Here is a 288,358-nt window from a genome sequence, read left to right on the forward strand (position 1 = left end):
ATTGAAATAAATAAAAATTGACGCAGGGTTCCCCATATTATAATACCCAGCACAGATAGGACTGCAGCCTATAGCCATAGGCTAAGCCATGTGCTTATCTTGGCTGTGTATCAAAATAAGAGAAACCACATGCAGCTTTTTTTTTTTATAATTGAAATTTAAACTGTGAAGTCCCCACAATTTTGATACCCAACCAAGACAGCCCAACAGCTGGGAGCTGGTATTTTCAGGCTGGTGAAACCTATGGTTATTGGGCCCCCAGCCTAAAAATAGCAGCCTGCAGATGCCAAGATTGTCATATACAGTAGATGAGACAATCCCAGAACTTTACCCGGCTCTTCCCGATTGCCCAAGAGGTTAATGTGAGCTCACAGTTGCCACTAAGCCCTAGATTAGTAATGGGAGGCATCTGAGACCCCCCATTACTAATCTGTGTTTATTTCCTTTTTAACACCGAAAGAATCCTGTATTTAAAATAAGACAAAACCACGCACTCTCACTTTTATTAACCGCCAAAAGACCCAGGTGTGAGGTAATCCAGATGAGGTCCCACGACAAGCCCAGCTCTGCTTCATATAAAGTGACAAGCAAGCGACCATAGAACATGACCACATGTTGTAACTTTAGGCAAAGACTGAGCCACAGCGATGAGTGGTGACGCAATGAGCTGGAGGTTCCCACGGTTCTCCACCTGTGACTGCAAGTAACTGGACCTGAAGTCAGGTTACATGCAGTCACAGCTGGAGGGCCGTGGGAACCTCCAGCTGTAACCGCAACTAACAAGAGTGATATCACTGTCTCATTCTCTGCCTGAAGCTCACAGCAGGCGGTTGTTATTTTATGGTTGTGCGCTGTGTCTTCAGATGTAGCAGAGCTGGAATAGTTGTTTGACCTTGTAGATTACATCAGACCTGGATGTTTTGGGTTTAATAAATTGGTGAAAGAGGGGGCTTTTTTTGTCACTTCAAATAAAGGATTTTTTTCAGTGTTCAGCTGTCAGGCTTTATCTTGGCTGGGTGTCAAAATTGGTTGCGATCGCACGCCATTTTCTAAAATGATTTTTTTAAACAATTAAAAAAAAGCCGCATGCGGTTCCTCTTACTTTGATACACAGTCAAGATAAGCACACGGCTGTATGCTGCAGCCATATGCTTTATCTGTGCTGGGTATCATAATAGGGGGGAACCCAACGCCAATATTTTTAATTTTATTTTAACACCACGATATAGATGCAGATAGCGGTGGGAAAGCTATGTGACTACAATCAATCATAGACGCTGGTGGGTGGGGAAAACAGTGAATATGTATCGGGCTAATGAGCAGCCCCAAAAGTAAAGTAAGTGGCCACGAAAGCAGTTACAGCCTCGCCGGAGAGTATAATGCGCTTGCACCTATCCTAGCACCATTTTTAAGCACCAGATGAGACTTATATGGGGCTGGCGTCCAGCTCAGGATCAATTCCGGGCCAGAACATTTATCTTTTTAAACCCATCGCCCTCTGGTATATGAAGCCGCTCATCACCATTTACTAAAAAAAAAAAAAAAAACATACAGCACGCAAAACGTTTGTGTTTTCTGGCATAAGGTATTTTTTTTTGTCAAATGGTGCTTTTTTTGGTGAAGGTACAAAACTGCAGTGTGTGCACATAGACTAAGAAGCCTTCCTACTCTGCACTTATTACATGTATTAATTGCACCTGTTTGTATGGATTGGACAGGTGTCTTTTATACATGTAACTGGTTCACTCAATCACACTCCAACCTCTCCACTCTGGTCAAGACCAAAGTGCTGTCTAAGGGTATGTGCACACGTTGCTTTTTTTTCCGCGCGGAAAAAAACGCACCCTCTGGCAGAGGGGAGAATAGTAAACAATGCTTTTTGAGAAACAACGCATCGAAAACGCATGCGTTTTTCATGCGTTTTTTTAGGTGCGTTTTTTAAGACTTGTCAGTGTTAATAAAGTTGGTTGAACACAGACCTTTGGGGAAAAAAACCTGTGATGTCATTTCCTTCCCCACATTCTGTTTGGATAAATGGGAGGGCTTGGAATGGAAGGAGCACCATTTGAATTTTGGAAAAGTTGAAATAAACTTTGCGCACCATGTCACATTAGCAGAGCCCCTTGGGTACCTATATGTCAGAAAACCCCCACAAGTGACCCCATTTTGGAATCTGCACCCCTCAAGAATTTTATTCAGGAGTATATTAAGCATTTTGAATCCACAGCTACTTCACCCAAAATGTTGCTGTAGCAACAATATTCTCACTTTTAGGCCCGTTTCACACGTATTTCACTGGCGTGTAAAACACGCACATGTCCCTCCGTGTGCCGTGAATCACGGCACACATGGGTTGTCTAAGTGCAATACGGGCTCCGTTCTCCGTGGCCCGTGATTGCACTTAGAGATTAACTCACCTGTGCCCGCTCCCGCTCTCCATGGTGCTGATCGCTCCCGCGGTGCAGCATACGGCCGGCCTTGACCCCCGCAGCAGCTGCTTCCAGGTCGGCTGTGTCGCACATCATGAATATGCGCGACAATAATGAGCCGGCTCAGAAGCAGCAGGGAGAACGGGCTGCAGAGGACATCGCTGGACGCCGGGTGAGTTAAAATGATTTTTATTTTAAAAGCACGTTTTTTTCTGGCACGTGTTTCACGGACCACACCACTGCGTGGTCCGTGGAACATCAGTGATGCCAGAAAAAAATGGACATGTCTCCGTGCGGCAATCACGCACACACGGGTACGCTGCACGGAGACACGTGCAGTGAAAAATCACTGACGTGTGAGCAGACCCATTCATTATAATGGGTCTGCGTATGTCAGTGATTCTGGTACGTTTAAAAAAAAAAGCACAAACGTACCAGAATCACTGACGTGTGAAAGAGGCCTAAGGCTATGTGGCCATGATCCAGTGACACGGCGTCTAGTACACAGTGTCAGCCTTCCTGCAGAGATGTGAGTGTTGTCCACGGGAGAACGCAGCTGCCCATGCCCACGATTTGGGTTCAGGCTGCTGTGGAGCTCTATGCTACCTGCAGAGAACACTCATCTACGCAGCATAAATTGACATGCTGAGGCTCGGGAAGCTGCGCCACCGGTCGGTTTATGCTGCGGAGAAGAGAAGCACAGTGGGCATGAGATTTCTAAAAATCCTTCCACTGTGCTTCTACTGCACAACGCAGCGTCATGGATGCAGGGAAAACAATCTGCGTCCAAAACGCTGCAAACCCCGATTGTGGGCATCCAGCCTAAAAAGCGTCAATGGAGGTCAAATATATATACAACGTCCCACCCCCCCCCTGCATATTCTAAGCTGGCACCTTTAGTACCTTTCATGTGGCACTAAAGGGTGCCTAGCCTAGTTTTTATCACAAAAACAAAAAAAAAAATGGCGTGGGGTCCCCCCTATTTTTGATAGCCAGTCAGGGTAAAGCAGACAGCTGTAGCCTGCAAACCACAGCTGGCAGCTTCATCTTGTCTGGTGATCAATTTGGAGGGCTCCCCAGGTTTTTTTTTTTTTTATTTATAAATAAAAATAATAAAAAAACAACAACATGGGTCCCCCCAAATTAGATCACCAGCCAAGGTGAAGCTGACAGCTGAGGTCTGGTATTCTCAGGGTGGGAAGAGCCATGGTTATTGGACTCTTCCCAGCCTAAAAATAGCAGGCCACAGCCGCCCCAGAAGTGGCGCATCCATTAGATGCGCCAATCCTGGCGCTTCGCCCCAACTCATCCCGCGCCCTGGTGCGTTGGCTAACGGGGTAATAAATGGGGTTGATACCAGATGTGTAATGTCACCTGGCATAAAGCCCAGCAATTAGTGATGTCACGGCGTCTATCAGACACCCGACATAACTAATTGACAGTAAACAAAAGCAAAAAAAGACAAAAAATTTTTTATTAGAAAAAACACTCCCCAAAACATTCCCTTGTTCTCCAATTTAATAAAAATAATGGGTCCGCAGAAATCCATTTGGATGTCCGTCGCCTCTGGACCTTCTAGAATATGGGGGCACGTTCAGGGAACGTATCCCCCATTTTCTAGGAGGGCAGACCCTCCATTTGAGGAGAGTGGGTGCAAAAATCTGCACCCACTCTCCCCGGGTCACAGCTGCAGACTGCCGAGCAGCCAGCACAGCTCACACTGAACACAGTGCTGGCTGTCAGCTGCTCTGCTCATGTGACCGGCCGGCGTCTGCTGTGAAGGAGGGAGCCGCGGGGGATCAGCGCTGCGACCGGACAGGTATGTATGACACCGGGGGGAATTGGGGTGAACGGGCAGGGCCTGGGGAACAGTGTTCTGTCGCATGTGTTATTGCACATGCGACAGAAATCATAGGAGCAGGGCGGCCGGTGCGCTACTGTGCGCGCGGCCATGTTGGATTTTCGGGAGGGGGGTCGGGGGTCGGGGCGGGCACTTTGGCGACACCGGGGGCTTTGCCAGGAAGTGAGGTCAACAGGAAACCTCTTGACCTCACTTCCAGGTAAATGCCTGCGTTCTGGCGTGCCGACAAAGCCCGCGGACCGCAACAAAAAAGCAGGTCCATGCGGTGTAGCTGCTTTCTGACCCCACATCATTGATTTCAATGGGGGAGAGAACGCAGCCACAACGCACAAAAGAAGTGACATGCTGGTTTTCTTTCCGCACCGATTTTTGGCATCCAAAACGCTGCGGAAAGAAACGCAGCGTGTGCACTGATTTTTCAGCTTTCCCATACACTTTGCTGGGAAAGCTGAACGCATGCAATTTGCCACTGAAACGCTGCGGTTCAAAACGCAGCGTTTCCGCGGTAAAAAACGCAACGTGTGCACACAGCCTAAGGACACCAGGGAGAAAAACGTAGACTTGCAGAAGGCTGGGTGGGCTACAGGACAATTAGGCAAACAGCTTGGGGAGAAGGCAACAACTGTTGGTGCAATTATTAGAAATGGAATAATCACAAGATGACTATCAATCTTATTCGGTCTGGAGTTCCATGGAAGATCTCACCTTGTGCAGTGAGGAGGATTCTGAGAAAGGTCAGGAATCAGCTGAGAACCACACAGGAGGATTGGGTCAAGGACCTGAAGAGAGCTGTGACCAGTCTCAAGGATTATTGACAGTAACACACTACACTGTCATGGATTAAAATACTGCAGGGCACGCAAGGTTCCACTGCTCATGCCAGTACATGTCCAGGCCTGTTTGAAGTTTGCCAATAACCATCTGGATTATCCAGAGGCAGTATGGGAGAAGGTCATATGATCAGATGAGCCCAAAATAGAAGACTTTGGTATCCACTCCACTCAGTGTTTTTAGGAAGAAGGATGAGTACAACCCCAAGCACACTATCATAACTATGAAGCATGGGGGTGCATTACTACAAAGAGGACAGGCTGACTGCACCGTATTGAAGGGAGGATGGATGGGATCATGTATCTCAAGATTTTGGCCAACAACCTCATTCCATAACTAAGAACATTGGGTCGTGTCTAGGTCTTCCAGCATGACAATGATCCGAAACAGATAGCCAAGGCCACTGAAGAGTGGATCCGTAAGAACCATTTCAAGATTGTAGAGTGGCCTAGCCAGTCTCCAGACCTGAACCCAATAGAAAATCCTTGGAGGGAGCTGAAACTCAATGTTTCCCAGCAATGGCCATGACACCTCAAAAGAGCTGGAGAATGTGTATGGAAGAGAGGGCCAAAATCCTTGTTGCAGTGAGAGGAAACTTGGCCAAGAACTACAGGAAAAGTCTGACCTCTGTAATTGCTAACAAAAAGTTTCTGTACCAAAAAAGAGAATTTTGTTACTTACCGTAAATTCTTTTTCTTATAGTTCCGTATTGGGAGACCCAGACCATGGGTGTTTAGCTTCTGCCTCCGGAGGACACACAAAGTACTACACTTAAAAGTGTAGCTCCTCCCTCTGAGCTTATACACCCCCTGGTAGCCAGTCCTAGCCAGTTTAGTGCAAAAGCTGAAGGAGAATAGCCACCCACAAGTAGAACCGAGTAAGAACCGGAACAACCGGAGACTCTGCCCACGACAACAGCCGGTGATAACACACGGAACAAGAAAATTGCCAACAGGCAACAGGGAGGGTGCTGGGTCTCCCAATACGGAACTATAAGAAAAAGAATTTACGGTAAGTAACAAAATTCTCTTTTTCTTTATCGTTCCTTTGGGAGACCCAGACCATGGGACGTTCCAAAGCGGTCCCTGGGTGGGAATAAACAGAAAAAACTAAGAAGTAGGCGGAGCCTAACTTCACAAGTGGGCGACAGCCGCCTGAAGGATGCGTCTGCCCAAGCTCGCATCTGCCGAAGCATGAGCATGCACTTGGTAGTGCTTCGAAAAGGTATGCAGGCTAGTCCAAGTGGCAGCCTGACAGACTTGTTGAGCCGTAGCCTGGTGCCTAAAAGCCCAAGAGGCACCGACAGCTCTGGTCGAGTGTGCTTTGATCCCCGGCGGGGGAGGCACCTGAGTACTCTGGTAGGCGTCCGAAATGGTCGATCTAATCCAACGGGCCAAGGTCTGCTTAGAAGCAGAGAGACCCTTGCGCCGCCCTGTGGTTAGCACAAAGAGAGGTGAACCGCCTAAGCGCAGCGGTGCGAGCCACATAAATCCGGAGAGCACGCACCAGATCTAGATTATGCAGCGCTTTCTTAAAGCGATGAACAGGGGCCGGACAGAAGGAAGGCAAGGAAGAAGGGAATTTTGTTACTTACCGTAAATTCCTTTTCTTCTAGCTCTTATTGGGAGACCCAGACGATTGGGGTATAGCTACTGCCCTCTGGAGGCCACACAAAGCACTACATTAAAAGTGCAAGGCCCCTCCCCCTCTGGCTATACCCCCCCGTGGTATCACGGGTTCTCCAGTTTTAGTGCCAAAGCAAGAAGGAGGAAGCCATTAACTGGTTTAAACAAATTAACTCCGAATAACATCGGAGAACTGAAAAACCGTTCAACATGAACAACATGTGTACCCGCAAACAACAAAAAAACATCCCGAAGGACAACAGGGCGGGTGCTGGGTCTCCCAATAAGAGCTAGAAGAAAAGGAATTTACGGTAAGTAACAAAATTCCCTTCTTCTTCAGCGCTCTATTGGGAGACCCAGACGATTGGGACGTCCAAAAGCTGTCCCTGGGTGGGTAAATAAATACCTCATGTTAGAGCTGCAAAACAGCCCTCCCCTACGGGGGTGTCACTGCCGCCTGCAGGACTCTTCTACCTAAGCTGGCATCCGCCGAAGCATAGGTATGCACCTGATAATGCTTGGTGAAAGTGTGCAGACTGGACCAGGTAGCTGCCTGGCACACCTGTTGAGCCGAAGCCTGGTGACGTAATGCCCAGGACGCACCCACGGCTCTGGTTGAGTGGGCTTTTAGCCCTGAAGGAACCGGAAGCCCCGCAGAACGGTAGGCCTCTAGAATTGGTTCTTTGATCCATCGAGCCAGGGTGGCTTTAGAAGCCTGCAACCCCTTGCGCGGACCAGCGACAAGGACAAAAAGTGCATCGGCACGGCGTATGGGCGCCGTGCGGGAAATGTAGATTCTGAGTGCCCTCACCAGATCTAGCAAACGTAAGTCCTTTTCATACCGGTGAACCGGATGAGGACAAAACGAAGGCAAGGAGATATCCTGATTAAGATGAAAAGAGGATACGACCTTAGGAAGAAACTCCGGAATAGGGCGCAGCACAACCTTGTCCTGGTGGAACACCAGGAAGGGAGCCTTGGATGACAGAGCTGCCAGCTCAGACACTCGCCGAAGCGATGTGATCGCAACAAGAAACGCCACTTTCTGCGACAGCCGAGAAAAGGAAACTTCCTTCAGAGGCTCGAAGGGCGGCTTCTGGAGAGCAACTAGTACCCTGTTCAGATCCCATGGATCTAACGGTCGCTTGTACGGGGGCACAATATGACAGACCCCCTGCAGGAACGTGCGCACCTTAGGAAGACGTGCTAGACGCTTCTGAAAAAACACGGATAGTGCCGAAACTTGCCCTTTAAGGGAGCTGAGCGACAAGCCCTTTTCTAACCCCGATTGCAGGAAGGAAAGAAACTTGGGTAAAGCAAATGGCCAGGGAGACACTCCCTGAGTAGAGCACCAGGATAAGAAAATCTTTCACGTCCTGTGGTAGATCTTAGCAGAATTCGACTTTCTAGCTTGTCTCATTGTGGCAACCACTCCTTGAGATAATCCTGCAGATGCTAGGATCCATGACTCAATGGCCACACAGTCAGGTTCAGGGCCGCAGAATTCTGATGGAAAAACGGCCCTTGGGACAGTAAGTCTGGTCGGTCTGGCAGTGACCACGGTCGACCGATCGTGAGATGCCACAGATCCGAATACCACGACCTCCTCGGCCAGTTTGGAGCGACGAGTATGATGCGGCTGCACTCGGATCTGATCTTGCGTAGCACTCTGGGCAAGAGCGCCAGAGGCGGAAACACGTAAGGGAGCTGAAACTGCGACCAATCTTGAACCAAGGCGTCTGCCGCCAGAGCTCTTTGATCGCGCGACCTCGCCATGAATGCCGGGACCTTGTTGTTGTGCCGGGATGCCATTAGGTCGACGTCCGGCACTCCCCAGCGGCGACAGATTTCCTGAAACACGTCCGGGTGAAGGGACCATTCCCCTGCGTCCATGCCCTGGCGACTGAGGAAGTCTGCTTCCCAGTTTTCTACGCCTGGGATGTGAACCGCGGATATGGTGGATGCTCTGTCCTCCACCCACATTAGAATGCGCCGGACTTCTTGGAAGGCTTGCCGACTGCGCGTCCCTCCTTGGTGGTTGATGTATGCCACCGCTGTGGAGTTGTCCGATTGGATTCGGATCTGCTTTCCTTCCAGCCACTGCTGGAAGGCTAGTAGGGCAAGATACACTGCTCTGATTTCCAGAACATTGATCTGAAGGGTGGACTCCTGCGGAGTCCACGTCCCCTGAGCCCTGTGGTGGAGAAACACTGCTCCCCACCCCGACAGACTCGCATCTGTCGTAACTACTGCCCAGGATGGGGGCAGGAAGGATCTTCCCTGAGATAATGAGGTGGGAAGGAGCCACCATTGTAGAGAGTCCTTGGCCGTCTGGGAAAGCGAGACTTTCCTGTCCAGGGACGTTGACTTCCCGTCCCATTGGCGGAGAATGTCCCATTGAAGTGGGCGCAGATGAAACTGCGCAAAGGGAACTGCTTCCATGGCTGCCACCATCTTCCCTAGGAAATGCATGAGACGCCGCAAGGGATGCAACTGGCCCTGCAGGAGAGATTGCACCCCTGTCTGTAGTGACCGCTGCTTGTTCAGCGGCAGCTTCACTATCGCTGCTAGAGTATGAAACTCCATGCCAAGATACGTTAGTGACTGAGTCGGTGACAGGATCGACTTTGGAAAGTTGATGATCCATCCGAAAGACTGTAGAGTCTCCAGCGTAGCATTCAGGCTGTGCTGACATGCCTCCTGAGAGGGAGCTTTGACCAATAAGTCGTCTAGGTAAGGGATCACCGAGTGTCCCTGAGAGTGCAAGACTGCTACCACCGCCGCCATGACCTTGGTGAAGACCCGTGGGGCTGTCGCCAGACCAAACGGAAGAGCTACGAACTGAAAATGGTCGTCTCCTATCACAAAACGTAGAAAACGTTGATGTTCTGTAGCAATTGGCACGTGGAGATAAGCATCTTTGATGTCTATTGAGGCAAGGAAGTCTCCTCTGGACATTGAGGCAATGACAGAGCGGAGGGTTTCCATCCGGAACCTCCTGGCGTGCACATGTTTGTTGAGCCGTTTTAGGTCCAGAACAGGACGGAACGAGCCGTCCTTTTTTGGAACCACAAAGAGATTGGAGTAAAACCCTTGCCCTTGTTCCTGAGGAGGGACTGGGATCACCACTCCTTCCGCTTTTAGGGAATCCACCGCCTGCAGCAGAGCATCTGCTCGGTCTGGATGTGGGGAGGTTCTGAAGAACCGAGCTGGAGGACGAGAATTGAACTCGATTCTGTACCCGCGAGACAAAATGTCCGTCACCCACCGGTCTTTGACCTGTGACATCCAAATGCCGGAAAAGCGGGAGAGCCTGCCCCCGACCGGCGATGCGGAGGGGGGGGGCTGGAAGTCATGAGGTAGCCGCTTTGGAAGCGGTACCTCCATTTGCTTTCTTGGGGCGTGTGTGAGTCCGCCACGAATCTGAGTTTCTTTGCGTCCTCTGAGTCCCTTTGGACGAGGTAAATGGCGTCTTGCCCGAACCTCGAAAGGACTGAAACCTCTGCTGCCACTTTTTCTGCTGAGGTTTGGATGTTCTGGGTTGTGGTAAAGAGGAGTCTTTACCCTTGGACTGCTTAATGATGTCAGCCAATGGCTCGCCAAACAGTCTATCTCTAGACAAAGGCAAACTGGTTAAACATTTTTTGGAACCAGCATCTGCTTTCCAGTCCTTTAACCACAAGGCTCTGCGCAAAACTACCGAATTGGCGGACGCCATTGAGGTGCGACTGGTAGATTCTAGGACCGCATTGATAGCGTAAGACGCAAACGCCGACATCTGCGTGGTAAGGTGCGCCACTTGCGGCACTGCTGGATGCATGATAGCATCCACTTTTGCTAAGCCAGCTGAAATAGCCTGGAGTGCCCATACGGCTGCGAATGCCGGAGCAAACGACGCGCCGATAGCTTCATAGACAGATTTTAACCAAAGGTCCATCTGTCTGTCATTGGCATCTTTAAGTGAAGCGCCATCCTCCACTGCAACTATGGATCTAGCTGCAAGTTTGGAAATCGGGGGGTCTACCTTTGGACACTGTGTCCAGCGCTTGACCACCTCAGGGGGGAAAGGGAAACGCGTATCTTTAGATCGTTTAGAGAAACGCCTTTCTGGGTGAGCGTCGTGCTTCTGGATTGATTCTCTGAAGTCAGAGTGATCTAACAAGGCACTCAATTTACGCTTGGGATAAAGGAAACGAAACTTCTGCTCCGCAGCCGCCTCTTCTGCTGAAGGGGCTGGGGGAGAAATATCCAACAGCCTATTGATGGCTGAGATAAGGTCGTTTACCATGGCATCCCCATCCGGGGTATCCAGGTTGAGAGGGGTTCCAGGAGTGGATTCCTGATCACTCTCATCAGACACATCACAGGGAGACTGATTGCGCTGAGACCCTGAGCAGTGTGAAGACGTCGAGGGTCTTTCCCAGCGAGCTCGCTTAGGGTGGCTGGGGCCATCATCTGAGTCATAATCCTCGGCCTGTGAAGCCGGGGACCCCCCTGTGGGCTGGATACATTCCAAGTAAGGGGGACCTGAGGACAGAGGCCTCGCCGTGCCCAGAGACTGAGCCCCATGCATAGATTGCAAGGTTTCAAGGATCTTTGCCATAGACACAGACATATTATCTGCAAAAACTGCAAAGTCTGTCCCTGTCACCGGGGCAGAACTGACAAGCGTCTCAGCCTGGGTCGCTACCTCTCCTGACTCCGGCTGGCGAAGCAGCACCGGGTCGGAGCATTGCACACAATGGGGGTCATCGGAGCCTGCTGGTAGATTAGCCCCACATGCAGCACACGCAGTATACACAGCCCTTTTTGCCTTGGCCGCCTTGCGTTTTGAGGATGACATGTTGCTGCTTCCACAGAGCGATCTGGGATATGCAGCCAGAAGCAACCTCACAGTGCAAGAAATACAATATCTATATATCTGTACACAGTACACCGATACACTGTGAGGCACTAGAGGGACCAGCACAGAAAAATCGCTTACCGCCCGCTTAAAAAAGCGGGTGTGTGGTCGCCAGATAGCCCCTAGTCCAGGTCTCCCAGAGCCTTGCGTCCTTCCTCCAGCCAGGCATGCATGTAATGGCTGCCGGCGTCTCGAGAGAGGAAGGGGGGCGGGCCCTGGGCGTTCCTGGCCAAGAGCGGGAAGCCTGCTTCCCTCTGTGCCTAGTGTGAGGGCTGGAGCATGTAAATCAGGCTCCAGCCCTCGTCGCTGCTAGCGAACAGCGTCTCTCCCCTACCCTGAATGACAGGGTGGGGGCGGGAACGAATCGGAGCTGCCGGCGTCCTAGGCCCAAAAAGCCGGGGACTAAATTTATAACCGCCGCCGCCGTAAAAGCGCGGACGGCGGATCCCCGGCGCACCACAAGTCACAGCAGCGCCGCCCGATCCAGAGGGGGTCGGCGCTGCGTTCCCATACACAAAAAAGTCCCCCAGTAATCTGTAGGGACACCAACTCCACGTTGCGGTCCCCGGCGCACTACAACACCCAGCCAGCCCGGAGTGTGTCTGTGCCTGCCGGGGACACAGAGTACCTGTATGATGCAGGGCCTGTCCCTGATCGTACTCCTGCTCCGTCTCCATCAGGTTCTAATGGGTCTGTGGATGGAGCCCGGCATCAGAGCTGAGAGGCCGGCAGGATCCCACTTCCACAGAGCCCTACCAGGGGATGTGGAAGGAAAACAGCATGTCAGGCTCCAGCCCTGTACCAGCAATAGGTACCTCAACCTTACAACACCATCCAGGGGTGAGAAGGGAGCATGCTGGGGACACTATATGTGTCCTCTTTTCTTCCATCCGAAATAGTCAGCAGCTACTGCTGACTAAAATCTGTGGAGCTATGCATGGATGTCTGACCTCCTTCGCACACAAAGCTAAAACTGGAGAACCCGTGATACCACGGGGGGGTATAGCCAGAGGGGGAGGGGCCTTGCACTTTTAATGTAGTGCTTTGTGTGGCCTCCAGAGGGCAGTAGCTATACCCCAATCGTCTGGGTCTCCCAATAGAGCGCTGAAGAAATATCCTGGTTAAGGTGGAAGGAAGAGACCACCTTAGGAAGAAAGTCCGGGGTCGGACGGAGAACTACCTTGTCTTGGTGAAAAAACAAAAAAGGTGACTCCGAGGAGAGCGCAGCCAAATCAGAAACTCTCCTGAAAGAAGTTATGGCAACTAGAAAGGCCACCTTTTCAGAAAGACGATACAAAGAAACCTCCCTAAGAGGCTCAAAGGGGGGTTTCTGCAATACCGTGAGGACCAAGTTAAGGTCCCAGGGATCCAAGGGCCGCCAATAAGGCGGAATGATGTGAGACGCACCTTGCACGAAGGTGCGTTTCTGAGCCAGCCGGGCGAGACGCCACTGGAACAGCACTGATAGAGCTGAGACTTGTCCCTTGAGAGAGTTGAGGGACAGTCCTAGCTGCAGACCGGACTGTAAAAAAGACAGAAGGGTCGGCAACGAGAATGGCCAAGGAGAATGGCCGGAAGAGCGACACCAGGCCAGGAAAATTTTCCAAGTCCTGTGATAGATCTTGACGGAGGAAGACTTATGGGCCCGAGTCATAGTGGAGATGACTTCAGGAGGAATACCAGAAGCCGTCAAAATCCAGGACTCAAGAGCCACGCCGTCAATTTGAGTGCCGCAGAATTCGGGCGGAAAAACGGACCTTGCGAGAGCAGGTCTGGACGGTCCGGAAGATGCCACGGTATCTCCACGGACAGTTGGAGCAGGTCCGGATACCAAGCTCGCCTGGGCCAGTCCGGTGCAATGAGGATGACTCGACGGCCCTCCATTCTGATTTTGCGCAGGACTCTGGGCAAGAGAGCTAGAGGGGGGGGGGAACACGTAGGACAGACGAAACTGGGACCAGTCTTGAACCAGAGCGTCCGCGGCGAAGGCCTGAGGATCGTGGGAGCGAGCCACGTAAACCGGAACCTTGTTGTTGTGACGGGATGCCATTAGGTCCACGTCCGGAGTGCCCCACTTGCGGCAGATTGACTGAAAACACTGCCGGGTGCAGAGACCACTCGCCACCGTCCACGGATTGACGGCTGAGATAATCTGCCTCCCAGTTTTCTACGCCAGGGATGTGGACTGCGGAGATGGTGGACTTGGAGTCCTCCGCCCATTGAAGAATGCGTTGGACCTCCAACATTGCCAGGCGGCTGCGTGTCCCACCTTGGTGATTGATGTAGGCAACCCCTGTCGCGTTGTCTGACTGGACTCGAATGTGCCTGCCCGCCAACAGGTGGTGAAAAGCTAGGAGAGCTAGAAGCACAGCTCTGGTTTCCAGCACATTGATTGAAAGGGCTGACTCGGACGGAGTCCAAGTGCCCTGAGCTCTGTGGTGGAGATGTACCGCTCCCCAGCCGGATAGGCTGGCATCCGTGGTGAGAATCACCCAGGACGGAGCCAGGAAGGAGCGCCCTTGGGACAGGGAGAGGGGTCGAAGCCACCACCGAAGAGAGGTCCTGGTCCGTGGCGACAGAGCCACTAACCTCTGTAAGGAGGAAGGCCGCTTGTCCCAACAGCGGAGAATGTCCAGCTGCAGAGGACGCAGATGGAACTGGGCAAAGGGAACCGCCTCCATGGAAGCCACCATTTGACCCAGCACCTGCATCAGGCGCCTGAGGGAATAACGGCGGGGCCTCAGGAGAGAGCGCACCGCTAGCCTTAGAGACTGCTGTTTGATTAAGGGCAACTTCACAAGTGCCGGCAAAGTCTCGAACTGCATCCCTAGGTCGTGAGACTCTGGGTCGGAGTCAGAGTGGATTTGGGAAGATTGACAATCCACCCAAATTGGGCTAGGGTGGCGAGAGTGAGCGAAACATTCCGCTGACAGTCTGCGCTGGATGGACCCTTGACCAGAAGGTCGTCCAGATAAGGAAGCACTGCTAACCCCTGGAGGTGCAGGACCGCAATCACTGCCGCCATGACCTTGGTGAATACCCGAGGGGCCGTGGCTAACCCGAAGGGGAGAGCCACGAATTGGAAATGATGCTCTCCTATCGCAAAACGTAACCAACGCTGATGTGACACTGCGATTGGCACATGTAGATAGGCATCTCTGATGTCGATGGACGCCAGGAACTCCCCTTGGGTCATAGAGGCAATGACTGATCGCAGAGACTCCATGCGAAAATGCCGCACCCGGACATGCTTGTTGAGAAGCTTGAGATCCAGGATGGGCCGGAAGGTACCGTACTTTTTTGGAACTAGGAAGAGATTTGAGTAAAAACCTCTGAACCGTTCCTGAGCGGGAACTGGGACAATCACTCCGTTTGCCTGCAAGGACGCCACGGCCTGCGACAAGGCGGCGGCCTTGGAGCAGGGGGGAGTTGAGAGAAAAAAATCTGTTTGGAGGGCTGGAAGAGAATTCTATCCTGTAGCCGTGAGATATGATGTCTCTCACCCACTGATCGGAGACTTGCTTTAACCAAGCGTCGCCAAAGTGGGAGAGCCTGCCACCGACTAAGGACGTGGCCGGAGCGGGCCGAGAGTCATGAGGAAGCTGCCTTAGTGGCAGAACCTCCTGCGGTCTTCTGCGGACGCGCTTTTGGGCGCCAGTTGGATTTCTGATCCTTGGCTGAGTTAGCGGACGAGGCGGAAGGCTTAGAGGATGACCAGTTGGAGGAACGAAACCTCGATTGATTCCTACCCTGGGCGGGTTTCCTGGTCTTGGTTTGTGGCATGGAAGTACTTTTCCCGCCAGTAGCCTCTTTAATGATTTCATCCAGCTGTTCACCAAACAACCGTGAACCAGCAAAAGGGAGCCCAGCAAGAAACTTCTTGGAAGAAGCATCTGCCTTCCACTCTCGAAGCCACAAAATCCTGCGGATAACAAGAGAATTAGCTGAAGCCACCGCAGTGCGGTGAGCAGCCTCTAGCATGGCAGACATGGCATAAGATGAAAAAGCTGAAGCCTGAGCAGTTAAGGCAACCATCTCAGGCATAGATTCCTTGGTGAGGGAATGCATCTCCTCCAGAGAAGCAGAGATGGCTTTGAGAGCCCACACTGCTGCAAAAGTCGGGGAAAACGCGGCCCCCGCAGCTTCATACACAGATTTGGCCAGAAGGTCAATCTGACGGTCAGTGGAATCCTTAAGTGATGTGCCGTCAGCCACCGACACAACGGTCCGGGCTGATAGCCTAGACACCGGAGGGTCTACCTTTGGGGAGTGAGACCACTCCTTGACCACCTCAGGTGGAAATGGAAACCGGTCATCAGAACCACGCTTTGGAAAGCATTTGTCAGGGCAGGCCCTGGGTTTGGTCATAGCGGTCTGAAAACTGGAGTGGTTAAAGAACACACTCTTCACTCTCTTAGGCGAGGTAAACTGATGTTTTTCTGCCAAAGAGAGTTGCTCCTCTGATACTGGCGGATTGAGATCCAGCACAGAATTAATAGAAGCAATCAAATCACTAAGATCTGAGTCACCCTCAGAGAAATCGATGGGATACATAGCCTCCGAGCCCCCAGTGAGGGATGAGGCACCCTGTGAGGGGGACTGATGCATATTCATCAAAGTCCTGGACAAAAGTCCCATGGACTCAGCAAATGACTGGGATATGGACCTAGAAAAGGACTCTACCCAGGCCGGGGGTTCAATCACAGGTGCAGCAGCAGCAGCCTGAGAGACCACTGTGGGTGAGACTCCAGGCTGTGGCAAAGCCAAGTTAGAGCAACCATCACAGTGTGGATAAATGCTCGGCTCAGGCAGCAGGAGCTTACATGCAGTGCATGCAGAATAAAGCTTTGGAGCCTTGCTCCTTGTGTGAGACATGCTGCTGGAGTGGGGGCTTTGCAGAGAATGAACCCCAGGGAGAATATACAGAGGTCCACAACCAGAGACCGGCTGTGGCTTACCAGACCGCTGAGCGCGGTGTTGTGTGCCCTCCAGATCCCGAAGCCCGGACCCCCAGCGCAGCACCTCAGCAGAGATGCAGAATGCAGGATGTCCCAGAGCAGAGTGAACTCTGCCTGAGAAGAGGGGGCGGGACTAGGGGCGTTCCTATAAAAGAGCGGGAACTGGAGGGCTATAGAGACCTGCCGGGAAGGAGGGACACCCCAGCAGTGGGGAGTGCCCCTCCCCTGTGTAGAACGGCCGCCGGGAGGGGCCGAACCTGTCCCTCTGCATGAGTGACATGCGAGGGCAGGAAAACGAAACTAGGCCTCCGGCGAAGCCGGGGCCTAAATTTAAGCGGCGAGGCCGACAAGCAGGCACCATCGGCGCGGTCCTTGGGCAAAAGCTGCAGAACCCGCCGGAAAAGTTAAAAACAATCACATACAGCATACTCTCCCCTTACAATAAAGAACCGGGACCCCCAACATAAACGTCTCAGGTACTTAGCTGCTGAGACGCAGGGCCATGTCCCTGGGGATGAGTGCTCCGGTCCAACAGAATCCTCAAGGGGCTGTGGATGGAGACCGGACTCCTGCCAAGCATGGAGACCGTGCTGGCTCCCACTTCAAGCCAGAGCCCAGAAGGGATGGTGAAGGAGCGCGGCATGTAAGGCTTCAGCCTTGTAAATCAACCTTAACAACACCGCCAACACAGTGGGATGAGAAGGGACATGCCGGGGGTCCAGACATGGACCCGCTTTTCTTCAAACTCTTTCCAAAGGTCAAACAATCAGATGAGAATGCATGTGTGGATGTATGACCTCCTGAACACAAAGCGATAAACTGGCTAGGACTGGCTACCAGGGGGTGTATAAGCTCAGAGGGAGGAGCTACACTTTTAAGTGTAGTACTTTGTGTGTCCTCCGGAGGCAGAAACTAAACACCCATGGTCTGGTTCTCCCAAAGGAACGATAAAGAAAGTTCTATTTTTCAATTGTATCACATACCGTACTTATTTTATGCAATAAAGAAGGGAATTTTGTTACTTACCGTAAATTCCTTTTCTTCTAGCTCTTATTGGGAGACCCAGACGACCGGGGTATAGCTACTGCCCTCCGGAGGCCACACAAAGCACTACACTAAAAAGTGCAAGGCCCCTCCCCTTCTGGCTATACCCCCCCGTGGTATCACGGGTTCTCCAGTTTTAGTGCCAAAGCAAGAAGGAGGAAGCCAATAACTGGTTTAAACAAATTAACTCCGAATAACGTCGGAGAACTGAAAAACCGTTCAACATGAACAACATGTGTACCCGCAAACAACCAAGAAATCCCGAAGGACAACAGGGCGGGTGCTGGGTCTCCCAATAAGAGCTAGAAGAAAAGGAATTTACGGTAAGTAACAAAATTCCCTTCTTCTTCAGCGCTCTATTGGGAGACCCAGACGACTGGGACGTCCAAAAGCTGTCCCTGGGTGGGTAAAGAGATACCTCATGTTAGAGCTGCAAAACAGCCCTCCCCTACGGGGATGTCACTGCCGCCTGCAGGACTCTTCTACCTAAGCTGGCATCCGCCGAAGCATAGGTATGCACCTGATAATGTTTGGTGAAAGTGTGCAGACTCGACCAGGTAGCTGCCTGGCACACCTGTTGAGCCGAAGCCTGGTGTCGTAGCGCCCAGGACGCACCCACGGCTCTGGTTGAATGGGCTTTCAGCCCTGAAAGAACCGGAAGCCCTGCAGAACGGTAGGCTTCAAGAATTGGTTCTTTGATCCATCGAGCCAGGGTGGCTTTAGAAGCCTGCAACCTCTTGCGCGTACCAGCGACAAGGGCATCGGAACGGCGTATGGGCGCCGTGCGGGAAATGTAGATACTGAGTGCTCTCACCAGATCTAGCAAACGTAAATCATTCTCATACCAGTGAACCGGATGAGTGCAAAAGGACGGTAAGGAGATATCCTGATTAAGATGAAACGAGGATACGACCTTAGGGAGAAACTCCGGAATGAGGCGCAGCACTACCTTGTCCTGGTGAAACACCAGGAAGGGAGCCTTGGATGACAGAGCTGCCAGCTCAGACACTCACCGAAGCGATGTGATCGCAACGAGAAACGCCACCTTCTGTGACAGGCGAGAAAAGGAAACTTCCTTCAGAGGCTCGAAAGGCGGCTTCTGAAGAGCAACTAGAACCCTGTTCAGATCCCATGGATCTAACGGCCGCTTGTACGGGGGTACGAAATGACAAACCCCCTGCGGGAACGTGCGCACCTTAGAAAGACGTGCTAGACGCTTCTGAAAAGAAGGGAATTTTGTTACTTACCGTAAATTCCTTTTCTTCTAGCTCTTATTGGGAGACCCAGACGATTGGGGTATAGCTACTGCCCTCTGGAGGCCACACAAAGCACTACATTAAAAGTGCAAGGCCCCTCCCCCTCTGGCTATACCCCCCCGTGGTATCACGGGTTCTCCAGTTTTAGTGCCAAAGCAAGAAGGAGGAAGCCAATAACTGGTTTAAACAAATTAACTCCGAATAACATCGGAGAACTGAAAAACCGTTCAACATGAACAACATGTGTACCCGCAAACAACAAAAAAACATCCCGAAGGACAACAGGGCGGGTGCTGGGTCTCCCAATAAGAGCTAGAAGAAAAGGAATTTACGGTAAGTAACAAAATTCCCTTCTTCTTCAGCGCTCTATTGGGAGACCCAGACGATTGGGACGTCCAAAAGCTGTCCCTGGGTGGGTAAATAAATACCTCATGTTAGAGCTGCAAAACAGCCCTCCCCTACGGGGGTGTCACTGCCGCCTGCAGGACTCTTCTACCTAAGCTGGCATCCGCCGAAGCATAGGTATGCACCTGATAATGTTTGGTGAAAGTGTGCAGACTGGACCAGGTAGCTGCCTGGCACACCTGTTGAGCCGAAGCCTGGTGACGTAATGCCCAGGACGCACCCACGGCTCTGGTGGAGTGGGCTTTTAGCCCTGAAGGAACCGGAAGCCCCGCAGAACGGTAGGCCTCTAGAATTGGTTCTTTGATCCATCGAGCCAGGGTGGCTTTAGAAGCCTGCAACCCCTTGCGCGGACCAGCGACAAGGACGAAAAGTGCATCGGCACGGCGTATGGGCGCCGTGCGGGAAATGTAGATTCTGAGTGCTCTCACCAGATCTAGCAAACGTAAGGCCTTTTCATACCGGTGAACCGGATGAGGGCAAAAAGAAGGCAAGGAAATATCCTGATTAAGATGAAAAGAGGATACGACCTTAGGAAGAAACTCCGGAATGGGGCGCAGCACAACCTTGTCCTGGTGGAACACCAGGAAGGGAGCCTTAGATGACAGAGCTGCCAGCTCAGACACTCGCCGAAGCGATGTGATTGCAACAAGAAACGCCACTTTCTGCGACAGCCGAGAAAAGGAAACTTCCTTCAGAGGCTCGAAGGGCGGCTTCTGGAGAGCAACTAGTACCCTGTTCAGATCCCATGGATCTAACGGTCGCTTGTACGGGGGCACAATATGACAGACCCCCTGCAGGAACGTGCGCACCTTAGGAAGACGTGCTAGACGCTTCTGAAAAAACACGGATAGTGCCGAAACTTGCCCTTTAAGGGAGCTGAGCGACAAGCCCTTTTCTAACCCCGATTGCAGGAAGGAAAGAAACTTGGGCAATGCAAATGGCCAGGGAGACACTCCCTGAGCAGAGCACCAGGACAAGAAAATCTTCCACGTTCTGTGGTAGATCTTAGCCGAATTCGACTTTCTAGCTTGTCTCATTGTGGCAATGACTCCCTGAGATAATCCAGCAGATGCTAGGATCCAGGACTCAATGGCCACACAGTCAGGTTCAGGGCCGCAGAATTCTGATGGAAAAACGGCCCTTGGGACAGTAAGTCTGGTCGGTCTGGCAGTGACCACGGTCGACCGATCGTGAGATGCCACAGATCCGGATACCACGACCTCCTCGGCCAGTCTGGAGCGACGAGTATGACGCGGCTGCACTCGGACCTGATCTTGCGTAGCACTCTGGGCAAGAGCGCCAGAGGCGGAAACACGTATGGGAGCTGAAACTGCGACCAATCTTGAACCAAGGCGTCTGCCGCCAGAGCTCTTTGATCGCGCGACCTCGCCATGAATGCCGGGACCTTGTTGTTGTGCCGGGATGCCATTAGGTCGACGTCCGGCACTCCCCAGCGGCGACAGATTTCCTGAAACACGTCCGGGTGAAGGGACCATTCCCCTGCGTCCATGCCCTGGCGACTGAGGAAGTCTGCTTCCCAGTTTTCTACGCCTGGGATGTGAACCGCGGATATGGTGGATGCTCTGTCCTCCACCCACATTAGAATGCGCCGGACTTCTTGGAAGGCTTGCCGACTGCGCGTCCCTCCTTGGTGGTTGATGTATGCCACCGCTGTGGAGTTGTCCGATTGGATTCGGATCTGCTTTCCTTCCAGCCACTGTTGGAAGGCCAGTAGAGCAAGATACACTGCTCTGATCTCCAGAACATTGATCTGAAGGGTGGACTCCTGCGGAGTCCACGTCCCCTGAGCCCTGTGGTGGAGAAATACTGCTCCCCACCCTGACAGACTCGCATCTGTCGTGACTACTGCCCAGGATGGGGGCAGGAAGGATCTTCCCTGAGACAATGATGTGGGAAGGAGCCACCATTGTAGAGAGTCTTTGGCCGTCTGGGAAAGCGAGACTTTCCTGTCCAGGGACGTTGACTTCCCGTCCCATTGGCGGAGAATGTCCCATTGAAGTGGGCGCAGATGAAACTGCGCAAAGGGAACTGCTTCCATGGCTGCCACCATCTTCCCTAGGAAATGCATGAGGCGCCGCAAGGGATGCAACTGGCCCTGCAGGAGAGATTGCACCCCTGTCTGTAGTGACCGCTGCTTGTCCAGCGGAAGCTTCACTATCGCTGCTAGAGTATGAAACTCCATGCCAAGATACGTTAGTGACTGAGTCGGTGATAGGATCGACTTTGGAAAGTTGATGATCCATCCGAAAGACTGTAGAGTCTCCAGCGTAGCATTCAGGCTGAGTTGGCATGCCTCCTGAGAGGGAGCTTTGACCAATAAGTCGTCTAGGTAAGGAATCACCGAGTGTCCCTGAGAGTGCAAGACTGCTACCACCGCCGCCATGACCTTGGTGAAGACCCGTGGGGCTGTCGCCAGACCAAATGGAAGAGCTACGAACTGAAAATGGTCGTCTCCTATCACAAAACGTAGAAAACGTTGATGTTCTGTAGCAATTGGCACGTGGAGATAAGCATCTTTGATGTCTATTGAGGCAAGGAAGTCTCCTCTGGACATTGAGGCAATGACAGAGCGGAGGGTTTCCATCCGGAACCTCCTGGCGTGCACATGTTTGTTGAGCCGTTTTAGGTCCAGAACAGGACGGAACGAGCCGTCCTTTTTTGGAACCACAAAGAGATTGGAGTAAAACCCTTGCCCTTGTTCCTGAGGAGGGACTGGGATAACCACTCCTTCCGCTTTTAGGGAATCCACCGCCTGCAGCAGAGCATCTGCTCGGTCTGGACGTGGGGAGGTTCTGAAGAACCGAGCTGGAGGACGAGAATTGAACTCGATTCTGTACCCGCGAGACAAAATGTCCGTCACCCACCGGTCTTTGACCTGTGACATCCAAATGCCGGAAAAGCGGGAGAGCCTGCCCCCGACCGGCGATGCGGAGGGGGGGGGCTGGAAGTCATGAGGTAGCCGCTTTGGAAGCGGTACCTCCATTTGCTTTCTTGGGGCGTGTGTGAGTCCGCCACGAATCTGAGTTTCTTTGCGTCCTCTGAGTCCCTTTGGACGAGGTAAATGGTGTCTTGCCCGAACCTCGAAAGGACTGAAACCTCTGCTGCCACTTTTTCTGCTGAGGTTTGGGTGTTCTGGGTTGTGGTAAAGAGGAGTCTTTACCCTTGGACTGCTTAATGATGTCAGCCAATGGCTCGCCAAACAGTCTCTCTCTAGACAAAGGCAAACTGGTTAAACATTTTTTGGAACCAGCATCTGCTTTCCAGTCCTTTAACCACAAGGCTCTGCGCAAAACTACCGAATTGGCGGACGCCATTGAGGTGCGACTGGTAGATTCTAGGACCGCATTGATAGCGTAAGACGCAAACGCCGACATCTGCGTGGTAAGGTGCGCCACTTGCGGCACTGCTGGATGCATGATAGCATCCACTTTTGCTAAGCCAGCTGAAATAGCCTGGAGTGCCCATACGGCTGCGAATGCCGGAGCAAACGACGCGCCTATAGCTTCATAGACAGATTTTAACCAAAGGTCCATCTGTCTGTCATTGGCATCTTTAAGTGAAGCGCCATCCTCCACTGCAACTATGGATCTAGCTGCAAGTTTGGAAATCGGGGGGTCTACCTTTGGACACTGTGTCCAGCGCTTGACCACCTCAGGGGGGAAAGGGAAACGCGTATCTTTAGATCGTTTAGAGAAACGCCTTTCTGGGTGAGCGTCGTGCTTCTGGATTGATTCTCTGAAGTCAGAGTGATCTAACAAAGCACTCAATTTACGCTTGGGATAAAGGAAACGAAACTTTTCCTGCTCCGCAGCCGCCTCTTCTGCTGAAGGGGCTGGGGGAGAAATATCCAACAGCCTATTGATGGCTGAGATAAGGTCATCTACCATGGCATCCCCATCCGGGGTATCCAGGTTGAGAGGGGTTCCAGGAGTGGATTCCTGATCACTCTCATCAGACACATCACAGGGAGACTGATTGCGCTGAGACCCTGAGCAGTGTGAAGACGTCGAGGGTCTTTCCCAGCGAGCTCGCTTAGGGTGGCTGGGGCCATCATCTGAGTCATAATCCTCGGCCTGTGAAGCCGGGGACCCCCCTGTGGGCTGGATACACTCCAAGTAAGGGGGACCTGAGGACAGAGGCCTCGCCGTGCCCAGAGACTGAGCCCCATGCATAGATTGCAAGGTCTCAAGGATTTTTGCCATAGATACAGACATATTATCTGCAAAAACTGCAAAGTCCGTCCCTGTCACCGGGGCAGAACTTACAAGCGTCTCAGCCTGGGTCGCTACCTCTCCTGACTCCGGCTGGCGAAGCAGCACCGGGTCGGAGCATTGCACACAATGGGGGTCATCAGAGCCTGCTGGTAGATTAGCCCCACATGCAGCACACGCAGTATACACAGCCCTTTTTGCCTTGGCCGCCTTGCGTTTTGAGGATGACATGTTGCTGCTTCCACAGAGCGATCTGGGATATGCAGCCAGAAGCGCACCTCACAGTGCAAGAAATACAATATCTATATAACTGTATCCAGTACACTGATACACAGTGAGGCACTAGAGGGACCAGCACAGAAAAATCGCTTACCGCCCGCTTAAAAAGCGGGTGTGTGGTCGCCAGATAGCCCCTAGTCCAGGTCTCCCAGAGCCTTGCGTCCTTCCTCCAGCCAGGCATGCATGTAATGGCTGCCGGCGTCTCGAGAGAGGAAGGGGGGCGGGCCCTGGGCGTTCCTGGCCAAGAGCGGGAAGCCTGCTTCCCTCTGTGCCAAGTGAGAGGGCTGGAGCATGTAAATCAGGCTCCAGCCCTCGTCGCTGCTTGCGAACAGCGTCTCTCCCCTACCCTGAATGACAGGGTGGGGGCGGGAACGAAACGGAGCTGCCGGCGTCCTAGGCCCAAAAAGCCGGGGACTAAAGTTATAACCGCCGCCGCCGTAAAAGCGCGGACGGCGGATCCCCGGCGCACCACAAGTCACAGCAGCGCCGCCCGGTCCAGAGGGGGTCGGCGCTGCGTTCCCAAACACAAACAATCCCCCAGTAATCTGTAGGGACACCAACTCCACGTTGCGGTCCCCGGCGCACTATAACACCCAGCCAGCCCGGAGTGTGTCTGTGCCTGCCGGGGACACAGAGTACCTGTAAGATGCAGGGCCCTGTCCCTGATCGTACTCCTGCTCCGAATCCATCAGGTTCTAATGGGTCTGTGGATGGAGCCCGGCATCAGAGCTGAGAGGCCGGCAGGATCCCACTTCCACAGAGCCCTAACAGGGGATGTGGAAGGAAAACAGCATGTCAGGCTCCAGCCCTGTACCAGCAATAGGTACCTCAACCTTACAACACCATCCAGGGGTGAGAAGGGAGCATGCTGGGAACACTATATGTGTCCTCTTTTCTTCCATCCGACATAGTCAGCAGCTACTGCTGACTAAAATCTGTGGAGCTATGCATGGAATGTCTGACCTCCTTCGCACACAAAGCTAAAACTGGAGAACCCGTGATACCACGGGGGGGTATAGCCAGAGGGGGAGGGGCCTTGCACTTTTAATGTAGTGCTTTGTGTGGCCTCCAGAGGGCAGTAGCTATACCCCAATCGTCTGGGTCTCCCAATAGAGCGCTGAAGAAAACACGGATAGTGCTGAGACTTGCCCTTTGAGGGAGTCTAGCGACAAGCCCTTTTCTAACTCCTATTGTAGGAAGGAAAGAAAAGTAGGCAATGCAAATGGCCAGGGAGACACTCCCTGAGTAGAGCACCAGATTAAGAAAATCTTCCACGTTCTGTGGTAGATCTTAGCAGACGTGGGCTTCCTAGCCTGTCTCATGGTGGCAACGACCCCTTGGGATAATCCTGAAGACGCTAGGATCCAGGACACAAAGGCCACACAGTCAGGTTCAGGGCCGCAGAATTCCGATGGAGAAAACGGCCCTTGGGACAGTAAGTCTGGTCGGTCTGGTAGTGACCCCGGTCGGCCGACCGTTAGATGCCACAGATCCGGGTACCACGATCTCCTCGGCCAGTCTGGTGCGACGAGTATGACGCGGCTGCAATCGGATCTGATTTTTGCGCAGTACTCTGGGCAAGAGTGCCAGAGGTGGAAACACATATGTGAGCCGGAACTGCGACCAATCTTGCACTAAGGCGTCTGCCGCCAGAGCTCTGTGATCGCGCGATCGTGCCATAAATGCCGGGACCTTGTTGGTGTGCCGAGACGCCATTAGGTCGACGTCCGGCACCCTCCAGCGGCAACAGATTTCCTGAAACACGTCCGGGTGAAGGGACCATTCCCCCGCGTCCATGCCCTGGCGACTGAGGAAGTCTGCTTCCCAGTTTTCTACGCCCGGGATGTGAACTGCGGATATGGTGGATGCTGTGTCCTCCACCCACATGAGGATTCGCCGGACTTCCTGGAAGGCTTGCCGACTGCGTGTCCCTCCTTGGTGGTTGATGTATGCCACCGCTGTGGAGTTGTCCGACTGGATTCGGATCTGCTCTCTTTCTAGCCACTTCTGGAAAGCTAATAGGGTAAGATACCCTGCCCCGATTTCCAGAACATCGATCTGAAGGGTGGACTCCTGCTGAGTCCACGTCCCCTGAGCCATGTGGCGGAGACAAGCTGCTCCCCACCCTGACAGACTCGTATCTGTCGTGACCACTGCCCAGGATGGGGGCTATGACAATGAGGTGGGAATAAGCCACTATTGCAGAGAGTCCTCGGCCGTCAGGGAAAGGGAGACTTCCCTGTCCAGGGAGGTTGACTGCCCGTCCCTTTGGCGGAGAATGTCCCATTGCCGTTGGCGCAGATGAAACTGCGCAAAGAGAACTGCCTCGATGGCTGCCACCATCTTCCTTAGGAAGTGCATGAGGCGCCTTAAGGGGTGCGACTGGCCTTGACGGAGAGACTGCACCTCTGTCTGCAGGGAACGCTGCTGGTTCAGCGGAAGCTTCACTATTGCTGATAGAGTATGAAACTCCATGCCGAGATACGTTAGTGATTGAGTCGGAGACAGATTTGACCTTGCCAAATTGATGATCCACCCGAAAGTCTGGAGAGTCTCCAGCGTAACATTCAGGCTGCGTTGGCATGCCTCGAGGGAGGGTGCTTTGACGAGTAGATCGTCCAAGTACGGGATCACCGGGTGTCCCTGAGAGTGCAAGACTGCTACCACTGCTGCCATGACCTTGGTGAACACCCGTGGGGCTGTCGCCAGACTGAATGGCAGAGCTACGAACTGAAGATGTTCGTCTCCTATCACAAAACGTAGAAAACGTTGGTGCTCCGTAGCAATTGGCACGTGGAGATAGGCATCTTTGATGTCTGTTGAGGCAAGGAAGTCTCCTCGAGACATTGAGGCAATGACGGATCGGAGGGATCCCATCCGGAACCGCCTGGCGTTCGCATGCTCGTTGAGCAGTTTCAGGACTAGAACAGGACGGAAGGAACCGTCCATTTTTGGAGCCACAAAGAGATTGGAGTACAAACCCTCGCCCTCGTTCCTGAGGGGGGACAGGGATCACCACTCCTTCTGCTCTTAGAGCGTCCACCGCCTGCAGCAGGGCATCTGCTCGGTGGAGAGGTGGGGCCGTTCTGAAGAATGGAGTCGGAGGACGAGAACAGAACACTGTCCTGTGCACGTGAGCACAATGTCCGTCACCCACCGGTCTGTGACCTGTGGCAGCTAAATGTCGCCAAAGGCGGGGGAGTCTGCCATCAACCGCGGATGCGGAGAGAGAGAGAGCTGAGAGTCCTGAGGAGACCGCCTTGGTAGCGGTTCCTCCGACTGCCTTCCTTGGGCGAGATTGAGCCCGGCCGGAATCTGAGCCCGTCTGAGGTTTTGTAGCCCTTTTGCACGAGGACAATTGGGACCTGCCGGAGCTTGGGAAGGACCGAAACCTCGACTGTACTTTTAGGACAGTATTAACAGGGTAAGTCGCAGTGCAGACATTGCGGGGTTACGGACGCCTCTGCGGTACAGATGTCCCTGCTCAAGGTCAGCTGCGCAAGAACAGCTGAAAAGGTTAGGTTGCCAATACGGCTGTGGATGCCGGAGCAACCGACACGCCGATAGCCTCCTAGACAGATTTCAACCAGAGTCCATCTGTCTGTGAATGGCATCTTTAAGTGAAGCCCCATCTCCAGTGCAACTATGGCTCTAGATGCAAGCCTGGAGATTGGAGAATCCACCTTTGGACCCTGGGTCCAGCGCTGACCACGTCAGGGGAAAAGGGATAACGTGTATCCTAAAAACGTTTGGAGAAGACGCTTATCTGGTAAGCGTGGTGTTCCTGGACTGCTTCTCTGAAGTCAGCGTGGCCAGAAAAAAAAACTCAATATCTGCGTGAGATACTGAAAAGGAACTTCTCCTGTTCGTCTCCTATCTCCACTGGGGGAGCTGAGGGAGAAAGATCCAACCTTCCATTGATGGACGGTATAGGATCATTCCGTATGGCGTTACCACCCGGTGTATCCGGATTGAGAGCGATGTCAGTATCAAAGCCCTGAAGAGCTGCCTTTTGGTCAAGTAGATTGCCCATGGGTGCAAGTCTCTATATTATGACTACTCCGTCCCTGTCCATGGACAGGGTTGACAGGAGGTTTCTTTGGCCACAACTAGTAGAGCCCCGGCAGACGAAGTGCTAGAGACCCCGGCAGACGACGTGCTACAGGGGAGCATGCACACAATGGGACGGTGTCATGAACAGCATCCCATGTAGTAAAAACAGCACTGAAATCTGTGTTGCTTTTTTGCCGCTGCCGACTAGCTATCTAGAAGTATATAGCCAAGATTGGTGACCGTACAGTGCAATGTATAGCATACAGGTATAAAGTACAAATGACCACTGCAGCACAAGCAATACAAGCAGCATAGAAGCCTGTGCCCTGGCACCCCTGCTCTTCTGCTGCTGTATACTAGTCATCTAGGGGAATATAGCCCAGAAGAGTGACCCTACAGTGCAATGTATAGCATACAAGCACAAGTACAAATGAACACTGCAGCACATGCAATACCAGCAGCATAGAAGCCTGTGCCCTGGCACCCCAGCTCTTCTGCTGCTGTAGACTAGTCATCTCGGGGAATATGGCCCAGAAGAGTGACCATACAGTGCTATGTATAGCATACAAGCACAAGTACAAATGCACACTGCAGCCCATGCAATACAAGCAGCATAGAAAAAAACCTGTGCCCCAGCACCCTTGGTTTTCTGCTGCTGTAGTCTAGCCATTTCATGAGAATATAGCTAAGACTAGCGACTGTACAGTGCAATGTATAGCATATAAGCATAAACACAAATGAACACCTCAGTCGTGCAATACAAGCAGCCTAGAAAGCCTGTGCCTTAGCACACCTGCTTTCCTGCTGCTGATGTGTCGCTCCCCCAGCGGGCATATAGCGACCTATGCAGTTAAAAACAACACATGTACACACTGCAGTTATATCGTGGTCAGCACTATGTGTGCCGCTTACCGCCCGCCTATAAGCGGGTGTATGATCGCCACCGTCCTGCCTTGGTGCCGAAAGTCCGAGCTCGGACTGCAGTAATGGCTGCCGGCTTCTTCCCCAGCTCATGTGGGGAGGGGCGGGCCGTGGGCGTGCCCCAAGTCAGAGCGGGAATCCGGCGTCCGACAGTGTGCAGTGAGAGGGCTGGAGCATGTAAAAAGGCTCCAGCCCTCGGCGCTGCTGATTGCTCAGCGCCTGTCCCCTTCCCTGAGTGACAGGGAGGGGGCGGGAACGAAGCGGCACTAGGCCGCAGAAGCCGGGGACTGGATTTATAAGCGCCGCCGCCGTAAAAGCGCGGTCGGCGCCCAGTCCCCGGCGAACTACAAGTCCCAGCCGCGCCGCCGCTCCCGGAGCGTCCGGCGCGGTAGTTCCCAAAACACAAAGTCACTCAGCAAAGCTGCAGTGACTGTAACCCATTACTGTCCCCGGCGCACTAGCACACCCAGCAAGTCTGGAGTGTGCTGTGCCTGTGTGTACGGGGACACAGAGTACCTGTAATGGTGCAGGGCCATGTCCCTGAACGGTACTCCAGCTCCGTATCCAGCAGGTTCAAATGGGTCTGTGGATGGAGCCCGGCGTCAGAGCTTTGAGGCCGGCAGGATCCCACTTCCACAGAGCCCCTCAGGGGGATGTGGAAGGAAAGCAGCATGTGGGCTCCAGCCTCCGTACCAGCAATAGGTACCTCAACCTTACAACACCATCAACGGGTGAGAAGGGAGCATGCTGGGGGCCCTATATGGGCCCTCTTTTCTTCCATCCGAAATAGTCAGCAGCTACTGCTGACTAAAATCTGTGGAGCTATGCGTGGATGTCTGACCTCCTTCGCACAAAGCTTGAAAACTGGAGAACCCGTGATACCACGGGGGGGTATAGCCAGAAGGGGAGGGGCCTTGCACTTTTTAGTGTAGTGCTTTGTGTGGCCTCCGGAGGGCAGTAGCTATACCCCGGTCGTCTGGGTCTCCCAATAGAGCGCTGAAGAAATGCAAATTAATTTAAAAAAAAAAAAAAAAAAATGATACAATGTGCTTTTCTTTATTTTTTGGCATTCTGTCACAGTTGAAGTGTATCTATGATAAAAATTAGACATCTCCGTTTTTTGTAGGTGGGAAAATCTGTGGTGTATCAAATACTTACCGTATTTTTCAGATTATAAAGACGCACTTTTCCTCCCAAAAATATGGGAGGAAAATGAGGGGTGTGTCTTAAAATACGAATATAGCTTACTGGGGGGTGGAGAATTAGCGTGGGTGGCTGCCTCTCTGTGCTGGCAAGTGGATTCGGAAGAAGAAACCGGGTGTCTCAACGCGCTATCACCAAACCAGTCAAAGAAATTATTCCATGTCTTTATTCAATTTGCTTAGGTCAACGCGTTTCGGAGGTCACAGCATCATTTTCAGGACGTCAAACAAATGACAAATAATCTCATGGTTCTGGGTGCATATTGGACTTGACAGGTTCCCTTTAATTGTATTTTTAACCTGCACCACCTTCTTGATATCGTAAAACTTGACCTCGGTATTGACATACATTGTAAATTTGAGAAGTTTTTCCCTCAAGTCTGTTACCGTTGTTTGAACTGATAAGGATCCCGCCAATGTTTGAAAGTTGAGGGTGGTACTCTTATGTACATGTGTATTTATACTGACTCATCCCTTATTGGAACAGATTATGTCATTTGCTTGAAGTCCTGAGGAAGGAGGCTGCAACCTCCTAAACACATTGACCTAAGCAAATTGAATAAAGACATGGAATAATTTATCTTCATCGACTGGTTTGGCACGGCGAGACACCTGGTTTCTTCTTCCGAATCCATTTGACTCTTTCGGGGCTGCAGCTGGTCACCTGTGTACTAGGCTATTATAGGAGTTGTGACTTTCACAACCCCTTTAGGTGAGTTCTCTATGTCTCACTTACCTGTTAAAAGATCCTATTGCGCTATTCTCCACAGCTCTATTCTCTGTGCGGGCAGGCGGCCGGCTGTATGGAGCAGTCCAGCGTGGTGGGTGTCCCAGATGCTGGGTTCAAATGATAGTGCCTCTAGTCAGCGCATGCGCAGATGGAGCTCTCTGCTGAGAGCTCCATCTGTGCATGCACCGCTCCGGGTGCCATTTGTCTGAAGCCAAGACCGTCGAGCGAGCATACTGGACACCTGCCGAACAGGCCTTCCCCACACAGCCACCGCAGCTCCACTGCCAGCACAGCTTCTACTACCAACACAGACTCACAGCTGCCAGGATAGACTCCACCAGCGCCGCCCCTGCCTCCTGTGACTCCACTCTACCCCTGCGACCCCCTCCGGTAAGACAACACCGGAGTATAAGACAGACCCTATCTTTTTTTTTATCTCTAAATTTGGGGTGCGTCCTATAAAACGAAAAATATGGTATTTTCCCTCACTGCGGTATAGGCACATTGAGATTGCTCGGAGACGATGGATTAGAACAGAACATAAGGTTTGCATTCTATATTTTAACTAAGAAAACAAAATTCACAATCAACATTAATATAGAAAGAAAATCACGACTTTATTTAAAGAAAGCAGAAAATGTAACAAGCGCATATACTACAGAAGCATGCGCCATTAAACTTAGTCAAACGTAATGGAGAATCCTCGCTCTTGTTCCTTCCTCCGAATCTCACATTCCTTCGCCACTTGCTCCACTTTCCTTTGAAGAAGCGCTACAAGAAGTAAAGGAGAAACAAATGCAAATGTTTTCAGTGCTGTTTTATTGGTTTGTTAGCCAAAACGGAGACTGGGACCAAAAAAAAAAAACCCAACAGGATTAAAGTCAGTCTTTCCTTAAGGGCTCATTCTCATGAGCGTATAACAGGGACGAGTGCTATCTGAAGTTTTATCGGATAGCCCTCACTCCAATGTTACACTGTAGAGCAGTGTTGATTTTGCATAAGAAAAAATTAGCAGCGTGTTGCTATTGGCAACGTGTCTTGGATCACGCGCAGCCAAACAAGTCTACGGGTTCATGTAAAACGTCAGACTGCACTCGGATATCATCCAAGTGGAGATGAATTGCTCCATCTTCTCCGCACCTGTGATCGGATTCTCGCATGCAAGGGAATCAGAAAACGGAGAATGACACTCTGCTCCTTCTCAAATCAGAGTTTGACCCAAGTGTCATTGTCATAATTGATCCGAATCTCTCACACGAGAACATTCGATCTTGTAACCCCTAACACACCAACCTAACACACCTTACCTCTTTGGATGCTAAAGGACAACGTGTAAATTAGGTCTAAGTAGGAAAGCATAAGTGAGAATGTTTGCACCACTCACCTGAATTCTGGTCGATCCACTGCAACGAGTCCACATGAGCATTCAGAATTTTACAGATCTGCTGGAGCTGTGAGTGAAATACACATACATTAGCATGGCTCAGGGTAAAGATTCCTTATTTCACCAGGAGGATTCATCTTCCTTGTCTAATTAACATTTGTAGCAGCCATTTATTTGCTATGTGTGTATATGCAGTAGATTAGAACACATATATAATGATTTAAAGGGAAACGGTCATGTTGTACCGTGCACCTAATGTGAACAGCATGGTTAGAGAAGAAGAGTTTGATGGAGAAGGTTTTGTATAACTTGTATTTTATTCATGCAAGTCCAGAAGGGGGTCCTAGTGATCGACAGCTACCTCTGCATGCAGTGATACAAGGAAGAATCACTACCATCCACTGGATGAATACACTTTCAAAACCAGGGATTTCAATAAATAAAACGCAAGTTTTACAGAAACCTATCCTACAGATATGTCTAACAATCAGATCAGTTTCTCCTGCTCTATAACCTGCAGGATGCACCATCAAAACACTGAAAGGGATTTTTCCAAGAACATAGTACATTTTAATCAATAGATCTTGACATAATATATTGCACAATTGGATCTCCTGGGCAGCAGAAAAAGCAAGAGTATACAGCCATTACAGCATGGGATCTCAGCAGCTGCTTTCTGTGAGGTAAAACCATTTTTTTTTTTTTAAAACAGGCGAGGAAATGTTTTACCTCACAGCAAGAATCAACTGTAATCCCATGCGGTGCTATCTATACACTGTCTTGTTTCCTCCCCTGCTTAGGAGCTGTGGTATTATATAATAATCTCAGCACTCAGAATTGTAATAGCGGAAAAACATTTAATGGCAATCAAAAAATAATTAAAAATAATAATTGACGTTTCAGAATACAAAATGATTTCTGGATATTTGGTATGCTGGGGAATCAAGAAGTCTGTGCAGGTGAAAGCGACAGGGAACCTCGCTCAGGAGATGTGGTATGATCAGACCATGTTCCTGTACTACCAGACACAGCCATTACACAGCACAGAGCAGGGGCAGATATAAGATCTCAGCACAGGAAAGTTTTTTTTGTTTGATTTTTTTTTAACACATCCAATCCTGGAAATTATTATTATTCCAAATCTATTGAATAAAATGTAGTTTGTTTGTGGGACAACCCCTTTAAGGATTAAAAGGGGTTTTCTCATCTGAAATATTTGAGGCATATGAGGGATTGCCACAGACTTCTAAACAATGCAGATTTTAGCTATAGGACCAGCACCTTGAAAATGGTACCTCTTTTCATAGCTGCTTTAAGCGGAGAGGAGGATGCAAACTATGTGCAGCTCCCTCTCCTATGATCTCTATGGGAGTTCTAAAAGCTCAACCATTTTTTTCAAATCTCCCATAGACGTTATGTGCAAGAGACTCGGAGGTGGGACATCACAATTTATTAGTAAGGTCTTTTAGACATGTGTAAGCTGCTCCTCACCGGGTTACTGGCGTCTCCAGGACCTGCCGTTGTGTTGAGATGTTCTATGACGTCCTTCAAATCCTGGGCCATGCGCTTCAGCTGAGCGTCAATGTTCTCTGCTAGCTTGTATCTGTAGGGGGAAGGAAAGAAAGAAAAAAAACATTAAAAAATTCATACGGTATATTACAATAAAAAAAAAAAAAAATGCTAGTTTATGAATTCACCCAATCATGACCAAAACCTGTATTAGCCTCAAAATTCAACCTTTAGGAATGACATTTTAATTACTGATTTTTTTTCTTAGTCTGATCCTTTTTTACCTCCTTATATATAAATATAATCTATATAAATATAGTATATATATATATATATAAATATAATCTATATATATAATTGCCTTTTTCTGTCTGTCTGTCTGTCTTGCTCCAAAATTGTGTCCTTACGGTGACAAAGCGGATTGGCCGCTGGCCTCGCCATGGCCCCGCCCCCCCGCACGGATTGGTCGCTCGCCCTGGCTCCCCCCCACACGGATTGGCCGGCCGCTCGCACAGGCTCCGCCGACAACACGGATTGGCCTCTCGCCCCGGCACCCTGCACGTATTGGCAACACGGCCACGCCCCGCCCCCCTCACGCAATGCACGCTCGTTCTGGCCCCGCCCCCCGCACGCATCCCCCGAACTGACACGGAGACACGACTCCCAGGTGAGTACTGTACCCCCGGGAGCCCACATCAGCGTACGCCGCCAACCCAGCCGACACAAACCCTCGCATTGCTGGGGTTTGCCGCCGTATGCTGGTGTGGGCTCCCGTGCAAGTGGGGGACGGGATGCGCTGGTAACCATGGTAGCATAGTTACCAGCGCATCAAGGTCCTGCAGCGGCGGAAAATCCACACGCACACACATAACAGACACACACACACACACATCAGATCGCATCCACACACTCACAGCATCCAGAGATATCGCTTGCTTCTCGGCGGCGATACTGTGCTGTGAGCTTCCAGGACCTGCCGGAGGATCACATGGCCAGAAGCATGTGGTATGTCCGGATGTTGTGAGTATGAGCGCGTATGTGCAATATCGTCAGTGTGTGTGTGTGTGTGTGTGTGTGAGTGTATGCGATCGGATGTGTGTGAGTGTATGCGATCGGGTGGGTGTGTGTGTGCGTGAGTGTATGCGATCGGATCTGTGAGTGTCGGCAGAGGAGCACGGCGTGCTGGAGGAGGCTGGGAGGAGAGAGGCTGATCCTGGGGAAGGCTGGGAGGGGGAGGCTGATCCTGGGGAAGGCTGGGAGGGGGAGGCTGATGCTGGGGGAGGCTGATGTTGGGGGAGGCTGGGAGGGTGTAGGCTGATGCTGGGGGAGGCTGATGCTGGGGGAGGCTGGGAGGAGAGAGGCTGATGCTGGGGGAACTGATGCTGCGGGTGGCTGGGATGAGAGAGGCTGATGCTGGGGGAGGCTGATGTTGGGGGGAGGCTGATGTTGGGGGAGGCTGATGTTGGGGGAGGCTGATGTTGGGGGAGGCTGATGTTGGGGGAGGCTGATGTTGGGGGAGGCTGATGTTGGGGGAGGCTGATGTTGGGGGAGGCTGATGTTGGGGGAGGCTGATGTTGGGGGAGGCTGATGTTGGGGGAGGCTGATGTTGGGGGAGGCTGATGTTGGGGGAGGCTGATGTTGGGGGAGGCTGATGTTGGGGGAGGCTGATGTTGGGGGAGGCTGATGTTGGGGGAGGCTGATGTTGGGGGAGGCTGGAAGGAGAGAGGCTGATGCTGGGAGAGGCTGATGTTGGGGGAGGCTGGGAGGGTGTAGGCTGATGCTGGGGGAGGCTGATGCTGGGGGAGGCTGGGAGGAGAGAGGCTGATGCTGGGGGAGGCTGATGCTGGGGGAACTGATGCTGCGGGTGGCTGGGATGAGAGAGGCTGATGCTGGGGGAGGCTGATGCTGGGGGAGGCTGATGTTGGGGGAGGCTGATGCTGGGGGAGGCTGATGCTGGGGGAGGCTGATGCTAGGTAAGGATGGGAGGAGAGACGCTGATGCTGGGGGAGGCTGGGAGGGGGAGGCTGATGCTGGGGGAGGCTGATGCTGGAAGGAGAGAGGCTAATGCTGGGGGAGGCTGATGCTGGGGGAGGCTGGAAGGAGAGAGGCTGATGCTGGGGGAGGCTGATGCTGAGGGAGGCTGGGAGGTGTAGGCTGATGCTGGGGGAGGCTGGAAGGAGAGAGGCTGATGCTGGGTGAGGCTGATGCTGGGGGTGGCTGGGATGAGAGAGGCTGATGCTGGGGGAGGCTGGAAGGAGAGAGGCTGATGCTGGGGGAGGCTGATGTTGGGGGAGGCTGGGAGGGTGTGTGAGTGTATGCGATCAGGTGTGTGTGAGTGTATGCGATCGGGTGGGTGTGTGTGTGCGTGAGTGTATGCGATCGGATCTGTGAGTGTCGGCAGAGGAGCACGGCGTGCTGGAGGAGGCTGGGAGGAGAGAGGCTGATCCTGGGGAAGGCTGGGAGGGGGAGGCTGATCCTGGGGAAGGCTGGGAGGGGGAGGCTGATGCTGGGGGAGGCTGATGCTGGGGGAGGCTGGGAGGGTGTAGGCTGATGCTGGGGGAGGCTGATGCTGGGGGAGGCTGGGAGGAGAGAGGCTGATGCTGGGGGAACTGATGCTGCGGGTGGCTGGGATGAGAGAGGCTGATGCTGGGGGAGGCTGATGTTGGGGGAGGCTGATGTTGGGGGAGGCTGATGTTGGGGGAGGCTGATGTTGGGGGAGGCTGATGTTGGGGGAGGCTGATGTTGGGGGAGGCTGATGTTGGGGGAGGCTGATGTTGGGGGAGGCTGATGTTGGGGGAGGCTGATGTTGGGGGAGGCTGATGTTGGGGGAGGCTGATGTTGGGGGAGGCTGATGTTGGGGGAGGCTGATGTTGGGGGAGGCTGATGTTGGGGGAGGCTGATGTTGGGGGAGGCTGATGTTGGGGGAGGCTGATGTTGGGGGAGGCTGATGTTGGGGGAGGCTGATGTTGGGGGAGGCTGATGTTGGGGGAGGCTGATGTTGGGGGAGGCTGATGTTGGGGGAGGCTGATGTTGGGGGAGGCTGATGTTGGGGGAGGCTGATGTTGGGGGAGGCTGATGTTGGGGGAGGCTGGGAGGGTGTAGGCTGATGCTGGGGGAGGCTGATGCTGGGGGAGGCTGGGAGGAGAGAGGCTGATGCTGGGGGAGGCTGATGCTGGGGGTGGCTGGGATGAGAGAGGCGGATGCTGGGGGAGGCTGGAAGGAGAGAGGCTGATGCTGGGGGAGGCTGATGTTGGGGGAGGCTGGGAGGGTGTAGGCTGATGCTGGGGGAGGCTGATGCTGGGGGAGGCTGGGAGGAGAGAGGCTGATGCTGGGGGAGGCTGATGCTGGGGGTGGCTGGGATGAGAGAGGCTGATGCTGGGGGAGGCTGATGCTGGGGGAGGCTGATGCTGGGGGAGGCTGATGCTAGGTAAGGCTGGGAGGAGAGACGCTGATGCTGGGGGAGGCTGGGAGGGGGAGGCTGATGCTGGAAGGAGAGAGGCTAATGCTGGGGGAGGCTGATGCTGGGGGAGGCTGGAAGGAGAGAGGCTGATGCTGGGGGAGGCTGATGCTGAGGGAGGCTGGGAGGCGTAGGCTGATGCTGGGGGAGGCTGGAAGGAGAGAGGCTGATGCTGGGTGAGGCTGATGCTGGGGGTGGCTGGGATGAGAGAGGCTGATGCTGGGGGAGGCTGGAAGGAGAGAGGCTGATGCTGGGGGAGGCTGATGTTGGGGGAGGCTGGGAGGGTGTAGGCTGATGCTGGGGGAGGCTGATGCTGGGGGAGGCTGGGAGGAGAGAGGCTGATGCTGGGGGAGGCTGATGCTGGGGGTGGCTGGGATGAGAGAAACTGATGCTGGGGAAGGCTGATGCTGGGGGAGGCTGGAAGGAGAGAGGCTGATGCTGGGGGAGGCTGGGAGGGGGAGGCTGATGCTGGGGGAGGCTGGGAGGAGAGAGGCTGATGCTGGGGGAGGCTGATGCTGGGGGAGGCTGGAAGGAGAGAGGCTGATGCTGGGGGAGGCTGGGAGGGGGAGGCTGATGCTAGGGAAGGCTGGGAGGAGAGAGGCTGATGCTAGAGGAGGCTGGGAGGAGAGAGGCTGATGCTGGGGGAGGCTGGGAGGAGAGAGGCTGATGCTGGGGGAGGCTGGGAGGCGGAGGCTGAGAGGCGGAGGCTGATGCTGGGGGAGGCTGATGCTGGGGGAGGCTGGAAGGAGAGAGGCTGATGCTGGGGGAGGCTGATGCTGGGGGAGGCGGGAGGCTGGGAGGAGAGAGGCTGATGCTGGGGGAGGCTGATGCTGGAAGGAGAGAGGCTGATGCTGGGGGAGGCTGGGAGGAGAGAGGCTGATGCTGGGGGAGGCGGAGGCTGATGCTGGGGGAGGCTGGGAGGCGGAGGCTGATGCTGGGGGGGCGGAGGCTGATGCTGGGGGAGGCTGATGCTGGGGGAGGCTGGAAGGAGAGAGGCTGATGCTGGGAGAGGCTGATGCTGGGGTAGGCTGGGAGGGGGAGGCTGATGCTGGGGTAGGCTGGGAGGAGGGAGGCTGGGAGGAGAGAGGCTGATGCTGGGGGAGGCTGGAAGGAGAGAGGCTGATGCTGGGGGAGGCTGGAAGGAGAGAGGCTGATGCTGGGGGAGGCTGATGTTGGGGGAGGCTGGGAGGGTGTAGGCTGATGCTGGGGGAGGCTGATGCTGGGGGAGGCTGGGAGGAGAGAGGCTGATGCTGGGGGAGGCTGATGCTGGGGGTGGCTGGGATGAGAGAAACTGATGCTGGGGAAGGCTGATGCTGGAGGAGGCTGGAAGGAGAGAGGCTGATGCTGGGGGAGGCTGATGCTGGGGGAGGCTGTTGCTGGGGGAGGCTGGGAGGGGGAGGCTGATGCTAGGGAAGGCTGGGAGGAGAGAGGCTGATGCTAGAGGAGGCTGGGAGGAGAGAGGCTGATGCTGGGGGAGGCTGGGAGGAGAGAGGCTGATGCTGGGGGAGGCTGGGAGGCGGAGGCTGAGAGGCGGAGGCTGATGCTGGGGGAGGCTGGAAGGAGAGAGGCTGATGTTGGGGGAGGCTGATGCTGGGGGAGGCGGGAGGCTGGGAGGAGAGAGGCTGATGCTGGGGGAGGCTGATGCTGGAAGGAGAGAGGCTGATGCTGGGGGAGGCTGGAAGGAGAGAGGCTGATGCTGGGGGAGGCTGATGCTGAGGGAGGCTGGAAGGTGGAGGCTGATGCTGGGGAAGGCTGGGAAGAGGGAGGCTGGGAGGAGAGAGGCTGATGCTGGGAGGAGAGGCTGATGCTGGGAGGAGAGAGGCTGATGCTGGGAGGAGAGAGGCTGATGCTGGGAGGAGAGAGGCTGATGCTGCGGGTAGAGAGGCTGATGCTGGTGCAGCATGGGGGATGGAGCACGATGGGGGGTGCGCAGCATGGCGGATGGAGCACGTTTGGGAGTGCGCAGCATGGCGGATGGAGCACGTTTGGGAGTGCGCAGCATGGCGGATGGACCACGTTTGGGAGTGCGCAGCATGGCGGATGGATCACGTTTGGGAGTGCGCAGCATGGCGGATAGAGCACGTTTGGGAGTGCGCAGCATGGCGGATGGAGCACGTTTGGGAGTGCGCAGCATGGCGGATGGAGCACGTTTGGGAGTGCGCAGCATGGCGGATGGAGCACGTTTGGGAGTGCGCAGCATGGCGGATGGAGCACGTTTGGGAGTGCGCAGCATGGCGGATGGAGCACGTTTGGGAGTGCGCAGCATGGCGGGGAAGCACGTTTGGGAGTGCGCAGCATGGCGGATGAAGCACAATGGGAGGTGCACACCTCCCCCCAACACACACACACACACAGGGAACCACAAACACCGCCCTACACAGACACCCACACACACAGACAACGCCGCACACACACAACACCCAACACACAAACAGCGCGGCACACACAAATATACGCACATACCGCACAACACACACATAGCACAAAACATACCTCCCACCAAAACACACACACCCCACACCCACACAAACTGCGCAACACACACACACAGCGCTGTACAAACAACGCAACACACAAACAACACCGCTCTCACCCCCCGCCACACCCAGACAACACCCAGAACATGTACAGCGCCCTACACAAACACTTGGTAACTACAGACAACAACATCTATATATATATATATATATATATATATATATATATATATATAATATATATATATATATATATATATATATATATATATATATATATATATATATATATAACAAAAATCATACACGAACTACACAAATACGTAAATTCTAGAATACCCGATGCGTAGAATCGGGCCACCTTCTAGTATCTATATAATTGCCTAATTCTGTCTGTCTTGCTCCAAAATTGTGTCACGTGACCGTAAGTGTCATAAAAGTGACAACTGTCGGATTGGCCACTGGGCTCGGCCTGAACCCCCCCCCCATTGGCCGCTCGCCTCGACCTGGCCCCGCCCCCCGCATGGATTAGCCGCTCTGGGTTCGGCCTGGCTCCGCCCCCCCACGGATTGGCCGCTCGCTTCGGGATGGCCCCGCCCCCCACATGGATTAGCCGCTCGCCCCGGACCTCTGCACGCATCGCCCGCTCCAGCGTACACCGGCTCAAGGTACACATGTGCAGGGGGAGCCGGCATACGCTGACGCCTCGCCCACTCAGCCCCGCTCCAGCGTACACCGGCTCAAGGTACACCTGTGCAGGGAGCCGGCATACGCTGCGGTCAATAATGAAGTGTCATGCAGCGGTGAAAGAGTTAAAGACACTGCAAGACACTTCATTATAGGCAGCGAGCACCCCCAGAAGAGAGAAGACAGAAGAAAGAGAAGACCCCGCAGTCATACTCACCAGACGCTGATCGGGAGCAGGTGAGCGCATCAAGGTCCTGCAGCGGCGGAACACACACACACACACACGCACACACACACATCAGATCACACTCACTCACTCTCACACACACATCAGATCGCATCCACACACAACATCCAGTGATATCGCTTACTTCTCGGCGGCGATACTGTGCGTGCAGTGACCTTCCAGGACCTGCCGGAGGATCACATGGCCGGAAGCATGTGGTATCTCCGGATGTTGTGAGTGTGTGAGCGCGTATGTGCAATATCGTCAGTGTGTGTGCGATCGGGTGTGTGCGTGTATGCGATCGGATCGGTGAGTGTCGGCAGAGGAGCACGGCGTGCAGCACAGCTGCTGGGACCGCCCACCGAAGAGCATAGGGATAAGTGGGGTGTGAGTGTATGCGATCAGATGTGCAAGTGTATACTGTCTGATGTGTGACTGTGGAGCACGATGGGAAGTGCGCAGCATGGGGGATGGAGCACGAAGGGGATGCGCATCATGGGGGATGGAGCACGATGGGGGTGCGCAGCATGGGGGATGGAGCACGATGGGGAGTGCGCAGCATGGGGGATGGAGCACGATGGGGGGTGCACAGCATGGGGGATGGAGCACGATGGGGGATGCGCAGCATGGGGGATGGAGCACGATGGGGATGCGCAGCATGGGGGATGGAGCACGATGGGGATGCGCAGCATGGGGGATGGAGCACGATGGGGAGTTCACAGCATGGGGGATGGAGCACGATGGGGAGTGCGCAGCATGGGGGATGGAGCACGATGGGGAGTGCGCAGCATGGGGGATGGAGCACGATGGGGGTGCACACCTCCCTCCAAAACACACACACAGCGCCACACGCGCACCGCACAACACACCACACACACACTGGGAACCACAAACACCGCCCTACACAGACAACGCCGCACACACACAACACCCAACACACAAACACCGCGGCATACATAAATATACGCACATACCGCGCAACACACACACTGCACAAAACATACCTCCCCCAAAACACACACACGCACACCACACCCACACAAACCGCGCAACACACACAGAACGCTGTAGACACACAGCGCTCCACAAACAACGCAACACACACAACGCAACACACATACAACACCGCTCTCACACACACCCCCACTCAGACAACACCCAGAACATTTACAGTGCCCTACACAAACACTGGCAACTACACACAATAACCGATATATATAACAAAAAACATACATTAACTACACAATAAATTCTAGAATACCCGATGCGTTAGAATCGGGCCACCTTCTAATATATATATAATCATATTAATTAAAAAAAAAAAATCAGTAGTCTGGTTCAATTTACAGACCAAATTAACACAAGGAAATAGATGGTTCCTGCACCCGTCCACTATGTGGACAATCAGGAGGTGCACACAGTCAATTTTTAGATTTGCGGACGCAACTGGTACAACCAGTTTTACAATGGCAATCTAAAGCTGTAGATCCACTTGCCCACTGTAACCTGAAAATACCAGAATAAAGCTGGTGTCACACTAAACGACAGCGACAACGACGTCGCTGTTACGTCACCATTTTCGGTGACGTAACAGCGACCTTGTAAGTCGCTGTTATGATCGCTGCTTAGCTGTCAAACACAGCAGAAGCAGCGATCATAAGGTCGCTGTGCTACATGTTCAGAGAGCAGGGAGCCGCGCTTAGCGCTGGCTCCTTGCTCTCCTGCAGCACACATCGGGTTAATTAACCCGATGTGTGCTGCAGCTACATGTCACAGTTCAGAGAGCAGGGAGCCGCGCTTAGCGCTGGCTCCTTGCTCTCCTGCAGTACACATCGGGTTAATTAACCCGATGTGTGCTGCAGCTACATGTCACAGTTCAGAGAGCAGGGAGCCGCGCTTAGCGCTGGCTCCTTGCTCTCCTGCAGTACACATCGGGTTAATTAACCCGATGTGTGCTGCAGCTACATGTCACAGTTCAGAGAGCAGGGAGCCGCGCTTAGCGCTGGCTCCTTGCTCTCCTGCAGCACACATCGGGTTAATTAACCCGATGTGTGCTGCAGCTACATGTCAGTGCAGAGAGCAGGGAGCCGTGCGCACTGCTTAGCGCTGGCTCCTTGCTCTCCTTGCTACAGTATACATCGGGTTAATTACCCGATGCGTACTGCAGCCACATGTCACAGAGCAGGAGCCGGCGCTGGCAGCAAGAGCGGAGGCTGGTAACCAGCGTAAACATCGGGTAACCAGGGAAAGGTCTTCCCTTGGTTACCCGATGTTTACGCTGGTTACAGCTTACCGCAGCTGCCAGTGCCGGCTCCTGATCGCTTCATTTCGTCGCTCTCTCGCTGTCACACACAGCGATGTGTGTGTCACAGCGGGAGAGTGACGACCAAAAAATGAAGCTGGACATTCAGCAACGACCGGCGACCTCACAGCAGGGGCCAGGTCGTTGCTGGATGTCACACACAGCGACAGCGACGGGACGTCGCTGCAACGTCACAGAAAATGGTGACGTAGCAGCGACGTCGTTGTCGTCGTCGTTATGTGTGACACCAACTTAACTCTCTAATGGCTTCAATGATTTGTTTGCATAGATTGTGGCTCGTGATAAGTCTCTCAAAGAGGAAACTTAAAAAGGTTGGGGGCCACTTTCTAAAAGGCCTAATCTCAAGATGTTTCTTGAGCCTCTCAGAGCTATGCAGTCCCCTTACTTCCTTGGGAGGCGGATGCTCCTCCTTGAGTGCCAGTTCTATTTACCATCTCCATTCAGCTACTACACATTAACGGTCTGTCTGTGCTTGTTCTATATGTCACGATACAGAGATAGAAAAGGGAGAGCCATGGTTAGAACTACTATGGAAACTGTCAATGCCATGCTGGGTGTCTGGGGGGATTGATAGGAAGGAGATGAGCAGTTAACTGCTCTTTAGAAAATCAATGGGTTGAAGAGAGGTGGCTAAGATGTTAAGAATTATAAGGGGTATACTCATCTCCAAGATCCTATTTTAATATGTAGTAGTGTAATAATATTCACAATTACCTCCAATTAGAGATGTAGTATAGTTCTCCTGATTAGCTATGTCACTTACCTCATGTGCAGGGTATTACAGTAGCTTAGGTATCCATGGTTACGACCAGTAGCAACTAACAGTCACTATATGCATGGTTGCAACCATAGATACAAAGCTACTGCAATGCCCTGCACAAGAGGTAAGTGACATTGCTAAATCAGGATAACTATATTAAATTTCTAATTGGAGATATTTACAAATATTGTTACGCCTACTACATACTGGGATATTCTAATGCACACCTGTGTATGTTCATGCTGTCTGAAGCAATTTAATACCTTGACAACTGAGCGTAACCATTCCCCATTTCAAAGAAATGTGTGCCCTGCATAGGCAATACTGAATGGACAGTGTAGGACTAACCCTCCCATGCTGATGTGAGGGGGAACAGTACAGCACAGGTCTAAGATGTTCCAGTATTGTAGCTTTACTAAGGCTATGTGCACACACTGCATGCCTATCCTTATCCCAGCAATGTAAATGAGAGTTATTATGAAGTGTTGTGCACATGTTGCTTGATTTTTTTGCTTGCAGATTTGTTGCAAAAAAACTGCAGCCTGTCAATTTATTCAGCATTTTTCCACCTAAATGCATGAAAAACCGCACGGCAAAAACAAGAGTTTTTTCTGCCAAGAGATACAGACTTGGTGCAGAATTTTCTGCACCCAAATACTCAGCATGCGAACATAGCCTTAACCCCCCTTCACGACCGGCCGATTTTTCGCTTTTTTTTCGCCATTCTTCTTCCGAGAGACGAAACTTTTTTATTTTTCAGTCAATATAGGTCATGTGAGGGCTAATTTTTTGCAAAACGAGCTGTACTTTTAAAATGAAACCATAGATTTTACCATATAGTGTACTGGAAAACGGCAAAAAAATTCCAAATGCAGAAAAATTGCAAAAAAAAAGTGATAGCACTATTGTTTTTGAGATTTTATTCACTGTGTTCACTGTATGGTAAAACTGATGTATCTATGTGATGCCTCAGGTCAGTGCTAGTTCGTAGACACCAAACCTGTATAGGTTTACTTTTAAATAAGGGGTTAAAAAAAAAAAAAAGTGCCACACATTTTACTACGCCATATTCCGTGACCCGTAGCGTTCTAATTTTCCGGGATCTATGGCTCAGTGATGGCTTATTTTTTGCGTCTCGAGCTGACGTTTTTAACGGTACCATTTTTGCGCAGAGGCTACGTTTTGATCGCCTGTTTAAAATTTGTGGCCACCAAAAAAACCCCGTAATTTAGGCGTTTGTAATTTTTTTGCCGTTATGCCGTTTACTGATCAGATTAATTGATTTTATATTTTGATAGATTGGGCGTTTCTGAACGCGGCTATACCAAATGTGCGTATATTTTTTTAACCCTTTAATTTTCAAAGGGGCGAAAGGGGGGTGATTTGAATTTTTAGTTTTTTTTTAATTTTTTACTTTTTTTTTTTATTTTGCTAGTCCCTCTAGGGGGCTGTATGGATCAACAATCCGATCTCTCTGCCCTATCTGCTGATCACAGATATACAGCTGTAAACAGCAGATATGCTCATTTTCTGCTTCCCCCGACTCCGGGCGGAGTGAAACCGAAAGTAATTCATGTCAGCTACAGGAGTCATCACATGATTCTGTGCTACCATGACAACCACTGGAAGTCACGTGATCACTTCATGTGACTTCCGGTATCAGCCGGTAAGTAAATCTTTACCGCAGATGCCGTTATAATGGTGCTGTCACATATTGACAGCGCCATTTAAGGGGTTAAACGGCACAAGTGGATAACTATTCTGCTCGTGCCTGGCAGGCACACATTTCAGCTGTGAAAATCAGCTGAGATGTGCACTGATCGCTGCTGGCGGCAGACCGTGGGCAGTAACACTATGACCGCTAGGACGTAATATTACTGCCCGCGGTCGTTAAGCAGACATAGTGACCACTAAAATAGGGTAAGAGGAGGCAATATACAAACTTACTCTTTTTTCATTCCTTTAGTAATTTGCGTCTAATGTAGTTTGGAAGGGATGGGGACGGTTGTTTTTTTAATTGTTATTTTAAATTAATTTCTTTTCCTGCTTTTGTTGTGGTGCTAGGGATAACATTCTGTGTGTAGTTGGCAAAAAACATTAATGCAGAGAAGAGCAGAGAGCTGCAGAGTGGTCCCCCCATGGGACACGTGTAGGCTGCTAAAGGCAGTGAAATATTGCCGGTGTACATGGTAATGACCCTAATATAAGCAGGAAGCTTCCTGCACGCTGGTCCCAGTGCTCACTGACTGCTGTTTAACGTGTCCTGGGACAGGAGAATCAGGCTAACAAACAAAATCTGTCACTAGCTTAAAAAGATTGCTGTTAAATACCAAGTAAGCTCCCCTGACTGTCGCTCTTTTCAGATTTGTGCTGTGTTGCTCCACTGCAGAGATAGTGCTCTTTAGAAGAAAAAAAATGTGACTATGTGAAATCTCTGCTTGAAGTGCAACCGGGCATTTCTTTCGAGTCTCCTCTGGGGGCAAGCGCACCCCCCCCACCTGATGCTGCCAATCACAGCTCAGCAGTCTCAGATGTTGCTGACCTGCAATTGGCAGGGTTTGGGAAAGGGGAGGTGAAAGTGCACGCCCCTAGAAAAAACTATGAAGAAACGCCCAGTTGCACTATGAGCAGAGATTTCTCATATTGCGCTTCAAAAGCAACAAACGTAATTATGATTTTTACAAAGGTCCATTTCCAAGATCCTATCCCAATATACAACAATATCAGCCAATACCTCCAATTAGAAATGTAGTACAGATCTCCTGATATAGCCATGCCTCGTGCAAGGCATTCAGGCTTAGCTATCCATGATTTACGTCCACTCATATAGTGGCAGTTAGGTATCCCTGGTTACGACCATGAGCAACTAAGCTACTGCAATGCCCTGCACATGAGGGAGGTGATATGGATATATCAGGAGAATACTACATTTCTAATTGTAGGTAATTACAAATATTATTACACCTACTAAAGGGATAGGGATAGGATCTCGGAGATGGGAATGACCCTTCAACTCATTTTGTTTAAGCAAATGACTGGTCCTCTATTAAAAATCCCCCAGAATGCTCTATACAGCTGCCATTAAAACATGAAAGGCAACTACACATATACACATTGCTCCACTTCCTTGCAATGTGGTGTACAGTCTAGACTCTAAGCAGTGAAAAGGTTTTTCAACAAACATTTGTAAAATTGGTCAAACATTAGTAAGCCAGAACATTTTTCTATTCAGGAAAGGTGGACTATTTTTAAAATATGCAACCACATTTATTTCCTTGCACTTCCTGTTATCCCGTGGGTACAAGAGAAAATGCCAATATCTTAAAAAGTAAAAAAATCTCAAAAACTGTTAGGAGTAAATAAACCCAAGTGTAAAAAAGTAATAATTTGTCTGTAAATATCAGGTTTTTAGTCCTATTAATCTTACGTCTTTTCTCGCTCCTCGTCTGCATGTTGTAGATAGATCGTTCCACTCTGTTCTTTAACCGATTCTTCCAGTGGTGTTAAGAGGTCCTCCAGCTCTTTCTGCTGAGAGAGTATAAAGTCCAGTTCTTGGTCCAATCTAACACGAAAAAAATAAAATAAGTCTAGTCTAGAAATCTCTTCTATTTAGATTGTTGGTATAAATACATGATACAAAATATTAGGAGAAAAATAAAACACATGGCAATCCATTTACAGTAGTGATGAGAGTTAGTCTTTTTGGTGGCTCTGGTTACCATAAAGAGTCGGTTCTTTTGGATCCTAAATGGACCCTTATTAAACATGGCAAACACATAAGATGATGTGAATGCCGCTGAAACTCCGCCCACCCACAACTTAAACCACACCCACTTGTAGCCAGCCAGTAATTTGATAACTGGTAGGAGGATGGTTCTTATGGGCAGGGTTTTTGTCTGTCGAATAGCGGAATTTTAAGCCACGCAAGAGCCATTAAAGGGAACATGTCAGCAGAAATTTCGCCCAAAACCTAAAAGATTCCCCGTCTGCAGCTCCTGGGCTGCATTCTAGAAAGGTCCCTGTTATTATTGTGCCCCATGTGAGACCAAAATAAAGACTTTATAAAGTGGTACCTTTTTGTATTCAGAAACTGTAAATGTGACACTGGGGCGGGCTCTCTGGCGTCCGTTATTCTGCCCCCTGGTCCTGTATGCCGCCCCCATCGCTCCTTTCCATAGCTGATGCACCGCCCACTGCTCCAGCCATCCCCGCGCATGCCCAGTGCCAGTCTCACGGGACTGAGCAGTGTGACCGCTGGTGACGTGTGCGCAGGCAAGTGATTATGGGCGGGGCTGTGATTGTTATCAGCAAGTACCCGCCCATAATCTTGTGAGCACGCAAACCTCACCAGCGGTCACACTGTGCTCAGTGTAGATGCTAGACTGTATGGGCTGCTTCCAGGGATGACGTCCCTTTTGTCACGTGATAGTATTTTGAACACGCCCCTATCACGTGACAAAAGGGACGTCATCCCTGGAAGCAGCCCATACAGTCTAGCATCTACACTGAGCACAGTGTGACCGCTGGTGAGGTTTGCGCGCTCACAAGATTATGGGCGGGTACTTGCTGATAACAATCACAGCCCCGCCCATAATCACTTGCCTGCGCACACGTCACCAGCGGTCACACTGCTCAGTCCCGTGAGACTGGCACTGGGCATGCGCGGGGATGGCTGGAGCAGTGGGCGGTGCATCAGCTATGGAAAGGAGCGATGGGGGCGGCATACAGGACCAGGGGGCAGAATAACGGACGCCAGAGAGCCCGCCCCAGTGTCACATTTACAGTTTCTGAATACAAAAAGGTACCACTTTATAAAGTCTTTATTTTGGTCTCACATGGGGCACAATAACAGGGACCTTTCTAGAATGCAGCCCAGGAGCTGCAGACGGGGAATCTTTTAGGTTTTGGGTGAAATTTCTGCTGACAGGTTCCCTTTAATAGAATTTAGTGGCTCACGTCGTTCACAGCAAGGAGCTGTTTTTTGTCTTGGATCGTTCTCGAACAACCCCCTAATAATCACTAATTTACAGTCTATGAAACCAACAAAATAGCTGAGCCCTTCACATGGAGGGGAGGGGGGGTCTAGACAGTCCCTGCTCTCAGGATTGGTGGGGTCTCTGATATTAGCAAGTTATTAACTATCCTGTGGCTAAAAACTCGATCTTGGAACAACCCCTTTACTGGTAACACCATTAACACTAGAAAGAAAAAAAAGCTCTCACACGCAAACCATTTTTACACAAAAGTAGATGAAGTACAGTCACAAGTTAGTTTTTCACCACTATACCAGTGGTCAGGCTGGGATGTACGACTGCTATATGGGCACAGAAAGCGGTCTTATGTGTGAGAGAATATTAAATTTTTTATTACAAATGTTTCATGAAAATCATTTTTTTTTAACTGCAATGAGCTCACTAACACACACTAAAATCGATTCTTCTTCCCTGTGAGGCTTCTCTTGGTACATTTACGCTTGTGAGTAGAATCTGTAATGTCTCTCTTAAGCATCCAACAGTAGTCTGCCATCATTGTAATGCTCCATCTTCCCTGGTATCTTCTTTCCATCTCTTTAATGTTCTGGTGGAATTGTTCACCTTGCTCTTCACTCACAACTCCCAAATTTTCAGGAAAGTTGTCAAGGTGGGAATGGAAGAAATGCACTTTCAAACTCATCAGGCAACCTAAAGCTTCAAATGCTTTCAGCATTTGTCCGACGATTTGTTTGTGGTCAGGGTTTTTGTTATTGCCTAAAAATTTCTCTATGATTTCTAAATGCAATCCACCCTTCTTTTTGAGGATGCTTCATGCTATTGATAAACTCTTGATCAGCTATAAGCCTTCTAATGTCTGGTCCGACGAACACACCTTCCTTCAATTTTGCCTCCGAGAGGCCTGGAAACTTGGCGACCAAGTATTTGAAGCATTCTCCATCTTTTGGAAGTGATTTTACGAATTACTTCATCAATCCCAATTTGATGTGGAGAGGTGGTAGAAGAACTTTGTGGGGAGGAACCAAAGTTTCTCGGAGGACATTTTTTTCACCAACTGTGAGGACCCTCGGCTGCCAATTCTTCTTGGTCCAGTGATTTTGTCGGACTCGACTGTCCCATAGACACAGAAAACAAGGGTATTTGGTATACCCAGCTTGTTGCCCGAGCAGCATGCACAAGACTTTCAAATCCCCGCACACTTGCTAACCATGGTCTTCATATTTAAGTTTATGAAGAACCAATTCCAAGTTCTCGTAGGTTTCCTTGACGTGTACGGAATGACCTAAAGGGATGGAAGCATAAAAACCACCGTTGTGGAGTAAAACTGCTTTGAGACTTCTTTTTGAAGAATCTATAAAAAGACGCCATTGAGCTGAATCATATTGGATTTTAAATCGACCCATCTAACCTTCGACATCGATGCAATAAACCAACTTATCTTCCTGGGCAAACTAAGGAATGAACTCGTCTTCACGATGTCTGAACCATGAAAGAGACACTCTTGGCAACAATAAATTCTTGCTTTTGAGCCCTGAGCCGAGTAACTTAGCGGCATCTTTGGGAAGATTTAAGTCTCTTACCAAATCATTCATCTCCTCCTGGAAAAAAAATTTTGGTCTTGTATCATCTTCAAAGTCAGAACTTGATTCATCTGGTTTAGGTATGACTCTTACCTTCATCTTCATAGTTATATCTTCCAAGGTAGCAGGGGCCTTGGGTACTGGTATATCTGTGCCATGGGGGATGGGACAAATTGCTGAGTGAATATTTGGGTATGAAATAGAATGCTTCCATTTTGAATTATACCCTTTCACATCGCATGAACAAAGAAGGGAATTTTGTTTACTTACCGTAAATTCCTTTTCTTCTAGCTCCAATTGGGAGACCCAGACAATTGGGTGTATAGGCTATGCCTCCGGAGGCCGCACAAAGTATTACACTAAAAGTGTAAAGCCCCTCCCCTTCTGCCTATACACCCCCCGTGCTCCCACGGGCTCCTCAGTTTTGGTGCAAAAGCAAGAAGGAGGAAAAAATTATAACTGGTTTAAAGTAAATTCAATCCGAAGGAATATCGGAGAACTGAAACCATTCAACATGAACAACATGTGTACACAAAAAAACAGGGGCGGGTGCTGGGTCTCCCAATTGGAGCTAGAAGAAAAGGAATTTACGGTAAGTAAACAAAATTCCCTTCTTTGTTGCTCCATTGGGAGACCCAGACAATTGGGACGTCCAAAAGCAGTCCCTGGGTGGGTAAAATAATACCTCGTAATAGAGCCGTAAAACGGCCCCTTCCTACAGGTGGGCAACCGCCGCCTGAAGGACTCGTCTACCTAGGCTGGCATCCGCCGAAGCATAGGTATGCACCTGATAGTGTTTCGTGAAAGTGTGCAGGCTCGACCAGGTAGCCGCCTGACACACCTGCTGAGCCGTAGCCTGGTGCCTCAAAGCCCAGGACGCACCCACGGCTCTGGTAGAATGGGCCTTCAGCCCTGAGGGAACCGGAAGCCCAGCAGAATGGTAAGCTTCGAGAATTGGTTCCTTGATCCACCGAGCTAGGGTTGATTTGGAAGCCTGTGACCCTTTACGCTGGCCAGCGACAAGGACAAAGAGTGCATCCGAGCGGCGCAGGGGCGCCGTATGAGAAATGTAGAGTCGGAGTGCTCTCACCAGATCTAACAAGTGCAAATCCTTTTCACATTGGTGAACTGGATGAGGACAAAAAGAGGGTAAGGAGATATCCTGATTGAGATGAAAGGGGGATACCACCTTAGGGAGAAATTCCGGAACCGGACGTAGAACCACCTTGTCCTGGTGAAACACCAGGAAAGGGGCTTTGCACGACAACGCTGCTAGCTCAGACACTCTCCGAAGAGAAGTGACTGCTACTAGAAAAACCACTTTCTGCGAAAGGCGTGAGAGAGAAATATCTCTCATTGGCTCGAATGGTGGTTTCTGAAGAACCCTCAGCACCCTGTTCAGATCCCAGGGTTCTAAAGGCCGCTTGTAAGGAAGAACGATGTGACAAACCCCCTGCAGGAACGTGCGTACCTGTGGAAGCCTGGCTAGGCGCTTCTGGAAAAACACAGAGAGCGCTGAGACTTGTCCCTTAAGGGAGCCGAGCGACAAACCCTTTTCCAGTCCAGATTGAACGAAGGACAGAAAAGTGGGCAAGGCAAAAGGCCAGGGAGTAAAACCCTGAGCAGAGCACCACGACAGGAAAATTTTCCACGTCCTGTGGTAGATCTTGGCGGACGTTGGTTTCCTAGCTTGTCTCATAGTGGCAATGACGTCTTGAGATAACCCTGAAGACGCTAGGATCCAGGACTCAATGGCCACACAGTCAGGTTGAGGGCCGCAGAATTCAGATGGAAAAACGGCCCTTGAGATAGTAGGTCTGTTCGGTCTGGTAGTGCCCACGGTTGGCCGACCGTGAGATGCCACAGATCCGGGTACCACGACCTCCTCGGCCAGTCTGGAGCGACGAGGATGACGCGGCGGCAGTCGGCCCTGATCTTGCGTAACACTCTGGGCAACAGTGCCAGCGGAGGAAACACATAAGGGAGCTGAAACTGCGACCAATCCTGAACTAAGGCGTCTGCCGCCAGAGCTCTGGGATCTTGAGACCGTGCCATGAACATCGGTACCTTGTTGTTGTGCCGGGACGCCATGAGGTCGACGTCCGGCACCCCCCAGCGGCAACAGATCTCCTGAAACACGTCCGGGTGAAGGGACCATTCCCCTGCGTCCATGCCCTGGCGACTGAGATAATCTGCTTCCCAGTTTTCCACGCCTGGGATGTGAACTGCGGATATGGTGGAGGCTGTGGCTTCCACCCACATCAAAATCCGCCGGACTTCCTGGAAGGCTTGCCGGCTGCGTGTGCCGCCTTGGTGGTTGATGTATGCCACCGCTGTGGAATTGTCCGACTGAATTCGGATCTGCTTGCCTTCCAGCCACTGCTGGAACGCTTTCAGGGCAAGATACACTGCCCGTATTTCCAGAACATTGATCTGAAGCGAGGACTCTTGCTGGGTCCACGTACCCTGAGCCCTGTGGTGGAGAAAAACCGCTCCCCACCCTGACAGACTCGCGTCCGTCGTGACCACCTCCCAGGATGTGGGTAGGAAAGATTTCCCCTTCGATAATGAAGTGGGAAGAAGCCACCACCGAAGGGAAGCTTTGGTCGCCTGAGAGAGGGAGACTGTCCTGTCGAGGGACGTCGGCTTCCTGTCCCATTTGCGTAGGATTTCCCATTGAAGAGGACGCAGGTGAAACTGCGCGAAAGGGACTGCCTCCATTGCTGCCACCATCTTCCCCAGGAAGTGCATGAGGCGCCTCAAGGGGTGTGACTGGCCTTGAAGGAGAGATTGTACCCCTTTCTGTAGTGACTGCTGCTTGATCAGCGGAAGCTTCACTATCGCTAAGAGGGTATGAAACTCCATGCCAAGATATGTCAGCGATTGGGCCGGTGTCAGATTTGATTTTGGAAAATTGAAGATCCACCCGAAACTCTGGAGAGTCTCCAGGGTAGCGTCGAGGCTGCGTTGGCATGCCTCTTGAGAGGGTGCCTTGATCAGCAGATCGTCCAAGTACGGGATCACCGAGTGACCCTGAGAGTGTAGGACCGCTACTACAGTAGCCATAACCTTGGTAAAAACCCGTGGGGCTGTTGCCAGGCCGAACGGCAGTGCCACGAACTGCAGGTGTTCGTTTCCTATGGCGAAGCGCAAGAAGCGCTGGTGCTCTGGAGCAATCGGTACGTGGAGATAAGCATCTTTGATATCGATCGATGCAAGGAAATCTCCTTGGGACATTGAGGCGATGACGGAGCGGAGGGATTCCATCCGGAACCGCCTGGTTTTTACGTGTTTGTTGAGCAGTTTCAGGTCCAGGACAGGACGGAAAGACCCGTCCTTCTTTGGGACCACAAACAGGTTGGAGTAAAAACCGTGGCCCTGTTGCTGAAGAGGAACAGGGATCACTACTCCTTCTGCCTTCAGAGTGCGCAGCGCCTGCAGAAGAGTCTCGGCTCGCTCGGGAGGCGGGGATGACCTGAAGAATCGAGTCGGGGGACGAGAGGTGAACTCTATCTTGTAACCGTGAGAGAGAATGTCTCTCACCCAACGGTCTTTTATTCGTGGCAGCCAGGTGTCGCAAAAGCGGTAGAGCCTGCCACCGACCGAGGATGCGGATTGTGGAGGTCGAAAGTCATGAGGAAGCCGCTTTGTTAGCGGCCCCTCCGGTGGTCTTTTTAGGACGTGACTTAGACCGCCATGCATCAGAGTTCCTTTGCTCTTTCTGAGGCCTTTTGGACGAGGAGAATTGGGACCTGCCCGCGCCCCGAAAGGACCGAAACCTCGACTGCCCTCTCCTCTGTTGGGGTGTGTTCGGTTTGGGCTGGGGTAAGGATGTATCCTTTCCCTTGGATTGTTTGATGATTTCATCCAAACGCTCGCCAAACAATCTGTCGCCAGAAATTGGCAGACTGGTTAAGCGCTTTTTGGAAGCAGAATCTGCCTTCCATTCCCGTAGCCACAAGGCCCTGCGGAGTACCACCGAATTGGCGGCTGCAACCGCCGTACGGCTCGCAGAGTCCAGGACCGCATTAATAGCGTAAGAAGCAAATGCCGAGGTCAGAGTGGTAATGGACGCCACTTGTGGCGCGGACGTGCATGTGGCTGCTTCAATTTGTGCTTGACCTGCTGATATAGCTTGTAGCGCCCATACGGCTGCGAATGCTGGGGCAAAAGAAGCTCCGATAGCTTCATAGATGGATTTCAACCAGAGCTCCATCTGCCTGTCAGTGGCATCTTTGAGTGAGGCCCCATCTTCCACTGCAAGTATGGATCTAGCCGCCAGTCTGGAGATTGGAGGATCCACTTTGGGACACTGAGTCCAACTTTTAACCACTTCAGGGGGAAAGGGATAACGTGTATCCTTAAGGCGCTTAGAAAAACGCTTATCTGGACAAGCATGGTGATTCTGGACTGCCTCTCTGAAATCAGAGTGGTCCAGAAACATACTCGGTGTACGCTTGGGGAACCTGAAACGGAATTTCTCCTGCTGAGAAGCCGACTCCTCTGACGGAGGAGCTGAGGGAGAAATATCCAGCATTTGATTGATGGACGCAATAAGATCGTTCACTATGGCGTCCCCGTCTGGAGTATTAAGATTGAGAGCGCCCTCAGGATCAGAATCCTGATCAACTGTCTCCGCTTCATCAACCAGAGATTCCCCTCGCTGAGACCCTGCACAATATGATGATGTCGAGGGAAAATCTAAGCGAGCTCGCTTAGTCGGTCTGGGGCTGGGGTCTGTGTCAGAGCCCTCAGCCTGGGATGTATGAGATACCCCGGGAGGACATTGTTGGTCCAACTGAGGGGGACCAGGGAACAAAGATTCAACAGAGTCCCTGTGCTGAGATACCGGCCTGGACTGCAAGGCTTCTAGTATCTTAGCCATAGTCTCAGAGAGTTTTGCAAACTCAGTCCCTGTCACCTGGACAGTGTCAACAGGTGGCTCCCCCTGGGCCCCTCTTAGCAGAGGCTCTGGCTGAGTAAGTGCCGCAGGGGCCGAACATTGCACACAATGAGGGTCAGTGGAACCTGCCGGTAGCTGGGTCGTACATGCGGCGCAGGCAGCATAATAAGCCTGTGTTTTGGCACCCCTGCCTTTTGTGGGTGCCATGCTATTGTCTTCCATGAGCAACACAATAGGGTATATAGCCAGAATCAACTGTGCCCATACAGTGTAAAGTATTAAACATATAATGTATCGTTACACTACAGCACCACGGGGCTAGCACCACAGGTGCTGCTTACCACCCGCTTAAAGCGGTTGTGAGGCCACCAGAGTCCCTGCCTGGGTCTCCCAAGGTTTGTCCCCCTCTGCAGCGTCCGAGGAGCTGACAGGAATGGCTGCGGCGTCCTGACGAGAGGAGGGAGCCGTGGGCGTGACCGAGAAAGTGCGGGAACTGGTGCTCACACTGTGCACAGTGAGGGGGGTGGAGTATGCAAAACATGCTCCAGCCCTCAGTGCTGCTCGTTCCGTGCAGCGTCCCGCCCTTCCCCTGCCTGTCAGGGCTGGGGGCGGGAGAAAAGGCGACTAGGCCGCAAGAAAGCCGGGGACTCGAGTATAAGCACGGCCGCCGTAAAAGCGCGGCCGGCGCCGAAGTCCCCGGCGAACTACAAGTCCCAGCCGCGCCGCAGTTTCCCATGGCAGCGGCGGTTAGCGCTGTAGCCCCTATATAAACACACTCAGCGACGCTGAGTGTGTAAAGGCACCTTTAACCCGGTCAGCGCCGCGGTCCCCGGTGCACTAGCACACCCAGCAATGCTGGAGTGTTGCTGTGCACGGTCCCCACTGGGACACAGAGTACCTCCAAGTAGCAGGGCCATGTCCCTGAACGATACTCGGCTCCTATCCAGCAGAGTCCTCGGAAGCTGTGGATGGAGCACGGCCTCAGTGCCTGGAGACCGATAGGATCCCACTTCTCCCAGAGCCCCAAGGGGGATGGGGAAGGAAAACAGCATGTGGGCTCCAGCCTCCGTACCCGCAATGGATACCTCAACCTTTACAACACCGCCGACAAGAGTGGGGTGAGAAGGGAGCATGCTGGGGGCCCTATATGGGCCCACTTTTCTTCCATCCGACATAGTCAGCAGCTGCTGCTGACTAATCTGTGGAGCTGTGCGTGCATGACTGCCTCCTTCGCACAAAGCAAAAAACTGAGGAGCCCGTGGGAGCACGGGGGGTGTATAGGCAGAAGGGGAGGGGCTTTACACTTTTAGTGTAATACTTTGTGCGGCCTCCGGAGGCATAGCCTATACACCCAATTGTCTGGGTCTCCCAATGGAGCGACAAAGAAAGTAACAATTGTCACTATGATCCTTTTGCTCTCACCATACTATAGGAATCCTATAACGGAAATATTTTTTCTTACCCTTGAACCAATTTCGGAGGTCCTCAACACACAGTCGTTTGCACACTTTATGAGGCGCCCAAGCTTTAGCTTGATCTCCAAGCTTTAGTCCGAAATATGTGAAGTATACTTTTTTCACAAAGTCTGTCATATTCAGCTGTTGCTTCAACACTGTATATTCACCACAAATGTAACAGAAACTGTCAGGTGAATTAATACACTTCCGCTGAGCCAAAATGCTAATTTTGGGAAACACGGTTGAATATGAAGAGCTAACACGAACTGAGATTAAAAAGTGTGAACAGGCGAGAACAAAGATAAAACAATTGAAACAAGCCCGGGCATGTCAGAGCCCGCTCATTCAGCTTGCAAAATGTTGATGCTGGTTTCATTAGCTCACTCTGAAAGTTCTTTTCTTTCAAAGTTATAATTTTTTTGGCATTATATATCTTCAATTCATTGATGTGAATTAATAGTAATTTTGACTTTCAAAACCCTAAAAAAAAATATATAATACATTTACTAAATTTGAAGAGAATTTAGCATTTTGTGGCAAATCCTGACATCCAGGATTTTTTTAATTTTCAGCACACTAAAATACATGGAAATTAGATGAAAATAATCAAACCGCTTTTTAGTCGCAGACCTGTGTAATTGAATGATGTCATAGGGTTCAGCTAACACTGATGGGCAAGAAAGTTTCACATTTCTATACACACCCCCTGCAGCTCTTATTAGTGCATAGTTCAGGGGAGTTATTTCTTTGTTTGGGATACTACAGTCATGGCCAAACGTTTTGAGAATGACACCAAAATTATATTTTCAGATGATCTGTTGCCCTCTGGTTTTTAATTGTGTTTTTCTGATGTTTACATCACATACAGAAATCTAATTGCAATCATATTATGAGTACCAAAAGGTTATATTGACAGTTAGAATGAGTTAATGCAGCAAGTCAATATTTGCAGTGTTGACCCTTCTTCAGGACCTCTGCAATTCTCCCTGGCATGCTCTCAATCAACTTCTGGACCAAATCCTGACTTATAGCTGTCCATTTTTGCATATGCAATGCTTGCATTTTGCCAGAATTTGTTGGTTTTTGTTTGTCCACCCGTCTCTTGATGATTGCCCACAAGTTCTCAATGGGATTAAGATCTGGGGAGTTTCCAGGCCATGGACCCAAAATCTCTATGTTTTGTTCCATGAGCCATTTAGTGATCACCTTTGCTTTATGGCAAGGTGCTCCATCATGCTGGAAAAGGCATTGTTGGGCGCCAAACTGCTCTTGGACAGTTGGGAGAAGTTGCACTTGCAGGACATTCTGGTACCATTCTTTATTCATGGCTGTGTTTTTAGGCAAGACTGTGAGTGAGCCGATTCCCTTGGCTTAGAAGCAACCCCACACATGAATAGTTTCAGGATACTTAACAGTTGGCATGAGACAAGACTGGTGGTAGCGTTCACCTCTTCTTCTCCTAATAAGCTGTTTTCCAGATGTCCCAAACAATCGAAAAGGGGATTCATCTGAGAAAATGACTTTACCCCAGTCCTCAGCAGTCCACTCCCTGTACCTTTTGCAGAATATCAGTCGGTCCCTGATGTTTTTTCTGGAGAGAAGTGGCTTCTTTGCTGCCCTCCTTGAAACCAGGCCTTGCTCAATCAGTCTCCGCCTCACAGTGCGTGCAGAAGCACTCACACCAGCCTGCTGCCATTGCTGAGCTAGCTCGGCACTGCTGGTAGTCTGATCCCGCAGCTGAAACAGTTTTAAGATACGGTCCTGGCGTTTGCTGGTCCTTCTTGGGCGCCCTGGAGCCTTTTTGGCAACAATGGAAGCTCTCTCCTTGAAGTTCTTGATGATGCGATAGATTGTTGACTGAGGTGCAATCTTTGTAGCTGCGATACTCTTCCCTGTTAGGCCATTTTTGTGCAGAGCAATGATGGCTGCACGTGTTTCTTTAGAAATAACCATGGTTAACTGAAGAGAAACAATCATACCAAGCACCAGCCTCCTTTTAAAGTGTCCAGTGGTGTCATTCTTACCTTACTTAATCATGACTGATTGATCGCCAGCCCTGTCCTCATCAACACCCACACCTGTGTTAATGGAACAATCACTAAAACAATGTTAGCTGCTCTTTTTTTTTCTTTTTAAACAATAAGTTTTTATTGATTTTCAAATTCTTCATACGCAAAAAAGAGAATTTTGTTTACTTACCGTAAATTCTTTTTCTTATAGTTCCGACATGGGAGACCCAGACCATGGGTGTATAGCTTCTGCCTCCGGAGGACACACAAAGTACTACACTAAAAAGTGTAGCTCCTCCCTCTGAGCATATACACCCCCTGGATAACCAAATCTAGCCAGTTTAGTGCAAAAGCTGAAGGAGGACATCCACCCACAAGTAGAGACAGAGCAAAACCCGGAACAACCGGAACCTCTGTCTACAACAACAGCCGGTGAAAACACACGGAACAAGAAAACTGCCAACAGGCAACAGGGAGGGTGCTGGGTCTCCCATGTCGGAACTATAAGAAAAAGAATTTACGGTAAGTAAACAAAATTCTCTTTTTCTTCATCGTTCCTTATGGGAGACCCAGACCATGGGACGTCTCAAAGCAGTCCATGGGTGGGAAATAAACAGAAAACTGAGAAGTAGGCAAAACCTAACTTCACAAAAGGGCGACAGCCGCCTGAAGGATGCGTCTGCCCAAGCTCGCATCTGCCGAAGCATGAGCATGCACTTGATAGTGCTTCGAAAAGGTGTGCAGACTAGACCAAGTGGCAGCCTGACAAACCTGCTGAGCCGTAGCCTGGTGCCTGAAAGCCCAAGAGGCACCGACAGCTCTGGTCGAATGCGCCTTGATCCCCGGCGGGGGAGGCACCTGAGTGCACTGGTAGGCATCGGATATGGCCGACCTAATCCAACGAGCTAGGGTCGGTTTAGAAGCCGAGAGACCCTTGCGCTGACCTGTGGTCAGCACAAAAAGAGAGGTGCACCGCCTAAGAACAGCGGTGCGTGACACATAGATCCGGAGCGCCCGCACCAGATCTAAAGTATGCAACGCTTTCTCAAAGCGATGCACAGGAGCCGGACAAAAGGAGGGCAATGAAATGTCCTGGTTAAGGTGGAAAGGAGACACCACCTTAGGGAGAAAGTCCGGAGTCGGACGGAGAACCACCTTGTGTTGGTGAAAAACCAAAAAAGGTGACTCCGAAGAGAGCGCAGCCAAATCAGAGAGACTCTCCTGAGAGAAGTTATGGCCACCAGAAAAACGACCTGTGAAAGTCGAAACAAAGAAACCTCCCTAAGAGGCTCAAAGGGAGGTTTCTGTAAGGCCGTGAAGACCAGATTAAGGTCCCAGGGATCGAAAGGCCACCGGTAAGGTGGAATGATGTGAGAAGCGCCCTGCATGAAGGTGCGCACCTGGGCCAGTCGGGCGATACGCTGCTGGAACAACACTGACAGCGCCGAGACCTGTCCCTTTAGGGAATTGAGGGATAGTCCTAGCTGCAGACCGGACTGTAGAAAGGACAGGATGGTCGGCAAGGAAAAAGGCCAAGGGGCATGCCCGGAAGAACGATACCAGGACAGGAAAATTCTCCAAGTCCTGTGGTAAATCTTGGCCGAGGAAGACTTCCGAGCCTGAGTCATAGTGGAGATGACTTCGGGAGGAATGCCGGAAGCCGTCAGGATCCAGGACTCAAGAGCCACGCCGTCAATCTGAGAGCCGCAGAATTCTGGCGGAAAAACGGACCTTGTGAGAGAAGGTCTGGGCGGTCCGGGAGATGCCACGGCACCTCTACGGACAGACGGAGCAGGTCTGGGTACCAAGCTCGCCTGGGCCAGTCTGGAGCAATGAGTATGACCCGACGGCCCTCCATTCTGATCTTGCGCAGGACTCTGGGCAAGAGAGCTAGAGGGGGAAACACGTAAGACAGACGGAACTGGGACCAATCCTGAACCAGCGCGTCCGCTGCAAAGGCCTGAGGATCGTGGGAGCGAGCCACGTAAACCGGGACCTTGTTGTTGTGCCGGGATGCCATTAGATCCACTTCCGGAGTGCCCCACTTGCGGCAGATCGACCGGAATACTGCCGGATGCAGAGCCCACTCGCCGCTGTCCACTGCTTGACGGCTGAGATAATCTGCCTCCCAGTTTTCTACGCCTGGGATGTGGACTGCGGATATGGTGGACTTTGAGTCCTCCATCCACTGAAGGATGCGTTGAACCTCCAACATTGCCAGGCGGCTGCGAGTCCCGCCCTGGTGATTGATGTAGGAAACTGCTGTCGCGTTGTCTGACTGGACTCGAATGTGCTTGCCCGCCAACAGGTGGTGAAATGCTACGAGAGCTAGGAGCACAGCTCTGATCTCCAGCACATTGATCGAGAGGGCTGATTCGGACGGAGTCCAAGTGCCCTGCGCTCTGTGGTGGAGATATACTGCTCCCCTGCCGGATAGACTGGCATCCGTGGTGAGAATCACCCAGGACGGGATCAGGAAGGAGCGTCCCTGAGACAGAGAGAGGGGCCGAAGCCACCACTGAAGAGAGCTCCTGGTCTGTGGCGACAGAGCCACCAACCTGTGCAAGGAAGAAGTCCGCTTGTCCCAACAGCGGAGAATGTCCAGCTGCAGAGGACGCAGATGGAACTGGGCAAAGGGAACCGCTTCCATTGACGCCACCATCTGACCCAGCACCTGCATGAGGTGCCTGATGGAATGACGGCGGGGCCTCAACAGAGAGCGCACCGCCAGATAAAGGGACTGCTGTTTGACTAAGGGCAGCTTCACAAGTGCCAGCAGAGTCTCGAATTGCATCCCTAGGTACGTAAGTTTTTGGGTCGAGGTCAGAGTGGACTTGGGCAGATTGACAAGCCACCCGAATTGAACAAGCGTGGCGAGAGTGAGCGAGACACTCCGCTGACAGTCTGCACTGGATGAAGCCTTGACAAGAAGGTCGTCCAGGTAAGGAATCACTGCCAACCCCTGGAGGTGCAGAACCGCAACCACTGCTGCCATGACCTTGGTAAATACTTGAGGGGCCGTGGCTAACCCGAAGGGGAGAGCCACGAATTGGAAATGTTTCTCTCCGATTGCAAAACGTAGCCAACGCTGGTGTGAAACAGCAATTGGCACATGCAGATAGGCATCTCTGATGTCGATGGATGCCAGGAAATCTCCTTGGGTCATTGAGGCAATGACTGATCGCAGAGACTCCATGCGAAAATGCCGCACCTGAACATGCTTGTTGAGAAGCTTGAGATCCAGGATGGGCCGGAAGGAACCGTCCTTTTTGGGGACTAGGAAGAGATTTGAGTAAAAACCTCTGAACCGTTCCCTGGCGGGAACCGGTACAATTACTCCGTTGGCCTGTAAGGATGCAACGGCCTGAGAGAAGGCGGCGGCCTTGGAGAAGGGGGGAGTTGACAGAAAGAATCTGTTTGGCGGGCTGGAAGAGAACTCTATCCTGTAGCCGTGGGAGATGATATCCCGCACCCACTGATCGGAGACGTGTTGAAACCACACGTCGCCAAAGTGGGAGAGCCTGCCACCGACCAAGGACGTTGCTGGCTCGGCCAGATAGTCAAGAGGAGGCTGCCTTGGTGGCAGCAGCTCCTGCGGACCTTTGTGGACTCGGCTTCTTGCGCCAGGTGGGCTTCTGGTCCTTGGCTGAGTTAGTGGACGAGGCCGAGGGCTTAGAGGACGACCAGTTAGAGGAACGAAAGGAACGAAACCTCGACTGGTTCCTGACCTGGACAGGTTTCCTGGTTTTAGTCTGTGGCAAGGAAGTACTCTTCCCGCCAGTAGCCTCCTTAATTATTTCATCCAGTTGTTCACCGAACAGCCTGGACCCAGCAAATGGGAGCCCAGCAAGGTACTTCTTTGAGGAAGCATCTGCCTTCCACTGTCAAACCAACAAGATCCTGCGGATAGCGAGGGAATTAGCGGAGGCCACCGCAGTGCGGTGAGAAGCCTCCAGCATGGCAGACATGGCGTAGGCTGAAAAGGCTGAAGCCTGGGAAGTTAAGGCAACCAATTCAGGCATAGAGTCCCTAGTGAGGGAATGCATCTCCTCTAGAGAAGCAGAGATGGCTTTGAGAGCCCACACTGCTGCAAAGGACGGGGAGAACGAGGCCCCTGCCGCCTCAGACAGACTTGGCCAGGAGGTCAACCTGGCGGTCATTGGGATCCTTAAGGGAGGTGCCATCAGCCACAGATACAACTGTCCGGGCTGAGAGTCTAGACACCGGAGGGTCTACCTTTGGTGAGTGAGCCCACTCCTTGACCACCTCTGGTGGAAAAGGAAAACGGTCATCAGAACCACGCTTTGGGAAGCGTTTGTCAGGACAGGCTCTGGGCTTGGACACAATGGCTTGAAAACTGGAGTGGTTAAAGAACACACTCCTTGTTCTCTTAGGCAAGGTAAACTGGTGCTTTTCTGCCAGAGAGGGTTGCTCCTCTGATACTGGCGGATTGAGGTCCAGTACGGAATTAATGGACGCAATCAAATCACTAACATCCGCATCACCCTCGGTCAGATCAATGGGGCACATGGAGGTAGCGTCCAAGCCCCCAGTAAAGATATCCTCCTCGTCCTGCGAGTCGGCTCGTGAATCGGAGCCGCGGGACGAGGAAGGAGAGGGGACCCTGCGTCTCCTTTTAGGAGGACGGGGTCTGGGAGCAGATGAAGAATCCTCTGTGAGCTCTGCAGAGCGAGCCGCAGCAGCAGAGGCACCCTGAGAAGGGGGCTGATGCATGCTCAGCAGAGTCCGGGACAGCTGTCCCATGGAGTCGGCAAAGGACTGGGAGATAGCCTTAGAAAACGAATCTACCCAAGCCGGGGGTTCAGCCACCGGGGCCGGAGCAGCCGGAGGGACCACTGGGGAGACTCCAGGCTGAGGCACCACCATGTTAGAGCAGGCATCACAATGTGGATATGTGCTCGGTTCAGGCAGTACGAGCTTACATGCAGTGCATATTGAGTACAGCCTTGCAGCCTTGCTCCTAGTGTGAGACATGCTGCTGAGGTGTAGGCTCTGCAGTAAAGAACACACTCCTTCAGAATGATCCACAGAGAGTGTATAATAAAGTCCACAACCAGAGGTTGTGGCTTACCAGACCGGATTCCACAGCTCGGACCCCCAGACAGGTTGCAGAGATGCAGCAGCCAGCGCCGATCAGTGTGAGAACGCTGATAAAATGGCGCCGGAGGGAGGAGGGGGGGCGGGGCCTAGTCCAAGAGCGGGAACCGGAGGGCCAAGGAGATATCCAGGGGAGGGAAACATCTCCTCAGAGAGGAGTGTCCTCCCCTGAGCTGAACGGCCGGTGGGCGGCGCCGCGCTGTCCCTCTGCATGACTGACATGCAGGGGCAGTGAAAACGAAAGTAGGCCGCAGCCGAAGCCGGGGCCTAAATTTTACAATGTGGCCGGCGAGCAGGCACCCTCGGCGCGGTTCTCAGGTGAAAACCAGAGAACCGGCCGGAAATCACAGTTAAGTTAAATAACACACTCTCCCCACAATAAATGTACAAGGGAACCCTCAATAACGTCTCAAATACTTAGCTTATGAGACGCAGGGCCAGGTCCCTGAGGGATGAGTGCTCCGTCCGGCAGGGTCCTGAAAGGGCTGTGGATGGAGACCGGTCTCCTGCAAAGCAGTGAGAACCGGGCTGGCTCCCACTTCAAGCCAGAGCCCGAGGGATGGTGAAGGAGCGCGGCATGAAGGGCTCCAGCCCTGAAATCAACCTTAACAACACCGCCGACACAGTGGGGTGAGAAGGGACATGCCGGGAGTCCAGCTTGGACCCGCTTTTCTTCCAACTCTTTAAAATCAAAAATCATATGAGAATGCATGTGTGGATGTGTGCCTCCTGAACACAAAGCATTGAACTGGCTAGATTTGGTTATCCAGGGGGTGTATATGCTCGGAGGGAGGAGCTACACTTTTTAGTTTAGTACTTTGTGTGTCCTCCGGAGGCAGAAGCTATACACCCATGGTCTGGGTCTCCCATAAGGAACGTTGGGAACCAGCCACCAGCAATTCCATACGGTGTGTCAAGCACACCTCCGCAAACCACTCCTCCAGAGACGGGGTATCCATGGATCTCCAATGTCTGGGGATCACAGTTTTTGCTGACTGCAGTAAATGTCTGAGCAATGATTTTTTATATTTCGATTTGGACATGGGGAACATATAAAGCAAAATTGCTTCCGGGGACGGTGAGACTGAGATTCCCGTCACTTCCAACACTGTCCTGAGGACTCCGTTCCAAAAAGCAGTCAGGGTTGGGCATGACCACCATATGTGTGCCATCATTCCCGCCTCTGCTCCACATCGCCAACACGTATCCGGAACCCCTGGAAACCATTTGTTCAGTGTAACTGGGACCCTATACCATCTCGATATTATTTTATAACTCGTTTCTTGTGATTTAGACGCTATGATTGATTTATGAGAGAGGGAGAAACACTTGTCCCATTGGGTTTTCGTGAAAGTTTTATTTAGTTCTGACTCCCAAACTTTACAATAAGAGCGAAGGGAGAGAAGATCTTTTTCCGAGAGCAACCTGTAGATAACCGAGGTCGTATGTGGGATAATAGGTTTTGTGAGGCAAAGCGTTTCAAATGTGGATAGGGGGCGTATCAATGTTTCTTTTTCGGGGATTGATGTAAAAAAGTGTTGGAGTTGGGTATATTCATATTCGTGTCGTGGCGTGGGGGGAGTCTCTCCCAGGATCGTGTAAAGGGGCATTAATATCCCGTTGGGGTTAACTGAAGAGAAACAATGATACCAAGCACCAGCCTCCTTTTAAAGTGTCCAGCGGTGTCATTCTTACTTAATCATGACTGATCGCCAGCCTTGTCCACATCAACACCCATACCTGTGTTAATGGAACAATCACTAAAACAATGTTAGCTGCTCCTTTTAAGGCAGGAATACAATGATGTTGAAATGTGTTTTGTGTTTATGTGTTTTGGGGGTTAAAGTTCATTTTCTTAGCCAATATTGACTTTGCAAGTAATTGCTGTTAAGCTGATCACTCTTTATGACATTCTGGAGTATATGCAAATTGCCATTAGAAAAACTTAAGCAGTAGACTTTGTAAAAATTAATATTTGTAGCATTCTCAAAACGTTTGGCCATTACTGTATATAACTTGGTGACATGATGCAATAAAGCAGAAACTTTCAGTACACCACAAAGCGTGTGTGCTGTCATGATTTCCCGAGCGCTTGTAAAACAAACCTTACTAATTTGGAGTTCCAATGGCATAGAAGAAGTGTAGTTCGCTCACATACGACCGCTATATGGGCACAGATATCTGTTTTAGGTTTGTGAAGATTGACGTTATGGCAGAGATTTTTTTTTTTTTAATGGGCACACAAGTACATAGCAATTTGCAGAATACAACAAAAAAAACAAAAACATAGCACCGTAACACAATAAATCTCACAATATTGTATTTCAAAGTAAATAAAACTATTACAAAAATCTGAATGTGATGTAAAAAAACTCTGCAAGTAAATAAGTGTATTTTGCGGATTCTCTAGTGTCAGTGTCTCACCTCTTCTGATCCAACTTTACCTTCTCCATCTCTCGGTGTAATGTGGTGATCTGAGAACATAAAGGCAGTAAGATGTGAGATTGTTACAGCAGCAGACACCGTTCACCGTAGCCTGTGACGTGGTTGTCACTCACCCTTTCTCCATTGCTGATCAGTGTTCGGTCCCAGGCGTTGACTTGGGTAGCCTGGTGTAAAAAATGTTTTTCTTGATCTTCAAGCTCCAAACTCCATTTGTTGATCAGGTTTTCTAGTTGAGTATAGGTCATAGCAGCTGGAGCACTATTGTAAGCAACAAAAGCATTACATTATGGGGGGCAGGGGAGACCACTGTCCTGGTATGTCATGTAAAATAAAGAGGAGTAGCAACAAAAGGAAATTTAGGCTAAAACTTAAAAGTGGACTAGTCACTAGATTCCACAATACAAACTGCGCATAATATTAAATGGACCTGATGAGGCTGATGTTCTTACTTTAACTCCTTTACCATCCAGTCAGTTTTCACCTTCATGACCAGTCCAATTTTTGCAATTACGACCAGTGTCACTTCATGGGGTTATAACTCTGGAATGCTTCAATGGAGAGCCGGGGCTCGGCTGTTGGGAACTCTGAGTTCCCGGCGGCGATCGCCTGCGCAATTGCCAGGACGTACTTATACGTCCTAGGTCGGTAAGTGCTCCCTTTCTAGGATGCATATGTACGTCCAAGGTCATGAAGAGGTTAAAAATCCATGTCAGAATCACAGGTCTAGTGTATGCAATATATATTACAGGTCTTCCATCATCAAGAAAAACGAACCAACTAAGTGTCAATATTAGAATATTCTCCATGTAAGGAAGCAGGGGAAAGGTTGAGGGTCAGCCTCCAGCGTCATCCTACACTTACCTTACAGGTGCAGAGCCAGAAGTAATAATACTTTGTACTGTTCCTGTGGTCTGTGGTTTACTTGCCAAGGTGGCTGCAAAACATAACACAATGTCTCTGAAAGGATATGTCTAAAATAAATGTTTATGCCCTGCATACAGCCTGTTGAGCGTTTACACCATTTCACTTGCTGTTTTTATATACTTTACGAGATTTCCTCTTTCAAAAGCATGAGAAACGGAGCAGCTCTCGGAGCTTGGCCATGGCAGACAATTATCCCAGATTGCAAACTATTATTGTAGAACAGCCACGATATAGACAAGTTAGTTGCTATTTAATATTAAAGGCGTACCCCGGAGACATAAATTCTTCTAATTACCATCACCTCATAAACTGAGGTTGAGACCCATAGTGCCGTTTCCTATCCTCACACTACCTGTAATTCAGTGTGCCGCTGGAGCTGCTCCCCCTCCCTTCTGGGATGTTACATCACAATTAGGGTACCTGCTCCATGCTGTTAGTAACAGCCAGCTCCCTAATCACATCATCTTCTGGTTTTGGGACAGAACAGAAACAGCGATTATCAGGGCGCTAACTGTTACATCACACATCAGGAGGCCTTCTCCATGCTCTTCTAAGGTCCCAGAAGGGAGGGGGAGCAACAAAGCAGCTACGTCACAGTGAATTACAGGTAGTGTAAAGCTATAGAACTGCAATGTGCATCTCATCATTATAGTTTGTGAGAGCAGAGCAAATAGACAATTTTTTCATGTCCTCCAAAGTAGCCCTTTAAGACCACCTTTAAGATTCATCAGCATAAACAAAAACTGTTACGTTACATACCAGTTGTGTAAAAATAGGGACAGCTAAAGCAGTTTTCACATTAAAAGGAAATCTGTCAGAAGGTTTTTGCTATTTGAGAGCATCAGGATGTAGGGGCTGAGACACTGATTTCAGTGATGTGTCACTTATTAGGCTATGTGCTGTTGTTTCAATACAATCAGTGTTTTATCAGCAGATTAATCTCTGCCTGGGTGAGAATACAATATATTTTTGTATGTGCTTTTCTACTGTGAGAAAACAATATATATATTTTTCTATATGCTTTTCTATAACTAAGCTTTCTTTTGTATATGAGGAACAAGATGGAATCTGTTCCTGATTATTGCTGCGTATCACGAAGCAAGTTATGTGTACACCAAAGTCTACAGCTGATGTTTAATAAAAGGGAACAGAATGAAAATGTTGATAATAACGATTGGCTGCATCTGCATAAGTTCGGATCCATCCCTGGTGGGCTACGTGATAAGGACCCTGCAAGCTATGGCAGAATTGGAAATCCCAAATATGGACATTAATATCACATGCTTACTGCAAATGCTTCTAGTATAACCAATGGCATACTGTTAGGAATTTTGCTAAGAAATTAACCCAATATTGATCTATAAAAAAGAGAATTTTGTTACTTACCGTAAATTCTTTTTCTTATAGTTCCGACATGGGAGACCCAGACCATGGGTGTATAGCTTCTGCCTCCGGAGGACACACAAAGTACTACACTAAAAGTGTAGCTCCTCCCTCCGAGCATATACACCCTCCTGGATGACAAATCTAACCAGTTTAGTGCAAAAGCTGAAGGAGGACATCCACCCATAAGTAGAGATAGAGTAAAACCCGGAATAACCGGAACCTCTGTCTACAACAACAGCCGGTGAAAACACACGGAACAAGAAACTGCCAACAGGCAACAGGGAGGGAGCTGGGTCTCCCATGTCGGAACTATAAGAAAACGAATTTACGGTAAGTAACAAAATTCTCTTTTTCTTCATCGTTCCTTATGGGAGACCCAGACCATGGGACGTCTCAAAGCAGTACATGGGTGGGAAATAAACAGAAAACTGAGAAGTAGGCAAAACCTAACTTCACAAAATGGGCGACAGCCGCCTGAAGGATGCGTCTGCCCAAGCTCACATCTGCCGAAGCATGAGCATGCACTTGGTAGTGCTTCGAAAAGGTGTGCAGACTAGACAAAGTGGCAGCCTGACAAACCTGCTGAGCCGTAGCCTGGTGCCTGAAAGCCCAGGAGGCACCGACAGCTCTGGTCGAGTGCGCCCTAATCCCCGGCAGGGGGGGGGCACCTGAGAACGTTGGTAGGCATCGGATATGGCCGACCTAATCCAACGAGCTAGGGTCGGTTTAGAAGCCGAGAGACCCTTGCGCTGACCCGTGGTTAGCACAAAAAGAGAGGTGCACCGCCTAAGAGCGGCGGTGCGTGACACATAGATCCGGAGCGCCCGCACCAAATCCAAAGTATGCAACGCTTTCTCAAAGCGATGCACAGGGGCCGGACAAAGTGAAGGCAATGAAATGCCCTGGTTAAGGTGGAAAGGAGACACCACCTTAGGGAGAAAGCCCGGAGTCGGACGGAGAACCACCTTGTCTTGGTGAAAAAACGGAAAAGGGTGACTCCGAAGAGAGCACAGTCAAATCAGAGACTCTCCTGAGAGAAGTTATGGCCACCAGAAAGACCACTTTCTGTGAAAGACGAAACAACGAAACCTCCCTAAGAGGCTCAAAGGGGGGTTTCTGTAAGGCCGTGAGGACCAGATTAAGGTCCCAGGGATCCAGAGGCCGCCGGTAAGGCGGAATGATGTGAGATGCGCCCTGCATGAAGGTGCGCACCTGGGCCAGCCGGGCGATACGCCGCTGGAACAACACAGAGAGCCGAGACCTGTCCCTTGAGGGAATTGAGGGACAGTCCTAGCTGCAGACCGGACTGTAGAAAGGACAGGATGGTCGGCAAGGAAAACGGCCAAGGAGCATGGCCGGAAGAGCGACACCAGGACAGGAAAATTCTCCAAGTCCTGTGGTAAATCCTGGCCGAGGAAGACTTCCGAGCCTGAGTCATAGTGGAGATGACCTCGGAAGGAATGCCTGAAGCCGTAAGGATTCAAGGCTCAAGAGCCACGCCGTCAATCTGAGAGCCACAGAATTCTGGCGGAAAACGGACCCTGTGAGAGAAGGTCTGGGCGGTCCGGGAGATGCCACGGCACCTCTACGGACAGACGGAGCAGGTCTGGGAACCAAGCTCGCCTGGGCCAGTCTGGGGCGATGAGTACGACCCGACGGCCCTCCATTCTGATCTTGCGCAGGACTCTGGGCAAGAGAGCTAGAGGGGGAAACACGTCGGCCAGACGGAACTGGGACCAATCCTGAACCAGCACATCCGCCGCCAAGGCCTGAGGATCGTGGGAGCGAGCCACGTAAACCGGGACCTTGTTGTTGTGCCGGGATGCCATTAGATCCACTTCCGGCGTGGCCCACCTGCGGCAGATTGACCGGAACACTGCCGGATGCAGGGCCCACTCGCCGCTGTCCACGGTTTGACGGCTGAGATAATCTGCCTCCCAGTTTTCTACGCCTGGGATGTGGACTGCGGATATGGTGGATTTGGAGTCTTCTGTCCACTGAAGGCTGCGTTGAATTTCCAACAGGGCTAGGCGGCTGCGAGTCCCGCCCTGGTGATTGATGTAGACAACTGCTGTCGCATTGTCTGACTGGACTCGAATGTGCTTGCCCGCCAACAGGTGGTGAAATGCTACGAGAGCTAGGAGCACAGCTCTGATTTCCAGCACATTGATCGAGAGGGCTGATTCGGACGGAGTCCAAGTGCCCTGTGCTCGGTGGTGGAGAAACACTGCTCCCCAGCCGGATAGACTGGCATCCGTGGTGAGAATCACCCATGACGGGGCCAGAAAAGAGCGTCCCTGGGACAGAGAGAGGGGCCGAAGCCACCACTAAAGAGAGCTCCTGGTCTGTGGCGACAGAGCCACCAGCCTGTGCAAGGAAGAGGTCCGCTTGTCCCAACAGCGGAGAATGTCCAGCTGCAGGGGACGCAGATGGAACTGGCAAAGGGAACCGCTTCCATTGACGCCACCATCTGACCCAGCACCTGCATGAGGTGCCTGATGGAATGACGGCGGGGCCTCAGCAGAGAGCGAACCGCCAGATGAAGGGACTGCTGTTTGACTAAGGGCAGCTTCACATAGTGCCAGCAGAGTCTTGAATTGCATCCCTAGGTACGCAAGTTCCTGGGTCGGGGTCAGAGTGGACTTGCAAGCGTGGCGAGAGTGAGCGAGACACTCCGCTGACAGTCTGCACTGGATGATGCCTTGACTAGAAGGTCGTCCAGGTAAGGAATCACTGCCAACCCCTGGAGGTGCAGAACCGCAACCACTGCTGCCATGACCTTGGTGAATACACAAAGGGCCGTGGCTAACCCGAAGGGGAGAGCCACGAATTGGAAATGCTCCTCTCCGATTACAAAACGTAGCCAACGCTGGTGTGAAACTGCGATTGGCACATGCAGATAGCATCCATTGACATCAGAGATGTCTAAGAAATCTCCTTGGGTCATTGACTGATCGCAGAGATTCCATGCAAAAATGCCGCACCTGAACATGCTTGTTGAGAAGCTTGAGATCCAGGTCGGAAGGCACCGTCCTTTTCAGGGACTAGGAAGAGATTTGAGTAGAAATCTCAGGACCGTTCCCAGTCGGGAACTGGTACAAATACTCCTCTGGCCTGCAAGAATGCCACGGCCTTCTGTTTGGCGGGCTGGAAAGAATTCTATTCTGCAGCCGTGGGAGATGGTAACCCACACCCACTGATCGAAGACGTGTTGAAACCACACGTCGCCCAAGTGGGAGAGCCTGCCACCGACCAAGGACGTTGCTGGCGCGGCCAGATAATCAAGAGGAGGCTGCCTTGGTGGCAGCAGCTCCTGCGGACTTCTGAGTACGCGGCTTCATGCGCCAGTTGGTTTACGGACCTTGGCTGAGTTAGTGGACGAGGCCGAGGGCTTAGAGGACGACCAGTTAGAGGAACGAAAGGAACGAAACCTCGACTGGTTCCTGCCCTGGACAGGTTTTCTGGGTTTGTGGCATGGAAGTACTCTTCCTGCCAAAAGCTTCCTTAATAATTTCATCCAGTTGTTCACCGAATAGACTGGTCCCAGCAAAAGGGAGCCCAGCAAGGAACTTCTTAAGAAGCATCTGCCTTCCACTCTCGAAGCCACAGGAGCCTGCGGATAGCGAGGGAAGTAGCCGAGGCCACCGCAGTGCGGTGGCAGTCTCCAGCATGGCAGACATGGCATAAAATGAAAAGACTGAAGCCTGGAAGTTAAGGCAACCATTTCGGGCATAAAGTCCCTGGTGAGGGAATGCATCTCCTCCAGAGAAGCAGAGATGGCTTTGAGAGCCGCACTGCTGCAAAAGATGGGGAGAACGAGGCCCCTGCCGCCTCATATATAGATTTGGCCAGAAGGTCAACCTCGGACAGTGGGATCCTTAGAGAGGTGCCGTCAGCCACTGATACAACTATCCAGGCTGAAAGTCTAGACACCGGAGGGTCCACCCTTGGTGAATGAGCCCACTCCTTGACCACCTCTGGTGGAAGGGGGAAACAGTCATCAGAACCACGCTTTGGGAGCGTCTGTCAGGACAGGCCCTGGGCTTGGTCACAGTGTGCTGAAAAACTGGAGTGGTTAAGGAACACACTCCTTGTTCTCTTAAGGTATACTGATGCCTTTCTGCCAGAGGGGGATGCTCCCCTGATACAGGCGGATTGAGGTCCAGTAGAAATATAATGGACGCAATCAAATCATTAGCATCTGCGTCACCTTCGGACAGATCAATGGGGTACATGAAGTAGCGTCCGAGCCCCTAGTAAAGACATCCTCCTCGTCCTGCGAGTCAGCTCGTGAATCAGAGCTGCGGAACGAGGAAGGACCGGGGACCCTGCGTCTCCATTTTAGGAGAACGGGGTCTGAGACCAGATGAAGAGTCCTCTGTGAGCTTTTCTGAGCGAGCCGTAGCAGCAGAAGCGCCCTGAGAAGGGGGCTGATGCATGCTCAGCAGAGTCCGGGACAGCTGTCCCCTGGAGAGAGGGATTCTACCCAAACCAGGGGTTCAGCCACCGGAGCCGGAGCAGCTGGAGGGACCACTGATGAGCTTCCAGGCTGAGGGACCACTGTGTTAGAGCAAGCATCACAATGTGGTTATGTGCTCGGTACAGGCAGTACGAGTCTACATGCAGTGCATATTAAGAACAGCCTTGCAGCCTTGCTCTGATGTGAGACATGCTGCAGAAGTGGGGGCTCTGTCCAGAATGACCCCCAGCAGAGTATATAAACAGAGTATATAAGCAGCTGCACAACCGGAGGTTGTGGCTTGCCAGACCGTTTAACATAGAGACATCTCTGTGCCCTCCAGATCCCCCAAGCCCAGGCCCCCATTTGTCACAATGTGGTTATGCAGACATTGAGAACGCTGATAAAATGGCGCCTGAGCGAGGAGAGGGGGCGGGGCCTACTCTGAGAGCGGGATCCGGAGGGCAAATGAGGTATACAGGGGAGGGAATCTTTCCTCAGTGAGGAGTGTCCTCCCCTCTGCTGAACAGCCGCTGGGCGGAGCCGCACTGTCCCTCTGCATGACTGACATGCAGGGGCAGTGAAATCGAAACTAGGCCTCAGGCGAAGCCGGGGCCTAAATTTAAATATGCGGCCAGCGTGCAGGCACCATCGGCGCGGTTCTCCAGTGAAAACTGTCTATTGTAACGTGTATATGTATTCTGTATATAACCCCCTCATGTACAGCACCATGGAATCAATGGTGCTCTATAAATAAACAATAATAATAATAATAATAATAGTGAGAAAGCAATAGGAGACAACAAGAAAGAACGAACAATCTTACAGAAGTGAACATTAAAATCAACATTCAACAGTAACATGTATCAAATACAAGGGCGGGTGCTGTGTCCCCCAATGAAGGCTCCAAGAAAGAGATTTTACGGTGAGTACCCAAAATCTACTTTTCTTTATCGCTTCATTGGGGGACACAGAAACCATGGGACGTCCTAAAGCAGTCCTACGGGTGGGTCTATTGTTACTCTCAGGGCTGACCTCGGTCCACTGCAGCCTGCAGAACGCGTCTACCGAGGCTCGCATCAGAGGATGCTAAAGTGTGAACCCTGTAGAACTTCGTGAAAGTGTGGAGCGAAGACCAGGTCACAGCTTTGCAAAGCTGCAACGCTGGAGCGTGGTGATGGACCGCCCAAGAGGCTCCCACCGCCCTGGTGGAATGGGCCGTAATCCTGAGTGAGCGCGTTCTGCCCCTTACCCGGTAGGCTTCTAGTACGGCAGAACGGATCCCATCGCGCAATAGAGGACTTGGAAGCGGGGAGGCCTCTGCGCGGACCGGATGGAAGCACAAATAGAGAATCCGACCGTCTGAAATGAGACGTCCTGGAAATGTACAGGCGGAGGGCTCTTACCAAGTCCAGCTTGTGGAGAAGAATCTCACGAGGGTTAGACGGGTTCGGGCAAAAGGAGGGAAGAACAATGTCCTCGTTAAGATGGAAAGAGGAGACCACCTTGGGAAGAAAGGACGGTACCGGCCGAAGGACTACCTTATCCTGGTGGAAGACGAGATAGGGAGAGTGGCAGGAAAGAGCCGCTAGTTCAGATACCCACCTGATTGACGTGATGGCAACTAAGAAGGCGACCTTCCAAGAAAGGAACAGTAGAGACACCTCCTGAATAGGTTCGAAGAGGGGATGCTGAAGAACGGACAGAACTAAGTTGAGGTCCCAGGGCTCCACTGGAGGCTGGACGGGGGGGGGGGGGGGAACAGGATGAGCGGCCCCTTGGATGAATGTGCGAACCTGTGAGCGAGAGGCAATCCTCTTCTGGAAGAGAATGGAAAGAGCAGACACTTGCCCTTTAAGAGAGCTGAGTGCCACCCCGCATCCAGACCAGACTGCAGGAAAGACAACAGAACTGGTAAGGAGAAGGTCATGGCTGCGACCTGGTTAGCTTCACACCAGCGGAAGTAGGCCTTCCACGTACGGTGGTAGATGCGGGAGGAGGAAGGTTTCCGTGCTCTAATCATTGTCTGGACGACCCTTTCTGAGAATCCCGAGGAAGTTAGTACTGCGGCTTCAACAGCCATGTCGTTAAATTGAGCGACTGAATTCTGGTGGAGAAATGGTCCCCGAGTGAGAAGGTCCAGGACGTCTGGTAGTCTCCACAGGACGTCGGCGAGAAAGTGCACGAGTTCTGCATACCATGGACGACGGGGCCAATCCGGGGCCACGAGAATCACCGGGACTCCTTCTGATTTGATCTTCTTGACTAATTTGGGGATGAGCGGAAGCGGAGGAAAAAGAGGTACGGCAGAGAGAACTGCGACCAGGGCATTGCTAGGGCGTCCGTTGCGAGCGCCAGTGGATCTCTAGCTCTGGACACGAACTGGGGCATCTTGTGGTTCCACCTGGAGGCCAGGAGATCCACGTCGGGGGTCCCCCACCTGGAACAGATCTGCTGGAAGATGCTGGGATTGAGGGACCACTCTCCCGCGTCAAGGCCTTCTCGGCTGAGGAAGTCGGTGGCCCAATTGTCCACTCCCGGAATATGGACCGCTGAGATCGCTGGAATGTTCTGTTCGGCCCAGTCGAGGATCTGAGACACCTCCTTCATTGCCGCTCGGTTGCGTGTTCCGCCCTGGTGGTTTATGTAGGCCACAGTTGTCGCATTGTCGGACTGTACCCGAATTGGGTGTTCTAGGAGCAGGGTCTCCCAGTGTAGGAGAGCCAAGCGAACTGACCTGAGCTCCAAAATGTTTATGGGAAGGTTAGTTTCCGGCTCGGTCCAGCGACCCTGAACTGTAAGGTCTTGGAATGTGGCTCCCCAGCCTAGTAGACTGGCGTCTGTTGTGATGACCTTCCATTGAAGGGGAAGAAATGATCTCCCTTGGAGGATGAGGGGAGAGCGTTTCCACCATTCCACTGACTCTCTGACTCGTGGAGGGAGCACGACTGGGCGATCCAGGGAGTGAAGGGACTTGTCCCATCTTGATAGAAGGAGACCCTGAAGAGGACGTGTATGGAATTGACTGTAGGGCACCGCTTCCATTGACGCCACCATTTTCCCGAGAATGCTCATGCAGTACCGAAGAGAGCAACGGGGAGCGCGTTGGAGCTTCCGAATTCCCCTGAGGATAGCCGAGAGCTTGTCCTCGGGCAGGAGAAACTTCGCCTGTGCGGTGTCGAAGATCATGCCAAAGAATGAGATGCGTTGTGCCGGGATCAGAGATGACTTTGGTCTGTTGATCAACCAGCAGAGACGGGCTAGAGTATCCAGGGTAATGCTGAGGCTTTCGCGGCACTCCGACGCCGAGGGAGCCTTGATTAAAGTGTCGTCCAGGTACGGGATGGCTAGAATTCCTCGGGTACGAAGAATAGCTATGACGGTTGCCATCACCTTGGTGAAGACTCTGGGAGCCGTTGAGAGCCCGAATGGGAGAGCTGTGAACTGAAAGTGTTGATCTTGAACCACGAAACGTAAGAATCTCTGATGAGCTGGGAAGATCGGGATGTGAAGATAGGCGTCCTGGATGTCCACCAAACAAAAGGTACTCCCGGGTTCCATGGATGCAATCACTGAGCGCAGAGACTCCATGCGGAAGTGACGGAGACGGACCCGCTTGTTGAGCCGCTTCAGGTCCAGAATGGGGCGGACGGTGCCATTCTTCTTTGGAACAACGAAAAGGTTTGAATAAAAACCTCGAAAATCGGTCTTGAGGGGGGGCGGGGGTGATGAACCGAGAATCTCGCATGGACTGGATGGCCGCGAAGAAACCCTTGGTGAGGGAGGGATCCTTGGGGGGTTTGGACTTGACGAAGCATGAATGTGGGAGAGAAGAAAACTATCTTGTAGCCGTGAGAGACGACGTCTCGGACCCAGGCGTCGTCTATCACGGAAAGCCACGCGCTTCTGAACAGCCGGAGGCGACCGCCGACCCTGGAAGAGGATCCGGGAATGGGAGCCCAGTCATGCAGAGGAGAATCTGTTGGATCTGGAGCTGGAGGTCTTGGACTGCTGGCCACGGGAACGCCAGGAACGCCAGTGGGGTGTTGCCTTAAAGGAGGGCTTCCGTCTCTCTTGACGTGCTGGCGACCACTCCCGACGGGTGTTGCTGTTGGCAGTAAATTGACGAAAAGGACGAAAGGGAAAAACCCGTCGTTTGGGAGGGGCACGGGGAACCCTTCGTTGGGGAAGGAAGGTACTTTTACCCCCTGTTGTCTCAGAGATGATCTTGTCCAGCTTTTCTCTGAAGAGTCTGGCACCAAAAAAGGGGAGACTGGTGAGACTTTTTGGATGCTGAGTCCGCGTTCCACGCCTTAAGCCACAAGGCTCTGCGGATTGCGGCAATGTTGCCGGCTGCCAGGGCTGCAGAAGCAGCGGAGTCGAGGGACGCAGCAACTAGATACTTTCCAGCATGGGCGATCTGATCTGCCAGCTCGGGACCGGGAGCTTTAGCCAGGATACCGCGCCGAAGTAGCTTTGCCCAGGTGGAGACAGCCTTGGAGACCCAGGTGGTTGCAAAGGCTGGAGTGATGGCAGAACCGGAGGCTTCGAAGGCCGACTTGGCAAGGGATTCTATGGTCCTGTCCGAGGGGTCTTTAAGGGTGGCGCCATCAGAGAGCGGTAAGGTGGTACTAGATGAAAGTCGGGAGATTGGAGGATCCACTGAAGGAGACGCTGAGCACTTCTGAAGAACTTCCAGTGCAAAGGGGTAAAGGACCTGTGCCCGCTTGCGCTTCTGGAAACGCTTGTCGGGATGTTCCCACTGTCTAGAGAAAATGTCCTCAAATTCCTTATGGTTGCCAAAGCTCCTTGGCAGTTTCCCTTTTGAAAGGGACCGACTGACTGGTAGGAGTCGGATCTACATCCTTCACCTCTAGGGTCTGGTTGACGGCAATAACCAGACTGTCCATCATACTGGTCAGCTTGGAGATATGTTCAGAGTCCAGATCGGAGTCTGAATCAGGGTCCTGATCCAAATCCGGGGCTGCCGCAGATGAGGTAGGAGATAGAGAGCGTATTGCTCTGGAGGCCTTAGAGGGGTTAAGAGAGCTGGAGGACGATCCCGAGAAGGACCGCTTCCTAGACCTCTTGTGCGTCCGGCCCTGCCGGACTAGTAGCGCTGCGGGCTCAGACTTGCTCTGGGTCACTGGGGGGGCTCCAGAGGTGGAGGCGGGCAGGCGCTCTATGGCTGAAACCAAGGTTTGAGATACCTTAGTTAGGTTGTCCACGGACTGTGAGAGAGCTGCAGCCCACTCAGGTGTGGGGGCCGAGTCCTCGTTACGGGCGGTGGGGGGCTCCGTAGTAGTCATGCTAGGAGTGCTGCAGGCTTGGTAGATGGGGGAGGACTGCCCTGAGGGAAACTTCTTTAAACAAGAGGTGCAGGCGAAGTGTAGGACTATGGCCTGTGGCTGAGAGCGGGACGCTCTTGTGCTGGACATGGGACAGAAGGGAGAGAGAGGAGAGAGAGAAAGGGAACAGACCGGAGGATGCCAGGTGGATGGGGTACTGGGGAAGGAGCTGCCTCCCAGTGGCAGGGCTTACCCAGGTTCTGGCGTCCTGTGTCTGCTGGCGCTGTGTCCCGCTGGTGTTTCAGACTGCAGGCTGAGGGAGCAGAGGTGGGGGCTCCGAGGAGCTGCAGGGGTATGAGGCCCATTGGCTGCACGTGGAACGCTGCCGCCGCACAGAGAGACCGCAGGGCTGTGATGGCGCTGCTGAGAGTGTCCGGGCCGGGGGAGGAGCCGGAAAAGAGCGAGCAAAACCGGCGCGCAGCAGAAGAAAACCTGCAGGGATTGGCTGGGAGAGAGAGGGCCCGTGAATGGCTGAAAAAGGGCGCGCAGAAGCTTGCTGTGACTGGCTGCTGGAGCGGGCGGGCGGGCCTGCTGGGGAGCAAGGACTCGCGCGATAGGCTGGCTGGGAGGGGGCGTGGCCGGACGGGAGCTAGGCCGGAGAGAAGCCGGGGGCTAAATTAGAGGTGAGGCCGCAGGGGGAGCCGGTGGACAGCGCCGAGGACGGGAGGGAGGGCGAGCGCACTGCCTGCCTGGAGGGGAGCTGACCCGGGGTAAGGGAGCTAATCCTATGGATCTTTTTTTTTTTTTTTTTTTAAACGGAGCCCCCATGACCCGAGGAACAGGAGGGTACCTGTCCCGACGGCTGATAGTCCTCCTTGATCCTGGCATCCTGGGAAAGATATAGGGAGACGGGTATCTCGTCCTGTATGATTTTTCGTCTCCCCTCCCTGATCAGGCTGGCTGTGGAAGGCAAGCGTGCAGGGGGAGGGGGGCAAGGACCATCTGCCTGTCCCTCTGTGCGGATGCCCCCCAAACAGTCTTGAGAGTGTTAGGGGGGGGTAGGGTCCTGCCAGACAGACACGGAGGACAACGGAAGTGGCTGACGGACCCCACTTCTGTGCGACCGGTCTCTAGGGGGGAGAGCAGGGTGAGCGATTACACCCTGACGCCCGACGAGCTGTGTGTGTAAAAGAAAAAGTAAAATATTAAAAATACAAACCTGGGGGGCTGAGAGCAGCCCCAAGTGTGTCCACCTCCTATGGACACTGAGCTTAAACTGAGGAATGATTGCCAGTTGGTGGGTGTATACTGCAGAGGAGTTTACCTTTTTTTGCTTAGTGTCGCCTCCTAGTGGCAGCAGCATACAACCCATGGTCTCTGTGTCCCCCAATGAAGCGATAAAGAGAAGGGAATTTTGTTACTTACCGTAAATTCCTTTTCTTCTAGCTCTTATTGGGAGACCCAGACGATTGGGGTATAGCTACTGCCCTCCGGAGGCCACACAAAGCACTACACTAAAAAGTGCAAGGCCCCTCCCCTTCTGGCTATACCCCCCCGTGGTATCACGGGTTCTCCAGTTTTAGTGCCAAAGCAAGAAGGAGGAAGCCAATAACTGGTTTAAACAAATTAACTCCGAATAACGTCGGAGAACTGAAAAACCGTTCAACATGAACAACATGTGTACCCGCAAACAACAAAAAAATCCCGAAGGACAACAGGGCGGGTGCTGGGTCTCCCAATAAGAGCTAGAAGAAAAGGAATTTACGGTAAGTAACAAAATTCCCTTCTTCTTCAGCGCTCTATTGGGAGACCCAGACGATTGGGACGTCCAAAAGCTGTCCCTGGGTGGGTAAAGAGATACCTCATGTTAGAGCTGCAAAACAGCCCTCCCCTACGGGGATGTCACTGCCGCCTGCAGGACTCTTCTACCTAAGCTGGCATCCGCCGAAGCATAGGTATGCACCTGATAATGTTTGGTGAAAGTGTGCAGACTCGACCAGGTAGCTGCCTGGCACACCTGTTGAGCCGAAGCCTGGTGTCGCAAAGCCCAGGACGCACCCACAGCTCTGGTTGAGTGGGCTTTCAGCCCTGAAGGAACCGGAAGCCCAGCAGAACGGTAGGCTTCCAGAATTGGTTCTTTGATCCATCGAGCCAGGGTGGCTTTAGAAGCCTGCGACCCCTTGCGCTGGCCAGCGACAAGGACAAAAAGTGCATCTGAACGGCGGATAGGCGCCGTGCGAGAAATATAGATTCTGAGTGCTCTCACCAGATCTAGCAAACGTAAGTCTTTCTCATACCGGTGAACCGGCTGAGGACAAAAGGAAGGCAAGGATATATCCTGATTAAGATGAAACGAGGATACGACCTTAGGGAGAAACTCCGGAATGGGGCGCAGCACTACCTTGTCCTGGTGGAACACCAGGAAGGGAGCCTTGGATGACAGAGCTGCCAGCTCAGACACTCGCCTAAGCGATGTGATCGCAACAAGAAACGCCACTTTCTGTGACAGGCGAGAAAAGGAAACGTCCTTTAGAGGCTCGAAGGGCGGCTTTTGCAGAGCAACTAGTACTCTGTTCAGATCCCATGGATCTAACGGCCGCTTGTACGGGGGCACAATATGACAGACCCCCTGTAGGAACGTGCGCACCTTAGGAAGACGTGCTAGACGCTTCTGAAAAAACACAGATAGTGCCGAGACTTGCCCTTTAAGGGAGCTGAGCGACAAGCCCTTTTCCAACCCCGATTGCAGGAAGGAAAGAAAGGTGGGCAATGCAAATGGCCAAGGGGATACTCTCTGTGCAGAGCACCAGGATAAGAAAATCTTCCACGTTCTGTGGTAGATCTTAGCAGACGTTGACTTCCTAGCTTGTCTCATTGTGGCTACGACTCCTTGAGATAATCCTGCGGACGCTAGGATCCAGGACTCAATGGCCACACAGTCAGGTTCAGGGCCGCAGAATTCTGATGGAAAAACGGCCCTTGGGACAGTAAGTCTGGTCGGTCTGGCAGTGACCACGGTCGACCGACCGTGAGATGCCACAGATCCGGATACCACGATCTCCTCGGCCAGTCTGGGGCGACGAGTATGACGCGGCTGCAATCGGATCTGATCTTGCGTAACACTCTGGGCAAGAGTGCCAGAGGTGGGAAGACGTATGGGAGCCGGAACTGCGACCAATCTTGAACTAATGCGTCTGCCGCCAGAGCTCTTTGATCGCGCGACCTCGCCATGAATGCCGGGACCTTGTTGTTGTGCCGGGACGCCATTAGGTCGACGTCCGGCACTCCCCATCGGCGACAGATTTCCTGAAACACGTCCGGGTGAAGGGACCACTCCCCTGCGTCCATGCCCTGGCGACTGAGGAAGTCTGCTTCCCAATTTTCTACGCCTGGGATGTGAACCGCGGATATGGTGGATGCTGTGTCCTCCACCCACATTAGAATGCGCCGGACTTCTTGGAATGCTTGCCGACTGCGCGTCCCTCCTTGGTGGTTGATGTATGCCACCGCTGTGGAGTTGTCCGACTGGATTCGGATCTGCTTTCCTTCCAGCCACTGTTGGAAGGCCAGTAGGGCAAGATACACTGCCCTGATTTCCAGAACATTGATCTGAAGGGTGGACTCCTGCGGAGTCCACGTCCCCTGGGCCCTGTGGTGGAGAAACACTGCTCCCCACCCTGACAGACTCGCATCTGTCGTGACCACTGCCCAGGATGGGGGCAGGAAGGATCTTCCCTGAGACAATGAGGTGGGAAGGAGCCACCATTGTAGAGAGTCCTTGGCCGTCTGGGAAAGAGAGACTTTCCTGTCCAGGGACGTTGACTTCCCGTCCCATTGGCGGAGAATGTCCCATTGAAGTGGGCGCAGATGAAACTGCGCAAAGGGAACTGCTTCCATGGCTGCCACCATCTTCCCGAGGAAGTGCATGAGGCGCCGTAAGGGGTGCGACTGGCCTTGAAGGAGGGATTGCACCCCTGTCTGTAGGGACCGCTGCTTGTTCAGCGGAAGCTTCACTCTCGCTGCTCGAGTATGAAACTCCATGCCAAGATACGTTAGCGACTGTGACGGTGACAGATTCGACTTTGGAAAGTTGATGATCCATCCGAACGTCTGTAGAGTCTCCAGCGTAGCATGTAGACTGAGTTGGCATGCCTCTTGAGAGGGTGCCTTGACAAGTAGATCGTCTAGGTAAGGGATCACCGAGTGTCCCTGAGAGTGCAAGACTGCTACCACCGCCGCCATGACCTTGGTGAAGACCCGGGGGGCTGTCGCCAGACCGAATGGCAGAGCTACGAACTGAAGATGGTCGTTTCCTATCACAAAACGTAGAAAACGTTGATGTTCTGTAGCAATTGGCACGTGGAGATAAGCATCTTTGATGTCTATTGAGGCAAGGAAGTCTCCTTGAGACATTGAGGCAACGACAGAGCGGAGGGTTTCCATCCGGAACCGTCTGGCGTGCACATGTTTGTTGAGCAGCTTTAGATCCAGAACAGGACGGAACGAGCCGTCCTTTTTTGGAACCACAAAGAGATTGGAGTAAAACCCTCGCCCTTGTTCCTGAGGCGGTACAGGAACCACTACTCCTTCCGCTCTTAGGGAGTCCACCGCCTGCAGCAGGGCATCTGCTCGGTCTGGATGTGGGGAGGTTCTGAAGAACCGAGCTGGAGGACGAGAACTGAACTCGATTCTGTACCCGCGAGACAAAATGTTTGTCACCCACCGGTCTTTGACCTGTGACATCCAAATGTCGGAAAAGCGGGAGAGCCTGCCCCCGACCGGAGATGCGGAGGGGGGGGGGCTGGAAGTCATGAGGTAGCCGCTTTGGAAGCGGTTCCTCCATTTGCTTTCTTGGGGCGTGCGTGAGCCCGCCAGGAATCTGAGACTCTTTGCGTCCTCTGAGTCCCTTTGGACGAGGAGAATTGTGTCTTGCCCGAACCTCGAAAGGACTGAAACCTCTGCTGCCATTTTTTCTGCTGAGGTTTGCTTGATCTGGGCTGGGGTAAGGAAGAGTCTTTACCCTTGGACTGTTTAATGATGTCAGCCAATGGCTCGCCAAACAGTCTCTCTCTAGATAAAGGCAAGCTGGTTAAACATTTTTTGGAACCAGCATCTGCTTTCCAGTCCTTTAACCACAAGGCTCTGCGCAAAACTACCGAATTGGCGGACGCCATTGAGGTGCGGCTGGTAGATTCTAGGACCGCATTGATAGCGTAAGACGCAAACGCAGACATCTGCGAGGTAAGGGACGCCACTTGCGGCACCGCTGGATGTATGATAGCATCCACTTTTGCTAAACCAGCTGAAATAGCTTGGAGTGCCCATACGGCTGCGAATGCTGGAGCAAACGACGCGCCGATAGCTTCATAGACAGATTTTAACCAAAGGTCCATCTGTCTGTCATTGGCATCCTTAAGTGAAGCGCCATCCTCCACTGCAACTATGGATCTAGCTGCAAGTTTGGAAATCGGGGGGTCTACTTTTGGACACTGGGTCCAGCGCTTGACCACATCAGGGGGGAAAGGAAAACGTGTATCCTTAGAACGTTTAGAGAAACGCCTTTCTGGATGAGCGTCGTGTTTCTGGATTGACTCTCTGAAGTCAGAGTGATCCAAGAAAGCACTCAATTTACGCTTGGGATAGAGGAAACGAAACTTCTCCTGCTCTGCAGCTGCCTCCTCTGCAGAAGGAGCTGGGGGAGAAATATCCAACAGTCTATTGATGGCTGAGATAAGCTCGTTTACCATGGCGTCCCCATCCGGGGTATCCAGATTGAGAGGGGTTCCAGGATAAGACTCCTGATCACTCTCTTCAGACGCATCACAGGGCGACTGATTGCGCTGAGACCCTGAGCAGTGTGATGACGTTGAGGGTCTTTCCCAGCGAGCTCGCTTAGGGTGGCTGGGGCTATCATCTGAGTCATAATACTCAGCCTGGGAAGCCGGGGACCCCCTTGCAGTCTGGATTAATTCCAACTGAGGGGGATTAGAGGACAGAGACCTCGCCGTGTCCATAGACTGAGCCCCAGTCATGGATTGCAAAGTTTCAAGGATTTTTGCCATAGTCACAGACATTCCATCAGCAAAAACTGCAAAGTCTGTCCCTGACACCGGGGCAGGACTTACAAGCGTCTCAGCCTGGGTCACTACCCCTCCGGACTCCGGCTGGCGAAGCAGCACCGGATCTGAGCATTGCACACAATGGGGGTCTTTGGAACCTGCTGGTAGAGCAGCCCCACATGCAGCACACGCAGTGTACACAGCCCTAGCCTTGGCAGCCTTGCGTTTTGTGGATGACATGTTGCTGCCTCCTCAGAGCGATCTGGGGTATCCAGCCAGGAAGCGACCTCACAGTGCAAGAAATAAATAAATATATATATCTGGTGACACAGTACACCAATACACACTGAGGCACTAGAGGGGCCAGCTGAAATGCCGCTTACCGCCCGCTTAAGAGCGGGTGTGTGGTCGCCAAAAGCCCCCTAGTCCAGGTCTCCCAGAGCCTTGCGTCCTTCCTCCAGCCAGACTGCATGTAATGGCTGCCGGCGTCCTGGGAGAGGAGGGGGGCGGGCCCTGGGCGTTCCTGGCTAAGAGCGGGAAGCCTGCTTCCCTCTGTGCCTAGTGAGAGGGCTGGAGCATGTAAATCAGGCTCCAGCCCTCGTCGCTGCTGCGAAACAGCGTCTCTCCCCTACCCTGATTGACAGGGTGGGGGCGGGAACGAAGCGGAGCTAGGCCGCAAAAGCCGGGGACTGGATTTATAAACGCCGCCGCCGTAAAAGCGCGGTCGGCGTGTCCCCGTCGCACTACAAGTCACAGCAGCGCCGCCGGTCCAGTGGGGGTCGGCGCTGCGTTCCCACAACACAAAGTCCCCCAGTAAACTGTAGGAACACTAACTCCAACGTTACGGTCCCCGGCGCACTACAACACCCAGCCAGCCCGGAGTGTGTCTGTGCCTGCCGGGGACACAGAGTACCTGTATGATGCAGGGCCATGTCCCTGATTGTACTCCTGCTCCATATCCATCAGGTTCAACTGGGTCTGTGGATGGAGCCCGGCGTCAGAGCTTAGAGGCCGGCAGGATCCCACTTCCACAGAGCCCTACAAGGGGATGTGGAAGGAAAACAGCATGTGGGGCTCCAGCCCCTGTACCAGCAATAGGTACCTCAACCTTACAACACCATCCACGGGTGAGAAGGGAGCATGCTGGGGGCCCTATATGGGCCCTCTTTTCTTCCATCCGAAATAGTCAGCAGCTACTGCTGACTAAAATCTGTGGAGCTATGCGTGGATGTCTGACCTCCTTCGCACAAAGCTTGAAAACTGGAGAACCCGTGATACCACGGGGGGGTATAGCCAGAAGGGGAGGGGCCTTGCACTTTTTAGTGTAGTGCTTTGTGTGGCCTCCGGAGGGCAGTAGCTATACCCCAATCGTCTGGGTCTCCCAATAGAGCGCTGAAGAAAAACCTGATGACACATTGCCCTTTAATCTTGAATTGGACTGGAAATGCTCTTAAAAATAACGCAATAATTAAAGGGGTCACTGGATAGCCTCAATGTCCGTTTAAATAAAAAAAAAAAAAGCCATGCTTTCCTTCTGCACCAGCGTCACTCCTCTGCATACCGTATCCCCTGGCAGTCACACGACATTGTCCGTTCTGACGGCACTATGAAGGCTGCACAATGTCCGGCTGGCTCTGATAGGCTGCAGTGCCTAAGTGACGAGCGATGTCGCCTGTCTGCTGGGGGATACAGCGCTCAGAGAAGAGGAGTGTTAATGTTCCTGGTTTGTATTTTATGATGGACATTGGTGGCGTTCAACAGGATTTGTCCAGTGGTGTCGTATAAGCAGACACGGTCACATGAGTAATGCAATCATACCTGAAGCTGGAGCCGAGGTGGTTATTGAGAAAAGAGACGCTGCAGAGGTTGTCAGGCTGGAGCCAAGTCCCAGAGTGCTGGGCACAGACGCCGTTGTGGTCCCTAAAACTGCGGCAACTAAAAAGTGAAAAAGAAAAACCTGCTGTCAATTTATTGTAAATTATTTCTTCAAATAACCACAATATCTCACAAAGTGATTCAGAGAAGGATGATAATGCAGGATGATGGCCAACAAGTTGGACCTATTGTAAGCAGACTCTGGCGACTGATGGTCCATTTACACTGAACAATGTGCAGCGTTTAACAAATGCCGTCCGCTTTGTCAGTCGTTTAACAATCTGTGTACATAGGCGATCAGTAATAAATCATTCAGCACGCACACGTTGCCATTGTTTTTGGTCCTGCTTGTTCCTGGTTCCTAGCAATGCTCGTTTCCGATAACCGAGCCGAGTACATGGACCATAACTCTCCATCACGCAACCAAAACGCAGAGGTGAATGTCAAGAAAGCAGATATCAGGGGAAAGGCCGGGTGTGGTGGGATTTATTTTTAGGGGGAATAAGTATGTCCAGATTTTAGACAATTATATGATTAGGCACTGCTGCAAGACATAAAATACAAGTGCTTTTTCAGGGCACATTAAGGTCCATGATCTGTCAGCTCCATATAATCCACAAAAAGTCAGGCTATGTTCACACATTGAGTTTCATTCACAGCTGTGTTTTTGGCCTCGCTGCTTTCAATGGTGAAAAAAGCAGGAAAAATGCTGAGAGAATGGACATGCTGCTTCTTTCAAAAAAAGCAGCACTTTTCCATTTCACTCAAGAAAATAAAAACAATTGTGTGACTGTGTGCGCATGACATTTCTGAAATCTCATCACCTTTGCTGCTCTGTAAAAAGCAGTTACTTTGCCCACCTTTGGACATACTTGACATATGAACGAAGCGAGAGCAGCCTCGGATCTTGCTTCCTCTCAATGTCTGATTTGTCCAAAGGAGGAGAGTGAAGCCATCACGTGACAATGACATGCGACCTACAGATTAGTGGCTAACAGCTCCAGCACTGGGCAGGAGTATGGGTGTTATTTTACTTTGAATGAGGGGGGGGGGGGGGCATAGGGATTTAGGAAAGGTTGTTTGACAAGTGGAAACACTAAATATAATATAATATATATATTATAAAATCTAATCTATAATATAATATATATCTAATATATAAAGCTGAGTGTATGCATGTATGTGTGTTTGTATGTCCGCTAAAGGAATCCGCACCGTTGCATTTACAGTCATGAAATTTTGCACAGACGCCCCATGTGACTCAGGGAATGTCATAGACTATGTTTTGACGGGAAAATGTAACCCCACGCTTTACAGTAGCGCTCCAAAACACTGGTCTCCTTTAAAGTCAATGAAGATAGGAGCTACAGCTTATTCATAGGAGCTGTGAGTGGTTGCTATAGGAACAAAAAAGGGAATTTTGTTTACTTACCGTAAATTCCTTTTCTTCTAGCTCCTATTGGGAGACCCAGACAATTGGGTGTATAGCTTCTGCCTCCGGAGGCCACACAAAGCATTACACTTTAAAAAGTGTAACCCCTCCCCTCTGCCTATACACCCTCCCGTGCATCACGGGCCCATCAGTTTTGGTGCCAAAGCAGGAAGGAGGAAACTTATAAATTGGTCTAAGGTAAACTCAATCCGAAGGATGTTCGGAGAACTAAACCATGAACCAAAGAACAATGCAACATGAACAACATGTGTACACAAAAAAACAACAGCCCGAAGGGAACAGGGGCGGGTGCTGGGTCTCCCAATAGGAGCTAGAAGAAAAGGAATTTACGGTAAGTAAACAAAATTCCCTTCTTCTTTGTCGCTCCATTGGGAGACCCAGACAATTGGGACGTCCAAAAGCAGTCCCTGGGTGGGTAAAAGAATACCTTGAATAAAAAGAGCCGTAAAACGGCCCCTTCCTACAGGTGGGCAACCGCCGCCTGAAGGACTCGCCTACCTAGGCTGGCATCTGCCGAAGCATAGGTATGCACCTGATAGTGTTTCGTGAAAGTATGCAGACTCGACCAGGTAGCCGCCTGACACACCTGCTGAGCCGTAGCCTGGTGCCGCAATGCCCAGGACGCACCCACTGCTCTGGTAGAATGGGCTTTCAGCCCTGAAGGGACCGGAAGCCCAGACGAACGGTAGGCTTCAAGAATCGGTTCCTTGATCCACCGAGCCAAGGTTGACTTGGAAGCCTGTGACCCTTTACGCTGGCCAGCGACAAGGACAAAGAGCGCATCAGAACGGCGCAGGGGCGCCGTACGAGAAATGTAGAGTCTGAGTGCTCTCACAAGATCTAACAAGTGCAAATCCTTTTCACATTGGTGAACTGGATTAGGACAAAAGGAAGGTAAGGAGATATCCTGATTGAGATGAAAAGGAGATACCACCTTAGGGAGAAAATCCGGGACCGGACGCAGAACCACCTTATCCTGGTGAAACACCAGGAAGGGGGCTTTGCATGACAGCGCTGCTAGCTCAGACACTCTCCGAAGTGATGTGACTGCCACTAGGAAGACCACCTTCTGCGAAAGACGTGAAAGAGAAACGTCCCTCATCGGCTCGAAGGGTGGTTTCTGAAGAGCCGTTAGCACCCTGTTAAGATCCCAGGGTTCTAGCGGACGCTTGTAAGGAGGGACTATGTGGCAAACTCCCTGCAGGAACGTGCGTACCTGCGGAAGCCTGGCTAGACGCTTTTGAAAAAACACGGAAAGCGCCGATACTTGTCCCTTGAGAGAGCCGAGAGACAAACCCTTGTCCATTCCGGATTGAAGGAATGACAAAAAAGTGGGCAAAGCAAACGGCCAGGGAGTAAAACCCTGATCAGAACACCAGGATAAGAAGATCCTCCACGTCCTGTGGTAGATCTTGGCGGACGTTGGTTTCCTGGCCTGTCTCATAGTGGCAATGACCGCTTGAGATAACCCTGAAGACGCTAGGATCCAGGACTCAATGGCCACACAGTCAGGTTGAGGGCCGCAGAATTCAGATGGAAAAATGGCCCTTGAGACAGCAAGTCTGGTCGGTCTGGCAGTGTCCACGGCTGACCCACCGTGAGATGCCAAAGATCCGGGTACCACGACCTCCTCGGCCAGTCTGGGGCGATGAGGATGGCGCGGCGGCAGTCGGACCTGATTTTGCGTAACACTCTGGGCAGCAGTGCCAGAGGAGGAAACACATAAGGCAGTCGAAACTGCGACCAATCCTGAACTAAGGCGTCTGCCGCCAGAGCTCTGTGATCTTGAGACCGTGCCATGAATGCCGGGATCTTGTTGTTGTGCCGGGACGCCATCAGGTCGACGTCCAGCGTTCCCCAGCGGCAACAAATCTCTTGAAACACGTCCGGGTGAAGAGACCATTCCCCTGCGTCCATGCCCTGGCGACTGGGAAAGTCTGCTTCCCAGTTTTCTACGCCCGGGATGTGAACTGCGGAGATGGTGGAGGCTGTGGCTTCCACCCACAGCAGAATCCGCCGAACTTCTTGGAAGGCCTGACGACTGCGTGTGCCGCCTTGGTGATTGATGTACGCCACCGCCGTGGCGTTGTCCGACTGAATTCGGATCTGCCTGCCTTCCAGCCACGGCTGGAACGCCTTTAGGGCTAGATACACTGCCCTTATCTCCAGAACATTGATCTGAAGGGCGGACTCTGGCTGAGTCCAGGTGCCCTGAGCCCTGTGGTGGAGAAAAACCGCTCCCCACCCTGACAGACTCGCGTCCGTCGTGACCACCGCCCAGGATGGGGGCAGGAAGGATTTTCCTTTCGACAGAGAAGTGGGAAGAAGCCACCACTGAAGAGAGACTTTGGCTGCCCGAGACAGGGAGACGTTCCTGTCGAGGGACGTCGACCTCCTGTCCCATTTGCGGAGAATGTCCCATTGGAGTGGACGCAGATGAAACTGCGCAAATGGAACTGCCTCCATTGCTGCCACCATCTTCCCTAGGAAGTGCATGAGGCGCCTCAAGGGGTGTGACTGGCCTTGAAGGAGAGATTGCACCCCTGTCTGTAGTGAACGCTGTTTGTCCAGTGGGAGCTTCACTATTGCTGAGAGAGTATGAAACTCCATCCCGAGGTAAGTTAGCGATTGGGTCGGAGTCAATTGTGACTTTGGGAAATTGATGATCCACCCGAACCTCTGGAGAGTCTCCAGAGCAGTATTCAGGCTGTGTTGGCATGCTACCCGGGAGGGTGCCCTGACTAGAAGATCGTCTAAGTAAGGGATCACCGAGTGTCCCTGAGAGTGTAGAACTGCCACCACTGTTGCCATGATCTTGGTGAAGACCCGTGGGGCTGTCGCCAAGCCGAAAGGCAGAGCCACGAACTGAAGGTGTTCGTCTCCGATGGCGAAACGCAGGAAGCGCTGATGCTCTGGTGCAATCGGCACGTGGAGATAAGCATCCCTGATGTTGATTGATGCTAGAAAGTCTCCTTGGGACATCGAGGCGATGACAGAGCGGAGAGATTCAATCCGGAACCGTCTGGTTTTCACGTGTCTGTTGAGCAGTTTGAGGTCCAGAACGGGACGGAATGATCCGTCCTTTTTTGGCACTACAAACAAGTTGGAGTAAAAACCGCGACCACGTTCCTGAAGGGGAACGGGGATCACAACTCCTTCTGTCTTCAGAGTGCTCACCGCCTGAAAAAGAGCATCGGCTCGTTCGGGGGGCGGAGATGTTCTGAAGAAACGAGTCGGAGGACGAGAGCGGAGCTCTATCCTGTAACCGTGAGACAAAATGTCTCTCACCCATCGGTCTTGGACATGTGGCAGCCAGGCGTCGCAAAAGCGGGAGAGCCTGCCACCGACCGAGGATGCGGTTTGGTGAGGCCGAAAGTCATGGAGGAGGCCGCCTTGGGGGCGGTTCCTCCGGCGGTCTTCTTAGGACGTGACTTAGACCGCCATGAATCAGAGTTCCTCTGGCCCTTCTGTGGCCTGTTGGACGTGGAGAATTGAGACCTGGCTGAGGGCCGAAAGGACCGAAACCTCGGTTGTATCTTCCGTTGCTGAGGCCTGTTTGGTTTGGACTGGGGTAAGGACGAGTCCTTTCCCTTGGATTGTTTAATGATTTCATCCAATTGCTCGCCAAACAGACGGTCGCCAGAAAATGGCAAACCAGTTAAGAACTTCTTGGAAGCAGAGTCTGCCTTCCATTCGCGTAGCCACATGGCCCTGCGGACTGCCACTGAATTGGCGGATGCTACCGCTGTACGGCTCGCAGAGTCCAGGACGGCGTTCATGGCGTAGGACGAAAAAGCCGACGCCTGAGAGGTTAAAGACACCACCTGCGGAGTAGAGGCACGTGTGACTGCATTAATCTCAGACAGACAAGCTGAGATAGCTTGGATTGCCCATACGGCTGCGAATGCCGGAGCAAAAGACGCGCCTATGGCTTCATAGATGGATTTCATCAGGAGCTCTATTTGCCTGTCAGTGGCATCCTTGAGCGATGAACCATCTGCCACTGCTACTATGGATCTAGCCGCCAGTCTAGAGACTGGAGGATCCACCTTGGGACACTGAGCCCAACCCTTAACTACGTCAGTGGGGAAGGGGTAACGTGTGTCATTAAGGCGCTTAGTAAAGCGCTTGTCCGGAAAAGCTCGGTGTTTCTGGACTGTATCTCTGAAGTTGGAGTGATCGAAAAACGCACTCCGTGTACGTTTGGGAAAACGAAATTGGAATTTCTCCTGCTGAGAAGCTGACTCCTCAATCGGAGGAGCTGGAGGAGAAAGTTCTAGCACCTGGTTGATGGACGCTATAAGGTCATTTACTATGGCGTCCCCGTCAGGTGTATCAAGATTGAGAGCAGCGTCAGGATCAGAGCCCTGATCTGCCACATCCGCTTCATCCTCTAGAGAGTCCTCATGCTGAGACCCTGAGCAGTGTGATGAAGTCGAGGGAAGCTCCCAGCGAGCCCGCTTAGCCGGTCTGGGACTGCGGTCCGTGTCGGAGTCCTCACCGTGGGGCCTAGTAGTCACCCCAGGAGCACTTTGCTGCTCCGACCGAGGGGGGCCTGGGGGCAATGATTCAACAGTGCCCGGGGCCTGTGTTACCGGTCTGTGCTGCAAAGCTTCAAGTATCTTGGCAGACCATCTATCCATAGACTGAGTCATGGATTGAGAAAGTGACTCAGAAAGTTTGTCAGCCAACACTGCAAACTCTGTCCCTGCCACCTGGACAGTGGTAGCCGGTGGATCTACCTGGGCCGGGGGTCCCACCCGTGGCTGAGGCTCCGGCTGAGTGAGTGTCACAGGGGCTGAGCATTGCACACAATGAGGGTAGGTGGAACCTGCAGGTAACATAGCCGCACAAGAGGTACAGGTTGCAAAATAAGCCTGTGCTTTGGCACCCTTGCTTTTTGCGGACGACATGCTGTTGTCTCCTCCTAGAGCAAACAGTGAGGGTATATAGCCAAAAACAATTACTGCGGCCGAACAGAGTAAATGTATACACAGTAAGGATATATATATATATACAGTTCGGCACCCAGGGGGGCCAGCACCTAGTAACAGGTGCGGCTTACCGACCGCCCTCAGCGGTTGTGTGACCACCAGATTCCCTGCCTGGGCCTCCCAGAGCTGTGGAGCTCGGTCTGACGTTCTCCACCTGCAGAAGTGCTGATAGCAATGGCTGCCGGCGTTCTGAGAGGAGGAGGGAGCCGTGGGCGTGCCTCAGAAAGTGCGGGAATCTGGTGCCCCGCAGTGCTCAGTGAGGGGGGAGGAGGATACCTAAGTATGCTCCAGCCCTCACCGCTGACGTCTAGTCAAGCGTCCCGCCCTTGCCCCTGACTGGCAGGCCCGGGGGCGGGAGTATGCGGTACTAGGCCGCAAAAGCCGGGGACTAAAGTTAGTAATGTGGCCGGGAAACAAGCGCGGTCGGCGTGGTAGTCCCGGTCACAAAAACACCCAGCAGCTGCTGCAGCGTCCTTTACCCAGGCGCTCTATGCGCCGTCCCCAAGGGGACACAGAGTACCTCAGAGTAGCAGGGCCCTGTCCCTGATGATACCTGGCTCCTGTCCGTCAGATTCCCCCAGGGGCTGCGGAGGGAGCCCGGTCCCAGTGTATGGTGACCGGTTAGGATCCCACTTCACCCAGAGCCCCTAAGGGATGGGGAAGGATAACGGCATGTGGCTCCAGCCTTTGTACCCGCAATGGGTACCTCGACCTTAACAGCACCGCCGACCAGAGTGGGGTGAGAAGGGAGCATGCCGGGAGCCCTGTTAGGGCCCTCTTTTCTTCCATCCGACAAAGTCAGCAGCTGCTGCTGACTAAAATGTGGAGCTTGCGTGAATGTGTCAGCCTCCTTCAACACAAAGCAAAGAAGGGAATTTTGTTACTTACCGTAAATTCCTTTTCTTCTAGCTCCAATTGGGAGACCCAGACGATTGGGTGTATAGCTACTGCCTCCGGAGGCCACACAAAGCATTACACTAAAAAGTGTAAGGCCCCTCCCCTTCTGGCTATACACCCCCCGTGGGATCACGGCTGCTCAGTTTTAGTGCTAAAGCAAGAAGGAGGAAAGCCAATAACTGGTTTAAACAAATTCAATCCGAAGTAACATCGGAGAACTGAAACCGTTCAACATGAACAACATGTGTACCCGAAAAAACCAAAAATCCCGAAGGAAACAGGGCGGGTGCTGGGTCTCCCAATTGGAGCTAGAAGAAAAGGAATTTACGGTAAGTAACAAAATTCCCTTCTTCTTCGGCGCTCCATTGGGAGACCCAGACGATTGGGACGTCCAAAAGCAGTCCCTGGGTGGGTAAAGTAATACCTCAAGTTAGAGCTGCAAAACAGCCCTCTCCTACGAGGAGGCAACCGCCGCCTGCAGGACTCTTCTACCTAGGCTGGCGTCCGCCGAAGCGTAGGTATGCACCTGATAATGTTTGGTGAAAGTGTGCAGACTCGACCAGGTAGCTGCCTGGCACACCTGTTGAGCCGTAGCCTGGTGTCGTAATGCCCAGGACGCACCCACGGCTCTGGTAGAATGGGCCTTCAGCCCTGATGGAACCGGAAGCCCAGCAGAACGGTAGGCTTCAAGAATCGGTTCCTTGATCCATCGAGCCAGGGTGGATTTGGAAGCCTGCGATCCTTTGCGCTTACCAGCGACAAGGACAAAGAGTGCATCCGAGCGGCGCAGGGGCGCCGTGCGGGAAATGTAGATTCTGAGTGCTCTCACGAGATCCAACAAATGCAAATCCTTTTCATACCTATGAACTGGATGAGGACAAAAGGAAGGTAAGGAGATATCCTGATTGAGATGAAAAGAGGATACCACTTTAGGGAGAAACTCCTGAATCGGGCGCAGCACTACCTTGTCCTGGTGAAAAACCAGGAAGGGAGCTTTGGATGACAGCGTTGCCAGCTCGGATACCCTCCGAAGAGACGTGACCGCTACCAGAAAGGCCACTTTCTGTGAGAGCCGAGAAAGTGAAACATCCTTCAGAGGCTCGAAGGGCGGCTTCTGGAGAGTAACTAGTACCCTGTTCAGATCCCATGGATCTAACGGCCGTTTGTACGGAGGGACGATGTGACAAACCCCCTGCAGGAACGTGCGTACCTGAGGAAGTCGTGCTAGACGCTTTTGAAAAAATACCGATAGCGCTGAGACTTGCCCTTTAAGGGAGCCAAGCGATAAGCCTTTTTCCAAACCAGATTGCAGGAAGGAAAGAAAAGTAGGCAATGCAAATGGCCAGGGGGACACTCCCTGTGCCGAGCACCAGGATAAGAAAATCTTCCACGTTCTGTGGTAGATCTTAGCAGACGTGGGCTTCCTAGCCTGTCTCATGGTGGCCACGACCCCTTGAGATAATCCTGAAGATGCTAGTATCCAGGACTCAATGGCCACACAGTCAGGTTCAGGGCCGCAGAATTCAGATGGAAAAACGGCCCTTGTGACAGTAAGTCTGGCCGGTCTGGTAGCGCCCACGGTTGGCCGACCGTGAGATGCCACAGATCCGGATACCACGACCTTCTCGGCCAGTCTGGGGCGACGAGCAGGACGCGGCGGCAATCGGACCTGATCTTGCGTAGCACTCTGGGCAAGAGTGCCAGAGGGGGAAACACATAGGGCAGTTGGAACTGCGACCAATCTTGCACTAAGGCGTCTGCCGCCAGAGCTCTGTGATCGCGAGACCGTGCCATGAAAGTTGGGACCTTGTTGTTGTGCCGGGACGCCATTAGGTCGACGTCCGGCCTTCCCCAGCGGCGACAGATTTCCTGAAACACGTCCGGGTGAAGGGACCATTCCCCTGCGTCCATACCCTGGCGACTGAGGAAGTCCGCTTCCCAGTTTTCTACGCCGGGGATGTGAACTGCGGATATGGTGGAGGCCGTGGCTTCCACCCACATCAGAATCCGCCGGACTTCCTGGAAGGCTTGCCGACTGCGTGTCCCGCCTTGGTGGTTGATGTATGCCACCGCTGTGGAGTTGTCCGACTGAATTCGGATCTGCTTTCCTTCCAGCCCCTGCTGAAAGGCTTGTAGGGCAAGATACACTGCCCTGATTTCCAGAACATTGATCTGCAGGGTGGACTCCTGCTGAGTCCACGTACCCTGAGCCCTGTGGAAAACCACTGAGTTGGCGGACGCCATTGACGTACGGCTGGTAGAGTCCAAGACCGCATTGATAGCGTAAGTCGCAAACGCAGACATTTGTGAGGTCAAGGACGTCACTTGCGGCACTGATGGACGTATGATCGAGTCCACCTGCGCCAGACCAGCTGAAATAGCTTGGAGTGCCCACACGGCTGCGAATGCTGGAGCAAACGACGCGCCGATAGCTTCATAGACAGATTTCAACCAAAGGTCCATCTGTCTGTCATTGGCATCTTTAAGTGAAGCCCCTTATGCAGACAACGAGCGGGAAACTGGCGTCCCACTGTGCCCAGTGAGAGGGCTGGAGTATGTAAATAAGACTCCAGCCCTCGGCGCTGACTATTGTACAGCGTCTCTCCCCTTCCCTGACTGACAGGGCTGGGGGCGGGAACGAACGTAACTAGGCCGCAGAAGCCGGGGACTAGATTTATCAGCGCTGCCGTCGTAAAAGCACGGTCAGCGCGAAGTCCCCGGCGCACCACAAGTCTCAGCCGCGCCGCAGGGCGGCCGGCACGGTAGTTCCCACACATAAACTCACTCAGCTAAGCTGCAGTAAGTAAAACCCAGGCGCGCAGCGCTACTGTCCCCGGCGCACTAGAACACCCAGCAACGCTGGAGTGTGTCTGTGCCTGTCTGTACGGGGACACAGAGTACCTGAATGTTGCAGGGCCTTGTCCCTGACGGTACCCAGCTCCGTATCCAGCAGGATCTCCGGGTCTGTGGACGGAGCCCGGCCTCAGAGTCTGGAGGCCGGTAAGATCCCACTTCACCAGAGCCCTCAGGGGGATGGAGAAGGAAAACAGCATGTGGGCTCCAGCCTCCGTACCCGCAATGGGTACCTCAACCTTTACAAACACCGCCAACAAGAGTGGGGTGAGAAGGGAGCATGCTGGGGGCCCTTTAGTATGGGCCCTCTTTTCTTCCATCCGATATAGTCAGCAGCTACTGCTGACTAAACAGTGGAGCTATGCGTGGATGTCTGACCTCCTTCGCACAAAGCTTGAAAACTGAGCAGCCGTGATCCCACGGGGGGTGTATAGCCAGAAGGGGAGGGGCCTTACACTTTTTAGTGTAATGCTTTGTGTGGCCTCCGGAGGCAGAAGCTATACACCCAATTGTCTGGGTCTCCCAATGGAGCGACAAAGAAAAGGAATTTACGGTAAGTAAACAAAATTCCCTTCTTCTTTGTCGCTCCATTGGGAGACCCAGACAATTGGGACGTCCAAGAGCAGTCCCTGGGTGGGTAAAAGAATACCTCAATAAAAAAGAGCCGAAACGGCCCCCTCTTACAGGTGGGCAACTGCCGCCTGAAGGACTCGCCTACCGAGACTGGCGTCTGCCGAAGCATAGGTATGCACTTGATAGTGTTTCGTGAAAGTGTGCAGACTAGACCACGAAGCTGCCTGACACACCTGCTGAGCCGTAGCCCGGTGCCGCAATGCCCAGGACGCACTTACGGCTCTGGTAGAATGGGCTTTCAGCCCTGAAGGAAGCGGAAGCCCAGAAGAACGGTAGGCTTCGAGAATCGGTTCCTTGATCCACCGAGCCAAGGTTGATTTGGAAGCCTGCGAACCCTTACGCTGGCCAGCGACAAGGACAAAGAGCGCATCTGAACGACGCAGGGGCGCCGTGCGAGACACGTAGAGCCAGAGTGCTCTCACCAGATCCAACGAGTGCAAATCCTTTTCACATTGGTGAATTGGATTAGGGCAAAATGAAGGCAAGGAGATCTCCTGATTGAGATGAAAAGGGGATACCACCTTAGGGAGAAATTCCGGGACCGGACGCAGAACCACCTTATCCTGGTGAAACACCAGGAAGGGGGCTTTGCATGACAGCGCTGCAAGCTCAGACACTCTCCGAAGTGATGTGACTGCCACTAGAAAGGCCACCTTCTGCGAAAGACGTGATAAAGAGACATCCCGCAGCGGCTCGAAAGGTGGTTTCTGAAGAGCCGTTAGCACCCTGTTAAGATCCCAGGGTTCTAGCGGACGCTTGTAAGGTGGGACTATGTGGCAAACTCCCTGCAGGAACGTGCGGACCTGCGGAAGCCTGGCTAGGCGCTTTTGAAAAAATACGGAGAGCGCCGATACTTGGCCCTTAAGAGAGCTGAGTGACAAACCCTTGTCCTTTCCGGATTGAAGGAATGAAAAAAAAGTGGGTAAGGCAAACGGCCATGGAGAAAAACCGTTATCAGAGCACCAGGATAAGAAGATTTGCCAAGACCTGTAATAGATCTTGGCGGACGTTGGCTTCCTGGCTTGTCTCATGGTGGCAATAACATCCTGAGATAACCCTGAAGAAGCTAGGACCCAGGACTCAATGGCCACACAGTCAGGTTGAGGGCCACAGAATTCAGATGGAAAAATGGGCCTTGTGACAGCAAGTCTGGGCGGTCTGGAAGCGCGCACGGTTGACCCACCGTGAGATGCCACAGATCCGGGTACCACGACCGCCTCGGCCAGTCTGGAGCGACGAGAATAGCGCGATGGCAGTTGGACCTGATCTTGCGTAACACTCTGGGCAGCATCGCCAGAGGAGGAAACACATAAGGCAGTCGAAACTGCGACCAATCCTGAACTAAAGCGTCCGCCGCATGAGCTCTGTGATCCTGAGACCGTGCCATGAATGCCGGGACCTTGTTGTTGTGCCGTGACGCCATGAGATCGACGTCCGGCGTTCCCCAGCGGCGACAGATCTCTCGAAACACTTCTGGGTGCAGAGACCATTCCCCCGCATCCATGCCCTGACGACTGAGAAAAGCAGCTTCCCAGTTTTCTACGCAAGGGATGTGAACTGCGGAGATGGTGGAGGCTGTGGCCTCCACCCACTGCAGAATCCGCCGGACTTCCTGGAAGGCTTGACGACTGCGAGTGCCGCCTTGGTGGTTGATGTATGCGACGGCAGTGGCGTTGTCCGACTGGATACGGATCTGCCTGCCCTTCAGCCACCGATGAAAAGCCAATAGGGCTAGATACACTGCCCTTATCTCCAGAACATTGATCTGAAGGGAAGACTCTATCGGAGTCCAGGTTCCCTGAGCCCTGTGGTGGAGAAAAACTGCTCCCCACCCTGACAGGCTCGCGTCCGTGGTGACCACAGCCCAGGTTGGGGGTAGGAAGGATTTTCCCTGCGATAGAGAATTGGGAAGGAGCCACCACTGAAGTGACATCTTGGTTGCAAGGGAAAGAGACATTCCTGTCGAGGGAAGCCGACCTCCTGTCCCATTTGCGGAGAATGTCCCATTGGAGTGGCCGTAGATGGAATTGCGCGAACGGCACTGCCTCCATCGCTGCCACCATTTTCCCCAGAAAGTGCATGAGGCGCCTTAAGGGGTGTGACTGACTCCGAAGAAGTGATTGCACCCCTGCCTGCAGAGAAATCTGTTTGTCCCGCGGTAGCTTGACTACCGCTGACTGTGTATGAAACTCCATCCCGAGGTAAGTCAGTGATTGGGTCGGTGTCAACTTGGATTTCGGGAAGTTGATGATCCACCCGAACTGCTGGAGAGTCGTCAGAGCAACGGTAAGGCTGTGTTGACACGCCACCCGAGAAGGGGCCCTGACTAGGAGATCGTCCAAGTAGGGAATCACCGAGTGGCCCTGAGAGTGTAGGACCGCCACGACGGATGCCATGACTTTGGTGAAAACCCGTGGGGCTGTCGCCAGGCCGAAAGGCAATGCCACGAACTGAAGGTGTTCGTCCCCGATGGCGAAACGCAAGAAGCGTTGATGTTCGGGTGCGATTGGCACTGGGAGATAAGCATCCTTGATGTCGATCGATGCTAGGAAGTCTCCTTGTGACATCGAGGCGATGACCGAGCGGAGGGATTCCATCCGAAACCGTCTGGTTCTCACATGTCTGTTGAGCAGCTTGAGGTCCAGAACGGGACGGAATGATCCGTCCTTTTTTGGCACCACGAACAAGTTGGAGTAAAAGCCGCGACCACGTTCCTGAAGGGGAACGGGGGGTCACAACTCCTTCTGTCTTCAGAGCGTCCAATGCCTGAAAAAGTGCGTCGGCCTGAGCGGGGGGCGGAGAGGTTCTGAAGAAACGAGCCGCAGGACGAGAGCTGAACTCTATCCTGTAACCGTGAGACAGAATGTCTCTCACCCATCGGTCTTGAACATGTGGCCACCAGGCGTCGCCAAAGCGGGAGAGCCTGCCACCGACCGAGGATGCGGCTAGGAGATGCCGAGAGTCATGAGGAGGCCGCCTTGGAGGCAGTGCCTCCTGCGGCCTTTTGGGGCCGTGACTTGGACCGCCACGCATAGGAGTTCCTCTGGCCTTTCTCCGGCCTGCTGGACGAAGAGGATTGGGGCTTGGCGGAGGGACGAAAGGACCGAAACCTCGATTGTATTTTTCGTTGCTGAGGTCTCTTAGGTTTGGACTGGGGTAAGGAGGAGTCCTTTCCCTTGGATTCCTTAATAATCTCATCCAATCGTTCGCCAAACAAGCGTTCGCCAGAAAACGGCAAACCGGTTAAGAACCTCTTGGAGGCAGAGTCTGCCTTCCATTCGCGCAGCCACATGGCCCTGCGGACTGCCACAGAGTTAGCGGATGCCACAGCTGTACGGCTAGCAGAGTCTAGGACTGCGTTCATGGCGTAGGAAGAAAAAGCTGACGCTTGAGAAGTCAAAGACGCAACTTGCGGAGCAGAATTACGTGTGACAGCATTAATCTCAGCCAGACAAGCTGAGATAGCTTGGAGTGCTAAACCAAAAGATAAAAACTCCTAAAAGGGTACTTTATTCTAATCAATATTAAAAGTTATGAATATAAAACCACTGCTCATCCAAATTATTACAGTGATACATTACAGTGGGTGTAATAGGGTGATAGATCCGATTAGTGGGGACAGTGCTAGTTGTCTACTGTTCTCAGGGTAGGGGCAACAGTAATAGTTGCACTTCTTGCTCAGATAGATCTTGTTACAATGATTGGGGGATGAAATATCTATCCCTCCCTTTCCCCTACCTACCAGCGGAGGTGTACCATACGTTATTGGGTACCCCCCGCTCCACGTCGTCTCTCCCTAGTATCTCCCTATAACTAATCAGTCGAATTCGGGAGACCCACCACCAAAGAAAGATAGTCGTGCAAATAGTCACAATAATTAATAAAGATATATAGATATATTACAGCCTCTTTTTTTTTAGAGATTAAGTAGATCTCAGACCAAAAAACAATAGTTATATATGGATATAAAGTCCCAGCAGGGAATGACTTATCTGCCGAGACCATCCAGTATTCTATCCCGACGCGTTTCCCCCCTATATTTTTCTAGGGGTTCATCAGGGGAATGATCCGACGTAGATCTCTAGGAAAAAATGACATATCTATAATGTAATCTCTTGTTCTATTCCAATATTCTATAAGGTTCTCAAACAAACTGTGGAGCTATTGGTATTAACGTATACCAGGGGACATACCTTATATCTTAGTAAGTGACGGTCAGTAAAGACAGTGTGGCATCAGCCGCCCATAATAGGGCCAGTCATTCAGTCAGTAGTGAAACGCTGCTTTCAAGGTTCTGCAGGTCCCAGAATAACGGCTATCATATCGTACAGCTTCCCTTAGCCTTCGCTGTCTTAAATACACTTTCAAATCATGGCGTTCTCGCCTCCCAGTTTCGCGCCGGAAGTGCTAAATAAGTCACTTCCGCATCCGCGCCTTGGGACGCATAGTGACTCGCCATGGCAACCAGCCGGAAGTGATCCGGAGGTCACCTCCGCAGTTGCGCAGTATAGTGCGTTCCATGAGATACTAACCGGAAATAGTCATCCGGCGTCACTTCCGGTATGCATCTTTTCTATTCCTCCCCAAATTCTGCGTACCACAATGCCTCACTGGAAGCAGTCAGTGACATCACTTCCAGTGTACGGCTCCTCTAAATGTCCCCACACATGCTGCATGCAATAGTTCCGGATCGGACATAGCTAATAATGTTATTTCTTAGAAAAGCATGTTCTCCAATCCTCAATCTCCTAAAACCATATAGTTTTTTCCACTTTATTATTAGGGATATGTATACGACATATATTCCAGTATCTTATTTAGGTTTACTATGTTATATATTTTGATGTTAAGATGTATCTATCTAATATATCCCATGTATGCCACATATATGATAATGGCCAATAACCTATGAGGGAAATCTATTTACGGTTATATAGGAGTACTAAAGAGGCAATTGGAGGATAGGGAAACCTGGTCTCAATGAGAACCTATAACCTAATTGCACAAAGGTGAGTTAAATATAAGGATAAGAATTCTGACAGCAGATATAACTGTCAGTCAAAAACAACAACAAAATTGTCGAAATTAGCCTGGCTACATTTGTACTTATGATACCTCTCTGGTATAGCATTATACGCTCATTTGACATTCTTAAATGAAACTGGTGTAACTAAGGACCTCGTTAAGTCCATTTGGACTGACTGTATCGAGTAAAAATGTCCACCGTGCCTCTCTCTGAAGGATTTTAATATCCCAATTCCCTTTCCTGATTGGCCTCGGGACGACTTCGATTCCTTGGAATCGTATGCTCTTCAAATCCCCTTGGTGACACATGTTCACATGCCTCGCTATAGGCGTGTCGCGTTTGTGAATTATGTCACCTATATGTTCTCCTATGCGGACACGTAATTGACGTTTTGTCTTGCCAATATAACTAAGCGGGCATGTACATGTACATCTATATACTAAGCCTTCCGTCCGGCAGTTCGCAAAGTCCCTAATATAGAAAACTCTTCCCGATTGATGATTGCTGAAGGTTTTATTCTGATCAATGTAGGGGCAAAACTTACAAGACCCACACCTAAAAGTCCCGTGAGGCTTTCTTTCTAGCCATGACCCTGGTGCTTTATCTGCCACAAAGTGGCTATGGACCACAAAATCTTTGATAGTTTTGCCTCTTCTATAAGTGACGCTCGGATGGGGTGTGATGTACTCACAAATATCAGGGTCCGATCTTAATATCCCCCAATGTCGTCTTAGTATATGCATGATCTTGCTATTTTCATCATCATATGAGCCAATCAGTCTAGTGATCTTTTCTTGTTCAGGTTTGGGCTTAGGGGCTAATAATGTAGCCCTCTTTTGGCCCCAAGCGGATTTAAAGGCTGTCTGAATAACCTGTTCAGGGTACCCCCTTTCTCTAAAGTTATCTCCAAGGCCAATTGCCCTCTGTTGGAAATCATGCAGCGAGGAGCAGTTTCTCCTAAATCGGAGGAACTGCCCCTTCGGGATGCCCCTACGTAGGGTCTCAGGATGGTGACTCTGCCACCTAAGCAAGCTGTTTGTTGCCGTTAGTTTGCGATAGACTGTCGTCCCCAAGGTACCATCCAAGTTTTTGGTTAGGAGGATGTCCAGGAACGACAGTCTCTCGCCTCCCACCTCACACGTGAACTTGAGTCCAAAGTTGTTGGTATTCAAATGTGCTACAAACTCTAGAAAAGATGCTGCATCCCCCTTCCAGAGGACGAGGATGTCATCTATGTAACGACCCCAGAAGATAATCTGGGGGTTCCACGTGACATCCTCGTCCCCAAACACCACAACATCCTCCCATCAGCCCAGGTACATATTTGCAAAAGTGGGAGCACAGGGGCTCCCCATTGCAGTACCCCTGAGCTGGTGGTAGAACTTGTTATGGAAGGTAAAGTAATTATGAGTGAGTACAAAGGTGAGAAGTTTGATTATAAAGCAGTTATGTTCTCTATATTGTACCCCTCTTGTCTCCAAGAAATACTCAACTGCTCTGATGCCATTCTCGTGTGGTATACAACTATACAGTTGTTCAACATCAATTGATGTAAGGATAGTGTCCTCATCAATATGTATACCATCTAATTTACTCAGCAGATCTGATGTATCTCTAATGAAAGAGGGCTGTATGTTCACAAACTCCCTCAAAACTTTGTCCAAGTAGATACTGGGGTTTTGACCCATAGCATCAATACCTGACACTATGGGCCGTCCCCTCAGGGGGTGTATCCCCTTATGGATCTTCGGTGTGGAGTAAAAGGTCGCTATTGTCACATCCTTTGGGGCCAGGAAATCCATTTCATCCTTAGAGATGAGAGTCAGTTCAAACCCCTCCTGCAAGATTTCAGTAAGGGCTATCTTAAATTCAGAGGTAGGATCTACGGATAGAACCGCATACGTGGTTTTATCCGAAAGCAGTTGGAGGCACATAGAGCGATATTGATCCGTATTCATAATCACAATATTGCCCCCCTTATCGGAGGGCTTTATTGTTATGGTCTTGTTTTGGTCAAGGGACAAAAGGGCCTCTCTTTCTCTTTGTGTGAGATTGCTTTTGCTACTACTTAACCCAGGTCTTATCTTACGTATCTCTTTTGTCACCAGTGTTGAGAAGATGTCAATACTTGTACATTCAGTAGGAGGAGGCATCTTCCTATTTTTAGGTTTCAGGTTAGTGAATGGACCAGCGCCCTTATCTGTTCTGTCAGTCTCTGACAAGCTTGCCAGTAATCTGACATCTGGGAGCATACTAGGGGATATCCCCAGTCTCTGGCACTCATTCAGATCGTTATGCCTGAAATGCTTCCTCCATCTGAGCTTCCTAAGAAACAACTCAAGGTCTTTGACCCAAACAAAAGAGTCAAAACGTGTCGTGGGAACAAATGATAGACCATATCCAAGAACCCTCTCTTCCATTTGAGACAATCTATAGTCGGACAGGTTGACAATCTGTTGCCCGTCCATTCGGCCTCTATTTACCATTTTTTGACCCTTCTGTTGTGTCTTTTTCGGAAGGGATAGGGGTCCCTCATCCCTAAAAAACTGTTCTGATGTACAAAAGAGGCTGAATGTCCAAAGGACGAAGAGGGTTCTGAACCCGAGGCTTGTACTCTAACCTGAAACCTAAAAATAGGAAGATGCCTCCTCCTACTGAATGTACAAGTATTGACATCTTCTCAACACTGGTGACAAAAGAGATACGTAAGATAAGACCTGGGTTAAGTAGTAGCAAAAGCAATCTCACACAAAGAGAAAGAGAGGCCCTTTTGTCCCTTGACCAAAACAAGACCATAACAATAAAGCCCTCCGATAAGGGGGGCAATATTGTGATTATGAATACGGATCAATATCGCTCTATGTGCCTCCAACTGCTTTCGGATAAAACCACGTATGCGGTTCTATCCGTAGATCCTACCTCTGAATTTAAGATAGCCCTTACTGAAATCTTGCAGGAGGGGTTTGAACTGACTCTCATCTCTAAGGATGAAATGGATTTCCTGGCCCCAAAGGATGTGACAATAGCGACCTTTTACTCCACACCGAAGATCCATAAGGGGATACACCCCCTGAGGGGACGGCCCATAGTGTCAGGTATTGATGCTATGGGTCAAAACCCCAGTATCTACTTGGACAAAGTTTTGAGGGAGTTTGTGAACATACAGCCCTCTTTCATTAGAGATACATCAGATCTGCTGAGTAAATTAGATGGTATACATATTGATGAGGACACTATCCTTACATCAATTGATGTTGAACAACTGTATAGTTGTATACCACACGAGAATGGCATCAGAGCAGTTGAGTATTTCTTGGAGACAAGAGGGGTACAATATAGAGAACATAACTGCTTTATAATCAAACTTCTCACCTTTGTACTCACTCATAATTACTTTACCTTCCATAACAAGTTCTACCACCAGCTCAGGGGTACTGCAATGGGGAGCCCCTGTGCTCCCACTTTTGCAAATATGTACCTGGGCTGATGGGAGGATGTTGTGGTGTTTGGGGACGAGGATGTCACGTGGAACCCCCAGATTATCTTCTGGGGTCGTTACATAGATGACATCCTCGTCCTCTGGAAGGGGGATGCAGCATCTTTTCTAGAGTTTGTAGCACATTTGAATACCAACAACTTTGGACTCAAGTTCACGTGTGAGGTGGGAGGCGAGAGACTGCCGTTCCTGGACATCCTCCTAACCAAAAACTTGGATGGTACCTTGGGGACGACAGTCTATCGCAAACCAACGGCAACAAACAGCTTGCTTAGGTGGCAGAGTCACCATCCTGAGACCCTACGTAGGGGCATCCCGAAGGGGCAGTTCCTCCGATTTAGGAGAAACTGCTCCTCGCTGCATGATTTCCAACAGAGGGCAATTGGCCTTGGAGATAACTTTAGAGAAAGGGGGTACCCTGAACAGGTTATTCAGACAGCCTTTAAATCCGCTTGGGGCCAAAAGAGGGCTACATTATTAGCCCCTAAGCCCAAACCTGAACAAGAAAAGATCACTAGACTGATTGGCTCATATGATGATGAAAATAGCAAGATCATGCATATACTAAGACGACATTGGGGGATATTAAGATCGGACCCTGATATTTGTGAGTACATCACACCCCATCCGAGCGTCACTTATAGAAGAGGCAAAACTATCAAAGATTTTGTGGTCCATAGCCACTTTGTGGCAGATAAAGCACCAGGGTCATGGCTAGAAAGAAAGCCTCACGGGACTTTTAGGTGTGGGTCTTGTAAGTTTTGCCCCTACATTGATCAGAATAAAACCTTCAGCAATCATCAATCGGGAAGAGTTTTCTATATTAGGGACTTTGCGAACTGCCGGACGGAAGGCTTAGTATATAGATGTACATGTACATGCCCGCTTAGTTATATTGGCAAGACAAAACGTCAATTACGTGTCCGCATAGGAGAACATATAGGTGACATAATTCACAAACGCGACACGCCTATAGCGAGGCATGTGAACATGTGTCACCAAGGGGATTTGAAGAGCATACGATTCCAAGGAATCGAAGTCGTCCCGAGGCCAATCAGGAAAGGGAATTGGGATATTAAAATCCTTCAGAGAGAGGCACGGTGGACATTTTTACTCGATACAGTCAGTCCAAATGGACTTAACGAGGTCCTTAGTTACACCAGTTTCATTTAAGAATGTCAAATGAGCGTATAATGCTATACCAGAGAGGTATCATAAGTACAAATGTAGCCAGGCTAATTTCGACAATTTTGTTGTTGTTTTTGACTGACAGTTATATCTGCTGTCAGAATTCTTATCCTTATATTTAACTCACCTTTGTGCAATTAGGTTATAGGTTCTCATTGAGACCAGGTTTCCCTATCCTCCAATTGCCTCTTTAGTACTCCTATATAACCGTAAATAGATTTCCCTCATAGGTTATTGGCCATTATCATATATGTGGCATACATGGGATATATTAGATAGATACATCTTAACATCAAAATATATAACATAGTAAACCTAAATAAGATACTGGAATATATGTCGTATACATATCCCTAATAATAAAGTGGAAAAAACTATATGGTTTTAGGAGATTGAGGATTGGAGAACATGCTTTTCTAAGAAATAACATTATTAGCTATGTCCGATCCGGAACTATTGCATGCAGCATGTGTGGGGACATTTAGAGGAGCCGTACACTGGAAGTGATGTCACTGACTGCTTCCAGTGAGGCATTGTGGTACGCAGAATTTGGGGAGGAATAGAAAAGATGCATACCGGAAGTGACGCCGGATGACTATTTCCGGTTAGTATCTCATGGAACGCACTATACTGCGCAACTGCGGAGGTGACCTCCGGATCACTTCCGGCTGGTTGCCATGGCGAGTCACTATGCGTCCCAAGGCGCGGATGCGGAAGTGACTTATTTAGCACTTCCGGCGCGAAACTGGGAGGCGGGAACGCCATGATTTGAAAGTGTATTTAAGACAGCGAAGGCTAAGGGAAGCTGTACGATATGATAGCCGTTATTCTGGGACCTGCAGAACCTTGAAAGCAGCGTTTCACTACTGACTGAATGACTAGCCCTATTATGGGCGGCTGATGCCACACTGTCTTTACTGACCGTCACTTACTAAGATATAAGGTATGTCCCCTGGTATACGTTAATACCAATAGCTCCACAGTTTGAGAACCTTATAGAATATTGGAATAGAACAAGAGATTACATTATAGATATGTCATTTTTTCCTAGAGATCTACGTCGGATCATTCCCCTGATGAACCCCTAGAAAAATATAGGGGGGGAAACGCGTCGGGATAGAATACTGGATGGTCTCGGCAGATAAGTCATTCCCTGCTGGGACTTTATATCCATATATAACTATTGTTTTTTGGTCTGAGATCTACTTAATCTCTAAAAAAAAGAGGCTGTAATATATCTATATATCTTTATTAATTATTGTGACTATTTGCACGACTATCTTTCTTTGGTGGTGGGTCTCCCGAATTCGACTGATTAGTTATAGGGAGATACTAGGGAGAGACGACGTGGAGCGGGGGGTACCCAATAACGTATGGTACACCTCCGCTGGTAGGTAGGGGAAAGGGAGGGATAGATATTTCATCCCCCAATCATTGTAACAAGATCTATCTGAGCAAGAAGTGCAACTATTACTGTTGCCCCTACCCTGAGAACAGTAGACAACTAGCACTGTCCCCACTAATCGGATCTATCACCCTATTACACCCACTGTAATGTATCACTGTAATAATTTGGATGAGCAGTGGTTTTATATTCATAACTTTTAATATTGATTAGAATAAAGTACCCTTTTAGGAGTTTTTTTCTTTTGGTTTAGTTTATATTCACTCCTATCACTATATGAATTTTGGTTATAATAGCTTGGAGTGCCCACATGGCTGCAAAGGCCGGGGCAAAAGACGCGCCCGTGGCCTCATAGATGGACTTCACCAGGAGCTCTAGCTGCCTGTCAGTGGCATCCTTTAGCGATGAGCCATCTGCAACCGATACCACAGATCTAGCCGCCAATCTAGAGACTGGAGGATCCACCTTGGGACATTGAGCCCAACCCTTAACGACTTCAGATGGGAAGGGGTAACGCGTGTCAGTGAGGCGCTTAGTAAAGCGCTTGTCCAGGACCGCTCTGGGCTTCTGGACAGCGTCTCTGAAGTTAGAGCGATCGAAAAACGCACTACGTGTACGTTTGGGGAACCGAAACTGGTGTTTCTCCTGCTGAGACGCCGACTCCTCTATAGGAGGAGGCGGGGGAGAGAGATCCAACACCTGGTTGATTGGACGAGATAAGATCATTCACTAAGGCGTCCCCTTCAGGTGTATCAAGGTTAAGGGCGACGTCAGGGTCAGAGCCCTGGGCTGCGACGTCCGCCTCGTCCTCCAGAGAGTCCTCAAGCTGGGAACCCGAGCAGCGTGAAGAAGTCGGGGAAGATTCCCAGCGAGCCAGCTTCGCCGGTCTAGGACTGTGGTCCGGGCCGGAGTCCTCCACGTGGGACCTAGGGCCCAACCTAGGAGCGCGCTGCGGCGCGGACCGAGAGGGGCCTGGAGGCGACGATCCAACAGGGGCCGGGGCCTGTGTAAGGACCGGTCTGGACTGCAAAGCTTCTAGCAGCTTGGCAGACCATTTGTCCATAGACTGAGCCATGGATTGTGAAAGTGACTCAGAGAGTTTCTCAGCAAAATAGGCGAACTCTGTCCCTGCCGCCTGGACAGGGGGAGCGGGGGGGTCTACATGAGCCGAGGGGCCCACTAGTGACTGAGGCTCCGGCTGAGCAAGCGAAACAGGGGTCGAGCATTGCTCACAGTGAGGGTAGGTGGAACCCGCAGGTAACATAGCCCCACAAGAGGTACAGGCCGCAAAAAAACCCTGTGCCTTAGCAGCTTTGCTCCTTGTGGACGACATGCTGTTGTCTCCTAGGAGAATGATCACTGAGGGTATATGGGCAAAAAAGGGTATACAGCCCACCGAACAGAAATATATATATATAAATATGTATCTATTCCGGCACCCTAGGGGGGACCAGCACCGGGTGACCGGTGTGGCTTACCGACCGCTAACAAGCGGCGTGTGTGTGTCCTCCAGATTCCCTGCCTTAGGTCCCCCGGAGCTGCAGAGCTGTTCCTGAGAATCCTCCACCGGCAGAATGCCCAAAAAATGGCTGCCGGAGCTCTCAGGGGAGGAGTGGAGCCGTGGGCGGCGCCAGGAAAGTGCGGGAATCTGGGGTCCCCACAGTGATCAGTGAGGGGGGAGGAAACATGCTGGATGCTCCAGCCCTCACATCCGACGTCAGGTCGGCAGTCCCGCCCTTACCCCTGACAGGCAGGCCCGGGGGCGGGATTTTTGCGACTAGGCCGCGCTGAAGCCGGGGACTAAATTTGAGACCGCGCCCGACAAGCAGGCACGGTCGGCGCGGAAGTCCACCGGCCTTCTCAATTCAGCAGCTGCCGCAGCGTCCGGGAAGAATGCGCTCCCTGCACAGTCCCCCAATGGGGACACAGAGTACCTTAGAGTTGCAGGGCCCGGTCCCTGAGGTTGAATAGACTCCGGTCCGGCAGATTCCCACAGGGGCTGCGGAGGGAGCACGGTCCCAGTAAATGGATGACCGCTCAGGATCCCACTTCTCCCAGAGCCGCTAAGGGATGGTGAAGGAGACGGCATGAGGCTCCGGCCTTTGTACCCGCAATGGGTACCTCAACCTTAACAACACCGCCGACGTAGTGGGGTGAGAAGGGAACATGCCGGGGGCCCCGTGGGGGCCCTCTTTTCTTCCAACCGATATAACTAATCTGAGAATGCATGAGTGGATGTGTGCCTCCTTCCACACAAAGCATAAAAACTGAGGAGCCCGTGATCCACGGGAGGGTGTATAGGCAGAGGGGAGGGGTTACACTTTTTAAAGTGGAATACTTTGTGTGGCCTCCGGAGGCAGAAGCTATACACCCAATTGTCTGGGTCTCCCAATGGAGCGACAAAGAAAGGGAATTTTGTTTACTTACCGTAAATTCCTTTTCTTCTAGCTCCTATTGGGAGACCCAGACAATTGGGTGTATAGCTTCTGCCTCCAGAGGCCACACAAAGTATTACACTTTAAAAAGTGTAACCCCTCCCCTCTGCCTATACACCCTCCCGTGGACCACGGGCTCCTCAGTTTTGGTGCAAAAGCAGGAAGGAGAAAACTTATAAATTGGTCTAGGGTAAATTCAATCCGAAGGATGTTCGGAGAACTGAAGACCATGAACCAAAAGAACAATTCAACATGAACAACATGTGTACACAGAAGAACAACTAGCCCGAAGGGCACAGGGGCGGGTGCTGGGTCTCCCAATAGGAGCTAGAAGAAAAGGAATTTACGGTAAGTAAACAAAATTCCCTTTTTCTTTGTCGCTCCATTGGGAGACCCAGACAATTGGGACGTCCAAGAGCACTCCCTGGGTGGGTAAAAGAATACCTCGATAAAAAGAGCCGAAAACGGCCCCCTCTTACAGGTGGGCAACCGCCGCCTGAAGGACTCGCCTACCTAGACTGGCGTCTGCCGAAGCATAGGTATGCACTTGATAATGTTTCGTGAAAGTGTGCAGACTAGACCACGTAGCTGCCTGACACACCTGCTGAGCCGCAGCCCGGTGCCGCAATGCCCAGGACGCACCCACGGCTCTGGTAGAATGGGCTTTCAGCCCTGAAGGGAGCGGAAGCCCGGAAGAACGGTAGGCCTCGAGAATCGGTTCCATGATCCACCGAGCCAAGGTTGACTTGGAGGCCTGAGAGCCCTTACGCTGGCCAGCGACAAGGACAAAGAGCACATCTGAACGACGCAGGGGCGCCGTGCGAGACACGTAGAACCGGAGTGCTCTCACTAGATCCAAAGAGTGCAAATCCTTTTCACACTGGTGAATTGGATTAGGGCAAAAGGAAGGCAAGGAGATATCCCCTTTTCATCTCAATCAGGATACCACCTTAGGGAGAAATTCCGGGACAGGACGCAGAACCACCTTATCCTGGTGAAAAACCAGGAAGGGGGCTTTGCATGACAGCGCTGCGAGCTCAGACACTCTCCGAAGTGATGTGACTGCCACTAGGAAGGCCACCTTCTGCGAAACACGTGAGAGAGAGACATCCCTCAGCGGCTCGAAAGGTGGTTTTTGAAGAGCCGACAGAACCCTGTTAAGATCCCAGGGTTCCAGCGGACGTTTGTAAGGTGGGACCATGTGGCAAACCCCCTGCAGGAACGTGCGGACCTGCAGAAGGCTGGCTAGACGCTTTTGAAAAAACACGGAGAGCGCCGATACTTGGTCCTTGAGAGAGCCGAGGGACAAACCCTTGTCCATTCCAGATTGAAGGAATGAAAGAAAAGTGGGTAAGGCAAACGGCCATGGAGGAAAACCGTTAACAGCGCACCATGATAGGAAGATTTGCCAAGACCTGTAATAGATCTTGGCGGACGTTGGCTTCCTGGCTTGTCTCATGGTGGCAATGACATCCTGAGATAACTCTGAAGACGCTAGGAGCCAGGACTCAATGGCCACACAGTCAGGTTGAGGGCCACAGAATTCAGATGGAAAAACGGGCCTTGTGACAGAAAGTCTGGGCGGTCTGGAAGTGCCCACGGTTGACCCACCGTGAGATGCCACAGATCCGGATACCACGACCGCCTCGGCCAGTCTGGAGCGACGAGAATGGCGCGACGGCAGTCGGACCTGATCTTGCATAGTACTCTGGGCAGCATCGCCAGAGGGGGAAACACATAAGGCAGTCGAAACTGCGACCAATCCTGGACTAACGCATCCGCCGCCAGAGCTCTGTGATCCTGAGACCGTGCCATGAAGGCCGGGACGCCATGAGATCGACGTCCGGCGTTCCCCAGCGGCGACAGATCTCTCGAAACACGTCTGGGTGCAGAGACCATTCCCCCGCGTCCATGCCCTGACGACTGAGAAAATCTGCTTCCCAGTTTTCTACGCCCGGGATGTGAACTGCGGAGATGGTGGAGCCTGTGGCTTCCACCCACTGCAGAATCCGTCGGACTTCCTGGAAGGCTTGACGACTGCGAGTGCCGCCTTGGTGGTTGATGTAGGCGACGGCAGTGGCGTTGTCCGACTGGATACGGATCTGCCTGGCCTCCAGCCACCGATGGAAAGCCAATAGGGCTAGATATACTGCCCTTATCTCCAGGATATTGATCTGAAGGGACGATTCTATCGGAGTCCAGGTTCCTTGAGCCCTGTGGTGGAGAAGAAGGGAATTTTGTTACTTACCGTAAATTCCTTTTCTTCTAGCTCTTATTGGGAGACCCAGACGATTGGGTATAGCTACTGCCCTCCGGAGGCCACACAAAGCACTACACTAAAAAGTGCAAGGCCCCTCCCCTTCTGGCTATACCCCCCCGTGGTATCACGGGTTCTCCAGTTTTAGTGCCAAAGCAAGAAGGAGGAAGCCAATAACTGGTTTAAACAAATTAACTCCGAATAACGTCGGAGAACTGAAAAACCGTTCAACATGAACAACATGTGTACCCGCAAACAACAAAAAAATCCCGAAGGACAACAGGGCGGGTGCTGGGTCTCCCAATAAGAGCTAGAAGAAAAGGAATTTACGGTAAGTAACAAAATTCCCTTCTTCTTCAGCGCTCTATTGGGAGACCCAGACGATTGGGACGTCCAAAAGCTGTCCCTGGGTGGGTAAAGAGATACCTCATGTTAGAGCTGCAAAACAGCCCTCCCCTACGGGGATGTCACTGCCGCCTGCAGGACTCTTCTACCTAAGCTGGCATCCGCCGAAGCATAGGTATGCACCTGATAATGTTTGGTGAAAGTGTGCAGACTCGACCAGGTAGCTGCCTGGCACACCTGTTGAGCCGAAGCCTGGTGTCGTAATGCCCAGGACGCACCCACGGCTCTGGTTGAGTGAGCTTTTAGCCCTGAAGGAACCGGAAGCCCCGCAGAACGGTAGGCCTCTAGAATTGGTTCTTTGATCCATCGAGCCAGGGTGGCTTTAGAAGCCTGCAACCCCTTGCGCGGACCAGCGACAAGGACAAAAAGTGCATCGGAACGGCGCATGGGCGCCGTGCGGGAAATGTAGATTCTGAGTGCTCTCACCAGATCCAGCAAACGTAAGTCCTTTTCATACCGGTGAACCGGATGAGGACAAAAGGAAGGCAAGGATATATCCTGATTAAGATGAAACGAGGAGACGACCTTAGGGAGAAACTCCGGAATGGGGCGCAGCACTACCTTGTCCTGGTGGAACACCAGGAAGGGAGCCTTGGATGACAGAGCTGCCAGCTCCGACACTCGCCGAAGCGATGTGATCGCAACAAGAAACGCCACTTTCTGTGACAGGCGAGAAAAGGAAACTTCCTTCAGAGGCTCGAAAGGCGGCTTCTGGAGAGCAACTAGTACCCTGTTCAGATCCCATGGATCTAACGGCCGCTTGTACGGGGGCACAATATGACAGACCCCATGCAGGAACGTGCGCACCTTAGGAAGACGTGCTAGACGCTTCTGAAAAAACACGGATAGTGCCGATACTTGCCCTTTAAGGGAGCTGAGCGACAAGCCCTTTTCTAACCCCGATTGCAGGAAAGAAAGAAAAGTGGGCAATGCAAATGGCCAGGGAGACACTCCCTGAGCGGAACACCAGGATAAGAAAATCTTCCACGTTCTGTGGTAGATCTTAGCAGAAGTCGACTTTCTAGCCTGTCTCATTGTGGCTACAACTCCTTGGGATAATCCTGCAGACGCTAGGATCCAGGACTCAATGGCCACACAGTCAGGTTCAGGGCCGCAGAATTCTGATGGAAAAACGGCCCTTGGGACAGTAAGTCTGGTCGGTCTGGCAGTGACCACGGTCGACCGACCGTGAGATGCCACAGATCCGGATACCACGATCTCCTCGGCCAGTCTGGGGCGACGAGTATGACGCGGCTGCAATCGGATCTGATCTTGCGTAACACTCTGGGCAAGAGTGCCAGAGGTGGGAAGACGTATGGGAGCCGGAACTGCGACCAATCTTGAACTAATGCGTCTGCCGCCAGAGCTCTTTGATCGCGCGACCTCGCCATGAATGCCGGGACCTTGTTGTTGTGCCGGGACGCCATTAGGTCGACGTCCGGCACTCCCCATCGGCGACAGATTTCCTGAAACACGTCCGGGTGAAGGGACCACTCCCCTGCGTCCATGCCCTGGTGACTGAGGAAGTCTGCTTCCCAATTTTCTACGCCTGGGATGTGAACCGCGGATATGGTGGATGCTGTGTCCTCCACCCACATTAGAATGCGCCGGACTTCTTGGAATGCTTGCCGACTGCGCGTCCCTCCTTGGTGGTTGATGTATGCCACCGCTGTGGAGTTGTCCGACTGGATTCGGATCTGCTTTCCTTCCAGCCACTGTTGGAAGGCCAGTAGGGCAAGATACACTGCCCTGATTTCCAGAACATTGATCTGAAGGGTGGACTCCTGCGGAGTCCACGTCCCCTGGGCCCTGTGGTGGAGAAACACTGCTCCCCACCCTGACAGACTCGCATCTGTCGTGACCACTGCCCAGGATGGGGGCAGGAAGGATCTTCCCTGAGACAATGAGGTGGGAAGGAGCCACCATTGTAGAGAGTCCTTGGCCGTCTGGGAAAGAGAGACTTTCCTGTCCAGGGACGTTGACTTCCCGTCCCATTGGCGGAGAATGTCCCATTGAAGTGGGCGCAGATGAAACTGCGCAAAGGGAACTGCTTCCATGGCTGCCACCATCTTCCCGAGGAAGTGCATGAGGCGCCGTAAGGGGTGCGACTGGCCTTGAAGGAGGGATTGCACCCCTGTCTGTAGGGACCGCTGCTTGTTCAGCGGAAGCTTCACTCTCGCTGCTCGAGTATGAAACTCCATGCCAAGATACGTTAGCGACTGTGACGGTGACAGATTCGACTTTGGAAAGTTGATGATCCATCCGAACGTCTGTAGAGTCTCCAGCGTAGCATGTAGACTGAGTTGGCATGCCTCTTGAGAGGGTGCCTTGACAAGTAGATCGTCTAGGTAAGGGATCACCGAGTGTCCCTGAGAGTGCAAGACTGCTACCACCGCCGCCATGACCTTGGTGAAGACCCGGGGGGCTGTCGCCAGACCGAATGGCAGAGCTACGAACTGAAGATGGTCGTTTCCTATCACAAAACGTAGAAAACGTTGATGTTCTGTAGCAATTGGCACGTGGAGATAAGCATCTTTGATGTCTATTGAGGCAAGGAAGTCTCCTTGAGACATTGAGGCAACGACAGAGCGGAGGGTTTCCATCCGGAACCGTCTGGCGTGCACATGTTTGTTGAGCAGCTTTAGATCCAGAACAGGACGGAACGAGCCGTCCTTTTTTGGAACCACAAAGAGATTGGAGTAAAACCCTCGCCCTTGTTCCTGAGGCGGTACAGGAACCACTACTCCTTCCGCTCTTAGGGAGTCCACCGCCTGCAGCAGGGCATCTGCTCGGTCTGGATGTGGGGAGGTTCTGAAGAACCGAGCTGGAGGACGAGAACTGAACTCGATTCTGTACCCGCGAGACAAAATGTTTGTCACCCACCGGTCTTTGACCTGTGACATCCAAATGTCGGAAAAGCGGGAGAGCCTGCCCCCGACCGGAGATGCGGAGGGGGGGGGCTGGAAGTCATGAGGTAGCCGCTTTGGAAGCGGTTCCTCCATTTGCTTTCTTGGGGCGTGCGTGAGCCCGCCAGGAATCTGAGACTCTTTGCGTCCTCTGAGTCCCTTTGGACGAGGAGAATTGTGTCTTGCCCGAACCTCGAAAGGACTGAAACCTCTGCTGCCATTTTTTCTGCTGAGGTTTGCTTGATCTGGGCTGGGGTAAGGAAGAGTCTTTACCCTTGGACTGTTTAATGATGTCAGCCAATGGCTCGCCAAACAGTCTCTCTCTAGATAAAGGCAAGCTGGTTAAACATTTTTTGGAACCAGCATCTGCTTTCCAGTCCTTTAACCACAAGGCTCTGCGCAAAACTACCGAATTGGCGGACGCCATTGAGGTGCGGCTGGTAGATTCTAGGACCGCATTGATAGCGTAAGACGCAAACGCAGACATCTGCGAGGTAAGGGACGCCACTTGCGGCACCGCTGGATGTATGATAGCATCCACTTTTGCTAAACCAGCTGAAATAGCTTGGAGTGCCCATACGGCTGCGAATGCTGGAGCAAACGACGCGCCGATAGCTTCATAGACAGATTTTAACCAAAGGTCCATCTGTCTGTCATTGGCATCCTTAAGTGAAGCGCCATCCTCCACTGCAACTATGGATCTAGCTGCAAGTTTGGAAATCGGGGGGTCTACTTTTGGACACTGGGTCCAGCGCTTGACCACATCAGGGGGGAAAGGAAAACGTGTATCCTTAGAACGTTTAGAGAAACGCCTTTCTGGATGAGCGTCGTGTTTCTGGATTGACTCTCTGAAGTCAGAGTGATCCAAGAAAGCACTCAATTTACGCTTGGGATAGAGGAAACGAAACTTCTCCTGCTCTGCAGCTGCCTCCTCTGCAGAAGGAGCTGGGGGAGAAATATCCAACAGTCTATTGATGGCTGAGATAAGCTCGTTTACCATGGCGTCCCCATCCGGGGTATCCAGATTGAGAGGGGTTCCAGGATAAGACTCCTGATCACTCTCTTCAGACGCATCACAGGGCGACTGATTGCGCTGAGACCCTGAGCAGTGTGATGACGTTGAGGGTCTTTCCCAGCGAGCTCGCTTAGGGTGGCTGGGGCTATCATCTGAGTCATAATACTCAGCCTGGGAAGCCGGGGACCCCCTTGCAGTCTGGATTAATTCCAACTGAGGGGGATTAGAGGACAGAGACCTCGCCGTGTCCATAGACTGAGCCCCAGTCATGGATTGCAAAGTTTCAAGGATTTTTGCCATAGTCACAGACATTCCATCAGCAAAAACTGCAAAGTCTGTCCCTGACACCGGGGCAGGACTTACAAGCGTCTCAGCCTGGGTCACTACCCCTCCGGACTCCGGCTGGCGAAGCAGCACCGGATCTGAGCATTGCACACAATGGGGGTCTTTGGAACCTGCTGGTAGAGCAGCCCCACATGCAGCACACGCAGTGTACACAGCCCTAGCCTTGGCAGCCTTGCGTTTTGTGGATGACATGTTGCTGCCTCCTCAGAGCGATCTGGGGTATCCAGCCAGGAAGCGACCTCACAGTGCAAGAAATAAATAAATATATATATCTGGTGACACAGTACACCAATACACACTGAGGCACTAGAGGGGCCAGCTGAAATGCCGCTTACCGCCCGCTTAAGAGCGGGTGTGTGGTCGCCAAAAGCCCCCTAGTCCAGGTCTCCCAGAGCCTTGCGTCCTTCCTCCAGCCAGACTGCATGTAATGGCTGCCGGCGTCCTGGGAGAGGAGGGGGGCGGGCCCTGGGCGTTCCTGGCTAAGAGCGGGAAGCCTGCTTCCCTCTGTGCCTAGTGAGAGGGCTGGAGCATGTAAATCAGGCTCCAGCCCTCGTCGCTGCTGCGAAACAGCGTCTCTCCCCTACCCTGATTGACAGGGTGGGGGTGGGAACGAAGCGGAGCTAGGCCGCAAAAGCCGGGGACTGGATTTATAAACGCCGCCGCCGTAAAAGCGCGGTCGGCGTGTCCCCGGCGCACTACAAGTCACAGCAGCGCCGCCGGTCCAGTGGGGGTCGGCGCTGCGTTCCCACAACACAAAAGTCCCCCAGTAAACTGCAGGAACACCAACTCAATCGTTACGGTCCCCGGCGCACTACAACACCCAGCCAGCCCGGAGTGTGTCTGTGCCTGCCGGGGACACAGAGTACCTGTATGATGCAGGGCCTTGTCCCTGATTGTACTCCTGCTCCGTATCCATCAGGTGCTATGGGTCTGTGGATGGAGCCCGGTGTCAGAGCTTAGAGGCCGGCAGGATCCCACTTCCACAGAGCCCTACAAGGGGATGTGGAAGGAAAACAGCATGTGGGGCTCCAGCCCCTGTACCAGCAATAGGTACCTCAACCTTACAACACCATCCACGGGTGAGAAGGGAGCATGCTGGGGGCCCTATATGGGCCCTCTTTTCTTCCATCCGAAATAGTCAGCAGCTACTGCTGACTAAAATCTGTGGAGCCATGCGTGGATGTCTGACCTCCTTCGCACAAAGCTTGAAAACTGGAGAACCCGTGATACCACGGGGGGGTATAGCCAGAAGGGGAGGGGCCTTGCACTTTTTAGTGTAGTGCTTTGTGTGGCCTCCGGAGGGCAGTAGCTATACCCAATCGTCTGGGTCTCCCAATAGAGCGCTGAAGAAAAACCGCTCCCCAACCTGACAGGCTCGCGTCCGTGGTGACCACAGCCCAGGTTGGGGGTAGGAAGGATTTTCCCCGCGACAGAGATGTGGGTAGGAGCCACCACTGAAGTAATGTTTTGGTTGCAAGGGAAAGAGAGACGTTCTTGTCGAGGGAAGCCGCACTCTTGTCCCATTTGCGGAGAATGTCCCATTGGAGTGGCCGTAGATGGAATTGCGCGAACGGCACTGCCTCTATAGCTGCCACCATCTTCCCCAGGAAGTGCATGAGGCGCCTTAAGGGGTGTGACTGACTCCGAAAAAGTGATTGCACCCCTGCCTGCAGAGAAAGCTGTTTGTCGCTCGGTAGCTTGACTACCGCTGACTGTGTATGAAACTCCATCCCGAGGTAAGTCAGTGATTGGGTCGGTGTCAACTTGGATTTCGGGAAGTTGATGATCCACCCGAACTGCTGGAGAGTCGCCAGAGCGACGGTAAGGCTTTGTTGACACGCCACCCGAGAAGGGGCCCTGACTAGGAGATCGTCCAAGTAGGGGATCACCGAGTGGCCCTGAGAGTGCAGGACTGCCACGACGGATGCCATGACTTTGGTGAAAACCCGTGGGGCTGTCGCCAGGCCGAAAGGCAATGCCACAAACTGAAGGTGTTCGTCCCCGATGGCGATGGTGGAACCCGCAGGTAACATAGCCCCACAAGAGGTACAGGCTGCGAAAAAAACCTGTGCCTTAGTAGCTTTGCTCCTTGTGGACGACATGCTGTTGTCTCCTAGGAGAGTGACCACTGAGGGTATATGGGAAAAGGGTATACAGCCTGACCGAACAGATATATATATATATATATATATATATATACACACACACTATATATATATATATATATATATATATATATATATACACACACACTATATATATATATATATATATATATATATATATATATATATATATATATATATATATATATATATATATATATATATATATATATATATATATATATATATATATATATATATATATATATATATATATATATATATATATATACACACTAATATATATAATATATATATATGTATCTATTCCGGCACCCTAGGGGGAGTGTGTCCTCCAGATTCCCTGTCGTGGATCCCCCGGAGCTGCTTCACTGAGAAGCATCCACCGGCAGAATGCCAGAAAATGGCCGCCGGAGCTCTCAGGGGAGGAGTGGGGCCGAGGGCGGCGCCAGCAAAGAGCGGGAATCTGGGGTCCCCACAGTGGTCAGTGAGGGGGGAGGAAGACATGCAGGATGCTCCAGCCCTCACATCCGACGTCATGTCGGTAATCCCGCCCTTACCCCTGACAGGCAGGCCCGGGGGCGGGATTTTCGCGACTAGGCCGCGGTGAAGCCGGGGACTAAATTTGAGGCCGCGCCCGACAAGCAGGCACGGTCGGCGCGGAAGTCCACCGGCCTCCTCAATTTCACAACTACCGCGGCTTCCGGGAAGAAGGTGAGCTCCCTGCACAGTCCCCTATGGGGACACAGAGTACCTTTAAGTTGCAGGGCCCGGTCCCTGAGGTTGAAGAGGCTCCGGTCCGGCAGGTTCCACCAGGGGCTGCGGATGGAGCACGGTCCCAGCAAATGGATGACCGCTCTGGATCCCACTTCTCCCAGAGCCGCATAAGGGATGGTGAAGGAGACGGCATGTGGCTCCAGCCTCCGTACCCGCAATGGGTACCTCAACCTTAACAACACCGCCGACATAGTGGGGTGAGAAGGGAACATGCCGGGGGCCCCCTTTTCTTCCAACCGACATAACTAATATGAGAATGCATGAGTGGATGTGTGCCTCCTTCCACACAAAGCATAAAACTGAGGAGCCCGTGGTCCACGGGAGGGTGTATAGGCAGAGGGGAGGGGTTACACTTTTAAAGTGTAATACTTTGTGTGGCCTCCGGAGGCAGAAGCTATACACCCAATTGTCTGGGTCTCCCAATGGAGCGACAAAGAAATAAATTGTTAGTATAAGAAGCTTTTGTGTGAGGTAATAAGATGTCAGGGGAGAGACAGACAGACAGACAGACATAAGCACAGACTGAAGCAAACAGGGAAAGAGACGGGGGGGGGGGACGGACAGAGACAGAGGGGGACGGACAGAGACAGAGGGGGACAGACAGACAGACAGGGAAAGAGCCAAACACACAGACACACACAGAGACAGACACGGACAGAAAGAGATAGACAGAAAGACTGGGAGAGAGACAAAGACAGTTACCGTCCCGGGTACTACAGCTAATATATATATTATATATATATATATATATATATATATATATATCTCATGTGGACCAACTGAGTTTCATTAATTCGCACACACATCAGTTGTACAAGCGGATCTGTTTTCCTAAAGTTAATGGGGATCTGTTAAAAATATACGAAAAAAATGTATATCATCTTATTTTTCCCATTTTTAAATGATTCATTAAGAGTTAATGGATAAAAAAAAAAGTTCAGTTTACTTTCAGTTTAAAAAAATAAATGAATGCAACACGAATGAAAGAAAGGCAAAATGGATGCCACGTGAGAGAAAAATGCAAATTTTATGAAAACAGAAGGATGAATAAATGAATGAATGTAGCCTCACGTGTTGACATTCCCACTGCACAGGTGTCATTTTATTGTGGACCAACTGCAGTATTGGCAAAAGCAATAGAAGAGATGTGAGGTTTGCCATGATCTGCACATGTACGCGTGTGCCTCATATCAATGCCATAACTTACCTTGTGTAGGTTCAGATGGCTTTGCAAACAGGTTTGAAGTCGGCTGGACTGGAGCCGTCTGCGCTGGTGCAGTAGCAGAAGTCGAAATGTTGGAAGCAACAGATGCTCCCATACAGAAAGCTAGAGGACAAAAGAGAAGGTGAGAGAATTATGGAGGAACAGAAATCTTAAAAAAATTTTGGATTTACATGATGGGACTAATTTTATTTCTTTTCAAACTCTAAAAAAACCAACATGATTTACCAGATATTGATTTCTACAGCTATTTCTCCATCAAAAAAATGATCTCCGCTTTACTAAAAGACAACCATTTATTAACTGAACAATCCTGTAATCTTATCTGAAATGCCAATAATATTATTTGGCAAACTAGATCTATATATGAAATATTCAACAAAGACAAAGACATTCTCTTTGAAAAAAGGCCATTTATGATAAAATGGGAAAAAGTTAAAAAACACCTTTTCCTTGGAAATGTGGAATAGATGTATTAAATAAATACCAAAAGATTTGGGAAAGATGGAATAACCTAATGATAAATACCTAATTAAACCGGTGGTTTTTTTTCCCTCTCCCAGTTATATATTTAATAATTTACGTTTCTAAAATATCCTTGTGGTTATGATTGATCGATATGTTGTAATTTGGTGATTTCCACTCCAATGAGTAAAGAAGACAGATTAAAAGTTAATGTATTTTATTGTTGTAGTAGTTTAGTATGTAGTGGTTACATTTAAAAGTAACATTCTATAACCTAGAATATTGACATGTGTGTTGTTTACTAAAATCAGCAATGTATATTTTCATAACATGTCTGGTTATATTCATATTACTTTGTGTTAAATTAATAAAAACATTTAAAAGAAAAGAGAAGGTGAAAAAATGGCATAATTAAAGAGGACAAACCAATGGATTATTTGGATCAGTCAAAATCCGTTCTCTTTATAAGGACCAACCACCAGGATTTTCATATATAAAACTAAAGTCATTGCTGTACTGGCACTATCATGCTGATTCTATACATACCTTTAGTTGTGAGATCAGAAGTATACTTTCTGCAATATAGGCAAGTAAAGTTTGTGAAATGCACTGTTATTTATAGCAGCTACAGGATATCTGACAGGTGGGCTGCGTTTTGCTAGTTATTCCCACCCATCTGCTTGCCTGTCCTTCCTTCCCCCCCATCCTTCATCCCTTATTCCTCCCCCTGTAATAACAGAAACAGGGTTAGAACGAACAGACAGAGGCGGGACTAACTAGCAAAACCCGACCCACCTATTAGATATTCTGCAGCAACTATCAATCAAGTAGCAGTGTATTTCACAAGCTTTACTTGCCTGTATTTCAAAAACTATACATTTGATCTGACAACTAAAAGGTATGTATAGAAATCAGCATGATAGTGCCAGTATAGCAATGACTTTAGTTTATATATGGAAATCCTGGTGGTGGGTCCTCTTTATATAAAAACCAAAGGCTCATGATCAGATCAGTGGCGATAAATTAGAGCAAAGGGCAATATTGGATGGTTTCATTGCTTGAGACGTTTATAGACCTCAAGATAATAGAACCCAAAAGGGACAGCAACACATTACATCCATGAGGATTTGACTAGATCACCCCAATAATTGGACTAGATCGAGAAAAGGTTTGGGCAACGTCAGCCACAAATTATTACTGAAGTATTATCAGACATGCCTGGTGTCTGCACTGCATTGCTTGCTGCCTGGATTGGAGCAGTTATTGCTGCTGTTGTAGGCTGTATAGTTGTCGTCACAGGACCGGTAAAAGTGAAGCCACCGCCGCCGGCAGCACCAGTACTGGAAGGTGCCGAGAGGGGTTGGGGAATTGCAGTAGCAAAAGTGAAGCCAGACGTCTGATTTTGTCCACTCGCCGGAGCCCCTGCGACCCCCTGTGTCGCCCCTCCGAGTCCCAGTTTAGGTGCAGGGTTTCTGAAATGAAAATGTACAAGATGTTTATTAACCAGTATCCACACAGGCTTGCTTTATATTTTTTTTTTCTTCTTTAACTATTGAAACTAGTGGTACGGCTGTAAAAGTCATAGTATAATAATAAAAATGGTGCCGCATGCGTAAGTAGCCTGGAAGTGCCTTATACTGTGTCCGCTCGCCCTTAATACAACTCCAGGATCATTTTCATGGGGCTTCAAAGCTCGATTTCTCAGCACTGGAACATTGGAGCGCCAGAAAACAGGTGTTTTTATTGATATACTAGAATCTACAGTGGATAGAAAAAGTTTAAACCTTGTTAAAATGTCAAACTACGTCCTTGCCCATGGGGCTGCTGTAAAGCGGATTTCTAAATGCTACTAACATCTCCGGCAAGATGGCTGACCCCATAACAGATGCAGGATATATATATATATATATATATCATCAAACAATATAACAGTGTATCGGCCTATTCTATTTGGCAACTTGTCTTGAGTACATGAATACCCAATATGTGGTCGTAAAAAACTGGGCACAAGGCAAGGCTCAGAAGACGCATACTTGGCTTTTGGTCTTCAGATTTAGCTGGAACAGTTTTCTGGCACCGTGAAGAGCTTGCAGAGTGAAAGGCCACCCAAGAAAAGACCCCACATTGGAAGCTAGATCTTTACGGCATTCATCTAGTACAGATACTGGTAAATTGAGGTCTAGCAGCCCTTTAGCGGTTCTGGTGTTGCCCACAGACCGGGACAGCCAAAGGGCTTAATGTAGTGGTGTCCCGTTCCACGAGGACACCCAGATAAAGACACCAGTGAAAACAATGATGGAAATGGAGTCAACGGGCTCCCACTTATAGCATTGGGCCTGTGCTCCTATAAGCACAGCACTGTCTTTACAGTACGTCAGCCGTGCCGCAGTACACAGCACTGACCGGAGCAGCAGGAGAACAGGGTGAGAAGAGTAGGGTTTTTTTTCCTTCTTAACGTGGGGGCTGTGTGAGGGACATCAAACTGTGTGTGGGGACTGTGGGGTCATCATACTGTTCAGTTGTGAGCTGTTGATCAAGGTTACAAGGGCTGAATAACAAGACCAGTATAATTTACAGCTATATAATATTTATTCATTTATATAGCACTATTAATTCCACAGCACTTTACATACATTGTGAGCCCCAGTGGGGACAGAGTTGCCAATCTAGAGTCCCAATCTGCATGTCTTTGGAGTGTGGAAGGAAACCAGAGAACATGGAGGAAACCCATGCAAACAAAGGGAGAACATACAAACTCCTTGCAGACTGTGTCCTTGGTGGGATTTGAACCCAGGACCCCAGCGCCGCAAGACTGCAGTGCTAACCACTGAGCCACCGTGACACCCATTTACGTAAATTATATAAAACCAGTAATTTAACATGCATTAATAGTAGCAGCAAGTCACTATACTTAATGGAGTATTCCTATCTTCACAATCCTATCACAATATATAGTAGGAGCAATAAAATTAGCAAATACCTCCAATTAGAAATGTAGTATAATTCTCCTGATATAGCCATGTCTCTGACCTAGGTATCCATGGTTACGACCACTCAGTGTACACTTGCCAGTGGTCAGAACCAAGGATAGTTAAGCTACTGTAATGCCCTGCACATATTGCAAATGGGCATACCCCTTTAATTTGTATCATTTAATATTGAGTAGAATTAAAACAATAATAAGCACAATAAATCCAGCCAGTCTCATGTGCCCCTTGAAAAAATTAGAACACAGCCCGGATCCAGAGCACCATGTGGGGCCTAATTTGGCAATTTACGTGGCAAGGTTATTTGGCAAAGGCTCTTATGTAGAGGTTACCCTGATAACTGCCCAATTCTGAGAATGTAGGGTCTGTTTGAAGGAGTAAATGACAAGCTTTATTCTGCAGATTAGTGTGATCACAGCTATTGCAGCTTTCTCTACTTTTGCCCAATAAAATACTTACACATAAATCATTTTTGGCTGCCAAATTCTAAACACCATAACGATAAATGGGTTTGTCCATGTAAAAGAAGTTATCACCGATCCATAAGATAAGTGATAACTAGTGGTGAGTAAGCTCGAGACTCGATTATTCTGGTACTCAGGCGTCACTCGAGTGCCCGCCCTGTATGTTTTGTGGCTTTTTTCAGCCAGTAAACATTCAGGGATTGCCTGCCAATCATGGTAACGCCATAGCCATGTTGGCTACTGGCATTACTGACTGGTTGGCCGCATAGTGTCATCGGCTCTATATAACACCCAGAGACACCATACTTGCCACATTGTACCCAGAAATACTGTAGGGACTCTAGATAGAAGAGGTTAAACAAAGTGTGACAATTTTATCAATCAGGTTGTTCCAGACGTGGCGATACTAAATGTGTGCTTTTTTGTTTTTACATACATAGACAAAGTTATTGATTTTTTTTGTTCTTTATTTTCAGTTTGTTTTTTTTAAATATTTTTACAATTTTTGAAGACTTTTATTACTCTGATAGCTGATATAACTGTATTGCCATGCATAATTATATTACACCTGTTAGTATTACACTGACAGAAAGCCTCTTAGACAATGCTCTTAGCATGGTCTAACCGGCCACCGGAGCTAATCCAGAGGTCATCACTAGGGCTGAGCGGATCTAGACTGCAAGTCCGGATCTGTGCGGTTTCAAAGATTTCTGGGTGCCAGAACCGGATCCGGGAGCACAATCCGGAACTGGGGAAATTAATTGAAAAATATAGAAAATAAGAATTAAGTGAGAGTTTTATACTAACTAGACTTGGTGTTATGGCAGCAAACTGCTCCCAGGTCGCAAATTCACTTCAAGTAGTACGCAGCACAGCTTTCCGTGCTGTCCCCGCCCACCGGCCGTCTTGTTGTCTGTGATTGGCTGCAGTCAAACGCGCCCCCAGTCTGTGACAGTGTCTGCCTGCAGTCATCACAGCTAAGTCATAGGCTACACTCACAGCCAGCGGTCGTTCTCTATGGCTGCTGGCTGTGAGCTGTAGCAGAACTGGATGCGTCGTCGTGGGACCTCGTGTGGATTACGCCAGACCTGCACAGTGTTTGGGGTTAATAAAGTGGTGAAGGAGGGTGCGTTTTTGTATTTTTTTTTCCAAATAAAGGATTTTTTTCTCTATGTTTATGCTTATTTACTTTCATGTACAGGTTAATGATGGAGGTATCTCAGATGCCTGTGCTATCACTAACCTAAGACTTAGTAGCCGCTGTGCGCTGTTATTAACCCCTGCTATTACCCCGATTGCCAACGCATCAGGGAGATTTGGGAAGAGCCGGTAAAGCTCTGCGATTGTCACATCTAATGGATGTGGCAATACCGGGTGGCTGTGGGCTGAGAATACCATCCCTCTGCTGGCTTTATCTTGGCTGGGGATCAAAATTAGGGGGGAGAGCACATTTTTTTTTTTAAATTATTTATTTAAATAAATAACAAAAAGCCACATGCGGTTTCTCTTAGACCGAAGTGACACTTGCAAGGGATTCGCATCACCGGCACAGCCAGCCGCACACTCTGACAGGAGCGATCATGTGTTTCTATGTACATGCACATATGTTCAGAAAACGGCCGGCCGTGCCGGCTGATGTCATGCCAGACTTGTACGAGTCTGACATCGCATCACCCGGCACAGCCGTACAATTCTGACAGGAACATGCATGTGTTTCTGTCTACATGCACGCTCACCATACTGACCCACAGACACTTGCACTGCTTTCCCCGCCCACCGGCCATCCTGGCGCCTGTGATTTGTTGCAGTCAGCTGACACGCTGACACTCAGGGTGGGGGTGCGTCTAACTGCAACCCATTACACGCGCCAGTGGGAGGCAAAACAGGGGAATATTGAATTGTCGGCTCCGGAAGGGAAAAGCGTGACCTGGAAGGAATTTTTTTTTATTGAGCAGTGATCTGCAGCGGGTCCGAGCAGCTCTAGTCATCACTTGATCTTGGGCTGCCATGGCAATAATTGTGCCCCTGTGATCATATCATGGTGGTCCCGATCCAAAAGGAGCACACTCCCTCTCCCAACTTTCTAAATTCTGAGATCGCTATTGATCACACCATTTTAAGAGTTCAACAGCCAGGAGTGGTGCGGGCGCACCATCTCTGGCTGCAGCAGCCAGAGCTCTGCTATAACTTATGCTGAGCTCCTGGTGGCGATTGTGAGGAAAGAGCTTTTGTGCCTCGCATGATCGCCATGATGTACCTAAAAGTCATCAGTTAGGAACCCCTTCTCCACCATGACGTATAGGTTCGTCAAATGTCTGGAAACGGTTAAAGACATTGAAAGGTATTGGATACAGTACTAGGAGACCCCAGTGAGGCACACATCTTTTCAGGGCAATTGTCAGCTTTGCAATTTTCCCGTGAATAAAAAAATTTTTAGAAAAAAAATTAACAAACCTGGCAAATTTGAATTTTAGTGATACCATTATGGGGTACGCATGACTTTTTAATTATTTTGGGAGGTGTCGGTGACCAAAAAGAGGTATGTTTATTGAGGTGCAAGTGTCTTTCCACATGTAAAAGCGTGACAACAGACTCCCTTTCTATTCATCATCATCAAGTTAACTATAAAGAGGTGATACTGGGTTAATAGCACCCGAAAGAGCCAGACACAACACATTGTCAAATGTAAGCCCAAGGGGAACGCTGCTGGAGGCTATGATACCACCTTTAAAGAGTTGGGGGGGGGGGGGTTGAAATAATAAAAAAGTGTAAACTCACCCTCCCCTTCAGCACTGCTACACTAGCACAGACCCTGGCTGTTTAACCCCCTAAATACCACAATCAATATCAATCGCAGCATTTAGGGGATTTGCAGAGAGATCACATTCCCTCTCCCCTCCAATCAGTGCCCATGCAATGGGATCGCAAGACACGATTTTTGCAATGATGACCTAAAAAAGGACTGGACTCTCAAAGGACTATTTTTGACTTTTTTTAGATTTAGAAGCCAGACCAAATCCTCCAGGGTGGCTCTGACTTTCGCCAACAGAAAGTCGCACTGCTCCATTAATCTGCTAACAAGAAATAGAGAGAGCATCCAGGTATGGCATTATGAAAGGATCCTGTTCCCAAAAATGAGCCGTCCTGGTTCTTTATATGTAAGGCCATACTATGATACTTCAAATTTACTACATGGATAGGGACATGGTGGTAAGCGACCTTCAGATCTAACACACTCGTAACAGGTCAGAAACAAGAATTTTATAGCGGACTTTGACTCTTTTGAAAGGTCGATATATCAGGAGCCTTTAAATTGATGTTGGTTCTGACACAGTTGGTTCTACTCACATATCAAGAAAGGGGAGGGGGGGGGGGGGGGGGGAGGGGGGGAGAGACACAGAATCCCTCTTCTTCCACTAGTACCTCCGTGGGCACCTGCTTCTATATTACATCCAGTGATACCTGCTGTTCCAACAATCTTCTGAGGAGTGTTAAAACAAACATCTGCGGGGGGAGTCTTAGAGCCCCTTCCGGTGTTTCTGATGTCACTTGTGTAACTGCCACTGCTGCATGTGCTTATGCTGTTGCTCACACTCCATAGCCGTGCCACAGGATAGTCGAAGCACAATACCTGCTGTCAGAACTCATTTTTTAATGAGCGACCGGACAACAGCTGATCCTTCCAGCCAGCGCCATTTCTGAGTCTGGGCGTGTCTCTAGCAGCATGACCTGCGCTTGCGCAGCCCCAGACAACATGGCTGCTAACAGACTTACAGAAGATGCGGTCACCGCCAACTTGCTCACTCACCAGCCAGAGCCCCCACAGGATCCGTTGTGGCGCTTCCAGATCCCACAGTCTTTGCCACTCACTGAGTGGAAGATCCCAGCAGATGCCACTACTAGGCCTGGGTAAGAGGCTCTTATCTGCCTCTTACTGTGTAGGTTCCATACAAGAAAAGAAAACCACTGAAGTGGGGGAGAGGGGCTGCCTGTCTATTCACTAGGTTTCATGTCCTTGTGGGGGGTCTCTCTCCTGTGGTGCCGTCATGGTGGAAAGGAAAATAGTATACATTACTATATCATATCCAATATGGTGAAAGCCAAAGAAAATTCTAATCGATATGACAGAATTACTGTTTTTCTTCACTTTTTATTCCTTTTTTCGGAGGAAGAAAATTGCTCAGGTTCTATGTGCCCCAAAACGGTGACAACAGAGGCTACAACTCACCCTAAAATAAAGTGCTGAAAAATTTGGTACAACTGGAAAGGGTTCTTTATAGTTACAGCAGTCAGACTCTGGAATGCCCTACCGCAAAAGGTAATAATGGCAGATACTATAACGGCTTTTAAAATAGGGCTGGATGATTTCCTCAGTACTCACAACATTTGTCTGTTATAAAATGGCAAAATCTAGAATTGGTGGAGGAAGGTTGAACTTGATGGACCTGGCTCTTTTTTCAAAATATGTAAATTTTCTGACCAGCAGTAAAAACAAAATGACAATGACGGAATTACTATATAATTTTTTTCTTTTTATTTCACCTGACACTAATTCTTCCGTGGCTCAAGAATATTATATGGTAACAAGAATGGTAGCATTAAAGACTAGATCTGGTCCCATTGGGTCAGGACTTATGTGAACAATCACAAAATGGTATACAGAAAGTTTTCTCTTACCCTATTGTCAAGCCTCCTGCAGGTGTAGCCGCTGGCGTCTGTGCACCAAAGGAGAATCCAGATGTCGGTGCGGCTGAAGGAGCTGGTGTGGAGAAAGAAAAGGGAGTGCTGGTCTGATTTGACGGTGCTACCGTAGAAGCAGGAGTTTGTGTTGGTGTGCCAAAAGAAAAACCTGTAGATGGGGCAGCCGGGGCCGCAGCTGCACCAAATGAAAAGCCACCAGCTCCTGTAGGCGCGGTTGTTTTTGGAGTACCAAACGTGAAGCCGCCAGACGAACTCGTCCCAAAGTTAAAGCCGCTCATTGTGATCCTGCCGAGAACGGACAGAAAAGTTATAGCAAAAACAACTCTGATGTCTTCATCTAAAATAGCAGTTTATAGATTAAAAATATATTACAGCGACATAAGAATCTTAGAAATATAAGCTTGTACACAGACAAAAGAACAAAGCTGGCTGTTTACTATGCAGTCATGGCTGCTTGCACCTGTTCACACTTGCTTTATTCTGTGTGAAGGTGCTGATCAGGTTTCAGAAATCAGCTGTATGTTCAGGTCATATAGACGATGCTGCAGTAGGGTCTGTCCAGCCCAACGCAGCTCTACAGGCCAGATAAGACACCAATCATAGGAGAGGAGAAAGTGCTACAGGGCGGAGGCAAAACAAGTATGTGCCGCCCCATCCAGAGCAGCGCCGCCCCATCCAGAGCAGCGCCGCCCCATCCAGAGCAGCGCCGCCCGGTCTGCATGTGGCTGTTTTAGAATTCATACTAAGACCATATCCACGTGTCTACATTCGCAAAAGAAACTCTGGGTTTTATGTCTCTTTAGGTTACAGGAGTCCATTTTTACAATTTACAAAAAAAAAAAAACATCAAAACATCTCCTGGCAATCAGTGATTCTAAGGCTATGTGCGCACGTTGCGCAAATACATGCAGTTACGCTGCGCTTTGTAGCGCAGCATAACTGCATGCGTCCTGCGTCCCCTGCACAGTCTATGGAGATTGTGCAGGGGCCGTGCGCACGTGGCGTTTTAGAGCGCAGCGCTTCGGCTACTGCCGAAGTGCTGCGTTCTAAGAAGTGACATGTCATTTCTTCCGTGCGCTTTGCCTGCAGCTCCTGCCCTGTCTATGGGAGGAGCTGCAGGCAGAGCGCATGGAATCTGCTTCACTACGGACATTTCTGCAGCGATTTAAAGCGCACATGTACTCTTCAGATCGCTGCAGAAATTTCTGCAGTGAACTGTACGCAACGTAAATCTGAGCAGTGTGGGCTGTCAATCAGGCAATGTCAGAGACTGACCTGATAGCAGACAGTAGTGCACTGATCTCTGAAGCCACAATGTAAAGAAGCGACGCTGATACACTACAGCAAACCCATCAAGCATAAAAGTTAAAGTGAGCCTGTCAGGTTCAAAATGCACCCAGAACCACGAGCAGTTCTGGGTCCATATTACTACTCCCTGCCTAACCGTCCTTGTATACACCAGCATAGATAAAGAGACCTTTAGAAAGAAGGGAATTTTGTTTACTTACCGTAAATTCCTTTTCTTCTAGCTCCAATTGGGAGACCCAGACAATTGGGTGTATAGCTTATGCCTCCGGAGGTCACACAAAGCATTACACTTAAAAGTGTAAACCCCTCCCCTCTGCCTATACACCCCCCCGTGCAACACGGGCTCCTCAGTTTTGGTGCAAAAGCAGGAAGGAGGAAACTTATAAATTGGTCTAAGGTAAACTCAATCCGAAGGATGTTCGGAGAACTAAACCATGAACCAAAGAACAATTCAACATGAACAACATGTGTACACAAAAGAACAACAGCCCGAAGGGAACAGGGGCGGGTGCTGGGTCTCCCAATTGGAGCTAGAAGAAAAGGAATTTACGGTAAGTAAACAAAATTCCCTTCTTCTTTGTCACTCCATTGGGAGACCCAGACAATTGGGACGTCCAAAAGCAGTCCCTGGGTGGGTAAAAGAATACCCCGGTAATAGAGCCGAAAGACGGCCCCTTCCTACAGGTGGGCAACCGCCGCCTGGAGGACTCGCCTACCTAAGCTGGCATCTGCCGAAGCGTAGGTATGCACCTGATAGTGCTTCGTGAAAGTGTGCAGACTCGACCAGGTAGCCGCCTGACACACCTGCTGAGCCGTAGCCTGGTGCCGCAATGCCCAGGACGCACCCACGGCTCTGGTAGAATGGGCTTTCAGTCCTGAAGGAACCGGAAGGCCAGAAGAACGGTAGGCTTCAAGAATTGGTTCCTTGATCCACCGAGCCAAGGTTGACTTGGAAGCCTGCGACCCTTTACGCTGGCCAGCGACAAGGACAAAGAGCGCATCCGAGCGGCGCAGGGGCGCCGTACGAGAAATGTAGAGCCGGAGTGCTCTCACAAGATCTAACAAGTGCAAATCCTTTTCACATTGGTGAACTGGATGAGGACAAAAAGAAGGTAAGGAGATATCCTGATTGAGATGAAAAGGGGATACCACCTTCAGGAGAAATTCCGGAACCGGACGCAGAACCACCTTGTCCTGGTGAAACACCAGGAAGGGAGCTTTGCATGACAGTGCAGCTAGCTCAGACACTCTGCGAAGTGATGTGACTGCCACTAGGAAGACCACCTTCTGCGAGAGGCGAGAAAGAGAAATATCTCTCATTGGCTCGAAAGGTGGTTTCTGAAGAGCCATTAGCACCCTGTTCAGATCCCAGGGTTCCAGCGGACGCTTGTAAGGGGGGACTATGTGGCAAACCCCCTGCAGGAACGTGCGTACTTGCGGAAGCCTTGCTAGACGCTTTTGAAAAAATACAGAGAGCGCCGAGACTTGACCCTTAAGAGAGCCGAGAGACAGCCACTTTTCCATTCCGGATTGAAGGAAAGACAGAAAAGTGGGCAAGGCAAATGGCCATGGAATAAAACCCTGATCAGAGCACCAGGATAAGAAGATCCTCCACGTCCTGTGGTAGATCTTGGCTGACGTTGGTTTCCTGGCCTGTCTCATAGTGGCAATGACCGCTTGAGATAACCCTGAAGACGCTAGGATCCAGGACTCAATGGCCACACAGTCAGGTTGAGGGCCGCAGAATTCAGATGGAAAAATGGCCCTTGAGACAGCAAGTCTGGTCGGTCTGGTAGTGCCCACGGTTGACCCACCGTGAGATGCCACAGATCCGGGTACCACGACCTCCTCGGCCAGTCTGGGGCGACGAGGATGGCGCGGCGGCAGTCGGACCTGATCTTGCGTAACACTCTGGGCAGCAGTGCCAGAGGAGGAAAGACATAAGGCAGTCGAAACTGCGACCAATCCTGAACTAAGGCGTCTGCCGCCAGAGCTCTGTGATCTTGAGACCGTGCCATGAATGCCGGGACCTTGTTGTTGTGCCGGGACGCCATTAGGTCGACGTCCGGCTTCCCCCAGCGGCAACAGATCTCTTGAAACACGTCCGGGTGAAGAGACCATTCCCCTGCGTCCATGCCCTGGCGACTGAGAAAGTCCGCTTCCCAGTTTTCCACGCCCGGGATGTGTACTGCGGAGATGGTGGAGGCTGTGGCTTCCACCCACAGCAGAATCCGCCGAACTTCCTGGAAGGCTTGCCGACTGCGCGTGCCGCCTTGGTGGTTGATGTATGCCACCGCCGTGGCGTTGTCCGACTGAATTCGGATCTGCCTGCCTTCCAGCCACGGCTGGAACGCCTTCAGGGCTAGATACACTGCCCTTATCTCCAGAACATTGATCTGAAGGGAGGACTCTGGCTGAATCCAGGTACCCTGAGCCCTGTGGTGGAGGAAGACCGCTCCCCACCCTGACAGACTCGCGTCCGTCGTGACCACAGCCCAGGATGGGGGCAGGAAGGATTTCCCCTTCGACAGAGAAGTGGGAAGAAGCCACCACTGAAGGGATGCCTTGGCTGCCCGAGAAAGGGAGACGTTCCTGTCGAGGGACGTCGATTTCCTGTCCCATTTGCGGAGAATGTCCCATTGAAGAGGACGCAGATGAAACTGTGCAAATGGAACTGCCTCCATTGCTGCCACCATCTTCCCTAGGAAGTGCATGAGGCGTCTCAAGGGGTGCGACTGGGCTCGGAGTAGCGATTGCACCCCTGTCTGTAGTGATCGCTGTTTGTCCAGCGGAAGTTTCACTATCGCTGGGAGAGTGTGAAACTCCATCCCGAGATATGTCAGCGATTGTGTCGGTGTCAGTTTTGACTTTGGGAAATTGATGATCCACCCGAACCTCTGGAGTGTCTCCAGAGCAATGTTCAGGCTGTGTTGGCATGCCACCCGAGAGGGGGCCTTGACAAGAAGATCGTCCAAGTAAGGGATCACTGAGTGTCCCTGAGAGTGTTGGACTGCAACCAGTGTTGCCATGACCTTGGTGAAGACCCGTGGGGCTGTTGCCAGGCCGAAAGGCAGTGCCACGAACTGAAGGTGTTCGTCCCCGATGGCGAAACGCAGGAAGCGCTGATGCTCTGGTGCAATCGGCACGTGGAGATAAGCATCCCTGATGTCGATTGAGGCTAGGAAGTCTCCTTGGGACATCGAGGTGATGACGGAGCGGAGAGATTCCATCCGGAATCGTCTGGTTTTCACGTGTTTGTTGAGCAGTTTGAGGTCCAGGACGGGACGGAAAGATCCGTCCTTTTTTGGTACGACAAACAAGTTGGAGTAAAAACCGTGACCCCATTGCTGAAGGGGAACGGGGATAACTACTCCTTCTGCCTTCAGAGTGTTCACCGCCTGAAGAAGAGCATCGGCTCGCTCGGGGGGCGGAGATGTTCTGAAGAAACGAATCGGAGGACGAGAATTGAACTCTATCCTGTAACCGTGAGACAGAATGTCTCTCACCCATCGGTCTTGGACATGTGGGAACCAGGCGTCGCAAAAGCGGGAGAGCCTGCCACCGACCGAGGATGCGGTTTGGGGAGTCCGCAAGTCATGAGGAGGCCGCTTTGGGAGCGGTTCCTCCGGCGGTCTTTTTAGGACGTGCCTTAGACCGCCATGAATCAGAGTTCCTCTGATCCTTTTGAGGCCTGTTGGACGAGGAGAATTGAGACCTGCCTGAGGGCCGAAAGGACCGAAACCTCGATTGTACCTTCCGTTGTTGAGGTCTGTTAGGTTTGGACTGGGGTAAGGACGAGTCCTTACCCTTGGATTGTTTAATGATTTCATCCAATTGCTCGCCACACAGGCGGTCGCCAGAAAACGGCAAACCGGTTAAAAACTTCTTGGAAGCAGAGTCTGCCTTCCATTCACGTAGCCACATGGCCCTGCGGACTGCCACTGAATTGGCGGATGCTACCGCTGTACGGCTCGCAGAGTCTAGTACCGCATTCATGGCGTAGGACGCAAACGCCGACGCCTGAGATGTTAATGACACAACCTGCGGAGTCGCGGCTCGTGTGAGTGCATTAATCTCAGACTGACAAGCTGAGATAGCTTGTAGTGCCCATACGGCAGCAAATGCCGGAGCAAAGGACGCGCCGATAGCCTCATAGATGGATTTCATCAGGAGCTCTATCTGCCTGTCAGTGGCATCCTTGAGTGATGCACCATCTGCCACTGCAACTATGGATCTGGCCGCCAGTCTAGAGACTGGAGGATCCACCTTGGGACACTGAGCCCAACCCTTGACTCTGTCAGGGGGGAAGGGATAACGTGTGTCATGAAGTCGCTTAGTAAAGCGCTTATCCGGAAAAGCTCGGTGCTTCTGGACTGCGTCTTTGAAGTCGGAGTGATCAAGAAACGCACTCCGTGTACGTTTGGGAAACCTAAAATTAAATTTCTCCTGCTGAGAAGCTGACTCCTCAATCGGAAGGGGTGGAGGAGAAAGATCTAACACCTGATTGATTGACGCTATAAGGTCGTTTACTATGGCGTCCCCTTCAGGCGTATCAAGGTTGAGCGCGGCGTCAGGATCAGAGTCCTGATCTGCCGCATCTGCTTCATCTTCCAGAGAGTCCTCATGCTGAGAACCTGAACAGTGAGATGAAGTCGAGGGAATCTCCCAGCGGGCCCGCTTCGTCGGTCTGGGACTGCGGTCCGTGTCGGAGTCCTCCCCGTGGGACCTATGAGTTGACCCAGGAGCACTTTGCTGCTCCGACCGAGGGGGGCCTGGGGGCAATGAATCAACAGTGCCCGGGGCCTGTGTTACAGGTCTGGACTGCAACGCTTCCAGTATCTTAGCAGACCATCTATCCATAGACTCAGAAATTTTGTCAGCAAATACTGCAAACTCTGTCCCTGTCACATGGACAGTGGGGGCCGGAGGTTCCACCTGGGCCGGGGGTCCCACCAGTGGCTGAGACTCCGGCTGAGTGAGTGTCACAGGGGCCGAGCATTGCACACAATGAGGGTAGGTGGAACCTGCAGGAAGCATTGCCGCACATGAGGTACTGCAAAGTAAGCCTGTGCTTTGGTACCCTTGCTTTTTGCAGACGACATGCTGTTTCTCCTCTTAGAATAATCAGTGAGGGTATATAGCCAAACGCTAACAGTGTGGCCTTACAGAGTAAATGTATACACTATAAACATATAAATATACAATTCGGCACCCAGGGGGACCAGCACCTAGAAACAGGTGCGGCTTACCGACCGCTCCCAGCGGTTGTGTGACCACCAGATCCCTGCCTGGGCCTCCCAGAGCTGTGGAGCTCAGTTGTCTCTTCTCTGAAGTTCTCCAGCATCTTGTAGCAATGGCTGCCGGCGTTCAGAGAGGAGGAGGGGGCCGTGGGCGTGCCTGTAAAAGTGCGGGAATCTGGTCCCCCACGGTGCTCAGTGAGGGGGGAGGAGGATACAAAGTATGCTCCTGCCCTCAGCGCTGACGTCCAGTGCAGCGTCCCGCCCTTACCCCTGACTGGCAGGCCCGGGGGCAGGAATATGCGGCACTAGGCCGCAAAAGCCGGGGACTAAAGTTATAAGCGCGGCCGGCAAACAAGCGCGGCCAGCGCGGTAGTCCCGGCGCACTAACACACCCAGCAGCTGCTGCAGTGTCTATTACCCAGGCGCACTATGCGCCGTCCCCAAGGGGACACAGAGTACCTCAGAGTCGCAGGGCCTTGTCCCTGATGGTACCCGGCTCCTGTCCAGCAGATTCCCTCAGGGGCTGCGGGGGGAGCGCGGTCCAGTGCCTGGTGACCGGTCAGGATCCCACTTCATCCAGAGCCCCTAAGGGATGGGGAAGGAAAACAGCATGTGGCTCCTGCCTATGTACCCACAATGGGTACCTCAACCTTAACAGCACCGCCGACCCGAGTGGGGTGAGAAGGGAGCATGCTGGGGGCCCTGTATGGGCCCACTTTTCTTCCATCCGATATAGTCAGCAGCTGCTGCTGACTAAAATGTGGAGCTTGCGTGGATGTGTGCCTCCTTCCACAAAGCAATAAAACTGAGGAGCCCGTGTTGCACGGGGGGGTGTATAGGCAGAGGGGAGGGGTTTACACTTTTAAGTGTAATGCTTTGTGTGACCTCCGGAGGCATAAGCTATACACCCAATTGTCTGGGTCTCCCAATGGAGCGACAAAGAAAAGTAATTCTAACAATCCTTTATGATATGCTACCGAGCACAGGGACTAGTCACAAGGGCGTTACTTCAGCCGACTAGCCGCCCTCTTAGCATGTCAGCACACCTCTGTGAGCATGCTAACATGCTATTCAATGCACAGCGTCATCAGCGGTAACGCGCGTACCTGTGTCCGCTGTCACTGCTTCAGAACACCGGGCTTAGGCTGGGTGCGCATGATCAGAATGCCCGGCAGGGCTGTGGAGTCGGAGTCGGAGTCGTGGAGTCGGAGCTCATTTTGGTGGAGTCGGAGTCGGAGTCGGTATAAAATGCACCGACTCCGACTCCTAAAATATATAATAAATTGGGGACAGGAGTGCAATGCAGAATGTGCTGAATATTTTACTAAATAATAACATTTAGTATAATGCTTATATTTAAGTGAAAAATTTATTGTAGTACAATGTGAACATCAGACATTTAATTGTTTTTATGATACAATAATCAAGATATTTGGATAGAACATAAAATATTTATTGGAATACAACTTTAGAACACAAAAAAACTAATAAATTGTAAATATGTAATATATATATATATATATATATATATATATATATATATATATATATACAGTGTATATACACACAAGATATATATGTAATCTACTGTATATTACATAGTGTATTACATATTTACAATTTATTACAGTTTTTTGTGTTCTAAAGTTGTATTCCAATAAATATATTTTATGTTCTATCCAAATATCTTGATTATTGTATCATAAAAATTATTAAATGTCTGATGTTCACATACACATATTCATGTACTACAATAAATTTTTCACCTAACTATAAGCAATATATGTAGGAGTCGGAGTCGGAGCCGGAGTCGGAGTCGGAGCCGGAGTCGGAGTCGGTGCAAGAGAATTTGAGGAGTCGGAGTCGGAGTCGGAGTCGAAGGTTTGGCTTACCGACTCCACAGCCCTGATGCCCGGCTCTTCCAGTCATGCGCACTATGAAGTCGGGTGTACACGTCCTGGCTTTGGAGAGGCTAGTGTGCATGGCCGGAAGTGCCGGGCATTCTGATCATGTGCACTGAGCCTACGTGTGAGGCGGTGAAAACAGGTACAGGTAGATGAGTCTATACCGATGCCGCTGGGCATTGAATATCATGTTAGCACACCCCTGTGGGTGTTCTACCATGCTAATAGAGCGGACTAGTCAGGGGAACTAACACCCTTGTGACTAGTCCCTGGCCTCATTAGCATATCATAAAGAATCTTTAGAAATACTTTTTCTAAAGATCTCTTTATCCTTGCTAGTGTAGACAGGGACAGTTAGGCAGCGATTAGACATACAGTGCTGGCCAAAAGTATTGGCACCCCTGCAATGCTGTCAGATAATACTCCGTTTATTCTTGAAAATGATTGCAATCACAAATTCTTTGGTATTATTATCTTCATTTAATTTGTCTTCAATGAAAAAAAATAAAAAAAATCTCCTAAAGCCAAATTGGATATAATTCCACACCAAACATAAAAAAGGGGGTGGACAAAAGTATTGGCACTGTTTGAAAAATCATGTGATGCTTCTCTAATTTGTGTAAATAACAGCACCTGTAACTTACCTGTGGCACCTAACAGGTGTTGGCAATAACTAAATCACACTTGCAGCCAGTTGACATGGATTAAAGTTGACTCAACCTCTGTCCTGTGTCCTTGTGTGTACCACATTGAGCATGGAGAAAAGAAAGAAGACCAAAGAACTGTCTGAGGACTTAAGAATCCAAATTGTGAGGACACACGAGCAATCTCAAGGCTACAAGTCCATCTCCAAAGACCTGAAATTTCCTGTGTCTACGGTGCGCAGTGTCATCAAGAAGTTTAAAGCCCATGGCACTGTGGCTAACTTCCCTAGATGTGGAAGGAAAAGAAAAATTGACGAGAGATTTCAACGCAAGATTGTGCGGATGGTGGATAAAGAACCTCGACTATCATCCAAACAAGTTCTAGCAGCCCTGCAGTCCGAGGGTACAACAGTTTCAACCTGTACTATCCGTCAGCGTCTGAATGAAAAGGGACTGTATGGTAGGATACCCTGGAAGACCCCACTTCTTACCCCGAGACATAAAAAAGCCAGGCTGGAGTTTGCTAAAACGTTTTGGAAGAATGTTCTCTGGTCAGATGAGACAAAAGTAGAGCTTTTTGGGAAAACCATCAACATAGAGTTTACAGGGAAAAAAAAAAAAGAGGCATTCAAAGAAAAGAACACGGCCCCTACAGTCAAACATGGCGGAGGTTCCCTGATGTTTTGGGGTTGCTTTGCTGCCTCTGGCACTGGACTGCTTGACCGTGTGCATGGCATTATGAAGTCTGAAGACTACCAACAAATTTTGCAGCATAATGTAGGGCCCAGTGTGAGAAAGCTGGGTCTTCCTCAGAGGTTATGGGTCTTCCAGCAGGACAATGACCCAAAACACACTTCAAAAAGCACTAGAAAATGGTTTGAGAGAAAGCACTGGAGACTACTAAAGTGGCCAGCAATGAGTCCAGACCTGAATCCCATAGAACACCTGTGGAGAGATCTCAAAATGGCAGTTTGGAGAAGGCACCCTTCAAATCTCAGGGACCTGGAGCAGTTTGCCAAAGAAGAACGGTCTAAAATTCCAGCAGAGCATTGTAAGAAACTCATTGATGGTTACCGGAAGCGGTTGTTCGCAGTTATTTTGGCTAAAGGTTGTGCAATCAAGTATTAGGCTAAGGGTGTCAATACTTTTGTCTGGCCCATTTTTGGAGTTTTGTGTGAAATGATCAATGATTTGATTTTTGTTTCATTCTCTTTTGTGTTTTTTCATTGCAAGCAAAATAAATGAAGTTAATAATACCAAAGAATTTGTGATTGCAATCATTTTCAAGAAAAAACTGAGTATTATCTGACAGAATTGCAGGGGTGCCAATACTTTTGGCCAGCACTGTATGCACCCGGAATTGCTCGTGGTTCTGGGTGCATATTGGACCTGACAGGTTCCCTTTAAGGCCTCTTTCACATGTCCGTGAAAATCACGCACGTTTTTCACGGACGTGTCAAAGGTGCGTATTGCCCTCCGTGAGCCGTGTTTATGGCACAAATGTGTTTTCCGTGTGTTATCCGTGAGAACACACGGAGAACGGGAACTTTCTGCTCACCTGTCCCTGTCTTCGCTGTCCGTGGTGCTGATCTTTGGTCTCCGGTCCTGCCGACTCTCCGCTGCTGTTGCTGCTTCCGGCCCGCAGTGGAGTGAATATGCAATGAGCGGCGGTCGGAAGCAAGTGACAGCAGAGGCAGAAACAGGAGGATTGTTGAAGGTGAGTAAAGGTATTTTTTTTCTCAGACAAGTGTGTTTTCTCCGGTGTGTGTCACACGGAACATATCCGTGTGACACCTGTGATGCCGGAGAAAAACGGACATGTCTACGTGTGGAGCACACGGACACACGTATGCTCCACACGGACACAGTCCATTGCAGAACATGCACGTGAGCGCACACCCATTGATTTTAATGGGTCTACGTGTGCCCGGGTCTCCGGACATGTGAAAGAGGCCTAAGGGGAATTTCCGCTTTAGGTAAACTCATGTTCCCCAGCTGCAGTTTACAAACAAAACCAAAGAAGCTGTGCTTTACTCACTGTCCTCAGGTCCGGGACAGAGTCTCTATAGCCAATCAGTGAGCTCAGCAGTTTGTGCTAAGCTATGCAGCACAGCTCACCGATTTACAGTGATTTGCTGGACCCGAGGAGGGTGGGTAAAGCACAGTTTCTTTTAAGACAAACTGCAACTGGGGGCGCAGGATTTTGAGAAAACATCAGACTGAGGCCCGTTTCACACGTCAGTGAAAAACAGTGACGTTTTTCACTGGCGTGTAAAACATGCACATGTCCCTCCGTGTGCCGTGAATTACGGCACACGTGGGTTGTCTAAGTGCAATCCGGGCTCCGTTCTCGGTGGCCCGTGATTGCACTTAGAAATTAACTCACCTGTGCGCGCTCCCGCTGTCCATGGTGCTGATCGCTCCCGTGGTGCAGCATCCGGCCGGCGCTGACCCCCGCAGCAGCTGCTTCCGGGTCGGCTGTGTCGTGCATCATGAATATGTGCGACAGTAATGAGCCGGCTCTGAAGCAGCAGGCTGCACGGGCTGCAGAGAGCGCCGCTGAAGCCGGGTGAGTAAAAATGTTTTTTATTTTAAAAACACGTTTTTTTCTGGCACGTGTTTCACGGACCACACCACTGCGTGGTCCGTGGAACATCAGTGATGCCAGAAAAAAAATAGACATGTCTCCGTGCGGCAATCACGCACACGCGGGTACGCCGCACGGAGACACGTGCAGTGAAACATCACTGATGTGTGAGCAGACCCATTCATTATAATGGGTCTGCGTATGTCAGTGATTCTGGTACATTTAAAAAAAACACAAACGTCCCAGAATCACTGACGTGTGAAAGGGGCCTGACACTGGCTCAGATTGTCAGTAGATATGAGATATAATTGAAGCCATACTGGTGTCATGTTGTGAAACACGCAGAAGCCCTCATTAGTTACCAGCTCCCAGATATGTGCACTGAGGCCTCAGCACTACAGGGCAGGACAGGCCGGAGTCTGAGCACAGCACGAGCGGCCACACTGCCCCATAGCCGGCGCTGACCGGGAGCCTGCACACATGGCGTGCTCCCAGGGTCCCGCCCGCCTCCCGGTGACAGCACCGCTCACACAGGACAGCGGGGAGGCGGCAATACCCAGCACTGGCCGCCGGCTATACCTCACCTGCACACGGCAGCGCCGCTGACAGCTGCTCCTCACCGGTCACTGGCGCTAACAGAAACAGCGCGCCGACGTCACGCAGGTCACCAACCACGTGATCCCGCGAGGCCCTTACCCTGAGGTGTCCTTACAGCGCCTGTAATTAAAGTGACTGAACGACGGTTAACACGAACGTTCGGACTCCAGTCTACAGGAGAAGCCGCTGGTCCCCGGTGCTCTGAGGTCACGTCTTCTTTCTCCAATGAACCAGGCATATTCCACGCGCGTCCTCCATACTGGACCGGAAGCTGTCTGTTACCATAGTAACTATGTTGCTGCGGAAACAAACTAGAGACCGGTCCGGTGAGGCCGGCGGGACTCCCGTTACCTGAGGTAAACACTGCACCGTGTGACCGGAGGCAGAGAACCCGCAGACACATGGCGGCTGAACTCCTTATTAACCATTACTGACTGGGCACATTTTCGGGATTTTTGTCCATGTTCCATTAATGGCCCTAAAATAATGTCTTCTTCCTCCATTCTAATAAATGTAATCATTTTCCCCGGTTTTCGGGCCTCGCTAACTTCTGTCTTTTATTTATTTTTTTATTTAGATTTTTTGCTCTTATAATGGGAAAATGTAATGAAAAATAGGAATCACATGGCCGGGCGTCTCACGTTGTTTACAACCACAAACGCGCACGAAAAACAGAAACCACGTCCTCTTTTCTGTAGAAATAATCCTGAATATTGGATGGATTTTTTTCCTGACGGGGCCGGAAGCAGCGAATCAGATTGGCCGTGATCTTATTTTCTTCTATTTTTACTTTACTCTTTTGTCTCTTTTTTTTGTTTCATTTCTTTATTTTACATACTCTGTCGTCCATAAGTTCTGAAAAGACATTTGGACGCCTTAGTACATTATTTTATTGATGATGATTTGGCTGGTTTATTAGTGATTTCTGGGTCTGGAGGAGGAGGCACTGTCAGTGCTGCCTTTTCTCTGTATACAACACTTGTTCCGAAAGGCAGAGATGATATTAAAGCCTGTGTGCCCTCTCTTTGGGGCATGCAGCCATCTCTGCCCTCTCTTTGGGGCATGCAGCCATCTCTGCCCTCTCTTTGGGGCATGCAGCCATCTCTGCCCTCTCTTTGGGGCGTGCAGCCATCTCTGCCCTCTCTTTGGGGCGTGCAGCCATCTCTGCCCTCTCTTTGGGGCTGCAGCCATCTTTGCCCTCTCTTTGGGGCGTGCAGCCATCTCTGCCCTCTCTTTGGGGCATGCAGCCATCTCTGCCCTCTCTTTGGGGCATGCAGCCATCTCTGCCCTCTCTTTGGGGCATGCAGCCATCTCTGCCCTCTCTTTGGGGCGTGCAGCCATCTCTGCCCCCTCTTTGGGGCGTGCAGCCATCTCTGCCCTCTCTTTGGGGCTGCAGCCATCTTTGCCCTCTCTTTGGGGCGTGCAGCCATCTCTGCCCTCTCTTTGGGGCATGCAGCCATCTCTGCCCTCTCTTTGGGGCATGCAGCCATCTCTGCCCTCTCTTTGGGGCATGCAGCCATCTCTGCCCTCTCTTTGGGGCATGCAGCCATCTCTGCCCTCTCTTTGGGGCGTGCAGCCATCTCTGCCCTCTCTTTGGGGCATGCAGCCATCTCTGCCCTCTCTTTGGGGCATGCAGCCATCTCTGCCCTCTCTTTGGGGCATGCAGCCATCTCTGCCCTCTCTTTGGGGCTTGCAGCCATCTTTGCCCTCTCTTTGGGGCATGCAGCCATCTCTGCCCTCACTTAGAGGCATGCAGCCATCTTTGCCCTCTCTTTGGGGCATGCAGCCATCTCTGCCCTCTCTTTGGGGCATGCAGCCATCTCTGCCCTCTCTTTGGGGCATGCAGCCATCTCTGCCCTCTCTTTGGGGCATGCAGCCATCTCTGCCCTCTCTTTGGGGCATGCAGCCATCTCTGCCCTCTCTTTGGGGCATACAGCCATCTCTGCCCTCTCTTTGGGGCTTGCAGCCATCTTTGCCCTCTCTTTGGGGCATGCAGCCATCTCTGCCCTCACTTAGAGGCATGCAGCCATCTTTGCCCTCTCTTTGGGGCATGCAGCCATCTCTGCCCTCTCTTTGGGGCATGCAGCCATCTCTGCCCTCTCTTTGGGGCATGCAGCCATCTCTGCCCTCTCTTTGGGGCATGCAGCCATCTCTGCCCTCTCTTTGTGGCGTGCAGCCATCTTTGCCCTCTTTTTGGGGTATGCAACCATCTCTGCCCTCACTTAGAGGCATGCAGCCATCTCTGCCCTCTCTTTGGGGCGTGCAGCCATCTCTGCCCTCTCTTTGGGGCATGCAGCCATCTTTGCCCTCTCTTTGGGGCATGCAGCCATCTCTGCCCTCTCTTTGGGGCATGCAGCCATCTCTGCCCTCTCTTTGGGGCATGCAGCCATCTCTGCCCTCTCTTTGGGGCGTGCAGCCATCTTTGCCCTCTTTTTGGGGTATGCAACCATCTCTGCCCTCACTTTGAGGCATGCAGCCATCTCTGCTCTCTCTTTGGGGCGTGCAGCTATCTCTGCCCTCTCTTTGGGGCATGCAGCCATCTCTGCCCTCTCTTTGGGGCGTGCAGCCATCTCTGCCCTCTCTTTGGGGCATGCAGCCATCTTTCCCCTCTCTTTGGGGCGTGCAGCCATCTCTGCCCTCTCTTTGGGGCGTGCAGCCATCTCTTCCCTCACTTTGGGGCGTGTAGCCATCCCTGACCTCTCTTTGGGGCGTACAGCCATCTCTGACCTCTCTTTGGGGCGTGCAGCCATCTATGACCTCTCTTTGGGGCGTGCAGCCATCTCTGACCTCTCTTTGGGGCGTGCAGCCATCTCTGACCTCTCTTTGGGGCGTGCAGCCATCTCTGACCTCTCTTTGGGGCGTGCAGCCATATTTGACCGCCTGCTCCCTGCCCCCGCAAACAGCTTTACTCTGCATTGATGTGTTAGGTAGTCGGGATGTTTCGTGTGTATGGGCCGCCTGGAACCGCTGAAAAAATCCTCTGTTTTCAAAAATGGGGGTGTTTATAATTCTATAGTTTACTACTCGTTGCCCGGGTTACAGGCCACAATGCAATCTATCATAGGTGGCCGGTCTGGGCAAGGAGCACAGACCTTACAAGTTCTTTCTCTAAGGCCTCCTTCACACGTCCGTATCTCTGGTACGTGTTTGGTCCGTTACCACACGGGCACACGTAGACCCATTAAAATCAATGGGTCTGCGCACATGTGCGTGTTTTGCCATGGACTGTGTGTACATGTGGAGCATACGTGTGCTCGTGTGCTCCATACGTACACATGTCTGTTTTTCTCCGGCATCACGGATGTCACACGGACTGCACGGATGTGATGCTTGTGGCACGCACCGGAGAAAACACACGTGTCTGAAATAAAAGAAGTTCTATACTCATCTTCTCCAGCACTGCTGTCTCTGCCACTGCTGGCACTTGCTTCCGACCCCCACTCATTACGCTCATTGCATATTCACTCCACTGCGGGCCGGAAGCAGCAGCAGCGGGGAGTCGGCAGGACCAGAGACCAAAGATCAGCACCATGACAGCAACACAAGGGACAGGTGAGCAGAAAGTTCCTGTTTTCCGTGTGTTATCACGGATAACACACGGAGAACACACGTAGCCCATAAACACGGCTCACAGAGGGCAATACGCACCTTTGACACGTCCGTGAAACACGTGCGTGATTTTCATGGACGTGTGAAGGGGCCTAAAGCTGACAGGATCTGACCATGATGCCAAGGCAAAGATGCCTGTGCTTGTAGCATTGAAGGGTGTACAAGTCAGGCCAGCGGAGCCACCATGCTGGTGGTCTGAAATGTCAGTCAGAAGGGCACCTAAGGCCCGTTTCACACCTCCGGCATTTCGCCGGATCCGGCACGCATGCAGTACAGTACAGGCATTTACAGTGGAAGCAGGACACCATACGGACAAATGTGGTTGTGCATGAAGCACACAACCGCATGGTGTCGCGCTTCCACTGTAATTGAATGTACTGTACTGCATGCGGGCCGGATCCGGCAAAACGCCGGATGTGTGAAATAGGCCTAAGCTGGGAGGCACAGCGCAATCATGAGACACCTTCCTTAAATGGAATCTGCCACCAGGTCTTTGCTCCCCCATCTGAGAGACAGAGACCCTGATTCCAGCGATGTGTCACTGTTTGGTAGTAGGGAATTGTATTTCCCGCTCCATTGAGCCAGTCCAGCTGTTTGGGATGATTGTGGCTGATCACCTGTATTGGCCTAGTCTTGTATAAAAGGGCAAAGTGGCCTTAGCTTATGTGGGCTGTGTGAAACTGTGAGTAAAGCAGCATGGTGGGCTGATTGTAGCAGGCCTGGCTTTAATTTATTTACACTTTTTTTATTTAATTTTTTTTTTTTTTTTTCTCTGCAGGCAACCTTTTATTATTTTAACCATCCCAGTTATTTTAGTTATGGAGCGTCCCAATGACTTTTCCTCACCGTTATCTATTGAGGCTTTGTGTGACTTGCTAAACAATGCTGAAGATGAACAAGTAAGTATAAGGGGGGGATGATGAAACTGGGGACTATACACTGCTGATATAAGGGATTCTTCGATATGGATGTAAGCCTAAGGCTCTGTGTGCACTAGACCGATGTACCTGTGGATTTGCCGCGGAAATTTCTTGAGAAATGTCTGCAATCTTTGTGCAGACATTTCCCAGCAAATCCTATGTGAAAAAAAAATAGCTGTGCGCACACTGTGGATTTTTCTCAAGAAATTTCCTTGAGAAGAATTTCTTGAGAATTTTTTGAGAAAATGAGCATGTCAATTCTTTTCTGCAGGTACCCTGCGGATTTCGGCAGTACAGCCTGCAAAATCCGCAGGGAACAACCTGCGGGAAAATCGCGGCAAATCCGCATGCGGATTTGGTGCGGATTTTTTCCGGAGGTCCGGAAATCTTCCACTCCCAGAAGTTTCTCAAGAAATTTTCTTGAGAAACTTCACAGTTCTAGTGCGCACAAAGCCTTAAATGTAGCTGCAGATAAGTGGCTGATCTGTGATTCTCATCAGTGACTGGTGTGTGGATCCATTCAGTGTATGCAGCCAGTCTGATGCCAATAATAACAGCTGGGGTCTGTGTGTTGCATTCCCACCACTGATAGATGGGACCTATTCTAAGCTCCTGTGTCTGCAGACCGAGATGGTCTAAAGCAGTGTTTCTCAACTCCAGTCCTCAAGACCCACCAACAGATCATGTTTTCCTCAATGTTAGACAGGGAATAATTCCATCACCTGTGCAACATTAAGGAAAACCTGAAAACATGATCTGTTGGTGGGTTTTGAGGACTGGAGTTGAGAAACACTGATCTAAAGGAACGACTCTTTGGGCTCACAATTAAATTTTGCTGCTGTATTGTTCCCTCCCCTTATAGACTTGCATTAGATGTGGAGAAGTGGGACACATTAACCCCTTCACCCCCGGCCACTAAAACACCCTAATGACCGGGCCATTTTTTTGCAATTCTGACCAGTGTCACTTTGACAGGTTATAACTCTGGAACGCTTCAACGGATCCTGGCGATTCTGAGATTGTTTTTTCGTGACATATTGTACTTCATGTCAGTGGTAAATTTAGGCCGATATTTTTTGCGTTTATTTGTGAAAATTTAGGAAATTTGGCGAAAATTTTGAAAATTTCAAACTTTGAAAATTTATGCCCATAAATCTGAGAGAGATGTCACACAAAATAGTTACTAAATAACATTTCCCACTTGTCTACTTTACATCAGCGCAATTTTCGAAACAAATTTTTTTTCCGTTAGGAAGTTAGAAGGGGTCAAAGGTCATCAGCAAATTCTCATTTTTCCAACAAAATTTACAAAATAATTTTTTTAGGGACCACATCACATTTGAAGTGACTTTGAGAGGCCGAGGTGACAGAAAATACCCAAAAGTGACCCCATTCTAAACTGCACCCCTCACACTGCTCAAAACCACATCCAATAAGATTATTAACCCTTTAGGTGCTTCACAGGAACCAAAGCAATGTGGAAGGAAAAAATGAAAATTTTACTTTTTAACACAAATGTTACTTTAGCCATAAAATTTTCATTTTTACAAGGGAGAAAAGAGAAAGTACACAATACAATTTATTGTGCATGTTCTCCTGAGTACGCTGATACCCCATATGTGGTAAAAATCAATTGTTTGGGCGCACGGCAGAGCTCGGAAGGGAAGGAGCGCCATTTGAATTTTTGAACGCAAAATTAGCTGCACTCATTAGCGGACGCCATGTCAGGTTTGAAGACCCCCTGAGGTGCCTAAACAATGGAGCTCCCCCATAAGTGACCCCATTTTGGAAACTAGAGGCCTCAAATAATTTTTCTAGATGTTTGGTGAGCACTTTGAACCCCTGGGGGCTTCACAAAAGTTTATAGCGTTGAGCCGTGAAAAGAAAAAAAAAAATTTTTTACCACAAAACGGTTGCTTCAACTAGGTAGCTTTTTTTTTTCACAAGGGTAACAGGAAAAAATGCACCATAAAATGTATTGTGCATTTTCTCCTGAGTACGCAGATACCTCATGTGGTGGAAATCAAATGTTTGGACACACAGCAGTGCTCGGAAGGCAAGGAGCACCATTTGAATTTTTGAGTGCAAAATTAGCTGCACCTGTTAGCGGACGCCATGTCCGGTTTGAAGACCCCCTGAGGTGCCTAAACAATGGAGCTCCCCCACAAGTGACCCCATTTTGGAAACTAGAGGCCTCAAATAATTTTTCTAGATGTTTGGTGAGCACTTTGAACCCCTGGGGGCTTCACAAAAGTTTATAGCGTTGAGCCGTGAAAAGAAAAAAAAAATTGTTTACCACAAAACGGTTGCTTCAACTAGGTAGCTTTTTTTTTCACAAGGGTAACAGGAAAAAATGCACCATAAAATGTATTGTGCAATTTCTCCTGAGTACGCAGATACCTCATATGTGGTGGAAAGTAATTGTTTGAGCGCATGGCGGGGCTCAGAAGAGAAGGAGCGCCATTTGACTTTTCAAACGCACAGACGCAGTGCACTGATCGGCCGCTGCAGGACGCACGGTCGGATGCGATAAAAAAAAGCGTCGGGGATACGTAAAAAAAAAAGTCACGCCAAAAATTGACCATGGATGCAGATACGTTATGTGCATCCCTGATCAGCGCTTGGCGGGACGGATGCGATACAAAAAGCGTCGTGAATACGGAAAAAAGTCACGCCAAAAATTGACCATGGATGCCGATCCGTTATCTGCATCCCTGATCAGCGCTCGGCGGGACGCACGGACGGATGCGATACAAAAAGCGTCGTGAATACGGAAAAAAAAGTCACGCCAAAAATTGAGCAGGGATGCCGATCCGTTATCTGCATCCCTGATCAGCGCTTGGCGGGACGGATGAGGTGTAAAAATGGACAGGGGATACGGAGAAAAAAAAAAAAGTTATACTCACAGTACCCAGAGGACTAGCAGGAGGATCACTGACCAGAAGAGCTGCAGAGGAACAGATGGCAGAGAGATGGACAGCTTTACAGGAGCAGCAGGCAGATCAGCAGAATGCCCAGGAAGGACCCAGCGATGGACGCAGATGTGATCAGGCCGGTGAAGACAGGTAAGAGGACGTCGGGGGAGAGGGGGGGGGGTGAGAGCAGAGGGGGAGGGGGGGAGAGCAGAGGGGGAGACCGGAGAGGGAGCTGCAGAAGCAGAATAGAAATAATGGGGGAGGCAGTCAGATCGCGGGGGGAGCGGATCGGGATGTCGGGGGGGGGGGGGGGGGGGGTGGTTGGGGGGAGCAGATCGCGGGGGGGGCACGGCAGGGGCTATCACGGCAGCGCGCAGGGGCACCACGGGAGCGCGCACGGGCTGCAAAGTGAGCACAGTACTCACTTTGCAGCAGCAGCGGTGACCTCAGCAGCAGCGGTGGTAGCAGATCGGGATGCCGGGGGGGCAGATCGGGGCGTAGGGGGGCAGATCGGGGCGTAGGGGGGCAGATCGGGGGGGGCACGGGCAGGGGCCTTCACGGGAGCGCGCAGGGAGCGGAATACTTACCAATAGAGCTGCAGCGGCGGAGACATCAGAGGCGGCGGCAGCAGCAGCGGTGGCGTGGTACCAAAAGTACCAGCCACTCCACGCTGCAGACATGTTGGGGGAGGGCTCACAGGCCAGCACAGGCCTGGGGAGGGCGGCCACCGGCAGATCAGACCGCCCCACTGCACACTGATTGGAGCGATTGCGCGTCATAGCACGATCGCTCCAATCAGTGCTGCAGGGGCTGGGGGCGGCATGTTTGAGGTCCACCTATGATATGCTGCTGCAGCTGCGGCATCTCATAGCTGGATCTCACAGGATCGCACTAATTCGGGCATTATTTTTGCCGAAATTAGTGCGATCGATGTGGTTGGCGGTTCAGATTTGAACAGCCAATCACATCGATCGTCGATAGGGGGTGGCGATGCCGCCCCCCCTGGGGTCAAGCAAAGGTCCCCTGCTGTAAGAAACAGCAGGGGACATCATTTGAAAGCCGTTGCTATGGCCACGGCAATCAAATGAAGTTTAGGCCGTAAAATTACGTCCCTGGTCGTTAAGTCACGTTAAAATAGGACGTAATTTTACGGCCCGCGGTCGTGAAGGGGTTAAGGCCTTGTGCGCACAGTGCGTTTTTACCTGCGGTTTTGCTGCAGAAATTTCTTGAGAAATGTTTGTAACCTTTCTGCAGACATTTCCCAGCAAAACCTATGGGGAAAAAAAAAATAGCTGTTTGTTTTTTTTTGTTTTTTTCTCAAGAACATTCTTTCTGCAGAATTTATTGAGAAAATGTGCATGTCACTACTTTTCCGCAGGTATGTGGTATTTCACTCCACTGTAATCTCATCGTGAAATACTGCAGGTAGCAAATGATGTGCGGTATAGCTGCGGTTTACCTGCCGTAATGTTCATCACTACCCTGCGTTTTGCAGGGAAGCGATGTCATTATGACAGAAGAGGAAGCGGCGCATAGAGTAAACACACATCACACTCAGACATATAGAAATCAAAGATATATATATATATATATATATATATATATATATATATATATATATATATATATATATATATATATATATATATATATATATATATATATATATATATATATATATATATATATATATAATGTGGGCTCCGCCGTATATTAATTTTTTTTTTTTATCATCTAGCCGAGGTAAGCACACAGCTGCGGCCCGGTATTCGCAGGCTGGGGAGGGCCAGGGTTAATGGGCCCCCTCCCCCTCCCGCAGCCGAGAATATCAGCCCACCGCTGCCCCGTGACTGTCGCATCCATTATGCGGCAGTCCCGGAGTGTCCCTCCGTGATGCGGTGGCGATCCAGGTAATAAGGTGTTAAATGGCAGCGGATCGCTGCCATTTAAGTCCAGGCTTAATCATGGCAGCGTCTGAGACGGCTTTCATGATTAACTCGTAAGTAAAGTGAATAAGCACACACCGAAAAATCCTTTATTTAAAATAAAGGCAAAAAAAGCCCCTCTTTCACCCCTTTACACCCAGCTCCGGCGTAATCCACGCAGGTCCCACGACTGACACTGTACAGAATGCAGCCTCATAACGAGACTACAGAGGTAACCACAGGTCATTTCTCATGGTCGGTAATGTGAACACACTACCGACCGGGAGAACTGCAGTGTCCTCACAGGGACTCAATCTATTGATTGATAGAGGACAGATCAATAAATTATCTATCTTTTCTTTTTCAACATGCTTTATTTATATATTATTGCAGTTACAGGATATAAAACCGCAGGGACCAACCTGCGGAAAAGCCGCACCAAAACTGCGGCAAAAACGCATGTGTTTTGGTGTTTTTTTTTTTTTGTTTTTTTTTTCTTCATCGTTCCTTATGGGAGACCCAGACCATGGGTGTATAGCTTCCGCCTCCGGAGGACACACAAAGTACTACACTAAAAGTGTAGCTCCTCCCTCTGAGCATATACACCCCCCGGATGACAAATCCAACCAGTTCAATGCTTTGTGTTCAGGAGGTCACACACACACATGCATCCTCTTTTGATTTTTAATTAAAGAATTGGAAGAAAAGCGGGTCCATACTGGACTCCCGGCATGTCCCTTCTCACCCCACTGTGTCGGCGGTGCTGTTAAGGTTGATCTCAAGGCAGGAGCCTTCCATGCCGCGCTCCTTCACCATCCCCTATGGGCTCTGGCTTGAAGTGGGAGCCTTCACGGTTCTCACTGCTCTGCAGGAGACCGGTCTCCATCCGCAGCCCTTTCAGGTCCCTGCTGGACGGAGCGCTCATCCCTCAGGGACATGGCCCTGCGTCTCAAAAAGCTAAGTATATGAGACGTTATTCAGGGGTTCCTTGTGTGGGGAGAGTGTGTTATTTGAGCATGGCGGCACCAGGGGTTCCTCTGCTGTGATTTCCGGCCGGTTCTCTGTGGTTTTTTTTTTTTTTTTTTTTTTTTCCTGAGAACCGCGCCGAGGGTGCCTGCTCGTCGGCCGCATGGATAAATTTAGGCCCCGGCTTCGGCCGCGGCCTACTTTCGTTTCTCTTCCCCTGCATGTCAGTCATGCAGGGGGACAGTGCGGCGCCGCCCACCGGCCGTTCAGCAGAGGGGAGGACACTCCTCTCTGGGGAGATGTTTCCCTCCCCTGTAGTTCTCCTTAGCCCTCCGGTTCCCGCTCTTGGATTAACCCCTGCCCCCCCTCCTCACTCCAGCGCCATTTTCTCAGCTTTTTCACACTGATCGGCGCTGGCTGCTGCAGCTCTGCAAGCTGTCTGGGGGTCCAAGCTGGGAATCCGGAGGGCACACAAACTGCCTGGTAAGCCACAACCTTTGGTTGTGGACTTTTATACACTCTCTGGGGGTCATTCTGAAGGAGTGAATTCTTTTACTACAGAGCCTCCACCTCAGCAGCATGTCTGTCACTAGGAGCAAGAAAGCTGCAAAGCTTTACTCTATATGCACTGCATGTAAGCTCATACTGCCCGAACCGAGCACATATCCACACTGTGATGCCTGCTCTAACATGGTGGTGCCTCAGCCTGGAGCCTCCTCAGGGGTCTCTCCGGCTGCTCCGGCCCCGGTGGCTGAACCCCCGGCTTGGGTAGCATCGTTTTCTAAAGCTATCTCCCAGTCCTTTGCCGACTCCATGGGACAGCTGTCACGGACTCTGCTAACCATGCATCAGCCCCCTTCTCAGGGTGCCTCTGCTGCTCCGACTCGCTCTGCAGAGCTCACAGAGTATGTTTCATCTGATCACAGACCCCGTCCTCCTAAACGGAGACGCAGGGACTCTTCTCCTTCCTCGTCCCACGGCTCTGATTCACGTGATGAATCGCAAGGCGAGGAGGATGCCCTTACTGTGGGCTCAGACGCTACGTCTATGTACCCCATTGATCTATCTGAAGGTGATGCGGATGTTAGTGACTTGATTGCGTCCATTAATTCCGTTCTGGACCTTAATCCACCAGTGTCAGAGGAACAAGCCTCTCTGGTAGAAAAACACCAGTTTACCTCACCTAAGAGAGCAAGGAGTATGGGTTTTTTTTTTGTTTTTTTTTTTTACCATTCCAGTTTTCAGGCCACTGTGACCAAACCCAGGGCCTGCCCTGACAAACGCTTTCCTAAGCGTACCTCTGATGACCGTTTTCCTTTTCCACCTGAGGTGGTCAAGGAGTGGGCTCAGTCACCAAAGGTAGATCCTCCGGTGTCTAGAATCTCAGCCCGGACAGTTGTCTGTGGCGGATGGCACATCTCTTAAGGATTCCACTGACCGCCAGTTTGACCTTCTGGCCAAATCTGTATATGAAGCGGCAGGGGCCTCTTTCTCCCCTTCCTTTGCAGCAGTGTGGGCTCTTCAGGCCATCTCTGCTTCTCTGGCGGAGATGCACTCCCTCACTAGGGACTCTATGCCCGAAATGGTTGCCTTAACTTCCCAAGCTTCGTTTTTTTCATCCTATGCTATGTCTGCCATTTTGGAGGCGTCTCACCGCACAGCGGTAGCCTCCGCTAATTCCCTCGCGATCCGCAGGATCTTGTGGCTTCGTGAGTGGAAAGCAGACGCTGCTTCCAAGAAGTCTCTAGCTGGGCTCCCTTTTTTCTGGGACCCGGCTGTTCGGTGAACAACTGGATGAAATCATTAAGGAAGCTACTGGCGGGAAGAGTACTTCCTTGCCACAAACTAAAACCAGGAAACCTGTCCAGGGCAGGAACCAGTCGAGATTTCAGTCCTTTCGGTCCTCTAACTGGTCCTCCTCTAAGCCCTCAGCCTCGTCCACTAACTCAGCTAAGGATCGAAAACCCAACTGGCGCACGAAGCCTCGTCCCCAGAAGAACGGAGGAGCCGCTGCCACCAAGGCAGCCTCCTCTTGACTATCGGGCCGCGCCAGGAACGTCCTTAGTCGATGGCAGGCTCTCCCTCTTTGGCGACGTGTGGTTTCAACACGTCTCCGACCAGTGAGTGCGAGATATCATCTCCCACGGCTACAGGATAGAATTTTCTTCCAGCCCGCCAAACAGATTTTTTCTGTCCACTCCCCCCTGCTCCAAGGCCGCCGCCTTCTCACAGGCCGTGGCATCCTTGCAGTCCAACGGAGTGATTGTACCGGTTCCCGCTCGGGAACGGTTCAGAGGTTTCTACTCAAACCTCTTCCTAGTCCCCAAAAAGGACGGATCCATCCTGGATCTCAAGCTTCTCAACAAGCATGTTCAGGTGCGGCACTTTCGCATGGAATCTCTGCGATCAGTCATTGCCTCAATGACCCAGGGAGATTTTCTTGCATCCATCGACATCAAAGATGCCTATTTGCATGTGCCAATTGCAGTTTCACACCAGCGTTGGCTCCGTTTTGCAATCGGGGAGGAACACTTCCAATTCGTGGCTCTTCCCTTCGGGCTAGCCACGGCACCTCGAGTATTCACCAAGGTCATGGCAGCAGTGGTTGCGGTTCTGCACCTCCAGGGGTTGGCAGTGATTCCTTACCTGGACGACCTTCTAGTCAAGGCTTCATCCAGTGCAGACTGTCAGCGGAGTGTTTCGCTCACTCTTGCCACGCTTGTCCAATTCGGGTGGATTGTCAATCTGCCAAAGTCCACTCTGACCCCGACCCAGAAACTCACGTACCTAGGGATGCAATTCGAGACTCTGGCGGCACTTGTCAAGCTGCCCTTAGTCAAACAGCAGTCTCTTCACTGGGCGGTGCGCTCTCTGTTGCGGGCCCACCGTCATTCCATCAGGCACCTCATGCAGGTGCTGGGTCAGATGGTGGTGTCAATGGAAGCGGTTCCCTTTGCCCAGTTCCATCTGCGTCCTCTGCAGCTGGACATTCTCCGCTGTTGGGACAAGCGGACCTCTTCCTTGCACAGGCTAGTGACTCTGTCGCCACAGACCAAGAGCTTTCTTCAGTGGTGGCTTCGGCCCCTCTCTTTCCCAGGGACGCTCCTTTCTGGTCCCATCCTGGGTGATTCTCACCACGGATGCCAGTCTATCCGGCTGGGGAGCAGTGTTTCTCCACCACCGAGCTCAGGGCACTTGGACTCCGGCCGAATCAGCCCTCTCGATCAATGTTCTGGAAATCAGAGCTGTGCTCCTAGCTCTCGAAGCCTTTCACCACCTGTTGGCGGGCAAGAACATTCGAGTCCAGTCAGACAACGCGACAGCGGTTGCCTACATCATTCAAGGGCGGGACTCGCAGCCGCCTGGCAATGTTGGAGGTACAACGCATCCTTCAGTGGACGGAGGACTCCAAGTCCACCATATCTGCAGTCCACATCCCAGGCGTAGAAAATTGGGAGGCAGATTATCTCAGCCGTCAAACCGTGGACAGCGGCGAGTGGGCCCTGCATCCGGCGGTGTTTCGGTCAATCTGCCGCAAGTGGGGCACTCCGGAAGTGGATCTCATGGCATCCCGGCACAACAACAAGGTCCCGGTTTACGTGGCTCGCTCCCACGATCCTCAGGCCTTGGCAGCGGACGCGCTGGTTCAGGATTGGTCCCAGTTCCGTCTGTCTTACGTGTTTCCTCCCCTACCTCTCTTGCCCAGAGTCCTGCGCAAGATCAGAATGGAGGGCCGTCGGGTCATCCTCATTGCTCCAGACTGGCCCAGACGAGCGTGGTACCCAGACCTGCTCCGTCTGTCCGTGGTAGTGCCGTGGCGTCTCCCGGACCGCCCAGACCTTCTCTCACAAGGTCCGTTTTTCCGCCAGAATTCTGCGGCCCTCAGGTTGACGGCGTGGCTCTTGAGTCCTGGATCCTGACGGCTTCAGGCATTCCTTCCGAGGTCATCTCCACTATGACTCAGGCTCGGAAGTCTTCCTCGGCCAGGATTTATCACAGGACTTGGAGAATTTTCCTGTCCTGGTGTCGTTCGTCCGGCCATGCTCCTTGGCCTTTTTTCCTTGCCGACCATCCTGTCTTTTCTACAGTCCGGTCTGCAGCTAGGACTATCCCTCAATTCCCTCAAGGGACAGGTCTCGGCTCTTTCAGTGTTGTTCCAGCGGCGTATCACTCGGCTGGCTCAGTTGCGCACCTTCATGCAGGGCGCATCTCACATCATTCCTCCTTATCGGAGGCCCTTGGATCCCTGGGACCTTAATCTGGTCCTCACGGCCTTACAGAAACCCCCCTTTGAGCCTCTTAGGGAGGTTCCCTTGTTTCGACTTTCCCAGAAAGTGGTTTTTCTGGTGGCCATAACTTCTCTCAGGAGAGTCTCTGATTTGGCTGCGCTCTCTTCGGAGTCACCCTTTTTGGTTTTTCACAAAGACAAGGTGGTTCTCCGTCCGACGCCGGATTTTCTCCCTAAGGTGGTATCTCCTTTCCACCTTAACCAGGACATTTCATTGCCTTCCCTTTGTCCGGCCCCTGTGCATCGCTTTGAGAAAGCATTGCATACTTTAGATTTGGGGCGGGCGCTCCCGATCTATGTCACGCACCGCTGCTCTTAGGCGGTGCACCTCTCTTTTTGTGCTGACCGCAGGTCAGCGCAAGGGTCTCTCGGCTTCTAAACCGACCCTAGCTCATTGGATTAGGTCGGCCATATCCGATGCCTACCAATGTTCTCAGGTGCCTCCACCGCCAGGGATTAAGGCGCACTCGACCAGAGCTGTCGGTGCCTCCTGGGCTTTCAGGCACCAGGCTACGGCCCAGCAAGTCTGTCAGGCTGCCACTTGGTCTAGTCTGCACACCTTTTCGAAGCACTACCAAGTGCATGCTCATGCTTCGGCAGATGCGAGCTTGGGCAGACGCATCCTTCAGGCGGCTGTCGCCCAGTTGTGAAGTTAGGTTTTGCCTACTTCTCAGTTTCTGTTTATTTCCCACCCATGGACTGCTTTGAGACGTCCCATGGTCTGGGTCTCCCATAAGGAACGATGAAGAAAAAGAGAATTTTGTTTACTTACCGTTAATTCTTTTTCTTATAGTTCCGACATGGGAGACCCAGCACCCTCCCTGTTGCCTGTTGGCAGTTCTTGTTCCGTGTGTTTTTCACCGGCTGTTGTTGTAGACAGAGGTTCCGGCTATTCCGGGTTTTACTCTATCTCTACTTATGGGTGGATGTCCTCCTTCAGCTTTTGCACTAAACTGGTTGGATTTGTCATCCGGGGGGTGTATATGCTCGGAGGGAGGAGCTACACTTTTAGTGTAGTACTTTGTGTGTCCTCCGGAGGCAGAAGCTATACACCCATGGTCTGGGTCTCCCATGTCGGAACTATAAGAAAAAGAATTTACGGTAAGTAAACAAAATTCTCTTTTTTTACTGCAGATGCGGTAATCTTCAACTCCCTGAAGTTTCTCAAGAAATTTTCTTGAGAAAAATCACTTTTCTAGTGCGCACATAGCCTAAAGGCTCTTAATCTGCAGCATATGTAGGTTAGGTTTTTATCTTGTTTAACAGACTAGGCGTCAGCATAGCTGCCGTAGTTGGCAACAAGGTTAAAATCCTCACTGCACATACCCATGACATTGAAAGCCAGTGAATTTTATACAGGGGGGGGGAAAGTGATGTTATTACAAAACTTTCAGAGTGAAAGTTCTAGTCTGATCCATAAAGTAAGGTGAAGAGGGAAGACTAATCTAGATGAAACATAAATAGCTTTTTTTTTTTTTTTTTGCTTGGCCAATATTACATTTTAGCAATAGGCACTACACAATATTATGACATACAGTATATTATCACTCTATGATCTTGTGGAATATGGTAAAAATCCTCACCAGCCATTCATCCAGAGATGATTGTGCAGTTATATGATTAGGATTTGCTTCCTTGTACACATTTTGTCACCTATTTAATCTGCTTTGTTTCCTATTGAATTTCCCAATTAGAGCCTCTCGTCATCCTCTGGGATTACTCCGGGAAATATTGGACCTTTAGCATCCGAAAAAAAATGGAGCAGTAGTAAGTATTCAGTAGTCTATCCATAGACAACAGTCCTTTTATCCAAGCATGAGTCTATTCAGAAACCTTGACCTGTTTAAAAGTACCGTACACTTTTGGGGCAGCTTCCACCTTAAGATGCAGAGCTGCTGCCAAAAAAGTGACACTTGCATTTTATAAAATTTCCGTGTTTTTTTTTTTTTTTTTTTTTTTTTTTTTTTTCTTTTGAAATTGGGTATGCTAATATAAAAACTGAAAACGTTTTCATAAATTTGGAATTGTTTGCATATCCTTGTTCACCTGAATCTGCCTCCCCTTTATAGCATTTCCAAATGACATAAGCAGTAAGGATATATGGAGCGTTTCAGAAGTTCCTGATGGATCACAATTTGATGACTCTTTGGACCCACGGAAACAACCGGAGTACGGTGACATAATTATTTAATAGATCAATTTACAAGGCTAAAATCGCATGAAGAGAAACTAAAAAAAAATAAACTTTTCTTTACACAGATATGAGATGCATTTTAAGCAGCGAGTTGGAAGTGAAGATCTCTTTATGGGCTTGAGTCGAAAAAACCCATCCACAGCCTGCTGTGAGGATATAGTGGTAAGCAGTCACTGACAATGTGGGTGGATTCTACCTAATTGTATGGTTATTTGTCAAACCTTCTGGGATTGTACGTCACTACTTTGCCGTGGATCCAGTAATAAACCACTTCTAAAAGACTGCTATCCCAATCACGAGAATGCAAGGAATGCTTCCAGAAAACTCTAAAACCTTTCCAAATGCATGGTAAGAAGAATACAGCTGTAGTGATCCATCTTCATAAGGGTTTTTCATTCTTTCCTCAAATTTTTATCCCAGGTTAAAATCCATCTGCCTAACACGAGGGCCTCTGACATGTCACTTGATATAACAAGAAAGTTCCTGGACCTCCGTACTCCAAAATAGTAAGCAATGAAACACTTGACTTTTCTGATGTCATACGGTGAAATTAGTCTCCGTATTTGTCAGACTAGAAGACTTGTCTAGGTTTTAGACAAGGAAAATGGGGGCAAAAAAAAGTTCTCCTATGGAGAAGGGGGTGGGCACCTGCTGCTAACCCTGTTATAGGGGTGATTTCCTCCCCTGCATCACGCTGCACACATTAAAACAATTTACCTTCCTTTCCACAGTGTCTTCCTCTGATGCTGCATCTGAGTTCAGTGTGTAAGTGGCACAGCACATGTGACTGCCATGCATGCCCACTTAAACAGATGTTGGCCTGGGGAGCAGTGAATATTCTCTTAAATAGTGGGCACACGTGACTGCCCAGCCCCTACAGTAAACCACCGGCTAGGTGAGCACGAATATCACTATTAAAGAAAATGTATATTCACTGCTCTCCACTCCCATAATCCCGCCCACCTCTGGGCATCGGCTTCAGTGCAGACAGGTGGATGGGATTGTCTGCATAGAGAGCAGCAAATATGCATTTCCTTAAACAGCAGGTGCATGTGTTACCCCTCCCCCAGTGCTGCCTTCTGTGACTTCTTCTCTCTGGACACTTGACTTAGGCTAGCTTCACATCAGCGTTTTTTTCTGCCTTAAGGCAAAAAAGCAAACTGCATGTTACAGGATCCATTTTTAAAGTAGAACGCATGCCACCGCTAGTGACCTGAATTAATATTATTATTATTATTTTTTTTTTTCTAGATTAGTCTACCGGATCCAGCAAAAAAAACAAAAAAAAAACGGACCGTTCACTTGCATTTGCATGCGTTTGGGTTCTTTCTTTCTTTCGATCCGTTTTTAATCTCAGCAGCTGTCATCTCCCATTCAGCTCTGCTACATGGCCGCTGACAGCAGACACAGACTGCCATGTAGCAGAGCTGAATGGCAGATGACAGCAGACACAGACAGAGCTGCACGATCAGGATTAAGTCAGATGAACTTCACACGACTTCATTGTCATCCAGCGGCTCTGTCAGTGTGTCGCGTCCTGATTAGCGGTCACCCGTGAAGCACTCAGCGGTGACCGCTAATCCCCTGAGTGACTGAAGTGAGCAGCGTGATTAGCGCTGCCGTCACTCAGGTTACCCGTGGCCAGCTGGAGTCCTCCACCCGAGACAGCAACTCACCTGTGACTTCATTGGTGTCACTCAGGCGACTTGCTGTCACAGTTGGAGGACCCAGCGGTGGCCCCGAGTTATCTGAGTGACATCATCGCTGATCGCGCTACTCACCTCAGTTGCTGCGTGGAGCTGTCAGGAGCGGCAGTGTTCTTCTGCAGCTCCTGTCACATACATGTAGCAGAGCTGGATGTGACACGGGACCTCCGTGGATTATGCCGGACATGGATGGGTTTTTAGGGCTTAATAAAGTGGTGAACGAGGGTATTTTTTAGTGTTAGTGTTTATTATTGCAAATAAAGGTTTTTTTTTTTTTTTTGCTGTGTTAACTTTAAATTACAGGTTAATCATTGGGGGTCTCTCAGACTCCTGCAATGATTAATCTATGACTTGGTGGCAGCTATGGGTTGCTGCCATTAACTCCCTATTACCCCGATTGCCAACGCACCAGGGCAAATCGGGAAGAGCCGGGTAGAGTCCCAGAACTGTTGCATCTAATGGATGCGACAATTCTGGGCGGCTGCTGGCTGATATTGTTAGGCTGGGGGGCTCCCCATAACGTGTGGCTCCCCATCCTGAGAACACCAGCCTTCAGCTGTATGGCTTTATCTTGGCTGGTTTAAAAATTGGGGGGACCTCACGCTTTTTTTTTTTTTTTTTTTTTTTTTTTTTTTTAAATTATTTACTTTACTGCACTGTATAGACCTGCCCACCGGCTACTGTGATTGGTTGCAGTGAGACACGCCCCCACGTTGAGTGACAGCTGAGATATATATATATATATATATATATATATATATATATATATATATATATATATATTTTATTTATTTATATTTCTTCATCGTTCCTATGGGAGACCCAGACCATGGGTGTATAGCTTCTGCCTCCGGAGGACACACAAAGTACTACACTAAAAGTGTAGCTCCTCCCTCTGAGCTTATACACCCCCTGGATAACCAAATATAGCCAGTTCAATGCTTTGTGTTCAGGAGGCACACATCCACACATGCATTATCATTTGATTTTGATTTTTGAAAAGAGTTTAAAGAAAAGCGGGTCTAAGCCTGGACTCCCGGCATGTCCCTTCTCACCCCACTGTGTCGGCGGTGTTGTTAAGGTTGATTTCAGGGCTGGAGCCTTACATGCCGCGCTCCTTCACCATCCCTCGGGCTCTGGCTTGAAGCGGGAGCCAGCAAGGTTCTCCCTGCCTTGCAGGAGACCGGTCTCCATCCGCAGCCCTTTCAGGATCCTGCCGGACGGAGCACTCATCCCTCAGGGACCTGGCCCTGCGTCTCACAAGCTAAGTATCTGAGACGTTATTATCCGGGGGTCCCTTGTACTTTATTGTTGGGAAGAGTGTGCTGTGTATGTATTCTGACATTTCCGGCCGGTTCTCTGGTTTTCACCAGAGAACCGCGCCGTTGGTGCCTGCGCGCCGGCCGCATCGTTAAATTTAGGCCCCGGCTTCGCCTGAGGCCTAGTTTCGTTTTCACTGCCCCTGCATGCCAATCATGCAGAGGGACAGTGTGGCTCCGCCCAGCGGCCGTTCGGCTCAGGAGAGGGACACTCCTCTCTGAGGAAATGTTTCCCTCCCCTGTATATCTCCTTGGCCCTCGGGTTCCCGCTCTTAGAGTAGGCCCCGCCCCCTCTCCTCGCTCCGGTTTGGGCAGAAGCGCCATTTTATCAGCGTTCTCATGTCAGCACAGCGATCGGCGCTGGCTGCAGTATCTCTCTGGGGGTCCGGGCTGTGGGATCTGGAGGGCACAGAGGGGTTGGCAGAATGTCAGACGGTATGGCAAGCCACAACCTCCGGTTGTAGACCTGCTTATATTATATACTCTGCTGGGGGTCATTCTGACTCAGAAACCCCACTTCAGCAGCATGTCTCACACAAGCAGCAAGGCTGCAAGGCTGTACTCAATATTCACTGCATGTAGGCTCCTACTGCCTGTACCGAGCACATAACCACATTGTGATGCCTGCTCTAACATGGTGGTGCCTCAGCCTGGAGTCTCATCCCCAGTGGTTCCTCCGGCTGAACCCCCGGCTTGGGCAGAATCCTTCTCTCCATGGGACAACTGTCTCAGACTCTGCTGAGCATGCATCAGCCCCCTTCTCAGGGCGCTTCTGCTGCTACGGCTCGCTCAGCAAAGCTCACAGAGGATTCTCCATCTGGTCTCAGACCCCGTCCTCCTAAAAGGAATCCCCTCTCCTTCCTCGTCCCGCGGCTCTGATTCACAAGCTGACTCGCAGGACGAGGATGATGCCTTTACTGGGGGCTCGGACGCTACCTCCATGTACCCCATTGATCTGTCAGAATGTGACGCAGATGCTAGTGATTTGATTGCGTCCATTAATTTGGTACTGGACCTCAATCCGCCTGTATCAGAGGAGCAACCCTCTCTGGCAAGAAAGCACCAGTTTACCTTGCCCAAGAGAACAAGGATTGTGTTCCTTAACCACTCCAGTTTCAGGCCACTGTGACCAAACCTAGGGCCTGTCCTGACAGACGCTGCCCAAAGCGTGGTTCTGATGACCGTTTTCCGTTTCCACCAGAGGTGGTCAAGGAGTGGGCTTATTCACCAAAGGTAGACCCTCCGGTGTCTAGACTCTCTCAGTCCGGACAGTTGTATCAGTGGCTGATGACACCTCTCTTAAGGATTCCCTGGCGGGAAGAGTAACTGACCGCCAGGTTGACCTTCTGGCCAAATCTGTATCTGAGGCGGCAGGGGTCTCGTTCCATCTTTTGCAGCAGTGTGGGCTCTCATAGCCATCTCTGCTTCTCTAGAGATGCATTCCCTCGCGAGGGACTCTATGCCCGAAATGGTTGCCTTAACTTCCAGGCTTCAGCCTTTTCATTCTATGCCATGTCTGCCATGCTGGAGGCTTCTCACCGCACTGCGGTGGCTTCGGCTAATTCTCTCGCTATGCGCAAGATCTTGTGGCTTCGAGAGTGGAAGGCAGACGCTTCTTCAATGAAGTACCTTGCTGGGCTCCCATTTGCTGGGCCCAGGCTGTTCGGTGAACAACTGGATGAAATTATTCAGGAAGCTACTGGCGGGAAGAGTACTTCTATGCCACAAACCAAAACTAGGAAACCTGTCCAGGGCAGGAACCAGTCGAGGTTTCGTTCCTTTCGTTCCTCCAACTGGTCGTCCTCTAAGCCCTCGGCCTCGTCCACTAACTCAGCCAAGGACCAAAAACCCATCTGACGCACGAAGCCGCGTCCTCAGAGCAGGAGCTGCTGCCACTAAGGCAGCCTCCTCTTGACTATCTGGCCGCGCCAGCAACGTCCTTGGTCGGTGGCAGGCTCTCCCGCTTTGGCGACGTGTGGTTTCAACACGTCTCCGATCAGTGGGTGCGGGATATCATCTCCCACGACTACAGGATAGAATTCTATCCAGCCCGCCAAAACAGATTTTTCTGTCAACTCCCCCCTGCTCCAAGGCCGCCGCCTTCTCACAGGCCATGGCACCCTTGCAGGCCAACGGAGTATTTGTACCGGTTCCCGCCTGGGAACGGTTCAGAGGTTTCTACTCAAATCTCTTCCTAGTCCCCGAAAGGGACGGTTCCTTCCGGCCCATCCTGGATCTCAAGCTTCTCAAAAAGCATGTTCAGGTGCGGCATTTTCGCATGGAGTCTCTGCGATCAGTCATTGCCTCAATGACCCAAGGAGATTTCCTAGCATCCTCGACATCAGAGATGCCTACCTGAATGTGCCAATTGCAGTTTCACACCAGCGTTGGCCACGTTTTGCAATCGGAGAGGAACATTTCCATTTCGTAGCTCTTCCCTTCGGGTTAGCCACGGCCCCTCGAGTATTCATCAGGGTCATGGCAGCAGTGGTTGCGGTTCTGCACCTCTGGGAATTGGCAGTGATCCCTTTTTCCTGGACGGCCTTCTAGTCAAGGCTTCATCCAGTGCAGACTGTCAGCGGAGTGCCTCGCTCACTCTCGCCACTCTAGTCCAATTCGGGTGGCTTGTCCTTTTCCCAAGTCCACTCTGACTCCGACCCAGAAGCTCATGTACCTAGGGATGCAATTCGAGACTCTGCCGGCACTTGTGAAGCTGCCCTTAGTCAAACAGCAGTCCCTCCACTGGCGGTGCGCCCTTTGCTGAGGCCCCGCCGTCATTCAATCAGGCACCTAATGCAGGTGCTGGGTCAGATGGTGGCGTCAATGGAAGCGGTTCCTTTGCCCAGTTCCATCTGCGTCCTCTGCAGCTGGACATTCTCCGCTGTTGGGACAAGCGACCTTGCTCCTTGCTCAGGTTAGTGGCTCTGTCGCCACAGACCAGGGGCTCCCTTCAGTGGTGGCTTCGGCCCCTCTCTCTTCAGGGACGCTCCTTTCTGGCCCCGTCCCGGGTGATCCTCACCACGGATGCTAGTCTCTCCGGCTGGGGAGCAGTATATCTCCACCACAGAGCGCAGGGCACTTAGACCCCGTCCGAATCAGCCCTCTCGATCAATGTGCTGGAAATCAGAGCTGTGCTTCTAGCTCTCTTAGCCTTTCACCACCTGTTGGCGGGCAAGCACATTCGAGTCCGGTCAGACAACGCGACAGCGGTTGCCTACATAAACTGCCAGGGCGGGACAATGTTGGAGGTTCAACGCATCCTTCTGTGGACGGAGGACTCCAAGTCCACCATATCCGCAGTCCACATCCCAGGCGTGGAAAACTGGGAGGCAGATTATCTCAGACGTCAAACCGTGGACAGCGGCGAGTGGGCTCTGCATCCGGCAGTGTTTCGGTCACTCTGCCGCAAGGGGGGCACTCCGGAAGTGGATCTTCGCTCCCACGATCCTCAGGCCTTTGCAGCGGACGCGCTTGTTCAAGATTTGTCCCAGTCTCGTCTGTCTTACGTGTCTCCCCCTCTAGCTCTTGCTCAGAGTCCTGCGCAAGCTCAGAATGGAGGGCGTCGGGTCATTCTCATTGCTCCAGACTGGCCCAGGCGAGCTTGGTACCCAGACCTGCTCCATCTGTCCGTAGAGGTGCCGTGGCATCTCCCGGACCGTTCAGACCTTCTCTCACAAGGTCCGTTTTTCCGCGGAATTCTGCGGCTCTCAGATTGACGGCGTGGCTCTTGAGTCCTGGATCTTGACGACTTCTGGTATCTCTCCTGAAGTCATCTCCACTATGACTCTGGCTCGGAAGTATTCCTTGGCCAAACTCTATCACAGGACCTGGAGAATTTTCCTGTCCTGGTGTCGCTCTTCCGGCCATGCTTCTTGGCCTTTTTCCTTGCCGACCCTTCTGTCCTTTCTGCAGTCTGTCTGCAGCTAGGACTATCCCTCAATTCCCTCAAGGGACAGGTCTCGGCTCTGTCAGTGTTGTGCCAGCGGCGTATCGCTCGGCTGGCTCAGGTGCGCTCCTTCATGCAGGGCGCATTTCACAGCATTCCGCCTTACCGGCGGCCCTTGGATCGCTGGGACCTTAATCTGGTCCTCACGGCTTTTCAGAAACCCCCCTTTGAGCCTCTTAAGGAGGTTTCTTTGTCTCGTCTTTCACAGAAAGTGGTCTTTCTAGTGGCCATAACGTCCCTCAGGAGAGTCTCTGATTTGACTGCGCGCTCTTCGGAGTCACCTTTTTTTTGGTTTTTTTTCATCAAGACAAGGTGGTTCTCCGTCCGACTCCGGACTTTCTCCCTAAGGTGGTTTCTCCTTTCCACCTTAACCAGGGCATTTCCCTGCCTTCCTTTTGTCCGGCTCCTGTTCATCGCTTTGAAAAAGCGTTGCATACTCTGGATCTGGTGCGGGCGCTCCGGATCTATGTGTTTCGCACCGCTGTTAAGCGGCGCACCTCTCTTTTTGTGCTGACCACAGGTCGGCGTGAGGGCTTCTCTGTTTCTAAGCCGACCCTAGCTCGTTGGATTAGGTCGGCCATTTCTGATGCCTACCAGTGTACTCAAGTGCCTCCCCCGCCGGGGATCAAGGCACACTCGACCAGAGCTGTCGGTGCCTCTTGGTTTCTCAGGCACCAGGCTACGGCTCAGCAGGTCGGTCAGGCTGCCACTTGGGCTAGTCTGCATACCTTTTCGAAGCACTACCAAGTGCATGCTCATGCTTCGGCAGATGCGAGCTTGGGCAGATGCATCCTTCAGGCGGCTGTCGCCCATTTGTGAAGTTAGGTTCTGCCTACTTCTCAGTTTTCTGTTTATTCCCACCCATGGACTGCTTAGACGTCCCATGGTCTGGGTCTCCCATCGGAACGATTAAGAAAAAAAGAATTTTGTTTACTTACCGTAAATTCTTTTTCTTATAGTTCCGTAATGGGAGACCCAGCACCCTCCCTGTTGCCTTTTGGCAGTTTCTTGCTCCGCGTGTTATCACCGGCTGTTGTTGTAGACAGAGGCTCCGGTTGTTCCGGTTCTTGCTCTATCTCTACTTGTGGGTGGCTGTCCTCCTTCAGCTTTTGCACTAAACTGGCTATATTTGGTTATCCAGGGGGTGTATAAGCTCAGAGGGAGGAGCTACACTTTTTAGTGTAGTACTTTGTGTGTCCTCCGGAGGCAGAAGCTATACACCCATGGTCTGGGTCTCCCATTACGGAACTAGAAGAAAAAGAATTTACGGTAAGTAAACAAAATTCTCTTTCCATTTATTTAAAAAAAAAAAATAAAAGTTAGATTGTGATGACTATTTATAGATATAATGTAAAATAAATATATTTTACCAAATTTTTTTTTTTTTTTTTATAAAGAATTTGAAGAATTTAAAAGATAACTATGTGCTTCAGACCATGTTTTCCACGGGAAAAGATCATTCCAGCCGCATACAACCAAAAGTGAGAAACCAGAATCTGGCGCCCATTGAAATACATTGCAGCTACTGCTGCAATGTACAGGATCCGGTGAGCTGCAGTTATTGGTCGGAGGCAAAAAACGCTACATGTTGCAGTTTTTGAAACAGGATAAAAAAAACTGCAACTCACAGGATCCAAACACTGACGGATGCAAACGCATGTTGCCGCTAGTCCATTGACATTGCATTGAGCAGACAACGGATCCGGCAACATGCGTTTTGTGCCGACCGGCAGAAAAACGCTAATGTGAAGCTAGCCTTATCTGCTTGGGGCAGCAGGAGAAGCGGTCACAACACATGCCATTTATCCTTCCCTTCTACACCACTTCACTCTGTCCCCACTTTCAGAAATCTGTTGTCTTTTTCACTGGGGAATGGTTCGAACATGATTCAGTGAGATTGGCAATCTGTAAGCCAGCCTTAGGGGTACTTTGCACACTACATCGCAAGCCGATGATAGCGATGCCGAGCGTGATAGTTCCCACCCCCGTCGCAGCTGCGATATCTTGTGATAGCTGCCGTAGCGAAACTTATCGCTACGGCAGCTTCACATGCACTTACCTGCCCTGCGACGTCGCTCTGGCCTGCGAACCGTCTCCCTTCCTAAGGGGTCGGGTTATGCGACAACACACGGCAGGCTGCCAATAGAAGCGGAGATGAGCGGGACGTAAACATCCCACCCACCTTCTTCCTTCCTCATTGCAGCCGGGACGCAGGTAAGGCGATGTTCCTCGCTCCTGTGGCTTCACACTCAACGATGTGTGCTGCCGCAGGAACGAGAACAACATCATAACATCGGTCCTTCCAAAATTATGGAAATGACCGCCGCTACACCAGTCATACAACTTCAACGCTTTTGCGCTTTTTAATCGTAGTAAAAACGATTCACATACTCCGATGTCGACAGCAACCCCGGATGTGCGTCACTTTTGACCCCCACCGACGTCGCACCTGCGATGTCGTAGTGTGCAAAGTACCCCTTAATGAAGAGCTTGTTGGAACCTCAAGACCTACCTCTTCCAACAAGCCTACAATAGCCCTCAGTCCAGTAGACCACTGCGCAACCAGCTCTGTCCTCGCCTATTGTACCATCACTTATTCCCTGTAGACTGTGAGCCCTCGCGGGCAGGGTCCTCTGTCCTCCTATAACAGTCTGTCTTGTACTGTTAATGATTGTTGTACGTATACCCTCTTTCACTTGTAACGCGCCATAATAATAAATAATAATAATGGCTTGTTTGAGTGAGATGCTCCAATTTTAGTGAAGGGTATTAAAGGGCTTCACCTCTAGCAAATGCTGTGCACCTCCACCAGAAATTTACATCAGGTTCTGGTGTAATTTGTCACTTGCGCTAACTTTGTCGCTGATAACTGTTGAATATGCTTGACCGTGCTCCACCCACTCTTCAAAGAGTTGACGGGACAAGCAGAAAAGTCAATGTTGGCAAAAAAGCGTGATTAATCCAGGTCATAAACATCATGTGCACAAAACATTTAGTGAACTTTTACACTGGTGTTCCCAACCTCTTGAAGAAAAAGGATGTTCTAAAATCAAATTATTTTTTTCATATTTTACACTATTAGCTATAAACACTGCTTTCTTTTCCGACCGTAGTAAACTTGGATTACACCTTCCCCATCCAGTGAATGAAAAGACGGGGAAAGCACAGTTTAAAGTGGACACAGAAACTCTGGAAGTGACCCTCACTATGGTCAGAGACTTTGACTTTGTTAATTTTTCATGACACTTGAAGACTCCAGTGTTAACAATCCAATTGTCTTATTTTGTTAATATTTTATTGATGTGTTTTTGATAATTAAAATAAAATGCTGCTGAATATAATGGTGTGCTACTATCTTGTGGTATCAACATACCTTAAGTGTGTGTGTGTGTTGTAATTTGTATTTTGATCATATGATTTTTACACATATTGTCCTACTCCAAACTGTATAGGATTGAGAGCCAACTACCAATTAAGTAAATCAGGTGATGTGCATCTCTGCAATGAGGAGGGGTGTGGTGTAATGACATCAACACCCTATATAAGGTGTTCTTAATTATTAGGCAACTTCCTTTCCTTTGGCAAAATGGGTCAGAAAGATTTGACGGGCTCTGAAAAGTACAAAATTGTGAGATGTCTTGCAGAGGGATGCAGCAGTCTTTAAATTGCCAAACGTTTTAAGTGTGATCACCGAACAATCAAGCGTTTCATGGCAAATAGCCAAGAGTCACAAGAAGTGTGAGCAAAATAACTGCCCGTGAATTAAGGAAAATCAAGCGTGAAGATGCCACTTGCCACCAGTTAGGCCATATTTCAGAGCTGCAACGTTACTGGAGTATCAAAAAGCACAAGGTGTGCCATACTCAGAGACATGGCCAAGGTAAGGAAGGCTGAAAAACGACCACCTTTGAACAAGAAACATAAGATAAAAAGTTAAGACTGGGCCAAGAAATATCTTTAAGACTTTTTTTTTTTTTTTTTTTTTTTTTGGGGGGGTTGACTGAACAGTTGTTGATCATTAACCCCTTCAGCCCCCAGCCTATTTAGACCTTACTGACCTCGCCATTTTGCGCAATTCTGACCAGTGTCCCTTTGAGGTTATATCTCTGGAACGCTTCAACGGATCCTGGCGATTTCTGACATTGTTTTCTTGTGACATATTGTACTTCATGAAAGTGGTAGATTTAGGCTGATATTTTTTGCGTTCATTTGTGGAAATTTGGCGAAAATTTAGAAAATTGCGCAATTTTCAAAATTTTACATTTTATGCCCAGTACTCTGAGAAATGTCACACAATAGTTACCAAATAAAATTTTCCACGTGTCTACTTTACACCAGCGCAATCTTCAAAACAAAATTTTTTTTTTTTTTTTTTTTTTTGTTAGGAAGTTGGAAGGGGTCAAAGTTAATCAGCAATTTCTCATTTTTCCAACAAAATTTACAAAACTTTTAGGGACCACATCACATTTGAAGTGACTTTGAGAGGCCTAGGTGACAGGAAATACCCAAAAGTGACCCCATTCTAAAAACTGTACCGCTCAGGCTACTCAAAACCACATCCAAGAAGTTTATTACCCCTTTAGGTGCTTCACAAGAATCAAAGCAATGTGGAAGGGAAAAAATGAAAAATTTTTTTTTTTTTTTTTTACACAATGTTACTTTAGCCATAAAATGTAGCATTTCACAAGGGTATCAGGAAAAATTTACACCATAAAATTTATTGTGCAATTTCTCCTGAGTACAGATACCTCATATGTGGTGGAAATCAAGTGTTTGGGTGCACGGCAAGACTCGGAAGGCAAGGAGCGCTATTTGACTTTTGGAGCTAATTTTCCATTCAAAAAGTCAAATGGCGCTCCTTCCCTTCCGCGCCCGGCCGTGCACCCAAAAAGTGGTTTATGACCACATATGAGGTATCTATGTACTCGGGAGAAATTGCCCAACAAATTTTAGGATCCATTTTATCCTGTTGCCCATGTGAAAATTGAAAAAAAATTGAGGCTAAAAGAATTTGTGGGGAAAAAAAAGTACTTTATTCATTTTTACGGATCAATTTGTGAAGCATCTGGAGGTTCAAAGTACTCAGTATGCATCTAGATAAATTCCTTGGGAGGTCTAGTTTCCAAAATGGGGGTCACTTTTGGGGGAGCACCAATGTGTAGGCACACAGGGGCTCTTCATACGCGACATGGTGTCTGCTAACAATTTGGAATTGGCTCCAATTATTTACGGACACCATGTGGCGTATGGAGAATATGTAGTGTATGTCAGGTTGGTGTGTGTGTGGTGTTTACCACACACGCATTAACCTGACATACACTACACCCCACACCACACCAACCTGACGTAGTGTACGTCAAGTTGGTATGTGGTGTAGTGTAGGTCAGGTTGATGTGTGGTGTAGTATGCACTACACACACCATCCTGACATGCACCACACACCAACCTAACATACACTAAGTAAGGTTGGTGTGCAGTGTGGTATAGGGTAGTGTACCTCAGGTTGATGTGTGTGTGTGTGTGTGTGTGTGTATATATTATATATATATCACACGTTACTCACACTTTACTGTGGGTCTTCCTCCCGGCTTCTTCTCCTCCCGGCCTCCGGACGATTTCTTGTCCTGCGACGTCAAGTCTGTCACTGGAGGAGGAAGAGTGGGAGAAATGGAGAAAATTGGGACTCTCTCCCTCACTATCGGCTACGGAGGGACGAGCAGGATTTTGTGTGCGTGTGTGCACAAAAAAAAAAAAAACCCAAACCCTAAACTTTATTTTAGTGTATGTGGAAGTGTTTCGTGAAACTTTCTACTGCAGGAGAGGGCTAAGGAGATGCAGGAGCCGTAATCACTGGGGCGCAATCACCGGGACGCAGGGGGACGCAATCACAGGGGGATACAATCACAGGGACGCAATCGCAGGGGTGTAATTACCGGGGCGCAGGGGGACTCATAATCACAGGGGCGCAGTTGCAGGGATGCGTAATCAGAGGGGCGTAATCACCGGGGGACGCAGATCGCAGGGGCGCAGGTGGGGCGATCACAGGGGGGGGGGTCCGAGTGATCGGCCCCCTGCTGCCCAGTGATCGGCCCCCTGCTGCCCAGTGATCGGCCCCCTGCTGCCCAGTGATCGGCCCCCTGCTGCCCAGTGATCGGCCCCCTGCTGCCCAGTGATCGGCCCCCTGCTGCCCAGTGATCGGCCCCCTGCTGCCCAGTGATCGGCCCCCTGCTGCCCAGTGATCGGCCCCCTGCTGCCCAGTGATCGGCCCCCTGCTGCCCAGTGATCACCAGGGTGGGGGATTGATCACTGGCGGCAGCAGCAGCAGTCACTCACACCAGCTGGGTGTCGGAAGCAGGACACCGGCGGAGAGTGATCACAGGAAGCGGAGGTCGGGGAAGGCAGTGGAGGTCAGTGTGGGTTGGGGGGGTAGAATCGGACGGCGGGGGGAGCGGAGGTCGGGGTGGGATCGGACAACGGGGGGGAACGGAAGACAGCAGAGGGGAGCGCGGAACAGCACAGAAGGGAGCGCGGAACAGCACAGAAACTAAGGGAAAGACAGCAAAGAGGGGAGAAAAACTTACCAGATGGTTATCGGTGGCGGCAGATCGCGGCGGCAGCAGGTGACTACCCTCCTCAGCGTCGCAGTCAACGGTCAGAATGAAGCTGAAGGGGGAGGGCACCCACCGGTCACATCGCTCCTCCACATCTGATTGGAGGGATAGCGTCACATGGACGCTACCTCCAATCAGATATGGGGGGGAGCATTACATGGAGCTCTCCCTGCTCCAGCCAATGGCTGATGATATTGCATCATCAGCCATGGCTGGATTGTAATATTTCACCAAGTTTGGTGAAATATTACAATCGTTCTGATTAAATGTGAAAGTGACACTTTCAACAGCCAATCAGAGCGATCGTAGCCACGGGGGGGCAAAGCCACCCCTCCTGGGCTAAACTACAAGTCCTTATGTACCTGCAGCGCTGGTGACATTTCAGTAAACCCGGTCACCAGCGCTGCAGGAACGGAAACCCGCCATGATGCATACGGTGCGTCAAAGGTCGGGAAGGCACAAGGTTTCATGACGCATATGGTGCGTCAAAGGTCGGGAAGGGGTTAATAAAAAAAAGCGTCTCATTCGCCGCTCGCCTCGGCTCCACCTCCCCCACACAGATTGGCCTCTCGCCCCGGCCCCCTGCACGCATTGGCAACTCTGCCACGCCCCGCCCCCCTCACGCATTGCACGCTCGCCCTGGCCCCGCCCCCCGCACGCATTCCCCGAACCGACACAGAGCCCCGACTCCTAGCTGAGTGCTGTACCCCCGGGAGCCCACACCAGCGTACGCCGGCAACCCAGCCGACACATACCCTCGCATTGCTGGGGTTGCTGGTGTGGGTTCCCGTGCGTGCGGGGGGCAGGATACGCTGGTAACCATGGTACACATCAGGTAATATTATGTTGCATGGTTACCAGCGTACACCGGCTCCCGGTACACATGTGCAGAAGAGAGAAGACAGAAGAAAGAAGACCCCCGATCATACTCACCAGAAGCCGACCAGGAGCAGGTGAGCGCATCAAGGTCCTGCAGCGGCGGAACACACACGCACACATAAGAACACACACACACACACACACACACATCAGATCGCACTCACTCTCACACACACATCAGATCGCATCCACACACTCACAACATCCAGTGATATCGCTTGCTTCTCGGTGGCGATAATGTGCATGCAGTGACCTTCCAGGACCTGCCGGAGGATCACATTGCCGGAAGCATGTGGTATCTCCGAATGTTGGGAGTGTGAGCGCGAATGTGCGATATCGTCAGTGTGTGTGCGTGTATGCGATCGGATGTGTGTGTGTATGCGATCGGATGTGTGCGTGTCGGCAGAAGGCAAAGGAGCACTGCGTGCAGCACAGCTGCTGTAACCGCCCACCGGTCAGAAGTGGGGTGTGAGTGTATGCGATCAGATGTGTGCATGTATACTGTCTGATGTGTGACTGTGGAGCACGATGGGGGGTGCACAGCATGGGGAATGGAGCACGATGGGGAGTGCACAGCATGGGGTATGGAGCACGATGGGGAGTGCGCAGCATGGGGTATGGAGCATGATGGGGAGTGCGCAGCATGGGGGATGGAGCATGATGGGGGGTGCGCAGCATGGGGGATGGAGCACGATGGGGAGTGCACAGCATGGGGTATGGAGCAAGATGGGGAGTGCGCAGCATGGGGGATGGAGCATGATGGGGGGTGCGCAGCATGGGGGATGGAGCACGATGGGGGGTGCGCAGCATGGGGGATGGAGCACGATGGGGGGTGCGCAGCATGGGGGATGGAGCACTATGGGGGGTGCGCAGCATGGGGGATGGAGCACGATGGGGGATGCGCAGCATGGGGGATGGAGCACGATGGGGGATGCGCAGCATGGGGGATGGAGCACGATGGGGGATGCGCAGCATGGGGGATGGAGCACGATGGGGGATGCGCAGCATGGGGGATGGAGCACGATGGGGGATGCGCAGCATGGGGGATGGAGCACGATGGGGGATGCGCAGCATGGGGGATGGAGCACGATGGGGGATGCGCAGCATGGGGGATGGAGCACGATGGGGGATGCGCAGCATGGGGGATGGAGCACGATGGGGAGTGCGCAGCATGGGGGATGGAGCACGATGGGGAGTGCGCAGCATGGGGGATGGAGCACGATGGGGAGTGCGCAGCATGGGGTATGGAGCACGATGGGGAGTGCGCAGCATGGGGGATGGAGCACGATGGGGAGTGCGCAGCATGGGGGATGGAGCACGATGGGGAGTGCGCAGCATGGGGGATGGAGCACGATGGGGGGTGCGCAGCATGGGGGATGGAGCACGATGGGGGGTGCGCAGCATGGGGGATGGAGCACGATGGGGGGTGCGCAGCATGGGGGATGGAGCACGATGGGGGGTGCGCAGCATGGGGGATGGAGCACGATGGGGGGTGCGCAGCATGGGGGATGGAGCACGATGGGGGGTGCGCAGCATGGGGGATGGAGCACGATGGGGGGTGCGCAGCATGGGGGATGGAGCACGATGGGGGGTGCGCAGCATGGGGGATGGAGCACGATGGGGGGTGCGCAGCATGGGGGATGGAGCACGATGGGGGGTGCGCAGCATGGGGGATGGAGCACGATGGGGGGTGCGCAGCATGGGGGATTGAGCATGATAGGGACTGCGCAGCATGGGGGATGGAGCACGATGGGGGGTGCGCAGCAAGGGGGATGGAGCACGATGGGGGGTGCGCAGCATGGGGGATGGAGCACGATGGGGGGTGCGCAGCAAGGGGGATGGAGCACGATGGGGGGTGCGCAGCAAGGGGGATGGAGCACGATGGGGGGTGCGCAGCATGGGGGATGGAGCACGATGGGGGGTGCGCAGCATGGGGGATGGAGCACGATGAAGGGTGCGCAGCATGGGGGATGGAGCACGATGGGGGGTGCGCAGCATGGGGGATGGAGCACGATGGGGGGTGCGCAGCATGGGGGATTGAGCACGATAGGGACTGCGCAGCATGGGGGATGGAGCACGATGGGGGGTGCGCAGCATGGGGGATGGAGCACGATGGGGGGTGCGCAGAATGGGGTATGGAGCACGATGGGGGGTGCGCAGCATGGGGGATGGAGCACGATGGGGGGTGCGCAGCATGGGGGATGGAGCACGATGGGGGGGTGCGCAGCATGGGGGATGGAGCACGTTTGGGAGTGCGCAGCATGGGGGATGGAGCACGTTTGGGAGTGCGCAGCATGGGGGATGGAGCACGATGGGGAGTGCGCAGCATGGGGCATGATGGGGAGTGCGCAGCATTGGGGATGGAGCACGTTGGGGGGTGCGCAGCATGGGGGATGGAGCACGATGGGGGTGCGCAGCATGGGGGATGGAGCACGATGGGCAGTGCGCAGCATGGGGGATGGAGCACGATGGGGAGTGCGCAGTATGGGGGATGGAGCACGATGGGGGGTGCGCAGCATGGGGGATCGAGCACGATAGGGGGTGCGCAGCAAAGGGGATGGAGCACGATAGGGGGTGCGCAGCATGGGGGATGGAGCACGATGAAGCGTGCGCAGCATGGGGGATGAAGCACAATGGAGGGTGCGCAGCATGGGGGATGGAGCACGATGAAGCGTGCGCAGCATGGGGGATGAAGCACGATGGGGGGTGCGCAGCATGGGGGATTGAGCACGATAGGGACTGCGTAGCATGGGGGATGGAGCACGATAGGGACTGCGCAGCATGGGGGATGGAGCACGTTTGGGAGTGCGCAGCATGAGGGATGGAGCACGATGGGGGGTGCGTAGCATGGGGGATGGAGCACGATGGGGGGTGCGCAGCATGGGGGATGGAGCACGTTGGGAGTGCGCAGCATGGGGGATGGAGCACGTTTGGGAGTGCGCAGCATGGGGGATGGAGCACGATGGGGAGTGCGCAGCATGGGGGATGGAGCACGATGGGGAGTGCGCAGCATGGGGGATGGAGCACGATGGGGAGTGCGCAGCATGGGCGATGGAGCACGATGGGGAGTGCGCAGCATGGGGGATGGAGCACGATGGGGGGTGCGCAGCATGGTGACTGGAGCACGATGGGTGCGCAGCATAGGGGATGGAGCATGATGGGGAGTGCGCAGCATGGGGGATGGAACACGATGTGGGGTGCGCAGCATGGGGGATGGAGCACGATGGGGGGTGCGCAGCATGGGGGATGGAGCACGATGGGGGGTGCGCAGCATGGGGGATGGAGCACGATGGGGGGTGCGCAGCATGGGGGATGGAGCAAGATGGGGGTGCGCAGCATGGGGGATGGAGCACGATGGGGGGTGCGCAGCATGGGGGATGGAGCACGATGGGGGGTGCGCAACATGGGGACTGGAGCACGATGGGTGCGCAGCATGGGGAATGGAGCACGATGGGGAGTGCGCAGCATGGGGGATGGAGCACGATGCGGGGTGCGCAGCATGGGGGATGGAGCACGATGGGGGGTGCGCAGCATGTGGGATGGAGCACGATGGGGGGTGCGCAGCATGGGGGATGGAGCACGATGGGGGGTGCGCAGCATGGGGGATGGAGATCGATGGGGGGGTGCGCAGCATGGGGGTGGAGCACGATGGGGGGGTGCGCAGCATGGGGGTGGAGCACGATGGGGGGTGCGCAGCATGGGGATGGAGCACGATGGGTGGTGCGCAGCATGGGGGATGGAGCACGATGGGGGGTGCGCAGCATGGGGGATGGAGCAAGATGGGGGGTGCGCAGCATGGGGGATGGAGCAAGATGGGTGCGCAGCATGGGGGATGGAGCACGATGGGGGGTGCGCAGCATGGGGGATGGCGCACGATGGGGGGTGCGCAGCATGGGGGATGGCGCACGATGGGGGTGCACACCTCCCCCCTAAAACACACACTGCCACACGCGCACCGCACAACACACCACACACACACACTGGGAACCACAAACACCGCCCTACACAGACACCCACACACACAGACAGCGCCGCACACACACAACACCCAACACACAAACACCGCAGCATACACAAATATACGCACATACCGCGCAACACACACACATTGCTTAAAACATACTTCCCCCCAAAACACGCACACGCACCCCACACCTACACCCACACAAACCGCGCAACACACACAGCACCACACACAGACAACACTGCAGACACACATTGCTCCACAAACAACACAACACACACACAGCGCTCCACACAAACAACACCGCTCTCACACACCCCCACCCAGACAACACCCAGAACATTTACAGCCCCTACACAAACACTTGGCAACTACACACAACAACATCTATATATATAACAAAAATCATACATTAACTACACAATAAATTCTAGAATACCCGATGCGTTAGAATCGGGCCACCTTCTAGTATATATATATATATATATATATATATATATATATATATATATATATATATATATATTATAGTGCAGACTAAGTTTGGACACACCTTCTCATTCAGTTTTCTTTTCATGACTCTAAAAATTGTAGATTCACATTAAAGGCATCAAAACTATGAATTAACACATGGAATGAAATGCATAACAAAAAAGGGTGAAACAACTGAAAATATGTCTTATATTCTAGGTTCTTCAAAGTAGCCACCTTTTTGCTTTGATTACTGCTTTGCACACTCTTGGCATTCTCTTGATGAGCTTCAAGAGGTAGTCACCAGAAATGGTCTTCCAGCAGTTTTGAAGGAGTTCCCAGAGATGCTTAGCACTTGTTGGCCCTTTTGCCTTCACTCTGAGGTCCAGCTCACCCCAAACCATCTCGATTGGGTTCAGGTCTGGTGACTGTGGAGGCCAGGTCATCTGGCGTAGCTCCCAATCACTTGGCACACTCGGCCCCACCCCCGGCGGACATAACCTTGCGATGCTGGGATCGTGACGGAACCGGTGTACGCTGGTAACCATGATACACATCGCGTAACTATAGGAAGCGCTTCCCTTAGTTACCCGATGTGCATCATGGTTACCAGCGAACACCGGCTCCCGGTACACATGTGCAGGGAGCCGGCATACGTTGCGGTCAATAATGAAGTGTCATGCAGCGGTGAAAGAGTTAAAGACACTGCAAGACACTTCATTATAGGCAGCGGGCACCCCCAGAAGAGAGAAGACAGAAGTAAGAAGACCCCCGATCATACTCACCAGACGCAGAACGGGAGCAGGTGAGCGCATCAAGGTCCTGCAGCGGTGGAACACACACACGCACACACATAAGAACAGACACACACACATCAGATCACACTCACTCACTCTCACACACACATCAGATCGCATCCACACACTCACAACATCCACTGATATCGCTTACTTCTCGGCGGCGATACTGTGCGTGCAGTGACCTTCCAGGACCTGCCGGAGGATCAAATGGCCGGCAGCATGTGGTATCTCCGGATGTTGTGAGTGCGTATGTGCGATATCGTCAGTGTGTGTGTGCGTGTATGCGATCGGATGTGTGCGTGTATGCGGTCGGATGTGTGCGTATATGCGATCGGATGTGTGCGTGTGTTCTGATGTGTGAGTGTTTGCAATCGAATGTGTGAGTGTCGGCAGAAGACAGAGGAGCATGGCGTGCAGCACAGCTGCTGGGACCGCCCACTGGAGGGCACAGGGAGAAGTGGGGTGTTAGTGTATGTGATCAGATGTGTGCGTGTATACTGTCTGATGTGTGACTGTGGAGCACGATGGGGAGTGCGCAGCATGGGTGATGGAGCATGATGGGGGGTGCGCAGCATGGGGGATGGAGCACGATGGGGGGTGCGCAGCATGGGGGATGGAGCACGATGGGGGGTGCAGAGCATGGGGGGTGCACAGAATGGGGGATGGAGCACGATGGTGCGTGCGCAGCATAGGCGATGGAGCACGATGGGGAGTGCGCAGCATGGGGGATGGATCACGATGAGGAGTGCGCAGCATGGGGGATGGAGCACGATGGGGAGTGCGCAGCATGGGGGATGGAGCATGATGGGAGTGCGCAGCATGGGGGATGGAGCACGATGGGCGGTGCGCAGCATGGGGGATGGAGCACGATGGGGGGTGCGCAGCATGGGGGATGGAGCACGATGGGGGGTGCGCAGCATGGGGGATGGAGCACGATGGGGAGTGCGCAGCATGGGGGATGGAGCACGATGGGGGGTGCGCAGCATGGGGGATGGAGCACGATGGGGAGTGCGCAGCATGGGGGATGGAGCATGATGGGGAGTGCGCAGCATGGGGGATGGAGCACGATGGGGGGTGTGCAGCATGGGGGATGGAGCACGATGGGAGTGCGCAGCATGGGGGATGGAGCACGATGGGAGTGGGCAGCATGGGGGATGGAGCACAATGGGGGGTGCGCAGCATGGGGGATGGAGCACGATGGGGGGTGCGCAGCATGGGGGATGGAGCACGATGGGGGGTGCGCAGCATGGAGGATGGAGCACGATGGGGGGGTGCGCAGCATGGGGGATGGAGCATGATGGGGGGTGCGCAGCATGGGGGATGGAGCAAAATGGGGGTGCACACCTCCCCCCAAAACACACACACAGCGCCACACGTGCACCGCACAACACATCACACACACACTGGGAACCACAAACACCGCCCTACACAGACACCCACACACAGACAACGCCCAACACACAAACACCGCGGCATACACAAATATACGCACATACTGCGTAACACATACACTGCACAAAACATACCTCCCCCAAAACACACACACGCACTCCACACCCACACAAACCGTGCAACACACACAGCACCACTGCAGACACACAGCGCTCCACAAACAACACAACGCAACACACATACAACACCGCTCTCACACACCCCCACACCCAGACAACACCCAGAACATTTACAGTGCCCTACACAAATACTGGCAACTACACACAACAACATCGATATATATAAGAAAAAACATACATTAACTACACAATACATTCTAGAATACCCGATGCGTTAGAATCGGGCCACCTTCTAGTGTGTGTATATATATATATATATATATATATATATATATATATATAATATATAAAATATAATATATATGTGTGTGTGTGTGTTTGTGTGTTATTATATGGGCACATGACACCCATGTAAAATCTGTGTCTGTCATGAAGGGTGACCCTGGTGGTCACCAAAGATTACAAAGCTGATGGCTTTTTTTATTTATTTTTTTTTTTTTTTTGGGGGGGGGGGGAGGTCATTTTGGCTCATAGGAAAAGACCATTCCTATTACAGATGTGTGATAATTAGGGGTCCTGTTGGAGGTCTTGCACTGGGGCCCACGAGCTTTGTCACCACACTGCTTACATACAGGACAATGTCACAGAATAAATGAAAGAAAAAAAGAAGAGGACAATGGGGCGCCAAATCTAAGTGTAGATGTATGTAAACACAGATTGCAATGATCGTACGAATTTTACACTCACCGTGCAGATTTCTTCTGTTTTCGCTAGTATGATCCGTGTAGTGGATCAACTCTCTTATTAATCCTCTAGTATGCAGCACGAATCCTCGGGAAAAACAATGAGAGTCCTTAACAGGTGCTCCCACGTGGGTAATGGAGTAATGAAAAAATCCTTTTCGGCGCTTCCGGAGGATAAATGGGATATCGGTGCAAGTTTGCAAAAACTTCAAGAACAAGGGTTTATTAATAGGTTCAATAAAAAACGGACAATTACGGACAACGCGTTTCAGCTAACAAAAGCCTTTATTAGGTATAGTCTACATTGCTGGTATTAAGAAAATCTAATTTATAGACTGATCTGTCTATGTGTATGATGTAGGCGGGTATGAGGAACATGGGTGTGTACTTCCAATTAGATTATCACTCAACCTCAAGAGGTAAATGGTGGTTCTTGTGCTGAAATCCTTATATGGATCATGTGTAGGGGCAAGCAAATATTGCTGTTATGCATGAATGATACAAATTATGAATGAAAAAGAATAAAAATTCGAATTATTAATAAAGAAAATTTTGGTGTTTAAAATATGCGGTGATATAAAACACATAATAAATTATTCAGATTAAAAACACAATTTTTTTTTTTTCTCTTTTTTTTCCTTTCCCCCTTTTGCTCTCTCCCTTTCCTTCCCTTTTCCTTTAGAGAATAGTTTAAAATTCATGCACTTATATAAAAATCACTTCCAGATATATTGAACTTATAAATAAGAGACAAAGAAAAAAAAAATATATATATATATATATAAACATATACATTTAGACATTCTCTATCACATCGTTCAAACCATCTGGGTATAAGATTTTCAGCTTAAAAATCCAATAGGACTCCTTCCTATTTAATTTTTTAATACTGTCACTATCGTCCTCTGCAATTCTTTCTACAGGGGTCACTTTTATATCAAAATTTTTTTGATGTTTGATTAACAGGTGTCTGGAGAGACTATGTTTAAGAAAACCTTTTTTCGCATTGTGCGTGTGGCCATTCATGCGTGACCGCACCGTTTGTGTGGTGCGGCCAACGTAGACCACAGTCATAACAGCAATATTTGCTTGCCCCTACACATGATCCATATAAGGATTTCAGCACAAGAGCCACCATTTGCCTCTTGAGGTTGAGTGATAATCTAATTGGAAGTACACACCCATGTTCCTCATACCCGCCTACATCATACACATAGACAGATCAGTCTATAAATTAGATTTTCTTAATACCAGCAATGTAGACTATACCTGATGAAGGCTTTTGTTAGCTGAAATGCGTTGTCCGTAATTGTCCGTTTTTTATTGAGCCTATTAATAAACCCTTGTTCTTGAAGTTTTTGCAAACTTGCACTGATATCCCATTTATCCTCCGGAAGCGCCGAAAGGGATTTTTTCATTACTCCATACAGGACAATGTGACGCTCCATAACTCTTCCTGCAGAGGTCGGGGGCGTCACATTACTATTATTGTAAGTTGCTTCTACTGTGCCAAAGAATAAAATATCTCCCCTCAGCTGCCTGAGATTCACATGACACAAACCTCAGCTGCTGCAGAACATCATAATACACACCGCAGGTGTTGTCAGTCTCAGTTGAAGAGGTTCTGCAGCAGTTGAATTGTGTATTGTTTAGCAATAGTGTAGCATCCACATCTAATATTATAAAGAACTAGTTGTAGTACCCGGCGTTGCTCGGGATAGTAACTGTCTCCGTCTGTCTGTCTCTGTCTGTATTTTGCCCTGTGTCTCTTCCCCTGTCTCTCTGTCTCTTTGTCTGTCTGTCTGTCTGTCTGTCTCTTTCCCTAGCTGCATTGTGACATGCCAACATTCTTCTGAGGTTTTGGCTGCGTTGTAGCTCCCAGCTCCATTGACTTTAATGGAGGCAGGTTTTTTGGCAAATAACTATAAAGCGCGGGGTTAAAATTTCCCCTAAAAACATAGTCTATGATGTTCCCTGAGTCAAATGGAGGGTCTGTGCACATTTTGTGATTGTACATGCAACAGTGCAGATTCCTTTAGGAGACACACACACACACACACACAGCTTTATATAATATATATATACAATATATACAGTGCCTTGCGAAGGTATTCGGCCCCCTTGAATTTTTCCACCTTTTCCCACATTTCAGGCTTCAAACATAAAGATAAAAATGTTAATGTTCTGGTGAAGAATCAACAACAAGTGGGACACAATTGTGAAGTTGATGAAATTTATTGATTATTTTAAACTTTTTTAAAAAATAAATAACTGAAATATGGGGCGTGCAATATTATTCATCCCCTTTAAGTTAATACTTTGTAGCACCAACTTTTGCTGCGATTACAGCTGCAGTTGCTTGGGGTTTGTGTCTTTCAGTTTTGCACGTCGAGAGACTGAGCGAGAATTTCATTCTTCCTTTGCAAACTGCTGGAGCTGAGTGAGGTTGGATGGAGAGCGTTTGTGAACAGCAGTTTTCAGCTCTTTCCACAGATTCTCAATTGGATTCAGGTCTGGACTGTGACTTGGCCATTCTAACACCTGGATACGTTGATTTGTGAACCATTCCATTGTAGATTTTGCTTTATGTTTGGGATCATTGTCTTGTTGGAAGACAAATCTCCGTCCCAATCTCAGGTGTTTTGCAGACTCCAACAGGTTTTCTTCAAGAATGGTCCTGTATTTGGCTTCATCCATCTTCCCATCAGTTATAACCTTCGTGCAGTATACGACTGATTGTTGTCCTATGGACAGACTCTCCTACCTCAGCTGTAGATCTCTGCAGTTCATCCAGAGTGATCATGGGCCTCTTGGCTTCATCTCTGATCAGTATTCTCCTTGTTTGAGATGAAAGTTTGGATGGACGTCCGGGTCTTGGTAGATTTACAGTGGAATGATACAACTTCCATTTCAATATGATCGCTTGCACAGTGCTTCTTGGGATGTTTAAAGTTGTGGAAATCTTTTTGTAACCAAATCTGGCTTTAAACTTCTCCACAACAGTATCACGGACCTGCCTGTTGTGTTCCTTGGTCTTCATGATGCTCTCTGTGCTTTAGGCTTCCGACACACATCCGTGCCGCCGGTACGTGTTTGCCATTTTTTACACGTACCGACGGCACGGAGACACATACAGCAATGCTACCCTATTGTAGCAGGCACACACACATAAAACCACACGGAACGTGTGTCCGTGTCCGTTTGTACGTGTGCGTTTTCCTACACGCTCACATGTCAGTTTTTCTCCGGCTTCACAGGTGTGACACGGGCCGCATACGTACCACACGGATGTAGTGTGGATGTGGTCCCGTGTGACACGCGCCGGAGAAAACACACGTGTCAGAGAAAAAAAAAAAATCTTAACTCCCCTTCTCCTGCCCTCCTGTCTCTGCCGCTGCTGTCACTTTCTGCCTACCGCCGCTCATTATTCTCATTTAATATTCACTTCACTGCAGCCCGCAGCAGCAGCGGGGAGACGGGAGGGCTGGAGACCAAAGATCAGCACCACAGACAGCAGGAAGGACCACATGAGTATGTAAATTACCTGTTCTCCGTATGTTATCACGGATAGCACACGGAGAACACGCGTGGCCCGCACATACCAGAGACACGTACTTACCTACACGCAACACACAGGGAAAATACGTGTCTCGCGGCACGTGCGTGATTTTCACGTGAGTGTGTCGGAGGCCTTAAACAGAATACTGAGACTATCACAGAGCAGGTGCATTTATACTGAGAATAGATTACACACAGGAGGCTTATATTTATCATCATCAGTCATTTCGGACAACATTGGATCATTCAGAGATCCTCAATGAACTTCTGGAGTGAGTTTGCTGCACTGAAAGTAAAGGGGATGAATAATATTGCATGCCCCATTTTTCAGTTATTTATTTTTGAAAAAGTTTAAAATAAGCAATACATTTTGTTCATCTTTACAATTGTGTCCCACTTGTTGTTGATTCTTCACCAGAACATTAACATTTTTAACTTTATGTTTGAAGCCGGAAATGTGGGAAAAGGTTGAAAAATTCAAGGGAGCTGAATACTTTCGCAAGGCACTATATATTATCTACCAAGCAAAAGATTTACTATTTACAAACAATGAGAAAACCTGTTTAATAATCTTTTCCAATGCATAGATTTATATACATTTATATTATAAGCAAACAGACAGGATATTTATATTCCACATTCTCTGTCCGCATGCATCGGTTGGCAGCAAACATGACAGCCCGGCTGCTGTGATGTCACAATGCTCTGGGTTCTCCATGCTTTTGCTGAGACTTCACTTTGGCTCTGGAAGAGTGATCTAGTTTGTGCTCCACATCTAGTGTTTACTTCCTATTACTTGTTATTGATCTTTGATCAGGGCACAATAATACCGGTGCCCGTGGAGATCTCAGTTCTCCAAAATCAGCTTCAGGTAACTAAGACATGAGCGCCCGGGAGCTGCGTCAGCTGATTGCTGACAATGAAGCGTGGCTGCGCCGACCACAAAATCGAGGTAAGTGAAATATTTGGGGAAGAAAGACAATATTCACACCCTATAGGGCAGGGGTCTCAAACTCGGCTGGGTACAAGGTCTGCACATAGAAAAAAAAAATTCGGGGCAGCACTCTTTCCAGGACAAAGTGACATTTTTATTGGTATCATATTTATTCTCTACACAGCTTTGGATCAACATAATTTTATATATATCTATATATATAATTGACTTATTCTGTCTGTCTTGCTCCAAAATTCTGTCCTTACCGCGACAAACGTCTCATTGGCCGCTCGCCTCGGCTCCGGCCCCCCTGCACGGATTGGCCGCTCGCCTCGCCTCTGCCCCCCGCACGGATTGGCCGCTCGCCGAGGCTCCGCCCCCCCACGGATTGGCCTCTCGCCCCGGCCCCCTGCATGCATTGGCAACTCGGCCACGCCCCGCTCCCCTCACGCATTGCACGCTCGCTCTGGCCCCGCCCTCTGCACGCATTCACCGAACCGACACGGAGCCCCGACTCCCAGGTGAGTGCTGAACCCCCGGGAGCCCACATCAGCGTATGCCGGCAACCCAGCCAACACATACCCTCGTATGCTGGGGTTGCCGGCGTACGCTGGTGTGGGCTCCCGTGCGAGCGGGGGGCGGGGTACGCTGGTAACCATGGTACACATCGAGTAATATTGTGTAGCATGGTTACCAGCGTACACCGGCTCCCAGGTGAGCGCATCAAGGTCCTGCAGCGGCGGAACACACACACACACACGCACACACATAAGAACAGACACACACACACACACACACATATCAGATCACACTCTCACACACACCTCACACACACATCAGATCGCATCCACGTCCTGCAGCGGCGGAACACACACACACGCACACACATACATCAGATCACACTCACTCTCACACACACCTCACACACACATCAGATTGCATCCACACACTCACAACTTCCAGTGATATCGCTTGCTTCTCGGCGGCGATACTGTGCGTGCAGTGACCTTCCATGACCAGCCAGAAGATCACATGGCCAGAAGCATGTGGTATCTCCGGATGTTGTGAGTGTGAGCGCGTATGTGCAATATCGTCAATGTGTGTGTGCGTGTATGCGATCGGGTGTGTGCGTGTATGGGGATGGAGCACGATGGGGAGTGCGCAGCATGGGGGATGGAGCACGATGGGGAGTGCGCAGCATGGGAGATGGAGCACGTTTGGGAGTGCGCAGCATGGGGGATGGAGCACATTTGGGAGTGCGCAGCATGGGGGATGGAGCACGATGGGGAATGCGCAGCATGGGGGATGGAGCACGATGGGGAGTGCGCAGCATGGGGGATGGAGCACAATGGGGAGTGCGCAGCATGGGCATGGAGCACGTTTTGGAGTGCGCAGCATGGGGGATGGAGCACTATGGGGAATGCGTAGCATGGGGGATGGAACACGATGGGGAGTGCGCAGCATGGGGGATGGAGCACAATGGGGAGTGTGCAGCATGGGGGATGGAGCACGATGGGGGGTGCGCAGCATGGGGGAGGGAGCACAATAGGGGGTGCGCAGCATGGGGGATGGAGCACGATGGGGGGTGCACACCTCCCCCCAAAACACACACACACACCGCAACACACGCACTGCACAACACACCACACACACACTGGGAACCACAAACACCGCCCTACATAGACACCCACACACACAGACAACGCCGCACACACACACACAACACCCAACACACAAACACCACGGCACACACAAATATACGCACATACCGCACAACACACACATTGCACAAAACATACCTCCCACCAAAACACACACACACCCCACACCCACACAAACCGCGCAACACACACACACAACGCTACAGACACACAGCGCTCCACAAACAACGCAACACACACAACGCAACACACAAACAACACCGCTCTCACCCCCCGCCACACCCAGACAACACCCAGAACATGTACAGCGCCCTACACAAACACTTGGTAACTACACACAACAACATATATATATATATATATATATATATATATATATATAACAAAAATCATACATTAACTACACAATACGTAAATTCTAGAATACCCGATGCGTAGAATCGGGCCACCTTCTAGTATATATATATATATATATAAATATATATATATGTGTATTGTTTATATATTTGATCCCCTTTTTGTAAGTAATACAGTTTTTACAATTTGCACCATACAGTATTTTTGGCCAACATTTTGTAGTAGTGTTCCAGTCCTGGTCCTCATCTGTTAGTAATGTCACCATCCTGCTCCCCATTCTGTAGTAATGTTCCCATTCTTGTCCCCTTGTAGTAATGTGCTCGTCCCTGTCCTATAGTAATGTCTCCATCCTATAGCCAGGGGTGTACATAGAAATCATTGGGCCCATAGCAAAATTTCTAATGCTCCCCCCCCCCCCAAGAAAAAATAAATAATAAATTAATAATAATATTCGGCTGGGTCACAGAAGAGCATATCTCACAACTTTGCAGCCCTTTACCAATTAATTTTTCTCTTATTGAAGATTCCCCTTTCATTGCAGCCATAAAATATGATGCAACAAAAATGCCCCACAGACACTGTATGATACCCACACAGTAAATTCTTCCACAGTACCCTCCACACGCACACTATGATGACCCTACTGTACCCTCTTCAACTACTCTGGCAATGAATGGTGACCCTCGACATTGTAAGATCCCCATCTGTGACCCCCACACAGCCCTCCATGCAGTATAATGGCCCTTACTATCCTCCAAATAGTATAATGGCCCCCACACAGCCCTCTGCACAGTGTCACGGACCCCACACAAACCTTCACTGTATAATTGCTTTCACATAGCATACTGGCCCTCTTATAATTTAATATATAAAGCTGAATGTGTGTGTGTGTGTGTGTCCGGGATTGGCAACTGCACCGTTGCAGCTACAGCCACAATATTTTGCACACTCACACTTCTGGACCCCGAGAGCGTCATAGGCTATGTTTTGAGGGGAAATTTTAACCCCGCACTTTACAGTTATTCACCAGAAAACCTGCCTCCATTAAAGTGAATGGAGCTGGGAGCCACAGTGCAGCCAGAACTTCAGAAGAATGCGCAGCCACGCCCTTATATGGAATGTTGGCATGTCACAATGCAGCCAGGGAAAGAGACAGACACAGACAGGGAAAGAGGCAGATACAGACAGGGTAAGAAACAGACATAGACAGGGTAAGAGACAGACAAAGAGACAGACTGACAGGGAAAGAGATAGACAGGGAAAGAGAGAGACAGGTTAAGAGACAGACAGGTAAAGAGACAGACAAAGAGACAGACACAGGGAAACAGACAGACAGGGAAAGAGAGGGAAAGAGACAGACAGGGTAAGAGACAGACAAAGACAGGTAAAGAGACAGACAAAGAGACAGACACAGGGAAAGAGACAGAGGGAACGAGGGAAAGAGACAGACAGGGAAAGAGAGGGAAAAAGACAGACAGGGAATGAGAGGGACAGAGACAGACGGAATGAAACAGCGAAAGTGACAGAGATAGATAGACAGGGAAAGAGATAAATAGACAGGGAAAGAGATTGAGACAGACGGAGAAAGAGACAGAGACAGTCAGAGACAGACAGGGACAAATACAGACACATTAAGAGAAATCCCATTAAGATTTCTCTTAATGTGTCCCCCCTCACTGTTTTCATGATCGATGGATCTTTTTTAATTGAACCTCAATAAATATTTTTAACCTTCTTTGAAGTGCTGGAGATCATACTCTAGAGATATACAGAGGAGGAGACAGACAGAGAATGGGAGAGAAACAGAGAGACAGTTGCTATCCCGAGCAGTGGATATTGTGTGCAGAATAAATTTTTGTTAATACATTCTATTTTGTTAACAAAAGTTATTAACCCGGGCGAAGCCGGGTAGTACAGCTAGTCTAATATATAAAGCTGAATGTGTATATGTATGTGTGTGTGTGTGTATGTATGTGTGAATGTATGTCCGGGATTGGCATCTGCACCGTCGCAGCTACAGCCACAAAATTTTGCACACACACGTCTGGACCCCGAGAGTGTCATAGGCTATGTTTTGAGGGGAAATTTTAACCCCGCACTTTACAATTATTCACCAAAACACCTGCCTCCATTAAAGCGAATGGAGCTGGGAGCAACAGTGCAGCCAGAACTTCAGAAGAATGCGCAGCCACGCCCTTAAATGGAATGTTGGCGTGTCACAATGCAGCCAGGGAAAGAGACAGACATAGCCAGGGAAAGAGGCAGACACAGACAGGGTAAGAAACAGACATAGACAGGCTAAGAGACAGACAATGACACAGACTGACAGGGAAAGAGACAGAGGGAAAGAGACAGACAGGTAAAGAGACAGACACAGACAAAGAGACAGCCACAGGGAAACAGACAGACAGGGAAAGAGAGGGAAAGAGACAGACAGGTAAAAAGACAGACAAAGAGATAGACACAGGGAAAGTGACAGAGGGAAAGAGACAGACAGGGAAAGAGACAGACAGGGAAAGAGATAGACAGGGAAAGTGACAGAGACAGACAGGGAAAGAGATAGATAGACAGGGAAAGAGATTGAGACAGACGGCGAAAGAGACAGAGACAGACAGGGAAAAAGACAGAGACAAAGAGAGAGAGATACAGAGAAATATATACAGAGGGGGACACAGACAGAGAATGGGAGAGAAAGAGAGTGACAGTTACTATCCCGGGGAGCGCCGGGTGCTGGACCCCGAGAGCGTCATAGGCTATGTTGTGAGGCGAAATTTTAACCCCGCACGTTCCAATTTACCAATCAATTTTTCCCCTAGCTACATAATAGGGAAAAAGTGAAACGAAAAGTGTATCCGCACAGTCACATTTACAATCACAAAATTTTGCACAGACACCTCATGTGACCCAGGGAACGTCGTAGACTATATTTTGACAGGAAAATGTAACCCCGCGCTTTACAGTTACTCTCCAAAAAACATGCCTCCATTAAAGTAAATGGACCCTGGAACTACAGGTTATTAGTAGCAGCTATGATTGGTTGCTATAGGAACAAAAGACATTCATAGTATATGAAGCTTATATGTGAGGTAATAAGATGTCGGTGGGGCGACCGATAGAGAGAGACAGAGTGAGACAGACAGACAGAGACAAACGGTAAAAGAGACAGACAGAGACAGACCTGGAAAGAGACAGACCTGGAAAGAGGCAGACGGAGCACATTACTTGGCCAATTTAGTTAAATCTGTGTGGAATATCTGTGGTGTTGAAATATTTGTTGTGAAATGCTTCTATGAGCTTAGTTTTTGCCTTTTAATAATTACATTTCTATCTATTTGTTTTGTGTTTTTTTGTGTGCAGAATACATTTTTGTTAATACATTCTATTTTGTTAACAGCCGTTATTAACCCGGGCAAAGCTGGGTAGTACAGCTAGTTCTAGATAAAGTATAAAGGCTCCCTCATAGCTCTCCAAATATAATGGCCCCACAAAGCCTTCTATATAGTATAATGGGCCTCACATAGTCCTCCATATAGTATAATGGGCCTCACATAGTCCTCCATCTATTATATAAAGCTAAGTGTATGTATGTATGTATGTGTGTATGTCTGCTAAAAGAATCCGCACCGTTGCATGTACAATTATGAATTTCTTTGTCGCTCCATTGGGAGACCCAGACAATTGGGTGTATAGCTTCTGCCTCCGGAGGCCACACAAAGTATTACACTTTAAAAGTGTAACACCTCCCCTCTGCCTATACACCCTCCCGTGCATCACGGGCTCCTCAGTTTTATGCTTTGTGTGGAAGGAGGCACACATCCACTCATGCATTCTCAACTTAGTTATGTCGGTTGGAAGAAAAGAGGGCCCCCACGGGGCCCCCGGCATGTTCCCTTCTCACCCCACTATGTCAGCGGTGCTGTTAAGGTTGAGGTACCCATTGCGGGTACAAAGGCCGGAGCCTCATGCCGTTTTCCTTCACCATCCCTTAGTGGCTCTGGGAGAAGTGGGATCCTGACCGGTCATCCATTCACTGGGACCGGGCTCCCTCCGCAGCCCCTGTGGGAATCTGCTGGACAGGAGTCTATTCATCCTCAGGGACCGGGCCCTGCATCTATAAGGTACTCTGTGTCCCCATGGGGATTGTGCATGGAGCGCCTTCTTCCCGGACGCTGCAGCAGCTGCTCATTTATGAAGACCGGCGGACTTCCGCGCCGACCGTGCCTGCTTGTCGGCCGCGGTCTTAAATTTAGTCCCCGGCTTCATCGCGGCCTAGTAGCAAAAATCCCGCCCCCGGGCCTGCCTGTCAGGGGTAAGGGCGGGACGGCCGGCCTGACGTCGGCTGTGAGGGCCGGAGCATCCTGTATGTTTCCTCCCCCCTCACTGATCACTGTGGGGACCCCAGATTCCCGCACTTTTCTAGCACCGCCCACGGCTCCACTCCTCCCCTGAGAGCTCCGGCAGCCATGTTTTTTGGCATTCTGCCGGTGGAGGATTATCAGAGAAGAGCTCTGCAGCTCTGGGAGACCTAAGGCAGGGAATCTGGAGGACACACACTCCGCTTTTTAGCGGTCGGTAAGCCACACCGGTCACTCGGTGCTGGTCCCCCCCAGGGTGCCGGAATAGATACGTATTTATATACATATTTCTGTTCGGTCGGGCTGTATACCCCTTCCCATATACCCTCAGTGATGACTCTCCTAGGAGACAACAGCATGTCGTCCACAAGGAGCAAAGGTGCTACGGCACAGGGGTTTTTTTTGCGACCTGTACATCTTGTGCGGCTTTGTTACCTGCGGGTTCCACCTACCCTCACTGTGAGCAATGCTCGACCCCTGTTTCGCTTGCTCAGCCGGAGCCTCGGTCACTAGTGGGCCCCTCGGCTCATGTAGACCCCCCTGCTCCCCCTGTCCAGGCGGCAGGGACAGAGTTTGCTGCGTTTGCTGAGAAACTCTCTGAGTCACTTTCACAATCCATGGCTCAGTCTATGGACAAATGGTCTGCCAAGCTGCTAGAAGCTTTGCAGTCCAGACCGGTCCTTACACAGGCCCCGGTCCCCGTTAGCTCGTCGCCTCCAGTCCCCTCTCGGTCCGCGCCGCAGCGCGCTCCCAGGTTGGGCCCTAGGTCCCACGCGGAGGACTCCTGCCCGGACCTCAGTCCCAGACCGACTAAGCGGGCCCGCTGGGAATCTTCCCCGACTTCTTCACGCTGCTCGGGTTCCCAGCTCGAGGACTCTCTGGAGGACGAGGCGGACGTCGCAGCTCAGGGCTCTGAACCTGACGTTGCCCTCAATCTTGATACACCTGAAGGGGACGCCTTAGTAAATGATCTTATCTCGTCCATCAACCAGGTGTTAGATCTGTCTCCCCCGCCTCCACCTGTAGAGGAGTCGGCTTCTCAGCAGGAGAAACACCAGTTTCGGTTCCCCAAACGTACCCGGAGTGCGTTTTTCGATCACTCTAACTTCAGAGATGCTGTCCAGAAGCCCAGAGCGGTTCCGGACAAGCGCTTTACTAAGCGCCTTACTGACACACGTTACCCCTTCCCCTCTGACGTAGTTAAGGGTTGGGCTCAGTGTCCCAAGGTGGATCCTCCAGTCTCTAGATTGGCGGCTAGATCTGTGGTATCGGTGGCAGATGGCTCATCGCTAAAGGATGCCACTGACAGGCAGATAGAGCTCCTGGTGAAATCCATCTATGAAGCCATGGGCGCGTCTTTTGCCCCGGCCTTTGCAGCCGTGTGGGCACTACAAGCTATCTCAGCTTGTCTGGCTGAGATTAATGCAGTCACACGTAATTCTGCTCCGCAGGTTGCGTCTCTGACCTCTCAAGCGTCAGCTTTTTCTTCCTACGCCATGAACGCAGTCCTCGATTCTGCTAGCCGTACAGCGGTGGCATCCGCTAATTCTGTGGCAGTCCGCAGGGCCATGTGGAATGGAAGGCAGACTCGGCCTCCAAGAGGTTCTTAACCGGTTTGCCGTTTTCTGGCGAACGATTGGATGAGATTATTAAGGAATCCAAGGGAAAGGACTCCTCCTTACCCCAGTCCAAACCTAAGAGACCTCAGCAACGAAAAATTCAATCGAGGTTTCGGTCCTTTCGTCCCTCCGCCAAGTCCCAATCCGCTTCGTCCAGCAGGCCGGAGAAAGGCCAGAGGAACTCCTATGCGTGACGGTCTAAGTCACGCCCCCAAAAGGCCGCCGGAGGCGCTGCCTCCAAGGCGGCCTCCTCATGATTCTCGGCATCCCCGAACCGCATCCTCGGTCGGTGGCAGGCTCTCCCGCTTTTGCGACGCCTGGTGGCCACATGTTCAAGACCGATGGGTGAGAGACATTCTGTCTCACGGTTACAGGATAGAGTTCAGCTCTCGTCCTCAGACTCGTTTCTTCAGAACCTCTCCGCCCCCCGCTCGGGCCGACGCACTTTTTCAGGCAGTGGTCACTCTGAAGACAGAGGGAGTTGTGATCCCTGTTCCCCCTCAGGAACATGGTCGCGGCTTTTACTCCAACTTGTTCGTGGTGCCAAAGAAGGACGGATCATTCCGTCCCATTCTGGACCTCAAGCTGCTCAACAGACATGTGAGCACCAGACGGTTTCGGATGGAATCTCTCCGCTCGGTCATCGCCTCGATGTCACAAGGAGACTTCCTAGCATCGATCGACATCAAGGATGCTTATCTCCATGTGCCGATCGCACCCGAACATCAACGCTTCTTGCGTTTCGCCATCGGAGACGAACACCTTCAGTTCGTGGCATTGCCTTTCGGCCTGGCGACAGCCCCACGGGTGTTCACCAAAGTCATGGCATCCGTTGTGGCGGTCCTACACTCTCAGGGCCACTCGGTGATTCCCTACTTAGACGATCTCCTAGTCAGGGCACCTTCTCGGGTGGCGTGTCAACACAGCTTACAGTCGCTCTGGCGACTCTCCAGCAGTTCGGGTGGATAATCAACTTCCCAAAATCCCAGTTGACACCGACCCAATCACTGACTTACCTCGGGATGGAGTTTCATACACAGTCAGCGGTAGTCAAGCTACCGCTGGACAAACAGCTTTCCCTGCAGGCAGGGGTGCAATCTCTTCTTCGGGGTCAGTCATACCCCTTGAGGCGCCTCATGCACTTCCTGGGGAAGATGGTGGCAGCGATGGAGGCAGTGCCATTCGCGCAATTCCATCTGCGGCCACTCCAATGGGACATTCTCCGCAAATGGGACAGGAGGTCGACTTCCCTCGACAGGAACGTCTCTCTGTCCCTTGCAACCAAGACGTCTCTTCAGTGGTGGCTCCTTCCAAATTCTCTATCGCAAGGAAGATCCTTCCTACCCCCAACCTGGGCTGTGGTCACCACGGACGCGAGCCTGTCAGGGTGGGGAGCGGTTTTCCTCCACCACAGGGCTCAGGGAACCTGGACTCCGGTAGAGTCCTCCCTTCAGATCAATGTTCTGGAGATAAGGGCAGTGTATCTAGCCCTATTGGCCTTCCATCGGTGGCTGGAGGGCAGACAGATCCGTATACAGTCGGACAACGCCACTGCCGTCGCATACATCAACCATCAGGGCGGCACGCGCAGTCGTCAGGCCTTCCAGGAAGTCAGGCGGATTCTGCAGTGGGTGGAAGCCACAGCCTCCACGATCTCCGCAGTTTACATCCCGGGCGTAGAAAACTGGGAAGCAGATTTTCTCAGTCGTCAGGGCATGGACGCGGGGGAATGGTCTCTGCACCCAGAAGTGTTTCGAGAGATCTGTCGCCGCTGGGGAACGCCGGACGTCGATCTCATGGCGTCACAACACAACAACAAGGTCCCGGCCTTCATGGCACGGTCTCAGGATCACAGAGTTCTGGCGGCGGACGCATTAGTTCAGGATTGGTCGCAGTTTCGACTGCCTTATGTATTTCCTCCTCTGGCGATGCTGCCCAGAGTGTTACGCAAGATCAGGTCCGACTGTCGTCGCGCCATTCTCGTCGCTCCAGATTGGCCGAGGCGATCGTGTTACCCGCATCTGTGGCATCTCACGGTGGGTCAACCGTGGGCGCTTCCAGACCGCCCAGACTTGCTGTCACAAGGGCCGTTTTTCCATCTGAATTCTGTGGCCCTCAACCTGACTGTGTGGCCATTGAGTCCTGGCTCCTAGCGTCTTCAGGATTATCTCAGGATGTAATTGCCACTATGAGACAGGCCAGGAAACCAACGTCCGCCAAGATCTATTACAGATCTTGGCGGATCTTCTTATCCTGGTGCTCTGATAATGTTTTTTCTCCCTGGCCGTTTGCCTTACCCACTTTTCTTTCATTCCTTCAATCCGGAATGGACAAGGGTTTGTCACTCGGCTCTCTCAAGGGACAAGTATCGGCGCTCTCCGTATTTTTTCAAAAGCGCCTGGCAAGGCTTCCGCAGGTCCGCACGTTCCTGCAGGGAGTTTGCCACATAGTCCCACCTTACAAGCGTCCGTTGGAACCCTGGGACCTTAACAGGGTGCTAACAGCTCTTCAGAAACCACCTTTCGAGCCGCTGCGGGATGTCTCTTTATCACGTCTTTCGCAGAAGGTGGCATTTCTAGTGGCAGTTACATCACTCCGAAGAGTGTCGGAGCTTGCAGCGCTGTCATGCAAAGCCCCCTTCCTGGTTTTTCACCAGGATAAGGTGGTTCTGCGTCCTGTCCCGGAATTTCTCCCTAAGGTGGTATCCCCTTTTCATCTCAATCAGGATATCTCCTTGCCTTCATTTTGCCCTAATCCAATTCACCAATGTGAAAAGGATTTGCACTCTTTGGATCTGGTGAGAGCACTCCGGTTCTACGTGTCTCGCATGGCGCCCCTGCGTCGTTCAGATGCGCTCTTTGTCCTTGTCGCTGGCCAGCGTAAGGGTTCGCAGGCTTCCAAGTCAACCTTGGCTCGGTGGATCAAGGAACCGATTCTTGAAGCCTACCGTTCTTCGGGGCTTCCGCTTCCTTCAGGGCTGAAAGCCCATTCTACCAGAGCCGTGGGTGCGTCCTGGGCATTGCGGCACCGGGCTACGGCTCAGCAGGTGTGTCAGGCAGCTACCTGGTCTAGTCTGCACACTTTCACGAAACACTATCAGGTGCATACCTATGCTTCGGCAGACACCAGTCTAGGTAGGTGAGTCCTTCAGGTGGCGGTTGCCCACCTGTAAGAAGGGGCCGTTTCGGCTCTTTTTATCGAGGTATTCTTTTACCCACCCAGGCTTTTGGATGTCCCAATTGTCTGGGTCTCCCAATGGAGCGACAAAGAAGAAGGGAATTTTGTTTACTTACCGTAAATTCCTTTTCTTCTAGCTCCTATTGGGAGACCCAGCACCCGCCCCTGTGCCCTTCGGGCTGGTTGTTCTTTTGTGTACACATGTTGTTCATGTTGAATTGTTCTTTCGGTTCATGGTTCAGTCCTCCGAACATCCTTCGGATTGAATTTACCTTAGACCAATTTATAAGTTTTTCCTCCTTCCTGCTTTTGCACCAAAACTGAGGAGCCCGTGATGCACAGGAGGGTGTATAGGCAGAGGGGAGGGATTACACTTTTAAAGTGTAATACTTTGTGTGGCCTCCGGAGGCAGAAGCTATACACCCAATTGTCTGGGTCTCCCAATAGGAGCTAGAAGAAAAGGAATTTACGGTGAGTAAACAAAATTCCCTTCTTTTGCACAGACACTCCATTTGACTTAGGGAATGTCATAGATGTTTTGATGGGAAATTTTAACCCCACGCTTTAGTTATTCACGAAACAACCTTCCTCCATTAAAGTCAATGGAGCTGGGAGTCACAGTGCAGCCAGAACTTCAGAAGAATGCGCAGCCACGCCCTTGAATGAAATGTTGGCGTGTCACAATGCAGCTAGGGAAAGAGACACAGGGAAAGAGATAGACAGGGAAAGGCAGGGAAAGAGACAGACAGGGAAACACAGGGAAAGAGACAGGGAAAGAGAGACAGATAGGGAAAGAGATAGAGACAGGGAAAGAGACAGAGACAGTTACTAACCCGGGCAACGCCAGGTGCTACAGCTAGTATAGTATAATGGTCCTCACGTAGTCCTCCATATAGTATAATGCAGGGCTGTGGAGTCGGTAAGCCAAACCTTTGACTCCGACTCCTCAATTTCCCTTGCACCGACTCCGACTCCGACTCCCACATATATTGCTTACATTTAAGTGAAAAATGTATTGTAGTACAGTGTGAACATTAGACATTTAATTATTTTTATGATACAAAAATCAAGATATTTAGATAGAACATAAAATATATTTATTGAAATACAACTTTAGAACACAAAAAACTGTAATAAATTGTAAATATGTAATACAATAGGTAATATAGATTACATATACTGTACATCTTATGTAATATATATATCTAATATATAAAGCTGAATGTGTGTATGTATATATGTGTGTGTGTGTGTGTGTGTGTATGTATGTCCGGGATTGGCATCTGCACCGTTGCTGCTACAGCCACAAAATTTTGCACACTCACACTTCTGGACCCCGAGAGCGTCATAGGCTATGTTTTGAGGGGAAATTTTAACCCCGCGCTTTACAGTTATTCACCAAAAAACCTGCCTCCATTAAAGCGAATGGAGCTGGGAGCCACAGTGCAGCCAGAACTTCAGAAGAATGTGCAGCCACGCCCTTAAATGGAATGTTGGTGTGTCACAGTGCAGCCAGGGAAAGAGACAGACACAGCCAGGGAAAGAGGCAGACACAGACAGGGTAAGAAACAGACATAGACAGGGTAAGAGATAGACACAAAGAGACAGACACAGACAAAGAGACTGACAGGGAAAGAGACAGACAGGGAAAGAGAGAGGTTAAGAGACAGACACAGACTGGTAAAGAGACAGACAAAGAGACAGAGACAGACCCAGGGAAACAGACAGACTAAAGAGACAGACAAAGAGACAGACCCAGGGAAACAGACAGACAGGGAAAGAGAGGGAAAGAGACAGACAGGGTAAGAGACAGACAAAGACAGGTAAAGAGACAAAGACAGACACAGGGAAAGAGACAAAGGGAAAGAGGGAAAGAGACAGACCGGGAAAGAGACAGACAGGGAAAGTGACAGAGATAGATAGACAGACAGGGAAAGAGAGATAGACAGGGAAAGAGATTGAGACAGACGGAGAAAGAGACAGAAAGAGGCAGTCAGAGACAGACAGGGAAAGAGACAGACAGACAAAGAGAGACAGATATATACAGAGGGGGAGACAGACAGAGAATGGGAGAGAAACAGAGAGACAGTTACTATCCCAGGCAGCACCGGGTGCTACAGCTATCCAATATATAAAGCTGAATGTGTGTATGTATGTATGTATGTGTGTGTGTATGTCCGGGATTGGCATCTGCACCGTCGCAGCTACAGCCACAAAAGTTTGCACACTCACATGTCTGGAACCCGAGAGCGTCATAGGCTATGTTGTGAGGCGAAATTTTAACCCCACGCGTTCCAATTTGCCAATGAATTTTGCCCCTATATACATAATGGGGAAAGGTGAACGAAAAGTGTATCCGCACCGTCGCTTTTACAATCACGAAATTTTGCACAGACACCTCATGTGACCCAGGGAACGTCGTAGACTATGTTTTGACAGGAAAATGTAACCCCGCGCTTTACAGTTACTCTCCAAAAAACATGCCTCCATTAAAGTAAATGGAGCCTGGAACTACAGGTTATTAGTAGGAGCTGTGATTGGTTGCTATAGGAACAAAAGACATTCATAGTATAAGAAGCTTATATGTGAGGTAATAAGATGTCGGTGGGGAGGATAGAGAGAGACAGACAGAGACAGACAGAGAGACAGACAGAGAGATAGCGATAGAGACAGACAGGGAAAGAGACAGACAGAGCCAAACGGTGAAAGAGACAGAGACAGACCTGGAAAGAGACAGTTTGTTAACAAATTTGTCCAAAAGTTAGTCATACAGCATCACTCCAATTCAACAATTTACACCAATATCTCATGATTTTTTACTCTTGAGATGCCCAGAGTATAATGATGCAAAATAAAGAACTTAATAAACATTTTTTGGATAAAACCCCAAACTTTATTGAATAACTGAAAACAAAAATTATTAAAAATAAACAGGGAAACACACCTTTGAAGGACGGTTGATATGCCCCCTATCCAAGTAACTATAAGTATGTTGTCTGATAATGCCCCTTTAATTATATTTTTATATTTTTAGGTGCAATACACATAAAAATCAATTCTGGTTAATATACGGTCTTCACACATTTTTTCTTGTATCTATGCTGGAAAAATTATATGATACTGATATGAATGTCGGAAAGATTCTTTGGGAATTATCCCTGTTATACACTCATTACTGCATCAGTCCGATTTTTATCACCATAAATCTATCCATTACCAAATGCAGTCATTAGCCGCTCGCCCCGGCCCTCCGCACGCATCGCCCACTCCAGCGTACACCGGCTCCCGGTACACATGTGCAGGGAGCCGGCATACGCTGACGCCTCGCCCGCTCAGCCCCGCTCCAGCGTACACCGGCTCCCAGTACACATGTGCAGGGAGCCGGCACCCGGCCCTCCGCATGCATCGCCCGCTCCAGCGTACACCAGCTCCCGGTACACATGTGCAGGGAGCCGGCATACGCTGACGCCTCGCCCGCTCGCCCCCGCCACATGTTGGCATGCTCGGCCCCGCCCCCGGCGGACATAACCTTACGATGCTGGGATCGGGACCGAGCCGGTGTACGCTGGTAACCATGATACACATCGTGTAACTATAGGAAGCGCTTCCCTTAGTTACCCGATGTGTATCATGGTTACCAGCGTACACCAGCTCCCGGTACACATGTGCAGGGAGCCGGCATACGCTGACGCCTCGCCCGCTCAGTCCCGCCCCCGGCACACGTTGCCACGCTCGGACCCGCTCCCGGCGGCCCCAGCATGGGGGATGGAGCACGATGGGGGGTGTGCAGCATGGAGGATGGAGCACGATGGGGGGGGGTGTGCAGCATGGAGGATGGAGCACAATGGGGGGTGCGCAGCATGGGGGATGGAGCACGATGGGGGGTGTACAGCATGGAGGATGGAGCACAATGGAGGGTGTGCAGCATGGAGGATGGAGCACGATGGGGGGTGTGCAGCATGGGGGATGCAGCACGATGGGGGGTGCGCAGCATGGGGTATGGAGCACGATGGGGGGTGCGCAGCATGTCGGATGGAGCACGATGGGGGGTGCACAGCATGTCGGATGGAGCACGATGGGGGGTGCGCAGCATGGCCGATGAAGCACGATAGGGGGTGCGCAGCACGGGGGTTGGAGTACAATAGGGGGTGCGCAGCATGGGGGATGGAGCACGATGGGGGGTGCGCAGCATGGGGGATGAAGCACGATGGGGGGTGCGCAGCATGGGGGATGGAGCAAGATGGGGGTGCGCAGCATGGGGGATGGAACACGATGGGAGGTGCGCAGCATTGGGGGATGGAGCACGATGAGGGGTGCGCAGCATGGGGGATGGAGCACGATGGGGGGTGCGCAGCATGGGGGATGGAGCACGATGGATATGCGCAGCATGGGGGAAGGAGCACGATGGGGGGTGCGCAGCATGGGGGATGGAGCACGATGGGGGTGCACACCTCCCCCCAAAACACACACACACCACCACACGTGCACCGCACAATACACCACACACACACTGGGAACCACAAACACCGCCCTACACAGACACCCACACACACACAGACAACGCCGCACACACACAACACACAAACACCGCGGCATACATAAATATACGCACATACCGCGCAACACACACACTGCACAAAACATACCTCCCCCAAAACACACACACGCACTCCACACCCACACAAACCGCGCAAGCACAGCACCACACACACAGAACGCTGCAGACACACAGCGCTCCACAAACAACGCAACACGTAACGCAACACACATACAACACCACCACACCCAGACAACACCCAGAACATTTACAGCGCCCTACACAAACACTTGGTAACTACACACAACAACATCTATATATATATATATAACAAAAATCATACATTAACTACACAATACGTAAATTCTAGAATACCCGATGCATTAGAATCGGGCCACCTTCTAGCATATGTATATCTGCCCATGGAACATTAATCCTAATCTAGTCATTCAGAAAGGACCCAAACCCATTACTTTCATTTAGGCCCTGAGGGGTCATAGAACCAAGGAGATAAATCCATTTACATTCGACTTTGGCTAACATGTGGCCCAAGTTGCCCCCTCTTGGCCCTACACTTACCTGATCGATGGCCCTAAACTGCAGACCATTAGGTTTGCATTGATGATGAATTTTGAAATGTTTGGGCAAACTTTTCAACGAAGTCACATCTTCTACCATCCTGGCATTCCTAATATCCTTAAGATGCTCCAATACTCTTACTTTCATCTCCCGTGTAGTCAAGCCTACGTATATTTTTGAGCAGGGGCACTCAGCTACATATATTACACCAACTGATAAACATGTGAGGGTCTTACGAATGTCAAACATTTTAGATCCATTATGGTTTTTAACTTTTTTTGTTTTTATGCAATTACCACATGCCTTGCAAAGGCCACATGGAAAAAATCCCCAAATTGAGGGGGTAGGTTCTTTCAAAGATCTTATATTCGCATAATGGCTGTGGACCAGTATATCGCGTAGATTGCGAGACCATTTGGCCACAATCGATGGTTTAGAGGGCAAATAATTTCTCAAAATAGGATCAATCAACAATGTATCCCAATGTTTTTCGATCACATGTTTAAGTTCTTTCCATTGAGAGTTATACGTAGTAATAACTCTTGTGATATTAGGGGATTCATCCTTCCGTCTAGATATTGACCCAAACAAAAGCTTATCTCTGTTGATATTCTGTGCCCTTCTATAGCCCCTTCTAATGTTTCTATGACTGTAGCCCCGTTCTTCAAATCTTTGGGCAATATCCACAGCCTGGACCTCAAAATTCTCGTCATTTGAGCATATTCGCTTGGCTCGCAAAAATTGGCCCACTGGGATGCCTCTTATCGTGGATGGTAGATGGGATGATGTGGCATGAAGCAACGAATTAGTGGCCGTAGGCTTACGAAACATATCTGTGATTATCTCCCCATTCTCCATGGAAGTTATTTTTATGTCGAGAAAATCCAGTTGTTTCCCAAATTTGTACGTTAACTTGATGTTGAATTCGTTTTTGTTAAGATCAGCCATTAATGTCTGTAATTCTATCTCTGACCCCTGCCACAAGAACCAAACATCATCTATATACCGCATCCACTCCTGAACTCCCGCCATTGCTGATATGCCATCATCCAAAAAATCATACGCTCCCAATACCCCAGAAACATATTGGCATACGAGGGGGCACAAGATGCCCCCATCGCAGTGCCCTGTTTCTGGAGGTATACCTTGCCATTAAAAGTAAAAAAATTGTGATGCAACACATAATCAAGCAATGTAAGCAGAAGCTCAGCAGTGGATGTGTCAATACTGCTCGAATTCAAGAACCAGGCTACTGCTCGCAGGCCATCCTAATGTCTGATTGAGGTGTAGAGTGATTCGACGTCTGCTGTCACCATGATCATTCCCTCATCCATATGAATATGATTAAGCCTCTGGAGAGCGGACGTAGTGTCCTTAATGAATGATGGTAAAGTACTCACCAGAGGCTTGAGGAAATGATCAATGGCGACAGAGACAATCTCACACAAACTACCATTTCCCGAGATAATTGGTCTGCCAGGAGGATCCAACGGATCCTTATGTATTTTCGGGATAAGATACAAGCAGGGCATGCGAGGTTGTAGTTTCCTGACATAATCCAAAAATCTTTTTGGGATGGTGCCTTCATCAAAGGCCCTTTCCAGAACTTGTACCAATTTGGCCTGGAAGATTACAGTAGGATTGTTTGTAAGTTGTCTATAGCATGTGGTATCATCCAATAATTTATAAACCTGTTTTTCATATAGGCTGCACGGCCATACTACAAGGTTGCCACCTTTGTCAGCCGGCTTGAATTGGATATCTTGTAGTGCCTTCAATTGTTTTAAAGCCAACCACTCCTGTGAATCTAAGTTAGATCTCCTCATAGATCCCCTATATTCAAGATTTTCAATATCTCTTGTGACAAGTTTGGCGAAGACATCGACTGCTGGACATAAGCTGAGAGACAGAAACGTTTTAGATCTACCAAATATATGATCTGGGAACTTACCCTTATCAGGGGTTTCACTTTCCATCGCCAGTGACTCCAAATTTTGTAACGTTTCTCTTTCAACAGATGTAGTAAAGATTTCATTAGAACTTGCTTTATGATGTAATCGTCTTAATATCAGCTTACGTGCAAACAGATTATTGTCTTTTACCGCCGAAAATTTGTCTAGGTGTTCAGAAGGGGAAAAGGTCAGACCTTTTTCAAGAACACGCAATTGGACATCTGTAAGAATATGACTAGATAGGTTTATTACCTTATATAATTCATTTCCTTTTTTCCGCTCGTTGCTGGGATTGAAAATGTCAGGATATCGTACCTGGTCTCTATTTTGAGCTCTAGTTCTCTGATATATATCCCCAGCATCCTCAAAATCACTTGATAAGGCATAGTTGTCTGACAGAAGTATTGATATTACCGTTAGTGCTATTTTGTACCGACAATTTTCTTGGAACAGTCTTATTTTGTTGCCAACGATAAATTATTTTGTTGTCATAGTCCTTAACATATCGTTGATATTTTTTAACTTTATTTTGACTAATTTCCTGTTCATTTGTCTGTGTCATTTTCAATATCTTTCATATATTTATTAAGTTGTTCCAATGTTATATCTTTTTTCATGGTTTGCATTAAGTTCTCAATTTCTTCATCCAATTTATTCAAGGTTAGCTGATTACTCTCTATGATAATTTGAATGAATTCCAACTGTGGCACCCTGGACAAGTCAGGATGTCACAGGTACTGCAACAACACACCCCGGCTAGGCACATCAAAGTCAGACAAAAATCCTTGTTGCCTCCCTCCAGGGCCTGATACAACGGTATCAGGAAGAAATGCACCATAAAACTTATTGTGCAATTTTTCCCGAGTACGCAGATACCTCATATGTGGTGGAAATCAATTGTTTGGGCGCATGGCGGGGCTCAGAAGACAAGGAACGCCATTTGACTTTTCAAACGCACAGCGACGTCGCACGCCAGGCGGCCTATCGGAGCGGAGGGGCGGAGATGAGTGGGATGTAAACATCCCGCCCATCTCCTTCCTTCCGCATATTCTACAGAAGCCGCAGTGACGCTGGTAGGAGATGTTCCTCGCTCCTGCGGCTTCACACACAGCGATGTGTGCTGCCGCAGGAGCGAGGAACAACATCGGACTGTCGCGTCAGCGTAATTATGGATTACGCCGACGCTGCAGCGATGATACGATTACGACGCTTTTGCGCTCGTTAATCGTATCATTGACCTTTTACACACTACGATGTCGCATGCGATGCCGGAAGTGCGTCACTTTTAATTTGACCCCACCGACATCGCAGCTGCGATGTCGTAGTGTGCAAAGTACCCCTTAGAGGGACGGATGGTGTCTGGCCGCATGTAGCCCGCGGCTATAAAAGCAGGGACGCCAGGACTCTGCGATCTGCTGGTTCCTGGAAAGTACCACTACCAACATGTTCGCCCCGTCCAGCTACGCAGAGGTTACGGAGCCGGTGCCCGGAACAGCGGCGTGGCTCAGGGCCCGAACGGCGGGGATCTGCCGGTGCTACCGGAGTCAGATATGTCTGCTGATGGAGCAGTGGACCGCGGAGGTGGAGGAGGAAGCTGCGGTCGTCCGAGTGTACGGCATGGAGGCCATGATGGAGGAGCTGGTGAGTGACCCACGCCCCTGTGTCCCCGAGGGACCGGCCGTTGAGGCTGAGGGACCCGGTCTACCCCTTGCCCCCATGCCGCCTCCGTCTTCCCTGCCCGTGCACCCTGCTGCTGCTGGTCCGTCTGACGTACACCCCCTTGTAACGGTAGCCGAAAAAGTGGTGAGCCCGGAGACTGCGGCAGCTGGCGGCAACCCTCCTGGCGCAGGGACAGATGATAGTGACTCCAGACCTGACACAGAGCCTGTTTTGGAGGAGGATGAGGGAGTCGTCGCCCTGTATGGCACGGAGGCCACTTACATTCCCCGGAGCGGAAATAATGGATACCGGGCGGCCCTTCCTCATCGCGCCTGCTATGCGCTGGAGGGGCTGGTACCTGTGTTCTTCCACCCAGGGCCGGGTGAGGAGGATGAAAGTGAGCAGTAATGGCAGCGGAGCTCCGTTGCAAGTTGTCCCCGTTGGGACCACCAGTACCGTTAGCAGTTTGAATGATAAGATTGAATCAACCGAAGAAGTTTATCTGATTGGAACCGTGATTGAACCGGCCGTTGCCGGCAACTAGTCCCCGTAGGGACTTTCTGTACCCGTTGCGTAAGGAACTGCTTACGGAGAAGCCCGAGAACTTGCAGGGCAACCACAAACTTGTGGGATGTAAATATTTGGCTTAAACCGTTACCGCCTCCGGAGAGGCAGATTTGGAGAATGGGCCTGGAGGAAAGGGATGGCCCAGGCCCGCTACTACCGTAACCGGTGGCGATCCTTCGGGGGTTGAGGAGTCCCCATAGACGCAGGTCCCCTGAAAGAGACCGTACCCGCTCGGGCAACTTGGTTCTGGACTGGGGTCAAGGGGTGCTGCCCACTTCTTAGGGGCTGGACTGGGGTCAAGGGGTGCTGCCCACTTCTTAGGGGCAGCATCAGGGCCAGGTTGTTTGGGTGGGAGAAGAGCAGAAGCCGTTACCGTTTAATAAACATATACCATTAGCAACGTTTAAGAATGTGCCTCCCGTTATGGGAAGTTTGACTAAAAATGCTTGTTTTTGAATGTTGTTTTTACTCCTTTGCAGTTAACAAAAATAAAACCGGTGATGGACGGGCAGCCCGCCGACGGTCTGCATTTTACTAAGGGGGAATGTGGCGCCCTGGACAAGCCAGGACGTCACAGGTACTGCAACAACACACCCCACACCCCGGCTAGGCACATCAAAGTCAGACAAAAATCCTTGTTGCCTCCCTCCAGGGGCTGATGTCCACACCAGGGGGTGGAGCCAGGCGGTTGGCCCCACCCACCGAGGAGTTTACAGGCCTGGAGGCGGGAAAAGGAAGTCAGAGCAGTTCAGTGCGGTTGGAGAGTTGAAGAGTGAAGTGGTAGTGGAGCAGACTGACCGTGTCCGGGTGCGTGGCCCGGAAACATACAGCAAGGTTGGCAGACGGTGGTGACTGTCTGCAGGAGGGGCTGATTGACATGAACCGTAAGGACCGGGGACGGGCGGTGGCCCGCCGGTACCGGACCGGGGAGCGAAGAGAAGCCAGCACCATTCGGCAGGGCCTACGGACCCCGACCAGGCTTGGAGTCACCGTAAAACCGGTCAAATCCATTAGCGAAGGGAACCTCCGGGGTTTCCCAACAGTCAAGACCCGATTGAAGGCAACCGCTCAAACCGTGAAGGGAAATACAGTCACCGCCAAGGCTACAGTTCCCAGGGCCAGAGCCTGCGGGCAATAGGGGCTCCCTCAGCATCCATCCAAGCTGGGGAGTGGGTTACCGGTGGGAAGCCACCAGAACCGAGAACACAACACAGGTGCAGGGAAAGGCAGTCACAGCCAACCTACCGGGAGAAGAACCACCGCAGCCGTCTGTGGGACCCGTCCATCCAGCCGTTTGTTTTACCAGAGACTTTGCATTCATCATTGGCTGAGTGAGTACCACTGTGCCGTGCGGCACCGCGCTGCCCCCGCGACCCTGCACCTCACCAGGCCCCGTAACCCACCTGCCATTCCTCCCTCACCGGGCCCTGGGACAACCAACCCCCTACCCACGGAGGGGAAGAACAACATCTAAGCTGCTCCCTGTCATCGCTCCCGGGATCCCCGTCCAGAGCAGCGGTGGTGTCACAACCGCACCACGACCGTGGGTGGCGTCACGGACAATAAATCCCCAAAACCATTCCCATTTTCACTCACGGGTGAGGAGCGCCGCTCGAGTCCCCGGATCCGGCCCACCGCTCGAGCCACCGAGCAGCAAGCGAAGCAGCAGCAGTGCCGGACCCGAGCGTGGTGAGCGTAGCGTCCCCTCCCCGCCCGCGACACAACGAACATGTTTCTGCCGCTTTCATCCACCTATTTACCAAATCATCATTGCTCAACTCAAAGGATGGAAAGAGCTGCATTCTCAATCCCCTTGGAACAATTTTCTGGGACAGATAATTGGTTAGAGATGTCCTATTCCACCAAAGTCTGGTCTTTTTGTGTATATAGTTTTTATACTGTTTAAAATATTCCTTACTATCTCCAGAGGTTATAGATACGCCCGAGGAGGTCCCCTGTTTGAAAAGATCCGTGGCTTTTGACAGCCAAAGTGTTTCCTTGGCCTTAAAGTCCATAGTGGATAATGATTTTAGTGGACACACTGTAACAAAACAGCAAAATAACACTTTGTTAACAAATTTGTCCAAAAGTTAGTCATACAGCATCACTCCAATTCAACAATTTACACCAATATCTCATGATTTTTTACTCATGAGTTGCCCAGAGTATAATGATGCAAAATAAAGAACTCAATAAACATTTTTTGGATAAAACCCCAAACTTTATTGAATAATTGAAAACAAAAATTATTAAAATAAACAGGGAAACACACCTTTGAAGGACGGTTGATATGCCCCCTATCCAAGTAGCTATAAGTATGTTGTCTGATAATGCCCCTTTAATTACCGTATTTTTCAGACTATAAGACGCACCGGACTATAAGACGCACCGGACTATAAGACGCACCCTGGTTTTAGAGGAGGAAAATAGGAAAATAAAACTATAAGCAAAAAAATGTGGTCATGACACACTGTTATGGGGCGAGGATCTGCTGCTGACACTGTTATGGGGGTAATGTCCCCAAATTCTCTACTAAGGTACCCCATCCTGGTAATGATCCTCCTGCCTTGTATATGATCCTGCTATAAACTCCCATCCTGCTCATATACCCCCATCCTGCTCATATACCCATATCCTGCTCATATACCAGCATCCTGCTCATATACCAGCATCCTGCTCATATTCCCCCATCCTGCTCATATACTCCCATCCTGTTCATATACCCCCATCCTATTGATATACCCCCCATCCATCCTGCTCATATTCCCCCATCCATCCTGCTCATATACTCCCATCCTGTTCATATACTCCCATCCTGTTCATATACCCCCATCCTATTGATATACCCCCCATCCATCCTGCTCATATTCACCCATCCATCCTGCTCATATACTCCCATCCTGTTCATATACTCCCATCCATTCTGCTCATATACTCCCATCCTGCTATATGCCCCCATCGTGCTCATATACCATCCTGGTATATGGCCTGTATCCTATAGCACAGAGAAAAAAAATAAACGTTTATACTCACTGTAAAATGATTGAAATTAATACATCAAGTTATCAAATATTTCATAGTAAGACATATACGTTCATAGTTCTGTTCATGTTGGAGGGCATAGGTTATTAATAAAGTTTATAAGGGATAAATATGCCCATATTGAATATACTTGAGTGATGAGCATGGAGGGATATATTTGAATCCTTCCCGAAGCTTTCCGAAGTTTCCAGAAGGTTACGTAATATGGAACTATATTCAACTGTGTTACACTAGAATGCCCTATATGGTCTGAACAGCTGGTATATAATGCACGATGGAGGGGGCTACTGGTCGCTCCCCACATTGCCTGCTGTGAGAAGACTCGAGGCTACAAAGATGAAGACACGCTAAGAGAAGACACCCCCTGCCTTGCCACTCAGGACCCAAAGAAAGATGGGTAAAGACTTCCCATTGATCATTATGGACTAAATGAACTCTTTGCGTAAGCTTTCAACGTATATTATTTTTCCTTTCTGTAACTGAACCCTGACAACCATTTTTAAATAGATAAAATACATTTATTTTTTACATTTTTGAGGTCTTTTCATTCATGCGCCTTTACGTATTTGAAGGAAAATATATTTAAGAGTATATTTTTTTTAACATTTTGGCGAGTCAGCTATTCGTGATTTTTTTACATTTTTTTGTTGTTCCTTCACTTTGCATAAGGGGGGTCGAAGTTATCAAAGTCATAAGTATTTTAAATATCTCCTGCAAAGGATCAGGAATCGACAATTTATAAAAAATCACGCAGAACCTAGGAAATACGTATGAGTCAAGTTGCATGAATGTTTTTTTTAATGAACTTTAAAGTTTTTACAAAGCCACAGAAGTTAACTTTTGACGTATTTTTGAGTAAGAAGATAAAGTCAGTCCATAAGAAGTATTGGACCTGCTGAGTAAGGTGAATCAAGTCTTAGAGGATCATCCATCAGATCATCTGATCATTTCAGGTAAGAAAATGGATTTTATCTCTTCATATGTTAAGCAAAGTAAACTTCAGTTCACTTATTCAGATATTTCTAATGTAGAGGAGCTTTGGTTACGCTTTTATGAGGAGTGTGAACTTGAGAATTCACGTGTAGAATGTGCAAGGTCTTTTAATAGAGAGAAACAGAAAATCAGAAATGTCTGTCATTTAGTCTATGATTTTCACAAGTTAATCGTAGAAAAGTGTAAAAATGGTGGAAATAGACAACCTGAATTGTCGGGAGAGTCAGTGATAGAGAAATCCAAAGACTGCTTAGAACCTGGAGTGTCAGTCAGTGATATTGTGAATTCTGACTGTAATGTTGTAAATGATCAGTCAGATGATTTAGACTGTAATTCAAATCAGAATTTTGATAATGGCGGTAGACATGTGCTACGTAATCAAGGTCATTTTCAGCATACTGGGAAAGAAGCAGGAAATGACGTAGAGAAGCCAGAAGGGGGAGGAGCCAGAATGGGACACAGGCAGAAAGCTGTCAGAGAAGGACAAGTGGAGAGAGAAAATGGCGACGATCAGTTTCTAAAAATAGAACAGGCTAAGTTAGGGATTACACTTAGAAAAAATTTATTGGACATATGCAAATTAATTCCCGCATATAATCCTAAAATACATGTTTGCAGAAATTCAGAGATATTTGAAAGTTCCATCGAGAAGTTAAGTTTAACCAATAGTGAGACGAATCAGTTATTCCGTATGTGGTTACCTCAGCATTTCTTTAGACAATTGGCTTTGAAAAAGTTTTCTGACAATGAGACATTTGATTGTTCAAATGATAACGATATCATAAGGCTGAAAAATCTCATATTCTGTACAAGGAAAGAATCTGATCCAAACTACGAGATGTTGAAGGAATTACAAATTGAACAAAATGAGAGTACGTTCTCATTTATGTCCGTTTTTGAACGTTTGTATAGGGCGGTTATTCCAAATGTCGGATTGGATGGAATGATACGTTTATTCATCAAGAAATTTAATTTCCTTGACAATGCCGCCTGTGCAGTGGCATTAAATAAAAAGTCCCTATTCGAATGTACGACATTTATCGATTTTGTTAGAAATCGCCAAAGTCAATCAAAACAGAAATTAATTAATTCTGAAAAACCAACACAAAAAAGGGAGAGTTTCCGTGAAAAACCAACAGTGTCTCCCAGATCCAAATATTTTTGTGACAAGATGTATGAAATTCGCAGGAACCTTCATGTGAATTATAAGTCATACACCCCCCCTCTTTCCTTGTCACCTTCAATGAAAGAGAAAATTGTCACAAAATCTGATACCGATTATCTCAGACAAGCGATTTTTAAAAGCCCTGAAAGACAGAAACAGGTGTCTTGTGTAGATTCTCTCCCCTGGTCACTAGTGAAAGAAAAAAGGTCGTCCAGAGAATTTGATAGCCAGCGACAGCTGGGTGGTTTTTCAGAGAAAGATATTTTTTCTCATTTAAGGACAAAAATTGAGTTACAAAATAATTTCAATTCCAATTTTCTGGAAATTACTGTAATAAACCGAATCTTGCAAAAATTGAGGTTTGGTTTTTAGCTGGATAAAAGGGGATTTCTGGATAAATTAATTTTGCTGTTTGATAATCATAATTTTTCATATACAGTGAATATATATATATATATTAAAGGTAGTGATAGTAAATCAAGGTCATATTTTCATTTAGTCAAATGATAGTTAATGTTATAAATTAATAATTTGATCTCTGTATATGAATAATAATATTTAAAATAAAACAATAAGAGAAAGTAACAGATTCAAAGTGTTTCATTTTTATCATGAATATGATAATAATTTTATTCTTTTATTTCCCTCAGAATTTATCAGTAAAGCAGATTGATGAAGTATTAACTTTTTTATTTATACATATGTTCTTGTCCTCAATCAGGTAACATATATTTTATTGGGTAAGATTAATCGCGAAAGCACGAATAATAATAATAATTATTTTCTCAGGTACCAATTGCCAGAGAACTATTATTTTAATGTTTCTTTTATGAATACACATACATCTTCTTTAGAGTTATTAGAAATGTAATCTGAGCTTTGGAATGTAGTAAAACTGCTTGCTGTTTTGGAATGGTGTTCCTTGCACGTACTAGAGCATGTGACTTGAATTACTAAAGCTAATATCAAATATTTCTATGGTCAAATGTACAGTATGTAATACATTGGAATTTGTATTTTTCAAGAAGTACTTCAAATTAGTAACATAATTTTTGAAATGCGCATAGAATATTGGAAAAAAAAAGGGATATGTGTTTGTCAGTTTCTATGTAGAAGTGTATGTTAAAGACCATGGCAGTCTTGTGTGCATAGATGTGTCAATGAATGATTGATTGTTTGAGCAGCTGCTAAAGTCAAAGTATTTGGATCCAGAGAGAGAGAAAAAAAAAAAAAGGGGGAATTTTTGTTTTAACTTAGAAGTTATAAGATATGTATGTATACTATATAGAATAAATAAGTTATAGTACATAAGTATAAATAATGAAGGAATTTATACAAGATATATATTTTAATTCTTAGACATATGTCTTTAGTATAGAGATATTAGGATTTTTTTTTTTATTATTAAGGGTTTATTCTGAAGAGTTACATTCTAGAATAAGGTTATAACGTTTTGATTTTCTTATATCTTTTGTGTTAGTCACTTCTTTTACTGATACACAGATTGGTAATCATTTTTTTCTTTTCAAATATGGAAGTGATATTTATAATATGGTCTTGAAGATATATAACACAAATTTTAATTTAATTTAATCTAAACATATTAATTTTTATAATATCATATTTCATGATATTGAAAGGGAGAGGTTTGGTCTCAATCACACACATTTATATTTGATAAATATATGTGTTTACAGGATACTTTAATAATTAATATTTCAAGTACAAAGGAAGAATTGGGAATATAAAAAAATATATTTGAAGTATATCATAATGCATTTATATACTAAGAGAAGTGTATTATTTGCAAGGTTACATGACTTAATTATTTTTATTGGTTATTGATAGGTTTGGTAATTTTATAAGATACTGGTAATATTAAGGTTATCTGGTAACATTAAGGTTATGTATTATTAAAGACATAGGTGTTATATACATAGAAGGCTTTATTTTTATTTCAAGTTTTATTTTTATTCCGATTTTCATTTTTCTTTTTATTCCTATTTTTTTATATTAATTATTATTTTAATATTGTTTAAAAGAACTGAGAGTCCTCAGTGGTTGATACCTTTTAATGGCTAACTGAAAAGATGGTAATAATTGCAAGCTTTCGAGACTACTCAGGTCTCTTCATCAGGCATGGTATAACACAAAATCTGAAGAGTCACATATTTATACACAACAGGACATAGAAAAGTGCAGTAAAAAAAAAAACAAAAAAAAAACAAGTTATATAAAACAGAACTATCACTATGGCAGGGGGGGGGGGGGGGGCAAACTGTTGTGGCCATAAATTTTGCTGCAGCAAATTGTTGCAGCAAAATTTATGGCCACAACAGTTTGCCCCCCCCCCCCCCCCCGTGCCATAGTGATAGTTCTGTTTTATATAACTTGTTTTTTTTTTGTTTTTTTTTTTACTGCACTTTTCTATGTCCTGTTGTGTATAAATATGTGACTCTTCAGATTTTGTGTTATACCATGCCTGATGAAGAGACCTGAGTAGTCTCGAAAGCTTGCAATTATTACCATCTTTTCAGTTAGCCATTAAAAGGTATCAACCACTGAGGACTCTCAGTTCTTTTAAACAATTTTTTTTATCTCTACTGGCTAACACGGTACAAAGATATATTTTACTTGTATTTTAATATTCACATTTTTAATCTTAATTCTACAATTTTTATTTTTTCTTCAGATTTTAAATATCTCAATTGAGAAAACACTTCAATATTTAGTTCAGTAATATCTAATATAAGAATATTACTTTATTAAATATGAATCATATTAAAAGGGAAAAGTTCCATTTTTTGGAAGAAAAGATACTTTTTTCATCAATATATACAATTATTTCCTAGTAATACATTATTTTTATATTAATATGGATGAAATATTACTTATAGTTACACATTTCTTTATAGTAGGTTATTTAATAAATAATAGACAAATCAAATAAATTAAATTAGAGTAATAAAGATGGAAGATTAAGGTACATCTAGGTTTACCTTCCTATATTTACAAATAATATATATTATATTTTTAATCAATAATAATTTATAATGGGTATTATTGTGTTTTGATTATATCATCCAGTCTTTTTCAAAAGGTTATTTGCTTTGGTTTATAATTTTACAAATGATCTAACTAATAAGCCACATTGTTGCCTTTCATATTTATAATATGATACATGTTATAGGTACACATTATATTGTTTCATATTTTATATTATATTTTGGTTACATTCAACACATTGCCACCTATGGGTTTGGAAGGGTAATGCACCAACGACAAAAAGGTCATTACAAGAAAATACTATCGTCTATACCATTATACAGTATTTTATCATTCTGAGTATCAATTATATTAATACTTTTACGATAATAATAATGACATGGTATTATAGTATTAGAGTTATGGTACGCTGTGACATTTATTAGTGATAGTTATTGCCATATTTGGTATTTAGATTAGGGAATGAATCAGTCTTCAATCAAGATTATAGAAGATAAAAAGACTTTATAATTATCCTAAAGTTAAAAGGGATTCTGCAAAAAGGTCCAAAAGGTAACGTCTCAAATAAGACTGTGAAACATACAATACACTTACCGTGCTTGCACCTCAGAAACGCAATATCTTTTGGTCCAAGGATGGACAATGACACATGGTCTGTGCATTAAGACCTCCCTAAAGTTACTAAGAAGAGCAATGACGTGTTAAAGTTAACCCCTGTCGTGCTGACCAAGAACGTCTTAACATCTGTTCCTGGGTTATTTGACAACAGGCAGCATGAAAGGTGACTAGTCTAAATCACACTGCACAGACATCAAAGACTTTTTGCTATTCTTCTTCTACACTCATGAACTGTGGTTTATCAACATTGGCTATGGACTTTGCAATAAAAAATAAAGTTTATGGACTGTGATCTAACAATGATAAACAATATGGGACTGTATGAATTGGTAACCATTCATTTTTATCAAAGGATTTATTTCTAAGAGACTGTGTTTATGCCGGATTACATCGGAGATAAGAAGACATCAGCTCAGAGGACATCATATGGTGACCGGATTTGGTTTTTGCATTTCTTTTTAGGTCTAGCGAAGTATAGTTATATACATTTTTATATGATTGATCAGTCACAGCCTGTCATAACATGAATCAACATTATTATATTATTGAACTTACGACATGAATAATGCAAATTAATTATTATTCATCATTATTATTGATATTAATCCGTTATTGCCAAATAAGGAAAGAAGATTTGTTATTTTCTTGATGTATTAATTAATTTTCGGGGTTGCTCCACCCACTTCAAGGGGGAATTGTAAAATGATTGAAATTAATACATCAAGTTATCAAATATTTCATAGTAAGACATATACGTTCATAGTTCTGTTCATGTTGGAGGGCATAGGTTATTAATAAAGTTTATAAGGGATAAATATGCCCATATTGAATATACTTGAGTGATGAGCATGGAGGGATATATTTGAATCCTTCCCGAAGCTTTCCGAAGTTTCCAGAAGGTTACGTAATATGGAACTATATTCAACTGTGTTACACTAGAATGCCCTATATGGTCTGAACAGCTGGTATATAATGCACGATGGAGGGGGCTACTGGTCGCTCCCCACATTGCCTGCTGTGAGAAGACTCGAGGCTACAAAGATGAAGACACGCTAAGAGAAGACACCCCCTGCCTTGCCACTCAGGACCCAAAGAAAGATGGGTAAAGACTTCCCATTGATCATTATGGACTAAATGAACTCTTTGCGTAAGCTTTCAACGTATATTATTTTTCCTTTCTGTAACTGAACCCTGACAACCATTTTTAAATAGATAAAATACATTTATTTTTTACATTTTTGAGGTCTTTTCATTCATGCGCCTTTACGTATTTGAAGGAAAATATATTTAAGAGTATATTTTTTTTAACACTCACCTCTTCCTCACTCCCTGCAGCACTGATCATCTTCATCTCTGCGCCACTGACCTGTGTGTGTGGAGCCGTTCCCTTGCAGCATCGCGATGTCTTCCTGTCTGTGCCGATCAGCTGATCAGCACAGCACAGATCAGCTGACCGGCACAGACAGGAAGACATCGCGTGCTGCAGGGGGACGGCTCCACACACGGGGACGGGTGAGTATACTGATTCACTGCACCCCGCGCTGATGATGACGCGCGGGGAGCAGTGAATACAGCCGCACATGATCACTCCAGGCTGTAATTGCCAGGGGTGATCATGCGGGCCGGCTCTTTGCTATGCGTGCGTCCCTGCTCATCCTCCCGCCCACCTGTCAGCGCCGGCTTCAGCGCTGAGAAATGGGCGGGAGGATGGGCGTGCATATGTAATGAGCGGGCCCACGTGGTCACGGCAGGCGCTGCTACTGCCTGCTCGTGCCCCCGATGACCCGCTCCACCGCAGCACCCTCATTCCCGGCCGCAGCCCTATAATCAGACCATAAGACGCACCCCCAACTTTCCCCCAACATTTGGGGGAAAAAAAGTGCGTCTTATGGTCCGAAAAATACGGTATATTTTTATATTTTTAGGTGCAATACACAGAAAAATCAATTCTGGTTAATATACGGTCTTCACACATTTTTTCTTGTATCTATGCTGGAAAAATTATATGATACTGATATGAATGTCGGAAAGATTCTTTGCGAATTATCCCTGTTATACACATTACTGCATCAGTCCGATTTATATCACCATAAATCTATCCATTACCAAATGCAGTGAGTGCATAAATTACTGCCGACAGCCATATCAATTCAGAAAATCAGACCATCACCCAAGAATGACCTGGTATCACTATTTAGTTCATAATCTATCATGGGATACCGAAATGATCAACATGCTGACAGAACCAAGAGAGATTTTTCAAAAAATAAATCCATATGTGAGGATCGCTATCAAAGACAAGGATGCTGAATTAGATTTAATCTTTATTAAACTAAAAGGATCCGCTCTTTATAAAATCTCCATGGGCGTGTCAAATGACTAATATAAAAGTTGTTAATTCACATAAGCGGTAATGCGATAATCACCAATTATTTATACAGGTTATGAAAAAAGTTTTTTTAAATATATTTATAATTGCACAAAACCACTTATGCACTTATGTGATCCAACTGGATGACATCATTAAACTAAATATATTTGTCACAAAAATCCATCAATATTAGTACCGCACATGTGTGCTGTCGGCTGTCAGTAGATTGAACACAGCCGCATGGAGAGAGAAAATCCCTGTTCAATCCATCACATCAAATGCCACTAGTCAAAGCTTCCCTGTTTGTAGCGATCCACATTACATATAACTAAATAACTGTTAGAGATCTTTTAGTGCTTATGTGTGGTTATAAGAAGCTTGGTGTTACCAGGTTAAGAGTGTATAACAGGGATAATTCCCAAAGAATCTTTCCGACATTCATATCAGTATCATATAATTTTTCCAGCATAGATACAAGAAAAAATGTGTGAAGACCGTATATTAACCAGAATTGATTTTTATGTGTATTGCACTTAAAAATATAAAAATATAATTAAAGGGGCATTATCAGACAACATACTTATAGCTACTTGGACCTTCAAAGGTGTGTTTCCCTGTTTATTTTAATAATTTTTGTTTTCAATTATTCAATAAAGTTTGGGGTTTTATCCAAAAAATGTTTATTGAGTTCTTTATTTTGCATCATTATACTCTGGGCATCTCATGAGTAAAAAATCATGAGATATTGGTGTAAACTGGAAAGAGACAGACCTGGAAAGAGACAGACCTGGAAAGAGACAGACGGGGCACATTACTTGGCAATTTAGTTAAATCTGTGTGGAATATCTGTGGTGTTGAAATATATGTTGTGAAATGCTTCTATTAGCTTAGTTTTTGCCTTTTAATAATTACATTTCTATCTATTTGTTTTGTGTTTTCTTTGTGCAGAATACATTTTTGTTAAAAAATTATATTTTGTTAACAGCAGTTATTAACCTGGGCGAAGCCGGGTAGTACAGCTAGTAAATATATATATATATATATATATATATATATACATATATATATATATATATATATATATATGTATATATATATATATATATATATATACTGTATATTACATATTGTATTACATATTGTATTACATATTTACAATTACAGTTTTTTGTGTTCTAAAGTTGTATCGGTGGGGAGATGGATAAATAGAGACAGACAGAGAGATAGAGAGAGACAGAGAGATAGAGACAGACAGGGAAAGAGACAGACAGCAACAAACAGTGAAAGAGACAGACAGAGACAGACCTGGAAAGAGACAGACGGGGCAGATTACTTGGCTAATTTAGTTAAATCTGTGTGGAATATCTGTGGTGTTGAAATATATGTTGTGAAATGCTTCTATTAGCTTAGTTTTTGCTTTTTAATAATTACAATTCTATCTATTTGTTTTGTGTTTTTTGTGCGCAGAATACATTTTTGTTAATAAATTATATATATATATATATATATATATATATATATACACTGTATATTACATATTGTATTACATATTTACAATTACAGTTTTTTGTGTTCTAAAGTTGTATTCCAATTAATATATTTTATGTTCTATCTAAATATCTTGATTATCGTATCATAAAAATGATTACCGTAAATGTCTGATGTTCACATTGTACTACAATAAAGTTTTCACTTAAATATAAGCAATATACTAAATGTTATTAGTATGTTTTTGTTGAAAACCTACATAGTTTATTACATATATATATATATATATATATATATAAAACACTATGTAATAAACTATGTAAGTGGCAAACAACAGTTTTCAACGAAACATACTAAATAACATTTGTGCAGTCTATGAATTTGTACTAAGAAATAGAATTGCCTGCATCAAATCCTCCTTCATAGATGACCTCAAATCTGACCTAATCATTTTAAAGGCTGCTTTACACGCAGCGACATCGTTAGCGATGTCGCTCATGAAAGCACCCGCCCCCATCATTTGTGCATGACGGGCAAATCGCTGCCCGTGGCACACAATATCGCTAGGACCCGTCACACATACTTACCTTCCTAGCGACGCCGCTGTGGCCGGTGAACAGCCTATTTTCCAAGGAGGCGGTTCGTGCGGCGTCACAGCGACGTCATACGGCAGGCGTCCAATAGAAGTGGAGGGGTGGAGAGCAGCTGCATGAAAGTCACACCCACCTCGTTGCCAGAGGACGCAGGTACGGTGTTGTTCGTCGTTCCTGGGGTGTCACACGTAGCGATGTGTGCTGCCTCAGGAACGACGAACAACCTGCGTCCTGCACCAGCAACGATTTTTTGAAAATGAACGACGTGTCAACGATCAACGATTAGGTGAGTATTTTTGATCGTTAACACTTGCTCATAGCGACGTTGTTGCGTGTGAAACCTAACGATGCCAGATGTGCATCACGAATTCCGTCACCCCGACGACATATCGTTAGCAATATCGTTGCATGTAAAGCCCCCTTTAGGCTAGAGAACAACCTCTCTACAATAACTTGGGTTGGAGGTAAAGATGTAACCACATGGGCAACATCTCTAACAATTTCTGGGTGTAAAGGAATTGCCTCATGCACAGTCAATTTTGATGAACGGTTGAATTTTTCTATTTCTTTGAGAGCAAGGGAAAATTTTTTCTGAAATCTGGTCAATCTGCTGCTATAAGAGACAGAGTGAAATCTTTTTCCTTGCGGCAACGCTTTGCCTGCTCCATGTCAGCCAAATACTTGTCGAAGTTAAACTCCTCATCTGATGAGGATGAAGATATGGCAGCAGTAATACTGTCAGGACCCAAGTCCTCTTCCGCCTGGCAGTCCTTTAGCCGCTCATCCTAACTGCTACCTCAGTCAGAGCTTTTTTTTTCCTTTAGTAAGCTGTTGATCAACAAGCAGTATACGATTACTTGGGTCCACATAAACAGCTGCCAGAAGAATTTATTTTCCAATAGCTGTGTCTCTCTCCGTTTCATTGAAGCAAAAATGCTATCTGTGATTAAACCTCCTCTTTGGGACAGGCAAAATAGCAAGTTCTTCCACTCCTTTATGAAAATGCCAGGAGTTAAATCCTCAGCTTGTAATTTTTTAGTCACGGTAAATGGTTGATTAAGCAATTCCTTCAATTCAGCCACCTGTGTCCATTGACCTTCATTTAGGGTTACCTGAGGGTTCATCACATCTATAAGAAACGATTTTAGTTCAAGCAATCGCTCAATCATTAAATAAGTGCTTCCCCACAGAGTGGCTTGATCGAAAATTGCCCCTTTCCCAGCACGTCTCTTTAAGATGGAATCAATTTTAGGGGTTCTGGCGGCAATAACCAATTTTCTCACTTTTCCAATCAGATTTCCAGCATGTCCCTCTTGTAGACTATCTCTTAATGCCAGCTGCAGCGTGTGCACAACACAGCGCATGTGATGAATATGAAAGTGTTTTGAAGCAGCTTAACCCCTTCACGACCGCGGGCAGTAAAATTACGTCCTATTTTAACGTGATTTAATGACCAGGGACGTAATTTTACTGCCTAAAGTTCATTTGATTGCCGTGGCCATAGCAATGGCTTTCAAATGATGTCCCCTGCTGTTTCGACGATCGATGTGATTGGCTGTTCAAATCTGAACCGCCAACCACATCTTTCGCACTGATTTCGGTAAAAATAATGCCGGAAATAGTCCAATACTGTGAGATCCAGCTATGAGATGCCGTAGCAGGTACAGCAGATCATAGGTGGATCTCAAACATGCCGCCCCAAGCCCCTGCAGCACTGATTGGAGCGATCGTGCTATGACGCGCAATCGCTCCAATCAGTGTGCAGTGGGGCGGTTTGATTTGCTGGTGGCCGCCCTCCCCAGGCCTGTGCTGGTCTGGGGACCCTCCCCCAACATGTCTGCAGCGTGCAGCACTGGCTGGTACTAGTGGTACCACGCCACCGCTGCTGCTGCCGCTGCTGTCACGTCACGGAGCAGGAGCGGTGAGTATTGTGCTCACCTTGCAGCCCCTGCGCGCTTCTGTGATTGCTCCTGCGCGCTCCCGTAATGGCCCCTGCCCGTGCCCCCCTGCGATCTGCCCCCCGACATCTCGATCTGCCCCCCCGACATCCTGATCTTCCCCCCCGACATCCCGATCTGCCCCTCCGACATCCCGATCTGCCGCCCCACCATCCAGATCTGCCCCCCGACATCCCGATCTGCCCTCCGACATCCTGATCTGCCCCCCACCATCCTGATCTGCCCCCCGCCATCCCAATCTGCCCCCCGACATCCCAATCTGCCGGCCTCCCCCGTGATCTCTATTCTGCAGCTCCTCCGGTATCTCCCTCCTCCTCTGCTCTCCCTCTCTGCTGTCCCCCTCCCCCTCTGCTCTCACCCTCCCCCTCTGCTGTGCCCCCGACGTCCTCTTACCTGTCTTCACCGGCCGATCACATCTGCCTCCATCGCTGGGTCCTTCTTCCTGGGTCTTCTGCTGAGCTGTCCAACTTCCTGCCTGCTGGCTGCTACTGTAAAGCTGTTCCTCCTGCTAATCCTCTGGGTACTGTGAGTATAACTTTTATTTTCCTCTATCCCCTGTCCATTTTTACACCTCATGCGTCCGTGCGTCCCGCCGAGCGCTGATCAGGGATGCAGATAACGTATCTGCATCCGTGGTCAGTTTTTTGGCGGGACTTTTTTTCCCGTATCCCCTATGCTTTTTGTATCGCATCAGTCCGTGCGTCCCGCCGAGCGCTGATCAGGGATGCACATAACGGATCGGCATCCCTGCTTAATTTTTGGCGTGACAAAAAGCATCGGGGATACGGAAAAAGTCACGCCAAAAATTGAGCAGGGATGCCAATCCGTTATGTGCATCCCTGATCAGCGCTCGGCGGGACGCACGGACGGATGCGATACAAAAAGCGTCGGGGATACGGAAAAAAAAGTCACGCCAAAAATTGAGCAGGGATGCCGATCCGTTATGTGCATCCCTGATCAGCGCTCGGCGGGACGCATGGACGGATGCGATACAAAAAGCGTCGGGGGTACGGAAAAAAAAGTATCGCATCTGTCCGTGCGTCCCGCTGAGCGCTGATCAGGGATGCACATAACGAATCGGCATCCCTGCTCAATTTTTGGCGTGACTTTTTTTTTTCTCCGTATCCCCAGCGCTTTTTGTATCTCATCTGACCGTGCCTCCTGCAGCGGCCGATCAGTGCACTGCGTCTGTGCGTTTGAAAAGTCAAATGGCGTTCCTTGTCTTCTGAGCCCCGCCATGCGCCCAAACAATTGATTTCCACCACATATGAGGTATCTGCGTACTCGGGAAAAATTGCACAATAAGTTTTATGGTGCATTTTTTCCTGATACCGTTGTAAAAAGAAAAAAAAAAAGCTACCTTGTTGCTGCAAAAATGTAAAAAAAAAAAAAAAAAAAAAAATAAAAATAATTTTCACGGTTCAACGTTATCAACTTTCAGTGGAGCCCCTGGGGGTACAAGGGGCTCACTAAACATCTAGATAAATTCCTTGAGGGGTCTAGTTCCAAAATGGGGTAATTTGTGGGGGAGCTCCACTGTTTAGGCACCATAGGGGGGGTCTAAAAACGTGACATGGCATCCACTAATGATTCCAACCAATTTTACTGTCAAATGGTGCCCTTCTCTTCTGAGCCACGCCATGCGCCCAACAATTTCTTTCCACCACATGTGAGGTATCTGCGTACTCAGGAGAAATTGCACAATACGTTTTATGGTGCAGTTTTTCCTGATACCCTTGTGAAAAAAAAGCTACCTAGTTGAAGCAACAGTTTTGTGGTAAAAAAAAAATTTTTTCTTTTCACGGCTCAACGTTATAAACTTCTGTGAAGCCCCCAGGTGTTCAAAGTGCTTACCAAACATCTAGAAAAATTATGTAAGGGCTATAGTTTCCAAAATGGGGTCACTTGTGGGGGAGCTCCATTGTTTAGGCACCGCAGGCGGTCTTCAAACCTGACATGGCGTCCGCTAATGAGTGCAGCTAATTTTGCGTTCAAAAAATCAAATGGCGCTCCTTCCCTTTCGAGCTCTGCCGTGTGCCCAAACATTTGATTTCCACCACATATGACGTATCTGCGTACTCAGGAGAAAATGGACAATATATTTTATGTTGCATTTTTTCCCGATACCCTTGTGAAAAAAAAGCTACCTAGTTGAAGCAACAGTTTTGTGGTAAAAAAAAATTTTTTTCTTTTCACGGCTCAACGTTATAAACTTCTGTGAAGCCCCCAGGTGTTCAAAGTGCTCACCAAACATCTAGAAAAATTATTTAAGGGCTCTAGTTTCCAAAATGGGGTCACTTGTGGGGGAGTTCCATTGTTTAGGTACCTCAGGGGGTCTTCAAACCCGACATGGCGTCCGCTAATGAGTGCAGCTAATTTTGCGTTCAAAAATTCAAATGGCGCTCCTTGCCTTTCGACCTCTGCCGTGCACCCAAACAATTGATTTTTACCCCATATGGGGTATCAGCGTACTCAGGAGAAAATGCACAATAAATTGTAGGGTGCACTTTCTCTTTTCTCCCTTGTAAAAATGAAAATTTTATGGCTAAAGTAACATTTTTGTGTTAAAAAGTAAAATTTCCATTTTTTCCTTCCACATTGCTTTGGTTCCTGTGAAGCACCTAAAGGGTTAATAAACTTCTTGGATGTGGTTTTGAGCAGTGTGAGGGGTGCAGTTTTTATAATGGGGTCACTTTTGGGTATTTTCTGTCACCTCGGTCTCTCAAAGTCACTTCAAATGTGATGTGGTCCCTAAAAAAAATTATTTTGTAAATTTTGTTGGAAAAATTAGAAATTGCTGATGAACTTTGACCCCTTCTAACTTCCTAACGAAAAAAAAAAATTCTTTCGAAAATTGCGTTGATGTAAAGTAGACAAGTGGGAAATGTTATTTAGTAACTATTTTGTGTGACATATCTCTCAGATTTATGGGCATAAATTTTCAAAGTTTGAAAATTGCAAAATTTTCAAAATTTTCGCACAATTTCCTAAATTTTCACAAATAAACGCAAAAAGTATCGGCCTAAATTTACAACTGACATGAAGTACAATATGTCACGAAAAAACAATGTCAGAATCGCCAGGATCCGTTCAAGCGTTCCAGAGTTATAACCTGTCAAAGTGACACTGGTCAGAATTACAAAAAATGGCCCGGTCATTAGGGTGTTTTAGTGGCCGGGGGTGAAGGGGTTAAACAAGATCATCTAATTCTAAAGTATCATTTTGCTGTTCTTCTGTTGTAATATCTGTTTGTTTCTCAGTTACATGAACAGCACTGTGGCCTTTCATCTCACACATACTGAATCCTAAATTTTCTTTTAGCTGTTGTTCATTACTCTCATTCATCAGTTTAATTGTACTTAACATATTTGAAGCATTGTCCGCTACAATAGCAAGAACCTGTTCTTTTTTGAGTTCGTAATCTTGCAGAACTTTTTCCACTAAGGGGCCTTTTGCACACTACGACATCGCAGGTGCGATGTCGGTGGGGTCAAATTGAAAGTGACGCACTTCCAGCGTCGCTCTCGACATCGTAGTGTGTAAATCGTTTTAACTACGATTACCGAGCGCAAAAGCGTTGGTATCGTATGATCGGTCTAGTGTCGGTCATTTTCATTATTTTGGCTGCTGCGACAGTACGATGTTGTTCCTCGTTCCTGCGGCAGCACACATCGCTGTGTATGAAGTCGCAGGAGCGAGGAACATCTCCTACCTGCGTCCCGTCTGCAATGCGAAAGGAAGGAGGTGGGCGGGATGTTTACGTCCCGCTCATCTCCGCCCCTCCTCTTCTATTGGCCGCCTGCCATGTGACATCGCTGTGACATCACATGACCCGCCCCCTTAGGAAGGAGGCGGGTCGCCGGCCAGAGCGACGTCGCAGGGCAGGTAAGTGCATGTGAAGCTGCCGTAGTGATAATATTCGCTATGGCAGCTATCACAAAATATCGCAGCTGCGACGGGGGCGAGGACTATCGCGCTCGGCATCGCAGCGTCGGCTTGCGATGTTGTAGTGTGCAAAGGGCCCCTAAGGCCTGGAGAAACTGGCTGGTGTGATGAGCTTTAGTATCTTTTACTGCCAGTGTCTTGGTAAAAATGTGTTTCTTGTCACAAACATATCGAACATTGATGGCAAAATAATTCAGTGAAATGCAGTGACTCCGGGAATCGAGGAGAGGCAATGGGTTTCAAGATATGACATTCAGACACATCATTTTGTGAGGATCCGTTTTTGGGCTCAAAAACAGATCCTCACAGAGAATGAGCATGTCAGTTTGTGGCGTTTTTCTAATCTGCTTTTGCTATTGAAAACATTATCTATGAACTCAAAAACCTTTCAGGTGATGCGGTTTTTTAAAAAGCTGATCTGCTTTTGCAGCTGAAAAACATATCCTCAAAAAACGCAGCAAAAACGCTGTGTAAATGTAGCCTTAGATCAGGAATAGAACAGCCATTTATAGGACATTTCATAACTTTCCTAAATTCTTATGAAAAAATATTCAGCACATTCTGCATTGAACTCCTGTACCCAATTTATTATATATTTTAGGAGTCAGAGTCGGTCCATTTTATACCGACTCCGACTCCACCAACATGAGCTCCGACTCCACGACTCCGACTCCGACTCCACAGCCCTGGTATAATGGGCCTCACATAGTCCTCCATATAGTATAATGGGCCTCACATAGTCCTCCATATAGTATAATGGGCCTCACATAGTCCTCCATATAGTATGATGGGCCTCACATAGTCCTCCTTATAGTATAATGGGCCTCACAAAGTCCTTCATATAGTATAATGCTCCTCATAGTCCTCCATATAGTATAATGGGCCTCACATAATCCTCCATATAGTATAATGGGCCTCACATAGTCCTCCATATTCTATAATGGGCCTTACATAGTCCTCCATATAGTATAATGGGCCTTACATAGTCCTCCATATAGTATAATGGGCCTTACATAGTCCTCCATATAGTATAATGGGCCTCACATAATCCTCCATATAGTATAATGGGCCTCACATAGTCCTCCTATGGTATAATGGGCCTCACATAGTCCTCCATATAGTATAATGGGCCTTACATAGTCCTCCATATAGTATAATGGGCCTCACATAGTCCTCCATATCGTCTAATGTACCCCATAGTCCTCCATGTACTATAATACACTCCCCATATTCTTCACATAGCATTATGCACCCCCACTTGTTTTCAGCAGAGAACCTCTGTAAGTGCATATTTGCTACAGTGCAATAATTATAGGACAGGGAGGGGTTAAGCTTTCAAGTATTTAATCTCTATTGGAAATAAATAATCTTCCCCATATTGATATCGGAGATATAAAGTGACCTCCATACACAACACAATCCACTATACCAAGACCAATAATGTTTGAAGCCTGAAATGTGGGAAGAGGTAGTAATGTGCCAATCCTTCTCCAGTTCTTGAAGTAATGTACCCCATCCTTGTCCCCATCCCATAGTAATGTGCCCCATTGTGGTCCTGATCCTGTAGTAATGTGCCCATGCTTGTCCCCATCTTGTAGTAATGTGCCCATCCTAGTCCCCATCCTGAAATAATGTGCCCCATCCGTGTGCCTATCCTGTGTGAATGAGTCCATCCTTTTGCCCATCCTGTAGTAATGTGCCTATGCAGGTCCTCTTCTTGTAGTAATGTCCCCTTTACTGGACCTCTTCTTGTAGCAATGTCCCATCCTGGTCCGCTGTTGTGCTATTCTACATACACACACACACACACACACACACACACACACACACACAAACACACCCTAACCTGTGCAGCCTCAGCAGGCAACACACACCAAAACTTTCATCTTACCACCTGTCCTCAGTTCACTCAGCATCCTCTTTCCTGCTTCATGCGGCCCGCAAGCATATGGACCTGGTAACGATCGCAGCCATTGTCAACGCTTTATCTGAAATTCAGATGAACGTTCTGCCGGCGCTGTGCAGAGTCAAGATCTCTCTGCACAACTTTTCTAATAGCAGCCGCTGGCCAATCAAAGGCAAGCAACTGAGGTCATACGGGCCACTTGCTTGCCTCTGATTGGCTGGTAGTTGCCATTGAGTTGTGCAGAGAGAGCTCAACTTCACAGCTCTAGCAAAACATTCATCTGAAATAAAGCTCTGACGGCTGGGGCCTCTGCATAGGCTGTGATTATTACCGGGTCCACGTGCCTGGGGGCCACATGCAGCCCACAGCCGCATATTTGAGACCTCTCCTATAGGGCATTCCTGGGAGGGAGATATCATGGGCCACATTTTAGGACAGACGCTGCAGGTAAACTAAAGTCCAAAATAAGGCCTTTTTTTTAGTTTTCTCCTCTCCCTAAACACCACAGCAGCAGATGGGCCGATCCCTATAGGCCAAAAGTGTTTGACGAAATTGGAAATAATCATGATAAATTATCATTTCATTATAGGGCAGGCCATAACTGTCCAAAGGTTGAGGTCTCAAGAAAGGCATCAGAGAAGACCTACTAGTGGACATCAGAGAGACAGCTGTCGCGGGCGGAGGAGGGGACGCTGCGCTCTCCCACTGCTCGGGTCCGGCCGCTGGTGCTGCTGCTCGGTGGTGGCTCGAGCGGTGGGCCGGATCCCGGGGACTCGAGCGGCGCTCCTCGCCCGTGAGTGAAAAGGGGGCTTGGATTGATTGTGGGGATTTATTGTCCGTGACGCCACCCACGGCTGTGGTGATAATTGGGACACCACCGCCGCTCTGGACGGGGATCCCGGGAGCGGTGACAGGGAGCAGCTTTGTTGTTAGTTCTCCCCTCCGTGGGTAGGGGGTTGGTTGTCCCGGGGCCCGGTGATGGGGTAAGAATGGATGGCAGGCGGGTTACGGGGCCTGGCGAGGTGCAGGGTCGCAGGGGCAGCGCTGCGTGGTACTCACTCAGCCCAATGATGAAGACACAGTTCTCGGTAAAACACTCGGCTGGATGGACGGGTCCCACAGACGGCTGCGGTGTTGTTTCTCCCGGCAGGTTGATGGTGACTGCCTTTCCCTGCACCTAAGTACAGTTGATGGTTCCGATGGGTTCCCACCGGTAACCCGCTCCCCAGCTTGGATATGGGCTGGAGGAGCCCCTCTTTGCCCGCAGGCGCTGGACCTGAGAAACGGTTGCCTTGGCGGTGGCGGTGTCTCCCTCTGTTGGTTGGACTGTTGCCTTCTGTTGGGACTTGACTGTTTGGAAACCGAGGAGGTCCCCTTCACTAACGGATTCTGCAAATTCACGGCGACTCCTAGCCTTGCCGGGGTCCGAAAAGCCCCTGCCAGATGGTGCTGGCTTCTCTTTGTGTACCGGTCCGGTACCGCCGGGCCACCGCCCGTCCACGGTCCTTACGGTAACTCGGATAGGCCACTCCTGCAGACGGTCACCACCGTCTGCCAACCTTGCTGATCTGTCCGGGCCACACACCCGGACCAACTTCAGGCTGCTCTTTTACCACTTTCCTCCTTCTACTTCAACCTCCACAACTCATCTCTTGGTTTTCCCGCCTCCAGGACTGTGAACTCCTCGGTGGGCGGGACCAACCGCCTGGCCCACCCCCTGATGTGATCATCAGCCCCTGGAGGAAGGCAACAAGGGTTTTGTGTCTGACCTCGGTGTGCCTGCTGGGAGTGTGGGGTGTGTTGATGTTGTGCTCTGTGGCCCCTGGCTTGTCCAGAGCGCCACATTCCCCCTTAGTTAAATGCAGACCGTCCGCGGGCTGCCCGTCCACCGGTTTTATTTTCACCAACTGAAAAAGATAGAAAACGGTAACACACATACAATTAAAATAACATCTTCCCATATCGGGAGGTACTCTTACTTAAACGTTACGGTTGCAAACGGTTACGGCTTCCGCTCTCTCCCACCCAAGCAACCTGGCCCTGATGCTGCCCCTAAGTAAACAGGCAGCACCCCTTGAACCCAGTCCTGCACAAGTTGCCCGAGCGGGTTCTGTCCTTTTCAGGGGACCCACGTCCATGGGGAACCCCTGAAACCCCCAGAGGATTGCCACCGGTTCCGGTGGTGGCTGGGCCCCAGCCTACTCCACTGCGGGCCCTTCCTCCAATCTGCCTCTCCGGAGGCGGTAACGGTAGAAGCCACAACAAACATTTTTATTTACATGCCACTAAGTTTGTGGTTGCCCTGCAAGTTCTCGGGCCTGTTCATAAGGAGTTCCTTATGTAAAATGGTGAAGGGGGTCCCAACGGGGACCAGTTGCCGGCAACGACCAGTTTCAAATCAAGTTTGCAAATCAGGTAACTTTTCATCAATTATTCATTCTTTTTCAAACTTTCAAACGGTGAACAGCACTCTGCTGGTCCCAACGGGGACAACTTTTAGGCAGAGGACCACCAACTTTTACTGCTCAACAGTCCATTCTCAATCGCGGGGCTCTAGTGCCACCTTCACATGGTGCACCGCTGTGGACCCCGATGGTAGCTCGCTGCAGGTGATCTTCCTCCATATTCATGCGGGCATGCACATCCGCTCTACACCCCTCTCGGGCATCGATCTCCCTGCGCAGCTGCCGTTGCCGCCGCTCCCAGTATGGAGCACTTTTTGATTGCTCCTGTTCAGCGTGTGCGGGGGACGGTCCCAGCCAGAGTCCCTCCGTGTCGGCTACGACCGGCACCTTCAGTAATGAGGGACCCCGCTGTGACATGGCCTGCTCTGCCTCCTGGCAGCTGCATCCCCGCCGTGCCTCCGGTGCATCTTTGCTGACGGCCACAGCCTTCGGCTTCTTCCATGGAAGCGGATCAGGGCGGTCATGAGCTTCTGCTGCAGGTCGGTCCGCCGGGGCGGATTGGCAGGGTACCGCTACTGGTGGTGGTGGTAGAGGGCCTAGTGGCGGGGCAGCAGCAGCCAACACGGGTAGCGGGGGAGGTAGCAGGGCGAGCGGGTATGGACCGGGTCCCTCAGCCGCGATGACCGACCCACTAGGGGTACAGGGGCATGGGTCACTTACCCTCCCTTCCAAGACTCCCTCCACCTCGCGTCTCCGTATGGCCGCCACCACTTCCGCCATGTCGGCCTCCCACTCCTCCAGGAGGAGCTGCATGCGGACCTGCAGACGGCTGCTTAGCTGGACGGTCCGGACTTCCACCCATGCTGCGGTGCCAGGCGCGGGGACCACGGTGTTGTCGGTCGGATTCAGCATCCTTAGCAGCGGCCTATTCCAGGAACTAGTAAATGGCTGCAGGGTCCTGGCGTCCCTGCTTCCATAGCCGCGCTCACATGCGGCCAGCCGCCATTTCGTCCCCCTTAGTTTCTTTCCGGCTCCTCCTCTATCGGGGCGGGGTTTTGGCCTTCACGCCTCTACTACTCGAGGAGACGCTCGAGCGGGAACTCTTCGCGCCCAAGATGGCGGCTTCAGCAAATTTTCAGCCGGACACCTCCGGCAATAACAAGGCGCACCTCTACTCAATGGCAGAGCGGTAAGATCCTGTTCGTGACGCCAAGTTGTCGCGGGCGGAGGAGGGGACGCTGCGCTCTCCCACTGCTCGGGTACGGCCGCTGGTGCTGCTGCTCGGTGGTGTCTCGAGCGGTGGGCCGGATCCCGGGGACTCGAGCGGCGCTCCTCGCCCGTGAGTGAAAAGGGGGTTTGGATTGATTGTGGGGATTTATTGTCCGTGACGCCACCCACGGCTGTGGTGATAATGGGGACACCACCGCTGCTCTGGATGGGGATCCCGGGAGCGGTGACAGGGAGCAGCTTTGTTGTTAGTTCTCCCCTCCGTGGGTAGGGGGTTGGTTGTCCCGGGGCCCGGTGATGGGGTAAGAATGGATGGCAGGCGGGTTACGGGGCCTGGCGAGGTGCAGGGTCGCAGAGGCAGCGCTGTGCCGCACGGCACGGTGGTACTCACTCAGCCCAATGATGAAGACACAGTTCTCGGTAAAACACTCGGCTGGATGGACGGGTCCCACAGACGGCTGCGGTGTTGTTTCTCCCGGCAGGTTGATGGTGACTGCCTTTCCCTGCACCTAAGTACAGTTGATGTTTCCGATGGGTTCCCACCGGTAACCCGCTCCCCAGCTTGGATATGGGCTGGAGGAGCCCCTCTTTGCCCGCAGGGAGACGGTAGGGGTCAATGAAGGATTAGGGGGGGATGGGACATGCAAGGAACGTAGGGAGGCTAGGAGTAATAAAGGTGTTAATAGGATTAAATGTCTACTGGCAAATGCAAGAAGTCTTGCAAACAAAATGAATGAATTGGAGACTCTTATGTCAACCATGGATTATGATGTGGTGGGCATTATGGAAACCTGGCTGGATGAAAGCCATGACTGGGTGACAAACATACAGGGTTATAGTACATTTAGGAAGGACAGGAAAGGCCAAAAAGGTGGTGGGGTGTGTATATTTATCAAATCTAACCTAAAACCTGTGTTGTATGATGACATTGAGGGGAACAGCAACAATGTAGAGTCAGTATGGGTAAATGTACATGGGGAGGGGAATAATGGAAAAATGCTAATTGGAGTTTGCTATAAGCCTCCTAACATACCTGAACAAATAGAGGGTGAAATGCTGGAACAAATTGAAAAGGCAGCTAATAATAATAATCGGGTTCTTATTATGGGGGATTTTAACTATCCAGACATTCAGTGGGACATAGAATCTTCTGGTTCTGCTAAAAGCTGTAAGTTCTTATCTACCATTCAGGACCATTTCCTCTCTCAGATGGTAGATGAACCGACCAGGGGAGATAATTTGCTAGATCTGGTCCTGTCAAATAGACCGGATACAATTTCAAATCTACAGGTCCGGGAGCACTTGGGCACCAGCGATCATAATATGGTAAGCTTCGACATAATATTCAATAGAACATTTCAAAGGGGGAATGCTAAAACCTGGAATTTTAGGAAAGCTGATTTCAACAAATTAAGGGAAGAGCTTAAATGTGTAGATTGGGACAGAGTCATGGTAACTGGGGATACCGAACATAAATGGGGTAAGTTTAAGGATATACTGCTAGAGTCCTGTAAAAAACTTATACCCAGTGGTAATAAAATGTCCAGGAATAAAAAGAAACCACTATGGATAAATAAGACTGTACAAAGTATAATAAAACAAAAACAAAGGGCGTTTAACATCTTAAAGGCTGAGAATACAGAAATAGCATTGCAGGAGTATAAAGATATCAATAGGCAATGCAAAAAAGAAATCAAACAAGCAAAACTAGCTACTGAAACAAAAATCGCCAATGACATTAAAATAAATCCCAAAATCTTTTATAAATACATTAATGCCAAAAGGAAAACAAAGGATAGTATCGGACCCTTAAAATATAATAACAAGTTAGTTATAGAGGACAAACAAAAAACTGAGATATTAAATAGGCATTTCTCATCTGTATTCACCAAGGAACTGACTGTACCAGGGATCATTCAACAAGTGAAAAATCAAAGTCCACCACCCGATATAATTAATTTAACACAAGATGAAGTACGCCTACGTCTGAGTAAATTAAACATTGACAAATCCCCAGGGCCAGATGGCATTCATCCACGAATATTGAGGGAATTGAGCTCCGTAATCGACAGACCGCTGTATCTCATCTTTTTAGACTCACTTGTAACAGGGTTGGTGCCTCAGGATTGGAGGATTGCTGATGTGGTACCGATATTTAAGAAAGGTAAGAGGGTAGATCCAGGCAACTACCGTCCAGTAAGCCTGACATCAGTAGTATGCAAAGTTTTTGAGGGCATTTTAAGGGATGACATGCAAAAATATATTGCAGAAAATAATATGATAACTGACAAACAGCATGGATTCATGAAAGATAAGTCGTGTCTAACCAACCTGTTGGGGTTCTATGAGGGGGTAAGTGCAAACCTGGATATTGGTAATGCAGCTGATGTGATTTATTTGGACTTTGCAAAGGCATTTGATACTGTACCACATAATAGCCTTATACTAAAGCTCCAGAAGCAAGGACTAGGGGACACAATATGCAACTGGGTAAGGAATTGGCTAAAAGATAGGAAACAAAGAGTAGTCATAAATGCTACATTCTCTAAATGGGCTATAGTCAGCAGTGGGGTGCCGCAGGGATCTGTGCTAGGACCAATTCTTTTTACTCTCTATATTAATGACCTTGTGGATGGGATTGATAGTACAGTGTCAGTCTTTGCCGATGACACCAAACTATGTAGGATATTAAAAACTGACCTGGATAGTACAATATTACAAAAAGATCTGGATAAGATGTCAGAATGGGCAGATACTTGGCAAATGAGATTTAATGTTGATAAATGTAAAGTAATGCACCTAGGACGGAGTAATCCTATAGCTGCGTATACATTAAATGGAAGTAAACTCGGGACTACAGAACAGGAGAAGGACTTGGGTATTCTCATTACAAATAAGCTGAGCAGCAGCACTCAATGTCAGGCAGCAGCTGCTAAAGCAAACAAGATTCTAGGGTGTATAAAAAGAGAGATTAGATCCCATGATCCCAACGTATTGTTACCCATCTATAAATCACTTGTAAGGCCACATCTGGAATACGGGATCCAGTTTTGGGCTCCACATTTTAAAAAGGACATTCAGAAGTTAGAGTCAGTTCAAAGGCGGGCAACTAGACTATTACAAGGAATGGAAGGCCTCCCATATGATGGCAGATTGAAAAAGTTAGATATGTTTAGCTTAGAAAAAAGACGTCTCAGAGGAGATCTCATTTATATGTATAAATACATGTGTGGTCAATATAAAGGACTGGCACATGACTTATTTCTTCCAAAAACAATACTAAGGACCAGGGGGCACTCACTGCGAGTGGAAGAAAAGCGATTCCGACACCTAAATAGGAAAGGGTTCTTTACAGTTAGAGCGGTCAGACTGTGGAATGCCCTACCACAAGAGGTAGTAATGGCAGATACTATAACAGCTTTTAAAAAAGGGCTGGATGATTTCCTCAGTACACAAAACATTGTTGGTTATAAATGACTTAGTGACTAAATGTAGAACTGGTGGAGGAAGGTTGAACTAGATGGACCTAGGTCTTTTTTCAACCTAAGTAACTATGTAGGTGCTGGCCCTGAGAAACGGTTGCCTTGGCAGTGGTGGTGTCTCCCTCTGTTGGTTGGACTGTTGCCTTCTGTCGGGACTTGACTGTTTGGAAACCGAAGAGGTCCCCTTCACTAACGGATTCGGCAAATTCACGGCGACTCCTAGCCTTGCCGGGGTCCGAAAAGCCCCTGCCAGATGGTGCTGGCTTCTCTTTGTGTACCGGTCCGGTACCGCCGGGCCACCGCCCGTCCATGGTCCTTACGGTAACTCGGATAGGCCACTCCTGCAGACGGTCACCACCGTCTGCCAACCTTGCTGATCTGTCCGGGCCACACACCCGGACCAACTTCAGGCTGCTCTTTTACCACTTTCCTCCTTCTACTTCAACCTCCACAACTCATCTCCTGGTTTTCCCGCCTCCAGGACTGTGAACTCCTCGGTGGGCGAGACCAACCGCCTGGCCCACCCCCTGGTGTGATCATCAGCCCCTGGAGGAAGGCAACAAGGGTTTTGTGTCTGACCTCGGTGTGCCTGCTGGGAGTATGGGGTGTGTTGATGTTGTGCTCTGTGGCCCCTGGCTTGTCCAGGGCGCCACACAGCAATGCTGTCACTGAGAGGAGAGGGAGACCTGTCAGAGATCCTCTACACCGTTGGGGACAAGAAGAGGGCAGGGAAAGAAGCCGCTCTCCTCTAAGACCAGCCTCTGCCGGGCCCTCCAGCTCAACAGCGGAGGGCAACAGGGGCAGGAGCAGAGAAAGAAGCCGCTCTCCTCCTAGACCAGCCCCTGCCGGGCCCTCCAGCTCAACAGCAGAGGGCAGCAGGGACATAAACAGAGAAAGCCCCTCTCTAAGACCAGCCCCTGAGGGGCCATCACCATCCAACCACGAACCCATTCAACCGCAGGCAGAGCCTGTGATCCCACCACCACTGCAACAGGTGCAGCGACCTGTACAAAATGTACCTGTGCCGAGGAGAAGGCGTGGTAGGATTGGCAGGAGAGCTCGGGAAATTGCGAGACTCCCAACAAGGAATGTAACTTCACAGGAGGAGGGCGAGACATGTCCCATATGTATAGAGGACTATCAGATTGGAGAGCAGCTCAAAGTCGTCCCGTGCAACCACTTCTTCCATCTGGGTTGCATTTCTGACTGGCTGCGCTCCAGCCCTCACTGCCCCCTGTGACGTAACCACTGCTTCAGACACGCACCACACCACTTAAGATATTCATGGTGCGGGCAGTGGAAGAGACCATCCTGAATTCCAGCCCAGGTAAGGGACCCCTGCATTCATTACAACTAATTTGAAGGCTGTAAAAAATAAATAAATCACCTTTAACTTCTTGCTGTTCTGTTCTCTAGTTTACCATCAGCTTTGGTCAATATCTAACATGAAGGGCTAAACACAGGACGTCCCCCAAACACCGGACGGTAAGTCATCACTCACTCCCTGAGTCCAGTGATATGGATATTACATGTAACATAGAAATAATCGCTGCTTTCTCCTCTTTGTAGAAGTAAAGTCAAAAAAGTTTGGAAAACAATGAAGAATTAGATCAGAACAACCTGTACTTCATGTAAGTAAATATTAGGATTAAATTTCTTTTAGTCTCCAGCTCATTTTACTAGAAATGTATTCATATGATAAAATCAGGGGCGGAACGATCATGGTCGGGACCCCTGGGGGTCCTGAGGTTCAGGGCACTATATAATACCAGAATAGGGACAAAGATACAAGCATGGGATAGGAAATCTGGTTACTGAGAGAAAGTGCTTTCCCTCATCACCTAACTTTTCCATGCTCTGCTATCCATTTTTCTCTCATCACCCAGCTTTCCCATGCATTGCTTTACATATTTCAGCTTCCAGCTTTCCCATGCTGTGCTATACATCTTTCTTTCATCACCCAGGTTTCCCATGCTCTGCTTTACATCTTTCAGCATGCAGCTTTCCCATGCTCTGCTATACATCTTTCTCTTAGCACCCAACTTTCCCATGCTCTGCTATACATCTTTATCTCAGCACCCATCTTTCCCATGCTCTGCTTTACGTCTTTCATCATCCAGTTTTCCCATGCTCTGATATACATCTTTCTCTCAGCACCAAGCTTTCTCATGTTATGATATCATGGGAAAGCTGGGTGTTGAAAGATATATCAGAGGATAGGAATACTGGGTGGTAAGGGAAAGATGTTTAGCAAAGCATGGGAAAGCTGGATGCTGAGAGAAATACATATAGCAGAGCATTAGGAAAGCTGGGTGCTGATCGAAACAGGTATAGCAAAGCATGGAAAAGCCGGGTGATGAGGCAAAGAGGTATAGCAGAGCATGGGAAAGCTGGGGGGGAAAGGTCATGTCCAAATCTTACAGCGGGGCTCTAGAATTCTAGTAACGCCGCTGGATAAAATGATTTGTAATTTTCTCTTCACAGTGTAACGGGGGCAGGGGGCGCCTCAGGGGGTGTAGTCGGGTCCCCTCGCCTTGTGGGCTGCAGGCTGAACCCCGGCCCGGCCGTTACTTGCAAAACAGGTGTATTGTTGGGGCAGAGTGTGGATGCATGGGGCCCATTCATGACAGCGTTCTTTCTGTGCTCTCCAGCTCCTTCACTTTCAGGAAAGAGACAATTGCAGGCAGCGGGTAAACCAAACACTGTTTTATTAAACAAAGCTTCCATCTTTCTGTTTGCAGCAAGCTTACATTAGTACGTTACAAGTCCTTTTCTACGAAAACGGTTTCCTTTTTCTCTACGGGCACTTTCCTTTGCCTGCAGGGGCCAATTGTTATCCCCCTAGCAGTGGTACTCCTATCCCGATTTTAGTCCAGCCCTTTCCCAGGGATTTGTATTGAACTAGGGGACGGCTCCAGTACTCACTACCGGCTCCGGATTAGCTCCAACTTCTTCGCTCCACTGCCACAGCACCCACTCCTGCACTCTGCCCCGGCACTTCTCCTCAGCTCTCTCCCATGTTACATCTCACAGCACACTGCCCTGCATTCAGAGCCCAACCCCCCTTCTCTTCCCTCCTAGGCTGCCCTGCCCCTTCCTTCCCTGTCACTGTTACCAGGGAAACCACTCACTACACTGGCACCTAGGGGGGGAAGAACCGTACATAACACATAACATGGTACAATGTGCCACCATACTCCTGTGGCGTCTTCAGGGGGGGAAAAACGTCTTCTCCACACCAGGGGTCCGTCCACCCCTTACATTCCTCCCCTCTTTAACCTCAGCCTCCTGGCGAGGTTCCGCACCTGCAAGACAACGCATATAGAAAACACACACACGTTTCTTCAGCAGTATTCTTTTTCTTTCTTATCAATAAAAAAAAATATTTTAAAACTAACGTATCAAAGCACACCAGATTGGCACACAAGTCCGGTGCCCAGAGTCCCTCCAGGGGAGCTCCTGGTCTTGGCTGATCTTCTGCCCGGAGGCTCTCCTCAAGCGCTCCCGGTCTTAGATGAGCCGCGACAACAGAAACAAAAGGGTTCTTTACTTAACAGTGGAGGGAGAAGTCCATGCATAGTCCCTGCATTCTTCTATTCCCGGGTTCAGTTCTTTTAACGTAGCTTTAACCATAAACACTCACTGGCTTCCAACAGTACCGGCTTTCGACAACAAACAGATCTTTTTCTTCCGGATGATTAACCCTCACGCTGGGTGGTATGCACGCAGCCATTCAGCCCGCTGGGCCCTCACAGATTCGGAGAGGGATTGTCCAGGTAAGCAGGGTAGCCTGTGTAACGGCTCGTAACATGGCTGTGGCTCCGGTACTTCTTTCTCCGATTCGGCCCAAACTCCGCCCCCGGCTTCACTCACCGGGTCCATGCTGTGCTGGCGATGCCTTCTGTTTCTTGCAGCGCCGCCCACATCTCCGGACCTCTGCAGCTTCTTGGGGCCGGTACCTCCCCTCTTTGGGTGGTGCACTCCGCTCACTCTGGGCTTCTTCCTCCGCCCAGGCCAGCCCAGCAATTTTCGTTTGGCGCCACATTTTTGCGCCTTAAGTAAACCCATGAAGACGGCCGCCATCTTGCCGCCATTTTGTGGCCCGTGCAGCACATCAGGCACCACTTGGTCATCTTCACAGTTTCTGGTCGGGGTCTCTCGCATGCGAGCCCGATCCTGCCGACTACGCCAAAATGTAACGGGGGCAGGGGGCGCCTCAGGGGGTGTAGTCGGGTCCCCTCGCCTTGTGGGCTGCAGGCTGAACCCCGGCCCGGCCGTTACTTGCAAAACAGGTGTATTGTTGGGGCAGAGTGTGGATGCATGGGGCCCATTCATGACAGCGTTTTTTCTGTGCTCTCCAGCTCCTTCTTCACTTTCAGGAAAGAGACAATTGCAGGCAGCGGGTAAACCAAACACCGTTTTATTAAACAAAGCTTCCATCTTTCTGTTTGCAGCAGGCTTACATTAGTACGTTACAAGTCCTTTTCTACGAAAACGGTTTCCTTTTTCTCTACGGGCACTTTCCTTTGCCTGCAGGGGCCAATTGTTATCCCCCTAGCAGTGGTACTCCTATCCCGATTTTAGTCCAGCCCTTTCCCAGGGATTTGTATTGAACTAGGGGACGGCTCCAGTATTCACTATCGGCTCCGGATTAGCTCCAACTTCTTCGCTCCACTGCCACAGCACCCACTCCTGCACTCTGCCCCGGCACTTCTCAGCTCTCTCCCATGTTACATCTCACAGCACACTGCCCTGCATTCAGAGCCCAACCCCCCTTCTCTTCCCTCCTAGGCTGCCCTGCCCCTTCCTTCCCTGTCACTGTTACCAGGGGAACCACTCACTACACTGGCACCTAGGGGGGGAGAACCGTACATAACACATAACATGGTACAATGTGCCACTATACTCCTGTGGCGTCTTCAGGGGGGGAAAAACGTCTTCTCCACACCAGGGGTCCGTCCACCCCTTACAACAGAAATCTGCATTATTTTGAAGGCTGGAAAAAATTTTTCTTCCTGTTCTGGTCTCTTTGGTCACTTCTCACCAAGCATGAAGGACTATGAATGTGGACATCCCAAAACAGCGGATGGTGAGTTCCCCTCATTTCCTCTTTTCTCTCCGCCCCATGATCTGTATATTACATACAAGTGAAAAGGTTTTGTTAGCCATTAATAGGTATCACAAGAAAGATTATAATTTTGTTCCTCTCACTGAGAACATTCAATAATCTGTATATTACATGTTGTTTTTTTTTCCTTTTTACAGACTGAAGGTCCAAGTCTATAAACCATTGAGGAATTGGATCAGAGCGACCTGCGCTTCATGTAAGAAGATATTAGAATTTGCTTCTTTTCTTCCAGTCTTCAGCTCCTTTGTATTTACTTTAGGAATCTGTTGATGGGATGTAATATCTTGTCGTCTTCTCTTTCCAGAAATCTACACAAGTTCCAGGTCATTTCCATCAAGATCCACAGATTCTCATCGGCTCCATGGAGACAGATTCCATCATGTGCAGAGATCCTGAGATCAGCGGCAGCTCCAGACGATGTTCTCACATATTCCACATACGGGCGGCACGGTGGCTCAGTGGTTAGCACTGCAGTCTTGCAGCACTGGGGTCCTGGGTTCAAATCCCACCAAAGACTCCATCTGCAAGGAGTTTGTATGTTCTCCCCGTGTTTGCGTGGGTTTCCTCCGGGTTCTCGGGTTTCCTCCCACACTCCAAAGACATTCTGATAGGGAATTTATACAAAATATTCATAAAAATAAATCATATTGACCATGTCTATGTCTGGTTGTGACTTTACTGTATAGAATTATGTTACATAATAAGTGACTGGGGGGAATATTCGGCAGTAGGGATGAGCGGACCCCTGGATGTTCGAGTTCGCTGGGTTCTGCCAAACTGTAGTTGAAAGTTTAGCTCAGCACCTGAACTTGACCCCGGACCTCAAACCCCATAGAAGTCAATGGGTGCAGAACCTATATAGGCTGGTGAGGGACACCAGGGTCCAGCGGTAGGCCCCAGGGTCCCTCACCCTAGAAACAGGATTTCCTGTCGCTTGGTCCCCCCCCTTATCTAGCGTAAGAATGAGACTGCAAACTTCTGAATTCTCACAGCGCACGCCAGTGGCGTACCGTCAATAGAGGCAGACCACGCCACTGCCATGGGGCCCCTGACGTGAAGGGGGCCTGGCCCCGGCTGCCCGCTGTGTGTGCGTTCTCACTTTCACACTTCCCAGCACCAGCGGGCTGCCCCGGGGAGGTCACCAAGCAGCTAATTGTAGCCGCTGGGGGCCCACACTGTCCAAATAGCTGCAGGCTGCTGCAACATCGATATGCAGACACTGCACACCGCGCGGCCTCTGTGAGAGATGCCAGGAGGAGGACAGCCAATCAGGAGAGGGGGCAGAGCTTGTTCAGGACAGCGCCGGAGATAGAAAGATGAAAAACACAGAGCGGGAGCAGAGAGCATAATGAGCAGAGAGCATAGAAATCAGAGCAACAAGGCAGAAGGAGTAGAATCAGCACAGCAAACAGAGAGCAGAGCACACAGAGAGAAGCAGAGGGCAGAAGAACCAGAAAGAAAAGCACAGGACAGGATCTGAACACAGCCAGACCCACAGGAAGTGCAGCAGGGAGGGGAGCCACTAACATCTCTCACAGCACAGGAGCAGGTGAGGATTATATTATATAAATGTCTGCCTGTAACAGTACAGAAACTGCCCTGTGCTGTGACATCACTGTGTTCACTACCTCCTTACTGTAACATCACTGCATGTTACCCCTGTACTGTGACATCACTGAATGTTACCCCTGTACTGTGACAGTGTCGCGGGCGGAGGAGGGGACGCTGCGCTCTCCCACTGCTCGGGTCCGGCTGCCGCTGCTGCTGCTCGGTGGTGGCTCGAGCGGTGGGCCGGATCCCGGGGACTCGAGCGGCGCTCCTCGCCCGTGAGTGAAAAGGGGATGATTGGTTGTGGGGGTTTTGATTATGGATATTGTCCGTGACGCCATCTATGGTTGTGGTGATTTTGGTGACACCACCGCTGCTCTAGACGGGGATCCCGGGAGCGGTGACTGGGAGCAGCTTTGTTGTTATTTCTCCCCTCTGTGGGTAGGGGGTTGGTTGTCCCGGGGCCCGGTGATGGGGTAGGGCTGGATGGCAGGCGGGTTGCGGGGCCTGGTGAGGTGCAGGGTCGCAGGGGCAGCGCTGTGCCGCACGGCACGGGGGTACTCACTCAGCCTGAGACGATGACACAGTTCTCGGTAAAACACACGGCTGGATGGACGGGTCCCCCAGACGGCTGCGGTTGTTTCTTCCCCGTAGGTTAGTGATGACTGTCTTTCCCTGCACCTATGTTCTATGTTGATTCCGATGGGTTCCCACCGGTAACCCGCTCCCCGACTTGGATGTGGGCCGGAGAAGCCCCTTTTGCCCGCAGGCGCTGGCCCTGGGAAACGGTTGCCCTTGGCAGTGGCGGTGTCTCCCCTTCACGGTTGGACGGTTGCCTTCTGTCGGGACTTGACTGTTTGGAAACCCAGGGGGTCCCCTTCACTAACGGATTCGGCAAATTCACGGCGAATCCTAGCCTTGCCGGGGTCCGAAAAGCCCCTCCCAATGGTGCTGGCTTCTCTTTGTATACCGGTCCGGTACCGCCGGGCCACCGCCCGTCCACGGTCCGTACGGCAAACTCCAATAGGCCACTCCTGCAGACGGTCACCACCGTCTGCCAACCTTGCTGCTCCGTCCGGGCCACACACCCGGACTCCCTTCTGTCTGCTCTCTTGCCACTTCACTCTCCTCACTTTTTCCTCCTTCCACTTTCACTGTCCAAACTCTATCTGCTCCTTTTCCTTCCTCCAGGACTGTGAACTCCTCGGTGGGTGGAGACCAACCGCCTGGCTCCACCCCCTGGTGTGGACATCAGCCCCTGGGGAAGGCAACAAGGCTTTTGTGTCTGGCTTAGATGTGCCTAACCGTGGTGTAGGGTGTGGTGGTGTAGTTACCTGTGGCCCCTGGTTAACAGCACTGCATGTTAACCCTGTACTGTGACAGCACTGCATGTTACCCCTGTACTGTGACAGCACTGTATGTTACCCCTGTACTGTGACAGCACTGCATGTTACCCCTGTACTGTGACAGCACTGCATGTTACCCCTGTACTGTGACAGCACTGCATGTTACCCCTGTACTGTGACATCACTGCATGTTACCCCTGTCCTGTGACATCACTGCATGTTACCCCTGTACTGTGACATCACTGTACCCTGTACTATGCAGAGTTTTACTATAACTCCTAAGGCTATTAAGAGGGTCATAATCGTTACCATGATATGGGGGAGACAGATGTGAAAATTTATATTGTTTGTGGTGAGGGGCATGAAGTAGGACATTGCTACATTACTTTAAGTTCACACACTGCAGATTTTTTGGGGGGATTTGTGGTGTGAACCCACTGGTCTTGGTGCAGTGGGCTCTGCTTATTAACTGGATGGTAGCTGTATTCAGACTCTGTGGTGATAATATTTGGCCATGGTGTGGCGGCATTATTGTGCAATGTATAGTAGTATTATTGGTTTTGGTATGGTGGGTGTTGTTTAGTAACACTATATAGAATGTGTTATCTGGAAATTGTATGACTATTTTGCTGATGCATTTCTAAAAAGAAATATAGATATTTATAGATTTGTATAATTGAATTATTTTTATGGCGGCAGTAATGTATCAGTAATTACTGTGAGGCACTTGCTGGGACTATTTTTTATTACTGTTTACTCTGGAGTTCTTTGGTTTGTTGGCTGCGGCGCATTCCACTGTTTGGAGGCGCTGCGGTGCTCAGCGAGTGTAAGCCACTGCAGAGCTTAGCGAGCATCAAGCCTTACGGTGCTCAGCGTCAGGCACTGTTACTTTGGCTGCTTTGGTTTGAAAATCCCAGTGCATGTGTGACGCCCTGGGCAAGCCAGGGGTCACAGGTCATCACACCACCACACCCTACATCCCAGTCAGGAACACCAAAGCTACTAAAATCCTTGTTGCCTTCCTCCAGAGGCTGATGTTCACACCAGGGGGTGGGCCAGGCGGTTGGCTCCGCCCAACGAGGAGTTCTCAGCTCTGGAGGCGGGAAGAACGTAGAGTTGAAGTCTAGCTGAGGGCTAGAGTGGAGTGAGCTCAGGGAAGAGCTAGAGTGAGGAGTGAAGTAGAAGGAAGTGGTAGAGGAGCTAAGTGAAAGTGAAGTGGTAGTGGAGCAAAGAAGAAAAGGAGTAAAAGTGAGCGTAGAAAGCCCTGAAGTTGGTCCGGCTAAGTGCAGGACAGTGTCAGCAAGGTCAGCAACAGCGGTGATTGTCTGGAGGGGGACTGCTCGGAGGTTGCTGGAAGGACCGCGGACGGGTAGTGGCCCGGCGGTCTGGAGCAGTATACGAAGGACAGTCAGCACCAGGGCAGGGGCCTCTCGGACCCCGGCAAGGCTAGGAGTCGCCAAATTTGCCAAATCCGTCAGTGAAGGGGACGTCGATCCCCCAACAACCAAGTCCCGACTGAAGGCAAAAGTCCAACCATTAAGGAGGAACACCGCCACCGCCAGGGCACCAGTTCCTCGGGGCCAGCGTCTGCAGGCAAAGCAGGGCTCCTCCGGCCCATATCCAAGCCGGGGAGCGGGTTACCGGTGGGAACCCATCGCTACCAACACAGAAACACTAGGTGCAGGTCAAAGGGACATCACCGTTACCTACTGGGAGAGCAAGTGCAGCCGTCCGTGGGAACCGTCTTTCCAGCCGTGTGGTTTACCGAAAAACTGTGTCAACGTCTCAGGCTGAGTGAGTACCACAGTGCCGCAAGGCACAGCGCTGCCCCCGCGTCCCTGCACCCCACCAAGCCCTGCATCACCCACCTCATCACTGGGTCCCGGGATCACCAACCCCTACCCACGGAGGGGCAACACAACAACTGGCTGCTCCATACCATCCTTCCCGGGATCCCCATACAGAGCAGCGGTGGTGTCAACCAAATCACCACAACCGTGGGTGGCGTCACGGACAATAAACAATCCCCACACCCAACAACCCCCTTTCACTCACGGGCGAGGAGCGCCGCTAGAGTCCCCGGGATCCGGCTCATCGCTCGAGCCACCGAGCAGCAGCAGGCCGCAGCAGCCGCGGCAGCCGGACCCGAGCAGCAGTGGGAGAGCGCGGCGTCCCCTCCTCCGCCCGCGACAACTTGGCGTCACGAACAGGATCTTACCGCTCTGCCGTTGGGTAGAGGTGCGCCTTGTGACCGCCGGAGGTATCCGGCTGAAAAATTTCGGAAGTCGCCATTTTTGGCGCGAAAAGTTCCCACTCGAGCGTCTTCTCGTGTAGCAGAGGCGCGAAGGCCAAAACTCCGCCCCAATAAAGGAGGGGTCGGAAAGAAGCTAAGGGGGACGGAAACAAGATGTCTGCGCCCGACGGAGCCGCTGGAGGAGCGGTGGTCGCAGCCGCAGTGCACCCGCGGATTGGAATGGGCCTGCCCAGGTCCCGGCCGCACTGGCGGGAGGTGCCGCGGCCCCCGCGCTCGCTCAGGTCATGCCGTTCTCCTTGCTCTATGCGCCCGGAGCTGCCTGGCTACCGCAGTATGACGGGAAAGCGGAAAAAGCTTAACCCGTTGCTAGAACTGTACCCCCTGACTGATAAGCAACGTGCAGCGATAGTGCTAGGCCAGTTAACCGGTGCGGCTGAGCAGGAAGCGGAGACCTGGGCCGAGGGGGACCGGCTCTCTGTAGCCACCATCTTTGAGAAGCTACAGACTGCCTTTGAGACCCGGATTGAAGCTGAGCTGAGGATGCAGTTTTACCAGTGCCGGCAATGGGCTGTGGATAGCATTCGGGACTATGCTTTACGTCTGCAAACCGCTCTCCGCACGCTGAAGCTGGTGAACCCTATTAATGAGGCGGATAGCAACAAGATGTTAGTAGAGCAATTTGCGCAGGGGATGAGGTCCCCCAATGATCGTAAACAACTCCGGCTGTGGGCCCTGGAACACCCTGATGTGGACTTTGCTGTGTTAAAGGAACGGGCCATTAAAGCACTACAGCCCCCAGCCCCAGAAGCCCTGGAGCCAGCCCCGTGGCCCATCAAGACAGCTCCCGTGGTGGTGACCCCTGCCCTACCAACCTCTCCAACACCTGCAGCCCCAAGCAGCACTATGGAGGAACTGGCAGCCCAGGTCCGTCGCATGGACGGAGACCTCGCCAAGATTCTTGCTGCACTCCAACCGTTGACCAGATCTCAGCCTTCAGCACCGATACAGCTTGCCGACAGCCCTGAAGATGTCCCCTTGATGCAGAGGAGAAGTAATAGCAACCCGCGGGGCAGGCCTCCCATCTGCTACAAGTGCCGTAAGCCTGGGCATTACATCCGAGAGTGCCCGTTAAACGAGCAACCCCTGGGGCCCCGGGTCAACCCTCAGGAGTAGAACCCCGTGGCCCCCCGGACTGGCGGGACCGGTATATCGGGGCCCGACCCATCATTCCCGTGGTTGTGGACGGCATACCGGTGATGTCTTTCTTGGACACTGGATCCCAGGTAACTACCATACCCTATATGTTGTACCAGCGGTATTGGGGGATAGACGAGCTGGCACCCCCAGATACTAGTATAACGCTAATTGCTGCCAATGGACTCCCATTGACCCAAGTGGGGTATAAACAGGTGGCTATGATGGTAGGGCAAGCTGAACTGCAACACCAGGGTATGATTGTGATCATGAATGAACCCAGTGATCATAACCCGAAGATAGTGCTAGGAACCAATGTGATGGAGCACTGTATGGGTGATGTATTGGCCCTACTGCAGCAGCTGGCCGCCACGGCGGCGGGGAGCCGACAAAGGGCTGTGCAGCGAGAGATCCGAGCCTTGATGTACCGCCAGCATGTAAACTCAACAGGAGGAGAGATTGGTGGAGTGAGAGTGATGGATGTGGCCCCGTTGCTTGTGCCCCCTAGGAGTGAGATGATGATCTGGTGTAGAGCAGCAGCAGGGCCTCAGGGGCGTGACTACCCTGCCATGATGGAGCCCATACCCTCTGAGCACTGGCCCACGGTAATGGCCGCCCGAGGGGTGGTAGACGTGAAGAAGGGGAGAGTGCCCGTGAGGGTGTTGAACTGTGGGGAGGAAGAAGTCAGGCTTCCCCGGTATGCCACCATTGCCAAGCTACTCACCATAGATCCCCACACCATCCATGAAGCCAGTCCCTCCGTCTCCCCACCTACTACCAGCACTTCCTCGCTGCAAGGGGAGGTAAATGAGTGGCACCAACAGCTACACGTGGGCACTGATGATACCCCTACACATCACAAAGCAGGGGTATACAGGGTGGTGCGGGAGTACGAACAGGTTTTCAGCAAACACCCACTAGACTTCGGGCAGATCAAGGGGGTTCAACACCATATCCCCACCGGGGAACACCCCCCTATAAAAGAGAGGTACAGGCCTATTCCCCCTGCACATTATCAGTGTGCCAAAGATATGTTGAGGAATATGAAGGAGGCAGGGGTTATTCGGGACAGCTGTAGTCCCTGGGCCGCTCCGTTGGTACTGGTCAAGAAGAAGGATGGTACCATGCGGATGTGTGTGGACTACCGGAAGATTAATCAGATAACCCATAAAGATGCCTACCCACTACCCCGGATTGAAGAGTCTTTGGCCGCGCTGAGAACTGCAAATTACTTCTCTACCCTTGACCTCACCAGTGGGTACTGGCAAGTGGCCGTGGCCCCGGAAGATCGGGAGAAAACCGCCTTCACCACCCCGATGGGGCTCTGTGAATTTAATAGTATGCCGTTCGGGCTGTGCAATGCCCCAGGATCCTTCCAACGGCTGATGGAGTGCTGTCTGGGACACCTAAACTTCGAGACCGTCCTATTGTACTTGGATGATGTGATTGTTTACTCCCAGACGTATGAAGCCCATCTGGAGCACCTGGCCGAAGTGTTTGCGTCCCTTGCCAAATACGGGACGAAGTTGAAGCCCTCTAAGTGCCACCTGCTGAAACCCAGAGTGCAGTACCTGGGGCACGTGGTGAGTGCAGAAGGTGTTGCCCCTGACCCTGAGAAGATCACTGCCATCCAGGGCTGGCCAAGACCAACCACCGTGAGGGAAGTAAGGCAGTTTCTGGGTCTGGTGGGGTACTACCGGCGCTTTATCAAAGGGTACACGAAGATGGCTGCCCCCATGCAAGATCTCCTCGTGGGACAGATCAAAGGTGGTAGACCCATCGGAGCCCCACTGGTGTGGGAAGAAAAGCATGAGGAATCCTTCTGCCAGCTGAAAGCGGCCTTGACCGGAGAAGAGGTCCTGGCGTATCCCGACTATGGCTGCCCGTTCATCCTCTACACAGACGCCAGCAATGTGGGGCTAGGAGCAGTCCTGTCCCAGGTTCAGGGTGGGAAAGAGAAAGTGATTGCTTATGCTAGCCGGAAGCTTCGGCCAACTGAAAGGAATCCGGAGAATAACAGCTCCTTCAAGCTCGAGCTTCTGGCATTGGTATGGGCTATCACAGAGAGATTCCGTCACTACTTGGCCGCAGCAAAATTCACCGCTTTCACGGACAACAATCCGTTGACTTACCTGGATACGGCCAAGTTGGGCGCGTTGGAGCAGCGGTGGGTGGCCCGGCTAGCCAACTATGACTTCACCATCAAGTACCGTGCTGGTCGTGTCAACATTAATGCTGATGCACTCTCCCGAATGCCCCATTTGTCAGAAGAAGGGTGCGAGGATGATGACCTCGAGGAGATCGAGTTGCCTGCATTTCACCAGCCCTCAACCGAGAGGATACAGGTACACCAACAACGGGTGGACTTGGACCCACGGCCCAGTCAAGAGTGGCAGGAAGCTAAAAACCAGGCGCCGGCTGTCCGCCTCGTCAAGACCCTGGTGGAACAAGGTGATGTTGGGATAGACCCTGCCGCCCCGGCTGAAGCCCAGCGCTTGTGGAAAGAACGGAAGCGGCTGTATCTACATCAAGGGAAGCTGTACCGTGAGCTGATCAACCCGAAGACTCATGAGAAAATCTGCCAGTTGGTTATTCCCCAAGCTGATGTGGCTACTGTTTTGCGGGCATACCATGATGGTGCCGGGCACTTCGGGTGGAAAAAGCTGGAGATGCTGTTGAGAGAGCGGTTCTACTGGAGTGGGATGCGGGAGTCGGTAGAAGCCTGGTGCCGGGAGTGTGGCCCTTGCACGCTGAGGAGGAAGGACGAGACCAGCCAGAGGGCACCCCTGCACCCAATCATCACACATCAGCCGCTGGAACTGGTCGCCCTAGACCATGTCAAGCTCACCCCCAGCTGAAGTGGGTACGCCTACGCGTTGACCATCGTAGACCACTATTCAAGATTCATGGTGGTTGTCCCCGTCAAGGACCTAACTGGTCGAACTGCTGCTCGAGCGTTTCAGGCTTATTTCTGCCACCCACATGGATATCCAGAAAAAGTGCTTACTGACCAAGGCCCGGCTTTTGAAGCGGAGGTGTTCCACGAGTTTTGCCAGTTGTACGGCTGTAAGAAGATCCGGACCACCCCTTACCATGCCCAGACCAACGGCATGTGTGAGAAGATGAACCACTTGGTCCTGGGACTCCTCAAGACGTTACCGCTGGAAGAGCGGAACCTGTGGCCGGAGAAGCTACCCGACTTGGTTGATATGTACAACAATATCCCGTCCAGCTCGACAAAGTGCACCCCAGCATACCTAATGAGGGCTCGTCCCGGCTGCCTGCCGGTGGACCTGGAAATAGGGTTGGAGTCCCCGGAAGCACTCCCTTCGACAGCTGAATGGGAAACTCGGCGGAGAGCACAATACCGGCAGATTCAGGAATATGTGGAGAAGAACCTAAGTCGAAGTCGAGAACAGCAAGAGCAGCGATTCAACCAGAAAGCGTCTGCGGCCCCTTTCCAGCCAGGAGATGTGGTGTTAAAGCGGAAGAGGAAGACCCACAAGCTGGATGATCAATGGGAACCAATCCCATACGTCATACAACCCACAGGGTGGGAAGATGGGAAGGCCTACCAGATCAGTCGTGACCAAGGGGGCACTTTGGCCACGGTTTCCCGGGACCATCTGAAAAGGTGCCCACCCGCATTGAGGGCAACGGCTGACGTACCAGTTCCTCCACCAGCAGAGAAGGCAAAAGAGGTGATTCACACTGTGATGGGTGACTTCCCAGCAGACTGGCCTACACAGAACGGCGCGGTGATTCTTCCAGTGATACTGTTCCCACAACCTGTGGATGAAGAAGTGGTGGAAGCGGTCGGCCGTGAGCCAGAACCAGTGCCAGTGCCCAGGGATGAACCTGTACCCAGCTCCCCTATGCCTCCGCCTGCCCCACACGATAGAAGGGAGGAGGAACCGGTTGTTCCCTCTGCCCCACTGCATAGCCCCACTGACACCGGACCCCGAAGGTCCACCCGTCCCAACCTAGGTAGACCCCCACTTAGGTATAGGGAGACTGTCCTTTAAAGAGGGGGGTCAGGAAGTCTGTGTGAGTTCATGTTTAAAAGTGTTTGAAAGTTTAAAGTGATGATAAGCAAAATGATTACCGTGTACTTCACCTGATTAACCGTGATTGAACCGGCCGGAGCCGGCACCGTTGTCCCCGTGGGGACCATTTAAAAAGTTAGCATGGGAACTATCCATGGACAAGCCCGTGAACTTGCAGGGCAACCACAAACGTTAGTGGCTTGTAAATAAGTTGTTTTACCGTACCGTTTTCCGCAGTTGCCGCCTCCGGAGAGGCAGGTTGGAGGGAGGGCCCTCAGCAGAGCAGGCTGGGGCCCAGCCACCACAGGAACCGGTGGCTACCCTCTGGAGGGGAAGGACAGATCCCGCTCGGGTAACTGGTGCTGGACTTGGGTCAAGGGGTGCTGCCTGGGCTTTAGGGGCAGCATCAGGGCCAGGTTGCTTGGGTGGGAGAGAGCGGAAACCGTACCCGTAAAACCGTTTAGTAACGTTTAAGAAATGTGCCTCCCGTTGTGGGATGATGTTATGATATATATGTTACCGTTTACTTTTATACATTTACAGAAAATAAAACCGGTGTTGGACGGGCAGCCCGCGGACGGCCTGCATTTTGCTAAGGGGGAATGTGACGCCCTGGGCAAGCCAGGGGTCACAGGTCATCACACCACCACACCCTACATCCCAGTCAGGAACACCAAGGCTACTAAAATCCTTGTTGCCTTCCTCCAAAGGCTGATGTTCACACCAGGGGGTGGGCCAGGCGGTTGGCTCCGCCCACCGAGGAGTTCTCAGCTCTGGAGGCGGGAAGAACGTAGAGTTGAAGTCTAGCTGAGGGCTAGAGTGGAGTGAGCTCAGGGAAGAGCTAGAGTGAGGAGTGAAGTAGAAGGAAGTGGTAGAGGAGCTAAGTGAAAGTGAAGTGGTAGTGGAGCAAAGAAGAAAAGGAGTAAAAGTGAGCGTAGAAAGCCCTGAAGTTGGTCCGGCTAAGTGCAGGACAGTGTCAGCAAGGTCAGCAACAGCGGTGATTGTCTGGAGGGGGACTGCTCGGAGGTTGCTGGAAGGACCGCGGACGGGTAGTGGCCCGGCGGTCTGGAGCAGTATACGAAGGACAGGCAGCACCAGGGCAGGGGCCTCTCGGACCTCGGCAAGGCTAGGAGTCGCCAAATTTGCCAAATCCGTCAGTGAAGGGGACGTCGATCCCCCAACAACCAAGTCCCGACTGAAGGCAAAAGTCCAACCATTAAGGAGGAACACCGCCACCGCCAGGGCACCAGTTCCTCGGGGCCAGCGTCTGCGGGCAAAGCAGGGCTCCTCCGGCCCATATCCAAGCCGGGGAGCGGGTTACCGGTGGGAACCCATCGCTACCAACACAGAAACACTAGGTGCAGGTCAAAGGGACATCACCGTTACCTACTGGGAGAGCAAGTGCAGCCGTCCGTGGGAACCATCTTTCCAGCTGTGTGGTTTACCGAAAAACTGTGTCAACGTCTCAGGCTGAGTGAGTACCACAGTGCCGCAAGGCACAGTGCTGCCCCCGCGTCCCTGCACCCTACCAAGCCCTGCATCACCCACCTCATCACTGGGCCCCGGGATAACCAACCCCTACCCACGGAGGGGCAACACAACAACTGGCTGCTCCATACCATCCTTCCCGGGATCCCCATACAGAGCAGCGGTGGTGTCAACCAAATCACCACAACCGTGGGTGGCGTCACGGACAATAAACAATCCCCACACCCAACAACCCCCTTTCACTCACGGGCGAGGAGCGCCGCTAGAGTCCCCGGGATCCGGCTCATCGCTCGAGCCACCGAGCAGCAGCAGGCCGCAGCAGCCGCGGCAGCCGGACCCGAGCAGCAGTGGGAGAGCGCGGCGTCCCCTTCTCCGCCCGCGACACATGCTAGGAGGCTTAAACGAGTCATGATCAGGGGGCAGAGGCTGCGGTCACTGTTGCAGCCTCTGCCGCCTCCCTGAAATTAATTGTCATTAGTGACGTCCATTTCAGGGGCTGAACTAGTCCCTGATGATGCTTTGTTTCAGCAAGAGGGCAGAGGCTGCAGATTGACCAGAGTCTCTGCCCCTTAATGACGTTTGAGTATCCCAGGGTGCATTGGGGATTTTCAAACAAAGTGTCATCAGAGAGGAAGTAGTAAAACAATAAAACAAAGTAGTGAGGGAATTTTTCATTAACGTATATTAGAAAAAAGATTGGATTATAACAGATTTAGAAGTAAAGTAGAATTTAGTTTTGGAGCACCTTTTTAATGAATCAGAACCAATAAGTATAGGTCACTTATCATGGGCCACTGCTTTGTGCTTGCCCCCCAGGCCAAAATTTGCCAGCCAGACCCTGATTCCCAGCCAGGCTGAGTGTCAGACTGTCAGCGTCTGCAGCTCAGCGCCGGCGCGTCGTGTACACTGCAGTGTCCCAGAAGCTGCTCCTGCTCTGTTGCTCCTCTCTCTGGCTCAACTTGCTTGTGCCCCTGGCTGACGTACAGCCAGAGAGAGGAGCTTTGGAGACAGGCGAGCGGGCGACAGCATTGGTGGTTGTACTGCTCACATGCGGCTCAGCGCTGTACAGGTGCTAGAGGTGGGGAGACAGAAGGCGCAAATAGGGTCTTACCCGGTATGACTGGAGATGACAGAAATAAGAGTACACTCACCTGATCTGGTTGTGCCAGTCACAACTCCTGAGATCGCATGTGAGTGTCAGATTGGTTTGAAAGCAGCGGCCCCGTGGCTAGCAATTGTCAAATATATAGAAATAGGAAGACGGGTTTTAGCCGCGCTGAAAAACCACTGGTACAGGATTAATGAAGAGGTTTCTTTTTTATTTCAGCATTTCCAACGCGTTTCAGAGACTGGAACCGTCTCCTTCCTCAGGGAAAAAAGAAATCATGCAGCTGTCTAACAGTCAAATGTTATAAAGGAGGATGAAGACTGCCACGTTGACAGCCATGACGTCATCCACCCCCTCTGTTGCAGGGCAATGACTCATAGACACGTGGAGAACATACAGGAAAAAATCACAATCAAATACATCGAATTATTGTAAAACACAAATAACTGCATGAGATAAAAATAAAAATTATTTAAAAGTTGTTAAAAAAAGTTTTTTGTGGTCCATTTGTGATATATAAAAGTTTTAGATTTGCAGGTATAATTTATAAAAAAAGACTAAAAAGAGAATGGAGAGGTGCGAACCTGTGAACAGTTACTAGTATGCGGGGGATTAGTCACCGTACCATTCCTCCAAATACATCTAGTGAACTTGGTAGAAATGGGGATGGGATATCATAAAGTGACATCCCATCCCCATTTCTACCAAGTTCACTAGATGTATTTGGAGGAATGGTACGGTGGCTAATCCCCCGCATACTAGTAACTGTTCACAGGTTCGCACCTCTCCATTCTCTTTTTAGTCTTTTTTTATAAATTATACCTGCAAATCTAAAACTTTTATATATCACAAATGGACCACAAAAAACTTTTTTTAACAACTTTTAAATAATTTTTATTTTTATCTCATGCAGTTATTTGTGTTTTACAATAATTCGATGTATTTGATTGTGATTTTTTCCTGTATGTTCTCCACGTGTCTATGAGTCATTGCCCTGCAACAGAGGGGGTGGATGACGTCATGGCTGTCAACGTGGCAGTCTTCATCCTCCTTTATAACATTTGACTGTTAGACAGCTGCATGATTTCTTTTTTCCCTGAGGAAGGAGACGGTTCCAGTCTCTGAAACGCGTTGGAAATGCTGAAATAAAAAAGAAACCTCTTCATTAATCCTGTACCAGTGGTTTTTCAGCGCGGCTAAAACCCGTCTTCCTATTTCTATATATTTGACATGCGGCTCAGCGCGGCGTCTGCACCTGGCAGAGACTCAGATGGACACAACGCACACAGTCACAAAACAGGAGCACAGCACTGCCTAGACTGGTGCTCTGCAGACGGATCTGCGCCCGGTAATAGTCTACTTACTGGACTGGTAGATGTAGAGCCTGGCTAGAATAAAGAATAATTCATAATGTGTATATACGCCCCTAGTAACTTGTATGCCGACCCCCAGTAACTTATATGTCCCTCCAGTAACTTGTATATCCCCCCAGACGTGCGCTGTTTATTATGTTAATATTTTATTGTATTTTTTTATCGGGTGGGGGGCCCTATTCAAACTTTTGCTATGGGGCCCCATGATTTCTATGTACGCCCCTGGTGCACGCACTGTGCTCTGTCAGTATTCTTAGGTGCCACATATAGATATAGATATATATATATATAGAGAGAGAGAGAGCCCAGTGGCCTCTATAATTCTTAAATGGAAGATGTTTGGGCCCACCAGAACTCTTCCTAGACCTGGCCGTCCAGCCAAACTGAGCAATTGTGTGAGAAGAGCCTTGGTGGGAGGGGTAAAGAAGAACCCCAAGATCACTGTGGCTGAGCTCCAGAGATGCAAGGGGAGATGGTAGAAAGTTCCACAAAGTCAACTATCACGGCAGCGTCCACCAGTCGGACCTTTATGACAGAGTGGCCTGACAAAAGCCTCTCCTCAGTGCAAGACATATGAAAACCGCAAAGAGTTTGCAAAAAAAAAAACACATGAGGGACTCACAGACTTTGAGAAATAAGATTCTCTGGTCTGATGAGAGGAAGATACCACTTAGAATTATCACCAAAAAGTTCTATGTGTGGAAAAAAACAGGCACTGCTCATCACCTGCCCGATACAATCCCTACAGTGAAACATGGTGGTGGCAGCATCATGCTATGGGGGCAGGGACAGGACAACTGCTTGTAAATGAAGGAAGGATGAATGTGTACAGAGATATCCTGGAAGAAAACCTCTTCCAGAGTGCTCTGGACCTCAGACTTGGTCGAAGGTTCACCTTCCAACAAGACAATGACCCTAAGCACACAGCTAAAATAACAAAGGAGTGGCTTCAGAACAATGCTGTGACCATTCTTGACCGGCCCAGCCAGAGCCCTGACCTAAACCCAATTGAGCAGCTCTGGAGAGACCTGAAAATGGTGTTCACCATCCAACCTGATGGAACTGGAGAGGATCTGCAAGGAAGAATGGCAGAGGATCCCCAAATCCAGGATCCCAAGAAGACTCATGGCTGTACTAGCTCAAATGAGGGTGCTTCTACTCAATACTGAGCAAAGGGGCTGAATACTTTTGACCATGTGATATTTCAGTTTTTCTTGTTTAATAAATTTGCAAACATTTTTCTGTTTTGTTCTCTGCTGATGGGGTACAGAGTGTTCATTAATGAGAAAAAAATGTACTGTTTTGAATTTAGCTATCCCTTATCTCAGAATTTCCTCTGAGGGTGAGGATATCTGAGCCGCCACCCTGGCCCTGTGTTACGGTCGCCAAAGGGCAGAGAGCGTCCGGGAGTTGACCCACTGGGCAGTACACCGGCCTCCCCTGGAGGAGCAAACCTATAGCTAACCCCTATACAGGGATTGTCAGGCGCAACCCAAGGGCGCCTAAATGCACGGCAGCCAGGACCAGTGGAGTAAGCTGGTCTGAGTCTCTGATATCCGGTACGGGTGTGCTCAGACATGGCAGCACAGATGTGAAGACTCAGACGTGTCTTTACTGTAGATGCTTTGGAGGGGCGGATAACTGCTTAGGAATGACAGTGGTAACCTTTCTTACCATAAATTGCAGTTGCAAATTTTTCCAACAACCTATAGTTTAGAAATTGTACCAGCCTACTGATGGGTCGTGTCCATCTGCTCATCCCTCAGGAAAATGGAGACCCCCAACCTATATCACAAATCTATGCAGCCAAAAAGAGGTGGGGGTGTTTGGTTCTGTCTGTTGATACCTAAAGGAATCACTGACCCGGATGGATCTGGAACCAGCCTTCTGTTACAGAACACAAGGGGCTCCTGGGGCGAGGTGGATCCTCCAAACCCAAGGTCTGGGTGGGCACATGGGTCACAGGTATCGAAGCAGCAGGAAGGTATTACATGCAGAACACAAGCAGCAAAGTATAGGAAATTAAAATATTTAATAAGGTTCTGGTAGCCCCAAGCAGGATTTATAGAAACCACAAACAAACTATCACGCTAGGTACGGGGAAGTACCACACATACGGCAACAGGGAAGGGAAACCCTGTGTTTAGGGAAGGGGGATATGGTGATCCCTGACCAAACCTTCCGCTGGCCCCTGGTTCCCCTAACCACCCTATATAGGTTCCGCACTATGCACCGATCAGGATACCTGACCCTGGCTGACCCTGAACTGGGCCCTAGGTAGGGAACGGATGGGATGAGCACTTAGTCAACCAACTAAGTGACGCGGACGGGGGCGCAGACCACGTCAGGGGGGCTATTCGAGGTGTTTGGATCCGGGATCGTGGCTGCGGCTCGAGTGGCGACCAGATCCGGGGCTCGCGCAGCGGCCCGTTGCCCACAACAACAATAAAAAGCAGGTATTTACAGGGGAAAAGTTTGTCAGTGACGCCACCCGTGGGTTGCGGTGATGGTTGGTGGCACCGCCGCTGCCTTGGTGTGGGACGCTCGGGGCTGATGGAGGTAGGTGGTATCCCCTCCACGGGTAGGGGAGGTGTTGTCCTGGGGCCCAGGTGTGCGGAGAAAAGGATGCTGCAGAGCGGGTTCTGCAGGGTTGGACCGGGTGGTATTGGTGTACTCATAGTTCCAAAGGAATTCACACAGAGTCCGAATGGTAAACCATTGATACAGCAAACAGGGGTCCCTTCCTCCTGCACTTAATGTTTGTGTCCGTAGCTTGACTACTCCGCTTGGAATAGGGAAGTCCACTCCCGGTGATTCTTTGTGTTGGGAGCTGTGGCCCACGAGATCTGACCCTTGATATTTTAGCAGGCTGTAGCGGATGCCCTATTCCCCGCCTTGGGCTTCCGTCTCACTCTCTGGGCTTACTGGTGGAACAAGGCCTGGAACCTTGTAATCCGGCTGGTTAATTGACAAGGGGCTTGAAGCTTTCCTCGCCCTAGGGTCCAGGCACCCCGACTGTGCACGGCCTCCACACCGGATTCCTGCTGTCGGCACCGGCGGGCTACAACTCTGCTCCGGTCCACTTAAGGTCTCCTGCGACCGGATCTCCGTCGCCTGTGGCCCTGCTCTGCCGTCTGCCACCTAGTCAGCTCAGGTAGTCCGGTAATCCGAGAGCTACAACCCCCGACTACCACTTCACTCCTCTCACTTCCTCTGTCAGCACTAGACTAACTGTCTTGTCTCTGTGCTCCCTCCCCTTAACACCTCAGGACCCCTAGGTGGGTGTCACCATCTGCCTGGCCTTGCCCACTGGTGTGTCCCTATTCTCCTCGGGGGGGTGACTAGGCTTTTGTGGCTGGTGTATATACCCATGTGCGGGGTTGTGTTGGAAGGCTAAAGCCCGCTTTACACGCTTCAATATATCTCACAATCCGTCGTTGGGATCAAGTTGTAAGTGACGCACTTCCGGCATCGTTCGTGACGTATTTGAGTGTGACACCTACGTGCGATCAAGATTGAACGCAAATACGGTGATCGCATACACGTCGTTTATTTCTCATACATTGGACGTTTTGTTGTACGAACCTAGTCAATTGAAACGTGTGACATCCCTCATACGATTTTGATGTCTGAGGCTATGTGCGCATGTGTGCGCTCTGAACCGCAACTTAAAAAAGGTTCGCTTCAGAGCGCAGCTGAAAAGCTGCGTTCTGAAGCGCCTCACAATGTCTGTCATTCACTAATCTCTGTCAGTCGGTCACTATCTCACTGCACCCAATCACAGCAGCTGGTGGGCGTGTCTATACTGTGCAGTGAAATTAATAATTAAATAATTAAAAAAAACGGCGTGCGGTCCCCCCCAATTTTAAAACCAGCCAGATAAAGCCATACGGCTGAAGGCTGGCATTGTCAGGATGGGGAGCTCAACGTTATGGGGAGCCCCCCAGCCTAACAATATCAGCCAGCAGCCGCCCAGAATTGCCGCATACATTAGATGCGACAGTTCTGGGACTGTACCCGGCTCTTCCCGATTTGCCCTGGTGCTTTGGCAATCGGGGTAATAAGGAGTTATTGGCAGCCCATATCTGCCAATAACTCCTAGATTAATCATGTCAGGCGTCTCCCCGAGATACCTTCCATGATTAATCTGTAAGTGACAGTAAATAAACACACACACCCGAAAAAATCCTTTATTAGAAATAAAAAACACAAACATATACCCTCGTTCAGCACTTTAATAAGCCCGAAAAAGCCCTCCATGTCCGGCGTAATCCAGGATGGTCCAGCGTCGCTTCCTGCTCTGCTGCATGGAGGTGACCGGAGCTGCAGAATACACCGCCGCTCCTGTCAGCTCCACGCAGCAACTGAAGACAGCCGCGCGATCAGCTGAGCTGTCACTGAGGTTACCCGCTGTCACTGGATACAGCGGTGGCCGCGGGTAACCTCAGTGACAGCTCAGCTGATCGCGCTATTCCCTTCATTAGCTGCGTGGAGCTGACAGGAGCGGCGGTGTATTCTGCAGCTCCTGTCACCTTCATGCAGCAGAGCTGGAAGCGACACTGGACCATCCTGGATTACGCTGGACATGGAGGGCTTTTTTGGGCTGAATAAAGTGGTGAACCAGGGTATATGTTTGTGTTTTTTATTACTAATAAAGGATTTTTTCGGGTGTGTGTGTTTATTTACTGTCACTTACAGATTAATCATGGAAGGTATCTCGGGGAGATGCCTGACATGATTAATCTAGGATTTAGTGGCAGCTATGGGCTGCCAATAACTCCTTATTACCCCGATTTGCCAACACACCAGGGCAAATCGGGAAGAGCCGGGTACAGTCCCAGAACTGTTGCATCTAATGTATGTGGCAATTCTTGGCGGCTGCTGGCTGATATTGCTAGGCTGTGGGGCTCCCCATAACATGGAGCTCCCCATCCTGAGAATACCAGCCTTCAGCCGTATGGCTTTATCTGGCTGGTTTTAAATTTGGGGGGGACCGCACGCCATTTTTTTTAGTTATTTAATTATTTATTTCACTGCACAGTATAGACACGCCCACCGGCTGCTGTGATTGGGTGCAGTGAGACACCTGTCACTCAGCGTGGGGGCGTGTCTCACTGCAACCAATCATAGGTGCCTGTGGGCGGGGAAAGCAGGGAATACGAGATTGTTTAATGAGCGGCTGGCTTTTTCAAAATAGTAAAAGCCGCCGGAGCAGTGTGAAGGCCGTGCAGCGCTGCGCCGGGGATCGGTGATGTATGAGAGAGGGCTGCTCAATTCAGTCACTCAGGGGATTAGCGGTCACTGGTGAGTGCTTCACTGGTGACCGCTAATCAGTACGCGGCACAGACAGAGCCGCAGCATGACAATGAAGTCGGGTGAAGTTAACCCGAGTTCATTCTGATCGTGCGGCTCTTTCTGTGTCTGCTGTCATCTGCCATTCAGCTCTGCTACATGGCTGTCTGTGTCTGCTGTTAGCGGCCATGTAGCAGAGCTGAATGGCAGATGACATAGTAAAAACGCATCCCTACACATTACACACGCTTGGCAAGTCAATAAATGAAAAAAAGAGTGCCCAATGCATACGTCACAGAACACATGATCTAAAGGATCGCACACAAAATTGATCAATTTAACATAGACTACTATCGCACGTGTGACAGCAAATGAATGACCTACGTGCGATCTCATTAAATCGCATGTGCGACCTGGGCGTGTCACATCGCATACGAGATCGCATACCTAATTGTAAGGTGTAGCAGGCTTAAGAAGGAGGGAATCCTGCACCTGGAAGATGGATGCAGCTTTTTGTGACAACCTGATTTTGTCAGGGCGTCTCATCAGATGTTGAGAGACGGCTATGTGCAGTGTCAGAAGGGGAGAGACGGCTGCGTGCGGTGTCAGAAGGGGAGAGCCGGCTGTGTGAGGTGTCGAAGGGGAGAGCCGGCTGTGTGCAGTGTCAGACGGAGAGAGACGGCTATGTGCAGTGTCAGAAGGGGAGAACCGGCTGCGTGCGGTGTCAGAAGGGGAGAGCCGGCTGCGTGCGGTGTCAGAAGGGGAGAGCCGGCTGTGTGCATTATTAGAAGGGGAGAGCCAGCTGTGTGCAGTGTCAGACGGAGAGAGACGGCTATGTGCAGTATCAGAAGGGGAGAGCCGGCTGTGTGCGGTGTCAGAAGGGGAGAGCCGGCTGCGTGCGGTGTCAGAAGGGGAGAGCCGGCTGTGTGCAGTGTTAGAAGGGGAGAGCCGGCTGTGTGCAGTGTCAGACGGAGAGAGATGGCTATGTGCAGTATCAGAAGGGGAGAGCCGGCTGTGTGCGGTGTTAGAAGGGGAGAGCTGGCTGTGTGCGGTGTCAGAAGGGGAGAGCCGGCTGTGTGCAGTGTCAGAAGGGGAGAGCCGGCTGTGTGCAGTGTCAGAAGGGGAGAGTCAGCTATGTGCGGTGTCAGAGGGGGAGAGCCGGCTGTGTCCGGTGTCAGACGGAGAGAGACGGCTATGAGCGGTGTCAGAAGGGGAGAGCCGGCTGTGTGCGGTGTCAGAAGGGGAGAGGCAGCAGTGTGCGGTGTCAGAAGGGAAGAGCCGGTTGTGTGCGGTGTCAGAAAAGGAGAGCCGGCTGTGTGCAGTGTCAGAAGGGGAGAGCTGGCTGTGTGCGGTGTCAGAAGGGGAGAGCCGGCTGTGTGCAGTGTCAGAAGGGGAGACCCGGCTGTGTGCACTGTCAGATGGGGAGAGCCGGCTGTGTGCGGTGTCAAAGGGGGAGAGACAGCTGTGTGCGGTGTCAGACGGGGAGAGCCGGCAGTGTGCGGTGTCAGTGTTGCGGGCGGGGGGCAGACCACTGCAGGGGGGCTGATCGGGACGCTCGGATACGGGCGGTTGCTGTGGCTCGAGTGGCAGCTGGACCCGGGCTCATGCAGCCGTTCGTCACCCACAACTGAAAAGAAGGGGGTTATTTACAGGGGAGAGTTTGTCAGTGACGCCACCCGTGGGTTGCAGGATGGTATCCCCTCCATGGGTAGGGGAGGTGTAGTATCGGGGACCCAGGTGTAGTTGGAGTGGATTGTTGGGGCGCAGTCTGCAGGGATGACCGGGTGACACCGGTGTACTAAGTGTTTCTGAATAATTCACACAGAGTCCAGATAGTAAACCAACGGCCAGATACCGGTAGCCTCCGGAGGGGTGTGCTCGGGTCCCGCACACCGGTGAACAGAACAGGGGCCCTTCCTCCTGCACTATAGTTTCGTGCCTCGTGTGTTGACTAGTCCGCATGAAACAGGAAAAGTCCACTCCCGGTGTCTTTGCTGTGAGAGCTGTCGCCCGCGAGATCTGACCCTTGGGATTTTTGCAGGCACTTGCAGACGCCCTATCCCCTGCGTTGGGCTTCCATCTCGCTCTATCTGGGCTGTTAGTGGGACAAGACTTGGAATCTTGTCCCCTGCTGGTTAATTGGAAAGGTGCTTGCAGCTGTCCTCGCCCTAGGGTCCAGGCACGCCGACTGTGCACGGTCTCCGGACCAGATTCCCGCTGTCAACACCGGCGGGCTACAACCCTGCTCTGGTCCACTTAAGGTCTCCCGCGACCGGATCTCCATCGTCTGTGGCCCTGCTCTGCCGTCTGCCACCTAGTCAGCTCAGGTAGTCCAGTAATCCGGGAGCTACAACCCCCGACTACCAATTCACTCCTCTCACTTCCTCTGTCAGCACTAGACTAACTGTCTTGTCTCTGTGTTCCCTCCCCTTAACACCTCAGGACCCCTAGGTGGGCGTCACCATCTGCCTGGCCCTGCCCACTGGTGTGTCCCTATTCTCCTCGGGGGGGTGACTAGGCTTTTGTGGCTGGTGTATATACCCGTGCGCGGGGTTGTGTTGGAAGGCTAAGGAGGAGGGAATCCTGCACCTGGAAGATGGATATATGGCGAATTATTTCTTTCTAAGAGTGGATATCTTTTTCTCTCAGGGTTATTGCCAGTCGGTGACATCACTCTATTACCGCTTGCGAGGCCCTGAAGTTCTTGTGAGCTATAATGTGTTGACATCACCAACCATGAGAAATATCCTGGAGTTGCCCCTGCAGCCTTGTTCACGGAATGAGGCTGAATTGAGTACTAGCTCTCAGACGTCGTTGGATCAGTATTAGTGATGAGCGAGTACTAAAAAGCTCGGGTGCTCGAAGCTCGGGCCGAGCCTCCCAAGATACTCGTGTACTCGGGCCGAGCAACGAGCCCAATGTTATCCTATGGGAGACGCGAGTATTTTTGTGAAATGACCCCCCGGCAGCATGGAGAAACCCTAAAAATGTCACAAAAGTCTCAGAAGAGTGCTCAAATGACATGGCAACAGCATGGGGAAGACCCCTTGAAGCATTTATCACTGAAAAGTCACAGCTGTGAACAATTTTGTCCGCGTTTTACGCCATTTTTACGGACTCACCAGAAAACCTTCCAAAATGACCCCAAAATGATTTTTCATGGCGGAAATGTTAAGGGCACATACCCAATAGTGAGATAGAGCTGGTGTATGTTACTTTTTGAGATTAATACATGAAAGATTTTACGTGAAAACATTGTGTGGCACTCCGATGTCCCTGAGAAGAGACGTACATGAAGGCCTCTTGAGTCTAATGTGCCCATTTTGAGGAAGTGAGTCTTTGTAGTATTTTCCTTTGCCAGGGCAGTCCAAAATTGTGAGGTTCACCAATGCCCCTGCATACAGACGTGCATGAGGGCCTGTAAACCTGAAGTGCCCATTGTAAGGAATTGGGTCTATTGTAGTATAGCCCTTAGGCAGGTGTCACGGCCGGGCGGTCGGGCCGACCCAGGAGGTGGATCCACTGGACCGAACTCTTAAGATGGTGGTAGGGAGTCCGGCAGCTGAAGCACTGATGGGCAGCAGAACAGTCCGTGCAAGTGAAGGCAGCGGAGGAGTCCCTGGGACCACGGTGTCACAGATGGTAGTCCTGGTGACGTAGCTCAGGTTCGGAAGCCGAGATGATATCAGGCGGGGTCCGGAACCTCAGGAGCGAGATGACGGGTCACCGCAGGGATCCGAGATGGTACGGACTGTCAGATGGCAGACGGACAGTGTGCGGGGTTCAGGATACGGCAGACGGGATGGCGAGGCAGGTACGGCTCTACAAAGAGAGATAGGTGAGTACAGGCACATAAACACCAAGAGACCTGACTCCTAGCTCAGGGAACACGAAGATCAGGCCCCGCCCCCTTGGACACTAACCCCCTTTATACCCAGTACCTGTTCAACCTCATTTCCTGTTAATGGACGCTGGCCCTTTGAGAAAGGGTCAGTGACCGCGCGCGCGCCCTAACGCGCATGCGCGCCGCCCGGGTGCCAGAAGCCAGGGAAGGAGGCTGAGGGGAGGACGCAGGGGAGCCGGCCAGGTCCTGGGAAGCCGTCGGGCGCCGGGATCGGGGACCAGGGGGCCTGGGACGGACGGAATCCGGGGGCTGAGGAGCGGGCAGCGTGGCAGGTGAGCCGGGGAGCGGGGGTGAGGACCCGGGGAGCGTGACAGTACCCCCCCCCCCACGCCCCCCACCCCGCAACCGGGACATGAAGGCACGGATAAGAGGAGTGCCCACGTTCTCCCTGGGCTCCCAAGACCTATCCTCAGGACCATACCCCTCCCAGTCCACCAGGAAGAACTGCCGACCTCGTACGGTCTTCATGGCCACGATATCCCTTACCGCATAGATGTCGTCATCGGCAATAGGTGGAGGGGCCGGACTGGCAGCATTGGAGAAGGGACCAAGGACAACCGGCTTGAGCAGGGAGACGTGGAATGAGTTGGGTATCCTCATCGTGGCCGGGAGCTGTAGCTTGTAGGAAACCTCATTGATCTTGCTGAGGACTTTAAACGGCCCAATGTAGCGAGGACCCAGCTTGTATGACGGTATCTTCAGGCGGACGTACTGGGAAGCAAGCCAGACGAGGTCTCCAGGAGAGAAACACGGAGGGTCTAGACGCCTTTTGTCAGCGTGTTTCTTCATCCGCTGGGAAGCGCGTCCAAGGGACGCCTTGACAGAGTCCCAAATGGTAGCGAAGTCACGGGCTACAGTATCAGCCGCAGGGACATCCGAAGAAGGGGATATAGGCAATGGAACGGAGGGCTGAAGTCCGTAAACGACATGGAAGGGAGATTTGGAGGACGACTCACTGATGTGGTGGTTATGTGAGAACTCAGCCCAAGGCAGAAGCGTGGACCAGTCGTCGTGATGGGTGTTGACATAGTGACGTAAGAAGGATGTCAAGATTTGATTGACCCTCTCCACTTGGCCATTAGACTGAGGATGGTATGCGGAAGAAAAGTCCAGAGTTACTCCCAGGTGTTTGCAGAGCGCCCTCCAGAAGCGGGAGGTGAACTGAGTTCCTCTGTCGGACACGATGTGGGATGGAAAGCCATGCAAGCGGAAGATGTGATGGATATAGGCTTCCGCGAGTTCCTGAGCAGAGGGCAGTCCAGCCATGGGGATGAAGTGGGCCATTTTGGAGAACCGGTCCACCACGACCCATATGACTGTGTGTCCAGAGGATAATGGCAAGTCCGTAATAAAGTCCATCGCAATGTGTTGCCAGGGAACTGAGGGTATCGGTAGAGGCAGAAGACGGCCATAGGGCAGGTGTTTGGGCGTCTTGTTCCTGGCACAAGAGGAGCAGGCAGAGACAAAGGCGGCGACGTCAGTGCGAAGGGATGGCCACCAGTAATGGCGTACAATCGCACCCCATGTTCTCTTCTGGCCTGCATGGCCGGCTGTTTTTGAGGCATGACCCCAGTGTAACACTTTTTGCCTGTCGGTCTCCGAGACATAGGTCTTCCCGGGTGGTATTTGGGCCAGAGTGATGGGAGCCACCGGAACAATCTTGCTAGGAGGGATGATAGGTTGGGTAGTCTCTTCCTCCTGCTCCATGGACATGAGGGACCTAGACAAGGCATCGGCGCGTACATTCTTGTCCGCGGGTCGGAAGTGGAGCTGGAAGTCAAACCTGGCAAAGAATAAGGACCACCTGGCTTGCCGCGGGTTCAGTCGCTGAGCGGACCGCAGGTATTCCAGGTTCTTGTGGTCCGTGTAGATGGTCACGGGGTACACTGCTCCTTCCAGGAGGTAGCGCCACTCCTCCAGAGCTAGTTTGACCGCCAATAATTCTTGGTCACCGATGGTGTAATTCCGTTCTGGTGCTGAGAAGCTCTTAGAAAAGAAACCGCAAGTCACCATCTTCCCGGAGGAGGATTTTTGCATGAGCACTGCTCCGGCTCCTGAGGAGGAGGCATCCACCTCCAAGGTGAACTGGCGGTTTAACTCCGGTCGGTGGAGTACAGGAGAGGAGGCGAAAGCTCGCTTCAAAGAGCAAAACGCGGCGTCGGCCGCAGGTGACCAGTCCTTTGGTTTAGCCTTCTTTTTGGTCAAAGCGGAGAGAGGGGCAGTCAGGGCGGAGAAGTGCGGGATAAACTGGCGGTAGTAGTTGGCGAATCCCAGGAACCGTTGGATTGCCTTCAGTCCAGAAGGAGGAGGCCAGTTGAGTATGGAGGAGACCTTCTTTGGATCCATCTGCAACCCCGTACCCGAGATGATGTATCCCAGGAAAGGGAGAGAAGACTGCTCAAAGACGCACTTCTCATATTTGGCGTAGAGACGATTCTCTCTCAGTCTTTGTAGGACCAGCTTTACGTTCTCTCTGTGGGTCTGGAGGTCCGGAGAGAAGACAAGGATGTCATCCAGATAAACTACTACACAGAGGTAGAGGAGGTCCCGGAATATGTCGTTCACCAGTTCTTGGAATACGGCAGGAGCGTTACACAGACCGAAGGGCATCACGCAGTATTCGTAGTGCCCGTCGCGAGTATTAAATGCGGTCTTCCATTCGTCCCCAGAGCGGATACGAACTAGGTTGTAGGCACCCCGAAGATCCAGTTTGGTGAACACACGGGCTCCTCTGAGCCGGTCGAACAATTCGGGGATGAGCGGTAGGGGGTACTTGTTTTTTATGGTGATCTGATTCAAGCCCCGGTAGTCAATGCATGGGCGTAGGTCACCCTCTTTCTTCTTAACGAAGAAGAAGCCTGCTCCCGCAGGAGAGGAGGATCTCCGGATGAATCCCTTTGCCAGGCTTTCCGTGATGTATGTGGACATGGCCCTGGTTTCCGCTGGAGACAACGGATATATCCGTCCTCGAGGTGGTGTTGTTCCTGGGAGCAGGTCGATGGCGCAATCGTAGGGACGGTGTGGCGGAAGTACCTCAGACTCCTTCTTGTCAAAAACGTCCGCGAAGGACCAATAGGCCGAGGGCAGTTCCGGTAGGTTCTCTGGAGCCGGAGGACGTCGGATTGGTTGTAGGGACTTTAGACATCTCTCATGACAGGCAGAGCCCCAACGAGTGATTTCGCCAGTACCCCAGCTGACTGATGGTTCGTGCGTCCGCAACCAAGGAAGTCCCAGCAGGATTTGATGGGACATGTGTGGAAGGACGTAGAGAGCGATGTTCTCGGTGTGCAGAGCACCTATACGCAATTCCACCGGCTTGGTGATCCAGGAGATGGTATCAGAGAGGGGTCTCCCATCCACCGAGGCAATCATTAGGGGCTTATCGAGTGGAGTAACAGGCAGCTGGTACTTGTCCACCGTGGCCTGCTGGATAAAATTGCCTGCTGCTCCGGAGTCGAGGTATGCCTCAGCCGTGAAGCGCGTCTCTCCTGTTGACACTTGTACCGTCCACATAACTGGGTCTGAGAGAGTCCCAGCACCTAGGGTGGCCTCTCCTACCAACCCTAGGCTTTGGAGTTTCCCGGCCTTTCCGGACAGGAGCGTAAGAGATGTGTGCCCTCTCCGCAGTAAAAGCAGAGGCCTTTGGCGAGCCGCTCTGCTCTACGTTGGTCAGACTGTCGTACTCGGTCAACCTGCATGGGCTCGTGGACAGGAATCCCAGCTGTTGAAGAGTGAGGCACAGAGGACTTCTGTGGAGGAGGGGAGTGCCGTACTGCACGTCTCTCACGATACAGCTCTTTGGAGCGTTCCTGGAAACGAATGTCCACTCGAGTGGCTAGGGCAATCAGGGCATCTAGGGTGGAGGGCACGTCACGACCCGCCAACTCATCCTTGATGCGACTCGAGAGTCCTTCCCAGAAGGCGGCTGTCAGGGCCTCATTATTCCACCCGAGTTCAGAAGCCAAAGTACGGAAACGGATGGCATATTGACCCACCGTCAGTGTTCCTTGACGTAGGCGGAGGAGGGATGAAGCAGACGCAGAGGCGCGTCCCGGCTCGTCGAAGGTGCTGCGAAAGGCCTGCAGGAACTCTTGAAGGTTCTTGGTCATGGGGTCCTCCTTCTCCCACAAGGGGTTCATCCACGCCAGCGCCTCGCCCTCCAGATGAGACATTATAAAGGCGACCTTGGCTTGGTCAGAGGCGAACAGATGTGGCAGCTGCGTGAAATGAAGGGAACACTGGTTTATGAAGCCCCTGCAGGTCTTGGGATCTCCAGCATAACGAGGTGGTGACGCCAAACGGAGACGGGAAGCATCTGAAGAGGCTGCCACTGGTGCGGGAGCCATGGCTTGCATAGCTGGGGACCTGGGTGCCGCAGGCGTCATTGATGCTTGTAACGTGTACAGGCGGGTGTCCACGGAGGTCATAAATTGCAACATGCGGGTCTGGACTTCATGCTGACGTCGGAGTTCCTCTTGCAAGGCCGCTAGTGCTGCAGCGGGATCCATGGCCTGATCTTACTGTCACGGCCGGGCGGTCGGGCCGACCCAGGAGGTGGATCCACTGGACCGAACTCTTAAGATGGTGGTAGGGAGTCCGGCAGCTGAAGCACTGATGGGCAGCAGAACAGTCCGTGCAAGTGAAGGCAGCGGAGGAGTCCCTGGGACCACGGTGTCACAGATGGTAGTCCTGGTGACGTAGCTCAGGTTCGGAAGCCGAGATGATATCAGGCGGGGTCCGGAACCTCAGGAGCGAGATGACGGGTCACCGCAGGGATCCGAGATGGTACGGACTGTCAGATGGCAGACGGACAGTGTGCGGGGTTCAGGATACGGCAGACGGGATGGCGAGGCAGGTACGGCTCTACAAAGAGAGATAGGTGAGTACAGGCACATAAACACCAAGAGACCTGACTCCTAGCTCAGGGAACACGAAGATCAGGCCCCGCCCCCTTGGACACTAACCCCCTTTATACCCAGTACCTGTTCAACCTCATTTCCTGTTAATGGACGCTGGCCCTTTGAGAAAGGGTCAGTGACCGCGCGCGCGCCCTAACGCGCATGCGCGCCGCCCGGGTGCCAGAAGCCAGGGAAGGAGGCTGAGGGGAGGACGCAGGGGAGCCGGCCAGGTCCTGGGAAGCCGTCGGGCGCCGGGATCGGGGACCAGGGGGCCTGGGACGGACGGAATCCGGGGGCTGAGGAGCGGGCAGCGTGGCAGGTGAGCCGGGGAGCGGGGGTGAGGACCCGGGGAGCGTGACAGCAGGGCAGCCAAAAATTGGGAGGCTCCACATTGTCCCTGGATAGAGACGTGCATGATGGCCTGTAAACCTGAAGTGCCCATTGTAAGGAAGTGGGTCTATTGTAGTATAGCCCTTAGGCAGGGCAGCCAAAAATTGGGAGGCTCCACGTTGTCCCTGGATAGAGACGTGCATGATGGCCTGTAAACCTGAAGTGCCCATTGTCAGGAAGTGGGTGTATTATAGTATAGCCCTTAGGCAGGGCAGCCAAAAATTGGGAGGCTCCACATTGTCCCTGGATAGAGACGTGCATGATGGCCTGTAAACCTGAAGTGCCCATTGTAAGGAAGTGGGTCTATTGTAGTATAGCCCTTAGGCAAGGCAGCCAAAAATTGGGAGGATCCACGTTGTCCCTGGATAGAGACGTGCATGAGGGCCTGTAAACCTGAAGTCCCCATTGTCAGGAAGTGGGTGTATTATAGTATAGCCCTTAGGCAGGGCAGCCAAAAATTGGGAGGCTCCACATTGTCCCTGGATAGAGACGTGCATGATGGCCTGTAAACCTGAAGTGCCCATTGTCAGGAAGTGGGTGTATTATAGTATAGCCCTTAGGCAGGGCAGCCAAAAATTGGGAGGCTCCACATTGTCCCTGGATAGAGACGTGCATGATGGCCTGTAAACCTGAAGTGCCCATTGTAAGGAAGTGGGTCTATTGTAGTATAGCCCTTAGGCAGGGCAGCCAAAAATTGGGAGGCTCCACGTTGTCCCTGGATAGAGACGTGCATGAGGGCCTGTAAACCTGAAGTGCCCATTGTCAGGAAGTGGGTGTATTATAGTATAGCCCTTAGGCAGGGCAGCCAAAAATTGGGAGGCTCCACATTGTCCCTGGATAGAGACGTGCATGAGGGCCTGTAAACCTGAAGTGCCCATTGTCAGGAAGTGGGTGTATTATAGTATAGCCCTTAGGCAGGGCAGCCAAAAATTGGGAGGCTCCACATTGTCCCTGGATAGAGACGTGCATGATGGCCTGTAAACCTGAAGTGCCCATTGTCAGGAAGTGGGTGTATTATAGTATAGCCCTTAGGCAGGGCAGCCAAAAATTGGGAAGCTCCACATTGTCCCTGGATAGAGACGTGCATGATGGCCTGTAAACCTGAAGTGCCCATTGTAAGGAAGTGTGTCTATTGTAGTATAGCCCTTAGGCAGGGCAGCCAAAAATTGGGAGGCTCCACGTTGTCCCTGGATAGAGACGTGCATGAGGGCCTGTAAACCTGAAGTGCCCATTGTAAGGAAGTGGGTGTATTATAGTATAGCCCTTAGGCAGGGCAGCCAAAAATTGGGAGGCTCCACGTTGTCCCTGGATAGAGACCTGTTAGGTTCTTAGTGCCTCCGTGCTTGCATTTAAAAACCGCACGTGTGTGCCTGTTGGTGGCAGCTTTCCGCTGCATTTGTGTGAGTTTTGCAAAAACTTGGATATAACGCACAAGTCTAGTGAATACACATCAGCACAGCATTGCAAAATGCGCAAGGGCGTTGTCAACGAACAAGGAAGTGGACGTGATGGTGGTGCAGGCAGAGACCGAGGTTGTGTGCAAGCTCTAATTTCGCCACAACAAAGGGCCACATCTAGTCGCTCGCACGTCCTGTCCCAAATTCTTGGGGACCGCAGCAGTACACCGCTCTTGAACCAAGACCAGTGTCAACAGGTTGTTAGTTGGATAGCGGATAATGCTTCCAGTCAGATTGGCACCACCACAAACACTCTGTCTTCCACACGGTCAAGTGTCAGTAGCCGTGATACTGCACCGCACATTTCAGAACCTGATCCTCCTTCCTACCACCAGGCCGAGTACACGTCCACGGACATTACTGATACCACACTTGGACACTCGGAAGAGCTGTTCGTTCACGTTTCCATTCACAAATTCTGGCTTCTCGCCAGCTCCTGTTGAAGTGGGCCATGACGAGATTGTATGTACAGATGCCCAAATATTTGAGCAGCCACGTTCTCACGAAGTTGGCAACGTGTCTCAACAAGGGGTGGACGATGATGAGACACAATTGTCAGGAAGTCAGGAGGAGGAGCAGGGTGCGGAAGAGGAAGACGACGTGGTGGATGATCCAGTAACTGACCCAACCTGGCAGGAGGATATGCAGAGCGAGGACAGCAGTGCACAGGGGGAGGGAGGCGTAGCATCACAACAGGCAGTAAGAAGCAGAGTGGTGGCCCCAGGCAGACGTCAGGCAACTGTTCCCCGGAACAACACGACACAAGGTGCCTGTACAAATGTTAGGTCTTCCCGAGTCTGGCTGTAATACTATTGTATGTATTGAGGATTTCGATTGCGTTAGGGCAATGACAACCAGAGACGAGTTCTTGGTGCAAGACGTTTATAATATGCAACCAGCAAATATGTACATAAACGGAACAAAAACACAGTAGAACATAAATACAGGAAATACCTTCCAGGGACGGAGCGAAAGGGAATTCCCGGGACCGCGCACCGGACTCCCCCAGGGAGACCACCAAGAGCGAACCCCTATACAGGGACTGTCTGGCAATCACCCCAGAAGCCCTAAATGCGCAGCAGCCGGGACACAAAAGGGCAATAGGTAAGTCCAAAAATGTCCGTACGTGATGTGAGTCCAGAGTGGTATTAAACGGAAGGAACCGGGCAGAAGTGCCGACCAAAGACGGCAAACGGAGTCCGGGCACAGCTAGATGATACCAGATGAAGTCCAGAGTCGGTGTCGGTTGTTTTCCAAGAGGATCCGAATAACAATCAGGAACCAAAAGCAGCAGGGCAGGAGCACACAGGAAGCAGTATACTCAGGCACTGGACTAAGCTTTAGGGGCGGCTTTTAAACAGATGGACAGGAAGTAGGGCAACAGAACAGAAAACTCCATGTTAACAAAGGGCAAGCTCTTTCAAAAGAAAACTGGAAAACCCCGAACTCTGACACTGGCAGTTTTTTAAGTTGGCTCCAGATGATTCTAAAAAGGCCATTTGCAACACCTGCCATGCCAGCATCAGCAGGGGTACCAAAACTAGCAGCCTGACCACCACCAGCATGATCAGGCACATGTCAGCCAAGCACCCGACTTTGTGGGAAGTACAACAGAGTCGAGGAGCAGTGCTTGCTGATGTCACTGCTACGTCTTCGCTGGTTGTGCATGCGAGCCAATCCCCTGTCCATGCTGCCTGCGAACAAGCCTCCTCCACTCCTGCACCTGCAGTTGCCTACGCAGAAAGAACACCATCATCAAGCACGTCCTTGTCCCAGCGCAGCGTTCAGTTATCCATTCAGCAAACCTTTGAACGCAGGCGCAAATACACTGCCAACACCCCACATGCCACAGTTCTAAATGCTAACATTTCGAGACTGCTTGCGCTGGAAATGTTGCCTTTTAGGCTGGTTGAGACAGAAGCATTCCGCGACCTGATGGTGGCAGCTGTCCCACGTTACTCGGTCCACAGCCGCCACTATTTCTCCCGGTGTGCCGTCCCCGCATTGCATAACCACGTGTCACAAAACATCACACGTGCCCTGAACAACGCTGTTTCAGCCAAAGTCCACCTAACCACAGACACGTGGACAAGTGCATGTGGGCAAGGCCGCTACATCTCGTTGATGTTACACTGGGTTAATATTGTGCAAGCTGGGACCCAGTCTGAGCGAGGGACGGAACACGTCCTTCACACACCAAGTTTTGCAGGCCCTACCTCAGTCAGGGTTTCACACACACTCTACAGCTCCGGAATGTCATGCTCCTCAGCCTCCTCCTCCTCCTGCGCATCCTGATCCACTTTACCCTCCACACCAGTCCCAAGCTGGAAGTGTCGCGGGCGGAGGAGGGGACGGTGCGCTCTCCCACTGCTCGGGTCCGGCTGACGCTGCTCTACGGCTGCTGCTGCTCGTTGGCTCGAGCGATGGCCGGATCCCGGGGACTCGAGCGGCGCTACTCACCCGTGAGTGAAAAGGGGTGGTTTGGGTTTTGGGGATATTGTCCGTGACGCCACCCACGGTTGTGGTGATTGTGTGGACACCACCGCTGCTCTGGACGGGGATCCCGGGAGCCTGTGACAGGGAGCAGCTTTGTTGTTATTTCTCCCCTCCGTGGGTAGGGGGGTTGGTTGTCCCGGGGCCTGGTGATGGGGTAGAGATGGATGACAGGCGGGTTGCGGGGCCTGATGAGGTGCAGGGTCGCAGGGGCAGCGCTGTGCCGCACGGCACGGAGGTACTCACTCAGCCCAATGATGATGACACAGTTCACGGTAAAACAAGTGGCTGGATGGACGGGTCACTCGGACGGCTGCGGTTGTTCCTCCCTGCAGGTTAGTGATGACTGTCTCTCCCTGCACCTAAGTTAAGTGTTGGTAGTGATGGTTTCCCAACGGTAACCCGCTCCCCGACCTGGATATGGGCCGGAGGAGCCCCTTTTGCCCACAGGCGCTGGCCCTGGGAGACGGTTGCCCTTGGCGGTGGCTGTGTCTCCCCTTCACGGTTGTACGGTTGCCTTCTATCTGGACTTGGCTGTTTGGAAACCCTGAGGTTCCCTTCACTAACGGATTTGGCAAATTCACGGCGACACCAAGCCTTGCCGGGATCCGAAAGTCCTCTGCCAATGGTGCTGGCTTCTCTTTGTATACCGGTCCGGTACGGCCGGGTCACCACCCGTCCACGGTCCTTACGGCAGACTCCAATCGGCCTCCACTGCAGACGGTCACCACATCCTGCCAACCTTGCTGTCCTGTCCGGGCCACACACCCGGACCAACTTCAGGCTCTTTGCTGTCACTTTTCTCCTCTCTACTACTTTCCTCCTTCCACTTCCTTAGCTTAACTCTCACTGCCTGTGTTTTCCCTCCTCCTCGGTGGGTGGAGACCAACCGCCTGGCTCCACACCCTGGTGTGGGCAACAGCCCCTGGGGAAGGCAACAAGGATTTTGTGTTTTGACTATGATATGCCTGCAGGGAGTGTGGGGTGTTTAAGTGTTGTGCTCTGTGGCCCCTGGCTTGTCCAGGGCGACACAGAAGCACTGCAGCACTGCCTCGGCGAAGCGGCAACAGGCAGTGCTGAAGCTAATCTGCATAGGTGACAAACCCCACAATGCAGAAGAGGTGTGGACAGCTCTGAAACAGCAGGCAGATCACTGGCTCACAACTCTGAACCTAAAGCCAGGAAAGATCGTGTGTGACAATGGCCGGAACCTGGTGGCGGCTTTGAGGCGAGGCCAGCTGACACATGTTCCATGCGTGGCCCATGTGCTCAACCTCGTGGTTCAGCGGTTTCTAAAGTCATACTCAGAGCTGTCTGATCTGCTGGTATAAGTTCGCCGCCTGTCTGCACATTTTCGAAAGTCACCTACTGCTTCAGCCAGCCTTGCCGGCTTAAGACGCCGTTTGCATCTTCCGGCACACAGACTGGTGTGTGATGTCCCCACGCGTTGGAATTCAACTCTGCACAAGTTGGTCAGGATATGTGAGCAGAAGAGGGCAGTTGTTGAGTACCTGCATCACCTAAGCCGTCGGGAAATGGGTCAAACTCCACACATAACACCTGAGGAGTGGAGATGGATGTCCGACCTATGCACCATCCGCCAAAACTTTGAGGACTCCACCAAGATGGTGAGCGGCGATGACGACATTATTAGCGTCACCATACCGCTTCTCTGCCTTCTAAAATGGTCTCTGCTCAAAAAACAACCATGATGCATTGCAGGCGGAGCGCGATGAGTTTGAGCAAGAAACAGTAGTGGGTGTGGGTGATGATAACACACAGCCCAGCCTCGTCTCATCACAACGTGCAGTGGAGGACTATGACGAGGAGGAGGATGAAGACATGGAGCAACTCTCTGGCCAAATTGAGGATATGACATGCAGTCATATCCTCGGTTCAGCGTGGCTGGCCAGAGGACAGGGTAGATGATGAGGAGGAGGAGGAGGAGGACAGCATGTTCAGTCATCGTGTTGGTCAGGATACTGAAGTGATGGCTGTTAAGAGTCTGGCACACATGGCTGACTTTATGGTAAGCTGCCTGTCTCGTGACCCTCGCGTTAAGAACATCTTGGCCGACAATCATTACTGGTTGGTAACACTGTTAGACCCACGCTAAAAGGAGAACTTTATGTCTCTTATTCCCGAGGCGGAGAGGTCAGGCAAAATACAGCAGTTCCAGAAGGCCATAGTCACGGAAGTAGGCAAAGCATTCCCCTCACAAAACGCTAGCGGCATAGGTCAGGAATCAGTGGACAACCAAGGCGTACAGCCGAGAGGGGCACAAGTCCAATCCGCCAGAGGTAGGGGAACAGTCTTTAAGATGTGGGACAGTTTTCTCAGCCCCTCACATACCACAGCCCCTGAGGTGAGGGGTAGTGCCACAAGAAATCCTAAGTTTGCCCAGATGCTCAAGGAGTACCTTGCAGATCAAACAACTGTACTCCGACATTCCTCTGTGCCTTACAATTAATGTGTATCCAAGCTGGACACGTGGCATGAATTGGCTCTCTACGCCTTGGAAGTCCTGGCCTGCCCTGCCGCTAGCGTTTTGTCAGAGCGTGTTTTTAGTGCCGCAGGTGGAATCATTACAGATAAACGCACCCGCCTGTCAACTGTAAATGCTGACAGGCTGACTCTGATCAAGATGAACAAGGGTTGGATTTGGCCAGACTTCACCACACACACCAACAGCAAATTACAGCGGAATTTAAAGTTTGTAACGGGAATTTGCCATGTACCTCCACTCACCCATGGTAACACACTTCTGGACTTTGGCTAATCGCTGGACTGCTCCTCCTTCTCCTCATGCGCCATCATGGTGACCGTTACAATAGTTAAGCCGTTGTTTCAGGTATACCCCCAGTGGTAAATTTTTTCGCCCATTCTTTCTGAATGGGCATTACAACGACAGGAGACCCGCTCCTTTGCAATGGGAACAATGTTTTGAGGCCCTCATGCACATCTCTATCCAGGGACAATGTGGAGCCTCCCAATTTTTGGCTGCCCTGCCTAAGGGCTATACTACAATAGACCCACTTCCTTACAATGGGCACTTCATGTTTACAGGCCATCATGCACGTCTCTATCCAGGGACAATATGGAGCCTGACGCTGCCACCGACTGCCACACACGTGCTGTTTTTAAATGCAAGCACGGACGCAATAAGAACCTAACTGGTTTTTAGGAGCGACAATTACTGAGAAGTCTGACACTATCAGACACTGCTGACTGACGTGTATTATACACTAGACTTGTGCGTTATATAATAGTTTGTGCAAAACGCGCACCTGTACGCTGCCACCGACTGCCACACACGTGCTGTTTTTAAATGCAAGCACGGACGCAATAAGAACCTAACTGGTTTTTAGGAGCGACAATTACTGAGAAGTCTGACACTATCAGACACTGCTGACTGACGTGTATTATACACTAGACTTGTGCGTTATATAATAGTTTGTGCAAAACGCGCACCTGTACGCTGCCACCGACTGCCACACACGTGCTGTTTTTAAATGCAAGCACGGACGCAATAAGAACCTAACTGGTTTTTAGGAGCGACAATTACTGAGAAGTCTGACACTATCAGACACTGCTGACTGACGTGTATTATACACTAGACTTGTGCGTTATATAATAGTTTGTGCAAAACGCGCACCTGTACCCTGCCACCGACTGCCACACACGTGCTGTTTTTAAATGCAAGCACGGACGCAATAAGAACCTAACTGGTTTTTAGGAGCGACAATTACTGAGAAGTCTGACACTATCAGACACTGCTGACTGACGTGTATTATACACTAGACTTGTGCGTTATATAATAGTTTGTGCAAAACGCGCACCTGTACCCTGCCACCGACTGCCACACACGTGCTGTTTTTAAATGCAAGCACGGACGCAATAAGAACCTAACTGGTTTTTAGGAGCGACAATTACTGAGAAGTCTGACACTATCTGGACTGTTTTACACTGTGTACACCAGCCCCAGATATGATGAAGGCTGGTATACGGTCACCACTACCCTGCCTGCCTGCCTGCCTGTATACTGCTACAATAGTCCTGACAAGGACTCTTCTGGTCAATAGCCTGTATTCCGACCTGGCTATACCCTGCCTGTATATAGCAACAATAGTCCTGAGAAGGACTCTGCTACTGTACTCCGACCTGGCTATACCCTGCCTGCCTGTATACAACTAGAATAGTCCTGAGAAGGACTTCTGGTCACACTGTTTGCAGCCCTGCTCCGGAACTAACTATAAAGGGCCGCAAAGCTTTCCCTGAATCAGCGACACTCTCCCTGCACTGACTGTCTGGATAGCTGTGAGCAGAGCACAGCGCGCCGGCCGATATAAAGGCTCGGTCACGCTGTGCAGGCCGGCCAATCACTGCAATTCCACAACTAACAGGGCTGTGGCATTGCAGTGGTCTGCCAGCCAATCCCTGCATGAGGGCTGGCTCTCAAAAGAGCGCCAACATGCAGAAATGAAGACCACGAGTACAGCACGAGTATCGCGAGATTACTCGGTCCCCGCCGAGCAGCCCGATTACAGCGATACTCGTGCGAGTACCGAGTAGTTACAAGCATGCTCGCTCATCACTAATCAGTATGCAAGCGTCGTGGGAACTCGTGTGGATTATGTTGGACCTGGGTGTTTGGGGGGGTTAATAAAGTGGTGAAAGAGGGGGATTTTTTGTGTTTTATTTCAAATGAAGGATTTTTCGGTGTGTGTTTATTTACTTTCACTCACAGATTAGTAAGGTTGTGTCATAGACGCTGCCATTACTAATCTTGGACATAGTGGCAGCTATGGGCTGCCATTAACTCCTTATTACCCCGATTGCCACCGCATCAAGGCAATCGGGAAGAGCCGGTAACACTCCGGGACTGTCGCATAATGGATGTGACATTCTCGGGGCAGGTGCAGGCTGATATTCATAACCATGGCGCTCGCCCTCCCCAGCCTGAGAATACCAGGCCCCTGCTGTGTGCTTATCTTAGCTGGATGGTAAAACTATGGCGGAGCCCACGTTTTTTTTTTTGTTTTTTTTTTTATTTTTAATATGTACGTTTCTGATTTCTATGTTTCTGTGCATTATATATGTATATGTCTGTGTGTGAGTGTGATATGTGTGTATTTACTCTCTGCTCGATTTCCTCTTCCTCTCCTATTGACATCACTTCATTGCAAAACACAGGGCAGTGATAATCACGTTGTCCCGAAAAATGCGAAATACCGCGGGAATAACGCAGTAATAATTCAATGAAACGCACATATTTTGCTACCTGCGTTATTCCCTGCGGTATTTCATGATTACATTACAGTCAATGGTGTAAAATACTGCAGGTACCTGCGGAAAAGAAGTGACATGCTCATTCTTTTTGCTGCAGAAATTCTGCAGCAAAACCTGTAGGGGAAAAATACGCAGTGTGCGCACAGCATTTTTTTTTTTACCATAGGATTTGCTGGGGAAGGAGTGCAGAAAGGTTATAAACATAGCCCCTCTATATAAAATGTGAACCCCGCATAGCCCTTCTATATACAATGTGAGTCCTTATATAACCCCTCTATATACAATATGAGTCCCCATATAACCCCTCTATATACAATGTCTACCCCTCATAGACTTTCTGTATGAAGTGTGAGCCCCCACACAGCCTCCTATATACAGTAAGAACCCCCGCAGTCTCCTAAACACAGTATTAGCCCCCACATAGCCCCTCTATATACAATGTGAACCCCCATAGAACCCCTCTATATACAGTATGAACCCCCACATAGCCTTTCTATATTCACTGTGAACCTCACATAGCCCTTCTATATACTATGTGAGCCCCCACATAGCCTCTCTATTTACAGAATGATCCCCTGCATAGCCTCTATATACATTATGACCACCACATAGCCTCCTGAATACAGCATGATCTCCCATATAGCCTCCTATATACTTTGAGCCCCCTATATACAGTCATATGAAAAAGTTTGGGCACCCCTATTAATTTTAACCTTTTTTCTTTATAACAATTTGGGTTTTTGCAACAGCTATTTCCGTTTCATATATCTAATAACTGATGGACTGAGTAATATTTCTGGATTGAAATGAGGTTTTTTGTACTAACAGAAAATGTGCAATCCGCATTTAAACAAAATTTGACTGGTGCAAAGTATTTGAACACTCCTAACTACTTTTTACTGACTTACTAAAGCACTAAATTGGTTTTGTAACCTCATTGAGCTTTGAACTTCATAGCCAGGTGTATCCAATCATGAGAAAAGGTATTTAAGGTGGCCACTTGCAAGTTGTTCTCCTATTTAAATCTCCTATGAAGAGTGGCATCATGGGCTCCTCAAAACAACTCTCAAATGATCTGAAAACAAAGATTATTCAACATAGTTGTTCCGGGGAAGGGTACAAAAAGTTGTCTCAGAGATTTAAACTGTCCGTTTCCACTGTGAGGAACATAGTAAGGAAATGGAAGAACACAGTACAGTTATTCTTAAGCCCAGAAGTGGCAGGCCAAGAAAAATATCAGAAAGGCTGAGAACAAAAATGGTAAGAACAGTCAAGGACAATCCACAGACCACTTCCAAAGACCTGCAGCTTCATCTTGCTGCAGATGGTGTCAATGTGCATCGGTCAACAATACAGCACACGTTGCACAAGGAGAAGCTGTATGGGAGAGTGATGCGAAAGAAACCGTTTCTGCAAGCACGCCACAAACAGAGTCGCCTGAGGTATGCAAAAGCACAATTAGACAAGCCAGTTACATTTTGGAAGATGGTCCTGTGGACTGATGAAACAAAGATTGAGTTGTTTAGTCATACAAAAAGGCGTTATGCATGGAGGCAAAAAAAACACGGCATTCCAAGAAAAGCACTTGCTACCCACAGTAAAATTTGGTGGAGGTTCCATCATGCTTTGGGGCTGTGTGGCCAATGCCGGACCGGGAATCTTGTTAAAGTTGAGGGTCGCATGGATTCAACTCAGTATCAGCAGATTCTTGACAATAATGTGCAAGATTCAGTGATGAAGTTGAAGTTACGCAGGGGATGGATATTTCAGCAAGACAATGATCCAAAACACCGCTCCAAATCTACTCAGGCATTCATGCAGAGGAACAATTACAATGTTCTGGATTGGCCATCCCAGTCCCCAGACCTGAATATCATTGAAAATTTGTGGGATGATTGTGCGTGCTGTCCATGCTCGGCGACCATCAAACTTAACTGAACTGGAATTGTTTTGTAAACAGGAATGGTCAAATATACCTTCATCCAGGTTCCAGGAACTCATTAAAAGCTATGGGAAGCGACTAGAGGCTGTTATTTTTGCAAAAGGAGGATCTACAAAATATTAATGTCACTTTTATGTTGAGGTGCCCATACTTTTGCACCGGTCAAATTTTGTTTAAATGCGGATTGCACATTTTCTGTTAGTACAATAAACCTCATTTCAATCCAGAAATATTACTCAGTCCATCAGTAATTAGATATATGAAACTGAAATAGCTGTTGCAAAAACCCAAATTGTTATAAAGAAAAAAGGTTAACATTAATAGGGGTGCCCAAACTTTTTCATATGACTGTACATTGAGATTCACTTAACCTCATATATACAGCATGAGCCCCCACATAACCTCCTGTATACATTTCTGAGTCCCTACATAGCGCACAATATACTTTGAGCCCCCACATAGCCTCCTATATATTTTATGAGCCCTCACAAAGCCTCCTATCTACAGTATGAGCCCCCACAGTCTCCTAAATACAGTATGAGCCCCCACATAGCTTACTAAATACAACATGAGCCCCACATTGCCTCCTATATACATTATGAGCCCCATTTAGCCTCATATATACAGCATGAGCCTCCGCAAAATATCCTAAATATAGCATGAGCTTCTACATAACCTCCTATATACAACATGAGCCTCCACACACCCCCTATATAGAGTATGAGCCCCACTTAGCCTGATATATAGAGTATAAGTCCCCACATAGCCTCCTATATACTTTGAGCCCCCCCGCATAGCCTCCAAAATATAGTATGAGCCCCCCCATAGTCTCCTATATACAGTGTGAGTCCCTACATAGCCTCTTATACATAGCCTCCTAAATATAGCGTGAGCCTCCATATAGCTTCCAATATACTTTATGAGCCCTCCCATACCCACTATATAGACTATGAGCCCCCACATAGCCTCTATATACTTTATAAGTCCACATAGCCTCCTACATACATGCAAACATCCGATACACATTAAATAAAAATAGCCACTACATACCTCGCTCCCATTCCCATGCCGCTCTTCTTAGGCCTCTGGTGCACTAACACTCCTCACAGCACATGCAATGATGTGATGTCATCACGTCTGCTTTGCCTCACGCTGATTGGTGGAGGAGGGAGCCAGTGGCCCCTCTTCCATCAATGTATACGTCGCTTCAGGATGCAAATAGCGGTGATACCGGGCCGTAGTGGCGTACGGGTGGTGAATGAGGCCACTGATTTCAGCCCTTCGGCTGTTTCGGTCCACCGGCAGGTACAGCTAGAGGGCTGGATGTGCCCTACAGGGCGCACTTTGCCTAGTCCTGCCGTATAGGGATTAAAGGATGAAGGCAAGTGTTACTCTGGAATCTGCTGAAGAAGTGGCTGGTGGAAAGTGCTCATTGTTATATAGTATTAGATCTTAGTTATTGTGCCACATTTCACCATGGTAATGAGATATGCAGACCTGCTAAACAAAGTAATACAAACAGGTTAATGCAATTTATTTTTTAACGCATGTTCAGAAGTTTATATTCACATCACGTTAGTTCTACCCCATGCCACTTATATTCTCTGATTTTCAGATTTTTTTTTTAAATTAATCATGAGAAAGCAGCTGCGAAATGAATACTATGATGACACCTTATCTGCTCGGTTCAGCTGGTAAGAAGGAAATGCAACATAATCGAGTTGGCATATACTCTAAAAATGTGGTTTACAAAACCACTGTAAAAGAGAAAACTGCATGCAGAAAAGCTCTTTATTTAATATTGAATATTAATTTGATATAAAAGTTCTCATAGAATGCTTTTCTAAAATTTAAAATGTTGAGCAATTACTATATATATATATAAAATATAACAGCTTCTTTATAATTGACAGTTTAATAAATTAAATACCTACTTCTTTAACACTTTTTACCTATTATTTGTGTGGATTTGGGTAAACACGATGGTCTCAATTCACCAAAACTCGATGAGGGCGGCATATTGGAGCACACAAAAATAAATTTGGAGCATCTGATTAGTGGCATCCAGCTCCATGCGCCACTCCAAAAATCATTTGCTTTCTTTGACTGGAGTATGATTTCCAGCATAAGGTATACCATAAATTGGGGTATGTGAGGCCACAACTCATCTAATCTGTCGAAATTAAAAACTGACATAAAAAGGCAAAAGCAGCCAAATTTTTGTGCTGCTCCAGGTTGCTAAAATATGTGAATGTTCAAGCAATTTACACCAGAATTCTGGCATTAATACAACTAATTAGCAAATCACAATAGTTTTGTCTATGTATGTAATCACTATAGAATTAAAGGGAATCTATATGTCGTATCAACCTTCCTAAGCCGTTTATATGGGCATGCAGGTCATAGAAAGTTGAATAAAATGATCTCTTGATATCTGTGATCCAATGTCTTATTGCAGAGAAATCTGTGTTTTTCCTAATATGTAGATGCGTGTAAGACATGTAGATTAGGAGATCGGACTGTTAGTCATTACATGTCTCACACTGGTAATGCACCCTTTCACTTAAAACATGCTATGTAGGTAGATTAACATGGGGATTTGTGCCCACACCATAGATCTTAGCAGCTTATTTACATATTAAGAAAAACATGGATTTGTCTGCAATAAGATATTAGATTGCAGATATCAAGTTATTATTTTAATCAACTTTCTGTCACCTGCATTCCCATATAGATGGTTTAAGAGGGCTGATACTACTCACTGATTTTCTTTTAAAATTGCCAGTTACACTTACAGAAACCTGTCCTAAAATGTTAGGGCAGTTGCTGGTGAGCATGTGCAGTAAGAGGCCCTACTGCGGAGATTTGAAGATAATTGAATCATTTATTGTCATTCAGAATGACCGATTGAACAGCAGTGAGAGGAGCCTGGTCTTACCTCAGCACCCCTGGTATCTCAAGTATTAGATCAGACAGATTGGGTAAACAGCAGTGTGAGCATCCTCTTTGTACCTCAGCATCCTTGGTATCTCCAGTATTTGATCAAAGTGTACAGCAGCATGAACAGCCATTTCTTACCTCAGCACTTCTTGTATTTCCAGTATTAGTTTACAAAGACAGGCTGGACAACAGTGGAAGCAGCCTCTTCTTACCTCAGCATTCCTTTATCTCCAGTATTATATCAGATAGACAGAGTGGACAGCAATGTGAGCAGTCTCTTCTAAGGAGAATCAACCATCAGGATTTTCATATATAAAGTAAAGCCAGGGCTATGCTGGTGCTAGGATGCCGAATGTAAGCATACCATTTGTTCTGAAATTAGAGGTTTTATTTCAGAAATATGTGCAAGTAAAGTTACAAAAATGTAATGTTTCCTGAAGAGGAAAGTATGATACGTGCGTTGGGGCGGCAGGGTAATCATAACACAGAGTGCAACATGTAAATTTAAACTTGTATTATTCTTTTGGCTTATAATTTTTGTATGAAAATGTCAGTTGCAATTACTGTGACTGACAACATAGGAGACTACTGATACTATTTATGATTGTTATGGGAAACTACTATAACTGGTTAAAGGGAACCTCTCAGGTGCAATATTCACCTAGAACTATGAGTAGTTCTGGGTGCATATTGCTAATCCCTGCCTAAGTGTCCCTGTATACACTAGCATAGATAAAGAGATCTATAGTAAAAGTATTTCTAAAAATGAAAAAAAATTTCTAAAAAACACCGTGTCTGCAAATTGGGATTCTGATCTGGCTTATATATCCTGAGTCATATTGCAAAGGATTGTCGAAAATCCACTTGTGACTTTTAGGATCGCTACTTCCAATAGGTGGCGCTGTGCTAGAGTTTGTCTCCTTTACTGGAGAGACAATTTGAATATTTCCCAGAGGGGCATTGCAGCTATAAGTCCCCTTACCTGGCAGCCAGACTGGCTTGCAAAGTCTCCTTAAGGAGAATAGTGTTCCCCCGTGGAATTTTAGGGGCATTGCAGCTATAAGTCCCCTTACCTGGCAGCCAGACTGGCTTGCAAAGTCTCCTTAAGGAGAATAGTGTTCCCCCGTGGTCCCCACATAGCTTTCTCATGAGCCAGATCAGACACCCCCATACTTTGCACTGACGAGGGGCAAGCACCCCGAAACACCGTGTCTGCAAATTGGGATTCTGATCTGGCTTATATATCCTGAGTCATATTGCAAAGGATTGTCGAAAATCCACTTGTGACTTTTAGGATCGCTACTTCCAATAGGTGGCGCTGTGCTAGAGTTTGTCTCCTTTACTGGAGAGACAATTTGAATATTTCCCAGAGGGGCATTGCAGCTATAAGTCCCCTTACCTGGCAGCCAGACTGGCTTGCAAAGTCTCCTTAAGGAGAATAGTGTTCCCCCGTGGTCCCCACATAGCTTTCTCATGAGCCAGATCAGACACCCCCATACTTTGCACTGACGAGGGGCAAGCACCCCGAAACACCGTGTCTGCAAATTGGGATTCTGATCTGGCTTATATATCCTGAGTCATATTGCAAAGGATTGTCGAAAATCCACTTGTGACTTTTAGGATCGCTACTTCCAATAGGTGGCGCTGTGCTAGAGTTTGTCTCCTTTACTGGAGAGACAATTTGAATATTTCCCAGAGGGGCATTGCAGCTATAAGTCCCCTTACCTGGCAGCCAGACTGGCTTGCAAAGTCTCCTTAAGGAGAATAGTGTTCCCCCGTGGAATTTTAGGGGCATTGCAGCTATAAGTCCCCTTACCTGGCAGCCAGACTGGCTTGCAAAGTCTCCTTAAGGAGAATAGTGTTCCCCCGTGGTCCCCACATAGCTTTCTCATGAGCCAGATCAGACACCCCCATACTTTGCACTGACGAGGGGCAAGCACCCCGAAACACCGTGTCTGCAAATTGGGATTCTGATCTGGCTTATATATCCTGAGTCATATTGCAAAGGATTGTCGAAAATCCACTTGTGACTTTTAGGATCGCTACTTCCAATAGGTGGCGCTGTGCTAGAGTTTGTCTCCTTTACTGGAGAGACAATTTAAAAATGGTTTATCATGTGCTAATAAGGCCAGCGACTAGTCACAAGGGCGTTTCTCCCCTTAGCTAGTTGGCGCACATAGCATGTTAGCACGCCCCTGTGGGTGTACTAACATGCTAATAAATGCGCAGCGATGCTGCAAATACCTCACTCTTGATGGTGGCCGGCGAAGGATGGATGCGCATGATCCAGAGTCCCCTGGACTTCTGATCATGCGCACTAGACTGATGCCGGGTGTAAGCTTCCTGGCTTCAGTGAGGTACAGTGTGCATGGGCCTCCAGATTATACACAGTGTGCATCTATCCTCCGCCGGCCGCCATGAACAGTGAGATATGTGTGGCGTCGCTGCGCATTCATTAGCATGTTAGTACGCCCTCAGGGGCATGCTAACTTGCTATGTGGGTTGATTAGCTAAGGGAACTAATGCCCTTGCGACTAGTCCCTGCACTCATTAGTGTAAGATAAAAGATCTTCAGAAATACTTTTTCTAAAGATCTCTTTATCTATGCTAGTGTATATAGGGACGGTTAGGCAGGGATTAGCAATATGCACCCAGAACTGCTCGTGGTTCTGGGTGCATATTGGACCTGACAGGTTCCCTTTAATCATATTATGTGAGCTGGAGATTTTTTTGTCATGTTTGGTTATTCTTTTGGATATTATTGTGGCCTTGTGTATTTTATGATTTACACCCTGCACTAGCTGGCAGCACTTGCTTAATTGGATTAAGTATATGTGATTTTTTTAATTCATGAATAAATATTTGAGCTTTAATATTCAATGTGTGGATATTGATTATGTCCTATGTAGTTCGGTATGATGTCTAGGGGTGGGAATAGATAACAATATCCGACCCACCTAATAGATATTCTGTAGCAGCTATCAATCAAATTGCAGGACATTGTTGTAACTTCACTTGGACATTTTTCTGAAATAAATCCTCCAATCTCAGAACAAAAGCTATGCTTACATTCAGCATTCTAGCACAAGTATTGCATTGGCTTTACTTTATATATGAAAATCCTGATGGTTGGTTCTCTTTAGCTCAGTCCCCCTGATATTTCCAGTATTAGATCATCATATCCACAGTAAGCACATCACAGGAAGAAGAGCGGAGCGCAATATTCCCATATGCTTACAAGCTCCTTTCCTAACATTCTGCGACAGATTTCTGTAAGGCCTGAAACACACATCCGTGAAACACGTGCGTGTTTGGTCCGTTTCCGTGTATACTGGAGACACGGCCAAACGTGCACCAATGTTATTGTATGATAAAAGCTCCACGTGCGTTTTTGATGCATGTCCGTTTGTCCGTGTCCGTGATCCGTACCTGTATGCATTTTGCACGGCAGCATGTCCGTTTTCTGCACGCAACACGCAGCACGGACCCAATGAAAGTCAATGGGTCTGTGCGCACGTCCGAGTGACACGAACGCATCTCTGTTTGCTCCCTGTACGTTTTGTGCTTTTTTCATGTGATGTCGGTCTTTTTTCTTTTTCTGTTTCGTTCTCTCCCTCAGTCCGTCGGTCGGTCTCTATGTCTGTCGATCGGTCTCTCTGTCTTATCTGTCCCTCTAGCTGTCTGTCGGTCAGTTCCCCCCCCTCTCTCATACTTACCGTTCCCCGATCTCCGGCGCGGCGCTGCACGGCTGTTTTAAAAACTTTGGCGGCTTTTACTATTTGGAAAAAGCCGGCCGCCCATTAATCAATCTCGTATTCCCTGCTTTACCCGCCCACCGGCGCCTGTGATTGGTTGGAGTGAGACACGCCCACCACGCTGAGTGACAGCTGTCTCACTGCACCCAATCACAGCAGCCGGTGGGCGTGTCTATACTGTGCACTGAAATAAATAAATAAATAATTAAAAAAATCGGCGTGCGGTCCCCCCCCATTTTAATACCAGCCAGATAAAGCCATACGGCTGAATGCTGGTATTCTCAGGATGGGGAGCTCCACGTTATGGGGAGCCCCCCACCCTAACAATATCAGTCAGCAGCCGCCCAGAATTGCCGCATACATTATATGCGACAGTTCTGGGACTGTACCCGGCTCTTCCCGATTTGCCCTGGTGCGTTGGCAAATCGGGGTAATAAGGAGTTATTGGCAGCCCATAGCTGCCAATAAGTCCTAGATTAATCATGTCAGGCGTCTCCCCGAGATTCCTTCCATGATTAATCTGTAAGTGACAGTTAAAAAACACACACACACCTGAAAAAATCATTTATTAGAAATAAAAAACACAAACAAATTCCCTCATTATCAATTTATTAACCCCGACAAAGCCCTCCATGTCCGGCGTAATCCACGGACCTCCAGCGTCGCATCCAGCGAGTTACCTGACTGACAGCAGCTGATCGCGCTACTCACCTCAGTTGCTGTGTGGAGCTGACAGGAGCGGCGGTGTATTCTGCAGCTCCTGTCACCTCCATGCAGCAGAGCTGGATGCGACGCTGGAGGTCCGTGGATTACGCCGGACATGGAGGGCTTTGTCGGGGTTAATAAATTGGTAATGAGGGAATTTGTTTGTGTTTTTTATTTCTAATAAATAATTTTTTCAGGTGTGTGTGTGTTTTTTAACTGTCACTTACAGACACGCCCACCGGCTGCTGTGATTGGGTGCAGTGATACAGCTGTTACTCAGCGTGGTGGGCGTGTCTCACTGCAACCAATCACAGGTGCCGGTGGGGGGAGAAAGCAGGGAATACGAGATTGTTTAATGAGCGGCCGGCTTTTTCAAATTAGAAAAAGCTGCCGGAGCAGTGTGAATGCCGTGCAGCGCCGGTGATCGGGGATCGGTGAGTATGAGAGAGGGGGGACACTTCAGTCACTCGGGGGATTAGCGGTCACCGGTGAATCCTTCACAGGTGACCGCTAATCAGTACACGGCACAAAGACAGAGCCGCGGCATGACAATGAAGTCGGGTGAAGTTCACCCGAGTTCATTCTCATCCCGCTACTCTGTCTTCCGACATGTAGTAACGACATTTTGCATCACACACGTACATTTCACACGGACAACACACACACATGTCAGTTATTTCACTCACGCACACACGGACATTCCACACGCACATACGGCTAGCATACGGGATACACACGCAGGCCACACATACCATAAAAACGGACCTAAAAAACGGAAAACGGACCCGAAAAACGGCCCGTTTTACACGGACGTGGTTTTCACGGATGTGTGTTTCAGGTCTAAGGCTAAGTTCACACTTCTGTTGTTTTGCCTCAGTCACAATCCTTCGCCTTGAGGAATTACGGTATCCTGGAAAATATTTTGCAGTAATCAGTTTTTTCCCTTATAGGGCTTCTATTAGTGACAGATTGTGACTGATGGCCCTGCGTTGCATCCACCGCGTGACGGATCAGTCGTTTACTGACTGACCATTAGGCAGGAGTAACGCTGAATGTAATGTTTTTTTTGTGCGGCGGATCGTTTTTTTACTGTGAGCATGCGCACAGTAAAAAACCATGATCAACTGTAAATTCAGTTCAACTTCCAGCAGCTGGAACGATTAGCTGATCGGCCGGCGGCTGGCTTTTGTGAACGATCAGCTGATCACCTGGCGGCTGGCTTTTGTGAATGATCTGCTGATCATTCACAAAAGCCGACCACCGGGCGATCAGTTGATCGTTCACAAAAAACAGCCACCGGTAAAACAGAAGAAAAAAAAACAAAACAACGGATCGGTTTTTTGCAGCATCAGTCACATCAGTTGTCCCACCCTCTGCAACGCATCCGTTGCATCAGTCATACAACTGATTGTGACTGATGCAAAACAACGCAAGTGTGAACTTAGATTAAACGGTGCTTTACGCGCTGCGACATCGCTAGCGATTGCTAGCGTTGTCGAGCGCGATAGCAC

General features: G+C 50.1%; 2 protein-coding genes across 2 annotated transcripts; one reads left to right on the forward strand and one right to left on the reverse strand.

Moving 5' to 3' along the window:
- Positions 1 to 31,327: 31,327 nt before the first annotated feature.
- LOC142251335 (uncharacterized) lies at positions 31,328 to 142,467 on the reverse strand. The gene is made up of 12 exons (XM_075324030.1): positions 142,364 to 142,467; positions 130,073 to 130,381; positions 123,163 to 123,416; positions 121,465 to 121,584; positions 85,990 to 86,106; positions 66,917 to 66,989; positions 66,169 to 66,313; positions 66,035 to 66,084; positions 46,980 to 47,114; positions 33,605 to 33,716; positions 32,114 to 32,180; positions 31,328 to 31,500 (listed from the first exon to the last, which is right to left on the reverse strand). Exons 2-12 carry the CDS (start codon positions 130,372 to 130,374, stop codon positions 31,409 to 31,411), a joined length of 1,467 nt encoding a protein of 488 aa, XP_075180145.1. The 5' UTR covers positions 130,375 to 130,381; positions 142,364 to 142,467; the 3' UTR covers positions 31,328 to 31,408.
- DNAAF6 (dynein axonemal assembly factor 6) lies at positions 142,422 to 169,505 on the forward strand. Its single transcript, XM_075324031.1, has 7 exons — positions 142,422 to 142,732; positions 146,764 to 146,884; positions 158,694 to 158,766; positions 159,069 to 159,168; positions 159,259 to 159,355; positions 159,614 to 159,699; positions 169,278 to 169,505. Exons 2-7 carry the CDS (start codon positions 146,804 to 146,806, stop codon positions 169,405 to 169,407), a joined length of 567 nt encoding a protein of 188 aa, XP_075180146.1. The 5' UTR covers positions 142,422 to 142,732; positions 146,764 to 146,803; the 3' UTR covers positions 169,408 to 169,505.
- Positions 169,506 to 288,358: the final 118,853 nt, after the last annotated feature.

Source organism: Anomaloglossus baeobatrachus, chromosome 9, assembly GCF_048569485.1.
Source record: "Anomaloglossus baeobatrachus isolate aAnoBae1 chromosome 9, aAnoBae1.hap1, whole genome shotgun sequence".
NCBI classification, from domain to species: domain Eukaryota; kingdom Metazoa; phylum Chordata; class Amphibia; order Anura; family Aromobatidae; genus Anomaloglossus; species Anomaloglossus baeobatrachus.

Coding starts and splice junctions, on each gene's coding strand:
- LOC142251335 (XM_075324030.1), bottom strand. CDS start 130,374: ATGAGCGGCTTTAACTTTGGGACGAGTTCGTCTGGCGGCTTCACGTTT. Junction 121,585..123,162: donor CAATGCAGTGCAGACACCAG/GCATGTCTGATA, acceptor TTTGTCCTCTAG/CTTTCTGTATGGGAGCATCT. Junction 66,990..85,989: donor CACCTCGGCTCCAGCTTCAG/GTATGATTGCAT, acceptor TATGTTTTGCAG/CCACCTTGGCAAGTAAACCA.
- DNAAF6 (XM_075324031.1), top strand. CDS start 146,804: ATGGAGCGTCCCAATGACTTTTCCTCACCGTTATCTATTGAGGCTTTG. Junction 158,767..159,068: donor CGAAAAAAAATGGAGCAGTA/GTAAGTATTCAG, acceptor TCCCCTTTATAG/CATTTCCAAATGACATAAGC. Junction 159,169..159,258: donor GACCCACGGAAACAACCGGA/GTACGGTGACAT, acceptor TTCTTTACACAG/ATATGAGATGCATTTTAAGC.